The sequence below is a fragment of the Serinus canaria genome, chromosome 6 (assembly GCF_022539315.1).
Source record: "Serinus canaria isolate serCan28SL12 chromosome 6, serCan2020, whole genome shotgun sequence".
NCBI lineage: Eukaryota > Metazoa > Chordata > Aves > Passeriformes > Fringillidae > Serinus > Serinus canaria.
In genome coordinates this window covers 19,240,335-19,473,646 of record NC_066320.1, presented here as the reverse complement: position 1 = coordinate 19,473,646, position 233,312 = coordinate 19,240,335, and the positions used below count along the sequence as shown (strand labels likewise).

Below are 233,312 nucleotides of genomic sequence, written 5' to 3'. Positions count from 1 at the left end.
GTTTTACATGACAGTGGTATCTACTGAGTATCCCGATAACTTAACAATGTTAAATTCTGAGGAAGCATTTTGATCATCAGACCCTTTCCTTCACAGAGAGGGTGGTTATTTTCTACATTACTGGAATTGCATGGCTTCTATTCCCCAGGCTGACAGTTTCTACAAGAAGCAAGGTCTTTCACACAAACACATTGCAGAGGAACACAGAGGGTGTAGCATCCTTCTCCTGAGCAGGTTTTGCATGTTAGCCTGTCTTTGCACAGTGTCTACACCATGCAAAGGCTTCTGCAGACCAAAATGAAGATGATAATGATAGTAGTATGATACCAAGAGAGCATTTTCTAACACAGGGACCATGCAATGTTATGTACAAAAGCAGGGTATAATTCGGAAGACAACATCATTTGAGTTGATAAACAAAATTCCACTTGAATTTGAAAAACCGGGCTTAATCTAGCCAAAATATCTTGCAGGACTTCTCTAGCAACCTAATCTTTATGCAGGAGTCCTATAAAGAGATTCTTTTATTTATTTTATTACTACTTAAAATGTCATAGCATCTAGGAACCTGTAGCATGAACTAGGAGTCTAAAAGAGCATTTTCCAACACATCCTTGTTCTCAACAAGTTACAAACCTTGAGGGCCCTAGATGCATTAATTTTTTACTAGATATACTTAGAAGAGGGGAAATAGCAATGATGTTTCCCTTTCATCTAATTGCCTACTAATGCAAGTTGCCATCCAAGACATAGGAAACATGAGTCATACCTTGGCTGGGTGACACGGTTCAGCCTCTTGCTGGGAAGGTATTCCTAACCACAGAGCCTCCAGCAGCACCCTGGAGTGTTCAGCTCCAGGGCAGAGTTTGACCTTACCTGGAACTGTGCCAGACCATGATTAGAAATATTCACTGCTCTGGTCAGGAAGCAGGATGCTATCACAGGAGCTGGAGTGCTTCTCTGAAAGTGAGGGGCTTGGCTGCACCTTTTATGAACTTGTACATCTTTTGAAGAAAGCTTTATTAGGATGGGTTTGGTGTGAGTGTGGTTACCATGTTGGTGAGATGGCTGCTTGAGCATGGAGCTGGTGTGTTCAACTCTGCTTTTCACAGTGCTACCTGCAACCTTAGCTTTGTATAACCCAAGCTTTCTAATGATGATTAAGCTTGATTTTTGAGAGGAGAATGCTTTAAAGATGAAAGTTAAGCTCCTAGGAACCCTAATGCCAAAGGCTCAGGTTTTACCCTCTGTGATTCAGTTCAGTTATTTCTTGGGATGACAATACAGGCCAGTGCACTCGGGAGTATATTTGCCCATTGCAGGCCTGGGAATAATGGTCAAAACTGACAAGAGTGAGGCAAGAAACAGCAACACTGACTTACTGCAGAAATGCTCAGATTTCCTAACGGACTATCACCTTTTCTGTGCCTGAATGTGAACATTGTCCACTTTATTATCTCTGTCTGGAAAGAGGAATTGAATAGAAGATAGTCACAGACCTGAACCTTTCTGAGTGATTTATCAAGTAGCAGGAGAATTCTCAATATGAGGGTTAAATCTGGAAAACAGCTGTGTTATGAACTGAATCAATGCAAAATACAAATTCCTTGTTCTCTCATACCAATTTGGTTTGTTCATTTTATTTCAATGTAGTAAATGGGGATCCAGTTTTGCATTCCTTGCTCAAATGCACAATTAATGTAAAAGAATCCCCTTGTCTGAAAACAAGTTGTGAAAGGTCTGAGTTAAAACAGCAGGACCAGGCAGTAAGTCATACACTGCAGAATAATAACTTCTTAACATAATATCATCATGTGCCACAAAAACTAGAAACTAAAATATTCACACTAGCCATAAAAATATCTTTCTACACTTCACCACATCCTAAGGTATGTTTTCTTTTGGAAGTAATGTATAATATATTCCTACCATTACTATTGCTTGGTGAAATGGCTCTTGCAAAGTTTACTGTCTGCTGAAGCAAGGTGGGGGGAGGAAGTGGAGGGAGAAAGAGCTTGGTTTTAAATTTTAATTTTGAGAGAAACTATATTCATATGTCAACATCTTGCATGAATCATTTTAGGGATAGCTTTACTTTGGCAACAATGTGGTAATTTTTATATCAGAGCCAGTAACTTTTTTCAAAGCAATATATGTTATCATGGCAATGCTCTATAAAAGACCTTCTTTGACACTGCTGTTGCAGGTAATTGCTATCTAGTCACAAAACCCATTCTCAAAATGTATCAAACTTGGTCGTCAAAACAGGTATGGTACTTGCTTCTACTATTTTTAAAGGAAAACTCTCCTTCCATTCCCTTTTCTAATAGTAAAAACCTTCTTTGAAATCTGGAAAAAATTACTCTGATCTAGATTATAACCATTTATTCTTGCACTAATTTGGTTTTAAAATTAATAAAGGTTTTTCCATTTTGAGTATGGAGAACCATTCTAGCAGACTTCACTGTATTGCACCACACAAACCTTTTCATTCTCTTCTCCAGAGTCCTGTCAGTACGGCAAGTTTTCTCTTTAGTCATTCAATTGTGAACAAAGATGAATTTAAAATATGGGCTAATGTGAACAGTATTCCAGATGAGGCTCGAACAACACCTTCTCCAGTGTTATGAATGTTTGCCTATTTCCACTGGAAGTGCCTCACCTCATATATTCCAGGATCACTTTTGGCTTTTCACAGCCATATCATGTTGGCAACTCAGTCTTTCCATGATCAGGTAATACCTCCTGACCTTTTAGTTTTCCTTCAGTGGTTTCCAGCTGATGAGAATTATTGGTCTCATCTTAGTCTAATTTTAATTCTTGCTATTAGTTGCTAAACATTCCCTTTACAAATTACTTTTCATGCCACTGGCACACTCTTAAGTGCCATTCTCTTTTGGACACTACCACTCTCTTGACTTTTTGCCATCTTATGAAATGAGATGATCACAAAACTGATCACTGTGAAATTACAGTAGTAACTTCTCAGCCAACCACCTCTGACCCAATATTACTTCTTTTAGAACCTCCCCCCTGGCAAAATCCTCATCCACCTCACAGCAATTCCTACCTTCTCTGCCTTAACTAGTGACACCTACAAAACACAGCACCAAGTGCTCCACTGCAGGCTTTTCCTGTGCCCAGAAATTCTGTTATTTCTTCAAAACAAACCATCATGAAATGCCTCATCCAATCTCATACATTTACCATGAATTCCCACTGGCAGAACTGAGCTTCACATGTTAGTTCTGTACAACATCCTATGAAACAAGCCTTAACTTGTCAGGAAAAATTTAAAATGCATGCACTTAGAATATGGAGATAGTATTGTTAACAGCTGCAGCTTTGTGATACATGAGTGCAATATTCAATAGCTAATTCCTCCCATAACAGAGGGGATAGAATGCAGAAGAAGCAGGATAATGTTTTCTGAATGCTCGTCTGACTTGCTTTTTATGTCTGTTTTTTCTCCCACTGAGAATCAAAATTATTAATTTATTTTAAAGTGGGTGAAAAACACTTCTGTGACTGCAGTTGTGCAAAAAAATCACCTTTATTTATTGATTGATTAAATCTTTAGAATATAGACATGGCATAGTTGATCTGTCCTAACAGAAAAACAAGATTCAAGAAATATTAATATTCTCCTAATTACACAAAGATGATGTGGATACTGACTTCCTAAAGTATAAACTGATGCCTTCAATTCAGTACCATTTTAAGACTTTACATTCTTTTGAGATCTAGATTTTGTGAAGCACAATGGAATAGAGAAAGAAGAAGAGGGATTTTGTCTTTTTGGGGTATGGACAACTTCAAGCAGATATAGTTACCTATATAAAGCTATTCATATACTATTTAAAAAAATTAAATGTAGAGAACCTTCATAATATTTTCATCCTTGGAATCTCTTGTAAAATGCGTTCTGTAATTTGTATATTAGTCATTCTTTTAATAGTGGAAAAGATTTATAACTCTCAGATATAAGTTCCTGGTTCTTGTTTGTTCTCATATATTTTTAATCAACTATTTATTAAATTTTTTTAAAAAAAGGAATAAGTAGGTGGTTTGGAATCATACTTGGTCAGATGACAAATACATATAGCAAGGCACCAAAATCTTTTCTTGGATGGAAAGAACCCATTTTAAATGGGCTTTTTCTCCTCCTCAAAAAATTAACCGACCAAAAAAATTAAAATCAAACCACAAAAAAAACCAAAGAACCAAAAAAACCCCCAACAGCACATTTATAACTACTGAAATCCAGCTAAAAATTATAAGAAAGTAAACATTTTTGCAGATGACTTCAGACTCAGACACCTGGTTTTGCAGCACAGAACCACCTGTGCAGAGTTAAACAGGAGAGGAAGGAAGCACAGCACACAAGGTAAAAATACAGGGCGAGGCAATGTGATGTGTCCCTAAAGTCAAACAAGAGGCTGTTTGTATGTGACCCTTCTGAGGCAGGGTATGACTTCCCAAGGCTGGAGCTCTCTACAAAGGGATGCATAAATAGCAGTTGTTCACAGCAAGGGTTATACTATATGGCTATTAGAGTGAATAGAAGCAGCTCACTTCTTGCCAATGACAGGAAATAAGGTCAAGCAAAGATAACAGGTCATTGAATTAGAGGTTTTCAAAATATTAGTCTTACACCTTTAGTATGGAATGAATGAGTGGCTCTCTGTAAAATGTCCTGCTTCTGAGACTCAGGGACATTTGAAACCAAGCCTATGAAACAGCAGTCGTGAGGTTTTAGATCTGCCTGACCCAGCCTCACTTTCTCCAGGAGGCAGCATATTTAATAGCACAGTCAATCTGAATGCAAATCTTTTAAAAGGCAGCTGAGGCCTTCTGGGGTGGTTTGTTCAGTCTGCATGTTCTCTCCAAAAAGAAGGGAGAAGAAATCATGTAGGATGTCAATACTGTAATAGCACTGTAAAACATCTGCCTTGCTTGAGAAAATAAGTATTTGTGTAACAGTATCTTGTTAACTATTAATCTTTAATACCTGCATGTGCTGCAGGAATAGTTATCTTTTTCCATAATTCCTTAATGGATTAACTACATAATCAATTTCCAGAGTGACCAAGACTTAGCTTTCTTCTTAGGCATTTGTTAAAGGAAAATTGGTCTTTTCCTGTTACGTGTTGCTGAATGTGATGCATAAATCATCCAAAATCAGCCATTAGCATGTTTTACAATGCAAGCATTTAATATCAAAATTTGCTAGGGAAATAGTTTCTCAGTGATTTCTGGAAGCTCAGTCTGAGCTACTCTCTTCTTAATCTCTTCAAATCTTACAAAGTATTTTTTCCTGCAAGTCTTTTAAAAACATGAAGCAACTGGATCTGTAATAGACAAATGAAATGAAATCACAGACAATAACTTCAGATAAATTCTTATGTACACATCATGTTCAGCAATCACACAATAAGTGCACCTATATAAACTTGTTCCATAATGGGGTGAGTTCAGTAGAGTGGTTTCAAAATTAGCGTAGTTGCCAGAAATTATGAGGATATGGGCAAAACCTGAAAAAATGGAATATACTTTTTGTTTTTGGTAGCACCTCTAGTAAAATACTACCTCATATTAATTTTGTATTGATATTTTGTAGTCAAAATCATAAATTTAAAAAAACTCGAACACCAAATTACTTCTTACAGATATACAGCTGTAACAGTTTTTGTCTCATGTTCCCTATGTTTAACAGGTATGCAATTTGATTTTGCACATATGTTATTCTTTCAATAAAATATGGCTAAGTAATTTCTGAATAGTTGGTAAATTCATGAAGCATAAACAGATAGACTCCATATTTTGTTCTAGTGTTTGTGCACACATTTGTGTTTCAAGTCAAAGAACACTGCATAAGGTCTTTTTTTTTTTAATATTAGAAAGCCTTGTCTGTCATTCTAACAAGAAAGGGTAAAAATTCTTGATGGTCACTAATGTGTTAATTGGGTCCAAAAAACCCTTTCTTATTATCCCTTAATCATAGGCAAGTTCACTGATTCAAGTTCATCAGCTGCAAGGCAAAGGAAGAAAAAAATTTCACACATTTGTGTTCCTTTGTAATGCTGCAACTCTGCCTTTAAAGTGACATAAAGCATATTTCTAACTCAACCTTTCAAAGGAAAACTCCGAAGAACATAGGATCCTACATAGTCTGAAATTTCTGAGTTTTTGGATGAAAAATGCTTATGCATCATTCTACAAATTTGATCACAAACTTGAGTCCTGCTGCTTTGTCATATTTTCTATCTATACAGGTGCATGGTTTTTTCCTTCTCTGGCTGTACATGTATGGACTTACTCTGTCTATTGTAGCAACATCCATAAACATCAATATTGTGTCTGAGGTGCCTGCTGAGCTTTTCTGATGCTTACTCTGGGAGGGGCACACGTGTTAGTAATGATAGCTCCAGCTGCTGCTAAATATATCATAATGCCATCTTAAAAACATTGACAAAATAGAACCAGATTCCATATTGAAAGCTGGCCAATCTTTCATATCAATGTCTTTTGCAGAAATTCCTGGGCACCTGTTATAAGACTTACTCTTCACTTTTAATTAAAAAATATCCAGAAGTATTTTTATTAAATACCTAAGCACACATGGTCACCTCTTTTTATCTTTTGTTTCTTTTCCGTAGGGTGTAAAATCATCTGCCAAGTATTGTATTCTGTGCAAAGTTTGTGGTTTGGGGGTCATGTTGAAATGGGTAACCAGAAAGATGAAAAAAATGGATGCAAAACTACAAAACTGTGTTTGTATATCCAATACATAAAATGCAGCCACTTCTATTTCTTGTGCTGCTCTCTAGAAATGAAAACATAATTATAGAATCATTTCCTTGTGGAGTATGTTACAGAATAAGTGTTCCCCTTGTTTTAATAATAAGGAATGAAAACATACATGGGATAGGATTTTTAAATAACTCAATGGTACTTCCATATTTTTTGCATATAGGTACCCAAATGAAATCAATGTCATCAACATTGAAGGTTGCTTCATTATTTTTCTGATTTTCTATTCCATGGAGAATGGATAGGCTTCTGCCTCTCTGTGTAGGTCTTTTTTGTAATGTTCTCTGCACATTTTCATTTTTTATTCTGGGTTACCTGACTTTTGTTTTGTCTGTGATAAAATGCGCAGTTCCAAAATTTACCAAAGGCCTAGAGCATTCAAATTTACAGCTAACTCTTAATAGAAAGTCTCCATGTTCCTTTGGTGATTTTCTTTTGTGGGGGCTAAGAAACCCTTTTTAATGGTCTCTTTCAGAAATATGACTTTGGGACAATTTTCCCCTGTGAATCTGTAAGCTCTGCAGAACTTAGTCTGCTTTCAACACAGGTTTTCAGGTAGTCATGTTCTTCAATCCTTCAATCCTGCTATGTGTTGTCCTTTTGAACCAGTTTATTCCTATTGTCATAGCCTAATGCCATAACAGAAGAGTGATGGTAGTTGTCTTAAGAGGACATAAATGAGACTCTCAGGTGCAGACTGTGGAGAGAGGAATATGTAGGCCAAGCAATGTACTCAAACCATTGGCTGTTCTGCACAGGGGGGAAGTACAGTGTATGTTCAGAGGAAACCAGTGCTGTTAATATTAACCCACCATTTTCAGTGCACAAGGCTCCTGTCCTGCTGAAATTCTGTGTCAGACAAGAGCTATTGAGAGCAAACTTAACAACAGGAACCGGTGGAAATTTACTTGTGTGTGTTCTGATAGAAGTCACTAGTGTCTAGTGTGTGTTAGTTTGAAATAATTTCAATACCATGTATTGCACAAGTGAGAACTACCAGCAAGAATCTTATATTGGGGTGGTCTACCACATTTCTGTTAATTCAAGCTTTGCAAAACACATTGCCAAACTAGGAGGCCCCTCATGCCTTTTGTTTAACTTGCTGTATATATTGTCTAACACCTTAAAGAAACTGTTAAAACACTGTTTATGCAAAGAGAATCCCTGACATTGTGTGCCAAGTTCAATGTTAGCATGGTTTACAGACTATTCCCATGCCCACGGGGCTAAAAATTCTGCCCAAGGCCATAAGAAGGGTGTAGTCTAGTTTGGAGTGACTTAATATGAGGCAGCATGTGATAAAAAAAAGTACTGGATACTAGAAAGTAATTAAGCATTTTAGATTAAAGGTAGAACTTACATGTTTTTATTTTCTAGTTTAAATGTATGGATGGAATGACAAGAAGGGGATTTTTGTTTGTTTTACTTAAGTTTTTCCCCTTAATCTTGTTCTTTAAGCTATTTTACTTTGTTAATATTGCAGAGGTTACCATCTATGTGTTAGAAGCATATTCTGTTCATTAGCCTCTTTTCTTTCAGTAAAATACTCAATTGCCAACAGTTTAACTTTAAGCTCATTTAAAATACATTGATAGTGTGAAATAAAATGAACCTAGAGCTAAAATTTAATGGATAAACCACTGAGATTATTAAAACTGTTCCATATAAGAAATAAAAAAGAGGAGTAAAAAGAGTCTGGGATACTGTCATACAGAAAGTACGCAAAACATTTCATCTGCTTTCTGGCATTAACCCAGCTGAGACCTAGCTACCATGTAAAAAACAGATTAAACTAACATCCATCAAGGTGAAAGATAATTATTGCTTTTGTCAGACAACACCTGTTTTTGCAGCATTCCTCAACTGAGTTAAACTAGAGACATGCTGAAGTTTTCCACTGAATTTTACGTTTGACATTTGCCTGAAGAAATTGTGTCTGTGAAACACCTTCACCTCTTCCTTTGTTTACTTTTTGAGTAGACTAAAAATGGCAAAATACTAAAGACAAAATTTCAAAAATTAGGCAGAAAATTCAGCAGCAAAATATGTAAAGTTTTTCATGGATGTTTATTAAAAAGTGTTGCAATAGTCAGTCTTTTGTGATGTCTACATACAGATGTGTTGAAAACATTCATTTGGTAATGAATTCTGCTTACATTACTCAGGTGAGTAATCTCACTTACTTCAGTGGAAGTTTGCAAAAGTTCAAGTAGCAGTTCCTAGATAATGCCATCATGTACTCCTGCCATCTTTAAGCAACACTGCATAGGTTGTAAGGCAACTATTGCAAAAAGTAACCTGTATTTCAGGCACTGATTTCACAACAAAGTCCTGCTTCAGTTGTGCCAAGACAGCTTAGAATCCATGGATCAAAGTCAATTCTGTTACATGAAAAGCAATGATACATATGAACAGTATAACTTTCACAGGTCAATTCACAGAAGGATTTGGATTTTTTTCCTTTTTTTTTTTTTTTTTTTTTTTTCCTTTTTGAGAGAGGTAGGATAAAGTTTGATTTTACAACTGTCTTCTGAAATAGACCTTTTAAAACAGAACTTTTTTTTCCACTATATAGGCAAAAAAACATTGAAAACTCTGTCTCATCAAGTACTCTGCAAGGTACAATCTAACTTGATCAGGCTAAATACTAAATATTAAGAGGTCCAATCCAGGATTCACTTAGGTCACATAGGGTCATATCTGATAGAAAGGCCAGGTGGATGATTATGCTAAACAGTAGCCCCTAAATTAATTTGATTGGTGTATGAATATGAATTGGTGCAAGTAATGGAGCACCAGTCATCCCATTAAAATCAAAACTGCCAGCACAGGGTAAACTATGATAAACTGTGCTCAAAAGGTAAAGAAAACCCCTCTGCAAAGAATGTGCTTCCCAAGAGAGAAACACAGAGGTCCATAGAAGAGAATGATCTGAGGTCACAGATGTGATGTTTATTGGGGCAATAGATCCAGAGGCAGCACAGCATGGCTCATTGCAAAAGGAGGCAGCAGTTAACAGTGTTTAGTACTGGCTGCTTTTAATGACAGCTTCTAAAGATTGCACACAGATTTGAAAACAAACGTGATCGGATGGAGAAATGTGAAACAGATAAAATGTATAAGCCAAAGGCCCTAAAAGAAAGCTACTGCTACTGCTACAGTAAGTTAGGGTAGGCAGTTGTATCAGTGCAGATAAAAGATGCAAGATTGATCTTGTGGGAAATCTTTGCTGAATGATCAGGCAGAGAAACTATTTATGCTACCTCACCTATTCTTAAGAGTTTTATCTGAGAGTATATCAGAGCAGTATGGTCACAGCAAGGGCAGGGCTAACAGCACAGATAGAGGGCTTGAAGGGACTCTAGGGGTACCTTTCCATTGCAAACTCATTTGGAGGGCAGACCCTGGGCAGCAGAGTAGCCATACTCCTGAGAGAATTAAGAAAGTGGAAAAAAGAACAAAATCAGTAGAGGAGACCACAAATTGGCTCAAGTCAATGGTAATTTCACCAGAAACTAAGTGACCCACAAAGATCCCTGAGTTTTTATTAAGATTGTTATGCAGGAGCAGTATTAGGTACTGACAGAAGAAAGACAGTGACAAAAAAAGCATGAACATTAAATAAAAGGTGATGCTCTGCAAAAATCATGGTCTTACAGTAGATGTCAGGATGACCAAGAAAATATTTCATAGTAGTTTATCAACATCACTCCCTTAATTTTCTAAAAACTTCAGAAGAACAATGAATGGACAGAGGCCCAGATGTAACTGGACAGTACAATAACCAGGGGCAGGAGTTAAGAGCGTGCAAACAGGAGGATTGTGTCTGTGGAAAGTGTTTTAGAGATGATGCCTCAACAGAGGATGAGGTCAGTGGAGAAAGCTGTCAATTATTTGAGCTGGAAATCTACATTGCTGTGACCTGTATTAACAATACAGCTGGTACTGATTACATAAAAGCACCACAGGAAATACCAGAAAGAGTAGATAAAAAAATATCCTTTGGTTTAAGTGTATGAAAAATACATCGTTGTAGTTATGGTGGTAACTGTGGATGGTTTTAGTGCATTTCTTCACATCTTTCTTAATGTATTGATTCTGTGCTTTAGAATAATTGACTTAGAGCATGATTGAGGTACATCTAACCTAACCAAATAAAGGTGTAATTGGTGATTAGAGAAGTGCAATGAGATCAGCGGGAGGAAGCAAATAATTAGCTTCCACACAATATTTTTCAGTTTTATATTCCAGAAAAGTCTGAGCACAGACCTAACACACATTCTTTCAAATCCTAGCCATAAAAACATCATTATGGCTATAAAACATAATATTCTTTGCTCTGGAGTTTATAGCCTAGAACTATTTCAGTGCTGAGTCTATATTTCTACTTGTGTTAACATTTTAACTTCTACTACTGCCTGAAATAGTTCAAAACTGGTAGAGAAGAAACAAATGCCCAAGGCAACACACAAGCTGAAGAACAAATCATTGGGATTATCTGCCAAAGAGATGATCACAGCTGGAGTCTGGTCCAAGGAACTGGTCTAGGGACCATGTACACGGCTGAGTTCCATGTAAACAACCCTCACCCATTTGTCTGCACAACACCACATGCTCAAATTAGTACCAGTGATGACCATGGTGCTATATTTAACTTACAGATTCTTCCTGATCTGTGATTTCCAGATGCCTACACATCCAAAACCTTTGAAACTCTCACCCCCTCATATCAATTTCTAACACATCTTTTTGTCTGGTGTTCGCAAATCCAGTTCTTCTCCATACATTTCTGCTCAGAAGGAGAGCTAAAATATTGTTTTCTTATACTGTTACTTCATTCACCTGTCTCACAATTGCTCTTTCCACAATCTAAGTCAGCAGAAGTGACTTGTCCTTTAGGAGTTTCATAGCTTATGTAATCTTCTCATTCAGCATCTAAAGGCTGACTCCTATTTTTAACCTGTTAATGATGCCAGTCTATTTTCCACTCGTTACATTTTCAAAGGAGCACTGGCGTGCTTTCATCCATATATTTGGCAGAAGCTCCATTGAGAACTTCTAAAGAAATGCAACCTCTTTATCTTCATTGCCCTTAGATACAATGCCTACAAAATATTGCCAGCAACAGGCTGCTGGGCTCCTGAGATGCCTGCTCTTCAAGATGATGAGTATTGTTCTGGTGTTCTTTTGTAAAGCTCTGTTATAATTTGTGGTCTTTTATTTGATGGTATAGCTCTTTGGGGCAAAGACTCAGGGACGTTGTCTGTTTTGCATTTATGCTGCATTGCTGTGGCCTGCATCAATGCCAACAGAAGAACAATTAACAACACTTGTACAAAATCTGTACGCCCATACAACAGCCCATAAATGGAAATGCTAACTTTTGCATGATCTACTGGCTATCTTGAATTGCCTTGCACACTCAACCCTTCTTCAGCATCAAGCAGGGAGATCCTGTTTGAATAAAGATGTCCTGTCTAAACACAGACTTTTTAAAAGCCTGTGGCATTTGCTGCCTAGTTCCAAACACTGTATTCTGCACACATTAGCTACTTTGCTTCTGCTTACTCCAGAATTAATAAAACTGGTCCCAGTGTTTCAGTGGCACTGTTTGCTTCTAACTTTCTCCTTCTAAAACTCTTAAAAATGCATGAATCAACACAGCAGTCTGACAAACCATTTTAGGAGCTGATTTGATTGATGTTTCTGTAATAGGTTGCCAGTACAAGTCCTACAACAAATTAGAAAGAAATGTGAGAGCAGGGGCACACACAGGGTCTACAGAGCAAGGGTCAACTTCCTAAGTCTCACAGAGGATTCAGTGTTTCAGTGGGGGAATGGGTTTGATATACTGTTCTGAATTTCCCAGAAGAAAGACGTGGGGATCTGAGAGATTAAACACATATTGGTCATCCACACCTGTCATTGTGGAGGTAACAGCAGCCTCAGGGGCGCTGACAACAAAATCTTTCCTAGCTGCTGTCATTGCAGATGCCAGAGCTAACTTTCTCTCTGGGTTGCAAAATGGATGCCAACAGCCAGTCCTCTAGTTCAGAGAGGGGCAGGAAGCAGCAACATCACTCCCATATATTTGAGCTGAAAAGAAATTCTCCTTCTTGCATGCCAAAAGGCTTGACTGGAAAGCTATGCCCAAGAAAGCTGAGCTCCCTTAGCAAAGCAAAGGCTCCCTTAGCAGAGCCAGCTTGAAAACTGTGGGGTAGATCTGTGGTGGCACAGTTACAGGGTGTGCATGCTGCACCAGGGCCAGGCCTGGCACGGCTTGTGGTTCTTGACAGGGAATGCTCAGGGTGTTCAACAGCTGGGCAGGGCAATGGGGAAACTCAACTTTATCCCTTGGAAAGTTCAGAAGATTAGAGCATCTGGGGGGTCAACTTGCATACTTCATGGAGAATATATGGAATTAATCAACTGGTGATTCAGGTGATTAATTTTCTGATCTCTGGTAACAATATAATTAGTGGTGTGTACAAAATGTTATTGTTTTATGGAATAACAATGGAATTTAGGCTCAGTGTTGTCCTTCCACAGTGTCTCACTGTCAGCTACTTTGCATATTTTAGGAGCACAGGTGGGTTCTGAAAAAGGAAATAAGTAAATAGTAATAAAGAGGATCCTCAGCCATCACCCTGGTTATGAGGGAGGGCTGGTTTCCAGGCGCAGGTGGCACAATCCTTTCCAGGTGACGCTGCTCAGGCCTCGCCCGCTCCGGGCTCAGGTGCGCAGAGACGGCCGGAGCTGGGCCGGGACTGGTGGTCCCGTCACGTCCCGATCCCATCCCAATCCCTGTCCCCGTCCCGATCCCATCCCACCCATCCCCGTCCCCGCTGCTCAGCCGGTGCCCTGCGGGCCGGGCCCTGCCAAAGCCTGTCGGGCTCGGGGCCTTTGCTGGTGCCGTGAGAAGATGCCGGGACCATGATTCGCAGGTATCTCAGGGCATCCCATCCCTGCGTTGGGCTGCTTGGGACGAAGCGGGTCCGCAGTCGGCTTTGGGAGCCAGCTGAGGCGCTTCCTCACGGTTATCTGCGTCGTGCCCCCGGCTAAAGGCCCGGCCAGGAGCGGAGCGGCATTGCGGGAAAGGAGAGCAGAGCCCTCGGCATGGCCACGGGAACGCCTGGCGGGGTTTGCGCTTTCCTCGCCGGCCCTGTGGGAGCCCGGCTCCCCAACCCTTCTCTCACTTTTATTTAAAAAAAAAAAAAAAAATTTTTTTTTTTTTTTTTTAAATGCAGTGAGATTGGTATTTCCTTTCCTCATTCCTGCTGACTGCTCAGCTCTTGGGTGAATAGAAAAAAAAAAAAGAGCAGATATCTTGGACATAAAACTTGCCAGCAAAGGAAGTGCAAGGGCTGGAAACAGAGCTGTATAAGAAGGCTTTGGAGTCAAAATGGTAAATTTGGAAGATCTAGTTAGAAAAGGAAGTTAGTAATGCAAACTGTCATGAAATTGCTTTAAAATTTTTTAAATCTTGAATCTGTCTTCCTGTCATAGTTCAGCTGATTAAAAACATACAACAGCATTAGTGAGCTGCAACAGAGGAGCGATACTATAGTTAGTGATTGCTACAGCTGCTCCTTGTAAGTAATCTCTGGGTTGCCTTTCCTCATTCTTTTGGATGGAAGTAATGAGCGACTCTAGCCTTACAGGCGGGTGAAATGCAGGGCTTTGTGTGGTATGATTATTTTCACAGGGAATTTACACAGTTGAAGAAGTTTGTCGCTCTTCTTTGGATATTGTAAGGCTTGTTTGAACCCATTTCTAATGTGGTCAGAAATATTTGTCCTTCATATGCACCGGTGAGTTAAGAAACTGCTTGTGAACGTGGAAGTACAGGACATCTTGAAGTCTTACTCGTTTTAAAAGCCTCAAAATATTTTCCAGTTTTTTTGATTAATAGATCTAAAACTGATAAAGCATGATTTAAAACTGCTGTAGAATTTCTAATAACATTAAGAAGGGACAGTAGTAGTCATGTGCATGCAGGCCAAGATTTAGGAGGAGCATCAGCATAGGAATTTTAAATGCACTGTGTTTTCCCAGTTTTACAAAGGCTTTTGCTGGTATATATTGGGAATGAAAGCTTGTTAGCTTTTTCCTTTTGGAAAAAAAGTATCTCTGCTTCTCCATAATAAAAAGAATACAGCCTAAACATCAAAATGAAATAGCAGTGCAAGGAGCCAAGTGAACTCATGTGTGCAGAGTTTGTTTTGGTTTTTTTTTTAACTAACTTTATCTGTGAACTCCCAGCCCTGGAGCCTATTTTAAATAAGATAGGAAGCTTCAGTCTTGTCACAAATGCAGCTACAACTTGTCCTGGGGAAGCCTTCGTAATGGGGTCAGGTAAAGTTCAATGAACTACCAAACCAGCACTATTTCAGAAATGCTAAGGTGCTCTTTCCACTGATCGCTCCACTCTCTCTGCCTGTTATTAAACTGGTAGTTTTTACAACATCAATAAAGAACTTTCCTACCCAATTGCCCCAGACAAAGGCCTGAAAGCTAGGTTTAAACTATGAAAACTTTGTGTTAGGTTCATTTAGATTGTTTTGCTGTGTCAAATACTCACTTGAGTTCAAAAGTTCAGATGAACCATGAACTTTGTCATTTCACAGCAGGCAGTTCTACAAATATAATCCGAAAGTGAAAAAACCTGGTATATTTAAGGTGCGTTTGTTGTTCTATGTGGAATATACTTGGAGTTCTGCATTTGCAAAGTTCTGCTCGACTTAAAAAAACTTTTTAAATATTTAAAAGACAAAAACCCCTAAAACGCAATTAAGCCAAATAATTCCTTGATCCCTGACCTTTTAGGCTTTCAAACCAACACATATTCAGTGACTAATCATTACTGCACAAACTAAACCCAGCTAATCTTCTTAATAAATGGTGAAGTCTTGTATGTCTCATGGTTTCAGTGATGGCTTTTCTCCCTGTCTGGAACATTGCAGAATATCAAAACAAACAGGTCATGGCTTTATGTATTTGTTTAAAGTTTGAATCTATGTCATCTCATGATATAGTCTTCAGTTGAGACGGTTTTATAAGCCTGTGTGAAGTATAAGACTGGTAGGAATGAAAAATCAGTCAATGCAATTTTCACCTACTTGCTAGAATATAAAAATGTGTGGACAAAACCAGTTTGTTCAAAACTATTTCATAAATGTGGAAACTTACCAGAAACTGAAGAGTCTATAATAAATTCAGCTTCTTTTCCATGAAAAGGAATTCCTTATGCATACTCTCTTCCTCCTCCTAGTAGGTCTGGAGTCTCAATCTACCAGGAAGAAGCAGCTCTCATTATTTTTTTTCCAGACTTCAATTTGGAATCATAAGTAACTTTAGGCAGTTGTCACTGACTCTTCATAAGTTGTAAGTAATTCAAGGTTCAGAACAGAAAACCTCCAAACACAACAGGCATTATCTGAAATAGAGTTTTCAGTATCACATATATTTTCTGGTTTTTGCATTACAATAATATTGAATTTTTGCACTTTTCTTGATACTGTATAAGGCCTGAGGCTGCAAATGGGAGCTTGTAATTTGCTTATAACACTCTAGGAACTTCTCATTTAAGGAAAGCAAAATAATTTCAGATTCTTGATAAAATTTGATCTCTGTATGAAGCACATGCTTTTGGCAGAAGGAGTAATTTAATTGTTTGAATTAATTCATGTATCCTTGTGTTACTCAGCAAAGAAGAGATATGAGCATAGAGAAGAAATTGGCAATCATGTTCTTTGTGAACAGCTAAGAGAGAGTGAGGAAACATCACATTTAGTGACATCTGCAACAGCTCACCAGCTGTGCTGCTGAGCCCATACTTGTAGTTGAGATTATGACTGAGGTTGTGATGTGAGCTGTGATTACTACTAGGATCACTACCCTATCTCCTTCCTCTTTCTGAAGGTTTGTGTCTGCTGAATGGAAAAATTATACATTGTGAGAGAGTGTCTTGTCTGATAGTTGCCAGTGCTAGTTATCCTGGGCACTTCTGCTGCAGCATCTTGACCAAGTGCACCAATCCCAGGGACACTGAACTCGTGAGCTACCTCTGCTGCAGCAGGCTGTCCTGGGAAAAGCCAGGGAAACAGAATTTCCACAATACAAGGCATGCATTTCTGTGGCAATAGCTTCCTACTGGTGCTGGCAGGAAGCTTTATGTAATGCATCAGTGATTTTCATCATGAGCCACAAACCTACTTGGGAGTTTTATCATAACCTAATTTTTATATTTGCATGTAAGTCTTTCCTCAGTCCTCTTATGCTGGATAAAAATCACAGAGCAGTACATCAAGCTGTCAGGATTTTAGATCTAGGTGAGGAAGACTGTCTTCTGAGAGCCCTCCTGCCCTGCCTTCCAGCATTCCTGGAGGTGGGTTGGTACTAGGGGAGTCATTCATCACATCTGGGCAGCCTTCCATAACATGGTCAGCAAGTGACCTTAGAAACTGTGACACAGCCTGGCTTCAGAGATGGCTTTAAGCCAACTGAGCATTCTGTAATTTCTGTGAGAGCTCTCTGTAGAGGAGGTACAACATATGGGCAGCCTTCCTAAACTGCTGTCCAACTTGTAAGCTGAAGAGAATTTCAGGGGTGCTGGCAGTTGTTATTTGGTTGGTTGGTTTATTTTTGCAAGGTGCAGTTTAGACCAGAGTCCTGTGTAAGCTTTCAGCTGAAGGGAGAGTCAGCTAAAGATGAGGTGGCCTTCACTGATTGCAGTGGCATAGCAGTAGAATGGCTAGGCTTTTTTTCTTCTATTCACACATGGCCAGTGACTGTAAACACAGTTTTCTTTTTCCATTTGGTAACATGAGCTTTACTGAAAAATATTCTACTGAAACCAGGCTGCAGCACTAATAATGTAAATGCAACACCATACTTTTCATTGTATGGTCTCTTTAATTCAACTTTAGTGAGATAATAGTGCAATATTTATTTATTTTCTAGCCAGCTCTTGCACAAATAGATGATCAGAATCTAATTCATTGTGGTGGGTTCTAACAGGTGAAAGCTAAATATGGCTCCTGTTTTTATAATTACTTCTCCTAAATGTGTGGTGATACACATAAATATGCAGTGTATTTAATGTATTTTAGAGTCAGACTGAAAAAAATCAAAATCTTTTAAAAAAAGGGCAACTCACTTTTTTTGTTAGATGCTTCTTCCTTTAGGTCATCTCAGTTCTGTGTGGGTATGAATAGCAAAAAACTGATAGTCACTGAGATTAATTACTAGAGCTATGTGAAAAAGGTCAGACTACTCTAGCACCATTCATAAATTAGATTGCATTCATCTCATATTGTTTTAACTGAAGTAGAATAATAGTGGTGATAAATGCAACACATTTTTCTATGCAGACTGCTCTTAATGGGAGTGATCAAATTATTTAGTGACTGGAAATAAGTCCAGGATGGGAGAAAGACCAGCACAGGAATTGTATTACTCATTAAGGCTTGAATTACTAGGTTTTCTAGTTAATTATAATTTGTTGTTTGTTTTAACAACTACCACATTTACTAAGATTTGCTATTAATTATAATTGTATCAATAACTTTATTTAGGTTACTCATGATCAGCACAGAAAGAAAGCACATTGCCTGCTTTGAGAATGCTGAAATTCTGGGGTTTGTTGATTTAAGCACCTAAAATGGTGTCAGTTTTTCTCAAGCTTCTTGAGACTTCAAATGTTGACTTGAAAACCTGAAACAAAAACTTGATTTCAGATACTAACCTCTTACTGGCCCTTTTGCACATATTTGGGAAAGAGAATTTTCAGTGGTATTTTATCCTTTTGGCTCTGCTTGCAAGTTAAGTAATATTGAAAAACCATTAAGGTGATTTCAGAAACGTTCTGTTTAGACTTGACAAAAACATTTAAAATATTTTTGGATGACAATGGTGGAAAATTTGTACACTTTTTCCCAGAGTGGTTGAACAATTACTAATTCAGTGGCTCCTGGTCTTATCTATACAATGCAGTAGAGGCTTTGAACTTCTTTTCCAAATAGTGTCCTTTCAGAGTAAATATTAGTGTTACCTTTTTACTTCATAAACGCATTGTTACTCTGGTTAATTGTTAGATTTACTGGTCCTCTGGGGGCTGACATGGAGTTTAAAATGAAGTCACTTAAATTAAAGGCTGAACAACAAAAAGCTGAGACTGGCACTGAAAGCACAGGGACCAGGCTAGTGCACTAGTATATGTCTTTATTCTGTTAACAGAAAGAACATCAAAGGTACAGGAACCTGATCCTCTGACTGCTCAGAAGTCTGAAAATAATTTGGTAGTAAGGTGCCTTCCCAGAAGGGAAGTGGTAAACTGCAGTCCCAATTCTTAAGTCAGTGTGGTCAAGTCTTGCACTAGTTTGGGCAAGAGTCGGTGCCTGCAGGAATTCCAGTTTTGCCATTGGTCCACAAGAGCAGTGAGACATTACTTCTATGGCTTGCCCAAGTGTTTGTGTCTCTAATTGCCTTAACAGGAGTGATGAAATACACACCAGAATACTTGTGAATAGCAAAGAAGTAGATTATGAAAAAAACAGGGAATAAATGAGAATGTTAGTTGTAAGAATTCCAACAAGAATTCTGTCTTGGTTTTTGTCTGCATTGGGATTCTGAAGTACTTTGACATCCTACTGAGGATACTGTTAAGAGAGATCTTTGTTTTGAACTTATTTCCCCTTTTCCTGTCAAAGCAGAGTCACTGACAGCAGGCTAGCCATACATTAACATATGTTTCATATCCTCCTCATCATCAGATCAGGTACCTGGCCAAGTTGTGGTTAGCAGGTCTAATTCTTTGCATTGTTTGCTGGCTGCAAGACTATAGGTTGCCTAAGCCTTCAGGTCTGCCTCCTCTCAGACAGTTGCTCAGCTGCTCTGTTCAGCTCTGTTCCCCTATTCCTCAAATTGCTTTTACTATAACTGCTAAAACAATTTTTTTTAGCTTAGATATTCTCCTGGCTAGATAGAAGTGAGAAACTGTCAGTACCGGCTTCACAGCCCATAAAAGACTCTGTGCTATTGATAGTTTTCACCACAGTATTTTGGAAAATGTGCTATTGTAGGAAACTTCCAGGGTGCACTTCTGTACCCTGCAGACCTGCCCGAGGCCACACAGTACAGGGGCCTCCTTGCTGGTTTGTTTGTCTCCACATTGGGATGCCAGAACTGTCACTGGCTTGTCCTGTGCCCAAGGATGTTATCCCACTCCAGTAAAAACTCAAGAGGAGTCACTACTTCATTGTAATGACAATACTGCTGAAAGTCAGGGCATCCACTGCTGCAGCCTGATACGGCCAGTCCTTTAAACTCAAGTTCTGCATGTGTTTGGTTTTAATGCTTTGAACAAGCTTTACCAATTTCCACAGGAACTGTGCAAGTAGAGGACTTTCTGATGGCATGCTTGCAGATTGAACTGGAGAGTGCTGCTCATACAACACTTCCATAATTGGTTTTGGCTTTGTAAAGTCAGTCCAAGGAAATAATTTTTTTCTTCAAGCAGTTCACTGTCCAGTCTGTAGATGACTGCCTTTCAGACTTTCTCTTTCCCTTGGTTCACAATTCCCTACTGTCACGGACTAATTTTTCAGTTTACATCAGGGACATCTGAACATTTTGTAGTTTTTTGTTTTCTCTGAAATAAAGAGATCTCAGCTGGTGAATCTGAAAGTTTGTGGTCATGCTGGAGATCAGTATCTATTCCAAGGTCAAATAATGCTGTACTTGTTTCTTTGGCAGTTTGGATTCTATGGGCTTCTATAAGGTATAATTCCATAAAATTCATCTGCTTTACTAGTATTTTCTTTTATTCTTTCTCACATGAGCCTCATATAAATACCAGTAGGGAACAGCACAGCTACCTCAGCTGTTCTGTTAGTATAGGAAATAAGCTTTTTCAGTAACACTGTATTTTAATGGATTGGCTGTCACAAAAGTGCACAGAAAGCATGGCTCAGGCAGAGTAGAACGCAGGGAATGCAATCTTCTACTTTCACTTTGGGAGCTGGTATCCCCTCACACACACTTGGAATGTTTTGAGCAGGCTTGCTTGAATGCAAGTGGGAAGGAAACTCTGGAAAACAGGGATATCTGCTTAGAGAAGTGCAAGAGAGGAGAAGGAAAAGGTAAAATCAAGGGGTGAGAAATTTTTTGGCCTGAGAAGATGGATTCATCATATCTGTCAGTGGCACTTTCAAACAGTCCACCTTTTAGATGTTCTTGCATCTGTGATCACTGCTCTGAAAAATCTCCACTTGCATTCTTTCATCTTGCAGCTGGAATATTGAATAAGTGACCTTTTCTGACTGAGACACATTGTTGTCTCTGACCTCCTCAAATCATGGCTTCACCTTTGCTGCTGCCAGATGCCTGACTGCTTTCCATCTCCCCTCTCTCTGCACCTCAAGAAGTGTCCTTCATTCCTAACAGAGTCTTTCCTGTTGGTCTGTTGCAGAGCTGCTTTTCTCACCACTTGCCTCTCAGATGATTATAAATGACAGGCATTTACGTTTTATTCCACTTTAGGAAAGCAGCTTCCATATGGAAAACACATTTTATTTGATGTTGGATTTATCCAGGAGCTGATCTTAGTCATAATAACTGTTTCTCATTCAGGGTTGCTGCTTTTCTTTCTGTATTTTCCAGCTGGACTGTTTGAGGCATAGGAGGTCAAGTGACTTGTCCCAGACTATGAGTCAGTGCTGTGAATTTGGATAAGTACCCAGTATCCTAAAGGCTCCCAGTCTTCTCCTCTGACCATCACTAGACCATGCAGCATCTCTGAAAGAATTGGCTCTATGGAAAAATACAAATTAAGAACACTGAGTTTGAATATTTAATTCCCAGAAAGTAGTTATTGAGCCTTGTTCATATTACAATGAACACATGGTTTTTTTAGTAAATGAACCATGTAACAGCTTTTTGGGTTTTGGCTTTGTCTGTTTCTGTGCCCAGCTAAGTAGTGGCAAAATGTTTTTTATCAGCAGCTAATACAGGAAGCAAATTGTGAAAGGGAAGAAGTCTAGAAATGTTTGGCCTAACAGTGGCCATGATTTAACAGGTATTTTGGACAGACTGGCTCTTTCGGAGCTGCTTGCAGTTGAGTGCCTCCCATATTTAATTAGAGTATACTGCTGCTTATAACTTGAGGTTAAATCCTCCTCTTCATTTGTGATATATATTGTGTTTTCCCAAGGGTACCTTCTGGAATGCTTTGCTAATATCTTAATTAAGACATTTTGTTTTCACAGCAGCTCTACAGTGTGAAGAGGATATGCCCTCATCTTATGAAGTATGACAAAAAGTGCAGGGAGGTTGGTTCAAGAGTTTCTGCTAAGTTTGCAGAAGGTATTTAGGCCTGATTCTTCGGCAAAAAGAAAAGCTATTGCTTATGATTTAAAAGATTTTGGCTGTTACTGGTTGTTTGTATTCAGTAAAAGCTGAATACAAAAATTACTTGTTTGTGAATGAGATCTGTGTGTTTCCACGAGATGCCATTTCATGGAGCTGATGCCGCAGAAACTTCTGTCACAGGTTTTGGACTGACAAGCCTCTATGACTTGTTGTCTAACTCAGTGAAGATGACGTGAAATCTTCTGCAGATAGGATATCTTTTGCAGAGGTCTGATAAAACCTTTTTGTTTTCTTTCCCTATCTGTTGCTCCTCATCTTCATCCCCAAGCTGACTTCATGCAAGTGTGAAAGAGTGGTCTCCCAAACCAAGTCTTAAGCCTTTGTTCTTAAGCTGGGTGCTATCATCAGAATGTATTGATGGGGCAAAGGCATTCTTCTTTCAGGGAGCAGTGGTACAGTTGCACTGCAGCTTTCCAGAAGACACTCCCATGTCTGAGGAACATGAATATTTAGATTAAAGAGAGTAGGGAAATAATGGGCAGTTGAAAAGAGACTTTTATAGTGCAAAATGATTCCATGATTCTATGCTTCTGGTCAGCTAAGCAAGTTCTGGAGATGACTGGTTCCTAAGTCAAATGTTTTTGACAACTGGAATTTGTAACACAGTACTGATATTCATTTCAATTTAGATCATCTCTCCTAGGTAAACATCACTCTAGCAAATCCCCTTCCTCGATACATGCAAATTAGCCAGCTAAGTTTTCATTTAAATTTGAATTTAAAAAATGAATAGTTTTTTAAGTGTCTATACAGGGGGAAATACAAATGGCATTCTCATTTCTGCTTCCTGAAAATACTGAGTAAAGAGGTTTAGGCCCAGCGTTATTTAAGATTACATTGAAAAAAATGGGCACAGATGAAAGGACATCCACATGCCATAAGATTCCAAGGGAAATATTTAAAGGTTAGCAATTCTTATAAGATGTCTGCTCTTTGAAATTCGATCCTTATGGAAATTCATATTCTCATGAAAATTTCAACCAACTCCTAACAGACTAAAACTGAAGAAAATCTGTCTGGTTTTGATTTTAACTGGAGTCAAAGCTGCTCTTTCAGTACTGGACAACTTTGAGGAGGCTGACTCTCATAGCTGAAGCTATTTTTTTTCTGAAATGTTAGATGGATCAGGGCATTGGAGTCAAGGTTCTGATTGTAATGCCTCTCTAACCAACTTCATGTAATCATGTGCACACAAAACTTATTAAACTCCTTTTGTCTATCAGTTTACTCTGATCTATGCAGACTGAGGAAGTGTCACATACTGCAGAAGGGAGGGAGTGTTGGTTCCACTTGGTTTTGTTTTGTTTAAGCTTGAATTTGAACTCTGGATGTAGGATTTTCCAAAGAATATCTGTCTTGGGTACTTTTGAGGCATCGACACTTGTGAAATGGAGAACATCTGGTTCAACATTGTTAATCTCCATTTGAAGAATGCCATTTAGTTATTACTCAGACTTTATGGTGAAAAGAAAATATTTTGGTTTTCAGCATTGTCTGTTGTTTTTCTGCCTTTGAAACTTTTCTGGGATAGTGGAGTGGAAATATAAATATGATGAATGTGTTATGCAAATGAATTTTTTTTGTCTCTGTAACTGAAAAATGTTTTGTTTTATTGCTAGCTTGTCTGAAAAGATAGGTTACTCTAAATAGCAAATTACAGTTCTGCTTGCTTTATTGTGGGGCTGTAGTATGCAAACTTGCAGTGTAAACTGTTGCATTCAAATGAGAGAAAATGAGGACTAGGGAGGCTTGCCTGGTTTTTCACCTGCTGCAGTGAACTTCTGACTTCACAGAATTTGTGTAAAGCCTAGAAAAGCATTAAAGTTTTACAGCTACCAGTCTTTCATCAAATCATTGGTAGCAACCAGTGGCTGAAATACCAGTTGCTCCCTTGGGTTTCGTATACTCAGCACAAGAATATAATTTGACTTTCACTCTTTCCCATTTTGCTTTCGCTCCCATTTAATAAAAATTACCAAACACTTTGTAAGATCTACCTTGCAATGTACTTTACCAGTCTCCCATAACTGTATCCAATAAGGAGAATGAAAATGTTTACTTTTCTCTTTCTTTTCTTTTTTTTTTTTTTTTTTTTTGATAAGCCCTTTATATGGCGCTTAAAAATGACATTTTTTCTTTTTTGCACAGTACTCTGCTAACTGGGCAAATGATAATTTTTTTCACGACACAGATAAGATAATGTACATTTTAGTAACATTCCCCATTAAATTATGCTTTTACCTTTTGAATTTCCACTACCTAATATTTTTGTTCCAGAAACTTTGCTCTTGAAATTAGTTGCCAAACATAGGAAGAGGCAGTTTGCATCAAAGGGTCGGCCCTGTTGTTGAAAAAGGCTAAAAACTATGAGAACACTCACTTTTTTATTTCCAAGTTTAATTTTTATTTCAGTTATCACTGAGCTTTTTTTTTTTTAATGGTAAGGAAAATACTTTAATTTAATTAAATGAAAGCACAGCTTCCACAAATTTTGCTACTTTGAATAATTGGAAAGTTAAATTCAGTAAGTTGTAGTAGTGTTTTGTTTGGGGGAGGGGGAAGGTACCTATATGTGTAAGATTTCCTCTGAAGTGAGGGGGGAAATCTGTGGGAAATCTCTTTAATTCTTATTGATTTTTTTTTTTTAATCAGTTATTACATGGTGCACCAAGAATAGCTATTTCCCTCTCCCCCCACCCTCCATGAATTCTTCAACAAGTAGCAAATTATTTAAGATAAATGCCTACTGCTGTAGACAGCTGCCAGAATAGAAGTGAAAATAAACTGGTGAAAGGAAACTGCCCAGTTCATGGAAAGGGCAGCAAGGATATAGTGCAGCAAGTCCATGACACTTCTGGATACACATGCTGAAAGACTTACCCTGGCTGGCCTGCTACAAATCTCCCAGTAATTCATTAAGGGGAAACGCTTCTTGCAACATTTCACTCCTATTTTAACACCCTTTGTCTTTACCTTACATACTCACTGGGTTCATTCCTATGTCAAGTGAGCCTCAGTGAAACCAGTTTTTCATTCCCGATAGAGCATACTGTTTTGCTCGAGTAGAAAGATTAGATGGATGCTTTTACTGTAAGTATTTTAGCAGTTTGTGGTATTTTTTCAAGGTTTGGGGTCAGAAGAAGGATATGATCATTGTGATCCAGTAAACAATGTAGAATGAAGTAACTTGACTAGTGACTGAAACAGGCAGTGTTGTCGTGTTTTCCCATAACCTTGAAGAAACAGTTATCCTCTAAATATAATACGGTCAGACATGGATTAAGATGGAAGTACAAAACCGTGTCCTGGTTGTTCTAATCTGCTTCAAATCTTTGCAATTACAGAATTAATTTGTTTTCATTATCATGGGGCCAATTTGCTACAATTGTCTAGGGAGGAATCCCATTAACTTCACTCTTTGTTTTCTGAATGCTGACCATGGGATTTGACCTGTTTAAACAAAGCAGCTTGCCATTTATTTCAGCTAGTATTTAGTTACATCAAGTGTCTCTATTCCTCCTTATGTAACTTTACAACCCTTAAGGTGGTTGTAGCGGAGTCCTGGTTTAGTAATTTTGTATTTCTAAAACAGAGCAGAGTGATGAGAAAATGCTCGAATTTACACAATACTGACTCAAATATGTTGGCAGAAACCTGGGTCTGGATAACCTGAGTGTATCTGCAGAAGCTGAACTGTCATCTTTGCTCATAGTTTACAGTTTTATGGAATTAGACAGGTTGGGAGGACAAAGCATAGCAATACCAGTACCTCTGGGATAGGGGGGGAAGGTTGTTTGTTTGTTTTGGAGGGGTTTGTTTGTTAATTTTAAGTGTAATAGCTACATAATGGCATACTGGCAGGTGCTGTAATACTTTGAGCATAGTTTGTGAATGGATCCATCAAGAGAAAGTTGCAGAGTGGCTCTATCAAGTGTACAATTCAAGAAGCAATCTGTTTTACATTAGTAAGTCTCTGGCTGCAGATTACAGGGTTTTTAAGGTCTTGTTGTTATTTCCCAGTTTATAAAATAGCTCCTCATCGATGGTATTCTGTGTAGCCTTTGGATTCCATTCATAAACCTTTACAGTTTGATGGGATTTCCATGGCTGAGGCACATTCCATTGAGCATATGCAAACATCCATACGTGTGCATGTTGCAGTCTTATTTGTATAAAGGAAACTCCTCTTTAGTGGAGGTATAGAAATAAAGCATCATCTGACAGAAAAAAATGTTTATACTGGGCCAGGAGTGGTCTGCATGTTCACACTGGTCCAGTAAGAAAACTAACCTCTGCAATCCTTGGAAGTTTTGTTTCCTGTGTTTTTGTTTGTTTGTTTTTAAATAGTTTTCTGTAGAACTGGCCAATGTCACTGAAGGTGCCACAAGCTAGGCTGCTGGAACTCCTGTTAACTCTTCTATGGATTTAAACTCAGAAAATCAGTGAGCTGCTGTTTCCTTGGTTTTGCAACTACAAATGGTAGTTGTAACTAGGACAGAAACTTCCAATGTTAGAAAGCAATACCTGTGCACAGCAGTTATTTCTTCACTCGCTGCAATAAGTGTGAGACTTCAACACCTTTTTAAGTACAAGTGATTAAAAGACTGTCATGCTTTTATGGGGGTGTATGTTTGCTGTCCATTTCTTAAAAATCCAGAGGAATCCATGTTTGGCATGATGTGGATGTGCAGTGCTTGACACTCATTATGCACACAAAACATTATTAAAGCTTCCTTTTCACCCTTACATCTTAGCATTCCTTTCCTCCTGGAATTATATTCTGTGTCTAAATATTGTTTAAAGTGCTATGATTAGTTAAAAAATCTCTCCCTGCTGTGACACATAAGTGCATCTCCTACTTGATGCACTGTCATGTACTTTAAGAGCAGGATACAGTGGAGCTTTCTGAATTCAAAATCTCATCTAAAATGTGTTTTCTATATTTCTCCTTTTCAGAATATTAGAAATTTACATATCTGAGAACTGAACATTTTAGAGGGCGTGGTCTTGCTGCCTAAAAGCAATGATCTCCTGAAGTACAGATAATATGCTTAGAAAGGAAGCAGCATCACATAAAATGTGATTCCACACCCCCCCCCACGAATTCAGGCTTGGGCCCTGGTACACCCCCTAGTTTATCTTGAATTTATTTCTTGATGGAACACAGAGGTACAAAGGTTTGTATTACTGCTGGGAGATGTGGCAGAGCAGTTTGTTAACTAAGTTCTGAGGCAGACTTTGAAAGACTTTAAAAAAACATGTACCTGAATCTTAGGAAGTCTCTCAAGGAGTCTGGCACCTAATAGGCCTTTACCAGAGATGAAATTTTCTCCTGTTTGTTTACCAGCCTTACAAATGTAGGTTATTCTGTTTCACTCTACATTTCAATCATAAAATTAGCTACTGCTTTCTTCCCTCTTGTTTTGTTTATACTTGTTTATTAATTACTTTCGGGGTTGACCCTAGGTTTAGATGTAGGTTTTGTGTATTCAAGGCTGACAAAGTAAAAATCTCTATTTTAACTACGAGAAGAGATTAAGAATTAATAGGTTGAAAACTTGCTACATAAATAAATACTACTATGCCTTGTGGTTTAAGGAGGGCAAATCTATGTAGGTATATATTGCTTGAAGTTCAAGCCAAGAATCCCAGCTAAATTTTAACTAACAGGGCATATGCAGACTGGTGGCATGGAGCATCTACCTTACCAAGAAATTTTAGTGAGAAAGGAAGAAAAATGTTAATGCTTAGTATGAACTGGTGGAAGAGAATGATCAGCAGTATTGCTTTGCTGGTCATGCTTCTGCTTCAGGAAGTCATCCTTACTCTAGGAAGTGTCAAAAATAGAAAAATGTGAGGCTAGGAAGAAGAATAATGGGAAAAAATCTAATTGGGCATGAAAAGAAGCAATGGTGTGAATAAGAACCATCGAGATGCCGTAAGACTTTTTCTCTGTCAAAAATGAAGGAATAAATAAGGTTTCAAATATGGAACTTGCATAAATCCAGCGTGCCAGCAGCCACATGTGTGCTCCAAGAATTGGCAAGAATTGTTGCTCAGAGAGGAGATGTGGAGAGATTGTTTTCATCATGCTGCTCATTCCTTGTGGCATGTAGTGCCATTGAGGGTGAGGTGAGTCCTGCTGTTCTGCTGTGACACTCTAAAAATGGCCAGTCCAACAAGGAATCTGAGGTTAGTGTGCCCTGACCAATCAGTTACTGTTTCATCTGGTAAAGAGGTGAATCACAGCAAATGTTAGGGAGGAAGGAGGACATGTGGAGAGCAGCAGGTTTCAGAAATATAAGTTCCAAGTTCTAGAGCTTTGGAGATATACAGACATGAATAAAAATACTTGCAGCACAGTGCATGCTGAAACAAAATAGCTCCGTGTTTTCTGAATTAGGTCACATAAAATCCTGAATTAGCTCATCTCTACCTCAGCCACTTGAGAAAGGAGCCAAGAGCCTGTTTGAGTTATCAGAGAAGCAACCATGAGAGAGGACTAAAGTCAGAGTGTGATAGTCATGTACCCTTTTGTACATTTGAAGCTCTCATTGCTTTGCTCCTGGGATTCTCTCTCCATCAGCTAGTTCTGCTGTGAACAGCTGAGGATTTACCAAGTAGTAAAGAAGCAATTTACCTCTAAATTCAGGACCATTTAGAGCTGAGTTTAGGTTTTACAATTCCTTGTGACAGTCATCCTTCACGTGAGTTGGAAGCTGGCACAGCTTTGTCTCCAGGGTAAATAAAACTTTGAGTCTTGGATTTGGATTCCCCTTGCTATCATCATGCTAAAATGCATTACAAAGAAGCCAATCCCACCACCACTAAATTCTGGTAAAACTTTAGTAATTTGTGAAATCATATGCTACACTTGATGGCTACTTAGTAAACAGAGAAGAGAACATAAATTGAAGTGCATTGCAAAGCAATTGGGTACATTTAAATGAATGCCCCTAAGCAGGCAAGCCTGGTGTGAGAGAGTGTGCTGGTACTGGCAATTAAATCATGTTTAAAAGGACAGGTGGAAATCAAGGCATTTGCTATATCAGTAAAATAACACTGGAAAAAGGATGTCTATGGCTGAGTGATGAAATGTGCCAGGTAAAGCAGAAGCACCAGGTTTTCTTCACCTTTTTGTTGGTAGGTAGGTAAGTAACCAATCCACTGAACAGTGTTGCACAGGTACAGAATAATTTGGAAAAGTCCCAGCTGAATTGAAGTCACAGTGGCTGGAGCAGAGAGGGTCAAACCTTTTGTAAAGGTCAGAAAGAAGAATGAGTAAAGTTCTCTTCAGGACAGCTGTGAGCTGGGACCGTGGCTCACTCCTGTGTCTGCCTGACAGTGTGTTTTCTTGGAGAAGTGAGCAATAGACAACAAATGAAAAATTCATTGTTAATCTTCTGTTTAGTTCTGTAATTTGTAGAAATTATATCTGCTCATCCAGAAGGACATTTACAAATTAGATAAGGTAAAAAACACCAAACCCTTAATTTCTGATGAGATCTTGGGTGATTGTAAGAAATTTTATGTCCCACTGACTTTAATTATGTCTTGGTTTTGGGATGTTTTCACCTTTTTGTTTCTTGTAATTTCTAGATATTTTTGGTCTGGTTTCCAGAGAGCATATCGGATTTACTATGTCTCTTTTAACTTGAGTTACAAAGTTTTAGAAGATCAATAATAGTTTTTCTTACTATGAAAAATGAAGTTCTCCATTAAAAAGGCTTTTATATGGTGATTGATAGGTCTACTGTATTTCTGGTTTTAAAATTCACTTTGTTCATTTTTTTTGTAAAGCAGAATAGTGTGAATATTACATTCTACTCAGACAAGTCCACTATAGGCACTCAGATGTCAAAATGTTTCAAAAACATATAAAAAATAAAGAAATGAATAGAAGCTTCCTTGTTCCTTAAATTATTACTGTGTTACCCTGAACTGTAAGTGAACCCTTTTTGCTTATAAAAGAAGCAGCTGTTCATGCGATTGAAACCATGGTTCATTACAAGCTGACCTCAAATTCAGGAGTAAAACTTCCTCTATTTTACTACAACTATTCAGACATGGACTAGAGATAAACAATAATCAAAATCAGGATGAAACTTGACTGGGAAACTCTCTATACTCTTTGGCAGAATTATAGCAGCTTTTGGATCACCAAGAGTGATATAATGTTAAATGACCCTAAAACATTCCCTTCTCAAATGCAGCAGGTCTGTGCTGCCAACTCTGTAGCAAACAAAGGCTGATTGTAATGACTCCTTAAGCATAAGAGTATAGAAACGTTAATTATCACATTTTTTCACATTAAACATTTACAGAGAGTCAAGATGAAAATGGATTTGTTCATGATGATTTTCCTCTTCTTTTTGGGTAAGCCACGTGATTAAAACAGATTTTCATTGTGTGTGTCTTATTTGAGTTTAATATCTTTCTTAAATGGTTTTGCTTTTTAGCTAATTTTGGAAATTAGGACTGGATGTAAAAGTAACAAAAGTAACCAATGTGCCACCACCCAGTTCTGAAGATGTATTTCTAGAATAATGTAATACCATTAAAAGATGTAAACTAAGTTAATGCTCATTACTAGCCAACTCTTTTATAAATGAAGTAGGGCAGTGACATAGTGCCTTGGATGTATGTTTCTCTCTTTTGGTCTATTGTGTTTGTTATTGCTCTTCTGTAGCTCCCTTGTTTGTTGTTGTCCAATTTTGAGACACAGCACTGCTTTCTAGTATTATTCATGACCCATATAACAAGACTCAGAGATAAGATCCTTTACCATTTACTGGGGGGCTATAGAGAGTCCCTAAGATTTCATTATCAAATACAAGTAGGAGATTATGAATGTGTGTGTGCTTGCCATGATACGTTTAATTACAGAGATTTGGGGCAAAAACCTTTTGAGTCAGAATGGAGCATAATATGAACCAAGTAGTAGCAATATTCCTGGTACTTGTTCAGTAAACCAGACGTCTCCCTCATATTACAAATATGTTCAGACATATTTTTTTGCTTTCTGACCTAAATTTCTTGTGGGGTTTTTAAAAACTTAGTAATGGGAATATGTCTCTGGGCTCTTAAAATGCATTGTGGGAGTGTCTTAAGAAATTGCTGTGGGGAAAAGAAAGAAAAAACTGTTCTCCTCTGCTCAGAAATCTGCTGGCTGGAGATGTGTGATATTGTTCCGGTGTAAACTGATACTATCTTCCATTGATAGTTTTCCTTATACCTTATTCATTCATTGAAGCCTTCGTGGGGTTTGACTTAGAATCTGCTTAAAATTTGTTCATGTCCTTTACCCACAGATTTTGAGGTGTTTTTAGTGAAGATGAGGTTTGTTTAAATTGTCTAGTCTTTGAATGCTAGGAAAGCAAAAAGTACTTCTCTCAAAGTATACTTTGAGGGAAGATAATCAAAATCTAAAACTTTAAATTTCTGAGAAATATTTTCTTAAATTTATTGTATTTTCTTTGTTCATGACATGTGCATTGCATTCAATGTCTTCTTCCCTACTCCACAGAATTTCATGTAATCTTTATTCAGGTCTTGCCCCTGCCCTTCTTGTAAAGAAGCCCACGGGAGGCCACCCAACTTGACATCTGAGTTCTCCTAATTCCACTGCTTGGTTTGATCCCATCACCCTGTTAGATTACTCATGCCTGCTTGCCAGGGGATCAAGGAGCCTTACGTGATAGAGGTCAGAATCCCACTAAACTAGACTACCTCTTTTTTTTTAACCTTCTTTTCTTAAGCTTCTGCCCAACTGGTGGAAATTCAGTTACAGTCTAAGCAGAGAAGAAAGAGGGAGAGACACTGGGCAGCTGCTTAGCTGTGACTGCTGTATGATGTGGAGTCATGCTTAACACAGACCATAGCTGCCTCTTGCTCTTCTCTCTGCCTGGACTCTTGGGGATGAATCTCTTTCAAACGTTTCACGTATCCTGTTTTCAGTTGGTCTTTACTCAGCCTGTTTTCATTTAGCTGCTGGCCTCTCACTCCTGACAGTTGTGCCCTCTCCTCTTGCTTGTGTTATAGGTCTTCACTCTTAACAGGCCTTTGTTCTTCTCTGCTTTTGAACTTCTGACTTCTCTGTTTTCAAGACAGTTTCTGGTTTTGTTTCCTGTCTGCTCACAGTGCTACTAATTTCATATTTTACTCATTTAATATTTTCCATAAGAGTGGTAATATTTTATATTTAATCTTTTTTAACTGTTAGTAAGTGGCACTGGGGTCATAGCTACATAATACAGGATCCAACATTATCGTATTTGATACTTGGACCCACTATGTTCTTTTCAAAGCGGTAGTCTGTGAGTACACTAACACTGCAAGTGTGCAGTGCTGTTGCTCCTGAGACTGACCAGTTTTTTGCTTTCACATGAAAGTAGTGTTTTTTTTCATGCTTTGCTATCCGTCGTGTTCCTATGCAGGAGGAGTACATCACAATTCCACTTCCTCTCAGCTGCCTGCAGGATAAAACATTCTGCCAAATAAGTCTCATGCAGAGAAATCATGAAGATTTTGGTCCTGCTATTATTTGCTGCTGTTTTGTGATCAGACTTCAGCTCATGTTAATTCCTGCTGGGGAGAAAAACCCCAAAAGACAAAACCTGGAGAAAATTCTGTTAATTGCTTTGGTTGTCAGTCTTCTCTTGTGTCAGTCGTCTGTTCAAGTCTTCTTAGTTCATTTTTGGTGAAGGTAAGTCCAAGTGCTTTGCTTTTGGGGTAAGTGCATTTCTGTCCCAGAATAGCACTTTCTGCTTCTCAGGTGCACCGAGTTCTGCAGTTCTCAGTAGCATCACATCACAATCCTTGCCCTGTGAGAGAGGACTCCACTCAGTACTGAGCATATCCAGCAGTCAGCAGGCTCCTCTGGACACCGATGTAAAAGCCCCTGTGGATACTCCAATTTCACCCTTGTTCATTCACTTTTTTCACTGTCATTCCCAGAGAAGTGTGTCCATTGCATCCACTGCCACTGCTTAATGTCATCCATGTGTCTGTAATCTTCTCATCTTCTGGACGAGGAACTCCTACAGAGGAAAAGTGCAAAGGCAGGTGAAGACTGATTTCTGCCTTCCACTTAAGGAGAAAGCTGAGCTCACCCATAACCTTCTGGATATTTCTCCATAGTCCATTAACTGTTAGGGCAATGCTTCCACTTTCAAAGCTTTTATGGTTCAAGGCAACGTCTTGTGGTTTATTCTGTCCTCTTGTCACCTCACAATGAAACAAGTCAGCAGAATGTGTCAGCTTTCCACTGGGGAGACTGGTTTCTTTTTTGGTTATCTGCTCAGCTAGAAGTATCTATGAAATCTGAACTGTTAACATGAAGACGCAGATTTTTTAGTTGCCTTTGGTAAGTGATCATTTCTCTTGGAGTGGTGTGATTGGATGATTACAGGACCTTTGGATGCTCATTGAGCACCAGCTCATTGGTCATCAGTGCTTTCCAAACCTCTTGCTCACTGAAACCAAGGAGACCTTGGTGGAGTTTCAGAGATCTCCAGCCAATTTCAGAATCTCTCTTAGACAGTTCCAAAAAGAGTACCTCTTAGATCTGTCAGTTATCTTGTAATTTACATTTATGTTTTGCTTCTCTAAGAGCAGTTAAAATTTACCAAATTTTGGAGGTTCCATTCAACAACATCAAAATTCATCAGACAGAAATTGCTGGACATTGAGTAAGACAATGCTTTTCAATTGGAAGAGATTTATAAATTCATTTGAAATCACTTTATCTGCTCTTGAAACAGAGCCATGCCATTTCCAGCAAAGGGTACGAAGGATATGCACTCAGTGGTGCTGTAAGGAGAGTAGAAGAATGAAGAATTGTGCAGTGGAACAGAGATATTTACCCCTCTGAATGCCCTGAAATGCCCATTTAATGGCCTGAGTGATCAGGAATATTGCTGTGCCTGTTGTAGCTGAGTGTAGGGTTCCATGGCTTACAGCACCCTGGATTGTCCTGTATGGTCTCTGGCCTGTCCAGGTTGACAGTAAAGTATTTCAGTGACTGTGATGGTACAACTTGCAGACAGTCTATTACCTTCTGTCTCACTCTTCAGTGTCTCAGATTAATTTCATAGATAAAAGAACTTTTGTCCTTTAAATCTTCTTTCAGTCGTTTCAGTTAAAAATGAAGTGTCAGATGTGGCTTTTAATTTCCTGCCTATTTTCTTTTAGGCCAGGTCTTTTGCCATTATTTAATCCAGGTCATTTGATGTTATTTAGTCAGTGGGATATTTTAATGCAGCTGTTTACATTTGGCTATTGCTCTGGTATGTTTAGAAACACACAACATGCCTGCAGTATGGAAAGAAAATTGCTAAAAACTGAGAAGAACAAGGAACAAAATACTTATTTTTCTTATATCTTAAAAAACCCAAAACCTGGTTATCTTAATATAGCCTAGAATGGACTTTGTAAAAAGATGACAGAGATAGTCTTTGTTTGGAAGATGCTATTTAAATGTGGCTCATGTAGATGAGAAGTAGTTTAAAATGTGAGGGACAGTATTAATTTAAGGAACTTCTTCATATTTTGAGATTTTAAAAACATAAATGCAAGAAATTATCCACAGTAAACTTGTTAATAGTAAAAAAGAAAAACCATCTGTACCAAACCAAATTATTAGGATAAAGCCTATACAGAATTTAAATAGCTGCTTTCAAAGCTAGCAGAGAAGTATGCTGCTTGATATCATTCATGGCCTCTGTTTAGGGAACTTAGATTTCCCTGTGGTCGTATTGGATTGACTCAGGAAAACAGAGGGGTCTGAACATCTCAGAGGGAGGTCTTCTGCTGCCTGATGCAGAGGCTGCTCATGCAGTAATGCAGGTTATGCTCTTTTCAAAGAGAATCAGAACAAAACCACCCCTCCATGACCGAAACCAAACTCTAAGACACCTTAAGTGTATTGGCCCTTCAGTGCCTTCTTTGTTCTGGAGCTCCACCATCTGCCTCATGCTACACTGGGATTCTCATGAAGTGTTTATTTCTGTAGTGTCTGAAAGTTTGGGCTATAGCATAGGTGTTAAGAGACATTTTGCCCTTTTTAAAAAAACCCCTTTTTTGTTTTCCCCATTCTGCTGTTTTCTGCAGCTACTCTTATTTTCTAGTTGCTTCCTGTTATTACTGGGGATTTCACTGCTCACACATGCTTTATTGTTTCTTGTGGAACTCTTTCATAAGCCATCATGCAACTTTTGCGAGTTTTCCCATTTCATTTGAGCTTTCTTCTGGTTTTTTGCACTTGTATTCCTACATTTCTTTCAGCTGTTAAACAAAATTAATCTGTATTCTGCTTCAAACTAATTGTCACAGGCCTTTGGAGGAACCAATTCCCAGCGCATAGACTCCTGCTGAAAATGCTGATTAGGCTGCTGGAGACCTTGCTATGCCAGGGCCACTGGGTATCATGAAAGATAAGCCTGAAGTGAGAATGAAAACCTGCTGTCCTTACTCCTTCTGGTCTACTCTGGGCTTACTTGTCCCAGGGGCTGCAGCCTGGAACCTCTTTCACCTGGCTGCAAGAACAGTAACAGTATGGCCTGCACTGGAAGGAGCAGTGTAAATGGAAATTACATGCAAAAGGGCTTAGAACTCAGAAATCCCTAAAAAACCCCACTTCTTAAGATTTTGAATCAAAGAAGAGATTTATCTGACATCCTACTTTACTAGCAGTAAGAAAAATTTGGTATGAGCCAAGACTTCTGGCCCAGAGCTCAGAATAGCAGGTTTTCAACTCCATAAAGGTGCAGGTTTTGCCTTGTTGTTGATCCTTGACAGAAATCAAGTGTAAGCACCCCTCACTTTGAGACATCAAGTGATGATGTTGGCTCTGTTCCAGCAAAGGCAATATTCCAGGGAAAGATAGCATAGCTGAGCAAGTCAGCTGTCTAAAAATGGCTGTGCTGGAAAAGGAAGAAAGAGTGAGAATAGAGAATGTCTTCTCAAATTAAAAAAATGTGTCATTTTAATAGTTCTTTTAACTCTCCCCTAAAAGTGGCCTCAACTGTTGTACACTGGCTCCCAAGTATATTGTCCTTCCACTGGAGATGGTTTATTTGAAAAAGGGTGATTTCTAACAAAAAGAAAAAAAAAGAGACAAAAGAAAATAAAGTAGTTAAAATTAAAAGAAAATACAAGCAAGGCAAAAGATTTATCCAGCATATTATCAAAATTTTTATTCAATCTGAAATCCATTCCCTCCAAAGCTGATATCAGAGAAAACAGCAACAGTTAGTTTACAAATTGGCTATTTAAAAATATTTGAAATTCTGCTTAATTTAGTGCTGATTTTGAAGTAATTGTTGTAAGTAATTGAAGTAAACCTAGGAGATTAGATGAAAGAATACAAATTTATCCATGTCTGAAACAAAAATTCTCACAGAAATTGTCATTAGTTTTTCTGGAGTGTGACTGCTAGGGTTAATAACTTCCATGGAGCTGAAACATTCTCCTCTATGGCTTCAGTGCAGTTCATGACTGTCTTTTCCCACTCCACATAGAAAAGTTATTTCCATGGAAGGACAGTATTTCCTAGTATCACAATGATAGTTTTAATTCTGTTTTTCTTCCCTAACACAGCTACATATTTCTAATGACTTGGCACTACCTATTAGCTTAGGTGGCTTTGTTTTCAAATTTATTTTCACAGAATTTCAGTAAGTCCAGGTTTCTTTAGTGCATTTCTGGAATTAAGAATACAAATTAATTAAATCTTGATCAAATGAAAGACCTCTAAAGAAATTGTATTCAGCTGTAGCTCTCTCTGCTTTGCTAAGATTAATGAATTTTAGTGCTCAAAAGGCCAAATCTATGCTCCTCACAAACAGGAAGCCCACAGGTGGGTGCCTTTGTCAGACAGGATAACAGAGTCTGGTGGAAAAGCTTTGATGTGTGCAGTGACCAGGTCAGATGTAGTATGTGATAGTAAAGCTTGATTGGGTAAGTGAGAACTCTAATATGTGTCTATGGAAGTTGTTTTCCAGACACCCTGAAGCATCTCTGGTTCATACAAAGACCCCCTATATGAATTGCTCTCCCCCCCTCCCCAGTTGTGTTAGGTTTTGGGTTGTGTTAGGGATGAAGTTAAATACCTGAAAATACTTTGGGATTTTTTTTTATTTGCTTGGGTTTTGGCATTTCTCTCTTTTAATTTTGAAGGGGTTTAAAAAAGGTTTAGCCTCTGAAACATTTTGCTTCTCCTAGCACATTCTAAAAATCATCAGCCTTTGAAAAAATTAAAATTCTAACTAAAACCTAGAGTTCTCCCATAAAATGATGACAGAATCTGGAAATCTGTTATTTTTACAACTTGTGGTAATGGAAGTGTTGTGGTAATGGAAGTGTTGAACAATTAATACTCTTGCAAATACAATCCAGGATTTGAAAATTAAACAAAATACTAAAAAATAGCCAAAAAAAAAACAAACAAACAAAAAAAAAACAACAAAAAAACCATGAGAGCACCACTTTTACATAGTTGGTTCAGTCTTTTGATATCTAGTCAAACCTGTACCTTAGAAGGGATTTGAAAACATTATTACTTTCTGGATTTCTTTCTCCTGCTCTATTTGTCTCTTTTTTATGCTGCTTCATGTTGGCTAGTACAGAAGTACTCAAATTTGATGAGTTTAAGGAACCTTGCAAGCCACTCAATTCAGCTTTTCAACCTGTGGGTGCAGAAAAATTAGAAAAGTCATATCAAAGCATTAAAATCTTGAATGCTTATGTCAGGTAGCTCTGGATTCCATGACTACTTCCATCTCATTTAACCCTAATACCAAGCTCACTCAATAGGACAGAAAAAATAGTCCATGGGGTGAGCCATCAGTTATAAATAGTGAAAGTGTGTTACCTCTCCCTGCCTTTCCCATTGCTGTCTGAATGCTCCCCATTGTGCTCCCAGCTAATGTTTTAGTAGAGATTCCCACTCCTGTTGCACTAAGCACATCTGCCTTGTTTAGCAGCAGCCAATGTGAATAGCTCTGGAGTTGTGTGTCTGCACAGTTCAGTATAATTCAGGACAAGGACAAGGCTCTGGTCCCTAAAGCAGGATCCTTGTGATGCTCATCAGGGACTGTTGCTTTCTCAATGGTTTGTTTATTTGGGGATGGCACAGATTTGACTAGAGCAGGGAGTTTGTCTACTTAAAATGAAATTTTCAGGCAATGGCTGTGAAATTGTTACATTGAAATCTGAGAGAAAGCTTCTTCTAGTAAATTAAACCTGGAACCAGAATTTAATAAATTTGGCTACTGGGGATCATGACCAGTTTGGTAACGGTGAGCCAATAATTTTATCATTGTGGGCTTGATGCTTACCTAATTAAACCTGTTCACATGCACTGAAGCTGGATATTTTTACACATCAGAGCCAAGAGTAAGAGTGTTTCACTAGAATGCTGGATGGCTTAGTCTGATGTGACATTTATCTTCACTCATCAGAAGTGCAATCAGTGGGGAGTTACCCAGATCTTTGTTCATGAAGATAAGTGTCAAATATTATCAATCTACATCCTCATATGGTGTCTATCACCATGGGATCTGAATGCCTTCCAGAGCAGTGGTGTACACAAATTAGATCTAAACCAGTCAGCAAATGATCATCACAGAGATGTCGCTGACAATTTTCTGGCAGTGCCTGTTTGCATCGAATCTTTCCTGTTTCCTTTCATTCTGTATCAGACAGTGAGAGATAAGCTTGTTTAATTATTGGGGGGGAGAGGGAGGGGGAATCACAAAAGATAGATTGGACAGTATGATGGAATACTGAATTCATAATAAATTCTTTCTTTCTTTCACCTTCCTTTGAGTTTTCCTTTCTGCCCAGGAGGCTAAAGACACATTCTCTTTTCTGAAGTCAGTCTTGGAATAAGCAGTGCCAAACAAGGCCAGGTGTAATTTAAAAATATTTATGCATTGTCAGTTCTGGAATTAATCTTTCTTAATTGAATTGACATGAACTCATGTCTGCAGGTAATGTAAACTGTCAAACACTCTGCCAGTGATAGCATGTTGGTCAGGGTGGTGAAGTTAATGAGAGATCTAAATTATGATGGAATATCTCAGTGTTGGCTTTGGAGCCTGATGTTTATAAATGCATTAGTAACATCACATTAGCTACAGGCTACAGACTCTGGAGTTCAGAAGGGCTAATTACTTGTTTGCAGTTTCTGAAAGAACTGGGGATGAGTTATTTGCACCTCAGAAGCATTTTAGTAGTATATTTGCTGCAGTGAAATTTCTTTCCCTTGAAATACATATAATGGAATTTTTAAGCCAAATATATTTCTTTATATGTAATATAGTGCTCTTAGTGTCTGGAAATACTGTTTTAAAATACAGGTATTAAACTATTTTTTGATGTTGTTTAGGAGGGTCTTACCCATTTCCACTGACAGTGAGATCAAGCCTGCAGTTAGCTGTTGGCAAAGCACTTGGCACAATCTCACAAGGATGCTTTCCTTTCATGGCAAAATGGAGTTACTGTTAGCCTTCTAAAATCCAGAGAGTGCAGGGTGGATCCTGTGGAACAGAAATCATAGATAAGGTTTGTGTGGAAGGAACAAAATTAGCAGATGAGCCTTTGCTTGCCATAGGCAACTGTTGCTGAGAATTTCCAGGGTGCTTAGTGAGGCATCACGAGCTGTGCCTGACATGCTGGGGTGAGGCTGCAGACCAATTTTACTGAAGAGAGGTAGGAGGTGATGAATCCAGTCTGAATGTTCCATCTTTAGAGTTGAGCACTTGCTTATGTGCCGTAAGTACTTGAAACTATAAAACTGCTTTTGGCACTGATTAGAGTTCAGACCCTTTTTAGCGCACGCAGGCTGGGCTCAAACAAGGATGCTGATTACATTTTGAACAGCAAGGCTTTTATCTTGAGGTAGGTGGGTGATAAGAGAACACCTGACTGATAATAATGGGTCCAGTGATCCATTCTTCCAGACTAAAGGGACTGGGCTTGCAGATGGAGCCCTGGGGACAAAAAGCTAAAATACTTGTGCATCAGTTTGGTATTGGGACAGTCTCCCTGTGGGTTTGAGCTTGGGATGACACCAAAAGGATCCCAAGAGTCCTTTCAGGCCTTTCACAGGCAGAGTTCTGAATTGACAAGAAGTCCCTTTCCAAACTCAACAGATGCCCAACTAGGAGAACTAAAGAACGTGGTTTAGCTCTTCTTTGCAAATTTTCAAGAAGCAAGGTAATGCATTGTAAAAGAAGGTCCCTAAAATTTCACTGGCTTTGGGTTGTGTGGGACAAAATTATTTCCTGAAAAATTTCAGTAAAGTTCACAATTCAGGTTTTATAACTTTTGAGAGATATTGCACAAGAATGTGGATTTAGCTGTCCTTTATTATGTAGGTGACCCTTCCAGTCTTCTTGTCAGAGGACAGAGAAGTCAGAAGAAGGAAGAATTCCTGTTGGTAAGTGAACTGAAGCACACAGAGTTTGAAGCAACCTTGCTTGTTGTAAACATCAGCTGGCACAGTAAAGGCAACATCTACGGATAACTTTGAAACATATTTAAGAAATTCCTCACCTGGTATAGCACTGCTTTCTGTAGATGGTTTACACAATGAAAGCACAAGATTGTTTAGCACGTTTGGAGAAAATGCTGACTAAATTTAGCCACACAGCTCTTTCTTCTCAGCAGGTACACATCATGCTATCACTGTTATTCTCTGCATTTAATACAAGAGAATTGTTGTTCCAAGACTGTGCAGGGAAGTGGAGGCTCTGTGGATTAACAGAGCTGCCTGGGAGCTGAGGTGCTGTGACAAGCCTGGTCATGAGGGGACCTGGTCAGGTCATTCTTCCACTCTGTTGTTTTAACTGTGGGGTGTGGGACCTGCTGACTCCTCTAACCGTGACTGTGCCTGCCCTTAACATCCTTAGGAGTAATGATGTCCTCCTTGGACCTTTTCTGCCTAGCTTTATGTGTAGTTAGAAATTTTGTTCTGTGAAATAAATGGGGCAAAAGGAGGAAATTAATAACACTTTTTACAAATGTTAATTTCATTTTATTTTCTCTGGTAGCATAAGGGCAACATTGTTTATGAATGTTCTTCTTTAAAATGCTTGTTAGTCAAATTCTTCCTTTCCCTCAAATCCTCTCTAAACCACACATCCTTCCTTCAGCTGCTTAGTGATTCTGTCCTACGTCAAATAATTTATTTTAATGGGGTAATTCTGAGTTATGAGGTAAGACAAATGAGTTTAGAATTGAGTTTTGTTTGAAATTCACAATTTTGCTTTAAAATCAATTAAAACCTATCATCTTTGTCAGACATATCTTGCAGAGGCAACATGTACTTACCTAAAGGAACTAAGAAATTCAAGTGGGGCAAAATTAAGTAACATTTTTATGCACAAAAAGAAAACAGAAGTTCATTGGTCTTGACATTTCAGTTGAGGTGTTGTTCATTATACAGACACAGGGTCTGTTACAGCCTGGCCTGCATCTCTGAGAGCTTGTCACAGCCCCAGCATTGCCTTGAGCTTGTTTAGATATCACTGCTGTTACCATAGGCAATTCTGGTACCTTTTTCCTGCTTTTCACTGGAATTGCTGTTCATGGCAAATCCAAAAAGTGTGTGTTTGCACAGACAGGCAACGGATTTTCTTCTTTACCCTGAATAAAAAAAAAAAAAAAAAAAAAAAAAAAAAAAAGTTGTATTCAGATTAAAAAGAAAAGAAAAAAAAAATCAGAGGTGAAATTTGGTATTTCCAGTTTCCAAACTGGAAACTCAGCTTTTGAGCCAGTAGTGGCATGCTGCAGGGGGTATGTATAATAGAGTGGAAGTTTCACAGAGCAGGTGGCCACATGCTGAACAGCTGCTGTAGGAAGGTGTTTCAGTGGTGCATCAGCATCTGTACTGCCTGACCTTTGCTAAGGTAAGACTGATTTGGAGGCTGCCTGAATTGAAGGCATTTCCCCCATGCTCCAAAAGGGACCAGGAGCAGATCAGTCACTAACTTGGTGCTGACAGCAGGGCTCTCCCATGATGTGGCAGGCTGGCCTGGCTTTTGCTGTGCAGGAGAGATTTGGGGGTTCAATGCATTTTCTCCCCTCCCTATTGCCCTGAGCATAGTTTTTTTTCAGGGTCTTTTCCTAGTTGGGAGCACCAGAGCTAAGGTTCTCTTTCGCGGCTTTGGGGGATTTCCATTCCCTTCTCCTTTAATTTTCTCCTCCTTGTTAATTGCATAAGAGAAGCTAAGAATGTTAACTGAACGGATAATTCTGGGTTCATGTATATGAGCAAGAAGAATCGAGATTTGCATGAAAATAGCTATCCTCAGGTTAGACCTTTGCATTTGGAAATAAGCTCTTTTCAGGTCTATTTTCCCCCCATTGTTATGTGTTTTATTTAATGTGAATGGTGGATGTTTGGGGAGGGACAGACGTTTGTTTGACTATTCAGATGCATTGGCAGGGTTTAAGTTGGCACAGCATGGATCAGAGCAAGATGAGTGGAGACATCTTTTTTCTATTTAAAAACACACCCACATATACTTGTGCAACTGAAGTAAAAGTAAATCCTTTCTCAGAAGGATTGCTTTTAGTGCTTTTACCTGTCTACTTAGTGTGTGTGTGTGTGTTTAAGCTCACAGCACAGTGGGACTATCCTATTTTGTTTCAGGATATTTCAAGGCAAGAAATAACAAGAACTTGGAATAAATCCTCTGTAACAAAGTCTCTGTATGGCAACACCAGAAGAAGATCTTGCTAGGTGTTCCTGTCTTTTTTACATAAATAATTGTCTCTGGGGTTTGCCTTTTTTATTTTTTAAACTTTCTTAATATTCTGACAGTAGCAGTTAATCATATATAGCGCATGCAGGTGCAAGAAGGTGTAGATTTGGGGCTAGACTGCTCTGACGTGGGCAGGATTAGTTTTAAAAGTTGAATTGAGTGCTTCCTACTTCAAACCAGGAACTCTTCAGCTTTGGAAGCAGCCCACTGAAATAGATCTCCTCTGCCAGGCCAGGGAGGGTCAGGGCTCCTGGGCAGGAGCTCATGGCTGGTCCCAGAGGTGCTGGGGCTACGAGTTGCCTTTGGAGGCAGGAGGTGTGACTGGGCTGGAGGCACAGGAGGTGTTGGGCTGGAGTGAAGGTGCTAATTAACTGTGCTACCACTTCTCGGCCAGGGAGTTATCTCAGTCAAAACAAAGGCTTCTTGTTTCTGGGAGTAAAAAAGCAGAATCATATAAAAAATATTTCTGCAACTTTTCTCCCCTTGAAAACATGGAAAAGAGTGTTAAGAAATCTGTAGTTTGCTGTAGAAGCCTGGTGCTCTTCTCCAAGGTAGATGATGTCTAATGCTTTGCTGCTAACTGGAGCCTTGATTGTTTTAGTGCATGTTAATGTGTCTTTTACATTTAGTGTCCATCCTCATTTTTGGTACATATGTGAGCTGGTGGCTAAGTAGTTTTTTTTATTACCTTAATTTTATATTTTATTTAGTTTTATTTTCTTTATTATATTTGTCCTCCTGTGAGCAAATAAATTATTCTGAGGGCCTCTTCTGTGCTGCTGATGTATTCTTGTCTCCCTGAGTTTGCCTGCAGTCCTGAAATGGAGTCTTGTGGCAGAGGAACTTGCTGACGACTCAGTTTGAGAATATTTTGTTTGATGACTACATCAGCTTAAGATATCCTTCTCAAGGCCATAACCCATGATTTCTTTCAACACACCATAGTACTATGGCTGGAAGCAAATAAGAGGATTGTCTCACAGTAAACAAAAACTCAGAAAGGGTGTAGGAAGGTTGGTACTTTCTTTTTGTTTTGATTTTGTTAGTCAAAAGCATGGTAGTGAATGGGAATAAATACCTGAAGTTAGTCATGCCACCAGTGCCAATGCATTGTGAAGCCATGGCCCAACTGGAATGGTGACTCCGAGGCTGGCCCATGATCAGTCTTCATGATATTTGCTCTGATAACCTGAATAGTAAGCAGTATGCACTTAAGGCTAGAAAACTTGGGAATTCAGTAGGGAAGGGCATCTTTCACAGACGTGGGTGCATAATCCTCCTCTCAGAAGCACAGTGCTATCTATCTTAGAGTGCAACACTGCTCTGGGGATTCAGTGAGGATGGGATGCAGTGAAGTATCAGAGCTAGCTTATTTCATAACTTTGTCCTAATAAGTAAATGCAGGGAGGCATTGCAGGCTTTCTCTGTTCCGATTGTGAACACGATTAAACTAAATTAGATGCTCTGCCAGTATGTTCCAGCAGTCACCTAAAATCTGCACTAAAACATCTCTAATATTTTGTAAATTTTTTGGCTTTTAGTTTGAAGGTTTTGAGAGGGAAGAAGGAGTCTTCATGTGTGCATATGCATGTTTTAACACAGTCCCTGAAGAAATGCATCTGATTTATGTCCTCTGCCTCTCTGTAGCCTACTTTAGACAGTTGTTATTTTCTTGTTGCTCTCCCACTTTCAAGGCTAGTGCTGATGTCTCAAGCTTTTCTTGACAGGAAGCCTATCCTACTTGCTTGCTTTTGATTCTTTTCATTATCCACATTTGAATCTTTATTCATTTATAATGTGCCTTTTTTTGAGACCTGTAGCAAAATAAAATACATGGTTTAAACATAAGAGGATTATGATTGATAGAACACTGTTAACATATCCTGGGTTTATTAATTGTTTCCTGTTTGATGATGCATCTAACTCCATTAATTTTCCTAACTGCTGTTTTATAGAGAGCAGTGACACAACCCAACAGACACACAGCTGTGCGAAGAGGCACTACTGGGAGTTCAGGTGCTTAGGTACATATCTGTAACTGTTCCATTACTGCCTAGCAGCACTTTAGGTTTATATAAACTCTCCAGTCTCTCCTGGTTCTGCACCTTTTCCTTTCTGGAAGTATGTGTATGTTTTTACAGCAAACCAGCTTGGCACTGAATCTGCATCATGGCCAAAAACTTTAGTATCTCCAAAGGCCTGGGCTGACAGGTTCACTCATACAGCTGTCTGTGCTAATGACTGTCCACAACTGCTCCTAGAAGGTGGTGCCCAGTGTCTGTGCTTTTGTTTTACCGAATTTGCTTAACAGTAATGAGGATCACACAGGAGACTGGAAGCAAAGATTCCATCCACTTCTCTGCCTGAAAGGTTTGAACCTGAATCTGGTGCTTCCCTGAATGTGCAGGGCTGCTCCTGCTGCACTGTGCTGCAGTCACTGCGCAGCAGTGCTGCTGTGGCAGCACCAAAGCAGTGGTGAGGAGGGGTTTGGTCTGCAGCCCCCAGGTGCATGCTGGCACCCTCCTCAGCCCGGTGCTGTGTGAGACACGCTGCAGGCTCAGTGTTGCTTGCTGACCGCTTCTGGGTAGCTCTCCAAAATGCAGGGAGCACCACTCCCCTCTGTGTTGGCACTCCAGGATCCCTGTGGGTGGCTGGTAGTCCCACTGCTCGTTCTGGATGTTTGGTACCTCCTGTTGTGTTCTCAATGCCCTGGTGGTTTTTGCTCAAGTCCTGACTCCTTGTAGGTTTGGGAAAGGAACAGAACTGTCTTGGAGTCTTTTTTCAGCACCTGCAATGCATTTAGAGGTTTTGCAGCCTTCAGGAAAGTGTTTTTTCCCCTACAGTGTTCCTCATTTAGCACTTATCAGTGAATGCAACCTCTAGCCACAGTAAAGGTTACAAGGGAAATAAATTTTTCAAAAAGTAACTTTGTGGTCAGAGCATGGTCAGATAAAATGTGTATTTTTTTTTTTTTTGCACATGAATTTTTAAAGAAGTTGATAGACAATTCTTTGATGGAAAACTTTCTAATTCATGTCTCTGTCTGTAAACATGACACGGCAGCTCTGAGCAATGGCAAGTACTGTGTAAGAAGCTGCATGGTATTTACTAGCTGAGCTAGCATTGACACAAGATGCAGCACTGAATGCTACCATTTCACACTTTAGTACTGCTTTCGGGTTGCTCAATAGATACTTAAGCATGTAGGGGCAAGGAGTGGATACAACAGCATAAAGGTCAGCAAGGGCCAGGCTGGGAGTCACTTTGTATGTAATAGGTAAGTCCCAAAGGTGCTTACAGCAGTGTTTTTCAAATACACTTAGAAGCAATGGACCTGATGGGGCTGTTTTCCCTTGATTACTAAATTTATCTTGTTCATCTCCATATGTGAGATGTATTTGGGGTAGGAATAAAACAGAAGTACGGGAAGGCCTTTGCGAACACATGAGACTTGGGATGTCATCTTGTGGTTGTTCAAAGAAATGCAAGAACAGCTTATAAGTATGCCTGAGTTTACACTGAGCTGGTATAGGTGCAAGTTTCTCCAAATATTTTATCTTGAATTACATGATGGCTTTTTGTAAAATACATTACAGTAGCTGTTAACTTCATTATAGCCCATTCCAGTAGTCAGGGTGTGGGGTGACTACAGCAAGCAGTGATAGGAATGCTTGGATATGCTGCTTGGATACCTGAGTGCATCAAAGATGCAGCCACTGGTGTCTGAACCTGTGTGATGGCAGAGGCAGGACGACTCTGACATCCCGCTGCTAGCTACCCATTTTTTGTTAAAAGCACTGTCAGTTTAGCTTTAGCCTTTCCCTGGCTGTTCCAGCTGGCTGAAAAAACAAACTCATAGGAGGAGGAATTCCCTGGATTAAGTAATTTCCTTTAATAGGGGGAGTGGTGTCAGGAACATCTACATTCTGCCCACTTTTCTGTGGCCTCACAGGCCATTTGCCTCAGCTACTGATAACTGGAGTGGTTCAGAGCTGGACTGGCCAAAGTGAACATCCCAGTTGCTGGTGCACGGTGAGAGCAGAACCAAATTGGTCCTAACAAACAGCTCATTCTTTGGTAACTGCTCCAGCTAGACAAAAACTTGTTGCATGTTGGAGTCATGCACAGCAGCTGCACCAGGGATTACAGATTTGACTAGCACTGTATGTAAATATAAATGATCACCTTTTCTTTCTTGTGAAGATGTGCTGTCTTTTGTTTGTTACTGGGGCAGGCTGGCAGACAGAATGGCTTCTCAGACTTTTCAGTTATGTTTTTAATAGCACTGCCTAATTGAAGTGAAACGATCAAGCCTATGCATGCTTGAACAAAAAGGCATCTGGAAGAGGGTGAACTCCACTCAGAAGGGCAGTACCTGCCACTCTTCAAATGCTCTGTGAACAGGCTTGCTTGGATCTCTGCTCCACACCCTTTGAAGTTAAATGCTTTCTAATTACAACCCTTAGAAGCAGCACACTTTCTTGTCCTGCATGAAAATAAGTTTGCTGTGATTTTTACCGTGTGTCAGATTTATGGCATTGATTGAGACAGATTTTAATAGTGGATGATCAAACATTAGCTCATGCAAATTGCTGGTTATTTCTGGAGAGCTATTTCATCATTAGTGGAGGGTCAATCCATCTGGATAGTGATTAGTTCCAGCTCTAAGCTCTCATTCAAGGGTCAAGATGCTTGAGAGTTTCTTGACAACAAAAAACTAAGGGTGGTGTTATGTTTGCGACTGTGTGACTGCTGCTTGCTCCACTCTATAGCCACTGGGACTTCACATGATGGAAGCTATTTAATATTAGACCTTTACCCTAATTCCTCCAACAGAATAAGGTTACTTATTTTGCCCAACAAGTACATGCTTATTATTTTACAGTACTGTATTTTAAGAAAGTGTTAAGTATGTCACTAAATGCAATGACAGAAGCTTTTAAAGAACAATTTTTGTAGTTATTTTTGACTTTTTACTATCTTTTTAAAGGCAGCTGAAGTCTTTATCCAGTCAAAAATGTGACAATCACACCAAATGCTGATTTCAGGTTCTGCTGCAGATTTCCTTTATTTTAAGGACCAGAGGATGTTCCGAGGCGCTTCTGTGTCAGCCCTCCATAAAAGTGAGATAGAATCACAGACTATAACCTGATTTTAGTGCAGATTATATTTTACTCTGCCTTGGGAGAGGAGATTGAGGCAAAATGAGATACTTCCATGTGCAGATCAGATTTCAAACAAGGGTTGATTCTAGGTCATGCATCCTCCTGTGTTTTGATTCATGATCATCTCTAAATACAAGGAGTATTGTGAAACTAGTCAACAGATTTCTTTATTAATTTCCTAACTAATGATTAAATTAATGAGAACTTTGTGCAGAAGTATTTCCTTATTCTTCACTGCGCAGATAACAGTAAAAATACCTTAAATTCCAGGTCTGTGACATTATATCCTCTGATAGGTACTACACAAGTCCTAATACATTGTAGTTTTGTAACAGTTGAAGAAAATTGGAAACTTGTGTTTTACTTGTGGATAAGTTTATTTAAAATTTTATAATTATAATAAAAAAACAATGTATAATTCATTTCTATGTTTATGAACTTGTCAGGATACCTGTATAGTGTTGTCACGTCTACAGCATGGCAAATAAGAATTTTAAGCAGCATGATGATGAAAACTTTGGAACTAGAAACAATGTATGACCCTTTGGTTGCACTGTCATGTTTCTTTGGTAGACATATTTGTAAGTAGTGATTCTTTTCCTTTAATTTAAAATGCAGAGTTTCAAAGTGTGCCCAACAAAAAGGATTCTCAAAAGAAAGTATCCATTAAAAACCAGAGATAGCAATAGCAGGCAGCTCCTCTGAGTGATTTTTATGAAAAATCCATTTTAAAAGCGAAGTCAGAACTTCACCATGTACAGACACCTCTGAAGTAAAAAATATGGGGTTTGTGGGTTATTCCTTGTTTTTAAAAACCACCTTCCATGACCTCTTGAACCTTGGCTAACCTTATTGAAAGTCTTAATTATCTATTTTACCATTCTAAATACAAGCAGATACAAAGGATGAAGAGCCTTGCTGATTTTGGTCCACAGCCTGAGGCAAAATTTCAGCACTATTTAAAAAGATGAGGTAAAAAATTCTTCCTTAAATTGGTTTCACAATCTTCATTGACAAATAATTCTGTTGGGGGAGGAGGAAGGAAACAAGAGAGTTTAAATGATGTACACAAAATACTTCAGTGTTGTTTTGAAAAAGACATTTGAGATATTAAAATGGATCAAAATGTATTTAGGATGTGGTAAGTTAAGTTAAAACACAGCGAAAATAGGTAATTTTTACTTCAGACTAATGTAGACTCTAGGCCAACTATTAGCTATTTTAATTGTGTAGGTTGTTGACTCTTCTAAAGCAGTTCCTTGTTCCATGTTTAGTTAATAGGTTAGTTTTAACCTAAATTTTAATTCTTTCTCAATAGAAATCAATTGAATTTTTTCTAGCTAAAAGGATATAATCCCTATCTCCTGCTAAAACAGAGGTGATAGACTCTGTCTGAGTCAGGAGTGTATCCTGTTGATGACTGCTGTCTAAGCTCATCCCACAGCTGAGGAACAGAAACATTCCAAAATCCTTACCGGCAGGGAATAGAGGAGCACTGCCACAAACAGGAGGAGAATCAGCAAAATGATGAGGCCTAGGAAGAGCCATTTAAACCTGCGCCACACAATAAATTTCATGGTCTTGCAGGGATTTGTAAACCAAAGGAAGGAAGTGTCTGGCCGGCTGCATTTTGAGAGAAGTAAGTATTATTTATACTCTAAAACTTAAGCATGAGATTGTATCACTTTAAACATGCTGGTCTGAGGTTGAAGAAAACAGACAGTTTTGAAATGCAAGATAGCAGCTGCAGTAAACATGTGCCATTAGTACTGAAACCATCCTGCATTTTATCCTAAAGCTTGCAGGAGGAAACAAGATTGGCTTTTATAAGTGGAGTTTTGCAAAGGATAACTGATGACTAATACATTACTGCATGCATCAGAGTAACTAGATGCTGGGTATTTCTAAAGCTAGTGGGATAAAAATATCTTACTTTGGTAGATCTAGTTTAGGGTTCATGTTGGGTTCATCTCTTCCTTTACCAGCTGGCCTTTCCTCAGCTTCTTTTTCATTGACAACTTCCAGTGTCATTTCAACTTTCCCCTTCAGAAAAAAAAGTGGCACAAGACAAACATCTTATTGAAATTGCACTAATGGGACTTGCTTGGTACCTCGACAGAATAGCTGGGACCAGCTATCACAGTGTACATCTGTGCTTCCAATTTCCTCCTCAAAATACACTGATTTCTGTACTATGACAGGTCACAACAGTATCATGAAAAGACACATACAAAAAACCAAATCACTGGGCATAAAACTGTTCTGCTAGTTCATCTATAGTTCTAAGCCATAATTTTTTTTTCCAATTTAGCAAAACAAAAACAGTTCTTCTCTTCTTCCAAGAGCAGCCCACAGACTGCATATTTTCCAAATGACCATGCATCTAATTTTTGATATTGCATATTCATATTTTCATATTGTAAATATTTCTGAATATTTTTCCTCGTTTGTTAAATTCCAGTAATAAAGTTTTAAGGCAAAAACATTAGAAGAAAGAAGAAGACACCTTTGAAAGGCTTAATATTCTGCAAATGATAAATACACATTATATTCTCTGTAGAACAAGTTAGAATGCTTTGTGTCTTCTGATGGCATACATAATCACAAAGCTAGTCTGGATTGTCAGTACAGAGATTTTGTTTGCTGTGTACAAAAATCCTTTGGATTTAAACATTTTCCTTTCATCTTTAACGCATTTGGGATGTATCTGATGTTCTTCTGAGAAATGATGTGATTAAATTAATGAATCACACAATAATTTAGGTTGGAAAAGACTTCTAAGATCACCAAGTCCACCTTGTCGACTAGGCTATGGCACTAAGTGCCACATCCAGTCCTTTCCTGAACACCTCCAGGGATGGTGATTCCACCACCTCCCTGTGCAGCCATTCCAATGCTCAACATCCATTTCTGTGAAGAAATTTTTCTTCATGTTCAAACTAAATCTCCCCTGGCACAGCTTGATTCATTCACATGACTTCATCAGCTGCTTTGGCAAGACAGCATAACTGGCACCACAGTCTTTCAAGTTAAATGAAGTTAGCAACAAACTACATCAATGGAGCATTAAACTCACGTTTTAAAACAAAAAATTGTTGCTGGACCAAATTTCTGAACTTGTGCATGGACCGTCCTATTTACCCCTCCTCTGTCTATCTACTGAAAGCTAACAGCTAAGTGGGAGACTCTTTACAGTCTTTCTTGGTAACTTGAAAGGAAAGGTGAGCACATCTGAAGTACTTTTAGAAGAAGTAATAACCTTACCGCTAAAATACGTGAGCCATCCTTTTCAACGTAGCATGGCCACCATCCTTTCATGGATTTCTGTTCAAAGAGAGAGGCAGTCCTGGGAGCCTTCTGAGAACTGTCTGCCTTGTATTCTGGAATCATGTCTATATTACACTTCTCAGGAACTTTTGCTGGAATGATTGTTTTATGTAAATCAAGTTCCACAAAGCCTAGAAGACAGATACAAAAATAAACACTGCATAACACTACCACCCATACAGCCCAGCAGCTCAACATCAACCTCTAAACATGTACATACAGGAAATACAGGAAAGGCAATCAACAGACACATTATATTCTTCTTTGTCTAAAGATGTTGTGAGGCAGGGAAACGGGACACACTGTGTTTAAGCCCCTCTTGCTGGTGTTGATAAATTTGATTTAGCAAGCTCGACAAGAGCTTGCAAGATTGTTTGATTTTTTAATAGAGGTTTTTTCCCCCACAAATCTAAATGGAAAGTACCCAAATACAGCAATATAGGAAGTAATTTCTGACAGTTAAATGCATAATTTAGCAAAGTTTATTAATGGTTATAAATCAACTACTTGTTTTAAGATTTTGAGGCCTGTATAGTTTGTATGTAAGCTAAAGACTTTGGGACAGTCTTAATATAGGGCAGAGATTCCTGTGCAGAGCAGTATCTATAGAAAATGTGGGGATTAATAACAGTGTGAAGTAGATTGCTTAAACCTAAATTAAATGCTATTGTCAATACTCTTATTTAGAACTGAAGTGCCCTTCTTAAGGTAATTTTATTTAAAGAAAGGAGCAAAATAATTCTTCATGTGCCTTGTGAGAGGATTTACCTGAGTGAAAAGTATCTTGGTTTACCTGCCAGTAGGCCTTTGCTGAGTGAATACTTATTCATTCAGTGAGCCTGTACTGAGAAGAAAAGCTGGCATATATTTCCAGGCTCAGTGTCTCACTGTAAACGCAATCCTTATGTGAGAATTTAAAATTGTTCACTTTGATATCCTGCTTTGAGAGAACAGTAACTATTTTCATTCAAAGTCTTACCCAGATAGTCATCCAAGGAGAACTTGTCATTATCCCATATTTGAATGATCAGTTTGGGTGGGATTCTGAATTCTGTCTTGTCAAGACTCCAAAAATGTTCCTAACATTAAAAAAAAAAATACCAAACACCTTTAAAATTACTTATGGAAATTCAAAGCTGGAGTCTGGTAGTACTTGTGAATTCTAGGCTTGGTGGAAGTATTAAGAGATCTAATCTTGCCCTGCTAAAAGCAGACTGCTGTTGCCAGTGTGTTGTTCCTGGCCCAAAGGCAAAATGAATCTGTTCACATCAGCAGTGTGAGAAAGTACATGGAACTGAGCCAAATTTCAATATGTAGGTACAAATTACCAGGCTAACTAGAACATGTATTCTAAGAATTGAAATCTTTAGGAATACTTACCTTTTTGGAAACTAAACAGAGTTGCTCTGCTGGGAGATAGTCAAAAGGAAAAACAAATCTCCAGTTAAAGTTCCCTTCGCCATCTAATGATCGGTAGTGAACATCAGTTTTCTGCTTATTTTCTTCATTACCAGGCATCCATCTGAAATAGGGAGAGATGTGTCTGGTGTTTGCAGTGGGATTACACTGTGGGATTGCCTGTTTGCACTGGAACTGTGTCATTAAGGGGTTGCAGACCAGCTGAAAGAATTGCTCACAGAGGGCTGGGGAGTTTTTCACGTCCCTTTGCAGTTTGGTTCCAATTTAGCACTGTAAATAGGAACATCTGAACTGAATTTCTGATCTAAGACCAGTGCTGTGGTCTTAGAACTCAGTGGTGAGTTGCTGAGTTCTTTTTTAGTAAGAAGTTAGATCTGCCTGGTAGTATATTTTTCTGATTTCTATTGCTTTTTTATATTAAAATGAGGGAATGTAAAAATTAAGAATCCAAGTCATGCAACACCAAAGCTAACCCTCTGCCTTTTCAGTGGCTGTCTGACTCAAGAGATGAAATTCTGGGATCTTACTCCACTCATTAACTGGCTGTGCTTTATCTGATAACACTTCTGTAGTTCTCTGAGGTTAGCATTTGACTTTGCTGAACCAAATAATATTTGAAATCCATGGTCAAGGAATTCCCAGGACATTCTGAATGTTATTCATTTTAAGTATTACATGACAGAATGCTCTTACCCCTTCACATAAATGTCACTCATTTCTTCTCCTGTGATGCTCTTTTCATCCAGAAGGACATCTTTGGTGTTCCAGATGATCACACGCAGGACGTACCTAAGAGAGAGATTTGGGGTGAGAGGTTTGGATTGCCTTGTCAAGGCTGCCAGAGGGTGTGTAGAAAGTGGGGATACTCACTTCTTGGCTTTTCGGGGAGTGATGTTGAATGGAGGGCCTGGTGGTCCTAAGCTTTTGGGGAAAACATCCACCCACATCTGCAGCTTTCCCTGTAGCAGTGAAGAATTGTTTGTTGCATATAGGTTTGTCATGGCTCCTTAATTTTTCAGATAAGTTTTCTCATTTCTACAGAAACTTTCTTTAAAAAGCTGCATTTTATTATGTTTATTATGTAAAGCAGACTAACCTGCTTTACATTTTAAACAAAGCTATAATGATTTGTAGCCCTCTTCCCCCTCAGAGATACCACACCATTAACAACATGCCATAAATTCTGGAATGCTCCATTTCTGCTTTTGAGAAGCCATAACCAAGGCAGCTGACAGTACCTGGGAGATGTTGGGCTGGAAAGTGCTATACAAGGTTCTTGTTTCCACATGTTCAGGAACCAAACCCTGGGTTCTGAGGATATGAAGGGCTAACCGCTCTTCACCCGGGCCAAGATGCTGATGCAAGATTTTGTTAGCTTCTGAAATAAAATAAATGGGAAAAAAACAGGGGCTTATGAACTAGAATTTGCATTTGAACTTAAAAAAAACCTAAAACCAGATATTTAAAACTGAGCATAGAAGTGTGTTCAACTTGGAGAAAACATCAAAGATATTTTTCTAGTATTCCATAAATAACTGGAAAGTTTTCTATTTTATCAATGTGAATTTAAGACATACATGTAAAATAAGTTAACCATGTAAAATAAGTTAACCAACTCACCAGCATCCTCCAAAGTATAGTCTTGACCCCCATAGTTAATCTTTCTGCCATTCTCAGAGAGGACAGGAGGAGCATAGCCTTTAAACCTGGCTACATTTTGCAATAACTGGGTGGGTTTTAGTTGATCACGCCAGGTATTCACACCTGAACTTTTATGAAAGCAAAAGAAACATATCCTAAAATTATTCACCATTCAGGGCATTTACACATAATGTAAAATGTATTTATTAAAGTAGCTCAGAAAGAGCAGCACTGTAACTGCCTAGATTGAGGGCTCTGGAGTTTGATACAGTGACATAATTTTGTATCAGCTCAATTGCCTTCCAAGACAGAGTGTTTTTTCTTTAGGTATCAAAATAATTCAAACTCTCAGTTGCTTTCATATTTACTTGCAACAGTAGCTCAGAAAATTTTGTTAAGTGTGAGTTCTCTGGACAGAAATAACATGCACTACTGCATTAAGAAAATGTCGAAATATTTGATGCCATGGTTTTCAGTGAAGGCTGTTCTGAAGATTTACAGCTTCACTTGGCATTTAGATGATAGAACAAGCACAACAAGTACCCTTGAGAAGACACAGCATTGTTTTTTAACCATAGAATTAAGGTTTTTTTAGAAATAGGGTACTTGGTCTTACAGATTAAAATTTTCAACAGACAAATTGACTTACATCCAGTACTGCTGAGGGATGCCACAGTGAGATCCATAACGAGAAAGGAATCTATTTTCCAGATCAATTATGGTTTCACCCACTTTTTCATCACGAGTCAATGCATCATAATCATAGACTGAAATTTTCAGGTCCTTTTCTTGAGGCAAGAAGCAGCTGAGTTCATACATTCTAAATATAAAAATTGCCCATTAAGGCTATTACTCTTTTGAGAAATGCTTCTTATTTTTAACACAAATTGAAAAAAGCCCTTACTAGTTTATTTTTGAGCAATAGCCTTTAGAAGGTATTAAAAGGATGCTTCCAGTGCTGATAAATCTAGCAACAGTTATCTTTCATGCTCCAATTTCTATATGCACTTATAAATAATTTAATTTTTACTCCTCTGGAAATTACTCCCTTCCTTTCTGCACAATATATTACTTAGATGTTTTCTGTGCATCAGCTTGAATTGGGACTGAGGAAGGAAGTCACTTTGTGTCTGTAATCAAGTATCTTTGCTGTCTATTTCTTTGCATAATCTGAACAATTGAAAACCTGTAGTGTATCATTGCAAATAATACTTTTCAAAACCTTAATAATCTTTCTAGTCCTCCTAAATTGTCAAAATCCTCCTCCAACTCTAAACCAGACTTAGAATTTCACAGTAATTATGCAGATGATGTAACTTTTCATTCCTAACAAGTATTTTTTATTCATATATTTCAGTGGTGTCATTACCCTTTGATGGAAAGACCAGTGTCCTGGGAACGCATGCTAATCTGATTACTTGTGAGATCCATCTAGTTTTCAGAGTTAAAACTTCTGTATTCCATAAGCATATTTTGTTACTCTTATATGCCTAACACAGGCTGGTTTTAAAATATATACATTGTTTTACTCTATGCAATTTACCCACATGACAAAGAAAATCTACAGATTAGCCAAACATCTGTGTTTTCCAATGATTTCAAAGGAAAACACCTTATGTGGTTTTACTCACAATTAACTGTCAGTATATAACTATGAACAGAGCACTGAATATTTCAAGTAATGGTTTACCTTAAAAAAAATAGGAAAACATTCTAAAATACAGTACATCGAAAATACAAAAAGCATGTTACCTGCCAAAGACTGGGTTGAGGGTATTAGGCACGTAATGATCTCTGTCTTCAATGACTTTTTTACTGAGAGTTATTTTTATATAAGGATCACACTATTTAAAATAAGAAAAAAGAACACTGTTAAGAACTAGTTATCAATGCTAAGTTGATTTAAAGCTCAGCAGAGCAGCTGGCTGACAGAGCAAGCGGAGAGCCTCACTAGCCCGTTGTTGTCCTGGGGCTGGAGCTGCAGGGCTCGCACGATGTAGATCCTCACGATGCACTCCTGGGGACCGCTGTCCGGCAGCTCCCGGAACTGCCGAGGCGGGGCTGGCACGCCGGGGTCGTCGGGCAAGGCATAGATCCTAAAGGAGCCCTGCAAAACAGCATAAAGGCTGCTCAAGAGAAGTGTAGAAAAGGCACTCTGCTAAGTCTGTTTTTTCTTATCTATCCTACGCATACACACTGTTTTCTATAGGAGTAGCAAAATTATAGCCTGATCTACAGTGACCTAGAAGTCTTTGTTCTATTTTAGTGGGTTTTGGATGATAACACTAAAAAGACAAGGCTATATCCTTTGCGAGTTTAAGTCAATTCAGCTGTTTTGATGTCAAAACAATTGCTCAGTTTTGCTCCAGCTAAGAATATGTAACAAATACTTTGTATTTGTTTCTCTCTCCAAAAACATCATTTAAGGTTTGGAGGTGTTTTGATTGGTTGGTTGGTTTTATCTGCATTAGCATTATTTTAATCCATAAAAGTCACAGAAACACAGAAATAGTACAAAATACCTTTTCCAAAATCATTCTAAAAATGCGCTTTTTGAAATTTGAAAGGTTATCTGGGAAGGTTCTGTCCCATGGTTTCTGGGCAAGGTTGCATTAGCAGGAATTATATTTATTTTCAATTAACATGTAGCACATCTAGTGTGAGCAATGTGTAGCTGTACTTTCCTTGAAAAAGATGAGCCTGTAGCTGAGCAGTTACCAACATCTGTTGCCTCTACTAATGTACCCATCTGTATTTAAGCTGAAATTCTTGCATGTAGATCTACTTAAATAACCACTTACATACAAAAGACTGCAGCTAGCATTTGTTTGTTGCCCATCATTTGAAATTTACCTTGAATTCCCCGACCACTGATGGATCATCACTCTCCTCAGATTTCCCTCTGTATAGTTTAAATGTATCACAGAAATCTGTTAAATTATTGAATTCAGGTACTTTTTCCAATTCACAGTCATACACCTTAAAAAAGAAAAAAGGAAAGTTTAGAAATGATCATATATATCAGCTCCACCATAATGGCACTGGAAAGTATTTTATGTTTGATGGAATATTTTATGGAACCAAAGCTTTTGGATTTACTTTTATATGAAAGTGGGAGCAAATGCAATGTTTTGGAGAACATGTGATAAAGCTTCATGTGATAAGGCTTGGTTAAAACCAGAGTTAGGTGGCATGTCATAAGCTTATCTTTACTTTCTTTGTCAGCTGTATAAGACAAGAAATGAAAGTAGTCTCACTTCAAATTTTACCCAACAAACAGTAAAAGTACTGATTCTCTGTGCTCATACTTTCTTAATGTGTATGTTTATTTAGGATCTGCCTGGTGCCCAAAGATGTCAACAGTAAAATTCCCTTTGACTGAAGGCAAGATTAAATTATTAACACATCTCTTAATAAGTGTATGTAAGTAGAAGAGAAGCCAAGATATCTTAAAACCTTCATTTAATCATATGAATTAGGAATGAACCTTTATAGAAAATGTGTAGTTAATGCTTGAAGAGCATTTAAAAAATAAAAAGGGACAGTTTTGACCAGGTCGTGGGCCTATAAACTCTGAAATATGTTATTTTATCCTGAGCATTACCTTTAAAGTGTCATATCCTTTTTTAATGTACTGTCCACATTTTTCATATTCTCCTATTGAAGCATAAAATTTGCTCCACCAATCAACAATTTCTTCCTCCTTAAAAGAAAACAAAATAAAAAGCTTTTATTGGGAGATAAAGCCTCTCTTCTATCATACTGTACAGCAGAAATAATGAACAATTAAGCATAGTAGCAAATAATAGCCTCTAAAACTCATTATCAGTTAGTTAATATAAAGACTTATCTGAAAGAAAATTAGAATATAATTAAGGCAGTTGCAGATCTACCTCATTGTTAACCAAATGCATTTGAAAAGTAGTTGAGTCTTGCCCCTTAAAAACAGTACTTCAATAAGCCTCATGTCACCTAGATACTAGCAATCTATACATTCTACTAATACAGTATTTCTGTGGGTTTTTTCTATTTTTATTTATTTAAGTCTGATAGTCACTGTTTAAGAAAGTGCTATTTTCTGTATTCACATGGTTTGCATAATAGAATTATTTGCCCCTGAAAACAAACTTCCAGTGGTAATAAATAAGATTCATTGTGAATGAACAGAATGAATAGTATTCATCCCCTGTGTATATCTGATTATTTTTAAGATTGTTTGGACTTACAGAGAATCTTAAAGTATTATGTAGATCATTAATGGTGAGTGTTTGTTGGGGTTTTTTAATGTATTGGGCTTCCTATTTCAGTCTTGCATACTCTTCCTAAATCTACCATGTAACAAGCTCGCTGTAAGTTTCCTATCAAACACTTTGAGAGATTACTGCTCTCATCCGCATGCTTAAAATGCTAATTTGTAGGCATTATTGATATACTGGTTTTCAATTGGAGAAAGCAATGTGTAGATTATTTTGAAGTAGTATACATTACCTTTTCTGTGAGCTGCTCATGAGGATCAAGTCATAAAAAAAAGAGCAAAGGAAAGGCAATGGTAAGGATATGATTTGTAGAATTTTATACAGTTAAATAGGCTTTAAATGTTTAGGAGTTTGTATACAGTAAGTGTGCAAAGGAGGTTACAAACATTAATAATTTCAAAATGCTTTTGAAGAATACTCAGACACCATGTGTTTAACTCGATTTTTTTGGTGCTGTCAGAAGAGCAGAATGTTCTAGATATTGAATTGGAGCATGCACATTCATATACACATACATTTTAGAAAGCAGGTTTTCAGGACTGTAAGACATTATTACCCTGTGCTTTGTTCTTCACATAACCAAGAAAAAAAAGGCAAAAATATTGTGTCTATAGATTTATCCATATAAGTGTGAAAACAATATGCACAATCCAAAATGCTTCACCTGTTAAATCACAGATACCATAACTATGACCCGTTAGTCCATTAAGAGCAAGCATCATGCATCCCATCTGGAAGCCATGATTAGCAATGTCATTTCTGCTACTTTTCATACATTGTACCTCATGTTTTCATTTAAAAGCATTAACAATGGATTTTTGTGCAAAGCAGAAGAAATGCAAAAAATTTTATGAATACAAGCCAAATGCATCAATAGGTCAGGACATCACTCTGGTATATCATTCTCATTTACTCCCATTTCTGTTCTCTTCAGTAAATATTTCCCTGGGATGTTCAGGTCTATTATATTTTACTAGTCTTGTTTACCTTCAAATTATGAATGTAGCATATTCTTATCAAATTAGCATGGGACTGTCATTTTCTAAAGCCAGTTGGAGTGAATTTTTTTTTTGGTGGAAACAACATAATTTGTGACTTGCAAAACTTACTGGCAGAATTCATGAGGTAATTTTGAATAGTTTGCTACATTTCAATTTCACTTTGTTTAAATACTGGTTTGTAATGTTGACAATGCAAAGGTTAGCTTGTATAATTACTCAGTCATAATTCAAAGAGCAAATTTGAAACCTTTTCACAAAATATACTTTGTAGAACTCTGAATCTTTCATCAAAGCATAATGTTGGAAGAGTTTCAGTCAGGAGTTATGGTTTGGGTTTGGTTTTTTTTTCCCTTGATATACCACCAAACGTCTCTTCAAATAATGCACTTGGTAGTTTTGGGAAGAAGTAATTAAGGAGAAAAAGAAATCAAAACTTTAAGATCGTCTTTAAAAATTCCCAGAGCAAATAATAGTCTTCAATATTCAGATATTATTATAACTAAAATTTGTAATCAGGATGTAGTTACAGAATGCCAAAATACAGAATAAAATGCCATATGATAGATTAGAGATTTTGGAGTGAAATACTCACATGGTAAAAATAATGTAATGTTACTGTCCTTTTTTAAATGTACCTTGTAACTTTACTGCACATTGTTATACATGAAGTTGTCAAGACATTAACATTTAACTATTATCTTTTTGAAAAATCTGGAATTATGGAAAAAAATCTAAGAGATTCAGTGGATCCCTAGAAAAGTCAGAGTCAGAATTTTTTTAATTGGGTTTTTATTTTCCAGGAAGAAGACTTCTAAACAAAGTTTAAATATTAATAGCATAGTGAAATAATTCCTGTTTTTTTTTTTTTTTTTTTTGCTTTTATCACACACATTCTATGTAAGTTGACACACAAAAGAAGTTTTAGTAGTTCATACATATTGTATATGCCTAGTAAGATTTTCTGAACAAGGGTACCTTAATATAACTAATCCTCCAGGACTTGTGAGCATCATCTCCTCCAAAATCTCTCTCTGGCAGAGCTGCCCAGAGAAGTAGCCCCTCAAGGCCCCAGAGGTTAACAGTGCTCCCCATCCAGCCCATCCTGGTCACCTGCATGCATCACTCTGGTACATACATGCACTGCAGTTGGAGAAGCCATTTTGCTGAGTGCTGTTGACATACTGCTTAAACACTGGAAATCGGAATGTAATTGATGAAATTTTGGCATTTTGTGTCCTCAGGGTGTTGTCTGCATAGAACTTACACTTTCCACAGTTTTACTTATATCAGTTTGGATTGTTCTGACTTTTCATTTCTCTAATATGGATGCTTTCACTGTATATAATGTTGTATTTGGCTTGGATGATGTCAAACTAAAAGAAATTGTTTATCTGCTTATGTAGCATTTAAAATGCTCCCTTTTTAGTAGAAATAAATTACACAACTATAATAAATTTTACTGGTGACTTTGAAGGGCTAAATCTTCTTTATTTTCTAAATATTTTTGCTTATAATTTTTTAATAAAATAATAATAAATCCTACTTATATTAGAGGAGAAAACCTATTTTAGATAAAGGTTAGAGACTGTTGTAAATTAAATATTAATGACAATTTACATGTATGATGACAGTAATCACAAGATCATGGTCTATCTATCTACTTAAATTAGAGTCTGAATATGATGACAATAAGAAAAAGAGATGAAAGAAGAACGAGACAATCATTAAAATACTCAAATAGCAGTAAGAGTCCAAAAGCTTAAATTAAGTATTATTTACTTTGGAACTGCTGTAACAACGTAAAATATTCTGCATTTTCAAAAGTCAAAATTGTGGATTAAGAGCTATCAAAATTGCTATATATTAAAGAGCATCATTTCTCTGCTTCCTTTAATGTAACAGGCCACCAGAAATCTATGAAAACATCTTCTAGGCAAGGGAAATATTTTACAGTTCTAAAAGAGTTAATATTTTTTGCCTTAAAAATGTACTGCTTGGATTCTGTCTTCAGTCACATTTCAATTCAAGAGTAGAACTTTGTAAGTAGAATTATTTTTTACCTGGAAAGTAAAACTGTATTGTGGTGGTCCCGAAAGAATCAGAGCAGTAAAGAGACAAGGCACAACAGAAGAGAAGGAAAAGAAGTGTTAGTGCAGAAAAAAAATTGTTTCAATGTTATTGGGTTTGGATGGCTTCAAGGTAAGAGAGGCCAAGCTGTGACTGTGATAAAATGAAGGGCTGAAGGACCAGAGCATATCCCTATTTCTAACTGCTTTATCTAGAACTGCTCAGTCTGTGCAAAATCAGGCTGCCCTACCCACCATCAGTGGGAATGGGCTGATGGTCTATCACATACTTTCAGTAGCTATTGAACAAGTGAATTCATTCTTAAGCTACTGGTGAATTTGACCAAAGACAAAATGCTATAGTTTGGTGTTCACAATATGAAACCAAAGGCTGAAATTATGACCAAATTTCCTTCTCTTTCCTGTCACCAAGTAACTTTCTCCCATCTGGCTTTCCAGAGGGTTGCATATGTTTCTGACAATTTTGCTGTCTAGATAGTTCCTCAGAAATCAGAGATCTTAAGAACAAAGTTAAGCATCAAATTTCAAAGATTACCTGAGCTGTTAGCAGTGGCTGTGTGTCTTCCATATCAATTACTGTATCCTGGAGAGGTGCAGCAGAGAGCAGACTAACTGTAAGCCAAAGGTTTTATTAAGGCAATATGGTGTAGGAAAAATATCTTACTAAACAGTTTCATCAGATTTAAATCCAGACAGTTACAGAAGATGTAAAATAATTCACTGGCTATATGTTTAATCCTCTAAAGAAAGCAATTAATTGCCACTTTTTGCTAAAACAGACAAAATACTTCTGTGCAGGATATGGAAACATTTCTCAAATATATAGAACTAAAATTAAAGGTAAGAGTAATACTTGAAAAAATGTAGAGGAAATGTCACCATTTTATTCAGACCATATTTACTGGAATACTGGATCATTTCTTTGGCACTAGTGCTGAGGTGATCTGCAGGTAGTTAGCTTCCAAGTTGATACTAAAGAGGAACTTCAGAGAATGAGCACAAGTCCAAGAGTGGACTCGCCTTTGCATTATGCCCTCTTATGCTTCACAGAATGTAACGCTAATACTCTCTGTTAGATGTTTTTCCTTTCAGATAATAGTATTTCCACCTAAGTACACAACACGAGATGGCTACTCTTCAGAGTAAACAGGCAGGTAATTCTAGCATCTCACAAGAAGGTAGGACTTTTCATTTTCCAGCTTTCTACCTTTCAGCTGTGGTGCAATGTCCTGTTTGGTGGTGTAGGGGTCACAGCGAAAGCTTTCCAGTAAATCAATAGTACATTGTCCCACGATGGGCTTCCTTCCAAATGGTCTGTGGTCTACTACTTTAATAACAAGGGATGGACTGTATAACTCCTCTTTTGGTAACAGCTAAAAATAGAAAGTTAGAGGTTTTTTTACAATGCAAACAGAAGGAAAAAAAAAAGAATAAAGATTTCCCCCCTAAATTAGAGCTGTTACTTCATTTATTTAATATTGAACTACTATGTTCTATGGCTGTATGGTGAATGAAAACTTCACATCTTATCAGCTAATAAAAGTCAGTAAGAATAATTGCCCCAAATCTTGAATTTTCTTGACTCTTGCACATCACCCATCCTAGCAATAGGAAAGTAGCCAAACACCTGTAAGTAAATTGATGCCCTTTCAAATAAAAAAAATACACTGCACTGGATTGTGCATATAAAATCATGCAACCTACCAGTGACTGTACAAACATGTTTACATGATTTTTATTACAGTTTTCAGACTCATTAATTTCTTATGGTAAATCAAAAAAGGATGTGTGAGTCTTTCTACTCAGAACAAATCCTTGACATTTAAAACTATGGAGGAACTTATTTTGCTATAGATAAAGTGGCATGTAGGTTTTTGTAACGTACAACTTTCATGAAGAGAACAGAAGATGGAAAATTCGGGGTCTTTTTGAGGTTTTTGATCACCACAGATTCCACCATTTGACCCCCACATTCCACAATTAGACTTGGAGACATAACAGGTGCCAGTTGGTAGTTTTTCATGTTTCGCAACCCCCAGGCCAGAATCTGTAAAAAAAAAATCCAATATGAACAAAAGTGGGAAGGGATGTCAATATGTTTAATATAATAGTCAAAAAGTAGGAAAGAAGAAATGCCATCTTTTCAATAATGATACATCCCAGGCAAGCGGCCCAAGGGCGAACACCTCAGCCCTCTGGAGGCTGGGGTGCCCTAGGCCAGACAGCCGCACAGCCGAGACCCCTAGCAAGCTCAGTGATTTCAGCTCTTAGTGAAAGTCAGCTCTTTTGTGATTTCAGCTCTTAGCTTGCTGTAGGGGCTGCGGCTGGCCATGGCTCCTGGAAGGCAGACGAAATGAGAGAGGAGAAGGCAGCCAAGAGCGTTCCACGATGGTTTATACTGAGGGTCTCGCGAAGGGTCTTGAAGCTGCTCTTCTGAGGAAAATGGGCCCAGACGGCCTCTTTTATAGGGTTAGGTGGGATTGAAAACTGACCAGTTGTAAGGGTTAGGGAAACTAGCCTATGGGGTCACACAGAGATAAGGAGGACCAGAGTGAGGACTCCTGGTACAATTCTATGACTCAGCAAATACCTGTCTCTAAACATCCCTCCACGGAGCCGTAGCAGGCCCTGCATCTGCTACAACACATGTCTGGCAAAATATTTCAAGGTTCTAGTTTTAGGAAAATTAACGAAAACAATGACAGTCACAAACACAGAAGAGAGTATTTCTCACTATGAATAGTTTTTGTTTTCTGTAAGTAAATTCAAAAACTTTCTGTCTAGAGGATGAGAAGACTGCACTTGTATTCAGTTAGCTGAAGAGTAACCATACCTCGACAGCAGTGAGCTGAACTACTGGTCTGATTCCTTGAGGAACCATGTAAAGCTTTGGTGCCCTTTGTGATGGAAGAATTGGAAGGTTGGTACCACCCTGTTAAGACACAAACATGAGTATTAGTTTCTCTCATCTTAGATGAAATACCCTGCAACTACTAAGACAGTTCTTCCCATAATGTCACCGTGCAAGAATATATGCTGTATCTTATTATATTACACATACATATGAAAAAAGAAATATATACCTTGTCTCTCAAAATAAGTTCTGCAGCAAAAAGAATGTCTCCACAAGCTTTGCCATTATTTGTTACAGGATACCAGAGCAGTTTTGGTGTGATGTCGTCTTCTGGGGTTAACTTGACCATGGGGGAACAAACGCTTCTTCCAAGGAATTCATCTTTACCCTGCCACCAAAAATAGCAAAAATAACCATTAATGTACTGACAACTAATATAAATAAATAAAAAAGCAATCAGGGTAAAAAGATTTCACCTACCACTTGGTCACTGTCAAAAAGTTCAATAACAACCTTAGGTGGGTTTTGGGCTATTGACTGTGGGTCCCCATAGATCTCAATTTCATTAAATATGAGAGTTTGGTCCCATGTAGGATTTAGAGTTGAATGAATGATCTCAGTTGTTTTGCTTTGATGGAGGAAAGAAACATGAGCATATGGATCTGAAATATCATACAGAAATTGAAAGCATAGGGTTACAGACAAACAAAACCACATGAAGCCATAAGGCACACAAGCACATTTTTTATCAAATATAATGTTATTTTTCTACTTTTGTTACCAAGCGATTCTATGTAAAACAAAAATGAACACATATCCATAATTTATATTTAATAGAGAAATTTCCATTTGATTAATAAATCACTTCCTTTATGCAAGGCTTGATTAATAAAGTAATAAATGAAAATGATAAAATATCTTGCAAAGTAGAAAGAGAACCAGAAAACTAAAATGGAACACTGCTTATACTAATCTTGTCTTAAATCTTGTCCACAGAAACTCTTTTTTGTTCTCTCCACTGATATACAACTATACTGCCTCATAAATAATATAAAGAAATAATTCAAGGTCTGACTAGTTGCCAAACAACAAATTGTCCCAGGCTGTATTGCTCAGATCATGGTTAGGTTTCAAACATGCTCCTTTACAGCAAACTCTTTTTGTGAAACAGCTGAATGATTCAAGTGGTCTAGGCCCAGTATTTGCAGGCTTTTAAATCATCAAGAGCTCTGTGGAAGGTATCTGATGATGGTCATTAATATTTCCTGTACAAATTGAAATCACTAAAGACTAAAGGCAATTTTAAAGGTTATCTTTAGGTCAGTTTCAATAGATTCTGACAAGGTACATAATCAGAGTGTTACAAAATTTGGCTAATTCTTCAAACTAATTTTAGAGGAAAATAAAATATAGATGAGCTAGTTTATGTATGATGGCATCTGAGGTGCCTGTCCTGAATGATTCAAATGCAATTTGGAGGCATTTGTAACTGTTTCTTTGCATTGGTTTTAAGTACTGCATATTGAAATAAGACCAAATTCACACAGGCAGCTGTACAAAACCCTCCTCATTTTAGAAAATATCACTAAAACTTGTAAAGCACTGTATCTTCTGTAACAGAGGCATTACAATTACTCAATTATGGGGGAAAAAGAAGGATGCAAATGGAGGGTAATGGAGAAAGAAAATTCATTTCAGCTTTGTCTTTTGCTGAATGTCCTTAAAGGAAGTGTAAAGTCATATTCTTACAGAATCTAAATTCAATTTGCTCTGTGGCTTTCCAGTGAAATTTTGATTTGAATTAGCAAAACTTGAAAACTGGGTATTAGCCTGACTACAAAGATGCCAGATGGACACAGCACTGTTGGAAATCCTAAGAGTTGGAAAGGAACCTGTATAAACAAATAAAAGACATGCTTATCAGTAAGGCACAGAGAAGCTTTCTGCAACTTCATTTCCATAATGAATTAATATAAAACACTGAACACTGAGAGGCAGTTGGTGCCATAACTAATGAAGAAACCATCCAGCTTTCTTCATCCTTGCTTTTGTGCAAGCCTCCTGCAGGACAAAACTGCATGTAGGCTTTGGTTATAAAGAGAATCCATGGCAAAAGGAAGGGCCTGGTCATGGAAAATTCAGACCTCATCTGAAATCCAATTCCCTCCCTGAGAGTTCACTGGCATCAACTGGTACAGGACATACAGAGCACTTTGTTTGCAGCAGCCTCGGGGCAGCAGTAACCAAATTCAGATCATACATAATAAAGTTGAGACTTTCTTTATGGCATAGTTCCAGTAGCTGGGACCTACACACAGACCTTAAGGAGTTAAGATATTCTACAGCCAAATAAATCAAGCTACAAGTTCAGGGCAAATATGAGTTTTCTGTACTTTTAGAAGGATTTTTTTCATACCTGAAAAACTGTCTTTGTCTAAAGCCATGAGATTTCTTGCCTGGTAGATGTAACAACGAAGGTGGTAAGTATATACTCCTGTATAAAAGAAATAAAACCAGTTCAACTGCATTATACAGGCTTCTTTTATGAGATGAAGATAGTTTGTACAAATGCCTTACACATTTTAACATAAGCACTGTAGCAACATTTTTGCTTTCCATGTGATGAGTGTATTAATACCAATGAACTAGCACCTGAGAACATTTGTTCCAACACAAAGCAGAAATGGAAAAAAAAAACCACTAATGCTATCTGGGCTTTTTTTCACCACACAAATCATCTAAAAAATTCTTCTATTCAAAAATTGCTGTTTGAAACAGTGTGATAATCTAGCTCACCCAAAGAGAATCAAGAACTGGGCACTCCTTTGCCTAATTTAAGTATTCACTACAGTACTTCCAAGGTCCTGGGTCTTTCACATTTTTAGCTCTTAGCCTAGAAAGTTATTCCAGTTGCAACTCTGTCTCTTTGGTTAAAAGATTTTAAAAAATAAGCTACTAAATCTTAGGTGGAATAGCTTAAAAAGAAGATGTGAGTGGCCCCAACCCAGGACTGTGTGTGGGTAAGTTACTACAGCTTTTCTTTAAAAGATGTCAGGTGTAACCCTTTCAGTCCTTGAAAAATTCTGAGCCACTATATATCCTCATTGGGCTGAAACCTCTGACCTCTGGCAAGAAAAAGTGCCATTCTTCTTGAGCTATGGTCATTATTAAAACAATATTCCCTAGGTTCTGAAATATTTAAGATTTAGACACCCATTCTTAGCAGGCTGATCAAGTTCTGCAGAGTTCAAATAAAGACAACTGTTCCAGTCAGAGCTCCTCAAAAAGGATGTTAAGTCCCAGAATTGACCTCTGTTCCTGTTAACTAGCACTGGTGGCTCCCATCTCAACATCCCTGCTTTTGTGATTCACATTACAGTGATCACAAAGAATTTCAAACCCATCCAGGTTGGCAAAGTTACAGTTTTGTTCACTTTGCAAACTCAACTACATGGTATTGCTTCCTCTGGGCCAGGCATTGTCTGATCCTGCACTGAGCTGGTTAAGTGACCTGAACCAACAAAAAAGTTAAATTTAGCATTAAAATTCCTGTCCCATGCAGGTTTTTAAAATATCTGTGTGACAGCAGACTGAAATATTGAAATGACTAACTGTAATTTTTCTTTAATAATTTAAATAGGATCAGTCAAGGGTCTGATAGTAATTCTAGAGAAGGCATATAAAGCTAGATGTAAACCACAAAGATTTATGATTCTGTTTGAGACCAAAATGAAACAGACAACATCTTTGAGAAAGGAATTGTTAAAGAACCTACTGTCAAAATAGCAGGAAACCATTGGTGTATTGGCACCAAACACTGTTGTAGCTGACTCCTTGGCTTTGTCTGAACTCTTTCCTTCTCCATCATCAGCACTATTGTCTGCTCCCTGAAATTACACACAGAGGAAAGTTATTGAGTATTTACAAACATGGAAGGAATTTGATAGAAATGGACTATGTGAGGGAATTTATGGGCTTCCATTTCCCTTCCAGCACAAGGAGAAATTTACTTCTGTGAGTAAATGTACTTTACAAGATGTTTACTCATGTCCAGAGGTCATTTCCTGTTGCCAATTGCAGCTCTGCAGAAATCATATGCAGTCATTTCATCTTACTTCCAGAATGTTTTATTTCTGGATATGTACTAGCTACCCATCAGCTCATAGTGGAGGAAAGCTCCCAGGTCTTCTGCACTGTTGTGTGGCAGAGAACTGCTCCAAGGCTTTATCCCAGCACTAGCCCAGGAACTATAGCTGTAAGCAAAACTGAAATAGGAATTATTACTTGGAGCAACCAAATTAACTGGAGAAAGAAAATGCTGTCCGTGAATCCTTGGTCAACATTTGATGCAAAAAAGAGAAACAAACCAAGAAAAAAATGCAAAGTTTTGTTAATGCTATACACTCAGGATTATTACATACTTTATAAAAACAAAGGAGCCTTCTCACATTATTTGCTACAGTTTGTATTTTGGTAAATAGAGGTTATTTGTGAAGCTGTGTTAGCCTCAGCACCTGAGGATTAACCGCATTCTGCTCCTCTGTGTCATATGAAATTCTAGTTCTCCAACACACTATTTTCTTTTCTTGTGGGTTTTTTTTTTGTTATCCTTTCTTATGTTTGACTGTTTATACAAGCAAATATTCATCGGGGCAGCTTTTTCCAAGCCTGTTATCTTTTGTGCCGATGTTAATACATCTAAATTGCATGCATGAAAAGCTTGAGCTATCTTTTCACTTTACTTACAGGAGGTTTATCTAGTAATTTGGCCTTTTGAGCTAAATCTCACATAATGCAAAAATAAAAAGAATTTTAAAAATAAAGTAATAAGTAGGATTAAAACAGTAAAACATAAATTATATAGAATGTGATATATAATATTGCATATGTCATAAAAATATAAAAAAATAGTAATAATACAAGAATCTCTACCCCAACTTTAATGATCCCTTTCTGACTAAATAATTTAAACAATATACACTGTTTTAACTTCCCAGTTATACACTAGTTTAACTATTCAGGGGCTAAAATGTCCAATATATTTGTTTATTTACTGCAAAGTAACAGGTTGACCTTTGAAAGATGTGTTTGACACTCTGTCTCTTACCAAAGCACCTTCAAGTTTAAAGATAGCTGCAGCACCATGTGTCTCTGAGGGAGCCATTTTCCGTCTCCATCGTCTTCGACGGAAAGTATCAGAACTGCGCTGCTCCCAGTGAAATTTCCAGCCAATCAAGGAAGCATATTCCCATCCTTCTTGGTCTTCATAGGATGACCTTCCCTTGAAGATATAAATTCTTGTTATCCACAGTGTAGTGCAACTGTAGTGAAAAAAAGCAGTGCTTCCTCTGGCAGGCTAAAAACCCCCTCATAAACCAAGGCTGGAATCATCAGAGTACAAAAAGATAAAGAAAGGGAATATAACGAAAATGTAACAGGTTGTTCTGGATTTTTTTTCTTGGCATTACATTTTTTCTTCACTTAGGTAATGAGTAATCTCTTGCAGGTTTTAAAGAACACAAACCAAACCCCTCACACTGTTACAGTGTACCAGTCCCTGCCTGGATCTCTCTTCCTTACCCTTCCTGCTGGCATTCCCTCAGACTGCTCCCTCCTACGTTTCCGCACCAGCCTTCGCCGTCGATGTGTGTGGTACATCTTCTCTGCAGCAACCCATGACTTGGGTTTAGTGTCTGGAGGAATAGTAATTCCATATTCCCACCCTAAAACAGATTGGATCAGTTAGTATATTTTCAGAAATACAAGTGAGATACAAAGAAGAAAAGCACTGAAATACCTACAGAGGATGAAGCTTTATCACACAAGAATATTCAGCACTTTAGACCCTTACAGCCCAGAAGCCAGGGGGCCACTGATGACATTTTATAATGATGCTGTGTTGTAATATATGTGACAATAAAAATCTCAGCATTAAAGCAGATACAATAAGTTTCAAGTTCTTTTCTTTGCATTTTTATTTTCTCAGATGTTGATATCACATTTTCATATTCACTGCAGGAAAATCTAACCCTTAATTTTAAATAAGAGTGAAATGTTCTGTGCACTCTTGTGACTCCAACAGCTTTTCATTTAGAGGAACACCAACTACTCTGATCATAAAACTTTAAGAACTGTATTTTTGGTTATGTTACTGTATTTTTGGTCTATGTATAATTCAATTGCCAAGCATTCAAGACTCAGAATTTAATTTAAATTCATCTCACTAAAAACTTACTGCACACTCCTACGAGGTATTCTAGATAAATATTTTTTTCTACTATAATAGCTAGTTATTTTTTTATTTAGAAGTTGAGAGTTTTCATTTGGTTTAGAACAAAAGAAAAATTTTCTATAGTTTTGCAAAATTTTGTGTTTTCCATTATCTGCCATGATCTTCCCTTTTTTCCCTATAATAATAAAAAATTATTTATTTTGTTTTCAAACCATCAAACCAATGCCCTGTAAATACTTTGCTATGAGTCACTGACTACTTTTTCCTATTGCTGTAGAATCCAACCTATGGTCTTGTGAGCTTGTTTACAACTTTCTGTGATGACAACAGTCTTAATTTATTGAAAGTAATAAGCATATTAGGATTTTCTAGCCTGACCTTATTACTAATATATATAATCTGAAAATCTCTGTCTAGCAGCACCTGACTCTTCACAGAAAGATTTTCAAGGTTTTTTTCATTTCAGAATTGCCTAATAACCGATATTTCATCCTGATCAGTCCTGCATGGCTCCCTTCCCATAAATTCAGTGCTGCTGTTCTGCTCTCAGCAAAACAGGAATCCTTCCTACACTTGTGTGGTGTGTGGTCAACACAAACTGGTTCCCCACTTCCTTTAGTCCCCAGACTTTCTGATTCACTTTATAGCATTATTATCATCCCAAAGCTGAAGGCTCACAGGTAAATTATCAGACAGATCCAAACCTGGCTTTGCCACATATTCTTGGTGCAATTACAGAGGTTTCAGGTCTCAACCTTCTGACTTCTCTAAAAGCCTCTCAACTGCTGCTACTAATCCATTAAAATGGAAATAGAAATAGATGCAGACAGTGAGCACTTTCTCAATGTCATATTATCTGATTCCTTAAGCAATTTTATCCAAATATTTCCGTGGTATTTTTCCATTGGGCAACCAATATCAGGCTCAGAATACTGCTACATTTTGACATGTGTCCTCCTTCATTATGAACAACAGCATGTTGTCCTAATATCAGCAGATGACCAGTAAATCTTACCATGTTCATCCACTGCTCGATTTAAATCGGATTTCCAAGCATCATCGTCCCACACCCATCCAAAAGGACATGTGAATTCACGTGGGGGTGGGGCTTTTTCTCCATTCTTTTATGTAAGGGAAATAGAACAGTTTTCTGCATTAGTAGGGTAAATACACTGAGTAGCAAAACACAGTAGTCCTTCTTCAAATCTTTACTTATCCAGTGAAAAATTCAACTCTCACCACGTCTGTGAAACTCTCCTCAGATGCTTTCCATTCCCCTCCAGGATAGCGACTCTCATTTTCATACACTTCATCAGTAAACTCAGTATGACCAGCATCAGCTTCAGTCAACAGACTGCACATCCAAAAAAAAATACAACAATAAATAAAACCCATCTCAGTTCACTACAGAAAACATACAGAAACACAGTACAGAATGTGCACACATAGGGGTATTCTGCACTGTCCAGCTATATGAAGGAAACTTAGAAAAAAACACTGAAGAAACTCTAGTTGTAGTAAGCAGTAGGAGGAACATTACTCATCAATATGAATGACTAGCAGGAATGATTTACTGCTGTTTTATTCAGGATCTGCTTTGAATACGTCCTCTCGGAAAAAGAAAAAACAATAAATTTAAGCGTAGGAAACAGGGACTCTGTATGAATCATATGCCTCTCTAAAGCACATGCATCTATGTATATACTAAAATTTGGTAATGTATTTAATTTTGTTTCCATTTATGCTGTTGACTAGGCAAGCAATCAATTAGCTAATATTTTTCTAATTTGCAGGTAAAAGAAATAGGAGAACATGAAATCAGATAAAAGCCTGTTGCTATCAGGAACAGTGGTTCACTGTGGTTCAGAAGGCACCAAAGTGTGTTCCACACTGCCCTTTGCTGGCCAAATCAAGCCACAGATCATCTCCCAGTGGAAGCAGCTGCATGGCAAAAATATGCATTTCAACAGGGCTTGATGCAATTTCTTCACATCATCTTATTCATAAAAACTATTAATTTAATATAAACAAAACCCCATCCCTTCATGCCTGTAACTGATGAAATTTTACAATAGCACATATTTTCCCCACACAGTTTTTCTATAGCAAGAGTTCTACATATTTTTCACTTTCAGAACACAGTAATTTAAAATGGGTCAAATATTTTCTTTTAGGAAGAAAGAAAACAGGATCTTTCTCATGCTGGTTTTTGTTTATGAAAGAAATAATGTTCCCAGTCTGGTTTAAAGTGTGGCAACACAGTCAGACTGGCACAACTCCAGAGATGAAAACCTCTGGCAGAGCAAGACTGAACCTGATGGAGCTGAGGAAGGACTGACACTTCATGAATTTGGTCTGCCAGGGGAGGAGCTGCCACATGGCACCACAACCTTCTACTGAAAGCAATACCTGCCTTGAGTCAGTTTGAGAAATAACCTGTGACCGTTGTTTGGTTTCTTGTTACTTTTCAATATTTAATGAAATAAACACAAAAAAACCATCCAGTCTTTGTGAATGCCCATGAAAATGCTGTAATGGTGCTGCTACAGCAAGAACTGCAGATTTATACTGGATGCCAGGATTAAGTTTCTATCCAGGAAAGATCCACCAATCCAAGGGTCTGCTCTGAAACCATCACAGCAGGATCTGTGAATCTCACATAGACACATGAAAGCCTCCTAGTAGCTTCCTAGTAGCTTCCCATTAAATACTATTATTATCCCTTTCTAAAAGATGAAGCATTGAGACCCAGAGAACATAAGCAATATAGCCATCATAATATGGGGATTGCAAAACCATAAGCTAGTTCTTAGAAATTGATGCTTTCTTTCTGTTGCCTGTTTTGTTTTACTTTTTAAAAAGGTAGTGTTAATTTTAGCACTATTAATTAGCTTTGACTATTGGCTGGTTTTTGCTGTCCTGGAACATTCAGCTTAAAATTCCTTTCTCATCCAAGAAAACAGAGAGGAGCTTTTACTCAACACCACAAATGCCTTTATTCCTATCTGCATAAAATTAAAAGAATCTGACCTTCTTTCAGGATCAACCATCCATTCTCCTTCCCAGTCCCAGCCCTTTGGGGGTAGAAAATACTCTCTTTTAAGTTTGATTTTTCCTGTAACATCAGAAAACTTGTGACGACCAACAAGTCCTGAGGTACCCCACTTTCCAAAAAGCAGAGCCTGATTTTCATACTGTGAGGGAAGAAAGCAAAAATCCAATTATTATTTAGGAATCAAAAACAGCTTTTAGGAGGAAAAAAATGATATATTTATGTAACTATTATAACTGAAACACTTTAGTATAAATTTACTTCCTCTGAAATTAAGTACTCCCTTTCTACATTACTTTGCAATGTCATCATCAATTTCTTTCTTTTATTTTCTTCTATGCTGCCTGGTAAATAATCTTCTCAATGTAATGCCTCCCTACAACTACAGTAAAAATTTCTCTAAATTAAAGCTCTGTTAAATAAAATTATGTTACATTGTTCAAAGAAGTTCCTTATGCTCCCTAAATGCATGATTTTGTAATTCATTTCCATCTCAAATCTCCTCCTATTAAAAATCCTTTCTTTTGTAATATGTAGAACTGAATCAAAATCTAGTCATAGTAGTTACCAGGGGCATGATTCTGATGTCAGCCCAGTCTATTTCCCCTCCTGGGATGATTTGTAGTTTATGACGGTCTTGAGTTTTCTGCCCTTAATCCTGGAAAACTGTTGGATTGTTGAAGACCAACAAAAGAGACATTCAATACCTCCTAAACTGTATACTTAAATAATGGCTTTGGACACCCATTGCTTTCAGTGACTTAGTACAGCCCTACTAAATATTTAAGCATAGGTGCGACAGTGCCATCACTGTTAAAATGTCTTTTTATTAGCTATTTTACTGCTGCTGGATTATATGCACCATTAGGTGATGTAGCATATAAAACACACCTGCTACTACCATCCAAAACATCTATTATTTGCTGTGGGAGTATTTCAGGCATTTGAATTCTGAATTTGTTAACTCTTCTCATTGAAATGTTATTGTATTATAGCATTTTGCCAGCAGCAGTAAATTTTCTGCTGCTACAAAAGAACTATTATTAATGAAACCACTCGTATGCAAGTATCATTTGTAGAAGTGAAGAAGCAATTAAAAAAAAGGGATTATTCACATGCCAAAACATAATAGTTTAGATCTCTATCCTAATTACACTGATAAAAATCTAAAATAAACATACTTGAAATCACTGGAGTCAACCAGATTTGTAGTGACTAACCAGTTCAGAATCTGGCTTGCTGAAGTTCATCTGGTAGGCACAATGGACTTGACCATTAATTGCCTTGAATGGGTTCTACTTGTTTCCTTATAATAAACACTACTCTCTCTTTCTGTCAAGAATGGAAAGAAATTCAAAAGAGCTCCAGCTGCATTGAATTCCTAACACACACATCCAAGTTTAAAGTAAGAAAGCAATGCTGGACATACCATTTCTGCAAAAACACTGAATGTTCCCTCTGCAAAGCTGTTGAACTTCTTTTCAACTGCACTGAGCCCCAGCCAAATGTTGATTCGCAGCTCTGCAGGCATTTTGACATCTTTCGTCTTGTCCTGTGGGTACTGGCACACAAACAAAAATGTTATCCTTTTTTCTGTTATGGAGGGATCAGAGCTTTCAGTAAAATATATATGTTATCAAAGAGATATGAGTAACAATACATTTTTATTTTTCTCCTCCTCCACTGCTTTTTCTCAAAAGTCAGTAATAAGTACTACAGGAGGAAAACATTCTTTAAATGGTACCTGCCTAGGGCATGTAAAAACCAAACACATTAATGGTAGTATCATCACTGTTCCTGTATATTCTCTCCCAAGTTTCATTCAGCAATGAGTTTTCAGTTTTGACAACAACTTAAACCTTCAATGTTGATAATTGGAGTTTCTTGTTGGGAGACTCTGGAAATGCAGAGGTTAGCAGGGATGGTCCAGTAAAAGCAGAATCAATGGTGGTTTGAATAAAACCAGGAAGACACAGGCTTGTCTGCATTGAGGGATTCATTCATTTACTACTAGTAAAATTACAAACTCTGTAAGTGCTCTTGTTTTACTGTCAGATTGCTTTTTTCCTGGTTAAGTTTATTTCAATTGAGTACAATTTCAGCTTAGATGGAGAAAGGCATTCCCATTCAAGAGTAAGACTCAATCCAGAGAGACAGCTTCTGGTTGTAGACATGCTCTATTGCTTACAGAAAACCATCCAAAACTTTAAATAGGTTTTTAGAACTCTGACTTACACTTGTTATTCCCCCTGAAACTTTCCATTTATGTCCAAATATGTGGAGTTGATATCAGCTCCAATCCCCAGTTATCAAATCAATCAATCTCCAGTAACACTTTAAAAGTTCTATAACAATTTTGAGCTCTTTTAGAAAAGTCTCAGAGATAGGGGCCAGTACTGGTTCTAACTGGCTTATGCTAAACCTAAAAGTTCTGTGATATTTTGAAGAAGCTGTATGCAGTTGGCTTCTAATCTGTCCTGAGTTTGATACCTCATTGTTCATAGTATGTTTGCATGTTTCACACTCATGTCAGATGGCATGTCAATTCAGGGAGTTAATTATTTCTTAAGGAGAAAAAAATTGTACCTTTAAGAAGATTGTTTGGGTCTTTCCACAGTATTTACCAGATGATTCAGGGCTTGCTGTGGAGTACAGCACTTGGTGTGCAGGAACACGAGCATAGGCCAGTCTTTTCTCCCCTCGGATCATCCATATGATCACATCAGGCATGCTGTTCTGTGGCTGAGGATTATTTGTGGGGAAAGGAGAGTTAAGAAGAGTAATTAATTGAACAAGAAACTAATCTAGAGCTGAGAAAAGAGAAACATAAACAAGGGCTTATGTCAAAGGATTTATAATTTAGAATAATGAATCATGACAAACATGATAAATAGAGGGAATTGTTTTGTTTTGCAAGTAAACAATATATAGTTCTGAAAGAAAAATAAAAAATACCATTGAGATTTTTGGAAAGCAAAGTAAGTTTTAATTTAAAAATCCTTATGTCTTTTATAAAGTTTTCTAGAGATGTTTTGTACCTAGAGTGCCTTAAGGTGATGACAGTGACTGGATGCCATATGCTTTGGACAGACCTGCTACACATTAAAGTGCTTCTGATGCTTCCACACTAAGGGTATGTAATCGCAAGACTTTTAGCAGAAGACAGAAACCACCTAGTACCTTTTTGGAGTTCTGTGCCCACCTTTGTGAGCTAGCTGCAAGTCTGGACAATTAATTGCTCTTTTTTTTTTTTTTTTTTTTTTTAAATCAGTAGCTCTACAGAGCAGAAGCAGCAAATTAAAAATAAAGCAATTTCTAAAATGTTGTGAAAACCAATTATGAGATAGTCAAGATAAAAACAGAAAACATTGGTGGAAATTTAAAAAAAAATCCACAGAAATAGATTTAACTCTGTTAGGAGTTGATTACTATGGCTACAAGCTGTGGAAATCCAACATATACCCTGCAGTCCCCGAACCAGAAAAGTGACTTGCACCTCTGGAAGAAAGGAGAGGACAGAATTGTCACTTAAACAGAATAGGGTCTATTCTACCAATCACAGAGTGATCATTACCCAACACACATTCTCAGTGAGAACACCTAACAAAAGAGTTTTGTTTAAGTAAATTGCAATTACAGAGGGCATCATGTTTTCTTTCACAGCATCTGAAATTACTATTCTATGGAGAGTGGATATTGCTTGATCAGCAGTGAAATTTACACCCATTTGTGTTAGACAGGTATTGCTAAACTAACCAGTACTGCTAAATCCCACACCAGTATTGTGAAGCATTTACCTCTTCACTCAGTTGCAGTAATCTATCCAACCAGTCCTCAATTTCTGTCAGAGTGGCTTTCACCTCAGTAGCTTCATTTCTCATCCTTGCTGCTGCTTCTCCAATCTGTTTGAGAGACTTGAGGCGCAGCTTTTCTATCTGAGTGTCAAGGACTGTAATATTAGATTTGCCTTCTATGAGGGGAAATGGTTTACTGAAAAGAGAATATTTATTATGGTTAATAATATAAGTGGCTTTTATTTAGTTAGACTCTAAATGCAGACATGCAAACGGATTGAGTGCCATCATTTCCTGTGATTGAAAACCACTGGAACAGTGCTACTTCATCTGTTTCTGCAGAGATTCTCACCTCACAAGGTATTTACAGTAAGCAAGGGAAAGGCTGTACTTACATAACAAGCACCAAGGCAGAACACCTTGAGGTGTTTGCTGTAATGTAATTGCCACGAATCAAAACAAGGAAAATCCATTTCTCTATATGCTCACAGTAAAAAATTATCCTCTCAAAATGTACATCTCAAAACTGAAACCAGTGCCTTCAGACCAAGATTAGGTTCCTTTCCTTCACTGGGAACTGCATATTCACAGAAACTCAATATACAAATAAGGTTTGTGGCTATGACTAGATTTAGCTAACCCTCTGGCAAGAAAACATCTAAGAACTGTATAAGAAATCTGTGACACAGAACTTTTGAGTCAGCAGAGGGCAGAGTAAGTATTCAATGGAACCATGAAGCCATAGAACCCTGAGTTAGAAGGGACTCTCAAGGATCACTGAGCCCTGCCTCTGCACAGAACACCCCCAAAAAATCACACCACGTGTCTGACTGTGCTGTCCAATTCCATCAGAAAAATGAGAGGAGGTTTGAGGAAAAGGTAGCTTTTCAAAGACCAAGGACTGCATCTCTTTAGCAGAGTTCATTAAAATGTCTTTAATGTGATATTTTACAAAAACTTTAAAAATTTCCAAAGACACTGCCTAGTTTCTCTTCTTTGACCTACATTTAATGCTATGAACTTCTAAGGGTTTTGACTCTGTAAAACCTTGATAGTGACTATTGTGTCTTCCACTAGAGTTCGTTCTACTAATCTGAATGCAAGGGCTGTCTGCCCTGGGAGCTACTTTGACATCAATCACATGTACCAGATCATAACCTTCAGAAAGTTAAATAATTTTAGCTTTAAGTATTGCACTGAAAACTCTCTCAAACTCCTAACTCATTTCAACCTTAGCAGAGCAAGAAAAAAATCTATGAATTCAACACAGGGAGCTATGTCTTTGACAGAGGTTTTTTGAGTTTGTTGAAAAAAAACCCCAAAAGAGAGTTGTATTCCATCAGCAAAATGAAGTTCATTTGGTGCTATATCTAGGTGCTATTGCTCCATAATTGTTGAGTGATATTTTATAAAATAATGGTCTGAATTAATAACAATGCAAATAGGTGTCAGGATGAGGAAATGACCTGAAGTTTCCACACTGGTTCCATGTGACAAAAGTTTGCCCTTCACATTTTACTTTCCTCGAGTTTGTCAGTCCTTTTTATCTGTTTCTTTCAGATCACAGCATTCTTTGAAGTTAATAGTTTATATTTTTGCGTCAGTTTTCTATCATGTAATTCTTTGCTAGTACATACTGACCTCCACTGTTTGTTTTTCCTCTGCTAACTTTTTTATTGGCTCAACAACATGATGAATTTGTTCTTTCATTTCATGTTCTTTGTTATTTCCTCTTATGGATAATAATTGTTCTGTCATTTTCCGGTTACTTTTCCTGTGCTGTTTTATCACCCACTTGTTTACTCTCCCCATCTCAACATCTCCTTTTTTAATGTCTCTTTCTCATACAATTCCTTCCTCTCTATTTAGAATTTATTCTCTTTCAAAACTCAAAATGCTGACTCCTTTTGCCTTTCTCTGAATACCCTCTTACAAAGAGACACATTGACTAAAAGCTTATTCAAAAATACAATCTTTATGACTCATAATCCCTACATCCTTTTGATTTTTTTATTTTGGGCTTACCAGTGAAGAACTAGACTTTCTTCCCTCTTTAGTTTCAGAAATAACATTGAAACACAGGTAAACCAAAGGTACATGAGGAATTCTAAAGAAGCGTGGATGCAAGAAAGACAGTAGAGAGACCTAACAGTCATTTTCAGAAAAATCCTGCCTTGGATTTTTTCCAAGAGATACTGTTTTGGCTTATCACTGTCAGTAATAAAACTATCCTGAGATAATGGAGAATTACACAACCAGATGGATTATTTGGTTGGCAATATCCATGATGTTTTTACTTTTGGAATTTCAGTTCTTAGGTAATTTCATGGGATTAGTCAGTTTTATAGCCTCAGAATTTGTTTTCTGACTTAGCAGAGGCAATAACAAAGATTCTGAGCAGGCCTGGAATGATAACATAAGAGATAAAAAAAATTCTTTTACCTTATGTCTTCTGTAAGTTCATCAATCAGCTTCAACCACATCTCAGCTAATCTGTTTTCAGACACTTTAGCCTGCATTCCTGATTTTAAGGTGGCTAAATTGGATTGCTGAGGAATTTAAAAGAAAAGAATTTGCACTTATAAACTTCCCATGTGATTTATGGTCAGTAGGAACTTCAAGATTTTGATCTTATTTATTCGTCAGTGTAAAGGCCAAACCAAAAAAAGAGTCATGTTTAAACTTAATTTGTATTTAACAGGACTATTTTGATGTTCTCCCCCACTGTATTTAACAAAACATGCAAATAACAGTCCCACAGACTTAACAGCTCCAACCAACACTGAGGACTCTTCCTCCCCATGGGAATTCCCTGTGGCTTCAAGCAGGAGTGTGCTGAGCCTTGCCAAAATACAGGCCTGTAATTAACAGTGCCATTTGTTACATCAAGCAACTTTTAATTTTTATTTGTTACACCAAGCAAATTTTTCATTACACCTCTAAATGAACACAAGTAAAAATGAAAAAGAAAGATTTTAAATGTCTTACCAGTCTTTCAGCCATGTTTAGGATTACATTCACAGGGTCTAATCTATGACTTATGTCCTCCCAAAAAGAAGTCAGTGTCACAACTGGCTTTGTGTTAGCCCATGGCAAGTAGTAATAATAATTACCTGGTGTGAAACATTTGTATGTAAGGTTTAGAATTCAAGGCAGGAATACATACTGTACACTGTTGCTACATTCATATCATTTATGTACTACAAATCATTAAGAACATATAGGGTACTCCAAATTCACAAAAGGATTTGTGTTTTCAAGCCACTATAGCATCTGTTGAATGGTAAACATTAACTTCAAATTCTTTAAAATTGTTTCAAAATCCAACAGATTTTAAAAAATAAATTTGCTGTTAACATATTCTTTCCTAAAACATACTGATGTAGATAGCACATCAATATTACTTTATCTTTGAAATAAAATATTCAAATAATAATTTTCTAGAGTAAGCCTGATTATTTCATTTAATACACAGGAGAAAAAAACTTCTCTTTGCAGTTAATAAAAAAAATTATAGCCAAAATGTATTTTCCGGTCATCTAGCTTGCTTTTTTGTTTTTCCTAGGCTGAGAGATGTATGACTTAAAAACAAGTTGTTATTTTATTCTAAATCAGAATATTCAAAGCGTGTTTTCCCTACTCAACTGTAGATACCTCTAAAATAACGTGATTTCTTCTCCTGGCAAAGAAGAAGCGTGTATCTAGTATATGGTCAAAAGATTTCACTGAATTCTGTCAAAAATTTCACTAATAACCTCAGCAGGGCCTTGCAGCACGTATTCCATAAATGCAACTTCACCTCAAAAGCTCTGAAGAGCCCCGCGCCCTTTTCTGTCACATTTTCAGGAAGCGCTCAGTGCAGTTTGGGCTGACACTCCAAAGCTACAGACAGCAGACCCAAAAGGCAATTTTGGAGTATTTCATCCGCAGAGCAGAGCAGAGCAGAGCAGAGCAGAGCAGAGCAGAGCAGAGCAGGGCCTCTCACCATCGAAGACGGCGCGGCTGTACTGGGTGGTTGATGCCAAGGGTTTGCAGGTGCTGTCGAACTTGTTGCCGTAGTTGCCGATGCTCACCTCGAACTGGATGGGCTCCCCCGTGTCTTGCAGCATCGTGGCAGAATGAAACACGGCAGCCAAGCAGAACTTCCGTCTGCGCTGGTACTTCTACCAAAACAACCTTTTCAGTTGTATGTCAAAACAGGACCCACAGTTACAGAAAAACAATAGCAATATCTAAATGGAAATAACTTCAATATTTTTACTATTTTCTGAGAAGAAACCAAAAAATATAATGTGTAGAATAAATTACTCTATTTGATATTATAAAATGTTTCAGATTAACACTTCTTGCTACAAGGGCACAACATTTTTGTAGCCACTACTCCCAGCCACCAGCAAAGGCCTCTCTTAACTTGGAGATTGAATTCTATTGTACTGATTTTAGTGAGTTAGATCACTCTCTAAAAACAACCAGCCAAGGCACACCTCCACTACCAACAGTGACAATAAAACAAGGATTTACCTCGACAACCAGTAAGTCATCATTAGGAATCATTTCTAATTTTTTATTAACAGGCTTGCTTTCAGATAATGTAGACAGTTCAACCAGAATTCTCCCTCTATACGCAACTCCTTCTCCCTGTAACATAAACACACACCACATCAAATTTCATATATGTGCCCTAAAGGAGATTATATTTTGCGTATATTATATTCACTGAAGTGTTCTCCAAACTCATGCAGAGGCATGGATGGAACATATTGGAACAAGTGAAATAAAGTAGTTGGCTTAATGCCAAAAGTGAAAAACATATCTATGCAAACAAGGAAAGAAGAAACACAAATGCATGCAAAGGTACAGTTCGTGAAAATCGTCAAAATCACTGCTGCTTCTTCAAAAATTTCTTTAAAACAAAACCAGATAGGAATGGAAAATACTATCATACTTCCTTATTAATCTTAAATATAAAATATTATTCAAAAATAAAGAGTAAGAGGTGTGTAATGTGAAAAAACACATCAAAATGATTAATTCATTGAATTAAAATGAATTGGGTTAATTCTTTTATAAAAAACAATAAATACAGAAACTTACCTTTCCAAAGTTTAATTCATCATATGGGTCTGGGAATCCAGTGTATTCTCTTGGACTTCCATAAAAGTTTAGGTAACAAGGCCCAAATGTTGGTAAAAAGCCAACTTCAGTTTCCCCAGAGTTTACTAACAGAAGACATTACCATTATATCTTGTTAATTACCATATTGAGCCAGAAAGAAACAAGTAACATTAGAAGAAATGTTAGATATTAGTTAGGTATTAGTAATATGAGAACACTTTTTTCTCTGGATATGCTGTATGAATTTAAAGTAATTATACCACTGTACCTAACTTCTTTCTTCACTGCACAGCACTTACACTAAATGCAGCAAAACACTTCATGCAACACAACACTTCATGCAGCAAAAATCCCACAGAATGAGAAGAATTTACGTCCCACTCCAAATATATGGCTTTAATTTATGTGCAAGGGTCATATGCTCTTATGCTAACAGAAAACATGTTTTCTAGAAAAAGTGAAGCTGAGTAAAACAGCATTTGCAATCACTTAAATGCACAGGCCAATGATCAAACTGAACAGGCACAGAAAAGATGCACTCTCTAGCAGAAAAAGAAGATGAGAAACAGGTCAACTTTGCAACAGAAATTTCCTGGAATGACCTGCAGCACAGAGAGGGATGCACTTGTGTCTCACAGGAAAAGAAGGCTGAGGTAGGACAGTGGCAGTAAAGGCTGTGCCTCGTGTGGCTGTGCCACTACGGAGTGACACGAGTGGATTGTAAAAGTGAATGTGATGTCTTGATGTCATTTCCTGTCAACAAAGGCATCTATAACCTGCACAATATTAAATAAAGATTTGCAGTTCTCTATTTTGCATTTGAATCAGAAACAGCTCAAAAATTGAATGAAAAAAAAAAATTTGAATAATGTCCAATTTTTAAAAATTCTAAGACTTAACTGCTCACATCAGACCTCAGTATGACTAGGTTTAAGATACAGATATGTGTTAAATTAATGCATTCACTACTTACTGATGTCAATAAATTAAACAGAGTATAAATTTAGCAAATATAAACAACAAAAAAACCCTCCCAAAACTGGAATAAAAATAATTTATTTTCTATATTTTTAATTTTCAAATTGTTTACTTTTAGAAGACTAATGATCATGTATAATAGAAAGTGACTCTAAGAAATTACTTCAGCCTTTAATTTAATATTATTTTATTAAGAAAGGAGGATAGTAAATGAAGTACCATGTGGATGAATGTTGATCACCTTTCAACTGTACTCCACTTGTATTTCTTTCTCACTACTTAAATATTTACCAGAAAGTCTCTCAAACCTAGATGTCCACCTGGAAAACGTCACCTCTCCAGGTAGTAACAGAATCAGTTTTTATTAGCTTGTTTATGTTATTAGCTTGTTTAGCTTGCTAAGCATAAGCAAAACAGCCACTAGTTATTTAAGGCAGTTATTTACTTCTGCAGGGCTCTGCAGTTGCAAATATATCTGTGATCGCATAGCTAAGCTAAAAAATTTCCAGCCATTGTTAGACTAAGCACTCTGTAATTGAAGCAACTACATGTTCATCTCTAACACACAGCTTGAAGCACCAGCCAAAGAGAAGTGTTTTCAAACCAATTCCAGTGCCAAAACTGGTTCATAGAGTTAGTTATGTTTGATACTCTTTAATCACAATGGTGATATCTTTTAGACAAAGAATTATTAAAAATATTTTTGAGCTGATGGAGTATCTTAGGCAATACTCTTCAGTTTGGGCAATGGAACACAAAATCAGTAACAGGTGAAGAGATAAACCTTCATATGATGAAGCCCCTGTTCCCGAAGATGAAAAATCTATATTATGAAAAGAGAAGCAGTTACATGACGAGTGACAATAGCATTTAAAATAAAAAACACATCACAAAGCAATCTCCTTTAAAAATAAAGTTGAAAGCCTGAGAGAAAATAAATTTCATATGGGCTAGAATTTTGCATCTGGTTAATATATGAAGGTAATATAAATATATTACTCTTCCTGTATAAATTCCAAAGGGCAAAAAACCAGCATATATCTGACAAATAGTGCTTATTTTTCAGCTTTATACAATTCTCCTCCACACGAAATACAGATTTATTTTTAAAACTCCTTTTAAAATCTTAAGGACATTTTAAAACCCCACTACATTTCAGGGCCCCTTAGGGTATCTCATTTACATTTACTGAGGACTACAGACTAGTTCAGTTTCACAATCCTTTAGAAGCCAGACCAGGCTTCAGCACAGCACTCAATAGGAGATAACAGAAATGGCTATTCCAATGCCAGTACCTCAGCAGAGAGAGAAACCAAAGTAGTCTCCCCAGTTACTGAGTGCCTGGCTTTGAAGTGTAAATGCTCTGTGACTCAGCTGCAGTTCAGGATACAGACTCACAGGGCAGTACAAGTGATCTCTCCAGAGCTGAATTCTCCCCAACAGCCCAACCCCTCTCTCTTGGCTTTCCCATTGCCTTTTTCTTTAGCTTCTGGCTGTGCACAGGATATATAAAAAGAATATTTGCATGAAGTCTTACTTCAACAGCAGCCCTTCTAAGAGGACTATTTTATAAGCTTTTATGTGACTGGAAATACAATTCCATCCAATTCTTGCCTCAAGTCAGTATAGGATGGGAGCCACTGACTTTGTTTTTAAACACCTCATATAGCCACCAACTTAAGGACAAATTGGTCTGTCTCAGACAAGCACATATCATGTAGATTTTATAAATACAAAAGAAAAAAATAGTAATTTAGATTCTTATTGTGACAATGCTGAAAATGATTTTGAGACAATGTCCTTCAAACTATTGTAGACAGTCAGATAAACACATGTTAAGCCTGTTTAACCTTGAGCCTTACAATGCTGTTTGGATAAGTAATATGCCAAGTTATGTTCACTAAAAAGATAAAAACAATTTTTCTGGCAAGTTAACACAGAATCCTAGTGTGGGAGCTGGCCCAGTTGTGTGAAAGATCTTGCTAAAAAAAGAGGTGGTTACAGATTTGGATCACTAAGAAATTATCAATAATCACAAGATTATATTAGAATATAAATGTAAGTGGAGTTTTTCTAATATTTTCCAAAATGTTGACAGGAAAATGATTTCTTATAATATCTTAAAGAAGAGTTTTATTACAAAGCTATTTCCCAATGGGAACAATATGTTAGGGAGGGACCTCATATCTTGTCTAACTTGTTTTCTTGTAGTTAATCACTTTTGGGTTTTAGCTGTATGAAATTACATATCCAGCCATCTCTACTGATTGAAGCATATAAATCAACTGTCTGCAATCATAGCAGTGCAATCAAAATCAGAGTTACAAAATAGGAATACAGAGCACTCGTGCAATGAGATGCAGTGGCTACTTCTAGTCAGCTGCTGATCAGAGCAGAGACTGACCCAAGTTCCCCAGCATCTGCAAGCAGCCCAGTGGTGTCCAGGAAATGAGTATGTGGTTATAAATAGTTCCTTTAGGCTAACTACTCAGGAACATTCCACAGCTTTTAGGTTCTCTTCTCAGAGATAGAACAGGTACTCATAAGGTAGCAAAAGGAGTCTTGCTTACAAGTGTCCAAAGAAGTGGTTCTGAAGCAGTGACTCCAGATTGCCTTGAAATTAAATTTTTTATTAAGCATTAAGTAAATTTGCATATCTTACACATGGTAGATTGTGATATCACATCATTTTCGGAATTCACAAATTTACTCAGTTCATTAACATTATAGATATACATATATATATATATCTAGTGGAAAACCAAATCTTGAATTATGGCTATTTCCACCATGATGTGGTTTAGTCATTAAAATTTTAATACTTTACTTTTAGAAGTCCCATAGAATTTTAGTTTTCTAGGAGCATGGTTTTGAAAATTTCAAAAGGTACAGACAATCCTGTTGCCAGGGGATTGAGAAACTATGGATAAATATACACTTTCTTAGAACACTGATCTTTGCCATTCTGTGTAACACAAGAGAAGATAGTGTGTTACACACTGCTCAAGCAATTACCTTCAACCTCTCCTCCAGAAGAAGCAATTTTTGAGAGACTTAAATATGTTGTTCCAACTACATCATTTTTTGTGAGTCGATCCCTACAAAAAAAGGAAAAAAAATGAAGATTTTACTTAAATATAATGCTGGTCATCACATACAGTGGCAAGCTACTAGTACACACATTTTCTATGACCTGAGATGCTTCAATAGTACTAACAAAACCAGTAATGACAAGTCACAAAAGTAGGCTGTAATCTCTGAATAAGTCACCTTTTACACTATCATTAAACAGTGATAGTGCTCAGTTCTCGCTGCACACAATTAAAAATAATCTCATGTTACACTAATCAGATCTCTGGTAAAGAAACCATAAAGGTACTTAAACACTTGCTTAAATACTCTCATGCACTGTAAAAATACCTTACATCTATAGAACCAGACTTTCCTTATTATCTAATTTTCTTTTCTTATTATCATCTTTTCTTATTCTTTGCTTATTATGATTTAGCTTCATAAGCAATTTGATTAAAAGCCATAACTCACCAGTCAACAACTGAAAGTTTTATTTTCTCACACATCGAGGGAAACTGAAATAAAAAAGCAATGAAAGTAAAAAAAATCTCATTAGTTTTTTCACTTCTGCAATGTTAATGCCCTTAGTTCCAAAAAAAAGGCTGGTTAGTACAGAAACAAGGGTTAAAAAACTGACCTTGATTTGAAGATAAATAATTTGATTCCATTCTGGATTAGCATTTTTCTCAATTATGTTTGTGCAAACCTGCCAAAAATGAAATCAAATATACAATAGAACAACATCAAAGATAAAACAGAAAAAAAGTATTTACTAGCTATGATTTAGAACACATCATCATCTGATTGGAAAAGTTAGGGGTAGTAGAAAGTGAACCCTGGATTGATGCTGCAATGAGCCATTGATGCTCAATGAGTTTTCCACTGAAAACTACTGTTAGAGTAATCTGCATATGCAGCATTAATGGCTTTCAGAGGAAAACAAAATATTGAAACAGTATTTAAATATGAGATTTGGGTTATCCTAATTTTTTTTTCACTAGTGACAATTGAATGAAATTATTAAAGCTTGCTATTTCCACAAGCCACAATTTGACCTGCTTTTATCACTGCAGAGAAATGAGATGAAGGAATTACTTGATTTCAGCTTTCTTTATGCAGATTTTAGAGTAGATGAAGAATATATCCTAGGGGAGAGGCTGCATGATTTGCTGGTCATGTCTTCTTAATATCTTCTACACTACTGGGTGTGGTAACCTGACTATACAGCATACTAAATGACTGACAAAAAAATTTACTAGTAAAGAATATGAGTTGTGCAATTGTGCCCCAGATCAAATTTGGCATTCTAAGGAACACATTATTATTTAAATGTGCAAATGCAATTAATCTGTCCAGAAAGATCTGTATCACCAATTACTAAAAGCAATCAGGAACAATTGGTAGGCAAGCAATCTGGCATATGCCAGTTCTAGCCCTTAGTCATACATTCCTTTCATTAGTCATCAGTTTTACACCCTTTCTATTGTAGCTTGAAGCTTATAATTTCACAAAGTTAACTTCATTTTTTCATTTTTTTATTTCCATAGTTCCAGTAAAATTAAAAACTCATGTTGGCTTATGAAATCTGTTCTCAGGACTACAATTAGAGTACAAAGGTACAGATATTTACTAAATTACCTTTTTTCCAGCAAAAGAAACTTCTACAAATGGATCTACCAGGTTTTTCCTGTCTGCTTCTCCTCCAAATATTTCCTTGACAGTTTGTGCAAAAGCATCATCCACTGGAGAGGTGTCAAAGAGTAAATTAAGGTAGTTGTTTTATTATTATTTTTAATTTTTATTGTTATTACTATTATTATTCCTAAATAATAAATTGCCCATTGCAATCTTACCAAAATCAACCAGCTCACAGATCTAGGAAGGATAAACTCTAACCTGATAAACAAAATTCAGAAGTGTTGCAGGTAAAAACTGAGAATTTTGACTTAGGAGCAATTTTAAGAATATAGATTTTTTCAAACATCATAAGAAGTGCTGATGTACTCCTGAATTTAAAGGCATCACTGTATTTGAAAAACATTATACATGTATTTGAAGATATTGCTATTTGGAACAGATATAGGTGAGAAAATATGCCAGTAAGGGATAAAAAGTCACCTATATTCCATTCTGAACAGCTAATACAAATAACTATTTCTAACAGTATTCAAACACCAATGGACAAGTAGGGAGAAGCCACATACTTTGTGGAATGTCCTCAGCTCTGTAGATTTTGAGAAGGAAAGTGACCCATCGAAGAGCAGTCCCAGCAGGCAATAAAAGATTGCTCTCCACATCATCACTTTCATTATCTCTCTCCCTTTTTTCAACCTGTTCGGGGATACAGTTGTAGACAAAAAAGACAAGGCAATGTACAGAATTAGAATTGAGGTAATCAGCTAAACTGTTGATTAGCTAAAGACTGGTGTCAGTTTCATGAGGAAGAATGAGACTGTATCAAATTATCAAGCCACAAAAATTTAATTCTAGCTAAACTATTTTACTTTCAGTTTTATCTCTAAAGTACTCAATTGCAGGAGCCCACTACAATCACACTTTAAAAATCACCATCATCAGACAATAATGATTTTGGCACATGTAAAATGCCAACTTCATGCAAATTTCATACTCATCTCAAGAGAAGGCATTTACAAGTCTGATATAACTTACCAGAACTTACTGCTTCCTCATTTAAAAATAAACACACCAGAAACAACTAGGCATATCCTTGTGATTTCAAAAAGCATGAGGATAGCAGAGAGGAACAGTTAATACGAAACTAAAAGGCAATCTGCCATGGTTGTGGGAACCACATCATATTCAGCTAAGGAGAACAGTATGCAAAAATATCAGACAGGAAGAAAAGCAAAACTACAGGCAATGGTCTGGTAAGAAAAGCATTTCAAGAAAAAATCACCTATTTTCACCTTGACAGAACAGCAGACAGGAAGGATTGGATTGTTTTAACTACCTGCTGCTTTCATCTGCATCAAATTACTTGTGCCAGACTGAGGGGTCTGATCTTCACCAGGAAAAATTTAATGGTACTCTGGTTTCTCTATGGGCTTTTCTATGTTTTGTAGTAGTGGAGGCATTCCTGACTTAGTCCTGGAACTGGTATCAGTGACTGCCTGCTTAGCTAAGCTAAGGAGAGTTACACATTAGCTTGCTTGCAAAACCAGGCTAACACATTTTTGCTTCCAGTACATGAAGGAGCATCCACAAATGGTAGAGGTTTCTTAACTGAGCAGAATAACAAACCCAGCTTTGAGTTAGCCACTTAGTGCAGGATGAAACCACTAGTAGATTCTGTCTTATAAGCACTGCTCATAGAGCAAATGATACAGTATTAAAACAATGTTGGGGGGACATAAATAAGCATCTGTGGGATGGAGAGTGGAAGAAAAACATTTAAATTAAACTTACTGGTGGCTCATCTCCAGTTCCCAGGACAAATATGCTGACTTTCATATAGCCTTTGGCTCCTGAATTTGTATCTTCAGGATCACTCAGCAAAAGCCATTTTCTCATGACTGCATGGCCTGAAATAAAACAAACATCACCACTGGCCCCAGTAATGTCCATTACAAAATGGCAGACATCATATAAGCAGTGAACTATTTCAAAAGTATGCTTTATCCTAAATTACCCTAATTATTAACATAATAATCCTGTCTTAGACAGGTGCCATCCAAAATAAGAAATCTGGTGTTAAATTATTTTGGCATACTAATTCAGGGACATAGTTGTCAAATATTTTTGCATTATTTTTCAAATTTTAGGTCTTTGATAACAAACGGGCTTGTACTTCATTGCGAATTCACTGAAAAGAGTCATATATTGTTGGATATGTGGAAGTTAACACTTAAAGCAGCAGATTTAAATAACTTTACATTGTTTCTTCTCTCACTTTAGAAATTCAATGAAATGTTTCAACTTGTTGTTTCAAGGAAAGTTCTGAAGTAACCATTACTTACCAGGCTCATCATAAACATAGCCAATGTCAATCTGAAATAAAGATCAAAGGCATTACCTCTGAAGAAATACCAAAACTGAAAATGGTTGGGCAACTCCCCCCCTGTTTTTCATGGGCAGTGCTACATTGTTCTCTTGTCACAAACAGAAGACAGTTTACATAGAATATTACCAGGAGGAGAAAGAGAAAATGTCTTACACTGAAAAATGTGGGATTTCAAAGGGATAGAGCAGCCAAGAAGAAAATGCAAGAAAAGATGCATTAGAACTAACACGTGTAGTTATTTTCTTATTTTCTTGGATCCCCAGCTATTTCATTTACCAGAGACACAAGATGGGGCTGGCTTACTGCTTCTTGAATTCCCTATGCTCAATCATTATTTTATGTTCAGACAGGCTTATCAGAACACTTTTGTAACTTCTTGAACACTTTTATTCCTTCTTCCTGCTCAACATTTCATCCTTCAGTTCCGGAAGTGAAATTTGTTATTTTTTTAATGAATAATTTCCTTTTCTTTATTAAGAATTATGACTGTTTCTTTCCCCAGTGTGTCAAATCTGGACAAGATTGCCTCATTCATTGGCTCAGATTTTAAACATGTTCAGGAATGTAAGTATATTTGCTCATGGCAGTTGGGGCCAGTACTCCTTGCAGGTGAAATCTGAAAGGGTGATTTTCTAGACTGAATCACCCTTGTGGTTTCCTGATGGAATGTGTGCCTGCAGAAACAGAAACTAGCTGAGTGACGTGCTGTCACCTGCTTAGTGACAATCAATCCTTCACACAGCAATACACCACTGACTGAGTCACTAGAAATCACAAAGAAAATAAGCAGTGGGAAGCAAAAAGCAATCAGCTTTGTGGCTGATTTAGAAAAGAGCACTCTTCCCTCTTTGCATATTTTTGTAAAAAGCTGATCTAGAGACCTATTGAATTTATGTAGCACCAAATAAGCAAGCAGAAAAGACAGCCAGTACTGATACCAGAAGTGTTGAAAGAGCTGATCCCAGTAGCCATTACAAGGGAATTACATGGGAATTACATTACATGGGAATTCTTGGCAGGCAGATGTCTACTTCCCAGAGTTAACAATAACAAATACAAATAAAGACCATCTCTCTATTATCATCAGAACCATAGAAACTACTTTAACTAAATGAATTTTCCACCATTGTTTTTGCTTAACTTCTGACCAAAGGAAGACCTCTCCACATTATTTGAGAATGTGTATCTTTATGCCACCATACATAACACTATTCTGCCTATTAAAAGCTACCTAATGAAATTATCTCTTCAAACCCTACCTCACATCAAATAATCACTTGTCCACAAAAGGAGAAAAAGTTACCTGGATGCAAACTGGAGAACTTGGTATATAAACCACACAAAATTTTTTAACAATACTCTTCTACTCAAATAAAAAAATCTGCTTACTAGTGCTTTGGGCAAATGGTCTCTAGCTTGAGAAGCAAGACATCACCAGGTAATTCTTTGACCCCATGAAAAAGAAGTATAAATTTAAACATTTAAAACCAGTACTTTAAAATGTTCTCCCTTTTTATTCCCGATATGGAACTTTCTTCATACCCACCTTAAATTCACCCATTAGACAGTCTGCTCGCAGAGAGTGAGAATCATACACCTAAAAAAGACAGAAGAGCATGAAACAGGAATGTTCCTAAACAACCTGGTGAAATGGCCAGAGGATGATGCTAAAGGTATCCAGCAGCCTTGTGTTTTTTCTTACCCGAATGCTAACGGTTTCATCGAGCAGCTCTAAAGGAGTCATGTGGACATTGTAGAAAAATATCTGTCAAGGTAAAAAACAAGCAAAAAACCCTGTCTTAAAATGATAAACACATAATTACTGGAACATAAAATGCAAACCATTATTTTGAGAAGCATGTTAAGCATGCCTGATACAGTACTTTTGCCCCACCTTCTTGCTGGACATATTATGTGGTAACTTAGTGCAGAATGAAAAACTGAATTTAGTAAATTGACTCAGTACAACACAGACAAGACAGTCACAACTTCCATTTGAGCAAAAACTGTCAGCATAACTGTGCTGCCAACTTCCAGCATTGCCCTTTGCTCCTTGCTCTCCACTTCATATTTGTCTCAGGCGAACAACTTCAGAACTATAAAGTTCATTTGCTAGAACATTATATCCTGGTCTAACCATCTCTGTTGTAGTTGTCAAAGAGGCCTTGTTTAGGGTTAGTGGTGACAGTGATTCCTATTCCAGTTTTAGACTACTATGGATATTGAGACTGCCAAGGAATCGTTTCAATATAAGGTGTAACCAACTTTTTGCCCTCCCTATTTTTTTCTATGGCTTTGTGAATTTTGACTGCTACCTACAGCTTGGTTTAAGTTTTAAAGTTTTATAAATTCCTTGGTCTTGCCTGTGTATGTTAAACATGTTTGCCATGCAATTCCAAAATCTGAATTTTCCACATGTGCCCAGATAATAAGAGTCATCCTCAGCATTTTCTCTATTACACTTCAGATTTGCAACATTAATCTTTCAGCTATGGGATCATTCTCGTGTTCCTTAGGTAGCTTTGAATTCTTTCCTGTATTTCAGTGTGTTGGATGCACAGACCCTCTGTCTGGACAGAGAAATCTAGTTGTGTTTTTATAAATCATGGGTAGCAAGGCAATGACACCTCCAGATTCTCTGGCACTCCTCTGGCATTGCACTGAGCACTCCTCTGCACACACCACAGTGATCAACAATGATTTCTAATTCATTTTTCTGTGATTTTTATAACCCAAACACAACTATTCAAAATAATTCTGTCACATGGCCAACTGCACCAAAGAAAACATTCCATATGTCTCATATGAAGTTTGACTGCCTTCTAGTTAGTTTTATCTGCTAAGACTGTCAGTGACAGAGATGTGTTTAGTGATGTGAACACATAAAGAAAGGGACTGGGAATGGCATAATGCATGTTAGCCATAATTACCTATAAATATTAGTAAATCTTTATTAATTGATCATAATGAAAGCTGTATCAACTACTTCTCAACATTTGATAGCCTCGACACTTCAGCTAGAGTGTTCTTACACCACTTACTTCATCAAAAAATGGGTTATTTCCTCTTTTGATCCTTGTCCGGTGTGTCTGACCACAAACATGAACTTTGACTACTGGCTTTATGTTATTTCCAGGCAACTGACGACCTTCAATGATTCTAACACGAATCTGAAAAAAACCCAAATATTTGTACTAATTAATTCTCCATATTATCTGTGATCCTTATCCCAACAATTCCTTATTATACCACCAAAAATGTTAGCCAACACCTGACGTAGCTGAGAAACACAAACCAGACTTTGCAAGCTTAATTATGACGGTAATTAATTTTGTCAGACAAGTTGGGGTAATAATTTTGCTGGAGTTTTTTCCCTTGACTTTACCATTTATTTTTGAAGCTGCTACAGTAGTTTGAAATCTGTACAACTATACAGCAAATAAGGTTCATCCCTATTCCAGTCAGAACTGTACAAAATCAGACATCTGAGCAACAGGAACATTTGAGGAATAATTTTGAAATACTGGCTTTCAAAAGAAGAGGCTAATTATCTCTGTGGTGCATTAGATAAGCTGACATTAAATTATGCTCAGGCTGTGTAAAAGCCTGTTATGGAGAGCAGAAAAAGGGAAACATGCAATATTTAATAGATCTAGTACCTGAAAATCTTGTGGTTTATTAGAGAGGATTCTCCGTGTTTTCTTTCCTTTGGTGATGCGTTTAGCCAGCTGGGCTTCCTTTGTGCCACCCGGAACTGCTGGTGTGATACCACCAACTGGACCATCCAACCCATCCTCGTAACCTCCATCATCTTCTCCATCTCATACAGCAAAAAAACAGTGCAATTAATAAAGAAATAGCATAACTTGCTGTTGAAGTTACAGGAGTAAGAGTCTGATATCCAAGAGTTCCACTAAAATTCTATTATTAGCTCACATCAACAATGTTTTTGCCAACTACATTCTTCCAACTCCTCCTGAAAGCTAGTCCTTCTAGCCTGCTTAAGAACAACTTATATCCTAACCAAACTAACTCTAGATCAGTCCCTCTTCTGTATGCAGAGTGTCTAATACAATTCTCATACATTTTTTTAATCAACAAATTCAAGCAAAGCTGAGCTCTAATCATTCTCCAACTAGTTCACAATTCACCACAAGGGATTCATTTTATTCCAGCTGAATAAACATTGCTGTTGAATGAATCTTGCTGTTTCCCAGCAGCAAGACTAGGCTATAGCACAGCATTGGTTTTTAGTTCAGAATCTTGAATGCACTAATACATTTAGGGTCTGCCATCCAAAATAAAACAGAATCCTTCTCCACAACATTTAGTGTGGAATAAGTTTTTCAGTAAGGCTCTTTTACAGCTCTGAAATCAGCATACCTCCATGGAAGAGAGTTCTACAACCACATGACACTATAATACTGAATCACACTCTGAGATTCCAGTATTGCAAAACAGGATTCAAAAATATCTAGACCACAAAGGAGGGCACTTCCTTGTGTTTACCGCTTTTCTCAACTGGACAGTGACTATGGTAAAATTTAGAGGAAGAATGAGCTGTGTCTCTGCTGGTTGGCATTAACAGAATGTATCTAACTTCATAAATTACAGGCTGATAACCACTTTGTATAATGAAGTCCTTCATGGTCCTTGTAAGAGATGTATAAAACCAGAGAGACTGACATATTGTGTATTTTATAAGCAGAGGACCACACCCACCTCTCTACCATCTCTCAAGATGCATTTGCCTGAATGGATCCATGCAGCTAACTGATTACATTAGCACTTAATTTTTGATTCCTGAAACTGAGCTGTAGCTGTCTCAGAGAAAGTTATATCATTTCATGGGAAATAGGTATTTACAATAACTAACTAAAGTGTGTTTGATAATTCACACTGAAATAATTTTCAGGCAGTTTATGCTACTAGATTAAAAACTGCCATTTTTTATTTTATCTGTATGTTATAATTGAAATAAATTTAAAAGCTATCAAATGATCTCATAAAACTGAATTTGCATTTTTAGCCTTCAAGTCCACATTTCCATAAAATTACTTTGAAATGCAGTAATTTAATACACAACTTTTGTGTTTATATTAGTTATCCTTTTGCTCTCCAAGAACACCTCTGAGAGAAGTCAGTGTAATCAAAATTTCCCTCCAGAAGACTCCTGATTCCAATTTTTCCTTCTTATGTTACTATCTATCACCAGATAATGGTCAAACTGATTTACTTCTTTAAAATAAATTTACACAACATTTATTAAACTTCCTTCTTTCTTCACAAACACAGCCTTGATATCAGGCTTATTATTTTCCAATCAACTGCAAAAGTTTGTCATTTCATATTTCTTTTAAGAGTCTGTAAAACCAGATCTCAAAAATTCTCTCAGCAAAAGTCTGATCAATGTGATGTACAGAGAGACCAAATAATATTCCCTGCTGATCATAGTATTTCATTGCCAAGTCAAATATCAACCTAATATAAAACAGTGTCTTCCAAAACTTAATTGTTCTACAAGGAAAAGTTTAATTAATCAATAAAATTTTTTCACCAAGCTCCCTGACACTGAAAATAATAGATGGAACATCTCTGCTTTTTGGTTAGTCCCAGAATTGCAGCAGATAATTGCTGCTTCCATGAGTATTCACAAACCTTTCTTTCCTAAACAAAAGCCATTTTGAAAAGTTTTTAAACAAATAGAGAAAATTATGCTAAAATCCATTTTATGTCAGGAAAGACCAATTTTTTTTCTTAGCTTCTGAATCATCCTTAATTTCTCTGAAATAACTATCTGGCAGTCTTGACATGCTTGCTTCTGCTGAACAGAGCTGCTGAATCACCTTCTTGCCTTACTTTAAACAGCTCCTAAAGCCTTTAACAAAAACGTTCTGAGAAAAGGATGAAATACCTTCCTGTGCACTGGTCCCTCCTGGATCAGTTGGATTTGCAGGTCCAGCTGGTGGCTCATATCCTACTACCAAATCAATTGTTGCCTACAGAGAAATAGTTTTTTATGTAGCCCACAGTATTCACAAGAGTTGCTTTAAAGCAAGATGTTCAAACACTGTGCAGGAACAGTTAACTATTCATGGGCACAACAGTTTTATAAAAAGTTTCAGCAACCAGTAAGTTAATAAACTATTGTTAAGCTATATATACAAACAATTACACAATTTTCAGCTAATGAAACTAGGTTCTAAAATAATATCTAAGAAATGGAGTTGCTGTGTTTATATTTAGAAAAATCTGTCACAATACAAGCATGTAAGATGTTCTACAAATGTTAGTTTTAGTTCCACAGTATTCATGGCAGACAAGGTGATATCCTACATTTGCAGACAGAAAAACAAAGGCAAAGTAGAGAAATAACACTATCTCATCAACAACTTAACAAGTCTGAACCATAAGTAAAATTTCCTATCTGGCTTCTCTAATTGCTTGTTCCTATCTCCATCCTGGAAGAAAAACAATACGTCATTTTCCATTCTAATTATAGAATTGTCCTTTTTCTGCTTGACTGTGGTTTTGGATTATTGAACAAACCATTATTATTACTAGTTGCCAGAGTAACATGAAGAGTCAGCAAAAAAAGCCCTACCCTGTGACCAACTAATCATGATTTTAAACTGCAGCTGCTGTGGGACTGAAATTACTCTTAGAGTCTCATGACTGAGTGTACTAGAATGCAGTATGAAGGGCCTTTACAGCTACACTGCACAAACACAGTAAGGTCCCAGGTTCCAAAACCTACTTAATTAATAACTAAGTTAATAACCATTGAAATCTAAACATGTGCTAAATCAAGTCAAGCAAGTTCTTGTGTAACTTTCTGAAGGGAACTGGCAGTGAACATGTACTTGATCATGTGCTTTGACACAGGTAGCTGTTATAAAGCATATGGCAAAAAGGGGTATATGGGAGCTCCATCTGGTACTTGGAAAATGCCCTTTTTCAACATCAGGCTGATTTCCATACATACTCTGTGGTCCATAATATTTATAACACATATTAGCAAATATATAATATATACAGAGAAAACAAAATTGTTGCTGGAGCATTTTGATCAAGAATACAGTAAAATAAGAAAATGTAAGTCACTCACTCCAGTTTCTTGTCCCCTTTCATTCAGTAGAGGTATGAGTTTGAAGGGAAAAGATCTGCTTTGGTTACCTACGAGATCTTTAAGTGCTACAGATGCACTGCCAATTAATCTGGAAGTAAATAAAAATCATTATTAGAATGCAAATATACATCAAACAGGGATTACCATTTTTCTTTTGCTAGCATCAGTTAGACAACCAAGTAATTCCAGCCATTACTTGAAAACTCAAAGCACAACAAAAGACCATTGCAAATGTCATGTAATGATTGTGTACTGCTAATTTTTTATTTCCCTTTCATTATACTCAAATGTGCTGGTGTTCTTTATAGTAGCTTTAACCTAAAAGAGGTTAAAAAATGAAATTATTTTTCATGCATTTTTGAAAATAATCTTCTGTATAACTTTCAACAGTAATGTCACTTATTTCCACCCCGAATTCTCATTGGTAAACTAAATAATATAAAAATTTCTCTCCCTACACAGATTTGCAAACTCTCAGGTGAGAAGCAGTGAACATAAACTAGGTATAACACCTGTTGTATTACACAGAAACAGACACAAAGCCAGACACAACCGTCTTTGTAATGAAAACAGTGAAACAACAAATGCAATCAACGTGCTTTCTAGAGAATCACAAAATTAATCTTCTTGTTCACATTCTGCATTTTGGAATAGGTTCATCTTCTCGCTTCTAAATTCTCAGAATATTTCTAATGGTTCTAGAGCAGTCTACCAAAGGAAGGTTTCAGAGGGATCTGACATGTGATAGACTCTTCTGAGCTACTTCTGCCTACTTTGAGATGGCATCTGTCACTCCCACACTCTCCCAGAAAGATGAAAACTGCATGTACTTTTAGCCCAAGAGACTACTTTTAGGCAAAATTTCTTAGTGTGGTACTGGTCTCATGATATCTGGCACTGTATTTCATTCCCATGGCATGCAGTAGCAGTTTACTCCCATACTGAAGTGGATTACTGGAATAACAGAGATTTTTTTCAATGAAAAAAACCCCAAGATAATTTTACCCTGTAAATATTTCAAAGATCACATGTCACAAATAAAATACCAGCTTTGCTGCCAAAGCAAAAAAAGATCTGTACACAAAGAACCTAACTGAGGTCCCCTGAAGTTTCAGAGCTTTTCCATGGAGCAGCTAAGGATGCAAGGGTATTTTTTCACGTGGAGCAAAAGCATTATTATAGCTACTCTTGCATACTGTGTTACAAGAACATAAATTAATTTTTTGCAAAGTACACTAGGATATCTAAGTATAAAATATCAATTTCCTCCAAATAGACCTTCCAGGTATTACACATCTCAACTTCCGTTCAGCTACAGAAAGTGACATATTTTGAGGTGCCATAGAAGGGAAAAAAAGAGAAAGAAAATATTTTCCTATGCACATTTGTAGAAAATTTATCTAGACTTGACCTTTTGATTTGATATAAGCTTACTGAAGCTTATGGAGTGACTTCAAAACAATTCCGAAGCCACCCAAAGCAATCTCAAATCAGCGGGATGAATGTTTCAGCAACCACACCCTCCTATCTGGTGACATTAACTCAAGAATTGCCATTCACCTGTAGTGCTTTCCAAATTTTGAACTGTACATTTCCATTTCTACACCCTCATCTGTCCTGTACAAATGAGAACTGCACACATCTGAATGCCCAGTAACCATTTTTAAAACAGTGATCACCTTCAGCAGACTGAAGAGGGAATCAGCTACATAGACTTGCTTGCAACCAGCTGCCTCTACACATTGCCTCTCTATCTACATGCCTTTATTTCCCCCTCCTGTAGCAGGTTGGGCAACAACAGTCTCCAGTCTTTTTCCACTCTAACAAGACTGAGAAATTTAATATTCAATCTATAAACTCTCTTAGTCCACTTCTAGACTTAAGCCAAATTTTAAGCTTTGGGCACTATTCTGCCTTTCCAAAAGCTGTCCTGCTCCCTGGATTTGGGATGTTTCACCCGTCCCTTATCAGAAGCACAGAACTGATGAGGCTGGAAGGAATCAGTCATGATCATCTAGTCCAGTGCCTCTGCTCAAGCTTAGTCAGCTAGAACAGGTTACCTATGACTATGTCCAGTCTGGTTTTGATCATACAGCTACTCAACAACTGAAGTAATTCATTCCAAGTAACAAGGAATGCCTCAAAGTCATCCTCATGTCTTTGTCACTTTTGTAAAAGTCTTTGAGAAGGCTTTTTTTCTGACATGCTTCTCTCAGGTCTCTAATCTTTGGGCTAAGTCAGCCATGTCAGACCTCAGGAGCTGTTGGGAGATCACATCCATCACCAGTTCACTGATGCATAGTGCTTTGCTGCAAGGTCTGCTCCTACACTTCCCTCTGACAGGAAACTAGACCCAAGTTCTCTGCATGGCTACTGTGAAGTTGCTGGGTTCCTCTGAAATCTTTCTCTGAAGACTTTTTACCTTCAGGCAGGATTGTATGTGACCTCCATCTGAAGCCATGACTTACAAAATGGCAAGGAATCCTTTCCTTCCAGCACAGCTGAAAAGCCTGTACATGGTCAAAGGACACTTGTCCTTTGCTGGACCTATTCCACCTTTCTTCCTCTTGCCTGAGCAGATCAACAGTTGCCCATTTAATTCCAGGTCACACTAGTCTCTTGACACCATCAAGTGGGACAGGTTCTGCTACTGGAATAGCTTAATGCATGCTCTGACCTTCCATTAATCAGCTGTTTTAGTAGAAGACCAAACCAAATTAGTTTTGTTTCTTAAATGCTTCAGAACCTCTTCAGCCATCCCTAAGACTTCCACAGGTATAATGCCCAATCAGTCTGGACATTGGACTTAGTCTGGTCTCTTAAACTTTTCCAGCTTTGCAGGAGTGAAGCAAAAACCCTGTTCTGCAAGCAGTTTAAACATTCTGGTCTGCTACTGGAGCTGACACAAAAAATAAATGCAAAATCCCTATTCAGAAGCTGATTTTGAACCTTAATAGGCCTACAACAGCTTCCCCACAGTGATCAAATGAAAATACCCAGTTTATAAGCATGAAATCAATGAACTACTGATGACCAACTACTAAACACTGAGTTGCATTTGTGCCAAAGCTAATTAATCCGTTAGTGCTGTGGTTAGCACTTCCTGTTAGCTGCCTAAATAACCAAGTGAAGTGAGAATTCACACCCATGTCTGGATCAGGAAGTGCTAACTCACTGTACCAACCATTTTATCCTTCCTCTTGGTTTGAAGGTAGCAATATATACTAAACTCTTCAGCCTATCATGTCCTCTAGCTGCTTACATGCTACTTCTTCTGGAAGTCCCAAGGTTTAAATTACTGAAGAGTCAAGCGTTGACATTCTTTTAATCTGTTTTTAAGGATATAATTTGGCAGAGTTTATATTTATCATTCTCATCAGCAACTTGATTCTATGCTGCATTTACAATTACTATATCAACCATTCTTTCTCAGTGTGTGTATTTCATTATAGAGTATGCTACAAGACTCAACACCCACCCTCTGTTATTCCTGCTATGTTTATTTTTTTTTAATTTAAATAGAAAAACCTCTATTTTATCTTTACTTATTTGATAATACTCTTTGCAAGGACAAACTTTAATCTGGATCTTGCATACAGTGGATGCAAGGAAATCCTGCAACTATGTACAGTCACACTGATGTGGAAAAGAATCCACACAAAAGGGTACAGCTGTAGGAGGATTTAAATAATCTGGAAATTATTTAACTATGAGAAATCCTGAGTAATGACTAAATAATTTGCTGCACTGCTCATTTGTAGCTGCATTTTTCTGTTAGAGCAAAGGGTGTGCCCAATCTGTTTTTCCTGTCTCACTAGGTTACTAACTACACAAAGAATACAGGGAAACACATAATCCCAGCTCATTTTCTTAACTTCACAGACAACTGACATTACTGTAAGGTTTTGGGGACTTCTTAACTGCAGAAAGATTTGTGTTCTGAGAATTTGAAATCTTTCTACTAACATTATGAGATGTAATAGAAAACAGATGTGTTCTCTTTTCAAAGATCTTTATGCCGGAAAACCTAACTAAGCATGAATCATACGAGTCCTCTGGTTTATTCCTGTGGTGTTCTGTCTGTATACAGTGGTTTGCTTTATTTATCTTTTCCAATTATTGTGACTTTTCTCCATCAAGAGCACTCATTAACCTATCTGCAAAAGTTTAGTGATCCTGTAAATGAAGCAGTAAATTTTCTCTCCTGGAAAACAAAGAAATGGAAAAATATCCAAATGTTCTTTCAGGCTTAATTTACAGAAACATGCCAAAGCAATGAGTTCAGTGCCTTGGCACAGTGCAAAAGCAGAATAACATCCACTGTACTCCTCCTCCAACATGTTTAAAAACAGACTGGATGAACAGTAATATCAGCTTTTAGGAACTGGAACAAATCACGTCTTACATTGCAATCTTCTGCTCTGTTGCTCTACAGGTTCTGTAGTCACCTCTTGGGCATAGGAACAGACCAGGTACCTGCAACTAGTCAGGACTAAGAGTGCATGGACCAGCAGAGTGTGTGCTGGCCAGGAGCTTTGTGAGAGAGCAGCCACAGAGGGAGGCTGGCCTCAGAAACACAGAGCTCTGCTTCAGGCCTATAGACAGACAGCAGCAGAACATTTGAGCAAAAGCTGCCACTACTTTGAATGTAACAGCAGCAATCCCCACTGCACAGTCTTCTCCAGAAGAAAGAAAATTGAGCCAAAGACATGGTGTAGGTTCTTCTCATTGCTCGTTCTCAGGCAACAGAGGCCCCTAGACATGCTCTTTACACTCAAAAACTAAATCCAAATTAAATTTGAATTTAAAATAAAATATATAAACCCATGAATCTCTAAAGGGAAGACTGTTGATTTCAATTCAAATCCCACCTAGCTCAGACACCTAACACAGCTCCCAGGTTAATGGCTCTACTTGTCAATGTCAGAAGCAAACACTGGCTTTCTTAAACTGTCATTAGAATAGCTCTCCATAGTAAGGACCTTAGACAGGCATTGTACTCTGCCTTCCCAATCCTGAACTAGCATGCAGACAAACCTTGGGAGTGTTATTTGCACTCTTCCACTGAGCACTGTTTTGAAATGCTGCAGCACTTCAGACATGTATATATTGACTTTTTCTTAAGTATTAAAAGAGGATACCATGAAAAAGTAGCATATCTTTCATATGGTAGTCCTAAATCTCTCTCCAATAGAATCAGTAATTCTACAGAAATACAGGTTATCCATACATGCAATTGGTAGGTGAGAAACTTATTCCACATTCCCTTCTTTCATGTACTCTTTCATCTAAATGTGAATTTTCATAAATATCAAATCTCTTCTGTTGTTACAGTGCTTTGTGTCTTTAAAAGAACTACAAGATGCTATTTCCTATCACCCTGTTAAAATCAGGATGCCTGCTCATGTGTTTCTCACTTCTCACCCCCGATCTTGTTTCTCTTCCAATATCCCTTCCAAACTCATCACACATTGGAAATATGTGAAGATCTATTTTTAAAGAGCATTACTTTGAAGGTGTTACTCTGGCTTTGGTATGAACAACTTTATGTGCATAAACCCAAGCAAAACAAACAGGCATTTGCACAAGCTGGGGGTTAAGAGTTACAAATATGAGTCTAGATGATATTGTAAAATACAATTTGAAGAAAACCAACCACATGACTGCTTAACTTTGAATCCATGTATAGAGTGAAACATGGGTTTTTACAGAGTGAAACATTTTAGGTTCTTCAGTTAATCACTTTCCTTTATTTTCTGATGCATTATAAAGTCCATTACAAAATTCTGACTACTGATAAGCTTTCCTATCTCAAGTTTCGAGATCTCCCTAAAGTCAGAGGCATGCAATATATTCCTGCCTAACTGACCTGCAGGAATCTCAAGAATGAGAGACCTGAGGGCACTGACTTGATTCACAGTGATTTTATGACAGACCTGTTAGAGTATTGTAAGAACCAGAATCCACATGTTGGGAGGAGGCAGACAGCAGTAAAGAAAAGCTAACAATGGAATTGGGCTACTATGAGTAAACCTGGATGTTTGCCTAAGACACATGAAATCTGCCATGAAAAAAAGAAAAGATGGCATGATCATGCTTCCTTTCAGAATAGCAGCAGAGAACACTACTTGGCATTGACAGAAAAGAGAGAGCACAGCAAACACCAGCTATCAGCTCCATTTCCCCCCTGTACTTCAGTATTGAAAGCTGTGTTTAATACTGGGGTGGGAGTGGGTAGGGAGAGGGAAAGAAGGAACATACTTGTTTTGTCCAATTGTTTCAAAATCCTTCACAATAATTGTTAGGGAAGATGAATTATCCAGAGCAATTCCTTTCAAGTCAAATTCAACAATCTGAACAGAAAAAAAAAAAAATGGACCAAACCTAAATTATAATGAAAAGTTATGTAAAAATTACCAGCAGAGTAGCAGATACAACAAAAGTATTCAGAAATAAATTTTGCATTCAGTGAGAGACCAAATCCAGCTCACATTTGTGAAAGTAAAGTAAAAAATGCCCATAGCATGTATTTGATTTGCTGATTACTAGCAACAATAGCACAATAAAATTGTTTAATAGTGAATCATAATTTCTTTTGCAGATCCACTTCCTCACACCAACATACATATTGTTTTGTCATTCACAATATCTGATATTAATCCAGTCCAATACTGACTGAACTAAGCTGCTATTGAATTTAAACAAATAGTTGTGTGTCCCCTTTTTTTATAATTCTAATTACAAAATGTAAGAAAAATCTTTAACTTTGATTTATTGTTGTGAAAAAATACTGCCAAGAAAACATTTTCCCCAAGAAAAATATTTCTAAAGATGCAACATAAGACTAGGCCTACAAATAAACCATGAGGACTTTCAATACATAATTCCTTTTAATTCTGTATGGTTTTTCCTGGTACATAATAAATTATCCCATTATGTTCCCATACACATGGCTAAACAATGGCTGAGTATTTTGATGGAAAGAAAGTGGGAACAAAACCAGGCCAAAACTCACCAGTTATCCATCTAATTTTACATTAACACATTGCTAATGGATTGTAATATGTGGTGCAAGATGAATCCATTCACCTGCATTTACTAACACCTTGACAGAACACATTGCACCAGATCCCCTTTCCAACAACGTGCTCAGCTGTTGAAAATGACTTAATGACTTTGCAAGCATTGTCTTAAAATGAACAAGGAGTTATTTTAAAAAAAATTACCTCATTCCAAACAGGATTGAGTTCATTTTCAATTTTCTTTGTTTTCCTTTTTTCATCTGCAAATACAAACAAAGCATGATTAATTGTTTTTGCTAAAGCACTACAAAAATATAATATTTTTTCCTTTCACTGTTCTAAAGAAGGCTTGAACTTAAAATCAACTGTTCCAATTCTTTTTACCTCTTCCAGAAGTTGCACGTTTTACAATCCCCTGGGCAATTTTAGTAGTTGAGGCTTTTTATTGTTTTGTTTAAGCACAGTTAGTTGTATTTCCAAAAAGCAAAATAAATATTTAGGTTTCGCAACCTTTTATGACCCTTAGCTCCACCTTCAATAATGATGAAAAAAGACAGACTAAAAAACTTGGAGATATCAAACCAAACAGTGACCTCTAAGTGATAGCAGTAAAGCGCTACTTTTGAAAGTAGTAGAGAAAATGGGTTACACATCTACCTTATTTGAGTTACAAAATATTTTTGAATGTTTAGCTCTGGAATAAAATCACATGGAAAAAAATCTTAAGGAGATATGCTTACAGTGTCAGCACTGTCTGATTTAAATGAGCAAATATTAGAAGAAATACACATGCATGTAAGAGGAAATGCAATCCTTCCTGAAAAAAGGGTTTCCAGAGGTTATGTAGATATGACTTCACTGAACTTACCTAAAAATTAGCCTAAAAATTACAAAAATTGCAAATTTTTTATACTTCATGGTAAAATTTGCACTTGGGCAAGCTACAAATCATGAGAATATGGGATGTGGTGCAAATTAAACAAAGCTTGGCATTATTTTTCCTGTTCAGTTACAATATCTACCTCCAATGGATGACAAGTCTTTTGACACTCAGAAGCACAAAAGAGCACAGACAAACACACAGCTCTTTAAACAGGGATTGCACTTATTAGTGATAACAAGCATATTTAAGTACAGGGTGTAAGGCAGCTGCTGATCTCCAAAATGCTCAGCCACCACAAGAAGTCCAAGCTTTAGACACACTCCATGTCTTTAAAGACTCCAGTGAAGATAAATGCATTTTTGGTATTTGAAGTTATGACTGTACTTAGCCTGGGAAACAAGAGTAAAGATATGCCAAATGGGCAAGTTTATATACCCACTGGTCAGGCTTGCTGACTGTGGTGGCCCTTTTTATTGGATGAGAGTGGGATGTACTGAAAAAATCAGCCCATGCTGCAAATTACAAGAACTGACTGTCATTTATGTAACAGGAATTGTCTACAATTCATACAGGATATTGACTCACATTGTAGGACAAAGTGCTTTCATAACATACCATACTGTGGCCTGACATTTTGCAGAACAAAGCACTAATTACCAAGCTAGTGAGAGAAATTCAACTATATGCTATCTAATAGGAGAAAAAGCATTTTCAAAACTGCGTATCCCAGAATAACTGGGGTTGGGCACTGATATTCCAAATTCCTCTGGAAGATGGGAGATGAAAAGATGTTTTCACTGGCAGTGAAAAAAAGGAACAGTTTCAGCTGTTTGTAAAAAGGATAGCAAATTACAGACCTGATCCTGATGGAACTAATGGATAAAAGTCCTATGATCCTTGCCTAAGCTAAAATGTAACTGTAAGGTGAGTCCTGGCTTGAGCAACAGTCAGAACAACTCTTAACAAGGCGCTAAATTTTCCACTCTGAATTATCCATCTCACAAAAGCAAGATTTATGTCTCCACCATATTCTAGATTACACTGAAAAAAAACCCCTTTTTCTGTTATGCATCTGTGTGAAAGCTGGATGAAAAAACACTGGGAAGCACAGCTTACTTGGGGTTTTAGTTGCAGATTTAGTCAGTCAGAGTACAACACTCCCATTCCTCAAGGAAATACTTTGCAAATATTCCTGTCTCTTTACTGACTTCCTTTTTATTACAATTTTATCAGTATTTTAATGCACTGGGTGGTGGTGATATTTGTTTTTAAGCTCTTGGCAAAGCTCTTTCTTCTTCCAATCAAAAACCCCCGTTGCCAAGCTGGGTGAGGTGGATTGCTCAGTTATTCCAGGAGCTCACAAAGTTTCAGCTCCTCAGGCTGTTTTCCTCTGCTGGTAATGATTGCAGCTATAGCAACTAAGACTAAACCACATCAGGATAAATTGTGCAATAGGGCCAGTCACCCTTTTTTGTGTGACCCTACCATGAAAAAAGAAATTGTAATGGATACAGATAAAACACTCTATACTTGTTTCTTTAAAAACTAACTACAGTAACTGTGGTACTGTCGAAGAAATCACTGTTTGCTTTATCTTGATGGAGGCACCATACTACCTTATATTATAACATGCTAGTTAATATTCTCAGGTGGAAATTACTGTAATAAGAATTTAATTGCTAAGTGCAAAAAAACAAAAATTAAGATGAGCTGTTTAAACAATAACTGTTCATCATTAAAAATATTACAGTACAGCAAAACACTTAATGTTTCCATCTTAATTTTTTTTCCTAACTAGAAATTTTAATCAACATGAGCAGATGGGGAATAGCAGAAGCAAACATTGTCTTTTACAACAGTCCTAAGTCTAAGACTTAAGACAGTATCACATTTCAGTTAACTAAGTATCCCACAAAACTTTTGTCAAAGGAGAATTAGAATTGCATGATGGCAGCAACTGCAGGATCAAATGGGCAGACCTCCAAAACTCTGAAATTAAATTTAGATCATTTAACTCTCTGCAAAACAGAAAAATTAGATCCAGTTTAACTATTTCCTATTAAACTATTTTCATCCACACACTGAAATATAAACTAAAATAGCTTTGAACTACTGCAGGCCTGCAGGCCTATTGAAAAGCTTAGATTAGGCACAAATGGAATCAAGTTGGATTAATCAAATTAAATGCCATTTCACCTCAGTTTTTACTGCATAAAGTGGAATGAGGCAGCCAAAATAAATTATCAAAGCACTAAATATCCTAGCATTGACTGCACATACAAGCAATTGAATCCATTTTGCACATTGAGACGAGAATCTAACAAACCAAAATGATTATACCGATTCAATCATTATCACTTAGTTTAGCAAATTGCAACAATTTTTTATGGTAATTTGCCCAATGAATTGTCTCATTTTGAGTGAAAAACTCAGAATTCTGCAAGAACAGCACCTAGTTCCAGATAGCAATATTCATTTACTCTCAGGGTGTAGTTCTTTGAACTGTGAGCTTTTCTTAAAGTAAATAAAAGTTCTATCACATTGGACTGGACATAAATGTGTAAAAAAAAAAAAAAAAAGGGAATGCTTGCACAAAACTCCTCTGCTATATCAGAACTGAAACAGCTGCCTATTCTCCCTATTTCCTCCTAATTTGTAGCTAATATATATCACTGTAACAATTATATTAACTGCCTAGTCTGTAACCAGCTTAGTTAAAAAAATTGGATTAAATCTATTCTATTCATAGATGAAACCTTATTAACTTCCATGCCTTAACATATAAAACATTTGCAGTCCTTTCACACTAACAGGTGCAGGATCATCAGGAGTTTTTTCTTCACAGCATGGCTGTAAAGGTCTGAGACTGAAAGACTGTGTTTCCATGGGAGGCTTAAATTTACTGAACCTGACATCAGCAAAGGCCCTGTAAATCAAAATTTCACCAAATACTGTTCTAATGAAATGCCAACTTCAACAGCAATTTTCTGTCAAATGAGTGCTGTTCACTAAGACTTCACCAAGTATACTCCAGAGTCAAACAAGAACATGAAAATGAGCTGCAGGGCAATGGCCATGGTCCTGCAAATGCTTAAATTTTTCCCAGTCCAGATAATGCACTCCCAAATGTGCTTTTTATGTCCCCCAGGATTTACACAGGGTAGGGACTAAAGTTAAAGATTAAAGCCCTTTGACATATTCTTCCCAAAATAAGACTGGTTTCCTATCTCTACATAGTAACAGGGTGAGGGAGGAATCAGCATTGTATATTAAAAAATCGATAAATTTAAATAGCTAGAAGTCAAACATATTTCAGATATGACTCTGTCCTTGCACTTGGTAACCAGGCACTTACAAATTAAATCAGAGCTGCTTAATATCTGGTAAAAGCCTGGTATTTTCTGTCCCACTTGAATCACTCTGGACAGGAAGCAAAAAATCAAACCATTGGTATGTAGTAAAATCACATAAATAGAAGTGGCAGGATAATAAGAAATTAAATATCCCACTAAAAACCTCTCATGATTATGAAGCTGACACTGGTTAAGCATGTTCGGGAACATTAAAAATACCAATTCTAGTACATAAAGGATAAATACAAATTCATTCCTTTAATGTCTGCTGTCCAATTCCTGTGTTTGGATAACTGAAGGACTGAAATCAAGCTATGAAGAAAAAAAAAATCTGTAACTTCTATTTACCAGGTAAAAGTGAACTGCATTAGAGCACACAGAAGAAAAGTTTACAAGGAGGGGATTAAACAGACACTTAAGCATAAAGAAGGGAAGGCATAAACCAGCTCTGGAGTCTGAAAACTGCAGGAACAGAGGCAACATAGAAAGGCAAAACTGAAAAGGAAAGGGAGACAAGGAACTGGAAAGAGAAAATGGATACTTAAGAAGTAGCAGAATGTGAAACAAACCAGAGAAATGACAGTATATTCACTTTTTGCAGGGCAAGTAAAATCATATTTTAAGAATTATGAAGTTCCTAAAGCTACTGAGACAGGCTCTGCTACTTGTTCTAACACAGGGTGGTTAAAAAAAAAAGACAAACCTTGAAAAAAAGGAGGAAACTAAAGGAAAGGAAATTGAAGGATTTCACATCTTTCTGATGCTGAAATAAATTTATCTGAAAACTTGTTACTTTGAAAGTTAAGATTCTGCATGTGCAGTACCTCCTTTTTCAGCCTACTGCTGTCATGATTTCTAAAGGTGACAAGCTCCTGCAAGGATTTTTCACACTTTAAAATACCATTTGGATTTCAGTGCACAGTAAAGAAACCAGGTCACCAGGAAATAAGATGCCTGTTTGTCACAGTTTGGTTTGATGTATTACATGATCCAAAATTGCTTAAAGGTTTTGGCACCTTAAAAATAAATCAATACTAGAAATCAAGTTCCTCTAGTCTAGCCAAGTGAGGTAATGTTGGCAACAAGAAAAGTATATCTAAATCATACTTAGCTTTACATATAAATGCTTTATCACAGTCTTCTCCTGCTGCTATATATAACTGATGAGCAATGAAAGTGAAAAATACAGTTTCCTTCCAAAATCTTGTAATTATATAATCTCAACAGGCAAAATTTTGATGTGCAATTCTGTTTGTGAAAAAAACCCAAAAACCAACAAAAACAACCAAAAAAATCCCCAAACCAAACTAAAACAAAATCAAACACCTTCCAAAACAGTACTACTGTTTTTCAGTGTGCTACTTGTAACAACAATAAATCACATTTTTATTGTGTGTCTGTGACAGTGAGCAGTGCCTGTTCAAAGTAATCGAGACAGGAATGATTTTTCAGATGGAAAACAAGGTAATCTTCAATATCAGAATTAAAAGTGGGTTCATTAATGGAATTAGATTTGTTTAAAGCAACAGGTTAATCCTTTGGAAAAACACGTAAGATGTGGATCCTGAAACAGAAGCACAGCTCCTCAGAACAGACCAATGCGCTCCACCCAGTTCAAACTTCATTCAGGTAACTCCTGTCTCTAATTAAAAAGTCTTCCCTAAAATTACATCAGATGTAATTTCAGGAAAACATGATTTCCCAGATTTTCAGACACTTACAAAGGGCACTAGCTTTTACAAAACTTCTTCCTCGGCTGCATTTATGACAGTTTTGCTTACCTTTAAAAATAACAGAAACGATAGGATCTGGTTTCCCAAACTTTGTTTTAGGGATATTGGTAGCAGATTCCACAATCACCCGAAGCATTGTTTCTCTCTTCCCTAAATGCTGACTACTACGGAAGGAATTAAACCTTCAGTTTCGCAGTCCTTAACTTCTGGACTGAAATACCAGCAGGAAGAGGAGGCAGGGAATTACTGGTTTACAGCAAAGGAGGTCTATGGGTGGATCTATGACGGACTAGCTGCTCAAAGCTCTGGGAAAAAAACAGTGCTGTAAATTGACACCAGGTTCTGTCCTGCTGCACAGAAAGAGCTCTCGCTAGTGAAATCCTGTAACGGGATCCTGTTTAATCCTGCAAAAACTTTCTTGTTGCTGCTTTTATTCTTAAACTGCGTGATAAATCTCTCGTCAGAAACCAAGGCTAGAATAACTGTTAAGCAACATGAACATGAAGCACGACTTTAGAACTCGATCTAAACCGCATCTGCCTCTCCGAACACCAAGGTATGAAATTCCATAATGGCTTATATTTTTCCTCCCTAATTTTTAGAACTTCATTGTTGGCAAATGTTTCTGGTTTGTCTCCGTGGCAGCCTAGTCAGAGACTGGCGATGATCCCAGAAAACAGTGCAAGTCCTCCCCCTCCTGTTGTATTCTGGAACGACACTGCAGCTTCCTCGTGGAACATCCTGGATAGATTTATAATAGCATTCTTGAAACATGTATCCATGACTAAAAATTTAAAAGTATTAAGGAAATGCGTGCAAAAAAAAAAAGAAATTAAAAGTGGCAAGACTCTCTGTACAGTTTGGAGGCGTATGAATGTTTTGTCTTAAACACCTGCACAAACATTGCCGTAACATGACCTAGTGTAACACTTACACAACAAGCACAGGAGCTCGGAGCTCCCTCGTGCTCCTCGTTAGTTTTTCTCAGCTGTGAGCAGAGGTAAAAACCCGAGAGGTCCCCGCTGCCACTGCCACACGTGTCCCCGCGTCCCCAAGCAGAGAGGAGAAGCCAACAAGAGGGAGCAAAAGGAGTCACAAGTGAGCGAAGTTCAGCATAGTTCTTACACGGTCACACGAGACCTATCCTAGTTTACTTTGTAATTTCTAAAATTATTAGATTTGGAGTAGATTGAGACGATTTCTGGAGAAGAAAAACCCCACGAGTTAGGGAGGAACGAGGGCACAGACACATTAAGAGACAGCACTGAGCGGGCCCGGCAGGCTCAACCCAAGCACCACGGCAACCCACTGCCGGCCAAGCACTGCCGCGACGGGAGCCCCGGGTACAGAGGGCAGCGCCGGGCGGTGACATGAGGGGGCGGCGACACGAGGGGACACCGCCCCTGCCGCCGCCGCCCGAGGGCACCATCCGGAAAGCCCGGAAGTGACGGCTCGGAGCCGCGGGATTCAAACTCCCGGAAGCGGCGCGGGCCGCGGCCGACGGAGCCGCCGCCGGGCCGTGTCCCCGCACCGGGCCGTGTCCCCGCATAGAGCCGTGTCCCCGCGCCGTGACTTGCGGCCCTCGCGGCCCCGCGGGAGCCGGGAAGGCCCGCGCCGCCTGCGCTCGCCTCCGGCTGTCGGAAGCCTTGTCCTGCCCGCTAGAAGGGATCGCTGTTCCGTAGCGCCTCGTTCGGTTTCTATAGGCGCCTAAAGATGAACGCCAAGACCGCCATAGATCGAATTATTGGCAAGGGGGGCCTGAAGTTGGGCAGCTCCAGAGCTGACGGCGGGCTCGAGAAGGGTAAGCGGGAGAGCTCTGCCCCGCGGAAATCCATGGAGGAAGTGGCCACAGGCAAAGGCAAAATGACGGACCCGGAGAGGAGCGAGCTCCTCCAGGTGAGCCGGGCTCTCGCCGAGCCAGCGCGGGCCGTGTCCCACGGATACGGCACTCGGCCTCGGGAGCAGGAGCCCCACCTTTCCTCTCAAAACTTTTGATGTCACAACTGGTTTAGTAGTGTTAGACAGTCCAGACAAACTTTTCTTTTCACTCTTTTATTCTCAGGTATTTTTCAATGACAGCCCAGCTAATAAAATCACACTCATCTGACAAGGCTGGTAAATACAAAGACTTGAGGCCAGAGGTGCTAGTTAGTCCATGAAGACTGTCCTCGTGTGTCCAGTAGAACACGTCTCAGAGGAGTCTTTGAAGCACTTCCTGCAAAGAGCTTAACGTTTCAAAACATTTGATTAAGAACATGCCAAAAAGTGCAGAGTGTTTATTTAAACTGAATTGTCAAGCTCCCACTCAGCTATAGGTAAATGAAATTGTAATTGGGTCGTTACATTATTCTTCCATTGCATCTAAAGAGCAGAAAGACTAGACTAAGACTAAGACTACAAGGCACTGAAGCATCTGTGTGTCTATATGACTGTTCCACTCCAGGTAAACCTGTGGTTGCAGAGAGAGAAGTTCAAAATTTAATAGGTGACCTAGTTACAGTCTGTCAGGCTTCCCAGAAGGACAGGGAAACTTTAGATGGACTCTAGAAAAGGATACAACTCATGTGGACTAGGCATACTAATATTTCTAGGCCACTTTTTTATGAAAGGGCTTGTCATGTTTCTGTGCCACAGCGCCAGTTTAGAAGTCCTAAGCCAAGGATGAGCTATGGCTGGGCATAGCTCATGCACAGTTCTGGCTAGATTTCTCAGTGCATTTGCTGTGTCTGTTGGCTCAGTGTTGGTTACTTAATACTCGTTTCCTATAAACTAGGAAAAACGGGTGCAAAATCATCGTCATGTTAGATACACCGGATACTCTTCGGTGTCACTATTTTGAGTTTAGTGAGCAGTGGTGTTCCACCACTCCATAACTGAGGCTCTCTCAAAATCACTTGTTTTCAGTTTCTCTTTCTAATGACTTGATGTCAACGTGCAGGATTTCAACATCAGCCTTTCCCAGCAAATTTAAATGCAATCACATCTTAAGCTCCTGCAGAGCCCCATGGCATCTTTAATGCTGTGTGTAATGAATACCTGTGCTGGAGGCCTACTGGAAAAAGAGTGCATGTTGAAGATATCTACAAAAACACAAACTACAGAGCCACATAACATGGAAAACAGGATCCTTCTTCTGAATGCTTTATTATAACTCTTCTGTAAGTCGCTGCAAGAAGGCTCTGCTGCTTCCCAAAAGCAACCAAGTTCCAAGCAAACACTTCCTCTTTGCTGGAAGTGTTTTGGAGTTCTTGTACTGCTTTTGTTTTAGGGTCATATACTGCAGTAATCTTTATTCAAAACTGAGTACCTACCAAGCCTGTGAAACTTGGTTCTTTGCATTCTCTCCTTGTTTTGTCTATTTCAGACTGGTTTTATTATCACTTGATATATTTCAGATGATCGCTCCAGTATTGTCTTCTTTGAGTTAAAAGTAATTTTCTCAGCTAATTAAAGGCTAAGAGAGAACTTCAAAAATGAGATATTTTTATCATAGAATCATAAGGTCATAGAATGCTTTGGGTAGGAAGAGACCTTGAAGATCACCTAGTTCTAACACCTTCCACTAGACCCTGCTGCTCAGTTAATCTCAAAGTACTTGCTAATGCATTTGATGCATAGACTAACACTCTTTTTTATTCTGTTTCATTTAGAAAATGCTTTTGCTTGAGAAAGAAAAAGAAAAATACAACCTTCTTCTTGGAGAGAAGGACAGAGAAATCCAAAACCTAAAAGACAAGCTTAGGTCCAAAACCAAGACTAGTGAAGTGTCCTTACTACAAAATCAACTGGAGGAAAAGACAAAGGAAGCAGAAAGAAGAGAACAGTTACTTTGTTCTCTATCAGAAGAAATTAATAGGTTAAAATGTAATTTATCTGCAGTAATGGCAAAATGCTCTGATCTTGAGAACGAAGCCAGTAGTACTTCTCAGGTAAGCACTGAAGAAATATTGCAATTGCAAATTGGACTTTGTGCCCATTAAGCACCAATACCTGTTATAAAATAGGGTGTTTTTGTAATTTTCATACAAGCTGTATTGCATGCTGAAATATTCTTGTATGAAGAGAGATGGTACCCAGATTGAACTCTAAATGAGGAGCAGTCAGAGAGCACCCTTCAGGCAGCATAGCTGGGGAGGGAATTCTCTCCTGCCGTATTGCAAGGTCCCAAGTTCAAGGTCACACACAGGTAGTGGGACCTGTGATACTACTGGGGTGATCCACTGTTGCTTAGGCAGGCACTGTGCCCTTCTCAGATTTGTGTGCTCAGTGATTAGACAGGGTGAGAAGGCAGCAGTGATAAGGGACGTGGGGCACTAATAAAGACAAGCTAGGCTCCTCACCTAATTCAGCTTCAGTCACAAGAACATCTTTCTTCTCTCTGCTCTTACAAATCCTCATTTGTGCCTCAGTTGTTAAAACTAATTTTTATGGCATGACATATGGTAAATCCTTCATGTGTCACAGGATAGGACAGGAATAATGAGTTTCTCCTCTCATTTGAAGTGGTCAATAGGTATGGTGCCAAGCCCTGGCAGGATTTACAAGTCGATTTCGGATTCTACAGTTGTTTTTCCACTCCTGCCCCATTCTAATGTTCTTTGGAAAATGCAATAGTAACTCTATGAGGGGCACAGGGAAGTTGTTTAGGTACAGGTGCCTAAAAATAGGCAGCTATAAGTCTTTCTTTTCTAGTTTTTGACCTGCAGATGGTGCTGGTTCCCTCCACTGTACACGGGAGTTGAGCAATTTCTAGAAATTCTGCTATAGCCAAACACGTAACAGAATATCTTCATCAACTTTTTTTTGAATGGTAACACGTGTATATAGTATTTCCTATAATGCAGTTTATTGAGAAATACCACTTTAAATGCAACGTATTTATTTTAAATTTTAAGACACTTTGAACTTCATTAGCAGTGTTAAAATGTGTATGAAGTCTACAGGTTTTCATAATATTTTTGTCAATAAACAACCAAAATATGTATTACTTCAAAACCATAGTTTTCTTTTAAAATTTTTACTGATTTATCAGCAGAGGACAATGATGTTTTTACTGGACGTTTTGCAGAACTTGAAAACAAGTCTAGCAATGCTGCTTGAAACTGCTAGGTGGCATACTAGCTCTGAAATGGAAACAACAGTTTTATGACACAATTTTGAGGAAGTTTTTACTGAGGCAGGACTCTGATGTTCATAGAAACAAGCTCAGCGTCTCTAAATCAAATTTTTATTAGGAAGTGTTTAATAATTACATTCAAAGTTCTGTATTTTTCAGCTATAAATTATATTGTAAATCACATTCCAAGATCCATAGAAAAATTTTGGAAAAAATGTAGTTTGGATTTGGGTAGTAATATACTTTTTTTTTCCTCACTGAAGTTCCCTCTTACTTATACCTACACAATTTCATAACCACTTTGTATCCTGCAGAGAAGTTACATGTCAGAGTGGGAGAAACATGACCGTGTAACTGCTCTCCAGTTTTAGATGGCTCTCAAGAAGTCTCCTACTCTACATGTACATAAGTCATACTCACTGTGCTAGGGATCAGGCTCAGAAAATCAGGCACTCTGTCCTTGTGCTTGCAGACAGGCCTGCACGATTTCACAGATGTTCACAGTCTTCCTGTTATCCCAGGGAAGCCTGGAGGTCTCTGGCTTTCCCCCCCTTCTCCTGTATGTCTGGGTCATTGTCAAATGTATGAGGATACAGAAATAGAAAAAAACATTTACCTCTTCTTGTGTACTTAAATAATACCCTTAAATATCTTTACTTTTCAAAACCTCTTTGTGGAACACCCTTCAGGACTTCCAAGACAGCAGTTCAGCAGAGAATACATTATGGTTTCCTTAGGAAATGTTTTAATGTAACTGTGACTTGCAGACTTATGGAATAAATTCCATGTAAATCTTTGTCCCATATTTTGCAGAAGAGTCTATTTTAAATATCTGAAATGGCTTTCTACATAACTTGGATCCTTCAAAAAACCCAGCAACCAACTATAAAGATCTTTAAACACAAAAGGCACATCTGTTTTAATTTTTAGATGCTTCTGATTTAATTTTTAAAATATTCTTATGCTATTTATGAGATTAATAGCTGTACAGGAGTAGCTTTGCTGTTTCAGCCATTTGTTTTAAACAACACTAACAAATTGTTCTTTGTCCACAGGAAGCTGCAACAAACAGCACTGAAATTGAAAGACAATTGAAAGATGTAAGTTTCCTGTAAATTTCAAGTACATACCATCTGTATTGTGATGCAGAAGAATGTAAATTATCATCATGTACATTTTGGGGTAGTATGGGACCTCAGAGGGTATGTTTCTCTCTAAAATATAATCCCTAAAATGATTTTGCGACAAGGCAATAATTTAAATTTAAAACCCAAAAAACTTGCAAAATAAAAAATTAAGATTTCCATTGTCTTTGAAATTTCCATCATCTTCCATCATCCTTGCTTAGAAGATCAGAACAAAGTGGTTGCTGACAACTCAGAAGCCTCTAGGAACCTGACACTGCCTGGGATAGCATGAGGTTGGATTAGAAACCTCCTGAGGTCCTGAATAAGTCAATGAGCCAAGCAGCTAAAAAATCCATGTCCTTGTTCTTACAAATTAAATTGCAATGATACAGTTTTATTTTATTCCATTTTCAAGGTCTGTTATTTTATATTAGAGATTGAAAAGTTAATTCTTCATAATCTAGGCATGACTCATGAAAGCCTTTGTTCTTTAAGTAATTTTCCCATTGCTGCAGTTTTAACTTATGCTCAGCATCCTGAATTAACTTTCCAAATGAAGATGGATTTATCTTTTGTATAGAGTACTACAATTTGCAGCAGATTTATCTAGCTTATTTTAATAACTTCTAATATTTTGAAGACATAAGACAAATACTTTTAAAAGCTGATTAATTACCAGAGACTCTTTTGTTGTTCTTATGTTTCTCAAGGCTCTTGAGAAAAATCAGCAGTGGCTACTGTATGACCAGCAACGGGAAGCATATGTCAGGGGACTGCTTGGAAGGATCTTTGAACTTGAACAGAAGGCAGAAATAGTTAGCCAGCAAGAATCTAAATCAAATTCAGAAGGTATCAACTTCATTTTTACTCCCACAAGTGACCCAAATCATAATTATCTATGGAATTAAATTTTCTGAAAACAAATTCTAGCACACTTAAAATCAAGACTTTGTTCTCAATGCTTTGGCTGCTTAATGGTAAAACTTGCTTAAATAATATTCCTCTGCTTCCTGTTATCTAGCTGTGTTACTTGACCAAGAGTACTTCCTGTTCTTATCCACTTCAAAGATTTTTTAACAGCCTTGACACTCTATTAGCAACCTCTCTGTTTGTGGAAAGTGTTGGGGCAAAGAGATGTACATCTCCCATCCTTCAAAGTACACTTTCAGTAGACATAATGGAAGCATTAAGGATTTATTAGCTAGGTGTGGATCAGATTTTTTTAAATTTACTTTTTTCAAAATAAATATTATAAAAATGACTCAAGATTGCCATGTTCTTTACTCAGCTGAACAGTTGTTAACAGGGCAAGAAAACCTGTGATAGGTTTTGGCACCTCTCCAAAGCAGTGTTTCACAATAAGGATCTGGCCACCTTCAGCTTACTTCCTTGCTGTGTAGTTCCTCAATAAGGCACATCCTCTCAGTATTAATAAAATTAAAAATCATATTAAGCAGAAGAACCAGAAGGCATTGACTTGCTTTTCTTATTACCAAATTATTGATTTCATACCCGCTGTAACTGACCTACAAGGTAAATTCACTAAACAGAATGAACATTGTGTGGAGTAAGAGCATGCCCACAGACTTGCCATTAGTAATTCATGGGCAGTGGTTTGGTTTCTGTATTGCTGTTTGACTCCTTCTGGAAAACAGTGAAATATCATCACAAGTTTGTTTTGGTGCTTTTTAGAAATCTATGAACAGTATTTTTAGAGGGAAGCAGACTCAGCTCACCAGAAAATGTTCCGCAGAGTTAGTGCAGTCAAAGCTTTGCCACAAGAGCAGCCAGGAGGCTTGAAGTCAGGGTGTAAGAAAGTTCCTCTCTTCAAGCAGCTAGGCAGTAGCAGTTCTTAGAATCCAAGTTTCCAAGAACCTAGCTATACAAGTTGAAAGTATATATATGAAAACATTTTCTGGGGAAAAACTTGGCCTTTCTCTGAGGACGTCACTGCCCAATAAAGGAGTTTTGCTAATGAGAAGATAGGGCTTAGTTCATAGCTGAGGGAAGGGAGAACATTCAAACAGGAAACTCTCCCTAGTAAATTACAGTTTGAATAATTAGGGTAAGTCTTCAATAGGAACAGTAGTCATAAAACTTACAGTGCCAAAAATCAGCAAAGCCCATGAAATTCTGTATCCCTCCTTCTGCTTCTACATATAATTTGTATTGCTCCTGAATTTTTGCAGTCTGCCTCTTAATTTTTTCCTACTTATTAAACTTTTCTCAGGTCAACAAACAGAAATTTTCTAACCCTGGTTTAAGTAATAGTTGCTACCCAAGAAGCAAGCATTTTTAATCAAAAGAACTGTCCTTGTCCTTTCTATTGACTATTTAGAAGTAAATTATGGCATACTAAAAGATGGTCTGCAAAAGACAGTGGAAGGTCTGGTTTTGGTCAAAAAGGTTGAAGTAGAGTCTATCACATCCCCAAGGGTATCTCTAGGGAGAGAGTAATGCCAGCAGCTTGGCTAAAGAGCCTAAAAATAGAAGTAGGAATCCAGTGTCTTTGGGTCAGATTCCTATGTGTCAGTATAATGCATGAGGCCTTAGAAGAACTGTTTTCCAGTCAGTATATTGGTAAGGAGACTTAATGTATTATAAATACTGAAAGCTTTTTCAACCAAAGTTTGGTTGAATCTGAGCTCTGCAAGAGCCTACTATTTCAATTTCTGTTAGTAAGCCTTAAAATGCTGTTAGATTTAGTGCTCTGATTTTTAAGTGGGGTTTTTTTTCACATTACTAACTCAATTATTTTTGACTCATTAAGGTCTTCCACAAGAGGAAAAGCAAGAATACTGTGACCAGCTGTTTATAAGTGCTAAGAGTGATCTTGAGACTGAAAGACGCACCATAAGCCAGCTGAGATCTGAACTTAATGAACTTAAAAAGACATATGAAGAAACACAAGGGGAAATGATGGGTTTAAATGCCTTATTGCAGTCACAACGGCTGGCTGAAATGAAGACTCAAGAAAATGAAAATAAAATGAAAGAGAAAGCACAAAGACTAAAACAGGAAAATGAAACTCTCAAAGAACAGCTCAGAGAAGAAAAAGAAAAGTCTGAAGATCTTTTATGTCAGGTAAGTGGATGGATTTGGAAGTTTGAGATCATTAGCAAAGAATCAAGAGAGATGAAAATTCATAGTTAATCAGATTGGACCATCTCTCTCTGGTAACTGTTCTTCACATAGATCTACACTCATTCCTTGTGGTTAAAACTGATTGTTTAAACATGAAACTTCTTTGTTAATTTATTTCCCTAGTCTTAAGGGACACAGAAGGGAGAAAATACTGAATTGATTCTAATATAGTTCATCCTTAAGACTAATAGTAAATGAGAATAAGAAAGCTAAAAAATCATTTCATCATGTGCTCCTAACTATGGAATACCACTAATATTTGCTGTCACCTGGCAGCTAAAATACAACTGATATTTGAAATGCAAGAATAAAATTTACTAGACACCAAAGTAGGCCAAAAGTGGAACAACACTTAATCTCTCTCAAGACAGACTGGTTCTCACTGGTTAATAATCATTAAAATATGTTTGTTTTATTTTATTTTTTATTTTATTTTATTTATTTAGTTTAGTTTAGTTTAGTTTATTTTTGAAGCTGAACAACACCATTATCGTAAAAGTTGATACATGCTGAAAGCAGAAGATATTTTAATGTATGCATTTACTTAATCATTAAAATATAGTACTTTCTATTGAAGTTGTTCTTATATTAAAAAAATGGTATTGTTTGTTTTTATTAACATCATATCATGCTAGTGCAAACATAGGTTTTGTGAGTATATTTTTGTCAGCATCCTGGCAATCACTAGGCTTCAATTTTTGGTTTCTTTTTTTAACAATAACATCATCCTGCATTTCCCCTTCTCAGTGCAATAATAATTTTTTAACTAGGGTTTTCCTTGGGAAAGAAGTGATTTGAATTGAGTTTGGTTCTTGGATAACAGACATACATTTTCTGTTGGCATTGGAATGTAAGAGTTTGCTTCCATCTCATTATAAATTAATTCTTTTTAAGCTTATGAACAATTGTATATGAAAGTTGTTTTCATCTGCCTTGTAGGTGCAGCTCCTTCGTAAATCATTGCTCAGACAGGAGGCAGAACATACAAGAATAGCTTTGTTGGAACAACAGGTACTCAATTACGTGCTAAAATGCTGATATTTAATGTGTTAGGCACAAAGACTTTCTAGACTAACTTCACATTTAAGAATGACTAGTATATCAAATAAAGTAATGCTAGACATGAATATTCAACTCTACATAATTTCTTGATGCTTTCAAAAATTTTGACATGGGTCAGGAGGAAAATCTGTAACCTTGTACTGATAAGAGGGTATGATCAAACCTGATGCTGTTTTCTGCACTATCACTTATCAAACAGGTAAAGCCTCAGATAAGGCACAGGAAACATCCTGAAACTAATCACCTAATTAAAGTTTTGTAATATATTTTTTATATAGTTATAGAAATAATTGCATTGCCATATTTTCTATTTTCTTTATTTGAAATTGAAACACCCTCCAATCAAAATAACTTTAAACTGTACCTCTTCTAAGGGAGATTTTAATAACTGGGCATGTGTGAATTTCACTGCAATGAAAGTAACAGCAATTTTTAATTTTTCATTTAAATTTTCCTTTTAATCCCATTTTAAGATGTTATTGCAGAGCAAAACTGACTTTAAATACATAAATGGGAAACATTCCTCACACTTCATACTAACTTTAGGTTTTCATTTTGTTGGGCTGCCAGATCCAGATATGTACCACAGACTTAGAGAACGGGAAGCTTGATCGCCACAACTTGAAGGTTGAGTTAAACCATGTTCTCAAGGAGCTGCGCAAGGCCAAGGAGAAAATAACCCGCCTGGAGCCCCTGGTATGTACTGAATATTCAACTCACAGGCGAATTCAGTCAGGGGTTTTGCATAAACATACATCTTCTTGCTTTGGGATCTTGTTTCAAACACTGAGTAAGTGTCCCTGCATGCTTTATGTCTGTTTCCCCAAGGTGCAGAGCCCTGTGCAAGCCAGGCAGGCACTGCTTTGCTCTGCAGCAAGCACGGAGCAGGAGCACTGCAGCAGGAGCTCCAGAACAGGCAGGGTGCTGAGCAGGGAACGCTCTGTACTCTGTATCACAGTGTGTGACCCAGTTTTGTCTGTTGCACCGTGACAAAGATGCAATGTGCTTCCACTCAGACTTGTTGCTGGTGAACAGGGTGCAGTCCTTAGTGCTGTAACACACCCAAGGCTTCTGTGCCATCAAGCCTTTAATATATTTTCCTACAGTGTTTGATCAGTGCATGCATAACCCAGTCTTACAGTGAAGCTCCTCCTTTTCCAGAAACTCCAGGAATCTGGACATACGGAATCACAAGAAGATTTGCAAGCTGTATTTGACAAGAAGCTGACCACATATGACAGAAGTCCTCCCCTGAAACATTCCAGCTGCCTTGATGAAAGTTTTCTCGAGTGTCCCAGATGTAAAGTGCTATATCCAACTAGCCACCACAGAGAATTACTAGCACATCTTGACTTCTGTACAGCTTGAGCTCCAAATGGACTTACTATCTTTGCTTCATATATGCTGCCAATATGCCTGGCAAAAGATCTTTTAAAGCTTTTTTCTTGCAGTTGTATAAACAACTGCTGATTTTATAATTCTGTTCCACAAAAACAGTATTAACATTGTAATTTGGCCTCAGTATTTTACCTCACGTTTTTGCAAAACAGCTACTGCATTTTCTAGTTGCAAATTACTATCTAGTTATTATTATTATTATCTAGTTGCAAATTATATTTTTAGAGTTAGGAATATATTAAATAGTAAACTACTGATGGGGGTTTTTTTGCACTATTAAATGTAAGAATAGTAAAAGGCCATTATTGTGTCAGACTATATTTTAGTTTTGGCATACCCAGTTCTTGGTTGTTGAATCCTGATGATTGTGCTTGTACCTTAACTGACAAGAATAGCTGCAAAAGATTCATAGGTGCACTATATATATATATCTATTTATTTATACATGGTGTGTGTATATATGTGTAGTGTGTATAATATATACATACATGTGTTATATATCATATATATGTGGAATATCAACATCTTGATACATAAAAACTCAGGAGGGCCATGTTAGATCATTGCTGCTTGAGACTGATGCATCAATCTTAAGTAGCTGATTATCCTGAACCACCATCAGGGGTGACTAAAATGCTGACTGAGGTTTAACCTCAAAAAAGCCAACTTCCTAGCAAACAAAAACTTCCTTGGTGCCAAAGAAAGTTTCTATTTCAGACAATGTCATCGGCCATTTTTGAATTTTACATATAGAATTACGCTGAAATAAACTTGTTTTGCTTCTGTATTTTAGAGGTTAAAGTTGGGAAATGTCAGTTATTCAACCTTAATTTGACAAATGTCCCAAAGTGCAGTTTTTAACAAATTGTTCCAGTGTATTTGAAGTGTCACTGTATTTTGGTATTAATATGAAACATGAGTTAATGGCAAATTCTGGCAACAAATTAGAAACTGGCAAAAAAATCCTTAATGGATTTGCAATTGCAGTGTTGTTTTACTCTGTAAACTTGAATGTGTTGTGAGCATTTTGTTCCTTGCATATGTAGTGAAATCCCAAGAAGTTACTTCTGTGGAAATTATTAAAATGGGGAAATTTTACAAAGATATACTAGTTAAGAATAAATTTGCGCATTTTACAAGTTTGTGGTTTGCTGAGGACACACAGGTACCCAAGGTGTCTCTTTCTCTGGCTTGCTGATTCTGATAACTAGCTGGTGTCAGCTTTCTCCATCGTGCTTTACTGCAAAATTGTGCTTTTACCCCCAATGTTCACCTTGATCTCTAATGGTTAAGTCTTATTCTTAAATATGAAGGTGTTTCCCAAGTTATTGAAAATAACTTATAGTATCAAGTTATGTTATTCTCAATTAAATCCAGTACTCATGAGACAGAAAATACTAAAAGGTATTATATTTATATCTGAAATATCTCTGCCAGATTTATTGTACTAGCCATTCTCTATCCACTTTTCAATTTCACTGATTGTGTCTCAGGCTAATCTTTGTATTTGACAATTTGCTCAATTGCTAGCAACAGATTGTATGACCAAAGATATGATAAACTAATGAGTAAAAGAGAAATTGTGCTTCAGAATGTCAAGGTTTTGTCATGAGGGAAATCGTCTTAATTTGATATATTTTTAAAAATCTTTTCATTCAAGATGATAACTATGCTTTTCATTACAGCCTTATAATTTTTAATCTCTAATTAAACTACTTTTAAAATTTTAAGTTTGTCTTTGAACAGCATCTTAATCAGCTAGTATTCTGTTCTCAGCTGCATACTCAGCATAGTTTCTGCAAAAGGAAATCCTTATCTTTTATGTATTATAAATGAAATAGGTTTGCCTACTACAGGTCAGAACTCTTCAGTAGTTCTGAGGCTTTCTTAAATTAGCATAAAACATTTCCACATTAGAAACTGGTACTGCAGAGGGAGACTTGGAAAGTTCATAATGTGATAATGTTTAAAAAGTTTTGTTCATTCTAGCTTTTCTGAACTTTAACAATGGATTTAGTGCTACATGATAAATTTTACACCCAAGCACAAAAACCCCCTTGCTGATAAATTTTTACAGGTCATTATTGTGGTATATGTTGCAAAATACCAAAATGGCATTCCAGTGAAGTAAAACACTTTGAAAGCAGACCCACAAATACTATTGTCATCACCTACATGTAATTAAAACCAGCTATAAAACTCCAACTTCATAAGGTATGCAAATCATAACACTCCTTTTTTCCCATTCCTTAGAAGTGAAGAAATCCTAGAATTTTTTTCCCCTCAAAGTTAATGAAGGAGATCTGCTGCTCCTCTCTTTAGTTATATATGGAGAAGAGAAGTTTTTGCCTAACATGCTCACTTTACTGGTAAGAATTAATTAGCTGTAAGTATAGTTCTTGGTAAGGCAGGAAGCAACAGCAATATTTTCATTACTGCAAGTACTTCGGGTTTACAGTTTCAGGAGCCTTTTTCTGTTATGTCCCTTTCAAGCAATTGAATTTCAACCTACCAGAAAGACTGCATTATTTGAAGCTGTTGATCTAGGGAAGCTTGGGGGCTAATACAATGGTTTACCAAGAGTAGTGTATTTATAAATCCAGCTTTCACATTGTTATTTTTAAGCAAATTAAATGTTTTTGATGCAAAGTTAGGTGGCTGGAAAGACAGCTAAAACTCCACAATTTTTTTTTTCCATAAGAAGAGCTGCTTGTGAAATAAAAACTGAGAGATGGCTCTGTTATTTTTCTTACCTCCATGGATCAACTTCTAATACTCTACTTGCTTGTGTAGCTTTTAGTCTCAGTTTTGATAACAATCTTTTAGAAGGTTATGTTGATTTTGAGTATTTTACTTCAAGAACAATTCAGACTAATATGAATGTAGTAGAAGACTTTCAGATTTCTGATCAAATTTGTGGAAGAGCCAGGCTTAGCCAGGCTTATCCAGTCTAGAAAAAAAACATGAAAAATTACAATTTCATACAGAGGAAAGAAAAATAAGTCTTCTAGTGCTCAATGTAACATGATCAAAATTGCAACAGATAAGGAAAATCTTTCTGGTGGTAGGAGCAGATGAGTAGTGAAACACCTTGCTTACAGAGGCTGTAAAATCTCCACCACTGGAGATTTATGGGGACACTTATGTAACAACCTAAAGCATCCCTGACAGGCAAGGCTGCCTTGGCTCAGGGACATCAGCCACTGATTTCTCACAGTGCCTTGAAGCCCTGTTTTTAATGCCACATAAAGACCTGCAAGAAAAAAAGACTCAAAAAGATTTAAATAAAAAAGACACAATGGTTCTGCACTGTTTCTTCTTCTTCTTTAGCACGTAGTGTTATTTCACTACATGCTAAATTAGTAGCTACTGTACCAGAAACCATTAAAACAGATTAATCTCATGTTTCTCAACTGGAAAATTACTGGTATTCCTATGTCTGTATGAACTTCTAGCCTAAGTAGACATAGAATACCATAAAATACTGCTTCAAATCAATACTTGCACTCATGCATCACTCTCCTGCTGAAAAGATAAATGTCACAGGCACAACTTGATATCACTTAATTCCTGATTATTGGGAAGTGCATCATTCACACATTGTTTTAACAAACAGCACCATGGTGTCTGGCTCTTTGGTATTTGGGGTGTTTAGGCTCCCCTTCATAAGGTGCTCCAGGTAGAAGATTCAGAAAGCCTTTTCTGAGTGGGAGCTGACTAAGCAGCTAGTGAGAAACATGACTGCTCCAGAGGAGTCACAGATGTAAATTCTCTTCTAACATTGTCAATGTCAAATGCATCCCTTGCAGAAAAAGCAGACTTCAAACAGGACATGTGTCCATGAAGTGAGACTCCCCTCACACCCAGTCCCCCTTCAGACCTGGAACAGAGCTCCCCACCAGCATTTAGGGACAGATATTCATTTGGTGGTCTCTATGACCACCAAAATTTTCAGTATTTTACACTGAATTAATAGTTCCAAAAAGATAGACCAAGATAAGGTGCTTCAAAATACTCTGTAAGAAAGAAGCCTGGGACCTTACGGTGATATCCAGCTGGCTTCCTGATGGAAGTGCAACCAGGTTTAATTTCCCTTATAAATTCAAAACTGGTGAATGTGCACACCATGCCAGTGAAAGTGATAATTTTGTCCATGTAACAAGCTTGATAGGGTCAGTGCTATCTCATGCAACTAGACAGAAAACTCTACAGTCTAATTAAGGCATACATGCTTTCCAGACTCAGTTTATGGGAAGCTCCAAGTTACATCTTATCAGTCATCTCAAATGGCCACTGATAATGAAAACCATAAACAGTGTGGGAAATAACATGATTACCATTACATTAGGGAAGGCAGAAGGGTTTACAGCAGAATTTAAAGCATTATTTGAACTTTCATTGTTTTTGCAAGATTGACTTTTCTGTTTCTCCAGCCCTAGCTTAATGCTAGCTAAGGAGAAGCCTGACAATATAGACAATTTTTGCAGCCGACAGGCACTGTAGACCCTCCTTCAGAAATATGTGGCTTTTAAAAGTAAAGCTGCTATCCCAATTTGGAGCTGAAGAACCCCTGTTGCTTCCAACAAGTTACTCTTCTAAGATGAGACATCAGGGAAAGAAAAGGGCCGGTTCTCTTTAAACTTCATGAATAAGAGCATTCTCTAACCATTGGGTTCTAGACAAGGAGAGGAAGCAATGGTGTCTGTGATCTCTGCACAGCATACAACCCAGCAGACCAGTGTGTTCAGGGAATGTCTGAGTACATCTCCTGAGCATGAGAGGCTGGTGACTAGTTGAGTTTGTAAATCCTTCAGATGTTCACCACAGCTTTTGCTTTGATGTCTTTGCATCAAAGCTCATTAGCAGGAATGTAAGTAACTTTATGTACACCTGAAAGTTAAGCAAAGATCCAGTGGCGCTTCAACATCCAACTCTCATGCAAAAAACTCACTCAGGGTCTCAGTTCCTTGGTAAGTCTTCTACTAGATCCTGCAATGTCCAAAAAAACCAGTCTGGTACTCTGTATTCACTGATAAACTCCCTAAATCCACAGGCTTGATGCGTAAGTGTAATAAAGTTTTTAAGACTGTTAAGAAGCAACCTCCTTTAATTAGAATTTCGCTGGAGCTGAGTCACTCTGGTGAAGCTTGGTTAGCATGCAGCAAAACAGAAAATGTGACTGTCCAGGGGAAGCCTATGTTACATGGATTATGTTCTTAATTTGAATTTGGTTCAGAGAGAAATCTCTTCCTCACTGTAAGCCACAATGCTGATGTTGGCAAAACTTCTAGTGCTCTTGATAACTGGAAGCTGACCCAGCTTTTATTAGAAAGCACATCTGACAGTAGTATTGGCAGCTCTGCTTTTGGCTGAGGCCTTGGTCAGTAATGCTGCTGCTACAGCTTGAAACTACTGCGCCACTGGCACTTCTCCCAGGAGGTGTGCCAGCTTCTAATGGGTACTGACCACAGTAAAATGAGACTTCCCAGAAGGAACAGTGACTTGCTCGTGTCCCAGAAGAAACAGGGATTCGTTTTTCACATGACAAGTGAAGCATCTAGTTATTTTCAGTGGACACAGGAATGTGTGAGCTTGCTACTATATGTAAACAAACTGATACATTTATATTTGCACTAAAAGTTTAAAATTGTCCCTCACACATTGGTGTAAATGCTTCAGCTCACTGATATGAAAATATAAAATGGGTGAGCAGTTGGAAAACTTCCTAAAAACCAAAAGAAATCAAAACGGACTTGTATTTGAAACATACCTTACAATGCTATAACATCTTCTAAGCAGAGGATTCATAGCATCTAGAAGCAGAACAGCTGCAGTGTAATATGTGAGAGCAAAAATGAAAATAGACATCTCACCTTGGTTGAAACTTATGATAAAAATCCTATTGTGCAGATACATGAATCATCTACAAGCTTGCAACCTGTCTTGTGAAGACAAAGAGACAACCTTTCTAACGAAATGAATTTACATCACTTAGCAAACATTAAATGTGTAATACATCTGTTACAGAAGTCAGTGCTATTTACCTAGTGTCATACAGGTGCACAAAAATACACCCAAAGACTTAAAACACCAATCTACATGCAAGAAGATGCATAAATAAGGCAAAAACCTTTACTAAACCATGTCCAAATGGAACAAGAACTCCCATCTCCCAGAGTCACCCACTAAGTGGTCCCTTTCTCTGGGAATATTTCTTAATGCTGAAGATATAAACAAGCTGATCGATCCCCATCTGTCACGACAGTTCATGGTTGCCAGGTCAACAATCTGAAAAGCAGAGCTTGACTAATGGTGTCAGGTAACACAGCCTTTATCTGAAAGAGAGAAGGCCAAACCTTGGGCTTTCATTAGGGATGAAGAAAACACCCATGAAAAAAAACCCAAGATTTTTTCCTGCTAGGTTAGGCAAACCACCTCCACAGAGGTCTCTGCAGCTTTCATTTAACTTAGAGCAATGAAATCTGAGCTGACTCCATGTTTGAGCATAAAAGCAAACATAGGTTAAAAAATTATATAGATTAAGCAACCATAACAGGTTTCCAGGCATTCTGGTAATCACTTCCTTGTCATGAGCACGTGGTGCACATACCACACAGAGCATCCACCTATTACAGTAAAGCCAGGGTGGCTCTATGGGGGTTACAACTCCTCTCTTCCTCAGATTTCATGTTGCGATGGTTGCTATGATTAGACCTACCCAACAGCAAATACAACTTTTGTACCTCATGGGAGGGAAAAGAAAGTTGCTCTTTTAGATAATGGATCCATTAGACCCATGAGTAATCAGACTATTTTTCCTCCTGCAAGGAGCCCCCACTTGTTTGATCAAACCTGAGGGAAACCAGCATGTTTCCTCACACCTCTGCTGTCCCCAGGCACAAGATTTTGTAGATAGGTCAGTGTGAAGTACACTCACTAAAAGCATACTAAAAACAGCACTTTACTTTGGTTCTCCTGAGCAAACAACAGGTTTATGCCAAGTAACTCACACCTAAGGACCAAAGCTAAAGGTGGCCCTTTCTAAAGAAGATCAAAGATCTACCCAGATACTTCCACACATCATCTCATCTTCAAACCTTCTTCTCTTCTGGCATTCCTTTCCTCCCTGACTAAAAGTATCTTAATTTCTTCAATAATACAGCTTTGTATGTTTCACTCCCTGTTTCCCCTAAATTGTTTCAAATATGTTTACTTTTACTCTGAATTGACAGGGCCAGTTTCTAATTTAACTTTCCACTAATGTCAAAGGGGCTAAAGATTTTATTCATAATAAAATTTGCATTTATCTGTGCTACCATTTCCAGCTGCCTCTCCTCCGCTCCCCCTGTCCCGGTTAATGCCTCCAAAGTTTTCACACACACACAACCAGACTATTAACAATGGCTCTTTCCCAAATCTCTCCCATTATTTAGAGCTGACCACACCACTGCTACAGCTGCCCAGAACTTTGGGGCTAGTCTGGCAGTTTGTAAAATGTCCCAGGCCTGTGAGGTTGTGGCAACTAGAAGGTGTTGCTGTATTTCAAGATTCACAAATCATTTTAAAGAATCAGTTCATAGCAGAGCCAAAATAAATTATGGCTAGATATGCCAAGCATTGATCTTAAATGCTAATAAAAATCAGTGGGTCTATTAAATTCACTGAAATTTTTGTAATATGGATGCAGATTTTTTTCTCCCATCAAATGAAGTAGGATAAAGTATCTATATTGAGACACTTTCCAGTCACTTGTGTTGCTTTCTGAAAAAAAGAGCCAATCTTTGCAAGTTTTCCTATTGTCTTCACTTGACTTCATAGCCCATCCCCTTAACAAGGGATGCTGTGCCCATATTTCATACAGTCATCTGTCAGCAGGAGCCAGCAGGGGCATTTCATGCACATGTTTAGGTTGCCCTGCAAACTCCTTGTTTGATGAGATGGCATAGGTAGTTAGAACCACTAACTGAAATAATTGCTAATTGAAATAAATGCAAATTCTGCACAGGCAGACGTAGGAAGCAGTCCAGGAAAGATGTCACTCTTGTCATCCTTCATTAGGAGATTGCCCCTTCAAAGGACCAAGTTTCTGGAATCCCCACTAATCTGGAATCCCCGCTAATGCCGTTGCGTAAATGGTTGATGGCAGGGTCACACCCAGGGTACTGCAGAAGCACTGCCCGTCACCTGCTCCCCGTGGCACTCCGGTTTTGTACTGCACACACGTGGAATAACTCTCACCTCATCAAATGGTGTAGGTCCACACGCTGAGCCTCTAGGTGCACCCTTGAGCGCCTGCACTGGCACGCAGCCAAATGAATTCACCCAGCCTAAAGTTATACAACTGTTTACATACTTTATGAAAACATTTTATCTTCTTTTATGAGACATTATCTGCCTGGTTGTGACAATTTATGTGCTTCGCTCCCAGCCCATTTCTAAATCATCCAAAGTGAAGAGCCTAAATGGAAAGCCCTACTTTCATCTACAATCTGAGCAACTGCTTCTAGTAATTGAAGTTCAGAGAAAATAAGGTATTTTCTAGGTTTCTCTTACTTGAACAGGCTTCTCCAGCATGAACTCCTAACACCGGCAAGATTCTAGATGAATTTCGTAAACAGATCCCCAAAATCATGTCGGTGACACTTCTCCACAGTTAGGACAAGCAATGCACAAGTCTGCTGTTCTCAAAAGCCCCTGTCAATACAGGAGGCGATAGGTAAATTCCTCTTTTCTTGGTTTTTTTTTTTTTTTTACCCTAGATTAGTCTGGTCATCCAAGGCTCCTGAGGAGAGCGCTCAGAGTGGTGCGGCAGCCATCCATATTCCTTAGCCATGCACGCCCCATTGGATGGGAGCAAACTGAATGGCTTCCCAGGGTCACTGGCACCCCAGGGGCCTGCCTGGAGAGCCAAGCAGACCAGGGCTGGCACTTGATGAGGTGGCAGGGCCTGGGTGCCTGGGCACGGAGATGGCAGCGTGCTGACCCACACCCTGCCTAGGGAGGTGTCGGGCAGCCCCTCACTGCCGCCTCACGCACCGCGGCCTCGCCTTTGTGTGAGCTCCACCGTGTTTACACTCCCACTTCCTTGTTCCACTGCAGTGCAAGGGCCATAAACCGCCCAGCTGGCACGGCTGAGCGCTTGGTAGCAGGGGCAGGAGGAAGAGGAGGGAGGGGTATGGCGGTCATCCCCTGGCTCTGTGCTGGAAGGGCACCCCAGGTGCCGCCGTGGTGGTTGGGAGCGCAGCCCTTCCCCTAGGGCTGGTGCCACCATCCCCGGTGGGTCTCTCATGCCCACTGGCCACCCTCATGCCCGTGTCCAGGGGCACAACAGAAGGGAACAAGACCTATTTCCCCTTCTTCTCGGACTTCAGGGGCAACAATGTGACGGCCCTGCGCATCGGCGAGTCATGTGCCCTGGCCTTCATCTTCCTGCTGTCGTTGGCGGGAAACATCTGGGGCATCTGCCTGCTGGTGAGGCGGCACCGCCGGCTCTGCGCCGCCAACTGCCTCGTCCTCAACCTCTTCTGCGCAGACCTGCTCTTCATCACTGCCATGCCCTTCATCGCCGTCGTGCGCTGGACCGAGTCCTGGGTGCTGGGCAACTTCGTTTGCCACCTGCTCTTCTACGTGGTGAGCCTGAGCGGCACCGTCATCCTCCTCTCCCTGTCGGCCGTCAGCTTGGAGCGCGTCGTCAGCATCGCCCGGCTGCGCCATGCCGCCTTCCGCCGCCGCAAGATGCTGGCAGCCGCCTTGCTCCTCATCTGGGGCCTCTCTGCCCTCGCCACCCTCCCGCTCTGTTGCTTCTTCACCGTGGTGCGGCTGCCTGCCCCCGCCGGCCAGGTGAGGGCGAGCGCCGGGAGCGCCAGCCGGGCCGGGCCGGGGGGCGCCGGGACCGACGGCGGTGGAGGCTCATCCGCCTCGGCCACGGCTGGACAGCGGCCAGCGAGGAGATCGCACGCAGGGCAGGCAGCGCTCTGGGTGCCGGGCGGGTGCGAGGCTGTGCCCGGAGGAGCGGCCGGAGCTCCCCCTTGCGCCCCCCCGGCCCCCTCTCCTGGCGGACCGTCCCGTTAGGTGGGAAAAGCGCATCGGCTGAGATTCTCTTTGCATTCCTCAGTGCGGCTCAGAGACCTCATTTTCAGCTCACTTCCCCTTACCGAGGGGTCAGCGTCCTGGGAGAGTCGCCCTGCATCCGCAGCCCTCTCTGTACAAAACTGCCATGCGCAGATTTTTCTGCCTAATATTTTGGAATGCATACAAAAGAGCACACCCCCATGACTCCTGAATAAATTATTAAGTTTAGGCTCTGTAAGTTTCAATTTTAAAGTTGCCATTACCATTTGATAAGAAATTAATGGAAGTGTTCCAGTTGTGGACATATATATTTTTGATTGTATGGGCTTTTAAGTCCATCTAGTAATATATTACTTGACCACTTTGTCTAAGTAGAAACTTTTCACAGTCTTGGTTTAGTCTTGGTTTAGCCATTTTTTTCCCCATAAGCATAGAGGGAGATAAGAACAATTCTGGACTGAAAATAATGGTTCAATATTACTTTTCTTCTTAATTTTTTGTAAATAGGACATTCAAATTTGCACCCTGGATTGGCCCAGCACTGCAGGAGAAACAGTCTGGGATACGACCTTTGCTATTGTTTTCTTTCTGATACCAGGATTCATCATTGTCATCAGTTACTCCAAAATCTTACAGGTATGTTCTTCCTTTAAATTTTGTTGTAAAACAAAGGGAAGTAAACAGTAACTTACTAGGCAGCAGCATATTGTCACAAAATACAAATACATGTAAAGGGAACAAACATAATTTGTTTCATAAATAATAATCATGTGATTTGAAAGGGAGCATTTCAACCTGCACATAACAGCCTATATACTTCAATTAAGAACGTGCTTCAACAGCACATTACCAACACATGGTTTGTCTTCTTTTGTATAATTTCGAATACACTTCTTCATTTTTGTGCTGTTCATATTTAAAGACTGTCAGTCTCCTAAATGCTGAAAGAATCTAGCATTTGCAATAGCTAAAAACTAGATTTTTTGCTTTCTTTGAGCCTAAATTCATCATAAGGGATTTGTAAGAAAGCAGAGAGAGGCAGGGCTAGAAAAGACTCATTCACTTTTTGATTTACTGGCTTTCTGTATGCATCTTTAGTACACAGATCTCATTAGATTATACTTAATCCTCCATAATTTCAAATATTGCAAACAAAACCTGTAAATTAAACCATCTGCTTCCACTTTCTTTCTGAGTGGGTGATGTTTAACATATATATGCTGAAATATAAGCCAAGCCACCCAGGACCACAGAGTTTTAATCTATAGTCTAGCAGGCATTATATTAGCATCCAACTTCCTTTTAAACTATCTAAAACCAGAGTGGGAAAGATCTAGAAATCTTCAAACTAAGCACTTCAAACTAGTCACTTCAATGCCTAGTTTTTAGCAACCACACACAAGATCCTTGCTTCCTTTATTGAGTAATTAAACTTCTCATAAGAAAATTTTAGGTTTTGAAAAGGAACCTCAACATACATAGATTATTGAGCAAGGAGTTAACTGATGAAATGCTGAGCACCAACACGCTGTGGATGCACATGCCAGAGCTGGATGTAGGTGTAAAATGAACCTAGAATCTGGTCTCCACATATCCTTGCCTATTGATCAAACTTAAACTTGTAGTTAAAGTCATCATCCTGTAGTTTCTGTATTAGCTCATTATAACCTTGAGGTAAATGCATTAGGTAAACCTCTTGTAGTGAAGCAAAGCACTTGCAACCACATACATGTAGGTAAAGAGTATAGAGTAACTCACTGGAGAGTGAGTCCTTTGAAAGAACTGCAAAATACTGCAGGCCAAGAAATGCCATAGTTCTTGGTCAGAGGCCAGGACAGGAATGGTGTTAGTCCTGTCCTTGCAGACTCCAGATTACAGGTAAATTTATAAAACAAAATGGCATATAGGGAGCTAGAAACCAAAAGCAGTGTTTGGAATACTGGATTACAAGACATCCCTGTGCTGCTCTGCTCCTGTTTCTTTTCTAACTTGCTAACAGAAATGCTAAAATACATTACTATTTCCCCTGAAATGAGGAAGGCTTGAGGCCCACAGCAAGATAAAATTGAATCTTCTCTCTCTCCAGGAAGCAAGCAGAACTGAACTGGAGAATGTCTCAATCCCTGAGTCATTCCCAAGAGCAGACTCACTCTCACTTTTTGAGAATGCTCCATTATGCCAATGCACACATGGCACGATTCTCAGTATTGCTGGAAGCAGTGCCAAGCATTCATGTATTCATGTTACAACATTGATGATGATGATGAGGAGGATGATGAAGACTGTTTACAGAGACAAGACCTGAAATTTTTTAACAAATATACACTACTACAAATGTGTACTTCACAATTTACTCTGAAGCTGAGTATTATTTTTACATAACACTTCCCAGAACCCTGGCAAAAATGATAGATTACCTGCCATGATTTGTAATTTATTTGGTTTTCCATTGTTCTGCCTCTCAGGCCAGATTTTGTCAGAGGCTAGAGCTAGGTAAGATGTCTGTGTTCTGGAAGTTACATGCTTATATATATCTGATTTCTAAGTTCCTGTTTGTCAAGTGTGGTCCAGATGCCAAGGAGAGGTATCTGTACTGAGCAGACCAAGAAGAGACCCACAACATACCACTGCTACCTCCTTTCTCTTGAACACTTTTTTAAGAAGCCATTGTGTCTTATTTACCACAGTCCTGGTGACTCTTGCATTCTTAGTTCTAGGCTGTGCAGCTCCTGCAGGAAAGACAGAAGGTTTTTATATGGGACAGATAAAAATGTATCTGATGAGGACATTCTGTAGCAGTTTTGAACAGTGAAGACTGATAAGTGCACACAACCCAGTTTTCCTAGTTTTATATTAGAAGTGGATATTAGTCCTTTGCATTTTGTGAAACCTTCATTCTTACTAAGACAGGTGAGGCACTCTCTGAGAGCAACTCTTGGTTTGGACTCTTTGGAGGAGTTACCTGGTTTCTGGATTCCAGATTGTACAGCACAAGATCATCAAGCTGGAGTTGTTTTACATGCTCAGGACATCAGAATTCTCTGCTCCTTTTAAATCAGAGAAGCAGCTGTCAAAGTGATACTGTCTCCTTCTCAGCCTCAGAAGCTGCTAAGAAACCCATTTTTGGTTCATCGGTTTTAATTTATAGACCTACATTCTATTGAAATATTTAGAAGATGTCTAGATTCTTAGAGTATTTATCTCCGTGACAAATTCAGAAAACTGTTAACAGAATTACAAATTACTCTCTCTCTCTCTAAACATTTCCATCCTTACCTGTACCAGGAAGTTAAAATGTTGCTAGTATTAGTGTTATCCTTCCTCTAGTTTCTGCTAAATGGGAAAGTGGTAGGTGGAGCCTTACCTTTTGACTTTCCTATGTAGATCCTTTCCTAAGGATTGATCAAAGCCTTGATCAATCAAGCCTTGATTGATTAAGGCTTTTGAAAACACCCCTTCCTTTTGCATGCAGGGGATAAAGTGGCATCTCAGTTATTTAGCACAAATCTTTGCTAGATATTTCAGTTTTAATTTCTTTGCAACAGAGGTATGAATGTAGCAAACTTAATTGTGCCATGCCAACTTCATGGAAGATAAGGATGTAGAGCAGAGGATTTCAAATTTTCTGCAAGCCCACTGGGTCCAGTATTCTAGCTAATGACAGATGATGCACAGCTGTGAATACTAGGTTTCCAAGCTACCCATAGTCTAGTTTAATACATCAGAGAGTGCTTTTACAAGACACAGGTTTTTATAGTGACTCTAACGATCTGTAAGATTTCAGAGAAAGCAATTGTGATTACTGTCTGAAAAGCTAAGTGTGACACAAAACAATGCATAATCTCATTCACATTTAAAATAATTTATTGTAATAAATTCATGCTCCTTCTAATACCTACCTTACAATATCAGCATGGCCATAAGAGAATTGGATCACCTTCCTTCTTGCTCATCAACAGGATTGTTAACTATGTTCCAGTTTGCATTTGTGAAAAAAATCAATGGGTTTCTTTAGATAGAACAAATGAGGTCATAATTTGAATTTAATGGGATTTCATGAGTAATTAAGAGTGTTTTATGCTGAAAAGCATTTGTGATTGGTAGAGAGCCATGAAAAGAACAACCGCTTTGCCTAATATTGAGATGAATTCACAGCTGCGAGGAAAAAGAATTGCTAGTGAAGTGAGAACATTTGAAAAGAAGCCATGGACAAAAGGTAGAAATGAATTTTGCAATGTGTTTTTTTGTAGTCATTTTTCAAAAGAAAACATTGTGTGCCAAAATTTATGTTTTCACTTGTAGAAATGTGTTTCAGTGAAAGTTGCTTTTTTCTCTTTTTCTGCAGATTACAAAAGCATCAAGAAGAAGTTTAAATGCTGGTTTAGCCTACCCAGAACGTCATCAGATTCGTGTTTCCCAGCAAGACTACAAACTATTCCGAGCCCTTTTTCTGTTGATGATCTCTTTCTTCATTATGTGGACTCCAATAATAGTAATTTTTTTTTTAATTTTAGTTCAGAACTTAAGAAAAGATTTACATATTTTGCCATCAGTTTTCTTCTGGATAGCATTATTCACTTTTGCCAACTCTGCTGTCAATCCAATTCTGTATAATGTTGCCCATTTCAGACGTAAATGTCAGGAAATTCTTCTCTGTTGTATAGGGAACCCTGAAAGGCATGGAGCAGCTACAGAAACCACTGCAAGAAGAAGTAACCATGAACAGCCACATTTGTCTTTCATTACCAGATAATTATTTAAAGTCTGATCTGTGCCACATTTTGGATTTTGTCTATGCTATCCCAGGTCATATAGGTCATTATGTTATAGTATTACATGCCAGAGGAGGAGGGAAAAAAGCTAAATATGTATTTTTAATTCCTGCAGGTAAAATTCTCTTGACTTCATTGCTTTGCCTCAATAAGATTTGGACAATTTAATTTAAGGGATTGAATTCTCCTCTTATGCTGAAATAAATAGAAATATGGCAGTTAACTTGGTGAATGTAAAATAGTTGAATTAAGTACTTTAAAGTTTCTAGTGAAAATGTTCATCCTTCAGAAAGTATCTGCTTTTTCTTTAAATCCAGTTTTTAGAGGGAACTTGATTAAAAACTTCAATAACTGTCTGCCTGAATGTAAGTTTGAGCAGACTAACTGAAACAAGATAATGAACATGTGTTATCATCAAGTAAATGACCAGTTTGGTTCCATCTCAAATTAAAAAGATGGACTTAATACATGTGAATTAACAAATAAAAAATAAAGAAATAAATGGCTAATGGTCATGTGTAAAATAGTTATTTTAAAAAGGTGCATATTTTTATGTCTTTGCTAGTCATATAATAAAGTTAATTAGTGATATGTAGGGTCACTAAATTCCTTTCTCTTTTCTAAATGATTTCTAGTATTTTATAGGAAAAATATAATATTCTAGTTGAAAAGAAAATACATATACTTGGAGGTTTATGATAAATACTCTTTTGGTCAGAAACTGAAACCACTAAAAAAAGCAAGATTAAATTCTTGATTATCACCAGTTCTTGATTATCACCAGTCACCAGTTCAAAAGGGTGTACTAAGATAAAAGGCTACTAATGAAACCAATGTGTACGTATGTATAGATTTGCATACAATTTGCATCCTGTGTAATCCAAGTTTATTAAAATGTTTCATTGGTTTATTAACAAGGTGAGCTACACAGCTCAGATAAATATATTGAAAATCTAAATGGACCCATTTAAAGCATTTTCCAGAGAACACACGATCAATTTGTTAACTTTACATCCGTGGTGCTGTTACATGGGTTCTTTCCATAGGGTTGGATCTCCTTAAGAGCAAAATCCTGAAACACACAAAAACCACAGTTGTGTCTGTCAAACATTCCAGACAAAATTTAATTACACAAACTTTCACCAAATTTAAAATGCATACATATCTAATTTCTTTAAAATGCTCTCGAGTCCAGCAGTCTGTTACTTGTAATAGTAATGCCATTGCCTTACTCTGCAGTTTATAATTCTAAGGAATTTTCAACTCAGAACAAAGCAGGAGTTCATCCAATCTGTTACAGCTCTCCTGAGAATTTTAATTCTTTTGCAGACAACGTACTGAGCAGATCAATGATAGAGTATCTTTCAGTGATACTGGATTTAAAAGAGTCTATACTTTAACAAGCTTCTAGTTATTTGCCTAAAAAGAATTAATTTAGGATTGTCTTTCAACAAAGTAAGAATCTCCTGACCCCCAAAACTTCTAATGGCAATAGTAAATTAGCAGAAGGAATATACCACTCTTAATTTCACAATTGTTGCTTCCAGCAAATGCTAACAGCAGATGCAGCTTTCGACTCTACTGACATGACACTATATTTACAAGTACTCTCACTTAATATTGACATTACACAGCTTAAAGTTACTTGAGCTACTACTCTGAGGGACCAAGAGTATCATAGCTTGAGCTGTATTTGAGAAGGAGCTGCTATCATAAATGCAATGTAAGTTAGAACAAAAAACTTTAATTTCCTATGCTTCTCTTTTGCCTTGAACAGTCGGTACAGATATTTTAATTTTTTTTTAATCAAGTAAGTTTTGTATATCTATGAGTTGAGCGGGCACACACACACACACACACACACACACACACACACTCTTAATTAGCTTTAAGACATAGGCAGAGTGTGCACAATTAGCAACAGATACCAGCCTATTCTTGCAGCTTTACTAACATCAGTCAGAATCTTATCACAGTAACAATGGGATGCAGGTCAGTGCAGATGACTGAAGGTAGTTTCTTTTGGTAATAATTCTGTAGCTCTTAAAAGCAGAGTTAAAAAGAAAGCAGTAAGGCTTCCAATCCACAGACAAGGAATTAAGCAAATTTTGTAAGAGTTTCTGATACGAAGCTTCACCAGAATTTTTTTTTTTTTTTTTTTTCCAGTTTAGCTCACAATCATTCCCTCAGTCCCACATGTGCTTTCTTTGCAGGAACTTTTGCTTGCTGATTCTGGAGAATTCAGAATTAACTAATAATAGGGTCCCAATCAATAAAGGGGGAAAATGCAAATTTCTGGCTTTTAGTTTAATTTATACTTTGGTGCTGGGCTTATAAACTCTGGCATAATCCTTAATAAAAAGGCACCCAGGCTCCTATTTTTTGTTTGTAAACTACGGAACTCACACAGTCAGACACTGTACTCAGCATCTAACATCTCAGTATAAATTAGGATAGCAAACAAAGAACAGTGTGACTTGGTAGATTAGATATTTGATATCTATAACAAACAAGAAGCATGATCAGCTTTTAAATTTTCTTCGATTTAATAGAACAGCCCTAAATATCTGATTATTTGGCTTTCTCATTTTCAGAAATTTTTATTCTTGCTGGACTTTATTTGAAAAGAAAGGAAGGCAGGATTCAAACCAGAAAAGTATAATAAATTTATATAAAGACTTTGTTTCTTTTCTATCCTACCACTTATGCAATCATACAAATCATTCACAGAAGTTGATTCTATTTGCAATTATGATGTCTCTTATTCTTTACTGTTCTAAGTTTCAACTGTCTTATGTTGTCTCCAAATTCTCATTCAAGACAATTTTTTTTTCATTGTTGTCAGGCAATGAAAAAAAAATTCCCCGGTCACTGATCAGTACTCTAAACACCACCTACTTCAGCAGAGTAGGTGGCACCCTGTTCTCCAAGACACCCTGTTATCAGCATACTACTTTACAACACAGCAATGTATTACTCTGTATTTATGGATCAGATGAACAGATAATAGAGCCACAACAGCTGACTTTGCTCATCTGTTCTTCTTTGTAAGACACAAAAGTTCCTTCAGTCAATCCCAGTTTGTTCTAGCATGTCATTGAGAAAAGCCTTTAATCTTGATTTACAGATTTCAGTGATGAAGAACATAACAACAGCTCTTGGTAAACTGTTCCAAAGGTTAATGACCTTTGGAGTTAAACAAATGGTTGTTTATTTCTGCTCTGAATGTGTCCAGTTTAAAGTTCCATCCATTTAAATTTATTATTTCTGTGTTTGCAAGTCCTTTCCTATCCAATTCCTATTGCTTGTGTGGATAAGCACAGACTTTGCTCAGGTCAGCCTTTACCTCTTCCTAATAGGAAAAGATGAAGATCTTTAAAGCACTCACTAGAGGACACATTTTACAAATTTTCAATCATTTTCTCTGCTTTTCTTCAAAACTTCTAATTCTTCCTCAATACTTTTTCCAGTTATGCTTGTCACCTAATGTGACATAGCAATTAGACCCATGCCAAGCACAACAATCTCATGTGACTCTTGGTTTACACATGCAAGAATCATATTAACTCTTTTTCTCACATCATTACATTGGGAGTTCCCTTTCAGCTGATTCACCAGTCAAGTCTTTCATAAATAGCATGTCTCCTAGGATGTGAGGGGTGGGGAGGGAGTAGGGAGAGGTACTACTGGTTTATTTGTTCTAAATATTTTGGGTTTTCTCCTTCACTCTTTACAATTCCCCACTCTGGGTGTAATTTTTATAATAAGAAACACAGATTATTACCGTTTGGCCTTTTGTAATACACTTGAGCATATGTGAGGTAATTCCCTGTGTTGTAAGCTCAGCCCGACTATATGACACAAGACAGTGTCATGCTTCCAGTATGAGGGCTATATCCCTCTTCCACAGCTCTTTGTGAATCAGTTAGCATGAGGACTTGTGAGAAAGGGTTGTCTATAAGCTATCCTTTCCAAGAGTTCTATTTTCTTTAAAAGCCTTTCTGAAGAATTTCTCAAAAAAGTATTTGAACAAAGGCAAAGAGATATGATAAAAGGTGCCCAATTACTTTTTACCATAGCTATGAAGTTTATCCTTACTATGTTTACTCACACTACATTGATTTAATTGTTTTACAACTTCCTCTAATTACTGTTTCGGCTGACCTGATATACTGCCTGAAAAACTATGCACCTCAGCTCTCCTTCAGATAAGGGAAGCAAAAGTTGGAAATAACTTACAACAATCTCAGTTTTCAAAAGACAAAGTTACAGCCACTAAGTAAAAAGCTTTATGCATTTTATATCTAATGAGCAATAGAATCCCAGTGCTTTAGTTGTTAAACCCTGAAATAAAATTCTTCAGAAAAGAAAAGTTCTCACCATTATGAGCGATAACTCTGTATTTTCTGTCCAAACAGAGGTCTATCTGCCTTTGTCTGACAATTTTCAGTGCATCTGGAGGCAATCCCTTGGGGTCCCGGGAGAACACAAAGGAGTAGCTATCAGCACAAGTGCCATCTGCATTTAGCTGGCGGCAGGAGTAATGAAGAGCATATGTATCATAATCTGTGTCCACTACCCAGTGGTCATCATCTGGAAGAAACCATAGCAAAGAAGAAAAAGTGTTAGAGTCACAAGTGAAATCTAGTAAATCAGAGAGGATTGCTGCCATAACTCTATGAAAGAAAATACTAAGATGAAGATCAGTACAAGTTATAGCAGATTAGCTTTTCATTTATTCCTGTGTCCAGTATTTAATTCCGTGTTTATTTTTTAAAAGAAAATAAAGATGGACAAGCTTGGCCTGCTCAAGGTGACTCAAACCCATAAATATTTTCCTACCAGGGATGTTACTTTGACTGCATTTTTAAGGAAAAAATAATCATGCAGTTTGCATGTGTATTAGAAGTATTTGTTACAAGCTCTGCCATAAACCCTCTTCTTAAAGCACTGTTACTATTTGAAATAATTCTAAACTATTTAGCTATGTAACCTGACAAAAACCTGGTCATACAGACACTCTGTTCCAACAGAAGTGAGGCTGTTTCAGTGTTTGCAGTAAAACCTGACATATCTGCGCCTTCCTCTCCTGGAGCCAAAGATTCTCCCTTGCAGTACATCAGCACTGGTGAAGGCAACACTCTGTTGTCTTCCCCTTCTCTCCTGTCGGGACACCAGACTTTTTAGAAAGGCAGAGTTTGGGGTCTGACAGCAACCTGAAGAACCCATGACTCAGCAGCATATTATTAGAAGACCTGGGAACTGTTTAAGACAAATTGGGATCCAAAACATGCTTTGTAACTTTGTTTTTGGGTGGAATGGAGCTTCTATCAGTCCACATTCAACCTGCTTCTCTTGGAAACAATCCAAGGAAATGTCTTGAGCTACAAAGTGTCTGAATCTCTACTTGGCTCAAGGAACTGATTTTCTATAGGGTGGAGAGATGACATAAAAGTACAAATTAAGTACATGTGATCATTTTTGTCTCTTAAAACAGATAAATCTCTACATTTGCAGACACAAGACCAAACAAAATAACATTTTATAAATCCTCTTCCCTGCTTGGCCAGCTTTGACATCAGGCTTCAGAGAAAACACTAACATCCGGTAACTGAGTTCTGAACTAAAACAAGTCTTAAAATACTTCATCTGCTTCACAATTGCCTTCAATTATATTGCTGGGTAACAAACAAATGAAATACAAAGATATACAAAGGCCAAGTCTTCACTTGTTTAAAGAAAGCCAACCAACTGTCCCATATAAAAAGTAGTGATTACCTTGTTCACATTAAGCTTTACAGTATGATAGTTATGAAGTCTCTTAAGTGTATTTAAGAAATTCAACAGTACTTTTTCTTTCCCCAGCATGGACATACAACATAACTAGTCTTCCAAGTAGTTCTGCATCTTCTACAGTTAAGTACTCACTTCCTTTCTGCAGAAAAGAGGCGACTCCCCAGTACTTCATCTTGAACTTGGCAGGATCCTCTGTGTCAGTGAAAGAGCCGATCATGTCAGCACAGACATCCCAGTTACTGTAGCCAAAGAAAATATCACATTCCAGTGTAAGAGCACAGGTTCAGTGACTTGCACAGGGATAGCAGGTAGGATTGGAGCAGTAGCTTAGCAAAATGAAACAAGAGGAGAGTGGCAAAGAGCTTACTTGAAGAGTCTGACTCTGCCCTTTGCAGTGGCAGTCATTTGTCCATTCTCATCTACGCTGAACTGGGCTACCACATTGTCCTGCAGAAACAGCCCCTCAGGATCTTTTTTTGCCATAGCATACCAGGTGCCACTGTACTGCAAGGAAATAAGAAAGGCTGCATGACTTAGAACAATGGAAACATTACAACCAGACAGTACAGAATAGGGAAGGTGACAGAGGGAAGAGATTGCAGATCTTTGACACTATGCCTCAAAGGTGTACCTAAGAAGCAAATCTATCTGTTTCAACAGCATAAACCCATCAACACATGGTAGTGCTATCATAATTTGTGGAAATTCTGACATTTTTGGTAATCTTATCTGTATCTACAGCTGTCCAGAATAACGAATATATAGCAAAGTATATAGCAAAGTGTAAGTATAACAAAATTTAGTGGAAAAAGGAATAAAAACTGGCAGATCTTGTCAGATCTATGTACATTTATTTCTTTGCAATGGTGTCTGAAAACACCAGAGTATTAATTTTTCTTAGAAACAGACAAGTCAATACAGTCTTTCTGCTTATACCGTACAGTTTGAGACCAGTCTGCTAAAACTCAGTTTCTGCAGTATTCCTTTATCAGGTGCATCAGGATCCAGCATCTGTGGAGGTTTGGACATCACACACTTTAGCTGTCTCTCAGTATCACACTCTGTGACTTCAAAATGTGACCACACTGGTGCTACTGAATGCCAAATTTTGTAGCCTGGAAAGAGCTATGCAAGACATCACAAATCCAGGTGAGTAAAGAAGATTTACCCTGGTCTTGTCGAAGTTCTCCTTGACTTTGAAGCTGCTTACTCGGCAGTCCCGCTCTGCAGTGCTGCTGCCCATCAAGGCCAGCGACAGCAGCAGCAGCCAGGGCAGAGCTCTCTCCGTGTGGGCCATCCTGTCCCTGCAGCAAACAGAGAATAGCATCAGAAACAAGCTCTGTCACACAAGTGAAGGGAGGAAGGCTGCCCTGATAGGTCGCCTGGATGTCAGGCAGCTTTCCCTGATGCATGAACAAGGAAGGCCCCTGGTTGTCCCCAGCCCACAACAGCAGGGTCCCTTACAGACAGTGCCAGTCCCGGGAGCCTCTTGAAAGCCCAAGTGTTGATGGTGGTGGCAGTGCCCAGGCAGGGAATGCTTTATGTACTCCTGGGGCTTTCGCAACCCGCTGAGCCACATTGGAGAGGGCAGCAGGGAGGCGGGTTGGTGGATGCTGCAGGCTGGGGCCCCTTCACAACAGCCTCTTGCGTAACACCCATGGGCTCAGGTGGTCTTTGACCCTGATCTGCAGCCAAGCCGGCGCTAGGAACAAATGCCTCTCTTTGCTTTTCCCAACCGAAAGCAGAGCTTACACCTGGGGGAAGGGGTGTGCACATGTGTGGGGAGAACAAATGGAATGAGAGGCATCCCACCTTTGCATGGAGGGAGAGTGAACTGCCTCCACCTCCTCTGTGATTTTACACACTGCAGTTCAAAATCCATCTTACCCAATATGCTCGACCCAGTTACAAGGTGCAGACTCATTTCCTCCACCTCCTCCCCGAAGTCCTTTCCTCTTTTTCCCTGATAAACAGTGGCAAACATAATACTTGCAAGTTTCTGCTCATGTTTCTGAAAGCCTGGTTATCCTAGAAGCTCTTCAGGTCCTCAAGACTGGCTCCCTTTTGCTTCCAAAAGGCTCTCTTGGCTAAATCATCTGAGCAGCACCCAGCAACAGGAACGGGGGCCCTGCAGATCCTCAGGATGATGAAAGAGCCCTTTTATGTGGTACCGGAACTTAAGTGTGGCCTGCAAATATCCAAGTGCATGTACACACCACATCTAGCCATTCTGACATGTGGTTAACTTTAAATCAGATATTCCATAACTTCTGTTCTGGTTTTGGCAAACTGTTTTCGGTTATATAAACCATTATTTTCTCCTGTCCAGGCAAGTTTTGCTGCCTCTCAGTCAATATTTGTTCTCTAGTTTCAACATCTTTAGGAAGCATTAGAGAAAATCTGTTAATTATTTTCTAGGCATGTAACCAGAGCAGGATAGGAATGATTGTTACCAAGAGAACCAATTCACCTACCTTTTTCGCCTCCCATTTTTTTAAAGAATCAAGGCAGAAGCCTGTTATTTGAAAAGCTGGTATTCATTACTTTAAAAATCAAGCAAAAATATAATTTAAATATGGAGATACCAATGTAGTATAAAAAAATACCTCAATAGTAGCCGATGTACAGCTTTAACCAATTTATTCAGCATGGCCTTTCCCAGAAGTTTACTTAATATTCCTTTCATACATTCGTAAAAATATTAGACCTCTTACTGTTGCTGTCCTTTACAATCTCTTCTCATATATAATGCAAACAATTGGATTGATTTATCTTCTTTTTCTTCTTTATGCTGGAGGCTTTTTGCACAGTAAATATGTTTTGTTCACTTAAACATCTACTGCTCAGGGCTGTTCCATGTCTGCCTTTGATTTCCTGGATAACATCAGCCACTAAAAACTCCACTATATTTAATATTAAGCTTCTATTCATAGTAAAGAACATATTTAACACAAGGAATTAGAAGGGTGTATGTATATTAATTGTCCTGAAAGTTTCAGTGGTAGCTTTGCAATAAGTCAACATTTCCATTTTTAAGCTGAGATTTTCAAATTTGCTAATTCGTACAAAGACTGGAGAGAAAAAGTAAACTCTATTCTTCTGGTGACTTTCAGAATCTTGCTCTAGTCTGGCAATGGTGATATCAGTGATAGATATACATTTTTATAAAACCTTTACAAGACACTCACTGGTCTTGATATATGAATTCATCATATGAACAAGACCAAAATTAACATGGATTTTCTTTGTTCACTGTCTCACATGACTGATAGCAAGATGGATTATTGCTTAATTCATAAGTTTTGAATCTATTACTTTATTTAATACCAAAGAAAACAATTATTTCTTTATTCTCTGCCAATTTGTGAAATTTTATCATTTCTCTTAAGTTTGCTCTCTTCAAAAATCTGCATACTGCTTTATCTTACCAGAGAGGATCAATAGATTTGATCTTGCAGGATCAAATCTATTCCTATCAAGATTTTCAATAGCATAATTGTCTATGAAGTTTTCAAAGGAGTCCACAGTCACTCATGCACATATGTCAAAACCTACTGAGATTTTACCACCTCTGAAAATCTAGGCCAGTGTTCCTTTTACGCATACTGCTGTTGTCAGAAGATTTACAAGCAGGAAATGAAACCAGGTGTCAATTAAATTAAAATTTACTTCTGTCAATAAGTTATAATAAGATCAGTTCTAAATGTGTGCAAGGGATATTACAGCCTCCTAAATTAATCTGATGCAATAAATCTGAATCAGAAACATGTAATTTTGTATAAGCCATGGCACAGCATTTCTTTAATTGTGTATCTCTACTGATCTCTGCAATATATGGCAACTTATATCTGGTGGAGGTGCCTGTCACATTCAGTAATTATAACTTCCACTTATTCAGGTCCTTGAGTTTGGGTTCTCTAAAACTCTAGACAATGCCCAAGGAAAATCTTCTATTGATGTGTTATCATTGGGAATCTGAGGCAGTGCAGCTCCAGTGAAATCACACCAGTACTTCCCACTCAGATTTCGACAAGTGCTGAAGAGAAGCTGGGCAAGTCAGAATGCCATGGAGGTTACACGGGGAGCTGGGCTCTCTGCCTCCTCTGCTTTAGCTCTACCTCCAACACTGCCTGCTGGAGACACAGCTCACACTGATGAAGTCCTTTCAGGGTTACTGCTGAAGCACTTCCTTGGTTCAGTGGGACAGAGATTTTAGGCAAAAAGGCTGCTCTGTTGCCGGTTAAGTCTAGATCAGGATGTGCTGGGGGAGGAATGGAAGGTTTGAAGGTTTCTGGCAGATGAGCAGGGCTATGGCAATTCAAGGGTGAATTCTTCCTCAGTCCTAAGAGATGCCAGCAGAACTGTGTAAACTCATAAACAGTGTAAACTTTGACTCAGTTAAATATCATTTGGGTTGACTGGCCTCTGAGTTTCCTTGAGAAACTCTGTCAGTGGGTGATCCTCATTCAGACCTAAATATTCGCCTCTTAGATTTGTACTTCTCATGCAAACTGAAAGGAACTTGGGCCAGGATTTTGCATCTGAGAGGACTATGCATAGATCAAATCACTGATATCCAAGGATTTCTAGGTTCTGGGAAAGCCCAGACAATTATATTTAGGTGAATTATTAAAATTCAATAAATGACTTAAATATTGATAAGTTTCATACATGACTGATACCTGAGGATGGGAGCATATTATGAATATTACAGAATTTTTTTAAAGCCACTATGTATTTTTTGGAACTATATTTAATGAAAGGGAAAGAAGGTCTTCTACCTTTGCATTTTGTCAAAAGGACAGAAAATGGGCTAACTTCTGGCAGTGACTCTGTGACTGGATTATTTTCTACATTAATAGCATGTGAAATTCTGCAATAATCTCAATTAGGTATAGCAAGGAAAAAATATGGAAAGAAATGGCTGAAAAAAACCTTTCATAATAGGAATTATTTTATCTTTATTTATGACTTTTAATAAACGGAAGAAACTAGTCAAATTACTATTTAAACATTTTTAACACTGCAACTTTCAAGATCTACATATTAATTTTTTTTTTGTTCATAAGAATTAGTCGAGGTCTTAGGAGAAAGTTGACTCAAAAATTGCTAGTAGGAAATGGAACATCCATTTCCAGCCAGATGACAATAGATTGAAAGACTTTTTGCTGTGTTCTCTTGGTTGTTTATTTATAGAATGCCATGCATAAACATGGGCATCCATTAAAGTCTCACAGGTAGATTCGCAGGCAAATGAATGACCACTGAGTGCACAGAGCAGGGGATGCAAGTGTAGCCACTGCCCTGTGAAACCAGACTCACATCAATAGCAAATGGCATGAGCTGTGCCAAGGAGCTCGGTGTACTTTGTAAGGGACAGCAGTGCACACTGTCACCATCACAACTGCTCCTCTTGGTGGCAGTCTGAGTACAGAGGTCAAGGACAGAATGGAATAGAAGAGATTGCCCTTTGCTCCATGCCAGCCTGTGTACTACCTGTTCTTGTCATTTAATGACGCGACATTTTGTTTAGGGAGTAAATTTACACTGAACTCTTTACAAACAGTATTTACTAACAGAACTAGTTTTAAATGGTACCTCTATTTTCTTTAGCAAGTCTTTTTGAGGATTGTGATTCTGAATTGAAACTTTTTCTGGGCATATTACTAAAATGGAAACAATATAAAACAAAGATCTAAAGTTCACCAACAGGCTGGCCAGCCAGGTGAGAAGAGCTGTAAATTATAAATTATGGAAGACATAGACCTTATGTACTGAGTCCAGCAATGAACCACAAAATTCACAAAGCAATAGGAGAATCTGACAAAAATAGAGGCTGAGAGAGCTGAGACTCTTCAGCCCAAAAAGGTTTGAGGGGATCTTAACAACATACATACTTGACAGGGGAACATGAAGAAGACAGTCAGACCCTTCTCAGCAGTGCTGAATAACATTCTCAATAATAAAAACTTGTCAAGTAACCAAAGATCTCTAGGGAGTAAATGTGAGAATGGCTGATATTAAAAGGCTACTGCCTTTTGCCTTAGTCTGTACACTAAAATTCATGCCAAACTATAAAGAAACCCATACTTTTGGTCAAAACTGCAGTGCATCTGGCAACCCTTCACACTAGACTGGCCATTTACTTCAGGAAATCTTCCCCAGAATCAATAATCTCTGTTGATTACTAATTTCATGATCCCCCAGAGCTAATGATTGGTAGTTTTAAGAGAACATAAACATTTGCAGCTCTATGGAAAAAGCAGTTAACTTGCTATCTTCAGTGTTTATGTTTTTAAAATTATTTTTGTAAGAAAAGGGATAGAGAATTATTTTAAAAGAAACATTTAATTAAGGATGTTTATAAGGGTTCCCAGAAGATACCAAGTCAGTGACACCAAAACGTTTTAGTGCCAAAACCTGGCTCTGTTAGGATCACACAATACCTGTTGAAAAAAACAACAGAATAAATTCTCACAATGTATCCATTTAGAAAAAAACCCCGAACAACTCTGAATATTAATTTCTTGGATTGTGCATATGAATCTCCAATGTCCAGACAGCAACCAAGATATTAACAACATCAAAATTCATGCAATTGAAATAAGCATATTTGGTCTGTGTTTTTTTCAGATAATCTTAACTGAATAAACCACATTTACTGCTATAGGATGGGCAGAGACATTCAGATACAAACACTGAGCTGAACTGGGAAACCTTGTAAATGCCTTTGACATTTACGTGCTGCTTGAATCTATTTAAATAACCATGTCTGTCAGTTATCCTTCTTAGGAGTTTCCATGTATCACAAGGGCTCAGGAATGGTCTACTACTAAGAACTACTCCATAAATAGTTCGATTTCTGTAGGTACTATGAACGTCAAAGGCAAATGACATCATATGTATTAAAATCACAAAGCACACATACTTCTGAGAGTCTCTGAAATTAAATTAAGTTAAAATACAAATGTGAAATAGCTTTAATAAAAATAAAATGTTCTATACTGTGGAAAAAAAGGAGAGTAAAAGAGATAGAACAGAAAATAAATGTCATGTTCCAGCAGAGAAACTTTAAAATTCATTACAAAATTTTAAAAAGAACTTTGGTTGGTTTCTGATATTTCTTTCTATTTAATTTCACACTTGACAGCACAAGAGTGCAATTTTAAGAGTGTATCTAAATTAAGGAAAATGCAATAAGAATTTCTTTAGAACATAAAAATGAATATGGGACAGCCCAGCTACATCTGAAATATTTTATTACAAAGAAAATGTATCACCTTACAGTAGAACTTAAATAAAAAAATTATCTTTACAAATAGTGTAGTTTATCCTTTGTAAAAAGAGATGAGCATGAGGGAGATTTGGTGAAAGCATGAAAGCATTTTAGGTGATTTGCACCGAGAAAAAAATGACAATAAAATTATAGTAAATTTGCTAGTTTACAAAAATGTAAACCCCCAACCTTGCAGCCCCCAAAGAAAATGGATTCACTTGGTCAGTTTGCCTGTATTCACTGGTTCTCCCTCCAGAGAGTGACATGCCACTCTATTTCACTGAATTAATGTGATCACAATATAAAGATTTGATGTTTAAACTGATTTACCATGTGTGATAAAGATGAATGTGTAAGTCTTACATAGAAGTTAATTTTTTAGAATGTTTTAGCTGGGCATGAGACAGATCCTCTATAGGCACCTTCAACTTCAAAGAAACTACTATGTGGAATGTTCCAAAGTCAGTAAAAAAAAATTAATGAACACATAATGCAAAAAAATGTTACTATTCCTTCACATGATTTCACTGAGGCTCTTCAACATCCTCTTCTTTTAAAGAACTGAGTGAAAAGCAATGAGCTAGAAATAAGGAAGATGACAAGCACTAATTTAACTCTATGTAGTTACATATAAAATTATTTTCAAGGCTCTACTTCTTTCATATGTATTGCTCAAATATTGAAACTACTAATATTGAATTTGAGTAAGAATAAATGTGCCTTTCTTCTGCTGTTTTCTTGTAAACTAGGTGTGTGTACAACACTGCTCTGTTGCCACAAGTTCCTATCACTGGGTCACCTGTCAAGAAGATGCTGCAGACTCACACCTCCACCAGGGAGGGGCCTGTCCCCCAGGCTGCTGGGGGCTGCAACCCAGTCAGAGAAAAGGAGCCAGGCCAAATTGTGTTTCTAATGTGCTGATTTTCATACACCTTTTAAAATCTGTAGAGCATCTGCAGTCTGGCAAAAAATTAGTTCCATAAACAGTTTTTCATATCATGGACAGAGGGAAAAGGAATGTTAGGTGTCTGAGCATCTATCAGTAACCTGTTCTTTGTGCTCAAGAGTATGTGTCAGTTGCCCATGGTGATTCTTTGAGATCTGTTGATAAATACTAATGTTGACACACTGGCTTCTGGCAGACAGATGATGTACTTTGGCAATACTCTTTTCAAATTAAGAATGGCCAAAGGGTGTATGTTTTATTTTCTTACACCAAGAATCTCTTATTGCTTTTGATCTACGTGGATGCCATAAACAGAAGTAAGATTAGTTGTATTGCAGTCCTCCTACTGTGCTGGAATTCAGATCTGTTTCAATGAACACACATCATTTACTGTCATAGTTGGCACTTAAATTCAGCCTTCTCATGTAGCTTTGGAATGTTTGCTCCTCAAATTCAACACATTTTCTACCATTCCTTTTCCATTCATGTACGTAATGTTGAACTTCTAATGGCAGGAAACTTTAGACATGTATAGCCATATATTTGTATCTATATAGATATATGGTTATATATGGTATATCTGTGACCAGACTCAAGATTTCCTCTTTGCCTAATGTTTGTCAGTTATTTTTGTGTTATTTCATAGACCAGACATCTCCAACTTTTTCTGAAGAAAGTGTAGACCTTGACTGGATATTTATGCTTATAGAATAAAAATTTTACTGTTTCCTCAGTTTGAATTTAATCAGTTTTCTGATTTTATTCTTTATTTTGTCTCTCTCTTTTTGACGGAAAAAAAAAAGAATAAGCCATATCTGGCTGTACTAAGTCACATTCTAATTCTTTTATTCCATCTTTACCTAGGTAAATCATTCAAGCACTTGAACAAGCTCGGTCTTCTGTAAGGTCTTAAGGATTTCACCCATTTTATTCATGTATAGCTTCATAATTATTTACCTTTAGTAATCCAATTTCTATCATCTCCTGACTATTTCAAGGAAAGCTAAGTTCTACCCTTTAAAAGATTTTTCCATAACATGCTGTTTTCCTGCCCTTAAGTGCCTCTCAGAAATACACATGTGTACATCTGTGCACGTGTATAATGTGGGGTAAGGATCTGGGTGGAATTTCTCATATGAAGTTTTAATAGGAACTTCTGCGTGCACAGCACAGTATATATACAGTGAATGAAGGAGATAACATACAGGTACACATATCTACACATCAGACAATTTTATAAGAATTAATTGGTTAGTTTAAAATGCTAAAATGGCTCCCTGAGGATTTATGAGCTAAGAATGCTCAGGGGTTTAGTGTCCTGACATCTCTTTAATTAGCGGTCTCCAAGATCTCACACTAAGAAGATGCTAAGCCAGTGCCTTCTGTCATATCTCAAGAGTATCAGAAGGCTTGGAAGCCACAGAGGAAGATGAATGTATTATTTCTGTGAGCTATACAATATGTACAAAGTACATTTTTCTTACTAGGTTAGGACTAGGGTTAGGGTTTTCTAACAGGTTAGGACTTCTTGCTGCCATTCCTGCTTTGATGGTGATGCAGTTCTAAAAGAAATCCTAAGAAAAATCCAGTAAAAATGGGTGAGGTAAATAAAGATGCCGTTGAAAAATACTTGGAGAACAATCCCCAGTTTGCCAAGGAGTATTTCGACCGAAAAGTGAGACCTGAAGTGGTGGGAAGTATCTTTAACGTGAACCCTGGAGATGTGAAGGAAGGAGTCAGCTTCAAAGACATGTCCCGTCTGGAGGAGTGTAACATAATTTTTGAATTGGTAACAGAACTTCAGGATGAGGCATGTGTTATGGAAAAGATGGTGCACAAGGCCCTGCAGAGGCTGGCACAGCTGCTGGAAGCTGATCGGTGTAGTCTGTTCATGTGTCGCTCCCGAAATGGTACTCCAGAGGTAGCCTCCAGGATTCTTGATATCACTCCAACTTCCAAATATGAGGAGAATTTGGTGAAACCAGAAAATGAGACTGTTTTTCCTCTGGACATCGGGATAGTGGGATGGGTTGCTCATACCAAGAAGTTTTTTAATATACCTGATGTGACAAAGGTAAGTGATTTCTCTTGGGGAATGGGGTTCTGTGCATTCTCTTCTTCCTGCCCAGGGTTTGAGGTAAAAAAGTTGTTCTTCAGAAAAATCTGAGACAGAAATCCTGACCAATAACATGAGAAAAGCATCAGCAGAGATGGCTTAAAATCCAATAGAACCACGTAATGTACCCTAGTTAGGTTTTTTCAGTGTCCTTGTAGTATTTGTAATGTCAATGACTATAACAATGGAGGACAACATTAGATTAATAGAGACCATTAAATACCTGAGTTTCTGCTGAACAAGGCAGGCTTGTATTCTGTTTTCCAGTATGGGTTTGCAAGTGTTCTCTGATATCATTTCATGCTGCCATGCATGCATCTCTGAATCATTTAATTTGCAGCTTTTGTAATGAAGATGTATCCTTATTAGTAAGTGAATGAGGACAGAGGAAGATGATGTCAACATACATGTTCACCTTTGTGTCCGTGTTCGATTTAAAATGGGTTTGATTTTGAGTATGTGTCGATCCAGGGCTTTTGTTCAAAACCATCCACAGAAGAAAATTATTGAATCAGAGCTGTTCTGACATTTTTGAAGTTCCTGTTGAATCTGCACTAAATCACCTTCTTTCTTTAGCTGATGTTCATTTAGTACATTATTTATTAATTTTTTCAATCTTTATTATTATTATTTATTAAAAATGTTAATTAAAATGGTGAGTGACCTAACAAAAGTGGTTCCTCGCATGTGTGAGGTCTGCTTTAGAAACTGCTCTGAAATACATGGGGACATGTAGTTCAAACATGCTTTGAATTTTGAGATTTCCTTAAAAATAACTAACCTTGCCTCATCAAATGCTGTCATCTTCATTTCTTTTTAGACCTATGTTGAAAATCTGAACATAATCAAATGGTGCTAAGAAAATTATCAAGATGACAGTCTGGATTTGCAGTATTTCCTACACAGTCAATTAAAAATTCCAGAATATTTTAGAGATAGAAACCACTACAGTGTCATAAGCTAATCAAAATATTTATACACTGCAATTAACTATGTTTTGCAGGAGGTACACAAAAATTAATATCTTTTATCATGCTAGAAATTATAAAGGACTACTTTTAAAGCTCAGAAAAAAAGAATATTTATATATAGGAAAATAACATTCCAATATACAGTAAACTGCCTCAGATGTAAGTAGGAATCAAGGGGCAAACAGAAGACTGACTGATTACTGATTTGAGAAAACCATCAGTTCATTTTCAACTGACCACTAATATCCTTTCTTCAATGGCTGCTGTTCTGACAAGAAGTGTCTGATTTATTGTCTCTTACCACCACGTGGGAAGATTGGAGGATAATCTGTCCAAGTTCATAAGACTGATTACATGAGAAAAGATCAGGAGGATCAGGGAAGATGTGCCTCCTATCAGACACTGCACTGCTTCTTAATATCATTATGTCAGAGGTGCCCAGAGCAGGGCTAACCAAATATTTCTGTGTTTGCAATAGGATTTGTTCAAAATTTTGTGACAAGTGTTATTTACACATGCTTAAGTAAGAGAACTTTCCTGTCCATCTAATCCTGTTTGGTGTTTTGTGCTCACAAATTTATGTCAGCTGAGTATCTGTTGTTGTTCATCATTCTAAGGTAATCTTTACTTAGGCACCCATTTACTCTTTTAGGATTACTGAAGTCTATGCCAGTAGGCACACATTTAAAAATGCAATTCAACTAGGGTCCCATAAATCTAAATATCATTGGAATATTGACAGCTTATTACATAATTGCAAAACTCCCAGAGACTTCTCTGGAACCAAGGTTTGATATTTAAAAACAGACCTAAAGGTCTCAAAACCATCATGATTTTCATTCTTTATGTACAAAAAGTCAAGGTCCAAGTTCACACTCCTCACACAAGAAGATCTCCCAATTATGTCATCAGAATCTCCATAGCAAATCCAGAACTGCAGCTAGAGTCACCAATGTTTAAAGCATACAATTAGTCCATGGCAGCAGAAATATGCAGCCACTGAAGTTTTTATCACTTTTTAGAAAGGATAATTATTTTTCAGTTCACTGCATTAACTTCAGTCAAACAAGATTGTCTGCTACCCAAATTATGAACAAAAAATGACAGGAAGAGTTAAACCAGAGGAGAATTTTTCCCCGAGTGCCTTGTCAGAATACAAAATGCATGATGATTATTTCTAGTTGGCTTTAGTACTTTAAAAATTTATTTCTATCCAATTTTTACTGTTGACACAGTCCATATCCAAACAGCATAGTGTTTTTTAAGTCTTAAGTACATGAAAACGTTGACAAGCGTATGGTGTGACATTTTTATGCTTCAATCATTACCCCTTTATAACAAAAGTAAATGCAATAAAAGATCACAACAGCAATAAATCATTGAAAAATAAATGACTCCAGTTTTAGTGCCTGGTAACCAGTTCTTTAGGGATTATCTCTTTCTAACTGGAAAGGTACCAATAAACGTGAGGAAGCTCCTCATCCTGACTAATGCTCCAGAAAAGAAAAGCAGAGGAAAAGATACAGACCTTTGATAATTAACTTAGTAGTCAGTCTCCTCCCCACAAGATTATGGATCTGTTGACTGTGAGAGCTAATAGTGTTTAATCCAGGATTTCATAGTTGTGAGAAATGGGAGGCTGGGCAGGATCATTACCCTAATAATTTGTCTCACATTATTCACAGTGTATAGAAGATTATGTGTCTCAAATATTACACAGTAAAATAATAGGCCACAAAAAATTTGATATGTCCATTAATATTCTTTTAACAGTAACTGATAAGACAGACAATATTATAAAGGAGAGTACAATTACCTTACATTTTTCTCCAAGGCATTATTTCCAAATAAAACTAAGAACTAAAAAATACTTCTACAAGGAGTATATATTTGAAAACAAGGATTTAATTAAGGACTGGAAACTCAAGAAATAATATTATTTGTTTTAGTTGAGTATAAAATTATAAAAAAGGTGGGAAAATACTTCAAAAGAAGTGAAGACTTTTGAATTACATCTATAAAGGAGCTGAAATATTTTGATGCTGAAATAACTAAGCCTCATTTTTAGAGGCCTTGCACTGAAATTCACAACCCCCAGAGAAGTGAAGAAACAAGAGACCATGGGAGATTCCAACTCAGATTAAGCAGCCAGAAGAGTGATTGTTGTGACACCTAATTTAACCACTGGAAACCCATGGTACAAATCAACTTAAACACATCTTCAAGTTGCAAGCACTGGTATCATCCCTTTGTAAGCTGATCCAGCTTCAGAACAGCAGCTCTACCCTTTAACCCAAGAGTGGGAGAGACTTTAATTCCAGGCCTGTCTAAACTGACAGGAGTTTTAGATTAGTGTGGATGTTCTGCTCCCCAGACTCCAGGCTGTCTGAGGTAGCTTTTTGCACGGGAAGAATACACACTGTAAATGTTAATGTCTGCTCCTCCATTTTATCTTATCTTGATAATTAACACCAGATTGTCAGAAACTCGTACTCAACAAATATTAACTGGAAAAATGGAAACATATTCCAATCTTCTATAATGGCAAAGATTTAGTCAATTTACCAGAAAATATTTTAATACAGGAAGGCATTCCTATTCATTGTGAAGAAAACCCCAACTAATTCTTTCCTTTATTTACAATTCTAACAGGGAAGTTTCCAAAAATGAAGGAAAAAAGTATATTAAAAATGAAAATTAAAACCTTCCTTTTATCTAATTTTCTTGTTTCATGTGAAAAAGCACTTAATATATTACAAATCCAATTTCAAGAATTTGCAAAATAGTCACTATATATGGCAAATAACAAGCAGGCATTTCAGTGACATAACTCTAGTCATGTTGACAATAACAAAGTCAATTTGTTCTGTAATGCTAGTAAGTTACATCTTAAAATGAAATTTACATCCCTGACAATATGTAATTTTTGGAGCATGGCCTAAGAAAGGGCCAGGTAGATGGTTAGTATGTGGTTTTTATTTTCTATTCATACTCAATTATATCATTATGAAACAAAAACATTTGTGAGTTGAAATTAGGGTAAGTAGAAGCAAGAGATGAAGCATTATAGCACATTAATACCACTTATGAAGTGGTTAAAATTTTGAGAAATTTGAGCCAATGCAAGACAATCAGTGGAAGAACCAAGGATTGGGAAGAGAAGACAACTGTAGAATGACCAGAAAGAAAACCAGAAACATGTGGAGATGATGCAAAGAAATATGTGCAGTCTGAGCTCATCTACCAAAACCAGAACCTCCCACCCCATAGGAACCAAATAGTCATAACTGCAAGGGGTCACAGTAACCTCCTCTTCCTCTGTGCTATACAAGGGGAAAGAGGTGGAGGAAAACAGGCATCTGATGTCTTGGCCCTATCACCTCACCTGCAGGATTAAGTCTTATCCCTTGTGCGCTGGGTCACTTCAACTGCAGGCAGCATTGCAGGGAGGAAAGGCTGGACAGCTGCCTGGCAGAAAAGGACCTGGGGTGCTGATCAACAGCAGCTGAACATGAGCCAGCATGCCTAGGTGGGCAAGAAGGCCAAGGGCATTCTAGCTAGGATCAGAAACAGCGTGGCCAGCAGGATGGGGGCAGAGATTGCTGCCCTGTGCCAAGCACTGGTGAGGCTACACATTGAATCCTGTGACCAATTGTGGGCATCTCATTACAAGAAATATATTGAGGTGCTGGACCATTGCCAGAGCAGGGTGACAAAGCTGAAGGAAGATCTGGAACATAAGTCCTATGAGGTGTGGCTGAAGTAGCTGGGGGTGTTGAGCCTGGAGAAAAGCAGGCTTAGAGGGGCCTTATCAATGTCTACAAATCCCTGAAAGGTGGGGGTCAGCCTCTTCTCCCAACTAACAAATAATAGGATAACAAGATGTGCCCTCAAGTTGTGCCAGGAGATGTTCAGATTGGATATTAGGAAACATTCCTCCATCAAAAGAGTTGTGCTAGCTGGTCATGCTAGCTAGACTCTGGTGCTGGCTTCCTGTAAATCCAGGATATGTTGCATGTCTCAGGGCCTATTTAAAGAATTGATCATTGTATAGTAAATGGCTTGGAATCTCAACATTAAATGGAGCTAGTAGGAAATGTCTGCAAATGTACTACAGTTAGGGAGTTAGCAGCAGATTTCTTTTCTATAATTTCTCTTTTAAAGCCTATTTTGTGATTTAATTGAGAGCTGAAAGTTCAAAGCATTGCTCTAAAAGATAGTTTGATTCATAAGATCAGGCTCAAGTAGACTAATTGTCCACATTCATGTAGTCATGGAAGCACCAAGATGTTCTTCTGGTTCTGGTACTGCAGACCACATTTCTTGCTTATTCATCTATGAACACAATTTCTTAGATATTGTGAAAAGTGATTTTCTTTGGAAAAAAGAAAGCGCTTATGCTCCCAAGGGAAAATATTTTTATAACTCTCTTGGAAATAAAGGCTTCAAAACTCCTAGAAATTATGTATTAAATATCCAGTAATGAAAAGCCTAAATCTAAGCACAACATTTTGCTTGTGTATGCAAATCATGGGAGACAGGTGTCTTTGTATGTGCTGTGGGAATGCTGCCAATTTATTAGGAGGTATTTTTATCTTTCTGCTTCACACTATCTAGGCACAGGATGGCTTGTGGTCACTAAACTTTCTGTTTATTAACAGAGACTTGAATTAAAATGTTTCTATCCTTTGCAAAAATTACATGACCAAAGTGCTTCTTCTGAACACTTCTGATCATCACTGCTTGTACCTTCATTCCAGCGTTATAAAACAAAATAAGATACAGCAGCTGAATCCTGCTGATTCAGGTACCACAGGTACCTTTTAGGTGTTTAGAAATCCAGGGGTGTCTGAAGTGTTTGTTTATTTATTCCTTCACAGCAGAATGCAGTACCCTAAACCCAGGAACCTGGGCCTCACCAGATTGCTAGATGCTCTTAGTGACACAGAGGGACTTCAAAACAGGGTCAAGTTACTTATCTAATTTACTGGGTTTTCAACGGCTAACACAGTCAGAAGTGCAAAACCTGAAGCTCAAAACCACACCCAAGTCCAGAATGGTTGTGTCAGTAGATAATACATTCCAAAGAAAAGTGAATATTTCCATGTAATTCCATACTTGTTTAGCAGGCTGCAGTACTTGATTCTCACACAGAAGAGACAGATTGCATGGCACTTTCTCTGGATGTCCATTACAGGAGATGCTCCTATGCCTTTCTCTGAGAAAAACAGAAAATAACAACTCAGGCAGTTTGCTGGTAACTGAGAAAGGGTCCCGTTTTCACATGGACAATATATTGAAAAGTGGCCACACTTTCCAGGCCCCTAAATAGAGCCTGATACATTGAATGAGATTTATGGGGATGACACAGACTGTCCTTAAGAGAATCAATTCTCTGCAAGAGAGCCCAGGGCGTAAATACAATATTTAAGAGTTACTTCCAGGCATTTAATTTGTTTCACTGAAATGCAGCCCTAGAAGGAAATATAAAATGCAAACATAAAAGATGGACTGCCTAAAGACTATGAAAAACAAGGGAAAAGCCCAAACCCTAATATTTTGATGACATAATAAAACTCTGTCTTTCTTGTTAGAGTTGGATATGCTATAAATTCAACCTATACTAGAAACAATTGCTAGAGGGAAGAAGGGCAAAAGAAAATTAAGAGGAAAAATCTAAATAATAAACAAACAATTTTAGTTCTGCCCTTTCCAAGCACTGTCATGCTTTATTTTACAACCTAGAAAATGCTTATTCGTTTGGGGTTTTCTTTAAGCAGCTTTATGTATAATCTGTGAAAGCTGAAGTTCCATTGTGTGGCATCCTGCAACATTCTCCAGCCTATCAGCAATGAAGACACCTTGGGATGCACCACACAGATGTCAGCTGCCTAAGCTAAGGCAGTAATGAATAGCAGCAGTGTTTGCCAGCTCTGGGCATAGACATGCAGTATAAGTGAGCTGAGTGCTCATCTCTGAAGAAGTTTGAATACTGACATGTTAGCACTGAAATGTGAGGGGATGGAAAAGGCTCTGTGAAGACAGAGAATGGCTATTTTAGCTGCTTAGTAGAACCATGGCATTTCTCAGTATGCACATCTCAACAGATCCCAAACCTCCAACTCAAAACTCACCTCATTCAGATGTATTTTCTTAATAACGTAACAAAACATAGCAACCCTTGACAAACTGATTTCCCTGAAAATGTTTAACTCCCTTTTTTATTAAATTAAAGAGAACACCAAAACCTTTGAAGACAACACCAAGATTTTCTTGGATATGAGACAGTTATCCATAAAGCATGAACTAGCTTCTCAATATCTTTACATTAAAAAAAAAAGTGAAATAATAGCTTTTGCTAAACCCTCCTCAGCATTTAGTTTTGAGGACAAAAATGTAAACATGGAATATTGAGTTGTGGCTCATTCATTAGTCACATGGCCTTATTCCCACAGGATCGCACACTCAAAAAAAGCAGCTCTGGTGCTATAGCCTACAGCTATATCCTCTCCTTGCACCAAATGAGCCTGTAGAGCTGGGAGCAACAGGAATGGGAGTGTGTCAGACAGGAAGGAATAAGAAACAGGTCAGCTAGGTGAATACTTGTTGGGGATGCTTCTCTGCCATAAGTATTTTATACAGGACAGGAGGTACTTTTAAATATTGTATGAGGGAAATGCATAATGAATTTTATTAACTGAAAAAATAAAATAAAAATAAATATTAACATAGCCATGAAGTAATTCTCTAAAATGCAAGCCATATAGATTAGATACCCACATGGTCACAAGATCATATATTTCCCATATTTTTAATTCCTCAGTGTTTTAATAAAGACCTGCACAAAACTTGGTTTCAGAAGCTATCTTCATAACCAATGCCTCGGTTAAGCTTGTACATATAACACTGCAAGATCAAGATCAAGTAATGATAATGGGTTTTTTCAAGTATAAACTACTGCACTGGGAAACAGTGCTCACAGCATTGCAAACATCAGTTTCCAAATAAAATGATCATTTGCTCTTGGCATGGTAATTGTTGTGCGTTTAACTTGTGATTTTTTTCCCTTTTCTTTCAGAACAATCATTTTTCTGACTTCATGGACAAAAAAACTGGTTATAAAACAGTCAATATGTTGGCAACTGCAATTACACAGGGTAAAGAGGTGCTTGCTGTTGTGATGGCACTCAACAAATTAAATGCACCTGAGTTCTCAAAAGAGGATGAAGAGGTAAAATGTCACAAAATAGTACAGCTTTTAGTTCAACAAGTTGTTTGAGTGACTCTATATCTTAATTTAATACTTTTGCTTTATTTTTGATCTTTGCATCTTTAGGTATTTAAAAAATACCTCAACTTTATATCTTTGATGATAAGAAACAATCACACGTCGTATCTCTACAATATCGAATCACGAAAAAGCCAGGTATAGAAGCATTTTTTAATAAAAATACTTCCTTTTTCTCTGAAACAATTATCATCCCCATTATTTTATAAACTTGCAATCTTATTGCAGTAAGGATACAATCTATTTATCTTTTTAAAATTTAATAAGTGATGCACCCTATAATTTCATTCTGGAACACCTAGGATTCATATGTATATGTTTTTGTATTGTTCTGAACATTATCCTCTTTCTCTTTTGTTGTAAATAGATGCTTTTGTGGTCTGCCAACAAAGTATTTGAAGAGCTAACAGATATAGAACGACAGTTTCATAAAGCACTGTATACCATTCGAATGTATTTGAATTGTGAAAGATACTCTATTGGTCTGCTGGACATGACTAAAGAGAAGGTAAAAACTATTTTCCCTACTTAGACACTCCTAATGTGTAGTCTCCAAGACACAAAGTTCCCATGCTTTCTAACCCTTTGGGATAATTTATTTAAAATCTAACAATGTTACAAACATATCATGCAAAATATAAATATGGCAAAGGATAAAACCAAAATAAACATAAAACCCAATTCTGAAATAATTTTTCATATTCATAATTCCATGCAAGAAAGGGTAGAGGTGCATGACTGATTATTGCTTTAGAAATATCTACCTGCTAAAAGAACAATTAAGCTGTACAACTATTTAGGGGTAAGATTAGCCTGCAATTTGCTGGCAAACATTTATTTTCTGGAATATAATTATTAATGTTTTCTTAATACTATCTGAAAAATGACAATTGTAAACTAAGTAGAAATAAAAATCAAACTGTAATACACAGATGTGATGTTATCTATGAACACAGAACTGACTTTTCCCTTTTTCCCTGTGTATCATTTTCTCAGGAGTTCTATGACGAGTGGCCAATCCGGCTGGGGGAGGCAGAGCCTTACAAAGGCCCCAAGACACCTGATGGACGAGTGAGGATATTAATTTTTCTTTTCATGAATCTTAAGTTTGATATTGAAGTTCTACAAGTCACTTAGATTTTTTTATATTTTTATTTAGGAAGTCAACTTTTATAAGATTATTGACTATCTGTTACATGGACAAGAAGAAATCAAAGTCATTCCGTGAGTATTCACTGGCAAACGGTGAATGTGTGGTAATTAGACATTGCTGGGATAGAATAGCACATCTACATTGTAGAAATAAATTAATTTCATTGTCTCTCAAAAGGTCACCTCCAGCAGATCACTGGTGTCTTGTCAGTGGATTGCCAACATATGTGGCTGAAAATGGTCTTGTAAGTTCATAGCAAAACTAAAAACTAGCTTTTTAAACCATGCAGTTGTTCTGACTGAACAAAAAAACCCTCAAACCTCCCCATGACCAAAATCCTCTACAAAAATACCATGATGCTTCCAGTGCCTTTGGTTCCCAGTGAAATCATTTGAATCAGTATTTTGGATGGAGGCAAGGCATCAGCACAAATGGTAAAAACAGCAGGATAATTTCCCTCAGATTGTGATTATGTATGTCTGATGTCACTTTCCTGGTGTGCTAAATGTCAGAAAAAATGTCAAAGTAAGAAAATCATCACATGCAAGGTTTTAAATTTTTCTTAATTTCCTATGTCTTCTTGCACAGACATACGTAATTCAAAGTCAGGATGTATGACAACTATGGGTAACCCTGTAGTATTTTTAATAGAGCCCTTAGTACTCAATTATTTATTTCTAAAAACCCCCATGCCATCTTAAACTGGAAGTGATTTTCTTAAGCATTATGCTTTTGCACTGTGAGACACTGAGGGACTTTGCTACAAGCATTCCAAAATTATGTCTGTTAGAATAACCACATCTAATTTAAGAGGAACAGTTTTAGTTTCTGTAGCTAGCTAGCATGCTCACTATTGTTAGCTTAGAAAATAAATATTCCTTTAAAAAATATTAGACCAAGTTCTGATGCACATTATATTCCATTTCAACAATGTGTCATTTTCTTTATGCTGCAGATTTGTAACATGATGAATGCACCAGCAGATGAATACTTCTCATTTCAGGTAAATTCAGTAATATTAATAATTATAAATTTTGTAGAAAAATATTCTAGTGCTTGCCACTAATTGGTTATACATTTGATTGTATACATAATTTCTCATTTGATTGTGATGCCCAAAAAAATTTTTTGTTACATTGCTTATGTCCATAGCTGTATTATTACTCTCAAAGAAATACACATTTCCTGGTTATTTGTTTTCCTACAGAAAGGACCAGTGGATGAATCAGGATGGGTTGTCAAAAATGTCTTGTCATTGCCTATTGTCAACAAAAAAGAAGAAATTGTGGGAGTTGCAACGTTTTACAACAGGAAAGATGGAAAACCTTTTGACGAGTATGATGAACAGATCACTGAAGTAAGTTTAATAGGATTAGAGGGTTTGAGGAGATATGTGATGTTAAAAAAATATTGCAGTAAAAAGTAATTTTTACATCTCAAAAATTTTTCAAATAGGCCACATTAACATCTAGCCAATTGTCTATCTTCTTCATAATGCAGTTTCTTGAGAATATTTTATCTCCCTTTATAAAACCGAAAATTTTTGAGGGGTCATTTACATTCCAGTGATAAAAAAAAATTGCTTATAATTTTACTTTTAATCCTTTGACTTTTTAATGATGGTCAGCATGTCCTAAGTAGCAGTGGGTAAGCAGGTATGGTGTGCTGCTTGCCAATGAATGCCAAGCCTCTGGAGCATTCATAATCGCATGCAGTCAGGCAAGATAAGATGCTACACGGTGTACCCAAGTACACCTACTTGACTTAAGCTTCATAAGCTTCAAAGTCCTGTGTATAAAATGGGAATATTAATTACTTATTGAGCCAAATGTCATTAGAAGCTGTGAGTGCTAACAGAACTGGCTGAAGGAGGATAAAGGCCTATAACAGGTAAAGTGGCACCTTGCTTTTCAAAGGGCACTAACAGAAATGGGACTTTAAGAAAACTAAGTGCAAATTTTCAGGTTTATTCTGTTGTCATGGCATCATCTTTGCTTTACTTGACTTTGTTGCAGACTCTCACACAGTTCCTGGGGTGGTCTGTTTTAAATACTGACACTTATGACAAAATGAACAAACTTGAAAACAGGAAAGACATTGCTCAGGAAATGCTTATGTACCAGACAAAGGCCACCCCTGCAGAAGTTGAATCGATCCTGGTAAGTTTCTGTTCACAGCCACAAAGTTAAAACAGCAAACTTACCACACAAACTCTCAATTTTCTTACTCTTTTTCATTTTTAGAAATACAAGGAGAAACTAAATGCAAAAAGTTTAGATGAATGCGATCAAAAGGATCTAATCAGGATTTTGGTAAGTCATTAAACTGAAAATTCAGGTGGTGTATTTATATCAGAGAGTAATGTGTCCTCATCACAGAAAAGGTTGCGTATGGTGAAATCCTGATGAATACAATCAATGTTAGCTATCAGTTCCACAGGCTAGATGGAGTTGATTTGGTAACACATCCTCAACCTCTTCTGTCCTTCTTTGTGCAGACCCCACTGCTACCCAAAGGGAAGCATTCTGTCACTAATGTACATCAAGACACTTGGACAGTCAGAGTTACAAAGACATTTTTATATTAATTAACATTTAAATTGTTACATTTCTTAAAACAGTCATATGGGAAATGCTATAAGTGAATTTAATTTATTTAATTCTGAAAATAAGAGAAAGGGATGTTGTGGTGAGGCCACTTGCATTGTAGGTAAGAGAACGTAGGTAATAGTGTCCAGTGGAACAAACTTACTTTCAGATTATTTTTTTTCTCCATTTCCGTAAGCAGAGAAGTCTAAAGACAGTGACCTGTGGCTCCACAGTGACAAAACAGATTTGACCTAATGAGTTCTCTGCTCTACTACTCTGCTACTACTGAAACAAAAATGAGTTTGTAGTGCAGTCCTCTGGCTGCCTTAGTACTTCAATCTAGAAAGGCATTGTCTTTGAAAGAAAGCTCCTATTTTTGCCCATTTAGTGCACTTCAACAGTCCTGGAGCACATGAATTGGCCTACTATATCTGAATAAACCTCAAATTCAGAGCAAAGACGTGCTCTGAATGAAAACACTGAATGAACTTCCACTATTAATGGATCAAAACAGAGCTAGGTTGAAGAAAAAAGGTCAAAATACACACAAATCTGTTGACTTCCAGTACCAACCACTTCTTCCCATATTTCCTCCTATTATACCACATTTGCTAATGTACTCATAGCCATAGGGAAAAGATCTCATTAAACGCTTTTAATTTTGTATATGTGCATGCTGGAATGCATTGGTGTTAATGTTTTACTGGCTTACACACAACAGATACTCACACAGCTTGCAAGTGGTGAAAAAAAAAATCAACAATCACATGCGTTTTAAAGTCATGTGTAGCTTCACACGCCTTTAAAAGGAAATTTAATTTAGCAACATGAAAATCTTCAAAAATAATAGACATTATAAAATTTTTCCATGGGTAGAGTAAAATCTGATTATTCTGATACAGGCTCTAAATTTAAAAACATAACACTGGTATGAATTTTTAAATCTACAAAAACCAATTTGTTTTTTCAACATTGTGGAGTCACAAATTCAAAGGTCTAATATCTTCTGCACTGCCAAGGCTACATCAAGTGCTTTATCCTATTATAAGATCTGGAATCCCAGATAACTAATAGGATAAAGCAGGTGTTTCTAGATCTGATGATTCACCAAGTAATGGGTCTTAAAACAACACTGGTCTAGGTTTCTTTGTCCTTGATCTCAGATCTGTGTAGATATAAAGGAAAAACCCAGGGAGAAGGAAAGGGATGATCAGCCTTATTTGTTGAAATATATGCATACATTCAGTCATATTTTTTCTTTCTCTATAAAGTGAAGATCCTTTATAGACTACTGAGGAGAAAGGGAGTAATTGTGACAACATAAGCTATTTTTTTGTGTTGCATCAGACTTTCTTGAAAAATTCTTGTTTGGATTAGAACACATTCTTTAAAATAAGATGCTGGTCTCTCTAGGCTTTGAGAGAGATGAAGAGTGTTAGACAACAGTTCATTAATAGCACTATTACCAGTTAGGCTATTCAGTGTGACTCCGTATCATATAAACAAAAACCAAATTTTATTTGGTTGAGAAAAAGATGAATGCAGCCTTGAGATCAGGCTAAAAGTGGGAGAATCATGGGATTTTATCCCAGGGAAGAGAATTTCCAAGGACCAAGATTTCTAAACTAAGGAAATGTTGAGAAGGTTACAACATATTTTGTTGGAATTCAGAGTAGGAATTGCCCAGGGCTTTTATCTACTAATTTTGAGAAGAAAGCCAGCAGGATCATGATTGTATTTCATAATTCATTACACATTAGTTCATACTGACACCTGAGACTTTTGAAGACATTATAAGCATATTTTCCTTCAACAGTATTTCTACTGAAGAAAATTAAAAAGCTTTTCTAGCTTGTTCTTGACAGAAAACCCCTTGTTTTTGATATTTCCTAACAGAAAGAAGAATTACCTGATCCAAAAGATTTAGAACTATATGAATTCCGCTTCAGTGACTTCCCTGTTACAGAGCATGGCCTGATAACTTGTGGAATACGACTGTTCTTTGAGATAAATGTTGTTGAAAAATTCAAAGTCCCAGCTGAGGTCTGCTTTATTTTTCTTGTTTATATATTTTTAATAGAAGAAAAATATCTGGTTTTATATGCTTTAATCTAGAAGTAGGCAATACTAAAATATTAATGGTATGTTTAACAATATTCTATTCTCAATGAAACATTTACATACTTGTCAGAAAAACATCAAATTAATCCTGAATTGTGTAAGATAGGTAAGGAATTAAATCTACATGCATCTATGTAAGAAAAAATTGCTGTTTCCATGTTTAATTTAATGAAAAACATTTTTTTTTCAAAGAACTTGCAAAATTAACTAATTTCATAGTATTTTCTAGTTATTTAATGGGAATTCCTTTGTTGTGTTTCAGTTAACAGCTGTCTGTTCCCTTTGGTTCCCAACAGGTCCTTACAAGATGGATGTACACAGTCAGGAAAGGTTATCGGGATATCACTTACCACAACTGGAGACATGGATTCAATGTGGGACAAACAATGTTTACTCTGCTGATGGTAATGTTGCTAATATTAACCCCAAATTCATTAACTAGTATTCTTTCAACTCCAGATGGAAAATTCAGGAAGACATACGCTCAGAGTTATCTGTTTCCTTTTACAGACAGGAAAAATAAAGAAATACTATACTGATTTAGAAGCCTTTGCCATGGTTGCTGCTGCTTTCTGCCATGACATTGATCACAGAGGGACCAATAACCTGTATCAAATGAAGTAAGTATAAGTGATCAAATATATAGAAATGTACTCCCTTTAGTGGAAAACAAATTTTAAATTGTCAAAACTTGCCAAAATATAAGGTATCTATTCCACACTCATCTGGCATGAATAAATAATTATGCTACAGAAGATTTTTGCCCCAGAGGACTTCAGGCAGCTGAAACATAAAGAAAAAATGCAAGGCAGAATCTGAGAAGGATCTCCTGAAGCTGCAATGCATTTTTAAGACTCTAGCTTTTCAAAACTCTAGCAATGCTTGGATTGTAGCAGACAGAGCCTCATGTGCACTAGGACACAAAGAAATTAGTAAAGTAAATTAAAATCCATAATTGGATTACTTTTTCAAGACAGGGCACAAGCACTTTTCTGGAAAGTGATTCGAGATGTGTTATAGACAAGGGCCAGTCTAGAGTGAGACAGAATTTTTTGCTCTGTCTTCCACTGTCTAATTTGACTAGTTCAGTTCTTCCCCACACTCAATTTCCTGATATGGGTCCTTTTCTGAGGTGTAATCTCCTATGTTATACAAAAGTCTGAGTCAACAAGCTTGAGTTCTACTGATGGGTCCACAGGCCCAGAAGTTAACACATCATGAGGTTCAAGCTTTGCAATTCATGCTGTAATATGTCCTGAGAAAATAGTCTAAAGGATTTCTTTGTGATTTTTACCTTGTTATGGAAAAATAATTAATTAATTTAAATTTTCCCTTGTATTAAAACATTATGTATCATGGTGAGACCCACTCTTCTCCTGAGGAGTGTACATCCTACCATTTAGTATTTTATGTGATCTGTGCGGGCTTGTTTCCATGTGCTAGCCAGAGAACACATTTCTTAGAATGTCATGTGTATCAGAAGATCACAATTTTCTGGCTAGTTTCCACCAACCGTGTCTCCAGAGTGATTGATCCTACCCCTCTGACCCTGAATCCACTGCTCACATTTCAGCCTTTTCAGCCTGTGTGCTACAGCAGTGACGCAAAGGGATTTTCTGATTATTCCCAGGGATTCTCCAGGTGACGTAGGAAAGAGAATGACAGATCCCTATTCTTATTCAATGGACTGCCTCTCATCCAAACAAGTTTAAGGGGGGGGGGGGGTTGTAGCAGGCTGGGTTTAAATCTTTCCACTGTGGTCTTCCCTAGATGGAAGCCCTCTACATGAGGTCATATGCAGTAAAGCTATTTATAGAACTCATCAGGCTTTACCACGACACATCAGGCTTTACCTAATCACATCAGTACATAGGGGTGCCATGTAGCAATCCACCTTGGGTTATCTGGGAAACAGAGCTATAAACCAAAGGAAAAAGGAGGAAAATGCACTTTCAAACATGTAGAACTACCCATGTAAGTAGGATGCTTCTCCCTTCGTCTCACAACCATAATCTGATGCAGAATTTTCTCTTCTTGAAGATTAGTCCAACATCAGAGGAACACTTTAAGATCTGTGGTAAAGTGGAACAAACCTGAGCTTATCAGGACTTTTACTATCCATAAAAAGGCAATTTTGGGGGAGTGAAGTAGCCCAAGAGCCTTAGAGGAATTGAACTCCATTATATTGTGTGGTGCAAAACCAGCACATTCTGTTACTTTAGACTTAAGTTACAGTTAACTAGAATCCCAGGGCACACGGCCCAGTCATCACAGATGAAGAAGAGTTCAAAATCCATGCAGCAGAATAAACACTAAAAGATGGATAAAGGCTACTTTTAAGGTACCTAAAATGAGCATAGATTAAACAAACAGCAAAACTGAACATGCAGGACAAAATGAAGCCATATTTTATATACCAGTTTTTGAGTTTTGAGGCATCTAAGAATGACTTTGACTTTAGTGGACACTGAACACCCAGTGCTCTCCAAGTTCCATCATTACCAGTCACAAAAATGAAGGGAAGCAAGTTGGGTTTTTTTCTCTACATCATACCAATAGCTAATTTATACAGATTACACTATCATACCAATAATATGAAATGTGAATAAAAACTATTGCATTCAAATTATATTTATATATATTATACTCTAAATAATTGCTTATTTTTCCACAGGTCAGCTGCTCCCCTGGCAAAACTTCATGGTTCTTCCATTTTGGAAAGGCATCACCTAGAGTACAGTAAAACCCTGCTGCAAGATGAGGTACGTCATGGACCTTCTGCTCACACCAATCCACACTGAAGATCCAATTAAGTTGCAATGTTCCAAATTTCACTGGGCCTCATGCATTCCTCTAGGTCCACATAAGAAATGCTAAAATTCAGAAGTTTAAGACAAATTCTTATGCATTTTCCACTTCTCAAGAAACATCAGTGATTCTGTCCTGGAACAGATTCACCTCAGACAGAAAAGCTTCTCCTCTGCTCCTCTGGGCCTCCCTCACACTCTTCAGGTTTTTCTGTTTCCACAAAACAGCTGATATTGAAACCAAAGCAGAAAAATTTATATATATATATATATATATACATATAAAATTTTGTCATTAAGAGCTGTGCCTGGCTTATGAGGTCTGAATTCAGCTGCAGGCCCTGGCAGCTGAGGAACAAAAGAGGTCCATGGCGAGGCCCATTGCCCTCAGGCCAAGCCCCCCCACACCGTACCAGGTTACCGGGGCGGCAATGGCGGGCTCTGCCAGCTCTATTACCGATGTTCCTGCACGCAGCCGTCCCCAGCTGCCCTTCCCAGCAGCGGGGGTGACGCTCCCGCCACACCCCCAGGCTCAGCTGCCCCTCAGGGCCCTGCTCCTCCTCTGGGCACCGGCCGCCCTGCCCTCAGCGCCGTCAGGCTCTGGCCTACTGCAAAACACACTATTTACACTCTCTGCCATGTATTTTGGAGGGTGGTTTAACAGCAGGGCATGCACATATGCACCCCTTCCATCCCTTGTTTGCAGCAGAAGGGCAGGCGCCCACTTCACCCTCATTTTCCACTTCTAATCCCTATGGTGATGCTGTTGCCTGACCTCATGAGGCCACGGAATAAATCCTTACACGAAGCAGTAGCATTGTGTTAATAAAAACCCTAGAAGGTTTATGATATGAAAACAAACAAACCTTTCCCTTTATTGATGGTGATGTACTTTGTCAACTGTGAGATGCCAGGGACTGACTTCTGCTCTCTGGAGGCTCTCACCAGCAGCATCACTGTGCCCTGGCTCACACAGGCCTTGTATCTCTGTTATAGAAGGAAATAAAACCAAGACACTTAGAAAAATGCTGTATGATGGTCTCATTCCCTTTGCCTAAGGAAAAGGACATTGCACATACCATGGTAGGTCCCATACACTGCTGCAGGCAATTGTGCAAACCCAGTTTAACAGGAAGGGAAGCCGGGAAGCTTTAAAAAGTCAGGAAAATTAGGTTAATGGAATGTGAATTTTTAATTTTTATCATTACTTTAATTTAGGGACTGTAGTTGGCCAATTTTGTTACCCTATTCCGTGAGACAATCTGTATAGTAGGAACCAAAGACAGTGTTATAAAAGGAATTGAAATCCTAAACTTTCCACCTTGCAGAGCTTAAACATCTTCCAGAACCTAAATAAGCGCCAGTATGAAACCGTTCTGCACTTATTTGAAGTTGCAATAATAGCAACTGACTTGGCTTTGTATTTCAAGTAAGTACTAAATTCTGTATAACTTCCTACTAAAAAAATCAGTCCTGTTGAATGTATAACTGTAGTTTTTAGTTGTCTATATGCAGCATACAAAGATGTTTGTATGCAGAGAACAGAACTCTTTTTAACATTGTAGTTGAGTCTAATTCTTGCAAAAACCAAGACATTCTTAGTTTGATTATAAGCTTTCAAATTAGAGAATGGATGAATGTATATAATACTTAGTAGGTAATACATTTAGTAGGTCATTTCAATATTCATTTAGTTACAGCAAGCACTATATTCCAGAAGTGTGGATTCAGTAGCCTAATCGTAAGGTTGTGTGCGTGTGTAACATTTAACATACCATACAACAGATACTCAGAGTAAGCAGGAGCATGCTGAAAATGAAAAAAACCTGTCAGACGTCCACTGATCCCAGTGCTAAATAGGCCAAAGACTCCAAATTTCAAACTATCAATTCTGTTCTTAAGTTAGTGAATTAGTGTGCTTTAATAATAGCTATCTTAAAGATATGTGGAGGCTTTGTTTTATGACTGGGACAATTTAAAGTCAGAAGACAGGTAAAAATTCAGGAAATTGTTTAATAGCAGTTACTAAGATTTAGAGAAGAGTAATTCCCTTATTTTATTCATTCAAAGCACAAACTAGAAGATTTATGAAGCAATAGCTTCTTAAGGTTTAAGTTTTTGATAGTTCTTTTCAGTCAGGTCTTAGTAACTCTAAGGATTTTTGATGGGAGGGAGTGGCAGAGCATCTATTAGTATTTGCTTCACTTTTCCCAGTTCAGTATGTTACAGGAAGTAATGAACATGCAATGCAAAAAAATGAGAATGTCACCCCAAAGAGATTAATCTGAGGAGGCAGGAAATTGGCTGTTTCTTTGTCAGGAACTCTGACATATTATTTCACATGCCAGACATATGTAGCAAAATCAAAGTGTCTAGATTACCTCAAAAGTTTGCATTCAACAGCAGGGAAGTATTACTTTGATTCTACTATGACTAGGATGGTACTTGGGAAAAGCACAAATATCATACATATTATTTTATATTTCCTTTTTAATGCAGGAAACACATTCAGTAATATATGCTTTACTGGTTTGTTTTAACAGGAAAAGAACTATGTTTCAAAAGATTGTGGATGCAATTGAAAAAATGGAAACAGAAGAGCAGGCAATTAAGTATATATCTATTGACCCAACGAAAAAAGAAGTCATCATGTAGGTGGTTAATATTTTACTCCTTATTCAACCAATTATCTAGGACTAGATTTTAAAATAATTTGGGCCCCTTAACATGCAAATTTGGACTTAGTGCTATTGTCCAATGACGAGCACAACCCTGATTTTAATTTAGAAACTGATGCCTATAGTTTACTTAAAATGTGCAAAATATTATTTCATTTGGCATCCTAAATTCCTTAAAACATAGACCTTTTATTTTTTATAGTCATCCTAGCACTGGATAGTTAGGGTTGGTAGGGACCTCTGGAGATCATCCTGTCCAACCCCTCTCCCAAGGCAGGGTGACCTAGAGCAGATTACACAGGAACTGGTCCAGGCAGGTTCTGAATATCTCCAGACAGACTCCACAACATCCCTGGGTAGCCTGTTCCAGTTCTCTTCTACCCCTAGTGGATATTTGTTCTTCCTCACATGGAGGTGGAACTTCTAGTGGTTTAGTTTATTGCCATTGCTCCTCACCTTTTTGTTGGGCAGCACTGACAAGAGTCTGGTACCATCTTCTTGACACCCAAAACTATACTCTTGTTTTGGTTTTTGCTTTTAAAGGGCTATGATGATGACTGGATGTGACCTGTCTGCAATAACCAAGCCCTGGGAAGTGCAGAGTAAGGTAGGTACTTTTGAAGTAGACTGCATTTACTGCATTTACTCTCTGTTTTATTGTCCATTTGGTGCATGATCAATTAAAATATTAACTTATTATTACTTGATGCATATTTACGTACCTGTTGCTTCAAGAAAAGAACCTCTACTTTTCTGTCATTGTGAGTGTAGGTGGTCAATCACTTGGCAGCTGTCAACCCTTCTCTACTTGTCCTTCCACTAAAACTGGCACTGCTGATTCTGGCAGCTGTTCTAGCTACCCTTAAATACCACCCAATTATTTCTTTGCTAGACAATTTTTTGCTACTTTTCAGCAATTTTTAAGACACAGATTTAACAACAGTATGGTTTCAATCGTGTCTGTTCTGTAAATCTTGGTGCCATTGCAAAACAGCTTAAACACACTAAAATTCTGTAATACAGAGTGGTACATAAGTACTTCAAGTACTCCAGTATATATTGACCATCCTGCTGAAGCTCATCACTTAGCCTTACAGGAATATGTTTTAACAGAGCATAATCAAAATAAAACTGCAAATACTCATTCTTTTAAATTATACACATTACAGGTATTACAAGACTCTTATGTTGCTAATATTGTCTTGTTTCTGTCAGCAATAATCAGTTATTTACTCAGCAGGCATCAAAACATTGCTAGTGACAATTTTCTGGGAAAAACCTTAATTACAGCAGACAGTGTCTGTAGGTCTTTTCGCATTTTCTGGAAAGCCTTGTTCTATTTATTTAAATTTACTATTTTCTGCTGACAGTTCCACTAAATTGTACCTCTTCAGGTTGCCCTCATGGTCGCAAATGAATTCTGGGAGCAAGGCGACCTGGAACGAACTGTGCTACAGCAACAACCTATTGTAAGTACTAAATAATTTCACTGTTAAGCAATATTAGCTGTTATTAAAATATTGAATAAATGAACCATGATGCTTATGAGATCACTATACTAAAAAGCATGATATCTACATATTCTAAATTACCGCTCTTTTGTTCTAGCCTATGATGGACAGAAACAAAGGAGATGAACTACCTAAGCTCCAAGTTGGTTTCATAGACTTTGTGTGTACATTTGTGTACAAGGTAAGAATAACTGGTTTTGTTTTCCTGTTCCAGCAGTTCTGATGGCACAATCAGTGATAAGATGTCGCAGTAAAAAATTCTAGACAGCAGCAGTACTCTTGGTCATAGGGTGAACCACTATCACAACCACCATAATTTTTCAGTATTTTGCTACATCAAATAATTGTTCCCATAGAATAAATTCAAGAGATGTGAAGCAAATTCATAAAAGAGGAAGACCCCAGTGAAAGTTCAGGGTGCTGAGGATTTGTTATTGACTGGAAAAACTAAGTTACAAAGTCCAGCTTGATTCTTCCTAGTCCCATTTAATATAAGCAAGCAAAGTAGATAGTTACAGAAAGCAGTTAATAACACAGCATAGGAAATACGAATACACAATATTTAGGGCATTCAGATATGCTGTTTCTTTTGTAAGGCACTGAAATGTCTACATTCTTAATCCCTGTCTAGTTTTTAATATTATTCAAAAATACCAGGCAAAAATGTGATGTGATTTTTTACCACCTTCAGAAATATCCTCATCTGCTTGGAATATATTATAGGATAACAGAATTTTTCATTGTATCCTGATACTGATAATCATATGATAAAATATGTATCATATGCAGTTGTATTATATGAGTCAGGCTATCATATGTAGGATTAGAGAAGATATTAAAAATGTGCAACATATAATTACAATATTTTCCTAACAGACTATGTGCACAGTAGGGCATTATCATCCAACAATATGCCTTGGAATTAGATGTAATAGAAAAATTAAATCTTTTCTCAACAGTATTTCCACAATTTCATACTTAACAATTAATCAGTGCTTACAAATTTCTAATTTACTGATTTCAATACCTTGCACAGGAATTCTCGAGGTTTCACAAGGAAATTACACCTATGTTTGATGGTCTTCAAAACAACAGGGTTGAATGGAAAACACGAGCTGATGAATATGAAGAGAAGATGAAAGCTATTGAGGAACAAAAGAAAAAGGAAGAAGAAGCAGCTGCCCAAAAAGGTTAAGTAACTTCTTAGGTTATCATTTACATATATTTTTATGGCAGTCAACATATTCTCTCTCTCAAATTCATACATGCAGCGCAGTTGTGCAATATTAAACTTTATGTTAATGGTATGCAAGTTCTGAATTAGCCAAATTAGGTTTATCTTTACTTGAAAGAGAAGTAACCTTTAAGGACTACACAAATCCAGTACACTGACCTCATTCTTTCAACCGCAGAATTATATAATATGATCACCACAAAAGTGAAGGGAATGTAACATTTCTTCTATCTAAAACTTGAAACTGAATGTAATTAAACCCTTGCTGATCTGAAATACAAGGTATGTATCAAAATTCTGCATGGCATCAGCCCCAAATGTATTCAGGTGCTTTGTTTTCATTTGAAAATTAAAAACATAAGGGAACAGAGTATGCATTTGGAACATAAAAAAAACAGTGACAATCCCCACTTCTCTTCCAAGTTTAGGATAAAGCTTTTGGCTCTAGTTCCCTACCACCAGTTTCTTGGCTGAAATACACTCTCTTGTATAACAAATTCAACATTAATCTTCCAAAGACAAACCAAGTCCTAAAATTGGAAGTATGGTTCTGCATAGCATAACATAGAAGAGAATCAGATTTTATAGAAACTTGAAACCTGTCACTCAAGTGTAAGAGTAAAATGAGTCAGTTAATTTTATTTTTTGTATTGCATGTGGAGCAGCAGCTACAGCTCTGCCAATTGATTGAAATGACTGAACAGGTTCAAAGATGAAAAAAACCCATGTGTGATTAAAACAGTGATATATGGTCAGCTAGTTTGAAGAAGAAAAGTTGGTTTACTCTGTGTTTCACACATCTTTAAAATATAAAACAGTTCTGAATAATTTGCTAATCAGTATTTGTGGGAAATAGGTGAGTATTCTTCCCATTTCACACAAAAGAAGCTATTCAAGGCTACCCATCAAGTTACTGTCAGTGTGTGAAATAATTATAGGCTCCTATAAAATTGATACTAGGTTACAATAAAAGTAAATGTAAAAAAAAAGTTGTTGCAAAGTGATATAAGAAGTACAGTAAGTTACATGATTTAATCAAAGCAGATTTCTGAAAGAGTTTAATAGAATGAGTCAAATATTCTGGTCTGCTCACACTGTGATACTACTTACACACATTTTCACAGAAATTCCACCCTCGTACTTACACCCAAGTTTATTTTATTTTCAATTACACTTTCATTTTTTTGAAATCATATAACTTTATTTAAGATTCATTTATTGCTGAGAACTAGCTGGTTGTCAGTATGAAAAAAGTACTTTTTCCTTACAATGGAACATAACAATCTGAACTTTACAGAAATACCAGCAAAACAAAACAAAACCTGGGACCTCCTTACACAACTTCAAACCTCCTTATACATTTGCTTTCTCAGCAAAGAATACTACCAAAAAAAGTTACCAAAGTTAGATCCAATGCTCCTAAGTATAAGCTTCTTAAATAGAAATTAAATAATCAATTTAGAAAGAGTCAGTTATTTCTACTCTCACTTGGAAATTAGGACCATCCTACATCATTGGTATTTGGAATCACTTAAGTCATTGAATTAAGAAATGTTTTCCTTATAGGAAAATAGGAAATCTTACACAGGCAAGCACAGACAGACTGATTTGCAGAAGCTAAGGATCTGGCCTTTGCATATCATAACTGGCAACACAAAACAAAAGGGAATTATTCTGTATCCTTTAAAAAGAGGCACTGGAATGAAGCCGTGGGCATTTGTGAAGAACAGATCTGACCCTGTCAAATCAAGGCCATGTAAATATATGGGTTCGTTAAGTCAGTTCATACAAACAAAGATTTGATACATGCTGAACCATGGTGGTTTCTCTAGAACACACTGACCTGGCTATTCTTAGCCATTCAGTGGACACAAAATAAACATGTTTGCTGAACCACTACAGTGGAAAGTTCAGAACTGAAGTAAAGCAAAATACAGTATTAAACTGAGAAAATCAAATACATAGTTAGTAACATAGTGTTGATTATATCCTCAAATTACAGAGGGTAGGACACTGATTATGTGACATGTTTCAATGCAGGTGGAAAGGGTCGAAAATGACCTAGTAACATGGTGATCCACAGCTTTCAAATGTAAGTTTTAATTCTAATATTGGTATCTTACCTTAAGTGAATCTGGATATGCAGTTTATTACATTGAAAGAATCTTAACGATGACCAATGAACATCTGTGGCATCATTTGAGAGAGAGTAACAGAATCAGTAGCTACAAATAAAAACATGAGACGTGTCTATCTCTCTCTTAATTAGTATTTCCAAAGGGATTCATGCAGGGTTGGAAAAAGGTTTACGCAGTTAGGTCAAATTAAAGTTTTTGTATCATCTGCTTCAAAAATAGATTCACAGATTATTTTGATTCAAGAGTTTCTTTCTTTTGCATGGCTTGCATACCTCAGTTTTGTATGTGTGGGACAGTCATATATTTTAAATACTGAAACTTTCCAGTAAGAGTGGTTCAGTGTGTGTTTGGTCCCTTGAGAAATGTTGGTATCAACTCCTACACTATATACACATATGTATATATAACGTGTCATTGTTTCTTATTCCAATATCCCAAACAAGCAGTGAAATTTCAGACAGCCAAACATACATAATATGCAGAAAATAAAAGCAGCACTCCATAATAAGGAATTAGAACAGCTAAAATTAACAAAAAATACTCATTTTACTTTCCTTCCTTGTTTTTTTAACAGAAAGTGCTGCTGGAGGTGGTGGAGGTGGTGGTGAAGAAGGAAAATCCAAAACCTGTGTAGTTTTGTAATTCTTTGTCTCAGACACTTTTCCTGCTACAAGAAAAGACATCTAGAAAGAACTTCAATGAGCCCCAGTGGATTTCTGCTTTGCATAGAATAGTATAGATCAATCTCTTAATCCTCTTAAACACTTGCCATTTGTTGGAAATAATTTTTAATGGATTAAAAAAACGGTTACAATTAAAAACTGGAAAAAATAATGGTGCAAAATGAGTTAACTGTGTGCTTCAGGTATTTTTTCATGTCACTCAATTTACATACAGTACTTTTATTAAAATATGTAACTTCTACACACTGTCCAGAAAAAATATAAATAATGTGGACAGATGTTATATGAAATTACTGGATGAAACCTAAGATGTAAAATTCAAACCAAAAATTGCAATATTTATAACTTTGATATTTAGATTTTTATATTATGTGTATTTCCTTAGTCTGTAATTCTGTCATTTTCCTTCATTCTCAGTACTATATAAAGTCCTAGAGTAAAACATTTCTTTCACTTTAGGAATGCACACCACAACTCCCTAGCTCTTATCTATAAAAAGCAGGCCCATGGTACACTGATTTTTTTCCAAAATTATCAATGATAAATCTGTAAACTATAGCCATTGCAGCCTTTTGATCATATGCAAATGGCTCTCCCACAGTTCTTAAACTGACCAGCTTTTATTGTATAAATGTAAAATAGCAGACCACAAGCAATCATACTTTATACACAAGTAAAAGTTTACTAGATACCAGCATATCTACAGCCGGATCTGCCTTCAAGGGCATTTTAAAAGGCTCACATACTCCCAGTGCATCTCTTTCAAAATGCAATAAATTAAAGTATTTGAAAACCAATTGACTGGCATCAATTTAATCTTCTGAGGGAGAGCAAAGCAGAAATAAAGCACATCATTACCTGTGTCTCTACAAGGTAACAAGAAATCAAGTAGACAGACTGCACACAAATTAGCTCTTCATGAACGCTGACCTTCCCCCCCACGCCTTGGGAACAAGTCCACTCCGTACCTTCCACTTGGGTAGCCAGCTCCTCCTGCGCATGGAGGAAGGCAAATGGCCACTACATTAGACACAGACCTGAATATTTACTTGAACCAGTTTCAAATCTAAGGAGATGGATGTCAAATGCAACTCCTGCAACAGAGAAATTCAACATTCAGACTCAATCTTGCCACTTTTCCTGCTCCTTTGAACAAAGCAGACCTACACTTTTTTCTTCCTCTGAAGGACCCTCTGTATCCATACGGAAGAAGAATGAGCAATTTGCTCTTTATAAACCTCTCTAAGAATGCTCTATGAACAGAAATACTGTGTACATTTGTCACTCAAAATTAAAGGAATCCACAAAAAAACTCCAAACACTTAACAACATTCTGACTTGTAAATGAACCAAATATTTTATGCAGTTATGACATAAAACTGGGTATTACATTAGTTTCTGTATTAAATGCCGCTGCTAAAGAAAACCATTTCAAGGTTGTCTGATAATGTAATTTTATTTAAACTGTATTAAATGATGTATTTAATATGTATAGTGTAACTTTTTATAACTGTATGTTAAAGACCCAAAGAGAAGCTAGTTATTCAGAACATATAATTAATATACAATACTTGAAGCAACAAATATAGCAACGCAGTCAACAAAAGCCCCTTGGGGTAAGTTGCCCACATTTAAGCAGATTGCTGCAGATTGGATTTGACTCTCAGCCAAGCTTGCAAGATGACAGAGAATTAACCTTTAAATCCCTCTTCTTACCTAAAGAAGCCTTCATGCAAGGATACATTATTTCTTACTCAAGGACGCCCTAAATATGTCCTTGGACATCTATTATGTAAGTACAAAATGTTTAAAATGTAATTATAGAAAATAATATTCGTAAATAGAACTCTCAACTTATTCATATGAGTGCATGTGAAATGTTCCTAAACACACTACAACCATCTCTGCTGTTACGTTGTCCACATCAAATACTTACTAGAAATACTTTCTACACCTACAGTGAGAAGTACTCATCAAAAACATATTTTATACAACATTAACTTCCTCAGATTAACATGAAAATTTAATTTTAAAAAGTCTGACCCTCATATTCAAAGTCATTTTCATCGCACAGAAAAAATACTGGCATAGTACCTTTACATGTGCAGTCTATTTCTTTGGAAACATGACTGAATGAATGCTTAAAGATGTGCTGCAACTCAAAGAAGATGAATCCAGTATGTTTCTCAAGCAATATACATGCTTTATTTGTATATTTAGGATTACATGTGAAAGAAGGATTAACATTCAATCAATGGGAAGGAGATCAGAAGCCACAGATAATATAGAAGTCACGTACATCTCCAGTGGAAAGCCACATGTTATTTTTTACACCAAGAATCTCACCAACCAAACATACTTTTATAGGTGGAATTGTAAGACACATCACTTTACAACTAAAATTTAAAAGAAAGTCACAAAAAACTGAACTTTTTAAAGGAGTAGGAGAGATTTCACATATGGTTTACTTAATTCAAGTAGAACACATATTTGACAAAATTTGAGATTCTCCAATAGCATTTGAAAATATTTACAGAGATTAATACCCAAATATTAAAGTCTAAGTAACCAATAAATTTAAGGCTATTAATTCTTGTTTAATAAATTTAAAATATATTTATATTAAAGTGTATGGCTTTAAACTACTCAAAATGCTCCTTTACAAAAATCTGGCAATAACTGAATTTTGGGATCAAATAAAAGCAGTGAACTTCCTTGTTGCAATGTTAATAAACGATATTCTTGTTTGTTTGGGTGCCATATATATTTTGCACTGAACTGAAAAATTATTTCTCTTGTTTCAAGAGTATGCAGCCTACTACAAGAAACAGTTTTTAGATTTGAAGCCTTCTACAAAGAAAATCCACACAAATGGTCCATATAAGTGACTGTAGAAAAGGTATGATGGCAGATAGGGGTCTCTGGAAAATTATGACTGGATTTCCAGACTTCCATCTTGACAACTCATGAAGAATATCAGTTACAAGTTTTAGAGAAATAAATCTTGAAAATACTCATGAAACTCCTCTTCCCTGTAACAACAACAAAAATGAAATGTCAGAAAGTTCTGCTTTGGATTTGTACCTAGGAGATAATCTTTGAATAAAAAAGTTTTAGCACACTTCTGATTGGAGTTGTAGAAGGTATAGATAATTTTGACTTATTCACTACATTCCAATACCCTTCACATTTCTCTGTGTGAGTCAACCCTTAGGACCTGCCACTAAGACAATAATGGTATAGAGGAGGTAAGGCAGCGGTGGTATGGTAGTGGCTTTACAAAGGTTTTCCTAAAGAATTGTGTATGTGTCCTCTTTAAAAACACTATTTTAGGTTCATGCAAAGAGATTTGACATTCTGTGTGAATATTCTGTGTGAATACTCACTGAAACACTTGGGACAACTCTGTCTTTGCAATTCTGAATGGACCCTGTATGCTTCAGTAGCTGCAAGTCCACTACATCAAACTAACCGTGATTTTTCATCTCCTTCTCGTAGAGGACCTTTCCTAGAGTCAGCTTCTGAAGGACCATCTTCAGCACTGCTGTCATCTGAATCTATTAAAAAATTTTAAATGTTTACAAAATAAATTTTAAAATAATTTCTCTTTTTTTTTATTAGATGCTATATTGCTAGAAGCAATGTTTAATTGCAACTATGAGAATAAATAGAACACTTTGCATAAAGAGAAAATGAAAATGTTTTGCATTGTTAATTAGTGTAGCATCAAAAAGATTCTTAGGTATCACAAAGCAATATTTTGGTCAAACATATCAACAACCATGTCAAAACAATGATCTTGACAAAACAGCAACATAGCTTTTTTTTTTCCTAAAACTAAACAATTACAAACCCAGATATACAATACAGTTTCAATTTATGATATTAATCAATTACCTTACTTACATGATAGTTTTTATGAATTGTGACTTATCAGTGAAATTGTAAGAAAACATGGATTATTGCATAACTATTTCATATTAGTATACAGGAATTTCGTATAAGAAGCTCCAAGCCCACCTCCTTCCACCTCTGAATCTTCCAATAGGTTTCCTGACAAAACAAATACTTTGGGCATGGCCCAAATCATAAGAAAACTGCTTCAGGTCTTTCCGTATCGAACTGGAAAGACCTAGGGGCTGAGGACATTCTTTAAAATGCATAGCAGAGCAGAGATATCAGTCAATCACTTCTAGACAGTATGCAATAAGAACTGGCATGACCAGGAGATGGGGCCTGTTTCACAAAAAAAGAAACTGGAGACTGGAATCACTAAGATACAAGCAGTGACTAAGCACTAACTGAATGCATCCACCTGCAACAAGGTGGTAGTTAGAAAATACATTATTTAAAACCTAGGATTTATTTAATTTTTTTTTTTTAGCAGAGTACGTATCAGTATACCTCCCTGAAGGAAAATGTAGCTATCATATCAGAAAAATACTATCTTTACACAGGACAGACTACACAGCATGAAATTATTAACAACGTACCTATTTCTGCACCCTCTGCACTTTTTTGAAACAACCTGACTTCTCATTTTTCTGGTTATTTCCATTCTGTTATCTGCCCACATTTTTATTTTTTGATTAAACACTTTCCTCCTTAAAATTCCCTACACTTTTTCTCCAAGATATGTAAGTTATTCCTTCAAACCTTCATAGTTCTGCTTGTTTCAGACAGCATTCTTATCATATAAAATATTAAAACAGCTAATAAAACTAAGATCAATGACAACTGTCTATGATATTATGCAACTTATTACAAAACCATAAAGAATATTAAAATACCTTTATCAGAATTATCTGAATCGTCTGAAGAAACGTGATCTGTAAAGAAATATCAAAATAGAAAAAAAAAAGTAAACTGCTTTTGATTTTATCTGTTATCTTATATTGCTTACAAAGATTTTTCTATCACAATTTATTACACTAAACATGTGCACGTGCATGCACACACCACATTCAAAGAAAGCAAGCAAACACTGAAATTAAGGGATTTTTTTGCATGAGTGCAAAGGTCATCAGTTTGAGCCTTATTATGTCAACCCAAGATCTCTGGTGTAAAAAGGTTATCTAACATTCCCAAAAGACTTTCAACCCCAAAGCCTCATGGAATGAAAAACTTCACAGCCCTTTCTAGTATGCAACATCCAATGCTTGCACAAATTTCCCTTGCAGTGCGTACTTTTCAAAAGGCTGCCCCTCTCTGTTAAATATAAGAAATTTATTATTTTTCTGCATCTAGGAAATTTTACCTAAGAAATTTACCTTTTCAGCTACCTGTGCTGCAGTCAAGAAAGTTACATATCTGTATGTGTATCTCTCTCTGTGCATCTGTAGCAAAACCAAGTTTCAATTAACGTGAGTATTTTAACAACTGAAGTTTTAAAGTTTAAATTTACCTTTATGAGTCTTTTTTTTGGACTTCTTTTTTGCTGAACGAGACAATTTTGTCTTCTTATTTTTTGGCTCCTTAGAGCTCTGTGTAGCTGTGCCTCTTTTCTTGCATGTTTTGACTTCTTTCCTCCTTTAAAAAAGATGAATGTACACCTCCTCTGTTACATGTACTTCTTATGTAACAGTAAATCTGAAATATTTAATTCAGTCAAACGTGTCATTTTTTCAGACACCTATCAGTAGTTAAACAGAAAAAACTGATTCAGTTTTTTAAAAAAAGTGCTATTAGAAACAGAAGAAAAATAATCACTGGGCTGAAATTAAGCAAATGAAACTTCTGTGGTGGGAGGGATGGAATTCTTCCAGTCTGAAGAATTGGCAGAGTATCTTAACCCTCAACAGTGACAAGTCAGTGGCTTTAGAAGAACTCCAGAATACTTATGCTATTTCAGGATAAATGAAGTTCCTAATCATCTCACTGAAGTTTTGTCCCTGTGTGCTGTTCATCGCAATTGTAACTTATTCAATAATTCAGTCCCCATTATTTTCAAAATATTTCATTACCGGTGATGGAAGTTTAGTTTGTGGGAACATTCTGGACATAGTCCTGAAAAAGAGAAAATAAGAACATTGCAGCCAAGAATCTGATAAGCATAATTAACAAAACTACAATCAACATCAGTAGCTTTTCCTTCAAAACACTAGGTACAATGTAACTGCAGTCAGGATTGAAAAAAATGCATGATGAAAGTCTCCAGTACAAACCCAGATTTTACTAAATGCAAAGGACGATCACAAGTTTAGCACTGGCAGCTCTCCATTAAAGAACTATCAGTGCTTCTCAAGTACAGACATCCCATTTATGGGATCCTTGTGGATAGATGCAATTCTTCTAAAATTATACTTAAGACATGTAAGTCTCTTAGAGCTTTGTCAGAGACCAAGTGATTCCACATGGAGTGTCTTGTGCACAAAAGGAAAAAGCCCCAGTACTCACTCATTTTACATGAAGTAACTGTGTAAACTGTACTAAGTTTAATTATCTGATAAACGGATCATCATGTACACAGTTCTGGATTAGAAAATCACAGTCAAGATGTAAGGATGGAAAATTGTTTAAAGATAGAACTTTCAGAAGTTCTTTTTTAGAAGAAAACTCAAATATTTAAAATAAAAGCAGCAGAGTTGAACATGTGTAAGAAGTTGTCTGGTCCAAAGCCCTAAGGTCTTCCAAGCCAAGTAATTGAATGAGCAATGACAATGCTGAAATTCTCCTTGCAATGCAGTATTGTCAGTTAAACTAGAAATGCTTCTCTATGAAACAGCTTATAGCCAATTATTCTAATTTTATGACATGCTAGTTATACAGAATAAAGTTCTTAATCTGTAGCAACTTTGTCATATATAATGGTAACAGCTGTTCTCTCTAAGTCAAGGGCACCATACTACAACCTGTGATTAATTCAACAAAAATATCTCCAATTCTGCCATTGTCATGAACTCATATTATTATCACTGGGTCTCATTCAATACCATTCAAAGAACAAGATACTTGTCTTCTTTTAAGTGTACATATCCTAGAAGGGCTGACTTACTCAGTTTTACGAGTGCATTCCTCTTTTCACCATGTTCAATGTAACCAAAATTCACCTCCCAGCTCTTCAGGCCTTCATTCTCATCACAGTGTTTATTTCCACAGGAAAACTGACCTGTAATGAGTCAAAACCAGCAAACTGTGGTTCAATGATTAACATGATTACATACCGGGCTGTTATTTCCAGTTCTGCACAGTTCTTGCTTTTCATTTTCCATTTCTTTCAAATAAAAAATCCCCACAAATCTAAAAGTAATGTCTAAATTAAGGAAATAATAACAGGGAACAACAAAGCAATCATACTTGTCCAATATTGCCTATTTGCAAAGGAAAAAACATAACTGTGTTTTGAAATGTATGGATGAAGGTGTACATTGGGAAATAATAAGCCTAAAATGACCTCTGAAAAATGAACCAGGATGTATCACCAGGATACATCCCATACCCCAAATGATTAGTTACTTAGCAGAGGATGATGGACCAGAAGTTGTGATTCAGATATGCATCTTTAGTGACATCAAACTATTCAAAGTATCGTGCTTGTACAAGATGCCCTCATGCTTTTTATGTAACTAATGTACCTGACATACTGGACATACAATTTGTATTCTAGTGAATATCCATAAATACCTTTCCTTTAAGAAAAGGAAATTCAACTTTGTTAGAAATGCTATGTCAGCTTTAAAAGCTTCCTTTGGCTCATTATGTGAAAGCAACACTGATTTTAAAACAAATCTGCACATAATCAATTTTGTTTGCACCACTGAAGTCCCAATATTGGAGTAATAAAGATACAAGCATTCCTCCTGCAGAAGACTGATTTGAATGCAGAGCAGCAGAAAGCATGTGTATTAATAGGCTCACAAGCAGGACTGCTGGTGAACGATTAACCTCAGAAAATTCTGCTTAAGCAGCTAACTAATGGATTGGCAGTGTCCTCAGATACTTCAGTTCTGTAATGAAACACCACTTGCAATACAAACATTTGAAGTAAAAAAAATGCCAGAACTCTCATTAAAAAAGCAATTTTCAAATTAATATGCATTAAGTATGTTTAACCCTATGTAAGGTATAGCTATCATACCCTGTGTCATAGCAATCTCCAGTATGATCTCCTTTCAAAACTTATGGCAAAGACTGAAAGATGCCAAAGAAATAATTTGGCATTTACAATTAGTAATACAAGTGTCACATTTTCTTTCACTTATCCTAGCTCTTCTTCTTTGTAACCAAGCAAAGACAGGCACCAAATGCAAAGCAACCAAATGTGAGTACTCCATTCCTGCATGCCCTTGTTACCACCCCCAAACCTTAGTGAAAGTGCACCAGCAGTGGATCTCATCCCCACTGACACAGCTCCATCAGTACATACAATAGGTACATACAAGGCTAATGCTAACGCTAATTATCATTCAGGTAGGTGTAGATGTGTTATTACATTTAATTAAGCAATTTATATGGCTGATTTATATTTTAAAATAGCATAAAAGACCCACGGGTTTTTTTTAAAGGATTGTTTGGAACCGCACGTGGAGAGCGCGTCCGACACCCGCAGGAGGGTTGGCTTCTCGCGCCCCCCTGTGGTGAAAGAGAGGATTTACCCACTCCTATTCCCATCACTCGCTTTTCAAGTTTTTTAATGGAATCCTAATGAAGTATATAATTCTGCACTTTCTCCCACATTTTAAAATATGAATTACCATATATTAAACTTACAAAGCTCTAATTTTTCTCCCACGAAGACACAAAAATAATTTACTTCTCATTTAATTTTAATTATCTTGTTAAAGTATTCCATAAAGCATGTGATTTTATTAAATATAACTATCCATTAATGTAATGTGTAATGCCAAATGCAACGTATGACTACAACTACCTTTAGAGGCTTTAATATTTACAGTTTAAAAATGCCCACCATTAATGGTCATGCTTTCTACTCTGAAATACAAATACTTTTAAAAATCATAAATGCATTTGTGACTTTTTGAAATATATTACAATACAGGTGCTTACAGAATACAGCTGTTTAAAGAACTGTAACTGAGTGAAACTCCATGCAATATTCTGGCATGTACATCCATGACTTCTGAAAACCTCATGTGTATGAGAATCCACCCCAGGAATAGCAATACCTCATTCACCTCACTTCCTTGCTTGCTCAGCATGTTGAAGAAGCCCAAGCACCTCAGCCATGGAACAAGGACCACTGTGCAAAGTCCCAGCAACACACTGGTAAGACTTCTCACCCAGAATTAAGGGACTGATTTAGAGGCAGGATTGGGAGACATGATAATCATTCCCACTGAAGTTTTCAAAACCAGTTTAGCCTAAAACAGGTCTCACACAAGAAACTTAAATTAAAAAGTTAACATTTTGCAGAACAGCAATGGAGAAACTGTTAATCAATAAATTACTTCCTGAAGAAAACTACTGAGAGACTTCAATTACAGTTATCAATGGTTAATGAGGTAGCAGAACTGCTGGAGAAAAGCAGCTAAAAAGCCCACCCATGAAATTCTACATTATCAAACATGTTAAGGTGGTGCTCATTACAAAAGTGACCCTGTGAAAAGAAACTATAGGCTCTTTAATTATAATATGTGCAGATCCGTGTGCAATCTAAACCTATGTAGCATAAAACAGGAAAGCTGGAAGACAAGTCAATTTATTGTACATTTTTATCTGATAAACTTACAAATATTACCTAACAAATATGTCATCAAATATTTTCTAACAAAATTATGTCTAAATGCAGCAAGAGGAGCATCAAGAAGAAATGTAACATAAAATGAAAGACAGCATTACCTTTTCCTGAAATTACTTCTTTCTCATGTCGCCATCTAAATCCGAACTGTTAAGATAAGAAGCAAAATTGTGTTGTGAATAGTCAACATATTAAGCACTGTAAAGACTAATTTCAGTTGATTGATGTCCTTCATGTGGCTCATCCTTTTAATTTTGGTCATGAAAATTTAATTTTTTCTCTTTTAATTAAAAATATCTCTCAGCCTCTGTTTGCCAGAATAGTATTTTTTTAATAAAAATACTTTAAATATTTTTATTTTTATTTTACAGGAAGTCCTCCATGCTGAAAAACAATTACAAAAGCAAACATATTAACATTTCCAAGTAGAAGACAAGTTGGCCTAGAAATTTGGAAACAAAAACAAAATAATAAAATGTATTTTATTTAATGACCAGGTGTCAAACAGATTTCATTTCTTAGCAAATAGGACACACTTCCAATCTCTTAAGCTGCAAAACAAAGTACAGAGACAGCACATAAGAAATTCTCTAGGAAAATAAGACAACAAAAGGAACATTTCCAGTCCAGTGCATATCAAAGTAAAACAAATGCAGAGCACCCTCCTGTGCTGCACTGCAAAGCTGACAATAGAACTGAACTATCTGACAATACAGATGGCCATTTATCTGCCTCAAAGTTTGCAGGCAAGATGCACTGAAGGTTCAAAGGCAACCTTGACCTAAAAAATTCTTAACTAGGGAAAAAGTCAGGAGTAACAGACCCAGCAAAAGCAAGAGCTACCAGAACACTCTTCCACTGTCTCTACATAGCCTCACACCAGAGGTTCACATTGGCATTTCTGATTAAAAGGAAACACCAGTGAAGACCAAGCCAGACTGGTCATCAGCAGGTGAGGCAGCCTGGGAGCAAGAAGGGTGAGTGGGTCTCCAGCTCTGGCTGTGAGAGCACCTGTGAATCTCTAGGGATGAGAGCAGGGAAGTCCCAGCCACGTGTGTGTGTGCAAATGAGTAAAACAGTCTGGCCCAGCAATTGCAACGTGCCTGTGGCCTCAGGGGTTCATATGTCTTGGGGCTTATTACTGTTTTCTTCTGAACTTCTGTCTCTGAGTAGGTGCTTCTACTTATTTTTCAGATTCTCAAAGGAGATGCTCCCAGGAAACCAGTCCCAACCATTATCCAGTCCTGCGTAAAACAGTGGTATACTTCAGAAGAATAGCTCCTGAAGAGATCTAAGCTACAATCTCTATGCAGAGATCTTTAGAAAAAACATCTGACTAGATAATGCAGAGATCTTTAGATAAAATTATCTGACTAGATTTTGGCCAGGAGCAGAACAATTACAGCTGTGGAAAGACAGATGAGCACATAGGTGCAAGTCTCAATCTGTGCAATATGTGTACTTCAAACATCACAGAAAACTGACCCCCAACTTCTGCTTTCACACCAAGTAGCATATAGAATCATAGAATCAAAGAACAGCTCAGGTTGGAAGGCACCTCAACAGACCACCAGCTTCAACCTTCCATGGGGAAGGGAGCTCAGATGAGATTATCTGTCACCCTGGGCAACTGCATCTGAAAAACCTACAGCAATGGGGATCCCACTGTACCACTGGGGAGGTTGTTCCAGTGACTGAATGTTCCCACTATAAAAGAATTTCTTACATCAAGATGAAGCATGAACAACTATCATGCAAAAGGCCGACTAGCTGAGAAGCTTTTATCTACCCTGCACTTCTCATAGCACTAGCACTGCAAAGCAAAAGGCACAGGGGGCTAAAGATATCCAGCTTCCAGTTTCCTCTGGAGATGCAGAAAAAAACTTTAGGCAGGAAAAATCTGAAAGCACAGACTGTATTCCATCAGTGCAAATGGGATGAGCAGCTTATTTAAGACTTCCAAGAAAAAAGCCTGCTTTGAAATCCTTCTGTACTAATCATGGGCATGGATAAATCAGTCACTGAGAAAAATCTCATACTTTTTTCTATTTTTCTAAGAATTTCTAAGAAAGGACTTTCATATGATCAGAACAAATTTGAGAAATCAAAGCATATATATTTTATAAATTGCATGACACAGCACTACTGCTGACATGGCAGCTCCAAAAATCGAGGTAATGACTTGGGAACATAAATGGGAGCAGAGAGTGACCTCAAAGTCAGGAGAGACACACTTGAAGTCTGACAGGGAAATACTGTTCACACCACACAAGAAAACACACACACACACACAAAAAAAAAAATCTGGGGCAGAACAGTTTCCCACAAAAGACAGCAAACATATGGAAACTTGGCACAGTAGTGAGAGAAACAAAATCTGTAAGCATGCTCAAGGGAAATCAGCTCCGAGGATGGGGATGGAACGGACATTGAGGGATAGGAAATGTTTACAGGAAAATAAAATCAAATTTAGTCAAAAGGGAAGGGAAGGCATCTTCAGCATTTCAGGTTTTGATTGATTTTTATTGAATTTTTGCATTCTGCTGTCCGAATTGTTTTTAGATGACCTGTCATCTTTTCTTCTTAATAGAGCTAAGCCCAGTCCTTGTAAATATTTACCAGTGAATGTAATTTTCAATACTATAAAATAGTTGAAAAGAACTATATACACTGGGTTACTGTGTGCTAGAAACACCAAGACACATCTGAGTTCAGCACCAGTCCTTGGAAAAACACAATAGAAAATTCATGTATACTCTCTGACTAAGAAGTTAGTCAGCCAAAAACATGGAAAAAACAAAGGCTGTTCCAGTTAAGAAGAAAACCTGGTGCTGGAATTGGGCTGTTCCTCTTAAGAAATTCTATTTATTTACAAGGCACATACAAATCCTGTTTCCACAAACAGAAAAGAACAACCAGCAAAAGATGCTGCTTTAGAACAGACTTTTCCAAATTTGTTTCTGCCAGCATTCAAGTACAAAACTCTTTTTAGACTTTTTTTGAACAGTAACATTCCATGGGTTTTTAGGCTTCATCTACTGCTCCTCTACAAACAACCACTCCAGCCTTCTTTCTTTAACCCCTTTGCATTTTCTGCCTTTCACACACAATGTACCTCTTCATGAAACATCATCTGACAGAAATGTTCCTATTCCCACAGAAGCACATTTTTGAGGCAGTGACAATACTTGGATTCAAAATGCTGCTTCTAAGTAACTTGACAAATTCTCACAGCTCCCTTTCTATGGAAGGGGTACTAACATTCTGGTTTTACAACATATCCCCAATCATAAGGCAATTTTTTTCAAAAGGCTATACTTCAAAACCCAAGATGATTACACTAAGGAAAGATACCTTATTCTCTTTGTATCTGCTGAGATCTGCTATACAGTATTCTTTGAACAATTTGTCATAATACTTCTTTGCAAGCCTCTTCTCCCTAAAACAAAAAGTATTTTTTATTAAATATAGAAGACAACATAATTCACTTTACATTGTAATGACATTAGCAAGACAAAGACATGTTGTTTCATTGAAAGAACACAAGCTGTAGACCAAGAACTACAACAGATGCACAGTCATTAAACTAAAGAGTAATTTTCATAAAACTGGAAAAATAAATATAAAATAAATCCACAGTACATACTAAACTGTATTTTTTCAAACTCTGCTTTCCTCAGAGTTTTTGAACAGTCATTTGGATCTCAGAGAATCACTATAATTTATTAGTTCTTTCTGTCATCAATTCATGTTGGCATTTGAGCAATATTATAATATGAAAGACCTTCGAATGGTCTTTCATTTTCAAATGCATCAAAGAACGATCAAGTATGCACAGTAATTCTTAATTAGTAAGGGAAACCACAAATTTAGTAAAAGTGATCTAAAAATAACATATCCTATAATAGTTTCAGGTACCAATTCATGTCTGCTTCATCTTCTTCATTCCACAGGAATCTATGGTTTTCTCTAATAACATCAAGATCCGTCTTGTCATTTGCTCTATAAAAGGACACACCTTTTTTTAGTACAATGTAACATTAAAATGAAAAGCCATCAAATAATAATTTGGTAAGTATCAGTATGTTATAGTTTTAATCTTTACCTCACAGCATAAAGGAATACATTTCTATGAAATAAAACTATCAAAAATGTATTCCCTGTTCCCAAACTAAAAAACTCATGGTTGAAAACAGCCACTGAAATTGTGGATGACTTGATCCTGTCTGAAAACACTTTTTATACCCTTCATTGAGGACAGTGATGTTAAAAGGCAGTTATAGATAGCTCTAAAGAAGTTATTATTCTGGACAATGGATAGCAATTCTGCACATTCAGAAGTATTTCAGACTGTTATTTTGAAGATTCTGACAGATATTTCTCAATGTACCCTCCATTAATGATCACCTGTCATCCTTCCTTTTACATAACAAAACAAGAATAATTCAGCTCGTGCTAAGTTCTTACCTAAAAATATAAAAACAAAATGAAACAAGACAGTTTCGTGTTTGGGTATTTCCAATTAGTGAAGGTACCATTTGTGACCAAAATAATTAGTGATTTGATACACAGCTAAATCCATCTCTGCCCCCAGAGATATAAAATATATTTAACAGCTTTGCAAAGCAGGGACCTTTGAGGTCAGGAGGGGAAAGGTTGCCAATGGTTCTCACCCAGATCTTCGGAAATCCTCTATTTTGCCACCATAGTATAAAATGTAGTCATGCACAAACTTCTTATGTCTTTCATACTGAATAAAGCAATTAAGGATTGTTTCAGAACTTATTTCCTTTTACCACAGTTTAAAACAATAAAAAAACCAACCAGAGTCTTTTTATAATTTTAAGAGAAAGAATTTTCTCCTCACAAACAGTTCAGTAATTTCCAAAAACCAAAAAAGAATGGAGTTAAATAATTTTTACTTAATAACTTCTCATAGAAGCTAATTTCCAAATATAGGAATTCTAGGCAATTTCATCTTTAAAACCTCATTCTTCATTTATAAAACTGTCTTCCTTTATCAAAGATGCTCTGTATGCATATACACAGAAACTTGGTTCATTTTTTCAGCTGTGATTTAGACAACAGCCTCTTTGTACTGCAGTTTTGGTTTAAAACAGGTTTGTACTTTTCTATTGTAAAAACAATCTGGCTACTAAAACGGAATAATTTGTTACATTTTTACCACCAACATACAAATAAAAGCTGTATGCTTTAGTTTGGAAATGAAAATCATGGAAAAACATGTAATGCTTCTTAGAACACATTGGCCTCAGTGTGAGACCAAAACAGAAACCTAATTTGAAACACATTTTGCACCACAATTTGAACAAAATATGTTATTACTTATTCAGAAAATAAATGTCTTCACAAATATAAACTTTATATATGGCTTCTTAATAGATTTTCAATTCACTTTTATCTCAACAGCAAAAAGAAGCTCCTCTGAAGAATGACTCATTAGCTCATCACTGTCACTGATTGTGATAACTGAGAAATCCCAGTATTCAACCATAATGGATAACCTGTGCCCCATCTTCAAACCTGAAAAATTAAACAGAAGGATACAGCATCCATTGATATCAAGTGAAATCTTCTTTTTCTTGCTTCTTCCCTGTTAATAACAAACACGTTCCAATGAAAACTATCTTTCCATTAAGAGGAAAATGTTTCACAAAAGCAATATATAAAAGATACCTATCACATTCTTCAGCTGCAAACTGTCTGTGAACCACACTGCCTTGTTTTGCTTTTTGGAATGGCTTTATCAGAAGGGCATCTTCTTGTATTCTAAAGGTGGGAAAAAGGAAGAACAGTTAGTCAAGAACTTTTCATAAGCAATAAAATTTTCATGTGCTAAACCTTGCACTATCTTGAGTAACAAAAATTGTTATATTGCTATTTTCTACAAGAATAAAATGAAACTTCAGAACCAACATCAGCTTGGACTTTACCTCACTTGCAGAACAAAATCAGAAAGGCATTTGCTTCCAGTTGGCATTTAAAGGCAATTGCTTAAAACAGCAATTTGTAATACTTGTTTTTATTAATATTATCACTATAGAACCACAATGCTAAAACCTGGAAGATGCCTCAGTTTCACTCTGACATTTAAAGTCCTTTACAAATCTGTTACACAGGAAAGTAGGAACAGGAAGGACAGTGCATTCATTGAGAAGAGAGTGACTGGCAGTAACCCTATTCCACCCTTTCAGGCCGATGTCTCAACACCTCATTAAACAGCTCTGCCCCTTGTAGTGCAGTCACAAGAATTACAAATTTAAAAGTCAATTACCATGTAATGAACCATACTTGTCAGTAGGCAGCTAAAATTACTTTCAGAGTTCAACAAAGTAATAAAAAAGTTAAACATTTTTGCTAGCAAAAGGTATATTTAGGTAATTTCATTCATAAACTGAGGTGAAGAAAAGATTTTTTTCCATAATTATCAGGAGGCAGAAAGCAAGGTAATCAGAAATCTGAAGAAAGCAAGCCAGGGAATTTGTTTCTAGCTATGGGATATAGGACTCTAGAAACTTAAAGGTGTCATTTACTCAAAAGGATCTGTAAGCACAAAATTCCCATAAGAAGGGTCTATAAAACAGCAATTTGGAAAAAATTTAAGACTACTATTTTCCTTAAAGTGAAAATAAATGCAATGATAGAGCAAGAAAAGGAACCCATGTAAGAGCCCTACTGGGAATCAGCAGTTGTGTGCCAGAACAAGGATAACGATGGTATTTTTGAAAGGCTCCTGATGGTTACTTGATATTCCACCTAGAAAGTGGAATGGTAAAATGTGCAATGGCATCTAAAGAAAATGAAATCTGAACAAAACCAGTCACTATTTTAATGGAGAATAGCTATATTTATAAAATAAATTAAATGGCACAATGCATGCTATTATTTCAAAGACCAAAACATTACTTTTTTCCCCCAGAATGCAATCAGACACTACAAAATCCATTATTTCAATTCTTCTACAAAAGACAAATATGCAAGAGTCCTAGGACACTCTCCAGAAAATCTTCTTAAATAAAGTCCCATAAAAGAGCAAGGGAGAGACAGGAAAAAGTAAGAAAAGTATATGCAAAGTGTAGGCCAAATATTCGGTATGGTGCAGAAAGTGTCACGGAATTACAGTACAAAAGCAAAATAAATACATAAACAAATAAAAATCTTTACAATACAGTCAGATCAGACTACAAAATTCTAGGTCACTAACTGTGCAAATCACTGAAAGTATTGGCCAAGTTCATCTCAAATAAGAGAAGTGCAGGTGTGTTTCAAGGATTGATCACAACACAATTTACCAATTCCCAGGTCTCTTCACAAATTAAATTATAATGAAGTAGCATCAGTTCTTCACTTTATGTGTTTTATATCTACAAAGCCTGCTACCACTTGGCCTTTTTTGCCTTGCTCTCCTAGCAGTTCCATTTGTCCTGATGGATCACAGTGGTGTGAACACTGCTGCCAAAACCCAGCAGTGGATACTAATGCTTGGAAAAACAAAACACTCTGCTCCAAGAACTGAGGGGCAAATATACACCAGATGGAGATGGCAGAACAGCTCTTAATCAGCTGCCCCTGGAGATGACAAGCTTTGGCAAGCTTGAGATGAGGAGATGCAGAAATCAAAGACATTGATTTTTTCAAAAACCATTTCAACACCAGACCTTACATGCAACAGCATCATCTTCTATGCACACTAAGAGGCCATTGGTACAAAATACATAATGCAAAGTGTTAATTCTGTACTACATTACCTTTTAGTCTTTTGCAGAGACTTCTCTCCACTCTCCTCATCACTAAAATCAGAATCATAGCCTCCATGGCCATGTGCCTGAAAATAATAGACCAGTCAATATATCTGCTAATGCAATATCGATATGGCACAATTACAAATCAGTACTGTCCATCATGCATAAACAAAAGACAGAAAGACAGAGAGCAAGTGAACTAGTGCAAATTCTCACATGTTTAAGCCAAACAAATTTCCACAGACAATACAAAGTATATTCCAGATAATATAGGGCAAAGAAAGAACACTTTGTAAAATAGATCACTTTACAGATAATTTACATGCATATGTCCTCATATTTAATCTTCACACAGATGCAGCAAACCAGTTTTTTAGGTTTTTATTTCCTAAACAACGTTCCTTATGTAAGACAACCATGAATATCTTCCCCAGGAGCTAGTCTTTCAGGGGGCTGGAGGAGAGCAAGTGATATGTCCACATTATAAATGAAGGAAAATGGGAATAAACGTTTCTTGGGCTGTCATGCATCATTTTAGATCATTAGATCTAACACTGGTAGCTGTAAATCTGATTGAAACAATAACTAAAATACAAAACAACAATATGCCTGCAAAAGTGTATCGCCTCATCAGCACAACATTCCTACCAGAAAATGAAACCTTCTGTTCCACACACTTTGGGACTACAATGTTAAACTAATGCATATAAGAAAACCAAAATATCCAAATCATAATGCTTTCAAATGACCAAGCCCAGATGTATCCCGTCCATTTTTCAAGGCACAGCTTCATGTTCAATTCCTTCAGGAAATGCAATGGCTTAAGTAGATCCTATCTCCTCTCCCTCACTCCTATTCTTGGTACCTTCCTTCCAGGTGCTCAGTTACAGTTGTGAAAGTACATATGAACCAGATCAAACAACTCACCCAAGTTACAAAGGAACCTATGCAAAAAAAGATTACTTTAACCCAGATAAGTTTCCTTACAGTTCATCTTGAGCTCCCACAATCTATACCAACAAGCTGAAGGAGCAGCTCAAGGAGAGAGCAGCCAGAGCTGGCACCATGTAAACCAGCACCAACTCCACGCAAGCTTTTACACAACTGAGGTAAAACCAAGAGGGGTGTTATTAATATAGCTGCATGTGGGAAGGCTCCACACACTACCAAACTGTCCTGGTAGGTGAGACTGTGGATAAGAAAAGACAATGGGTTAGAAAACAAGCATGCTTGATTCAGCTGATTCTTACGTTACCTACAGTTATATTCCTCCTCAGCCAAAAAGCTGAGAAAAACAAAATCTGAAAAAAAGGAAAAACTCTACAGGATGATTTTGATGAGGCGCTTTCTCTTGATGTAAACGCCTCACCGAAAGGCCATGCTGAAGAGTCAGCTGTATCCTCTACTGACACCAAATGCTTTGTATTGTGCACAGTATGTAAAACACTGTCTTCTCAAACTGACAGTGAAGGACTCTTCTTAAGATTTTTAGAAATCCTTTGCTATTATTATTAATAAACAAATACTGTAATGTTCCTCCCACTCTTCTGGATGCTTCTGAAGAACACATAATTCTCCTACACATATATATTTCAAAAAAAGCAAATCTGAACTTTTTCTGAACTATTTCCTATTTCCCCTGAGACATGAAAATTGTCCATTACCAAACAAAAGAGAAACAAACCAAAAAAAGCAAACAACCCCCTCAAACAAAACCCCAAACCAAATAAACAACTGCAGCAGATGTCTGCTGTAAACCATCCTCATGCACTTGCAAAAAAGCATCAACAATGTGGTCTCATACCTAGGTAGTTCTAGTAGCCAGCCTGCCACTACTTTTGTTAATGAAGCTTATACGGTCTTTAGAAAAATCTGAACACTCTATAAGCATGCAGTAAATATATTTATACTTGGCCTCTAAATTTAAAAAATGTCATGCTAATCTGGGAATATTTTAAATGGCATTAATAATGCTTCCCAAATGAACATCGAGATTTTCCTTCACACTCAAAGTCTGGGAAGTCTCAGCCAACACCATGAGCATGAAAGCCCTAGACAGATGAAGTATTGAAACAGGTGAGAAAGCTCAATGAAAGGAGATTCTCACAAAGCAGTTGCCCTTGGATGATGTACCCCAGGAAAGAAACAGACATCCTCACTAATCAGCTCTCAAGTGATTCCAGGAATGATTCAAATAAAAGAAAAAAAGATGCAAGAAAAACTTCTCCAGCAGTCATACTGTAGGGCTCCCAGAAGCTGATGACTGCCTTTTGTAAAGCTCCCTGTGAGTATAAGGGCAGGTATGGCTAAGGACTAGGCTGCTTTTCCAACAGGAAAGCTCTTCACAGCTTCAGGCATTCTTCTGAATCATTGTAATACCTCACAGATAAAAATTCAGATTGAAAAAGAACACAGTCCATGACTGGTGTCCTGACACTTGTGGATCACTCCTCTGTTGAGGCAACAGCAGGACAGACAGGTCCTGCATTGGTGCTGGGTTTGACAGCAGCAGCTCCAGCGGTGCTGGACAACACTCGCCAAGACTGGGACTGAATGGTTTCTAACCTGACACCTCAGGATGATTCCAAGATGACCTGACTCTTTGTAAAACACACCTACTTCATTTCATGGACTCCATCAAAGAACCTCATCCATAATTGAACCTTGCCATTTTGGAAGGACAATATAAACAGACACCTACAATCCCAGATAAGGAAAATAGGTTTAATATTTAACTGTAGAAATAGAAGGGCAGATATAAATGCTTTGTGCCTAACCTAGCAGATACAGAAATGGACATGCATAATCATCAACAGAATTTAAAATAACTACTTTCACTATTGAGTAAGCCCTTCAACATAAACTTTGCTTTGATGGAATTTGTCAGACTCAGAATGCTTCTAGGTAATTACTAATACAAATACCAAGTGTTTTCTCAAAACACAAACCTGAAAGCTAACTTTATTGGTACAGTGTATTTTGCTGTTGCACCAACTTTGAATTTTTTATTCCCAAACAATAAAACAAATTGAAACCACAAAATTAAAACAAGCACAAATATGCTTTGGAGTACATTTAGCTCACACTTAAGCAATCCAAACATCTTGGATTATTTAATGATGAAACAACTGGAAACAGAACAGAGTCCACTAAACTCTCGGCTCCTAAAATCCACACAAAACACAGTAAATGCATGAAGGTTTTGCACAACTGATGTCAAACTGAGATACTAACTCTTGACATCCGTGACAGTACAAACTGCCCAGCACTGCATTTACAGCAGGTATTTGCAACCAGAGAAGGCACCTCCTTTAAGCTTCTCCAATGTGCAAACACATACTGGTGAAATGTGTCCACTCCTGACCACAACATGTAGCTGAACATGAAACAACGGCCAAGAAGAAGAAAAAAGGTAAAACAATTCTATAAAATATTCCCAACTCCTGGCTCCTGACCTCGGGCCCAGTCTTGCCACTGTCCTCATAAGCCCATCCTTCCCTTTATCTGCCCAGCATGCAGGTCTGTGGCCTGTCCAGATGTGCCCAGATGTGACTCAAAACAGGCCCGAGCACTTGTTTTAGTACAAACTATTTGGGAAGGGTATGGAGGAAGCACAGGATCTATAAGAGGACTTGAGAAGCCATCCTTGATGGACAAAGAATGCTGTGTGGAAGGTCAGAATGCTTCACTGCAACATGCTCTTCCCACCTTGTCTATGAAGTTTTGCCACCCCCACATGGGGAAAAAAACCTGAGAATAAGCAACTAGCTTCAAACCGATTCTTCCTTGTAAAACCTACTACAAGGAGTGCCTGCGTATACGGTACAGGGAAGGACCCTAACAAAGAGAAAAAGCACTCGCAAGATATTGCCCCTTTATTACAGCTATGAAAGAAAAAGCAGGAGTAAAAGGTAGGTAACAGCAGACCACGAAATCGAGGATTAGAGCTTTGTGGAGCTCCACGGAGAAACCGAACACAGGCCAGTCAGACGCAGAATCCGAAGCAGTTCTTTCTTGCTTGCTATCCTGCAGTGGCCCAGCGCTGTCCCGGCCCGCCGGACCCTTCCCCGCCGCCGCAGCGGGGAACAGGCACGGGGCCCTGGCTGCCCATCCGCCGCCCGGGGAGGGCGGCTCGGCCTTTCCCCACAAGGGCACGGTCGGGCCCCTCCGCCCGCCCTGGCCCCGCCGCCATGGAGGCCGCGGCCTCCGCCGGGCCTGTCTCCGCCCGCCTCTGCCGGGCCCCCTCCGTCCCTCCCTCCCGGCCCCACTCACGGCCGCGGAAAGGCGCAGCTGGTCGGGCTCCATGGTCGCGGCGCGGCGAGGGCCGCCTCCGCCGCCCGGCCCTGCTCCCGGCCCCGGCTGCGGCACTCCCGGAAAGCAGGGTAGAGGCGGAGCAGGGCCGCATCGGGGGCTCCCTTCCTCCCTCCGTCCCTCCCTCCGCCGCGGGCGGGCGGCGCGGGGCAGCGGGGCGCGGGGGAGGGCGAGCCGGCACGGGAGGGGAGGGGAGGGGAAAGCCGCTCATCATGTTTAGGGGCGAGGGGAGTCTCCTTGCCCGGGAACCCGGTCAGCGGCCCCGGCTGCCGCGGTCTCCGCCTCTGGGAAGGTAGGACTCTGCCGCAGGGGCTCAGAGGGGCCTGAGCGAGCCCCTCTCCCCAGCCCGGGTCGCCTCTGCACCATCCCCGGCGCTTTCGGGCAGGGCAGTCCCTGTTGTGGGGGCGCGGGCTCAGACCCCGCTGCGGATGCCGGGGCTCGGTGGAAATGGTGCCGCGGGAGGGATCGGGGAGGCAGGGGTCGTTGTTCGGGAGGGGACCTCTCCCGGAGAAGGGGACCCTCCGGGAGGGAGGCCCCGGGAGGCGCTCTGCGGAGGGCAGCAGCTGCCAGGCGTGCCCGGGAGGAGCGCGGTGCCCTCGGCGCGGCACAGACCGCGATCGTGACCTCGGCACGGCGATCTGTAGCAGATTGCTGCCTGTGCCAGCGGCTTCTCTTCTTTTCAGTCGCATCTCGCAGTTAGAAGAACGAAAGGTAGTATGTGACTCAGTTTCCCTGTGAGGAGCGGCGGCAACTGGGCGATAAGAGTTTGGGAGCCTGTGGGTTACATCATAAAAGGGAGCTTTATAAGCCAGAAGCATTTGCTGATAAAGTAGCTGGGAAGCCCCAATCTTCGGCATTAAGTCATCAGCTAGAGCAATTAGCTGTCAATGAATTGATAGTTTCCCATCAAACACAACCTGAACTGCTGAGGTCTGCAATGCTGTAGTCCATCTCAAGGTACTTTCTTCTGGACTGTGTTTCCAGTTGTGTTATTGATTCCTGCATAGTTAAACCACAGACACACTTAATACAGGGAAATACTAAAAATATAAGTTGTAGGTGTTGCTTTTCTGCAGTAAGATGATCACACACCATAGCTGACAGTGTATCTCCTTATCTTGGCTAGTAGATCTCTGTTTTCAGATATTTTTTTTTCTCCTGACCTAGTGTATGTGTTACTTGTTATGTCATTATTGCTGTGAAGCGATGCAAAGATGATGCTGAAGTGTCCCATGGAAAGGAACTGAGTGGCACTGTGCATATTTGAGTGCATGCGGTATTCTCCTGAAGTCCTACTGAATGTGGCCCATTTCCTCTAAAGGGCAGAGACTCTGTTGCAAGAATGGAATTATCCTAATTAATAATTTAAATATATCAAAATAAATAATGTATACCCTCAAAGCTGTAATAGCAAGCATCTTTTTGTTGTTCCTGTCTTATGGAAATGACAGACTGCTTTAGTGTGAGTGAATCCTGACATGATTGTGGAAACTGGGCCAACATATCATTGATTATGCACTTTGAAGAAGAGTGGGAAAGGTAAAGATTTACAGTGCTTGAATCTCTTGACATTGTGCTATGGCCACAAAGCCTGCATATAGAAAAAATAAAGTTTCTGGAACAGGAAAATTATCTGCAATGAGTCCATCTATAGCAGCTGCTGTAGATGCTGAAAAGCTGTTTATGTTATAAACAGCTTTTCTGAGAATAGCAGCTAGATAATTTCATCTTGCTATGCTATGCTTTTCTGATGTCTAACTGTGTTTCTTCAGAGCATCACCTGACTGCATTTTATATGTGGGCTACAGTAAGCTACAGCTGGGAAATGAGTTCAGAAATGGCCTCCTAAATAAAATAAACTGGAATTTGAAACTGAACGTGCCTTTAGCCGTTGATATATGCATTATACTTTGTTCCAATAGGAGTATCTCCGTAGTTTATTTCTAGCAACAGTATGTTTTGACACCAAAAAGGCACTTTTCTCATGAGTCCCACAGGACTGGAAGATACAGGAAAAAGAACAGACAAGATGGGCATAACTATAGGGCAGGAGGTTTTAGGTGGGATTTTGATGACTGCACAGCCAAACTTTAGGAGCACAGCTTTCCTTTACAAGTGAGTCAGTCTATGCCAATCTTTACAAGCAAGTCAAGCTGCCACTGAAGAGAGCATTCTTCTTGAACTGGCTCTAATGCTCATTTGACAACTCTTGCTGAACTGCAGAGTTTAACTTTCTGCCACCTTAGCTCCCATGACTGTCCTGATGTGGTGTCTGGATGAGTAACCCTGGTGAAGCAAAAAATGTTAGGGATGGGACAGGAGGGAAGTGGGAAGTGAGAAACAGTGGCTGACCTTTCAACAGCAGCTCTCTTTTAGATCAGGTCAGCAGTAATGTGAAATAGTCTTAAATTACAGTGGCCCTGAACTTAGTGGTCCACAAAGGAGAAAACATCATTGTAGCTTTAACTTTAGTTCTAGCCTAAATCTAGAATGGGCTAAATAAAGTATGAGACCTGGTGTATCCAAAAAGTTTAAGTCAGACACGGTACATAGATCACAGCGATGTAGAATTCAAAGTATACCTGACATACTTATTAAGCTGTTCATAAGAGGTTCTAGTGTAGGAGATTTCACAACTTAATACCTTAATCTATTAACCTGTTAGGTATAAGGGGTTTTTCCTACTATCTAAGAAAAAATCTTCTTTGTTGCTACTTGAGTTAATTTCTTAATGCTCTGCACTAGTTGGTACAGAAAGCAAGAAATGATCATAATTTGAATAACATCTTAAAATCCTGGAAGACATATATCCCCACAGTTTTCCCTTTTTGCAGCCTGAGAAGGTACTTCAGCCTTTTTATATAGGTTACATATTGGAGAACTTTTACATTTTATTGCTCTTTTTCAGACTCAGATTTCTCTATGTATTTTTAAGAAATAAAAAGTGTAGATGTTTACTCCTTAACAGTATTTAGCCTGGAAGAAACACATCAGCCTTCCTGCAGAAGATGATTGCTTCCTAAGTTCTTCTGGTAAAGTTGTTTAAACTCAATAGCCTCTGATCTTTTGAATCAAAATTAGTTCGGTTAGCCAATTAAAAAATTGTTCCAATTTTTAATGAAGCAAATCAGAAGGCTTTGCCAGCAGGCTCGAAGAGGCAGCTACCACTGGTATGGAGAGCAAGGGCAGGGCAGTCACTGACAACTACATCCATTGTGAGCTGTTGCCACAGACCACATTTGAGTTTGATTATGAGACAGAAATGTGGAACCATCAAGAATGCTAGTAAAACTGATATTTTTCTGGTTTAATCTTTCCTCTTTCTCCATTAAGTCAGTTCTTTTGTTGACAAATGAAGAAATTACTTTCTAATGCTATTTGATATTGGCACTTTCCTATCTCCTACATGTCGATGAAGTTGCCAAATCATTTATTTTTGTGTCTTTTGTACGAACAGTACTTTGGCATCTGTCGTGTTCCTGATTTTTTATCTCCTTGTATTTGAAACCCCCTAGTAATTTGTAGAAAAAGCAAGTAAAGCTAAAAATGGACATTCACATATGCCAGTAACACCACATTCAGTAATTGTAGCTCTTTTTCATTTAGCTGTACCCATGTACAGGGATTTCAGGGATGTGCTGTGGCTCCCAACAAGCCCTGAGGAAGGTATACACTACAATCAGGCAGCTGATTCCCAAGCTTGAGATTTCCTGACAGTCAGGGAAAACCAGTGGGACTGTACATGAGAGGCAGTGCCTCAGGCTCACCAGTTCCCATCACAGGTATTGGTAATCATAAACTAGTCATTAATCCTGTTGTGTAATCATCTAGAGGCTATGTGGAGATAGCAGGCAGTCCATACCTGGTTTGTCAAGTTCAGTAAATGGTGTGTTCCATATTTTTTTCTCATACACAGAATATGAAACATGAATCTTAACTAGCCACTAGATGTCAATGTTGCTGTGCTAAAAGCAAATGCAGTTTTATTTGTTTGGCTGATAAAGTAATTTCCTCAAGAAAAGAACTTCTGTATTTAAAGATATTTCCAGTATAGGGTCAGTTACAAAAAATAATCATAGACAAGCCCATGCTATATCCATTATTTGAAGAGAAGCTGTGCAGTTTTATAATAGTTTGAAGTTGTAATTAGGTTTTTAGTGCATGATCATTGTTAGAAAAGTGCCTTTGAAAAAATAGTATCTGATTGACCATCAGTTTCCCTCCTTGTTCTAAAATCCCAGACCTTTGTATAAGTAGCCACAATCATTGTATTCCATTTCACTTGTTAATAAAATAAATAGAGCATAAATTATAAATATAAATATAAATATAAATATAAATATAAATATAAATATAAATATAAATATAAATATAAATATGTATTGCATTTCTTAAATTCCAGGTATCCATAGACATTTTTCTCTTAATTATTTCTGTTTAACCATTGGATATCAGTGCCAGATACATTGTGTGGAGACAGAGTTTCTAGAACCAGAAGACTTCCAATATGATAGGCAATTAGAAATTTTGAAACTGTGTATATCTAAAGGCAGATCTGACAGATGATGGCATTTTAGAAGGATATATGAGATAGAATTTGACCCATGGACCTTTGTTATTCCTGGCTCCTCTACCTCTAGGGTGAACAAATCACTGCCAGTCTCCACAATTACTTTCTGCCTGGTGCACTGAAGGTGCTGGTTCTATTGTCTGTCTACAGAGCATTTATTTTGAGACCAAAGTTTGGAAATTGGTTTCATAAACAGTTATGGAAAGCTGAAGAAGACAACAGTGCACATCTCTAATTCAGATTAAGCTTATTCTGCTGTTAGGATAAAAACAAATATCAAAGGCTCTTATTAAAAATAAAGTTGGAACTTCCTGTTGATCTGAAAATCTCCCAAGAAGTCAAAGATGTGGAAATTGCACTCTTATTCTCAGCTGATTAACTTGGTAAACAGAATCCCTATTTAGGCCACAATGTTAGAAAATACAGCCTAAATAACCTGATTTATTCCCTTAGCTCCACCTCCTATGATGCATATAAGGCCTCTCAACTTCATACACAATTCACAAGATTTTTTTTTTTTTTATTACTATTGACAGAAGAGCAGCCCTAATCTTCATTATCATGGACTGAAGAAGTTGAAGTCCTGCTCCACAGTTTATTTGATGGCAGCATTACTTCCACTCTTCACATGCCAAAGAATCACAGATACACTATGGAGGAACTGTAACTGTTTTAATTCCTAATATCTATTTTAGTTCTATTGCCAATGACTACAGAGTTATGTAAGAATCTTATAATAATATCTTGAAAACCAGATTGCTTCATTAATTCATTTTGTTGTAATTAAGGGAACACTCAAAGCATCAACCTTGTTCCTAAAAATTCTGTGTACTTAAAAAAACTTCATTAAAATTGAATTTTCTGCAAGTCCTTGTTAAGATGTATAGTGTAAATAATAGCAGTAGGATCATGTAAAGACTAACTTAGTTATGAAAGTAATAAATCAGACTTTGATTAAAAAATAATTCTTAGAATCAACTCCCCATATTATCTTTACAGTTTGGGCTTATTTTTGCAAAATGTACAGAATTTTACTAAATAAATCCCCTAGAGATATATTCTGTAGGCTCCTCTCTAGTGTCTTTAATCGTCACTGCTAGTTCCACATTTGTTTTGTGGCAGGTGATTTTTGTCTTCAGAGCTTAGTCTGGCAACTCTGCTCAGAAAAAAGCTCACTACAAGACTACACATGCATGTAGGCATGCATAAACTTGAGTAGCGACTTCAGCATATCAGGAATTTAATTTAAAAGTAATTATCAGTATGTACAAAATACTACTTCTTAGTTTTATCAACCTGCACTTAAGTAAGTGGAATACAGAAACAAACTTCTCCACCATGTTCCAGTTTTCATTTGAGGAGATTTTAGAAATTCATTATGCTTAAATTCCCTGAAGTATGAACTGTTTCCTAAGAGAGCAAAGAATGCCTAATCTTACTTTTATGGCTAGATCTGCTTTGGTGGAAAGTGACTGATGGCGTCCAATTACATAAACACAAGAGAAAGGCAAATTTGTTTTTCCAGTTTTATATCAGAGTTATTATATAAAATGAAAAAAATCATAAAAAAATAATAAGCAAGAGAAGGAAAATCTAGTAATGTGGAAATAAATAAAACAACTGACAAGCAGTGTACTTATTTTCTTCAAATTACATTGTTTCCCACTGGATTTTTTGGAAGGGGAAAAAAGAATACATGAGCAAAGTTACAGTCCATTGCATTTTTAAACCATATTGGAAAAGATATGTGTTCCCTCTTTTCCCAAGGTGCATTTTTGGCATAATGTCTACCATGTTTATATATTCATAATACTCATGAGAATTGAGGAAAGGTACAAATAATTGACTGGAATGTTTGGAATCTGAAGTCTTCTGTATAAAAATGTGACAGGCAAGTCACTGTCATTGGAATCATGCAAGCAGTTAAACACTGTTTGTGTACCCAGCATTCTAGGTAACCTGGAAAAGAAAGGTGCCTCGAAGTCTGAGTCTCAGATGTGATGTTAATAGAGATGTACAGTCTCATTCCTGCTAACATGTTCCAGAAAACACCTGTATTTTAGAGATGTGTTTCATCTTTTCTTAGAAGTTGAGCCTTAACTCAGGAATCCAGAAGGCCAGTCGTGAAAACTGTACTGTGGAGCTGGTCAGATGAGTTCCTCACAGTGTTTTCCACTGGTTGTCCTTAAGCAATGAAGATAAATCAGAGACTATTTGCAATATACAGTGCTGCAGTCAGTTGTTTGGAATCTCACAGTCAGATTTTAAAAAACCTAAAGTATAAGAGCATAATAAAATGTAATGGTGACAGAATTGGCCATCGCTTTATTTTACTATTTCAGTGGGATTACATAGTAAAGCAGTACAGTAGCTGCATGTAGAGGCTGTTAGTACCAGGTTGAGGTGATCAGTAACTGGTCCTTCACTGTATCCTTCAGTGAAAACTGAAGGATACAGTGATATTAAAATGCTGCTTTGAGCACTGAAGTAGGATGAATCAGTTAAAAATTCCTATTTCACAGTTTTTAATGAATGTGCTTATAGAGTACTGCTGTGAGACCTCATTTAATTAATAATACCATGAGCCATTCTTCTAGAACTGAGCTTTTATAAGTAAAAGTATACTACTGATTGCCAGGGTTTGGAAATAATAGGGATTATATTTCAAATTAAATACAATTTTATGTTATTTAATCACCAATATCATTAAGACATGCAGTACTGAAATACTATCAACCTTTCTATTGAAAGTATTTCCAGGACACTATTCATTCCATGGCACCTAAGTGGAATGGGAAAGATAACTATCCTAAATGGCAACCATTAGTCTAACTTGGTTACAAATATCAAGATATGATATTTATAGCCAGCAACACTGAGCTATGCAATATCCACAACTCTAGAAGTAAAAATGTCAGACTCAAAAAAACACCAAGGAAAGTTATCTACTGCAAGCAAAAAGAAATATTGCAGCTTGTACCCTGGGGGAGATCCTGCTACTTGCTGAAACCACATTCAATTTGCAAGTGTAACTCAAAATGTTAACAGTTACATATTTAGATGACTGCCTTTCTTGAATGGAAACAAAACCACATGGAAGATTAGGGTCAGGACGTCAAGTGAGATCTGAGTGAAAAACATTTCCTTTGCGATTTCATAAAACATTCTGTCAAGTTTGCATTACACTGTCCTTAAATATACTGCTCATAAAAGATGGACTGTGTTATTTAGATTTATATTAGTATCTGTTTTAATGCTTTTTATCAATCTTGGTTTAGGAAATCCATGCCACTCTTTCCCTGTAAAACTTTTATTTGAACCTCAGCCTTAACAGAGTATTTGGCAGGTTTCTATAATATGAGTCTGTTAATGAAAGTAAAATACTATTCTGACTACCTCATTTATCTTCGATATGGTCATAATCCAGCCACAAATGTTAAGAACTAGAAAAAGTAAGACTAGTGAAGCATCTTGATATTTTCTTACTTAAAGACATCAATACCTGCAGAAAAATATGCCCATACAACAGAATACTAAATTATTCTCCCAGTTAAAAAGCAGCTATCGGCTGCTTTTAAAAAGCAGAATATCAGCTTCATTAATATATGAAGGTACTGTTGTACTGTGATCTAACACTACAGTATGAAAAACAAAGCCTTAAACTTATGATGACATTCATGATTTGTATTGATTTGCAGTTCAGTCCAGCCTTAAGAACAACACAAATACCCCATCCTTGGAGCCCAAGAGTCTTTATGAAAGGGCATCACAGCCCTGGTCGCAGATGCCCATCACATGCATCCCCACGGATCCTCAGCAAGGAGGGATTTAGCTGCCTTTGGAACATCACCCATTCTGAATCTATAGCAACCCTCCTCTAATATGCAAAGCTATTTTTAGCATCAGGGCAGCCTTGAAAGCAGCAGGTAAAGCATGAAAAGAATGAATAAGTGGTGGTGGTGCTCGCCTGTGAATAGAAGCTATATATAGCTCTTCAGAGAGATCTTTTTATATATGTATATATATAATGTGCATATGAAGGGATATCTGCCTCCCTGAGGGGGAAGCAGAGGTGTCAGAAACATAGAGTATATTATGAACAAATTATTACTATTTGTGACCTGAGCTGTTATCTAAAGTCATTATTTCCAATTGTTCTGTTTAAGAAAATAAATTGTTAATAGAATTGGGTGTCTTTGATCCAGTCTTTATTTGCAATGAACGTATAGGCTTCATTTCCTTGAGTGAAGAGAAAAGTGAGCAGCAGGTGACTATTTGCAGTTCCAAGCTTTTTTCAGCCATTACTTGCTCCAAGAAATTCTCTAGCGAATTTCTCAGGTCTCCCTTTCCATGCCTAGGAGCCAGCATCCCAGTTTCTGTGATGTTTACTGTTTTCTTGAGTTCCCAAACCTGGTTTTTTTTTTTTTTTTATCCTTGTCTTTTACTCTTATATATTCATCCATTTGCTTCTAAAAAAAAATCTTGGGAAAAAAGGCCACATGTGCCTTTGTTTAATCAGTACTGTGTGCCATCTATTTAGCTGGGGAGCTATATTGCTTCATGAAGGAGCTTATTACTTCTTACTGATGTGTTATATTGAGGCTGGGAATTAGGCCCTCCAGTTTTAATGACTCTTTGCCTAAATCACAAGGGCAGCAACAGTGGAAACTTACAAATGCCTACAAGTGATTGGTGTCAAAAAGAAAGTCAGCTGTATAGTATTTGGATTATTGTCTTAGAAAAGAGATAATTAGGAATCCTTTTGAACTTAAAATGTGAATGTTACCATGTTCAAGGTAGGGGAAATCCTTTAGCTTCTGAGCAGTCATAACTAAAATGTGTATTTCTCTGTTGCTATGAAAATTATATTTAAAGCTACAGTCAGTTTTTAGATAAGGATGTTGTGTTGGTTTTGTTCTCCCACTGCAGAGGGAAAGAGCCAGCAGCCAAAAGAGCAAATCTTTTCTTAAAGCTGTACTAAATATGTAGCATATTGGCATATGAGCAAACAGATGAAATGAAATTTTCAGCCCTCTGAAGTCTCATCTGCAGGGCAAATGTGGTTTGTAAGAAAAAGGGACTTTGGAGTTCAGCTTGGTACAGTCCTTGATGGAGAATCAAGTGCAGTGGCAGCATGTCTGCCTCAATGTAGGGTGGCAGATTAGGTATTTACTTAAGGTAAAAATGATGAACTCTTACTGAAAAAGTAAAGTATGTTTCCAAATTTCTTTCATTGCTGAGAACAGTTAAAACATCAGTAAAATACACTTGCAGAGCTATCACCAACAACCTCTTAAAATGTTTCAGTGCTGATCCAAATCTCTGCTTTGTAAAGCATGTCAATTAGCAATGATAATAATATGTGTTTGATGAATCTCATCCTTCCTATTGTACAGTTCCTTATGTCCATGGCACTCTAGCAAGGCTTCTGCTTGAAGTATTTCAGTGACTTCAGGGGTACTAAGATTTCTTTCACTGTAAATTATTCAGGGCATAGAAACCTGGTTTTAACAAGTAAAGACTTTCTCCTCAAAAGCATGTTGTCTCTGCATTTATGTAACAAATAAATTTTCTATGTACATTTAAATAAATAACATTTTGTTACTTTTTTCTGTCTGCAAAATTACAAGGAAAATTAAAGACAAGTTTATAAAGATTAGCGTAATTCTTCAGGGAGCCAATGCCGTGAAAAAGTACAGAAGGGCATATAAGATAGCACAGGTCAAGGAAAGGATTTTGTAACACGCCTCTGTTTTTAATTAGCATCTTGGCACACTGGAAGAGCTCAGACATTTTTCCTTGAAGAAATGTATTATAGACTTTTCTGGCTGCCAATTAAATGGCATTTAGCTTCACTGACAGTAGTATGTTGTTTTGGGTCTGCAGAAAGCGCTTGCTCATGCTAGAAAATCTGGGACATTTTGTTTGGTATACAAGGTTCTTACTGGACTGACTTTTCTATCCCTTCTATTTTAAATGTAGGCATGAAGGAAACCTTCTATGAATAAATACTAAATTAAGAGTACAAGGAGCTGGCAGAGTGGAGATGATAATTATGAAGTGTCAGTTTGTATATACCTGCTAAAAGTTTGTCCTCCAGTTAGATGATAATTTTTAAACAATGGTAGCTAAATACTGGGGTGTTTTATGAGGTTCATGTTTTGTCCTGTTTGGTAGAGACTGAGGTACTTCGTCACCAGTTCTGTCCTATGATTCATTTAAATATGAGCATTTGTAACATGAAACTGCCCCTCAAGTGCGCAGCTCCCTATGCATTTTCTCTAACAGTGAAACCAATGCTCTCTCCCCACTCCTGTCCTCAGCTGCTTGTTCTGGCTCCAGCAATTTTTGGGAGGTTGAGGGGTGGGTTTGAAAGATTTGGGCTTGTTTAGGGTTTTATTTGTTTTCTGGTTCTTTTGCCAGCTAATTTATTTAATCCAGTTTAGAGAATAGCATTACAACAGAGACACCAGCAGTGATCTGTGGAAGAGAGCAGAATCAATAGTACTTGCAAGAGGGATAAGAGAAACCATCCTATTAAAGAAAGTGTTGCACAGAAATATGTTCTTAAAATCACCATACCGGTTCTGAAGCTGGCAATTACAAATTAAGCATAGATTCTGTCACTAGTATCATGGTTTTAATGTCTGGTAGAGCTAAGCAGAGGGAAAAAAGGCAAAAAGTAACTTGCATATTTGAACAAGACTTCTCCTTGCTGAGAGGTTCATATAGAGGGCACTTAATCTTACAGTAGGATGTATGCTAGCTGGTGAGTGTGATGTCAGTTCCACTGAAATGGATGGGCATGTTGACTGACTCAAAAGTGTCCCCATTTCTAACATGGGAGAAGTTGATCTTCCCTGAGTAAACTACAGGCAAATTTTCATGAGAGTTGTCTTGAAAGATAGGAAAAAAATCCAGATTTCTGCAGCAGGTGGAAACCTCGTGTTCTTTTATATTGTCTCCTTTCTTACACTTCCCCCATATTAGGTGTAGTATCAGTTCCTGCTGTGAACCTTGAAGTGGCACAGCTTCATACATCTTTGAATTGGGCTCTGGTTTGCTCTTGAGCTTGTATGTTTGCTCTTTCATTTCCCCCCCAACTTTAAATATCCATTGTTAGCATTTTCAAGGCAAAACACAGACAAGAGAAGCAAAGCAAGAACTATTTGTGTAGGTCTGGAGAAAAGTGGCTGGTTATCAGGAGAGCAGTTAATGTGATGCTACTGGGTTGGGTGCTGCAAAGCACACTGGCTTATAATAGAGTTTAGAAGCAAACAACGCATCAAGAATCATAAGGATGTTCAACGTTCTTAGTTGCAACAAAATAAAACCTAGAAGCAGATTCATTTTGCCTGGCTTCCCTTTGAAAGAAATACCCTGTGCATCTGTTTTTCTTAAAGAGAGATCATTCAGATATCAGTACATCTCTCCTGACATATTTTTTGTCATTGGTCAAATTCTGGTGTACCTAAACCAGCAAACAGTTCCAGAGACACCTTCTCATTCACCAGGACATGCTCAGTGGAGCAGGTGTTGTGACATCACTATGAAATTTTGGCCATGAGAGCTCACTTCAGAGGTGATTGCTTCTAAGTCCACAGTGAACTGTGAACTGGCTACTTTACATAAGGGAAAGGAGACCACCCTCCAAGTCTTTCTTTCCTCCAAAGCTGGCAGCAGTTAAGCAGCCATTTCCTCAGCTTTTTGACACAGGGACTGGCCTGGTTGTTCTGCTTTTAATGAAACTGGTATAATAAAGAAGGATACCCATAATACAAACCTGTATAGACAGGATAGGGCAAAGTCAGCAGAACTTTCCAAATAAAAAGGTTTGGGCAGTCTTGTGATCATTCCCAAGCTTGTCTGTGTTATGAGCTGTTGTAAAGGCATCTCAAGTTTTATTATGCCTAACCTGCAGAAGGCCTCTTCCTGGCAATGACTCTTGGTGCCAGATCCACCAGGAAGCATAGTCTTTTTCAGAACTGTTTAGAATTCACAAGACTTAGTTTTGTTTATTGAAAGTACAGCCTCATTCTCAGCTGCTTTAAATTTGCCATTTGCTGCAGAATTTCTTAAAAGGGTGGAGTCAAGAGAGCAAAAACTTGGAATCATGAGGTATTTGTAGGAGTCTTTGATCTCAAAATGCTTCTGCTCCAAACACAGTGGTAACATAGCAATGACAATGTTTTGTTCTTTAGGAGACCGGTGAATACTGGGTGTGATTTGGGCTATTGCCCATCTGTGTAGTGTAATATTATGGGCTTAACACCAAGCACAGTAAAGTCTCATCATCACCGTCAGTGCATTTCGGATTGGCTGCGTATATGCAGGCAGCTCATTCTGAACAGAGAAAAGGCAGCACAGTTTTCTAACAGCAGGATGAAATCAAGAGTAGCTTTAACAGGGTATGGATCTGCAAAGGGAACTGTACTGAACATGAAACCACAGGAAGCTTATTCAAATTTTGTCAAATGTCAGTAATGAAAACATTCTAGTCTTATGCAAATATAGTCGTTGGAGTGGAGTTAATACCTTGAAAAATATTAAATATTTTTATAAAATTATTTTTGTTCTAAGTTCTGACCGTGTGTGTTTGCTGTCCTCAAATATTTTAGCAAACAGGTTTACTTGTAGAATTATGAATATTTTAACCAGATATTGGAGAATATGTGCAAAAAAAAAAATTATAATAATAATAATAATGATGCATATGTTTGCACTAGAAACGAAGCCATGTAAGTTGTGCTAAGTCTGCCCAAAGAACACAAGCAGTGGTGGGTGGTGAATACCTCTAGTGGCAGAAGGCAAAAGTAGCTTTAATTTTGACTGTCATATACTTGCACCAAGATTTTTACTAGATGGTTGATTATCCTCAAAAATTGTCGTGACCAGACAATTTGGAAGAAAGAGCAATTTGTTTCTTACCACGCAGAGCCACTGCGTGGGAACCATCGGTCCCTAAGGCGTACTTGGCTCTGGTTAATACCGGAGAGGAGAAACATGACGGCACATTGGTGCAGGACACACTGCGGCCGCTCGGCGTGGGCCCGCTCGGTTCCTTCCCGCCGCCGCAGCGCGGGCCGGAGCCGCGGGGGCCGCGGGGCCGTGGAGGGCGAGGGGCGGCCCTGGCGCTCCCTCGGGCCCAGCCTCGCCCCCGCCCTGCCCAGGCCTCCCAGCGCGGGCGCCGCCCGCGGCCGCCGCGTTGCCGGGATACGGGGCCGCGGCGAGGCGGTGGCACGGGGCCCGCGCCGGCCCCGAGCGGGGTCTCTCAACTAGTGACACCCCGCAATTTCCCCCGGCAGTGTCCCCCTGCCCAGCCGGCCCCCTCCGCAGCACGGCAAGGTGCGGGGTTTTCGGCTAGAAAAAGTGATGGGAAGCAGACCGAGGAAGGCATCCACAACTCCCTCATCCCCCCTGCTGGAACCCTGCAGAAAGAAAAATAAATGAATTTCGGATCTCATTGTGCCTAGTCAGTACCTGAAACACCCGGGAAAACAAGCGGGGGCCGAGAGGCAGGCGATGGTCCGTGGGCACAGCAGGCCGCTGCCCGCTCCGCTGGCCCGCAAACAAACAGCGATGGCATCGCAAAGGGTGAGCCAAGTGTCGCCGGGCCGGAGAGAAGCTATGCCACTAAAAATCCATGAACCGCTTTGGTTTTAAACTGCTACATGGCAGGAAATGAGATGCTGAGCTTGGCTGAAAAGGACCCTGGAAAATGTGATTATGCCTCTCTTTTGATGGGACTGTTATAAATATTCATAATATTGCAATTTTGGAAAAGCGGTTGTTTTGGCATGTGGTTTGGAATAGAAAACTAACTTCCAGGCGGTTCTCTGCATGGACAAAACTGGAGTCGGGTTACTGCTCTGCTGCAGAATGTGCTTTTGTTACCGAAGAAAACACTACACTGCAAAGTTTTCAGGAGGTTCACAATGTGGTTGGAGTATTAATTAAAGAGAAATGCCTAGGTAATTGATGGTGGATTTCAGTGAATGAGCCAAAGGAAATGAAACACGGAGTTTCACCATCAATGGCAAAATATTGCCATGGCAATGGGTGGCTTTGCCAGGAATAAACAAACAAACAACAACGGGCCTCTTTCAGGAAAAAAAGAGTTAGAGAATTTTCTGTTCTCACCTCACCATGTCTGTGCCATTGGACATCTTGGAGGGGAGAAGATGGTGTAGCCTACTTATGCAAGTCCTACAAATCCAGCTTCCCTCTCAGTAGGTACAATTAGATCATTTCCAGAGCATGAAGTCACCTTTATACTGGGGGATGAGAAGGCATCAGCATTTGCTTAATAATTATTTCAGTGCCTTGGCTACTGTAATTCTTTTCCATTTTCTTACAGGAGGTGGATGGGCTCAGAAATAACCCAGGTTTTTGCCAGTCTTAGCTGGTGCTGTTTCAGGCAGGGACTGCTGACAGGGAAGGTTTTCTTAAGAGCAAAAACATGGGCCTGCAGTTAAATTAATAAATACCTTTATAAAAACACAACGGAGAGAGCAAGGCAGCTAAGAAAGCACGAGCTGCCCTTTCTTCCACGGGCTCAGATGCCTGGCAGGAAGTGTGCCCTTGCACAGGCAGTGCTGTCCTCTCCCAGCATGGCCTTTGAAGGTGCCCATCTGCCTCTGAAACATTTCTGGATGTTTCTGGCTGTACCAGTCCCTCAAAGGATGCAGTCCCACCACCTGGTGTGAGCTCTGGGTGTCTCCCCTCGTTCCTGGGAGATGGACCTCAGCCACCCAGTCAAGGATTCAGCAGTGCTTAGTCTGCCTTAAATCCACAGACTGAATTCCTTGCAGTTTTGCAGGCTGTTGTTCTGCCCATAGCTTGTCAAATCCTAGGTGGCACCTCGATATGCACCTTGATAGGCCTTGCTGGGATTGTTCCTGAGGAAGATATACATGGCCTGATGTTGATCTTGTGATTTTTGTGGCTTTTTGTGGCAGGAGCAATGGGCTAGAGCCAGGTGGCCATGTGAAATCAAAGGAGGGGTAACCAGAAGCCAAAAGAAATCTCCTTATCAGGAGATCAGGTGTCCCCTGGTGAGGAGACAGCATCCATGTGAAGGAGCTAATAGTGAGCCTGACTGTATTAAATGTTTGTACCACTGGGTTGACCCCAGTAGTGTTTGTGAGCTGTCTAATGTAAACAGTCCAGTGGGGAAGCGTTAAGACCTGTTAAAGTTTGCAAAACTGATCCAATAGCAATACTATATTGAACAAAAAATCATCCTGTGTAGCTTCCCAGCCATTTGGCATTTGCTAGCTTTGTCTTACCATTCTTAATAAAGTAATACTTAGGTGCTGCTTAAGTTTCCTATAAAATATTTAATGTATTTTACTGTAAAGTCTTCAGGCTGAGGACTGTATCTGACAGAGCACTCATACCACACCTAGCACTCATCTGATTGCAGCCTCCAGGCAGTATTGTAAAGGCTCATTATTACCACCAAGATCTGTCCTTATCCTGTCACTCTTCAAAGAAGGTCCATTCTTAACTATGGGTTTAACACAGCTGGTATTTAAATGACAATTTTCTTTTTTTCCATCTAAAAGAATCAAAGCAGTTCCAAGAAAACACGTTTTTTAACTTGAACTTTAAATTAATGTTGTTCATATAGAACTGTGCTTGATCCACCTATGCCTTCATTTAACCAGCTCAGAAAACATGCAACAAATAAGAAGCATTCTTTTCCTGAGGAAAAAAAAAGAAAAAAGAAAAAGGAAAAAAAAAAAAGAAAAAAAAGAGCTGTATTTGGGATCCAATTTGCATGAGAAAATATTTTGTTTAGGAGTGACAGTCAAAGGCATTCTCTCATACATTGTAATATTTTCCATGTGTGGCAGCTTGTTTTTCAGTGGTACAAATATGTGCAATAAAGGCTGAGGATAAAAATGAATCTAACAGTTTTTGCAGCAATGCTTTAGATGGTTTCATTCGATTTCATTTTCCTGTGGATACTGACATTAGTTCTGCTGCTTGCAGTATGTGAAGCATAATTCTGAAAGGTTCATGAGGTTGTAGGGATCCAGTAAGAGATGACTGATTTCTCCCCCACACACATATACTCCACCCCACACCCACTCACCCACCCACCAGCAAAACATAATGCTGTACTATTTTTGGAAACAGGGAAAGGGCCTCCCTGTGAAAACAGAAAGCAGTGTATTTCTCAGTTACATCACTTTGCAATCTAATGCTGTGTTGTGCTCAGTGTTTTTGTGGTGATGCAAGTCTTTTTTTTCTTTCCTTTTTTTTTTTTTTTTTTTTTTTTTTTTTTTTTTTTTTTTTTTTTTCCCTTCAGCCGGTTGGATTTTCCCCATCTTACAGCACCTCGCAGGTCTCTTCTCTGAGCAGTACGTTGCCTGAGTGAGTGGAAACATACAGATCAGCTGCAGGTTTCTATCTACAAAAACAGAGTGAAAGAGAAAGAAAAGGGTTGGGAAAGCAGAGACAAATATTGACCTGGACTTAGAGAAGGACATCCAATGGCTGAATAAAGAACCCTGTTCATGTTTTGGGATATTCTTTCAACTGGCTGGAACGAGAGCGGATCAAAAGAATGGGAAATGCCAGCAGACCCTTTAGAAGAATTGCTTATTTCTTATGCCTTTTATCTGTGCTTTTGCTGACTGAAGGGAAGAAACCAGTGAAGCCAAAATGTCCTGCCTGGTGTACTTGTACCAAAGATAATGCTTTATGTGAAAATGCCAGATCTATTCCTCGCAGCGTTCCGCCTGATGTTATCTCACTGTAAGGGCTGTAAGCATTTGGTTATTTAATTTATGATTTAAAATGAACTAGGATGTGTGGTGTTCTCAGTGCATACAGAAGGATGCTTGCTGCAGGGAGTACCTCCAGCATTCAGAATCATCAGCTAATGTGTTAAAATTGTGCTGCATCCTTGAATCCTGATTTTTATATCTCTTTCATCTGTCTGTCTGTGTATGTGCACACATCTCATTTTATACCTTCTTGCATAGTACATGAAACCTGTCACATTATATTTGGGGGGGGGAAGGTAATATTTTTTACTTATATAAATAAATTTCTCTGTGATGACCAGATCAGTATTATAATCACGGATATATAAGGCTACATTAATGTACGGTTGTTTTTTTCTTCTTTACAGATCCTTTGTGAGATCTGCTTTTACTAAAATCCCAGAAGGGAGTTTTTTGCTCACACCATCTCTGCAGCTTCTGTGAGAAATATTTATATGATACAATTTTTGTTATGAAGTGTATATGTACTCATAAATATTTCAGAAAGGGTCTTAGTATTAATTTTATAAGAAACAGCAGCAGAGGATTTATTAGATCATAAAATACATTACTTTTGAGCAATTTGAAAGATAGTGCATGTTTAATTTTTACTTAGTATTTTGCAAGGCTGTCTGTTCTCGGTACTACTTTGAATGCTTACATGCTGAAGGTTTTGGTGACAGAATGCATGTTATCTTAATTATACTTTAATTAACATTACAGTAAAGACTTAAGTATTTCAACAACTACTCTTGTTTATTTTCTGCATTTCTGGGACCTGATCCCAGTGTAGAGCTCTCCATTTGCAACTCCCATTGACTGTGAGCTCAGAACCCCTCAGATCAGGCCCGTCATTGCAGTGGGACAGGTCCTGAAGTCCTTTTCTATGTAAAATTGCCATTGACTTCTGTGGAAGTTTAGTCACTTCAGTGGGAGTTTTGCCTTCATAGTACCTGGATTTGACCCTGTTTGTTATTTCACGGTCTTGGAAGTAATGACAATTTTCTTCCAATTGAAGATTGAAGTAGGTATTTCAAAATCAAATACTGTGATGAGGTATAGATGGAAAGAGAATATTTTGGGATGTTTAACTATTAGCTGCATTTCAGCACAGGATTTTTACAGGCTCACAGGCTTTCCTAGAAATGTGGGCATGTGATTATATAATTGTGAGCTATACAGAGGTAGAGGGGGTGTAACCTGAACTGTTTATAGTGGATGTGCTGCCAGCCTGACACACACCCAGATTTGTCTCAGAAATCCGGCAAGGCAGACTCCCCAGTGTGATCAAAACCAAAATTGGCTGTCTGTCCCAGACCGACTTCCGTGCGCTCTGGATGTGGTCAGAGGTGTAATGCTGATGGACTGGAGCTGTCTGGCTGTTAAATTAAACTGGTGGCATACCGACAGCTGAAGCCCTGACCCTGGCTGTACTCTGCTACCTCAAGTGGAGCTGATAAGGAGTTGCAGACATACTGTACAATTTTGGATACAGGGTAAATAGGTAAATGCTGTTACTATGGAAACCTAAATGCTTTTCCATGGTGCTTTATTCCAGAGAAGCTTTTTTCAGGTGGTCACAGATCACAAAAGGGACGCATTTCACATAATTGCTGCAATGGGCCTTTCAAAGGAGAGGGGGGAAAAAATAGCAGCAGCCCTGGTGGGGCTTGTATCTGAAGAGAGTGAGTAGGACATCATCTCTCTTGGCTACGATACACCACCTACACTTAGCAATCCCACTGCAAAGCAGGCAGATTTGGGCATGGTAGAGTAGGACAGACACAGTCATCTTATTTTGAGTTATTATAGTGCCTGGCACAGTGGGTTTGCGCAACATCTTATGGCATTTTGGTAATGATAATAATTTCCATTTCTACTGTACAGAAATGCACGTTCTGTGCTGCTGTTCATAAATGCTGCAACAAAAACTGTGACCCCAGAAAAGCAGGGTTTGTTCCACTGTGGGCTTTGATGAGTGATGTGTTTTCCAGATATATTTTTAACATGGTAGTTGAGCTGCTTGCCATCCTTGGAATGTCAGGCTGCTGATCTAAGGCAAATGATTCCTTAAACACAGACCATAGGAGCAGGATTGTATCTGTGGGGACAACACTCCAGTTTGTACGTGGGAAAGAAAAATTTTGTCTTTGGCAGAAGATAGTAAGGAAATAAGAATATGGAAAACTTACGTTAATTAAACATTTCAGTAAGTTTAGCTTTGCATGATTATAGCTGTATTGGTAGGTTTAATTTAGCCAACAGCAAGATTTAGCAGCTTATATGTATTTCTATAATAATAGAAATACATATAGAAATAGTCTCCAGCATTACATTTTTGAAGTCCACATGTAATTGGATATCTCCAATACAGCAGTCACAAATGTCTAAATATGGTGTAATTCTGCTGCTATTATTATTTACTACTATTTTTAATGTAGTAGCACCAATGGTCTCTGGAAAAATCATGGTCTTGAGTCAAACACTATTCATAACTCCCAGACCAGGAGAGCTTTTTTTTTTTGTGTAGTATGGATGGTATGCTCTGTGCTCTTTGTGTGACAACAAAAATACAGAGAACCTCCACAGCTATGGTGAAGTGCCAGCAGGAGTGTTCCCTAAATGGAGAGAAAACCTCCCAGCTCTCATCTTCAGCACTGTTATCTCTGTGTATCAGCAACATGCTGAGGGTGCCCTTATAAACTGATGACATGAAAGCCCACAGAAAGAAGGGAGGTAATCATGGCATCAGGATTTGTACCTGCTAGCACTGTGCTGTTCCTGCCAAGTGCTACAGTCCCTAGCTACAGCGCCATACCTTCAGCCTCCATCCCCAGAAGCAGCAATTATGGTGACTGAGGACAAATTGGAGGAAAAAATACTTTGTGCATCAAATACATCTGATGCAGCCATTGGGGAGAGGTATGAGTTGGAAGACAAATGAGCTCACCAAGTGCAAAACCTATGCTGTAAGCCTGGCAATATCTAAAATAGCAATACTATTTAAAGAGATACCACCCTGTTCTGTAAATAATTGAGTAGAGTGCAGAAAAGGAAAAATTATTCAGTAAAATCATATCAGAAAAGTAAAATTAGTTGCAGGATTTAATAAATTGGTCTTCTGGTTCAAGAATTCTATTGAAATACTTGTTTTCTCTAAAACTGAAGTATTTTTTGATTTTGACAAAAAGGAAGAATTTCCTGCTTGTATTTTTTCATACATTTCACATATATAGGAATATACTGAAGGTGGAAAAAGCACAATCTGCAAGAGCCAACTGAGAAAATAAATTACCTACAATTTATTCTGAATGTAAACGTCAACATAAGAGATTAACTCATTAAGTGGATTAATTAGTACTTGGAAATCTTGCATTCCTGAATGTCTGAGGATGCCATAGTATGAATCTATTTATCCCTCAGGTCAATTGATTAAAATATAGATGTGCATGTAGTATTCCACTGGGGTAAAGTTCATCATGCTTTATGATGTCCCACCACATTAAAAGTGTAGCAGTCCAGGGCTAGATTATAATGGACAAATGCTAACATGGCTGATAAGCATAAATAAAGCTGGAAAAATCAATGCTAGTCCACTTTTAATGCTTACAAAATTATGTAAAATTAAATGTGCTGCTGGTACTTTTACTGTTAGCTACAAATGGTAAGAGTATCTCCAAGAGGTGTAGTCAGGTCTTAAAAATAATTTTGACTTGAACACTCACTATATTTAAGAGATTTTTCTTTTTTTTTTCCAGTAACTTTCAGTCCCCATGTGTTAAATACACTCAGAAGTTTAACTTAAAAGTTAAAGGATTTTCCTTCCTGCCAGTGTTGCAAATTCAACCTGATGTCAGGCTAACCAGCTATTTAAACAAAGACAATTTAAACCTCTGTAGTACTTGAAGATTTCGTTGTTGTCCTAGTATATCTCCAGAGGCACTTGTACAATCCCATTGTTTTACTGGCATGATAAACCCACGTTTACATCCCACAGAAGTCAAAGGAATTTTATCAGATGGCCCCAGTAGACAATTGTTGGATCCTTCCCTTTGCACCACACTGTGGTGCAATATATCAGCCTCACAGTCCTATAGTGCTTGCACAGAAAAAAACATGAAACCAGGCAGTGGAAATTTGGCCTTGCTGAACCATTTTCTAAAGCTGCAGATAACCTAATGGTCTTTTGTTTTGCATTTCTTTATGCAGGTTGTTTACGTCCAACACTTTTGATGTTATTAGTGATGATGCTTTCATGGGCCTTCCTCATCTAGAATATTTGTGAGTGGATGAAACTTTTCCTGGCATTATTGAATGGAGTGGGTGGGCTTCCAATTTCTAGGCATTGCTTGACCAGAATCACTTTACGACCCATTACAGGTTCATAGAGAACAACAACATTAAGTCAATTTCAAGAAATACTTTCAGAGGACTGAAATCTTTAATTCACCTGTAAGTAAAGTGATTGATTATATTACTTTGTATATTTAATATAGCAACTGAACCACTATATTTTTTAATTTCTCATTTTCAAATATAACTGTTCATAGTTATTTAAGTGGCATTTTATAGGAATTTGGTTAGAATGTTAAACTTTGTGTTTCCACCTGAGACTTCCAAACTGTGGTATGTGTAGAAGGCAAAGACACAAACAGCTTCCAAGCACTACATGTTTGGCAGTAGTTCCCTGACTTTCTCTGCTTGGAGCACTGGGGATTTCCAGCTGAGCATGTAGGATCAGGGAGGAGTATGAATTGGGAATCTTGGCACTGGATGAGGTGAGTCCCAGTTTGGGACTTGGAAAGGAGGAAGGTGGGAGCTGTGATTAGGAATGTGAGAGTCTGAGGAATGGACCCAGACCTCTTCTCAGGTACCCCAGTCTGACATGGATCCAGGAGAATACTACAGCCATTCTTGGGACAGGCCATCACTGTCTGTGCCCGTGTTCACTTAAGACAGGAATAGTATACAGAAGAATTTGATTAAATCAAACTTGAAAATTCCCACCCAGAGCAATTTTGAATAGAAGACTTGCAACAAGATGTTTTTGTTATGGCTTACTGATCTACTTCCATTCTGCACCTACCCTCCTCTGCACCCTGTCCTCTCCTGCACGGAGCAGGAGCATCCCAGACTCAGGACCTGTCCCACACTGACACTGGGATCTGCTTACTGTTCCTATGTGCTGCTCAGCCCTTCCCCTGTCCCTGCCCTCGGACCTACTGCAGCCCCTCACTGCATGAGCTGGGAGGGGAAATTGCTCCCAGGCACTCTGGGTGCCAGTGTGCTGTAGGAGCAACACTCCCCATGCCCTCACCAGCAGGAGCATTTCTCACACTGTGCTCAGTAGGTGAGACACACGTTGGTAACAAATACCTGCAACATTTCACTGCAAACAGGAGTAGCTTCCTTGTCTCTGAGCTAGGAAGACAGTTTTTATAAGGTTTTTGTCTCTTACCTTACAGCAAGTTTATCTTTCAGCAATAATTTAATTTAATGAGGAGGAATTTTTAAAAAACAAAATACACCCTATAAGAAAACAGAAAAAAAAATACAAAAGAAGAAAAGGAAAAACATCAGTAGTGTGCCTGACATGAGTTTATATCCAGTTCTGAGCATCTGCATTCTGAAGCATGTCATGTGGTGTGTGTCATAGGCAGGGGAGGGGATGCTGACCTTTTGGCCTTAACATGATAGCCTCCAAGAGGGTTTTGAAACAGGGCCATTTAACTTTTCTTTCATATATTTTGACAGAGGAGAGAAAGCAAAGGTTCCATTTTAAACAGTTAATGCATAAATATAATAGTTGAATTGCAATTCACCACATCTTCACCACCTAGTAAATGTACCATAAAACACTTTATGCTTTCCCTTTTGGTCAGGACAAGATTCACAGCTGGCTGGAACCAAGCCTACTGTGACTACTCACATAGATAAAGTTACTTATGGAATGGCTCTAGGTCTGAGGAAGAGAAATGAGAGAGGAGAGGGAAAGAGGTACATAAAAGGGCTGTGCACATCCCATAACAATCCATATTAGAGGTACAGGCAGAATTATACTGTTAGAAAAAAAAAAGATAGCTGGATAAGGCTGGTAACTGGGACCCTAGCTTTATATTCACAAATGGATCCAGTACATTATTTATCATATTCATTTACTTATTTAGTAGCTGCTGCTGCCAGTGAACAAATTGCTTTTCTAAAACAGAGGAAGGCACAGTTTCTTCTCCACAGGAAAGCTACCATCTTGTCTTGCCTGTTACAGTGGTTTCTGGGGTTGCTTCAGGAGTTTCGCAAAAGAAAACACATACAGAAGACAGATCCACATTTGAGGAGCAACATGCCATTTGCATGCACATTTTTGGGACATTGATGTGTGCATCATGCTGCTATTGTCCATGGAGCACTATTCTCAAAGACAATAAGAAGTTTGTGGAAAATAACTGCAAAGGCACCACTAGTTTAATCTGCTTAAAGAACACTCCCCATCTTTTGGCGAAAATTGCATATACACATTAACAATGATCATTTGGCACCCTGAGGCACTTTTCATTTAAGAAACAAGCGAGTACTTGTGTACATAAAATATATTAAAAAGAATCATAGTAAATGAGCATGCAAATAAGTTCTATGAAGTTAGATAAGAAGAACTTTGTCCTATTTATTCTATTTACTTCCTTTTCACAACATTAATTTTGGAATGCAGTAAGCTATCCAAACATTTTTACTTCTGTAATGCAATTAACTTCAATAATTACAGTGTATCCTTATTGTAAAACAGAGCCATCTAGAATTTATTATTGTGCAACAGGATTTATTTGCTGGTCAGAGTACATTTAAAAGTGAAAAATTTTAAAAAGATTGCATTTTGTTTTACTAATTTACTATTTTAATGTCAGAAACTTACAGGTAGCATTAGAAGGTGATTTCTATGCACAATATGTAATTTTGATTGCATTTCTCTCAGAACTGTCACCATTAGTTTACCTGCATGTTTGAGCCAACCTTTACTCTCTTATTATAATTCAAATACCATGTACAGCACCATCTAGGCAGGACAGTGTTTTCTAATATGTAAGTATGCTTTTTTACAGTGGACTATAAAATGCATAATTTTCATTCAAAAAATTGGCAAATGCATAAACCATGCTTAAATTTTTCTTTGAGTCTGTACCCATGACAGAGGCGAACTACTCCTACTTCCAAGTACACCCTCCCTTTTAGTTTGCTATATAATAACCTCTAAAAACAATATAGGGCATTAAACTTGTCTCAGCTTGCAAGTCCACACAGCTTTCTCCATGTGAGTTATCTGACTTTTAAAGAATTATTCTGGATACATTCGCATACAGTGTTTCAATCAGATGTACTTTGAAAGTGGTAAAGTCAGAATGGACTAATGGAAGCATCCCATATTTACTGTTACTGATCAGACAAACACTTATTTTTAAATAAGGCAGCAGACCTAGTACATGTGGGCTTGTTCTTGTATTTAGGTATGTGCCTAAGTGTCTTTGCTAGAGAAATTGTGGTTGATAAAAGTTAAAACAGAAGAGGTTCTAAGTCTTACTAGCTGCAGATTCTAACTGGGATCTTAATCAAGAATGATTTCTTTCCACTTTTGTTTCTTCTCATAAGCAATAAATAATTCTGTTAATTGGAAGAGGCATAGACTATACTCTACAACGTTATTCTTTTTCTGTCGTGCCCTCTGTGACATCTGAGACCTTTGGCAGACTCACAGAGACAGTCAGACTGAAATGTAATATACTGTTTGTTCAAAGCCTGCTCACATTTCCTTGTCACTTTTACTAGCTGGAATACTCACTGAATCTAAACAAGTTTTCCCAACATTGAAAACTGGGAATTAATAACTTTTTTTGCTGGTCTAATACACATTTACACACATACATGCACATGCCAGGAAAGTAATTCACGCTGATCAGCAATTTATTGCCTATTACTGCATATTTTCAAAAACTGTGAGCTAAACCTAAGCCCATCAGCCCATATTAGTAAGATTTTCCTTCCAGAAGAGGTACAAGAAAGTGGGGAAATTGCAGTGATATGAGCACCGTGTATTGGGATCTCGCAGGGAAAACATCAGTAGATCCAATCATGACTAATTATTTTGAAATGTTAAATGGTGTTGGCAAAACACCAAAGGTGATAGCACTTTTTACTCTGCTAAGTGAAGCATTGTAAATGCTGCAACACTGCTGAAGAGTGAGAAAGCAGAAGGAGGCATGACATTTTAGTGGAAGGAAAACTCACAAAGTAAATGAGCTATTCTTAAAAGCAATCTTTTAGAATTAAGTGCTGGAGAACATCAGTGTTCTTGTCTTCAGTAAAAACCCCACACAGTAAATCACAATTTGCAAAAATGTGTAGTTTCATGAAGAACTAGCACTAATACTGAAGTGTTTTCTTTTACAGGAGTCTTGCAAATAATAATCTCCAGTCACTTCCAAAAGACATATTTAAAGGCTTGGATTCTTTAACAAATGTGTAAGAAAACAATTAATTAATCTTTTCATTTTAATATAAGTATAAAGAGAGTATCTTAGAGGACATTCTGAGTAACGATTCAAACCAGTAGACAGTAATGGACCTTGTTACTGGGTAGAGACTACACAGTATGAGTAGGCTTGGCTTTTTTTGTCTGCTATTTTTGAGAATTTGTGATAGTTTTGAATATTCCACCAGTTATGAAGATCAGTAATATTGTTAGTAGTTATGTAATAAAACTGCATGTTCATTAAGATTTTGTGAGTAAGAGGGGAGGATCCTTAGGGATGCATGAGAGAGCAAGGCATGCAGGGAAGGTGGAAGATATTTAACGGAGTAATATTTTAATGTGCAAGCAATTCCTGGGAAAGCTAACTTTTATCAATAAAGCATGTGTCTAAGTAAGAATCCCATACTAAATCTAATTGCAACCAGATCAAAACATCAGCTTGTTTAAATATATATATATATATATATATATATTTTTTTTTTTTTTATATATATATGTATATATATTTATATCTCAGTAAAAATAAATAGGTAAACAGATAAATCTTATGATTGCTTAGTGAAATAGATCCTGTTTACAATATACCAAATCCTGTTCCATCTGATCTGGGATAATAAGCTCAGGAAATCCTTTGCCTGCTCCCAGTATTAGCAGGTAGGCTGAATCCCTAGAGCAGAGCTGCAGTAGTGAGATGTGGCCATGGGCAGCATATCTGGAGCATTACTTGGCAAGGCTGAGCATGGCCAGGTGGTTACACAGTCTGGTCCTGGCACTGGCCTGTTCCTGTACATACGATCACAAATCTGACTGAAGACAGCTGTAAAAGCCTTAAACAGACTTCCTTTGCTTGTCTCTCCTGAAGCCCTAAATGAGTGTATCTAAAGGAGATAGTGAATACTGATTGGCTGATCATCAGGTTATATTAATTCCTATTTTTTTGTCTAGAATGCTTTTACTGAGAAAGGGTAATGCAAAGGAAACAGGAGTCATTAGTTTGGGAGGCTTTTGTGTACCTGTAAACTTGGAGAAATCGATAAAAATTTCTGACTGATCACCAAGTTAAGGTCTCCTTGATTACCTTAATATAATTAAATCTGTGGGGGAATGTAGATTTAACTATGGGTCAGGATAAATTAAGCCTGGAAGGCCTCAAGTAAGAATAAGCAAGAGGGCACATATTTAACAGAGTTGTGTTTTGTTGTTCTCAAGGAGAAATAATTAGCTGACTACTTCTTTTCAATTGATGATTTATTTGTTGTAGAGATCTTAGAGGCAATGCATTTAATTGTGACTGCAAACTGAAGTGGTTAGTGGAGTGGCTGGGCAGCACCAATGCAACTGTTGAAGACATTTACTGTGAAAGCCCACCAGAATATAAGAAGCGCAAGATCAACAGCCTCTCTCCAAAAGAGTTTGATTGCATTATTACAGGTAATGTGCCTCAAATAATTTAATCTTGTTAAAGTCAATGCTGTAGTTTTTCATTCTAGAGCCCATTTTTGCAGGAACGCTGCATTCTGGATGGAATTTCTACTAAAATCAATATGAACTCTGCTGGTCTAAGTCTGTCACGGGAATCATTTGGGAGCAGGGTCCTATATTTCAGTATCTACTCAAACTTTAGTATGTTACATGATGATTTGGAAAACTGGGACATAAAACAGTACCTCTTTTTATTGAGAGAGATTGAAAATCAAATTGCAGTGCTCCTTTATCAACAGAAAAATTCGACTAGTGATGAAATACTGTAATTTGTAATAAATTGGTATCTGATAAGCAGATGTTTTTTTCAGTACAGTAAGTAAAGTATCTCTGTAATTATCATCTGTTGTGTGCAATTTGCAGAATTTGAAGTTTATCAGTCCCTGCCATACCAATCTCTGTCAGTAGATACTTTCTCATATATGAATGATGAACACGTGGTTATTGCTCAGCCTTTTACTGGAAAATGCATCTTCCTTGAATGGGACCATGTGGAGGTGATGTTCAGGAATTACGACAACATTACAGGTAGGAACATTGCTTGACAAATAACCTTACAACAAATTATCCAAAAAGTGATACTAACCCTGTCTCTTACTTTTCTTTTCATAGGTACTTCAACTGTTGTGTGTAAACCAATAGTTATTGAGAGTCAGCTGTATGTCATTGTCGCACAGCTGTTTGGAGGCTCCCACATATATAAAAGAGATATTTTTGCTAATAAGTTTATAAAAATTCAAGATATTGAAATCCTTAAAATCCGAAAACCCAATGACATTGAAACTTTCAGGATTGCTGAAGACTGGTATTTTGTTGTTGCAGACAGTTCAAAGGCTGGTTTCACCACGGTTTACAAGTGGAATGGGAATGGATTTTATTCCCATCAGTCTCTGCATGCCTGGTACAGAGATACTGATGTGGAGTATCTTGAAATATCTGGCAAACCACATTTAATTCTGTCAAGTAGTTCGCAAAGACCTGTAATATATCAATGGAACAAAGGAACAAATGAATTTGTTAAGCGGTTTGATATCCAAGATATGGAAGATGCATATGCAGTGAAGCATTTCAAGGTGAAAGAGGATGTATACATTTGCTTAACAAGATTTATTGGGGACTCTAAAGTAATGAAATGGGGTGGTTCAGCATTTCTGGATTTACAAAGGATGCCATCCCGAGGGTCAATGGTATTCCAACCACTTCAGATAAATAATTACCAATATGCCATTCTTGGAAGTGATTATTCTTTCACTCAAGTCTATTATTGGGATGCGGAAAAGGCAAAATTTGTGAAGTTTCAAGAATTAAACGTGCAGGCACCAAGATCTTTCATACATGTCTCCATCGATAAACGAGATTTTCTCTTTGCTTCAAGTTTTAAGGGAACTACATTGATTTATAAACATGTCATAGTTGACTTAAGCGCATGACACTCATAATTCTGAGATTACATCAGACTTTCTACCGTAAGCGGACAACATGAACTAAATGCATGATGACTCTCTTATCTTACTTCCAAATGAATGCCTTTAAAAGTTGAGATTGCTAGAACAAAGTATTACTAGTATCTTCATCTTTAATTGTCAAGTCTAGTGGTGTTGGAAGTTGCATTTTTTAACAAAAAGAAATTAAATTAACTGTTCTTTGCATCCACAATATGTAAATACATGTGCAACTGCATCTGTTGCTATAAAGAATATTAAGATGTACTTTTCCATTTATTTATTCACCTGTTTGAAACAACTGCCAAATAAAATGTTTACATTTTGTGTCTTTCACATTCCAAATATTATTTGCAGGTGATACTTTTTATTTGTGTATATATTATACACATGTAAAATAAAGCCAAGAAGGCATTTTGCCCAGTGCAGTGTTGTACTGCATAGAAGATGCATGAACGATCAGGTGGGTTTTACTAATAACAAGAAGTTCTTGATAAAAATACTGCATTGAAACACATGCCTATAAATTATTACCCGGACAATTCTTACACTTACATAAAACTTCACTGACTTAAACAGAACTCTAATCAGAAAAAAGAATTCAGTTATCTAGATGTGCTTGTAGGATGAAGGGTTCAGTTATACACATCTAATTGTAGTATAGGCCTTTCTACTGTGTATAGCTGTTTCTAAAAATCTACAAAGAGCTTGGCAGAATAAAAGAGAAGGTAAAGGTCTGTGTTTCTTCACCTGATACTGAAGCAGCACAAAACAAATCTCTTGTAATGCACTGGGGCTGTTACTGTGCTGAAAGCCAGAAGCAAAGCTTATTTTTCAGCTAGCATTATTTCTATAGCTGAACTGTCACACATCACTTGCATGGATCCTGTGTCCTTGTCAAGTCTTTCCACTGTAATTGCAATTATTTAGTCTTCAATGAATTTATTCCTTTTTCTGAATGAAGCTAGTGAATGGGAAGTAATTTTTTCCACTACCCTGCAATGAATCTTGGTAGCAGGTAATTGTGAAATTCAGGGAACTTGGAATGTGAAAAGTCAGTTTGTGTAGTGTATGCAACTCCAGGGAAGCTAACTATATCTGTTAAATTGTGCTAAATCTGAATGTGGCATGAAAATCTATCACAACCTCAAAGTTAAAATAGTCTTTTGTTTGCATTCATCTAGTGCACCACTTGAGAGAAACCTACACTGATGCTGAAGATGATTTGGTGCAGCTCAGAAGGAAAGCTCAAGTTTATTTTAGACACCTTTGCATTCACTTAGGTTACCGAGCATTGTGCTTCAGTGCCATCTTTAAAATAGAGACATGAATACTGTGTTCATTTCTAGACATTTCTACCATTCACAGATGTTGACTGGTGAATAAAACTAATCATACTGTGCATGTCAGCTAATCACATGAGCTGATTAATGTATATTTAGGAAGCCAGTCCTAAACAGTATGCTTCTGTAATAAATAATAGAGGGTTTTTTTATGTCCAATGTTATTTTAAAAGAAAAATTCTCACCTGAACAATACTACTCTAATAAGTTATTTTTTCTGATGCCTTTTTATCCATAGCTGCATATGCTCTGCTAAGCATTTGGCATAATAACTACCTAGTCCATAAGTATTTACAATGTGAGTAGAAAGATTTTAAACTATGCTTCACAGCTGAAACATCCCAATTTTTTCTTAAATACATTTCCAAAAAAAATACTCTCTTGTTTGGCAGCTTCCTTTATATGTCAAACCATATTTCCTTTATATAGTTTTAGCTGTTACATCAGTATGATTTCAAACCCGAGATGAACCCAAATAATAATTTTTATTATTTCTCAACATTGGCTGCATATCTGTGATTGCCGACTCAAGTTTGTCCATTTCTTCTTCAGTGCCCTTTGCATGGGAAAGGAATGAAATACAAAGTCATGAACTCATCTCCAATCTACCAGCAAACCATTAAGTGTTTTCTATTCTTCTTGTCTTCTGTTTCAATCTTTTACTTAAGGTCCTATTGAATTATGTGCACTGGTTTTTATCTGATTTTTCCCATTATACTTGCCTACATGCACTCTCTATCAAATTATAAAGATAATGGCTATGCATCCTTCTCATTATGAACATATTATAAACATCTGACTGAATTTAAGTGGAGTTGGAGAAACTTGCTAATCTGCTACCAACATCTATTTACAAACAGCATATTGCCTCACAGTGTACCTTGAAAAAGTTACATTGCATGGAAATGTATTCCAGAGCCAGCCAGCTATGCTGGCTAAGGCCTATGCTATCATAGTGCTATGATTGCTCTCCTGAGTTACCTCATTCTGAAATGATGTGACAGACTTACAGGAATTCACTGTTACTCCTGGGTTTAAAGGAGGAATTTAAATGCCTGCAAGGGTGTGAGTCACAAGAATTTTACATTCACAATAGATGGAAAACTCACCATGGTACAGTGGAGGGTGGCAAGGGATCAATCTGCTGGAGAACACAACTGCAGTATCAGTTTGGTTGTTCCTTCACAAATTTTTTTCCTGTAGTCAAGCACTAGTGGTTTGGGAAGTCTTAATGCCTATGTCACTTTTGGAAGGTCAGCTAATCACTATAAAGTGCTGAATCTAAACCTGCTTTCTTTTGAAAATCCCTTTCTCTAGTCCATTATGTCAGGTGGAGACTCACAGGGACAACAGCCAGCTTCTTATTGTGTGGCTAGAGCATTTCTTTGTACCACATAAGAAACTGGGTATTTTTAGAACAGGACTCATAATCCTTAACGTAGAAGAGTGTAAAGGCTCATTAGGTTCTCCCTGTGCTGTTTCTTCCTGATTTCTAAGACTGGGCATTTTAACAGCTCATCTGAGCATAAAGCTAAGGCCTATTTCATCCTGGTTGTCTGCTCAATACTCCTTCTGATATCAGTGGAAGAGTCAAAAAAAAAAAAAACTAGAACAGAACCTTTTATCATATATACATTGATACTTTTTTAAAATGCTGTTTTAAAAAAACCTATTTTTTTCAGCAAAGTCTATGTTAATTGTGGCTGACTTGTTGTATTCTGTAGTTGCGATGGATTTTCTAAACTTCCTAATTGTTTTGTTTATGACTGACTGAGTATGTAAGGTACTAAATGTATTACAGAAGGCAGTATTGAAGGTTATTAATGGACACTGCTGATCCTTGATGCTGCTTAGTCATGTTAATGTCTAAGACAGAAAAAAAGAACATTAATGGAGTAGTATTGTATTCCTACAACTACTTCATTAGATTTTTAACAGAGCACAAATATAAAAGAATATGCACCTCTCTGCTTGGAAAGAGATATATAAAATACATTCAGGATACCTGACACTATACCATGTGTAACTTCTTTTGTTTATTGCAATGCTTAGGACTTGCAGTTTTTTTTGTTTCTAATTTATTTGAAAAAATATTCCAAAATGCACTCTTCCTACTAAGAAAGAAATTCATTAAGGAAATATCTTGTTATGTAAGGTAACAAAACAAACATAAATGTATAATTGGTTTGTATTTAATTTTAATTATAACTTCTCCTAAATATTTTAATTTTTAAACTTTATTTGAAGGGGTTGTAACAGCCACTCAA

The 233,312-nt window shown here is 37.6% G+C and overlaps 7 protein-coding genes across 17 annotated transcripts; 4 read left to right on the top strand and 3 right to left on the bottom strand.

The window, feature by feature from the left end:
• Positions 1 to 48,118: 48,118 nt before the first annotated feature.
• Positions 48,119 to 111,394, bottom strand: MYOF (myoferlin). Of its 3 annotated transcripts, XM_009087288.4 has the most exons (54): positions 111,196 to 111,392; positions 105,383 to 105,438; positions 104,418 to 104,509; positions 98,136 to 98,244; positions 96,942 to 97,026; positions 94,687 to 94,847; positions 94,069 to 94,197; positions 92,730 to 92,792; positions 92,574 to 92,624; positions 90,984 to 91,014; positions 90,433 to 90,548; positions 89,211 to 89,337; positions 88,645 to 88,748; positions 87,644 to 87,712; positions 87,478 to 87,521; positions 86,950 to 87,032; positions 84,719 to 84,757; positions 82,936 to 83,060; positions 82,363 to 82,479; positions 81,827 to 82,004; positions 80,830 to 80,954; positions 80,284 to 80,390; positions 77,845 to 78,037; positions 76,634 to 76,789; positions 75,477 to 75,608; positions 74,026 to 74,189; positions 72,235 to 72,349; positions 72,011 to 72,116; positions 70,344 to 70,486; positions 69,871 to 70,044; positions 68,539 to 68,650; positions 67,180 to 67,257; positions 65,244 to 65,425; positions 64,993 to 65,151; positions 64,743 to 64,841; positions 63,795 to 63,956; positions 63,117 to 63,282; positions 62,445 to 62,521; positions 59,054 to 59,065; positions 58,170 to 58,268; positions 57,419 to 57,544; positions 56,517 to 56,672; positions 56,318 to 56,409; positions 55,215 to 55,385; positions 54,545 to 54,693; positions 54,163 to 54,302; positions 53,795 to 53,883; positions 53,618 to 53,713; positions 52,886 to 53,027; positions 52,485 to 52,584; positions 51,443 to 51,636; positions 50,112 to 50,221; positions 49,654 to 49,801; positions 48,119 to 49,201 (listed from the first exon to the last, which is right to left on the bottom strand). In XM_009087288.4, the coding sequence occupies exons 1-54, from the start codon at positions 111,281 to 111,283 to the stop codon at positions 49,166 to 49,168; spliced, it is 6,177 nt and encodes a 2,058-aa protein (XP_009085536.1). In that variant the 5' UTR covers positions 111,284 to 111,392; the 3' UTR covers positions 48,119 to 49,165. The 3 variants fall into 3 exon arrangements, 2 of the variants coding, with proteins under 2 accessions (XP_009085536.1, XP_030096956.1); XM_030241096.2 differs by lacking the exon at positions 84,719 to 84,757; XR_007777860.1 differs by lacking the exons at positions 48,119 to 49,201; positions 49,654 to 49,801; positions 50,112 to 50,221; ... (3 more) ...; positions 53,618 to 53,713; positions 53,795 to 53,883 and having other exon boundaries at positions 54,164 to 54,302; positions 54,545 to 54,688; positions 111,196 to 111,394.
• A 1,232-nt stretch (positions 111,395 to 112,626) lies between these two features.
• CEP55 (centrosomal protein 55) lies at positions 112,627 to 124,724 on the top strand. 4 transcript variants are annotated; one of them, XM_050976015.1, is made up of 8 exons: positions 112,627 to 113,043; positions 114,798 to 115,076; positions 117,319 to 117,363; positions 118,101 to 118,239; positions 120,161 to 120,474; positions 121,474 to 121,545; positions 122,143 to 122,292; positions 122,758 to 124,724. In XM_050976015.1, the coding sequence occupies exons 1-8, from the start codon at positions 112,861 to 112,863 to the stop codon at positions 122,962 to 122,964; spliced, it is 1,389 nt and encodes a 462-aa protein (XP_050831972.1). In that variant the 5' UTR covers positions 112,627 to 112,860; the 3' UTR covers positions 122,965 to 124,724. The 4 variants fall into 4 exon arrangements, with proteins under 4 accessions (XP_050831972.1, XP_050831974.1, XP_009085538.1 ...); XM_009087290.4 differs by having other exon boundaries at positions 112,629 to 113,043; positions 122,167 to 122,292; XM_050976016.1 differs by having other exon boundaries at positions 112,630 to 112,948.
• Positions 124,725 to 132,300: 7,576 nt separating this feature from the next.
• FFAR4 (free fatty acid receptor 4) lies at positions 132,301 to 135,370 on the top strand. Its single transcript, XM_050976019.1, has 3 exons — positions 132,301 to 132,834; positions 133,573 to 133,701; positions 135,152 to 135,370. The coding sequence occupies exons 1-3, from the start codon at positions 132,301 to 132,303 to the stop codon at positions 135,368 to 135,370; spliced, it is 882 nt and encodes a 293-aa protein (XP_050831976.1).
• Positions 135,371 to 138,706: 3,336 nt separating this feature from the next.
• RBP4 (retinol binding protein 4) lies at positions 138,707 to 145,424 on the bottom strand. Its single transcript, XM_030241300.2, is given in 7 exon segments — positions 138,707 to 138,909; positions 142,218 to 142,430; positions 143,766 to 143,872; positions 144,001 to 144,137; positions 144,802 to 144,937; positions 145,098 to 145,205; positions 145,207 to 145,424. Coding segments are annotated over 7 exon segments (918 nt in total). The 5' UTR covers positions 145,410 to 145,424; the 3' UTR covers positions 138,707 to 138,895.
• An 8,025-nt stretch (positions 145,425 to 153,449) lies between these two features.
• PDE6C (phosphodiesterase 6C) lies at positions 153,450 to 180,561 on the top strand. Of its 2 annotated transcripts, none has more exons than XM_009087296.4 (22): positions 153,450 to 153,929; positions 162,021 to 162,173; positions 162,279 to 162,368; positions 162,598 to 162,738; positions 163,227 to 163,301; positions 163,390 to 163,454; positions 163,561 to 163,627; positions 164,339 to 164,386; positions 164,591 to 164,740; positions 165,399 to 165,542; positions 165,627 to 165,695; positions 167,868 to 168,014; positions 168,389 to 168,496; positions 168,603 to 168,712; positions 170,767 to 170,854; positions 172,228 to 172,328; positions 173,443 to 173,550; positions 174,121 to 174,184; positions 174,972 to 175,046; positions 175,186 to 175,269; positions 176,125 to 176,278; positions 179,059 to 180,561. In XM_009087296.4, the coding sequence occupies exons 1-22, from the start codon at positions 153,450 to 153,452 to the stop codon at positions 179,100 to 179,102; spliced, it is 2,565 nt and encodes an 854-aa protein (XP_009085544.1). In that variant the 3' UTR covers positions 179,103 to 180,561. The 2 variants fall into 2 exon arrangements, with proteins under 2 accessions (XP_009085544.1, XP_009085543.1); XM_009087295.4 differs by having other exon boundaries at positions 179,035 to 180,561.
• Positions 180,562 to 181,323: 762 nt separating this feature from the next.
• Positions 181,324 to 202,912, bottom strand: LOC103814175 (protein FRA10AC1). 3 transcript variants are annotated; one of them, XR_007777862.1, is made up of 14 exons: positions 200,876 to 201,019; positions 196,610 to 196,686; positions 194,538 to 194,630; positions 194,409 to 194,454; positions 193,514 to 193,590; positions 192,759 to 192,842; positions 192,195 to 192,279; positions 188,942 to 188,987; positions 186,138 to 186,251; positions 185,107 to 185,149; positions 184,548 to 184,672; positions 183,934 to 183,972; positions 182,530 to 182,700; positions 181,324 to 182,175 (listed from the first exon to the last, which is right to left on the bottom strand). XR_007777862.1 is itself a non-coding variant. In XM_030241452.2 (14 exons), the coding sequence occupies exons 1-14, from the start codon at positions 200,906 to 200,908 to the stop codon at positions 182,133 to 182,135; spliced, it is 990 nt and encodes a 329-aa protein (XP_030097312.1). In that variant the 5' UTR covers positions 200,909 to 201,019; the 3' UTR covers positions 181,324 to 182,132. The 3 variants fall into 3 exon arrangements, 1 of the variants encoding a protein (XP_030097312.1); XM_030241452.2 differs by having other exon boundaries at positions 182,616 to 182,700; XR_007777861.1 differs by lacking the exons at positions 181,324 to 182,175; positions 182,530 to 182,700; positions 183,934 to 183,972; ... (4 more) ...; positions 192,195 to 192,279; positions 192,759 to 192,842 and having other exon boundaries at positions 200,876 to 202,912.
• Positions 196,695 to 230,038, top strand: LGI1 (leucine rich glioma inactivated 1). Of its 3 annotated transcripts, none has more exons than XM_018910781.3 (9): positions 196,695 to 200,514; positions 217,801 to 218,249; positions 218,629 to 218,700; positions 222,470 to 222,541; positions 222,641 to 222,712; positions 226,697 to 226,768; positions 228,040 to 228,209; positions 228,624 to 228,788; positions 228,873 to 230,038. In XM_018910781.3, exons 2-9 carry the CDS (start codon positions 218,059 to 218,061, stop codon positions 229,688 to 229,690), a joined length of 1,632 nt encoding a protein of 543 aa, XP_018766326.1. In that variant the 5' UTR covers positions 196,695 to 200,514; positions 217,801 to 218,058; the 3' UTR covers positions 229,691 to 230,038. The 3 variants fall into 3 exon arrangements, with proteins under 3 accessions (XP_018766326.1, XP_009085545.1, XP_018766327.1); XM_009087297.4 differs by lacking the exon at positions 196,695 to 200,514 and adding an exon at positions 201,091 to 201,206; XM_018910782.3 differs by lacking the exon at positions 196,695 to 200,514 and having other exon boundaries at positions 218,147 to 218,258.
• The last annotated feature ends 3,274 nt before the right edge of the window (positions 230,039 to 233,312 follow it).

What these genes read in the sequence shown, in the direction of transcription:
- PDE6C (XM_009087295.4), top strand. Translation starts at nt 153,450, where the DNA reads ATGGGTGAGGTAAATAAAGATGCCGTTGAAAAATACTTGGAGAACAAT. An exon ending in ATGAATACTTCTCATTTCAG is followed by an intron (nt 164,387 to 164,590) that starts GTAAATTCAGTA and finishes GTTTTCCTACAG; the next exon opens with AAAGGACCAGTGGATGAATC. An exon ending in CCTGGGAAGTGCAGAGTAAG is followed by an intron (nt 174,185 to 174,971) that starts GTAGGTACTTTT and finishes GTACCTCTTCAG; the next exon opens with GTTGCCCTCATGGTCGCAAA.
- LOC103814175 (XM_030241452.2), bottom strand. Translation starts at nt 200,908, where the DNA reads ATGGAGCCCGACCAGCTGCGCCTTTCCGCGGCC. An exon ending in GAATGCACTCGTAAAACTGA is followed by an intron (nt 185,150 to 186,137) that starts GTAAGTCAGCCC and finishes TCTCTTTTTCAG; the next exon opens with GACTATGTCCAGAATGTTCC. An exon ending in AAACTAAACTTCCATCACCG is followed by an intron (nt 184,673 to 185,106) that starts GTAATGAAATAT and finishes TCTTTTTTAAAG; the next exon opens with GAGGAAAGAAGTCAAAACAT.
- MYOF (XM_009087288.4), bottom strand. Translation starts at nt 111,283, where the DNA reads ATGCTTCGGGTGATTGTGGAATCTGCTACCAATATCCCTAAAACAAAG. An exon ending in AACTTATTTTGAGAGACAAG is followed by an intron (nt 64,842 to 64,992) that starts GTATATATTTCT and finishes GTGTCTTAACAG; the next exon opens with GGTGGTACCAACCTTCCAAT. An exon ending in AGTGACATTTATGTGAAGGG is followed by an intron (nt 53,028 to 53,617) that starts GTAAGAGCATTC and finishes TCCCTATTTCAG; the next exon opens with ATGGATGCCTGGTAATGAAG.
- FFAR4 (XM_050976019.1), top strand. Translation starts at nt 132,301, where the DNA reads ATGCCCGTGTCCAGGGGCACAACAGAAGGGAACAAGACCTATTTCCCC. An exon ending in TGCCTGCCCCCGCCGGCCAG is followed by an intron (nt 132,835 to 133,572) that starts GTGAGGGCGAGC and finishes TTTTGTAAATAG; the next exon opens with GACATTCAAATTTGCACCCT. An exon ending in GTTACTCCAAAATCTTACAG is followed by an intron (nt 133,702 to 135,151) that starts GTATGTTCTTCC and finishes CTCTCTCTCCAG; the next exon opens with GAAGCAAGCAGAACTGAACT.
- CEP55 (XM_050976015.1), top strand. Translation starts at nt 112,861, where the DNA reads ATGAACGCCAAGACCGCCATAGATCGAATTATTGGCAAGGGGGGCCTG. An exon ending in AAGCCAGTAGTACTTCTCAG is followed by an intron (nt 115,077 to 117,318) that starts GTAAGCACTGAA and finishes CTTTGTCCACAG; the next exon opens with GAAGCTGCAACAAACAGCAC. An exon ending in TTGAAAGACAATTGAAAGAT is followed by an intron (nt 117,364 to 118,100) that starts GTAAGTTTCCTG and finishes ATGTTTCTCAAG; the next exon opens with GCTCTTGAGAAAAATCAGCA.
- LGI1 (XM_018910781.3), top strand. Translation starts at nt 218,059, where the DNA reads ATGGGAAATGCCAGCAGACCCTTTAGAAGAATTGCTTATTTCTTATGC. An exon ending in CCGCCTGATGTTATCTCACT is followed by an intron (nt 218,250 to 218,628) that starts GTAAGGGCTGTA and finishes TCTTCTTTACAG; the next exon opens with ATCCTTTGTGAGATCTGCTT. An exon ending in CTTCCTCATCTAGAATATTT is followed by an intron (nt 222,542 to 222,640) that starts GTGAGTGGATGA and finishes GACCCATTACAG; the next exon opens with GTTCATAGAGAACAACAACA.